This window comes from Ahaetulla prasina, chromosome 2, assembly GCF_028640845.1.
Source record: "Ahaetulla prasina isolate Xishuangbanna chromosome 2, ASM2864084v1, whole genome shotgun sequence".
Taxonomy (NCBI): domain Eukaryota; kingdom Metazoa; phylum Chordata; class Lepidosauria; order Squamata; family Colubridae; genus Ahaetulla; species Ahaetulla prasina.
This window is the reverse complement of record NC_080540.1, coordinates 149,066,494-149,354,851: the sequence shown is the minus strand read 5'-3', so window position 1 is coordinate 149,354,851 and position 288,358 is coordinate 149,066,494. Positions and strand designations below refer to the sequence as shown.

Here is a 288,358-nt window from a genome sequence, read left to right as displayed (position 1 = left end):
TGATTTCAAATGCAGTGCAATGCCAGTGTATTCACCTAGAGAGGAGACAGCAGTCGGCCATTTACACAGAGATATGGCTTTAGTCCTGTCTTCAAAAAAAGCTTTTCTTGACTCTGTTGTATTTCACTTATTTGAATCATGCAGCTATGAGATTGATAAAAACACTTGGAAGATTTTCAAAAACTACATTAAAATGCACACCCACTTTGAATTACTTTTTTTTTATAACGTAACTGCCATCATAACACCGGGCAATCTGTCACTCCAGAGTTACCATCTTCCCAAATGCCGTAACTTAAATATAGCTAAGAAAAGTCTGATTCTTGTAAATTACTATCTTAAAGTCAAGCTAAGCATCACTTCAAATATTAGAAGAGAAATATGTCACAAGTCAGCTAGCATGTCTTGCGCTCCTGAAAAGCATGATTAAATATTGTGTGGTTCTTTACAAAACACTCAGCACAACATATACCAGTGATTCATGTGTTTACTTCTCCTTTTGATACCGGGCAGCAAACCAGCTAGCGATTCATTTCCGGAAGAATTCTGAAGAATTCAGCATCAATCGCCTTTGAATTTTCTCCCAATGTTGTCTGAAGCTGGAATACAACAGTGCACCGCAGCTCCCACTCTTCAAGGATCCAGATCCCCAGAGGCTCATGTCTGTGCTGCTGCTTTGCTATCTAGTGACTTTTTCCCACTCTTTTCCACATCCCAGCTTGAGTTACATGCAGTTCCCAGCATTATTCTGCAGCTCGCCTTATCTTTCAAGATCGACATGACAAAATTAATTTGACAAACCACCGAAATCATATGGCGCTTTTGCCTTTCTCTTTCTCTTCCTTCTATTTCACAAGGAAGATGATTAAAGCTGTTAGGATTGATGCCTCTATTTTCCTGAACCCAAAAGCCTATCCTAAAATCTCAAGAACTGCACCCCTGGGACTGATCCTTTTGTCACCATTTAGGTGCACTTAGGAAAGAAAACCAATCGACAAATTCCAATGTAGTAGAAAAGAATATTTGTGGCTCAGGGTGGCACTTGGACCTCTCTGGGTTTGGTTGTTTGCTTGCAGGCATTTCATGGTCCAACTAGATAAAACGCTTATCTGTATGATCTGTAACAGAGTTAGTAATACTTGGAACACTGGGCCTCTGGTGGCTCAACAGACTAATGCAGTCTGTTATTAACAGCAGCTGCTTGCAATTACTGCAGGTTCAAGTCCCACCAGGCCCAGGGTTGACTCAGCCTTCCATCCTTTATAAGGTAGGTAAAATGAGGACCCAGATTGTTGGGGGCAATAAAAGTTGACTTTGTATATAATATACAAATGGATGAAGACTATTGCTTAACATAGTGTAAGCCGCCCTGAGTCTTCGGAGAAGGGCGGGATATAAATGCAAATTTAAAAAACCCCCACTACCTGACTCTGTGGTCTCTTCTCAAAATCCCCAAAGCTTTAACCAAAAACTGTCTACCATTGACCTCACCCCATTCCTAAGAGGTCTGTAAGGGGCATGCATAAGAGCACAAACGTGCCTACCGTTCCTGTCCTATTGTTTCCTTTCATTAGAATAGAATAGAATTTTATTGGCCAAGTGTGATTGGACACACAAGGAATTTGTGAATTCCTGAATGAGGAGTTCACAATTCATGAAAATATTTGCAGATCACTCGCATTCTGGACATAAACTGCTTCAACTCCTACCCTCAAAACGACGCTATGGAGCACTGCACACCAGAACAACTAGACACGAGAACAGTTTTTTCCTGAAGGCCATCACTCTGCTAAACAAATAATTCCATCAACACTGTCAGACTGTTTACTGAATCTGCACTACTATTAATCGTCTCATAGTTCCCATCACCAATCTCTTTCCACTTATGACTGTATGACTGTAACTTGTTGCTGGCAATCCTTATGATTTATATTGATATATTGACCATCAATTGTGTTGTAAATGTTGTACCTTGATGAAGGTATCTTTTCTTTTATGTACACTGAGAGCATATGCACCAAGACAAATTCCTTGTGTGTCCAATCACACTTGGCCAATAAAATTCTATTCTATTATATCCAATTAATACAGTTATTACATACTTATGCTCATATATATGCTTATATATTATATAGTTATTTTCATGCTTATGCTTACATATACTGTTGTGACAAAATAAATAAATAAAAATAAATAACTAAATAAATGATTGTGAGCACCAAGAACTCCACAAATAGACACAAATAAAGGATGGTCCCCCATTGGAAAAAGACTGTCCTTCCCATTCTACACCATAGTTTCCTGTTTACCACACTACCACTATCTGTCCTGCCAAAATGTCCAGCCTTGAGATAGGTCTATGAGATAGGTCGAAATGCCTCCTGGGTCATGGGCACAAATTAGCATCATCTGCCTAAGTGAATTCCATCACTACAAGATGGAAAGCAGTGAAGAGTCTGCTGACAATTTTCAGTTTCTTGCCAACAAGAAGCATCAACTATGAAAGATGCCCCCTCAAAAAAAGCATATTCTTAGGCAAAATGCATTCCAAAAATGCATATGAACCTAGCTATCGTAAAGCAAACATTACCCTTACACATAAACCTCTATAACTTGAAAGGTCTTAACAGTAAGAAATGAAGATTTCCCAGATATATTTTTTTTAATGCCCAAAAATTTTGGAACAGTGTGTGCAAAAATTTGTGGACACAGACATGAGCAGATTAAGATTAATCCTGCACACTTCTACCCTTTTAGTCTTCTCCATTTATATTTTCTTAACCCTTAGTTGTTTTCAAAGCTGAAGGAGTCGATGCAGATATATCACTCAGACATATTTTGTTCTATTTAGGAAGTTCTGAATTTAAGCTTGATTTCTATATACCATAAAAGGTTTGGAATGGGGATATTGAACCATTTTTGGCAGCTGGGGGGCAGACACATGATTTCCTTTCAGGGACTGTAAGCCAGTGGGGCAAAAAACTGCAGTGTAAGTGTACCCAACAACCTGCTTCCTCAGATACACAAACACAAAAATGCATATATACCCAGAACTGCAAAAGACATCCATATTCATTCTCGTCCAGAAGACATATGCCTATGTTCATTGAAAAGTGCCAGCCCTTTGAGGTAGTTCAGACAGGAAACCAAAACCATGAGCACTAGCTCTAAAGTTATTGCAAAGCAACAGTAATAGAATCTTGTAAGTCTGAGAGCATGTCTCCCTTCCCTTTGCCTTTACTTTCCCGCGAACTAGGAAGCGCCCATTCTGAGCTATTTTCTCCACCCGCAGACCTCTTTTGAACACAGATTTCTCTTATCAGACTGTCTGTCTGGTCTGCGGCTCTTCCTCCTGCCTCTCTAGGTTATTCTCAAATGTCTTACGCAGAGACACTTACACATCACACCCAGATACAGTACCCTATTTCTCCGAAAATAAGACCCAAGTGGAAAATAAGCCCTTTTGGAGCAAAAATTAATATAGGACCCAGTCTTATTTTTGGGGAAACATGGTAGTCCTCGACTTATGACCACAATTGAGCCCAAAATTCTGTTGTTAAGTAAGATGTTTGTTAAGTGAGTTTTGTCCTATTTTACGATTTTTCTTGCCTCGGTTGTTAAGTGAATCATTGCAGCTGATAAGTTAGTAACACGGTTGTTAATCGAATTTGGTTTGCCCATTGACTTTGCTTGTCCGAGGGTCAGAAATGCGATCGCATGACCTTGGGACACAGCAACGGTCATAAATATGAGCCAGATGCCAAGCATCTGAATTTTGAGCATGTGATTATGGGGATACCGCACAGGTTGTCACTATGAAAAACAGTCATAAGTCACTTTTTTCCATGCCATTGTAACTTTGAACAGTCACTAAATGAACTGTTGTAAGTCAAGGAATACCTGTACACACTCATTCATACCTAGCAATTCTTATACATATTCTTATACAGAGCAGGCTATCACCATCATCATTTTAGCCATTGTCTATCCACTGCAGGATGAAGGCCTCTCCCACATATTTCCCTGTTATCAACACACACATACACACACAGAGAGAAAGAGAGAGAGAGAGAGAGAGAGAGAGAGAGGATCATTCTTCTACTGAAACTATCATAAGGAGTCAATTAGCTGCTTTGTAATGAAGGACAACAAAGCTTCCTGATCAATGTAATCTCTAAGCTTGAAGACAGGGCAGAAGTAGCTTTTTGGACATGCCTAATTGAGATAATTGTTGGGAGTCTGCCAGCCAGGTTAGAGGGAAGAGTCAAGCCGTGCATTAGCCTTGAATCCTTGCCCAGATAGCAATAGCAATAACACTTATTTATTTATTTTATTTATTTATTTTGTCACAACAATATATGTAACTATCATACAGAAAGGTTATATAGTATATAAAGGTATAAGCATATATATATATATATATATATGAGAAGAAGAAAAGAAAAACAATAGGACAGGAACGGTAGGCACGTTTGTGCGCTTATGCATGCCCCTTATGGTCCTCTTAGGAATGGGGTGAAGTCAATAGTAGAAAGTTTTTGGTTAAAGCTTTTAGGATTATGGGAAGAGACCACAGAGTCAGGTAAAGTATTCCAAGCACTGATGATTCTGTTACAGAAGTCATATTTTCTGCAATCTAGATTAAAGCGGTTGACATTAAATTTAAGACTTACCGCTTCACAATGCTTGGAAAGATGGAAGGCTGAATTGTCAGAGTTTTTTCCAAAAATCAAATCCAGAAGCATACACAGATAAACTGATGCAGCAGGATTCATTAACTTCTTTATATTCACAATAATATATGAAGTAAGTTTATAGTACCAACAGCAGATTCACAGTTTCATTTCAGCTCAGATCAGCAGACAAGTTCACACACACTGGTTTCAGTTTCGTTTCTCTGCACAGACTCATAAGCTGCAGACTAAGACATGCCCTGGCTCCAGTCTGTCTCAGCTCCCAATTAGCTGACTTAGTTACCATGCCTTTATTCCAGTTCATGAATATTATGACATAAGTCAAACTTAAGTCTGGTGAGTTTTGAGCTGCCGAACTGCCGGCAGCCGGCAGTTAATAGAAGTAGTCTGCATTACTGCATTCTAACCACTGCGCCACCACGGCTCATTTGCTCAGCTGCAAAAGGCATAAGCCTGACCCTCCTCGTCATCCATGAAAACTTATCTGCTTGTTCCCGGGGAAATGCAAGCACTTTGAGGATATTCAATTGATAGTTGATAGGAGGAACAGGATGATGGGAAAGCAAATGTAAAGCGTAAGCAACTGGAGCTACTCATAAATAGCTAAAGCAAGCATCTTTATTATTCTCCAGCTATATTACAAGAATTTCCCCCAAACTGCTTGCCTTCTCCCGGGAACAAGCAGATAATGTTTCATGGATGTTGGGGAAGGTCAAGTATAGGTCTTTTGCATCTGCACAAGGACACAAGGCTAATGCATGGCTTGACACCTTCTTTCCAACCTGGCTGGGTGTTTCCCAACAGCCATGGTCTCAGTTAGGCATGTCCAAAAAGCTACTTTTGCCCTGTCTTCAGGCTGAGGTTAGAGGTTACATGGATCAGGAAGCTTTGTTGTTCTTCATTACAAAACAGTTAATTACACCAATAAAAACTAGATCTACTGCTACCGAGTGGCTAAATCATAATAATGACATAGTCCATTCAATTTGATTTATGAGCCTATGAAGTCCTAATGCAGGGAATCACTGCACAGAGGCCTAAAAACTCAAATAACTTTGCAGTCCTGTTTTTGAATGATATTCCAAGAGAGTTTCAAAATAAATCCCATGCGCACATATTCAAACAATCTCAGCTTCAGTTTAATTTGCATCAATTCTCAATTATAGAAGGTCTGGCCCAAATCCTATGAAATCCACTGGAACGTGTTTTTTCTTTATTCAATGGTTGCAGTAGATTGCGGACAGAGCCCTTACTCAACCAAGCCAGAAACAGGAAATGTAAAGGTCAAGCTGTTTGAATTTTATTTCAGCGAACTTTCAGAAATAAATATGGCCACTGACCAAAGCAGGCCACATTATACCAGCCTTCAAAAATGCGGACGTGTGAATGGTAGGCTACCCTATGGAAATGGAAAGATACACTGTGGATTGACATATTAATGCTCACAAGATGCAGCCATAACCACAACCACTTTTTACTCTGCCACCCCACATAGCTGGAGTTTGCATATGATTACCATAGCCCTGCGGGAAATGACATTGCCACTGGCTTTACCTGGGATGAATCGGAACAACTGTATGATGCAGATGCTACTTCACCTGAAATGTGCCGGATCATGGAAAGTTAATATATGAACACTGACCTTCCTAGCTTACCTTCAAATGTGTTGCTTCCTTCAAATGTAGAGAATTAGCTGATGTTACGTTCAATTATTTGATATGCTCAGTCACAGAATAGACTGACAGCTCTATCAATCTTAGGCTTCCTTCCTTTTTTTTTTCTCCTGACCACCACATATCCTCAATTAGTTTCACCTTTTTGCCATTGGCTTATAGGTTTGATACACATTTTCATTCACATTTCTCTTAAAATGTAGATTTTTGCAAGTATTTTGCAAGTTCCTTTTAGAAATCTTTTTTGTGCTTGTTTCAGGAATATTTTCCTTCCTTCCTTCCTTCCTTCCTCCCTCCCTCCCTCCCTCCCTCCCTCCCTCCCTCCCTCCCTCCCTCCCTCTTTCTTTCTTTCTTTCTTTCTTTCTTTCTTTCTTTCTTTCTTTCTTTCTTTCTTTCTTTCTTGACTGGAGGACTGCATTAGAAAGTTCATAGATTTGCCATTGCTAAGGAAGGGAAGATTGGATGACTGGGTCTTAAAATGGGAATTGAACTTATTTCTCCTGTATTATTACTGAACAACCAAAATAAGTTTGTAACACCAGCCCACTTGCCCACCACCTAGAAAACCACAGAGGGCTAAAAAGGGCAGTAATTAAGCTTGGAAAAATGACATCACAGGGCAGGACAGCTCCACATTCCTGCTGAGGAATGCAACTGGGTCTGGAAAGCTGCCAAGAGCTATTGACCCTCCCCTGGGTAAATACAAGCCAGTTGTCAAACTCACAACTAGAACACTTGAAACGCCTTGAAGTTCGGTGTTGCACTTTCTCCTATTTTCATTAATCGGGGAGTAAATTACACCAAGTACCATAAGTCACATTTACAAGAAAGCCTGTTAGTCCCTGATTAAAACCGTAAGGTTTCCAAACGGCTCATTTTGGCTGGATTGCCTCCTTAGCCTTTGGTGTTACTGTTACTGTAAATAAAAGTTGAAGAATTATCTGAAAGACTTGGAGGATTCATAACGGGGCCGTATCAACTGCTTTTCCTGTAATCCCGGTGGGTTTTAACATTCTCAGATCAAGATGTGTAAAAAATGAGGATAAAACTAGTATAAAACGTCATGCTCCTTCCAACCACCAAAAACAAATCATTTGTTTCCCTCTCCCAGAAGACTTGAAAGGCAAGTGCTTAAATGATAGATTCATCTGTCCGTTCTGGTCTTCCTCCAAGCAAGGCAGAGCTTCAGAGCCAGATGTATTTCCTTGGCTGCATCTGAAGTGCCCAAGTACAATTTACACAAGAGGTGAAGGAGAGATTAAATCTTCAGTAAAGTAGCACACTGTCTTCCAGCTTAAGCCTGTTCTCAATTTGCCAGGAGTCTCAAGAATTCACTCCAACAACATGGCTCAAAAATCAAGATTAACTCCCCCCACCCTTCTTCTTTATTTCATGACTCATCCTGGAGAGAAAATAAACTCTGATCTGCCATGCCATACTATCGCCCCTGTTTCTGACATCACCTTGAATAGAGGTGTATCTATTTGGTAAAATGAGCCCCTAAGAATGGAAAATAAGTAGAGATTGCAGAGATTTCTTTGGGCTGCCAAAGAATTCCTACTGGAGAAACTTTGCTCCAGGAAAAAGAAAGGGAGAAAGTGGGAGGGATGGAGGAGGAGGGAGGAGGAGGAGCTAGAAGGAGGAGGAGGAAGAGGAAGAGGAAAAGAGGGAGATTATTCCATCTACAAAATAATCTCTAACCAATTATTATTGGCAACCAGTATTCTCTTCCTTTGTTCCTCTATCTTTCTCCCCAATTTAGTTCTGCTCATTCCAAGGACCTTTCCAAATTGTTCACTCTGAAGGCAACAGAAGAATTGTGGAGTACTTTTCCCCCCTTCCTCTCTGTCTTCTTCCATTTTGAGGCAGAAAAATGACCTGACTGCCTACAAACTGCAAACATGCTATCCAAGCCTTCTGTAACCCAGCTATCTGGGGTATTACAAGAATACCTGAAATGTTGTTTATAATATCGGCAATAATTTAGGATTGCCCAAGCCAACCATCCCAACTTGGTGCCCAGTTGGCTAGGGTTCTTGATAGTTGAAACCCAACACATCTGGATGGTATCAAGTTGGGGAAGGCTTGGCTAATTCCTCTCTCATCTTGGACCGCTTCAAGTCTAGTTCAAAGTCAGGCAGCTGGCTCCAATCCAGGATGCTTTCTGAAGGCAACAGGGATGCTATGTATTCTGAGCTTACATGCTGCAAAACTACTTAGAGGATAGGAATGAAGCATTGTGCCATTAAGTATTCAGGCTGCAAAAAGCAGGAATATTTACCAATTCAGCATCTTACAGTGCTTCTTCATTATCAGAAGTTCCTATCTGTTGGTGCCTTTCCCTGGCTATATTCTGTTTTTGCTTTCAATCAATCAATCAATCAATCAATTTGTTTGTTTATTCATCACATCATTGGGTGTCTGCCCCCAAAACTGTCTCTAGGGCAATTTGCAGTATTATTCATGAAAACTGTGCAAAGATGCACTCTGAAGATTCAGTCTGAAGGTGATACTGGTAAATCGCTGAATCACACATCTTTACAAATTTGATCAGGTATGCAGACTGGAGTGTGATATTTCTAAAATCCATCTGATGATTTGTGGGCCTTTTGCACAAAACCCCTCTTGGTTTTTTTTGTTTTTTTTTTGCCAAACAGAATCAGTTTTAGACTCTTATTTGGAAATCTGAACTGATTAAAATGATTTGAATTAGTCCTAATATATTCTGCACGCTATTTTTAATGTTTTAACATTTACTTTTTAATTTTTTTGATTTACATGACTTAAATTGACTTACTTATTGTTTCAAATTTCAAAGACACCTCAAACTGGTATCCAACAGTAAAACTCTAGAATATAAAAACATAGTGATGTGAGGTTGCAGGCACTAAAGAAGTGGCACATTTAAAAATATTTCTTTAACAAATTAATTAAAATAGTTAAGGCAGCAATACTACTGTGGAAGGGAAGGCTGCCAGGTGGATAAAGCAAGTTAGGAAAGTTTCACTCTATCCAATGAGAGGAGAATCCAGAGGGAAAGTACCCATTGGTGCAGTGGTTAGAGTGCAGTACTGCAGGCTACTTCTGCTGCCTGCCGGCTGCCTGCAATTTGACAGTTCAAATCTCACCAGGCTCAAGGTTGACTCAGACTTCCATCCTTCTGAGGTGGGTAAAATGAGGACCCAGATTGTTGGGGGGAATAGGCTGACTCTGTAACTCACTTAAGGAGGGCTGTAAAAGCACTGTGAAGCTGTATATAAGTCTAAGTCAGCGGTTCTCAACCTGTGGGTTGTGACCCCGTTGGGGGTTGAATGACAATTTGCCAGGGGTCACCTAAGACCATCGGAAATATGGGAAGTATACTTGCGAGTCGAAGAATCGCGCTCCAATGGTTGACTCCACAAGCCAGTTGCAGGCTTTTCAAATCGCTAGCCAAATTTGGCTTCAGGCGCGATGAATTAAAAAAGAGAGAAATCTTTGCTCTGATGTCTCCCTCTCAAGCCAGCTGCAATCACTCCCAATCGCTAGCCTAATCTGGCTTCAGGCGCAATAAACTTAATAGGGGATGAGTCTCCGCTTTAATGCCACCGTCCTCAAGGCAATCGCAAGCAGTTCAGATCGCTAACCAATACGGCTTCAGGCGCGATAAATTCAAAACGAAAATAATTTTACGGTTGGGGTCGCCACATCGTGGGGAATTGTATTAAAGTGGTCGCAGCACTATAAAGTTGAGAACCACTGGTCTAAGTGCTATTGCTATTGCTACCTTAATAGATTAGGTCTCTAATCACAGAGACCTGCACTCCATTGCAACTCAATCATCATTGCTCTGGAGTCTGAACCATGCAGGAAGTAGATTCAGGCACCCTACCATAGAGTCCGCTGGATAGAGGAGACAATATTTCAATGGAGATTGGGCTTTGCAAAAACAGATACCTTATTTTTAACAAGTTGGTAGTAGAAATGCAGAGCTGTAGGAAGAAAGATCTAATTGGGGGAAATAGTAAAAAAAAATCATGCCCAAGGCCCTGGAAGGTGCAAATTCCCATCCTGATTTCAACAATTCTGCAACTATTGGGTGGTGATGTTGTCAGCCCTTTTTCTCAGCCAGAGCTTTGTTTTGAATTTCCTAATGTTTTTATGCGGAATCAACTCAAGAAGTAACTTCCAGGAAACCTAAAGGAGTGAGTCAGTCATTCTGATTGCTCCGGTCTGGAACTAAATTTTTATTACAGGGGATGCAGGATTATGATGCAAGTGCTCAAAATCCAAAGACCGTGTGAACAATTAAGGGACAGATAAGTAAATTAAATTATCTTAGTCAGGCAAATATGAACTCTATGCTATTTCAAAACAATTATGTGAAGACATGTAACCAAATTAAGAAGGATATGTTAAAATGGATGAAAATAAAATTGTCAATGTCAGAGAGGATCTTTGTGAATTAGAGAATCTCTAATATATAGAAAACCTTAGAGAATCTCTAAGAATATTTTTGTTTCAGACCACATCTATTTTGAGAAATCACATACCATTTAAACAATGGCAAACAGATATATCTAAATGTATATAGCAAAGGAAAAATCCACCAGTAAAATATAAAGCATTACAAGATGCAAAAGAGAGAGGAGGACTGAGTTACCAGATTTAAATTTATATTTTGTTGCTCGTTGTTTGGTCTGGATGAAAGAATGGATGTTGTTGAGAAACAAGAGATTTTTAAAATTAGAAGGTCACAACTACCTGAAGTTTGGATGGCATGGATATTTATGGTACAATGGAGTTTAAATTAATGTGAATTTCAAAAATCATTGTATTAGGCATGCCATATGGAGAATATGGGATAGATATAAATCCAAAACACCTTTATGGATTTCAGCTCAAGAAGCATATTACAGTAGAGAAACAGCAGACAAAGGCAAATGGTTGACATACCAGGAATTATTTGAAAACCATCAAGGGGGAATTTAAAATTAAATCAAGAGAACAATTAATAACAGAAGGATTCAGTTGTCAATGGTTTCCCCATTTACAGTTACCAGGAAGATTTGAAATGTACAAAAAAAGACTTATGGCATGGAGCAAAGTAAGGCAGAATTTGAAGTACAGATGTACTTTGATGTTGAACATATAATTGCTAAAATGTATAAACTTTTCTTGAAATTTGAAACATAGGAAAACAGGTTAAAGAATATGTAATAAAGTAGGCTAAGAATGTTGGTTATTCTATACAGATCGAATGTAAAAATATGTGGTCAAAAGGGTTGAAATTTGCATTGTGCTATGATCTCAAAGAAAATGTTTATGAAAGGTATTGTTGGTACATAATGCCAGAAAAATGATTCAGAATATATAAAGGCACTTCAGATGTATGATGGAAATGTGAACAACACGAAGGGACATTCTATTATGCTTGGTGGACATGTCTCTTATTCTTCCTAGCGTATTCATGACCCGCTATTCGTATCATTGAATGCCACTTTGCACGGTCAGCTGCATCTCTAGAGCACAGGCCCATGGCTTGCATATGTTTGTTGATGGTGTCTTGCCATCTCTGTTTTGGACGCCTGTGAGGTCACCGACCATTGATTTCTCGTTTGTAGGCAGTCTTGGCCACGTGCTGTTCTCTGAATATGTCCATACCAGCAGAGTCAACCTTCTCTTATCTTCTCTATAATTGATGCCATACCAAAATGTTGTCGAATGGTGTCATTTGTGATGTGGTCAAGAAGGGAGATGCCCGATATCCAATGGACAATTCACATTTCCATGGCATGGAGATAGCTTTCGGTCCCTGTTGTTGCTGCCCGACATTCAGTGCCATACAGTGCAACAGAGCTTGGTGGACATGTAATAAAGCTTAAAAAATTGGACTCAAATACATACATTAATACAGAGGATTTTAAAGATTAGTTGAAGGCAGAACTTTTTCTTTTAGGACCAGTAGATAAGTAGTTAGAAAAAATGATGGGATATTATTTTTAGTATATGATTATTGTGGCAAGATTATTACATGCACAGAAATGGAAAGATCCGAGACTACATGCTATGGGGGAATGGTTGGTGAAATTGAAAGAACTTGCTGAGATGGATAAACTAAGTTCTTTGATTAGAGAAAAGACACTAGATTTATTGGGGACTGAAAACCTCTTATGGATGTCTTGCATAAAAAATAAACTTCTGACTTCTGACTTTAATAATTAGGTAGGATATATTTTAGAATGGAAAATGTGGATTGATTATATTCAAAATAAGTATCAGATAAAAAAATATCGAATAGCATATGAGGAAATTTAGGAAATATTTTGTATTAGATATATCTTTGAAGGAGAGGGGAATTGAAAGTGTGATTATGTGTGGAGTGACTAGAGATTATAATTTAAGATTTATTTTGGATTATGATTGTTAGTTTTGATACCCTGCATTTTGTTCTGGGACGTCGGGGGGGGGAGGCGGGGGTAAGGGGGAGGGGAATTGGGGTGTGTGTGAGGGTAGAGGATGGAGTGATGGTTAATGTATAGGAATTATTGAAGATGTATAAATATAATTAATGTAGGGTCGGGTCTGCCCAACTACCTTTTTAGAATGGTGAGGAGGGAGAAAGGAGGAAAGAGTAGGAGGTAGGGAAGAGGGAGAAGAGGAAGGAAGAGGGGTAGAAGAGGGAGAAGGAAGGTGTAGAGTGGAGGGAGGAGAGGATGTAGATAAGAGAAGGGGAGGAAGATCTGGAAAGTAGAAGAAGGTAGAAGAGGGAAGAGAGTTAAAAGGAGTGGGTGGTGACTGGGCAGGCCCGACTAATTGTATATGACTGTACATTGGATGAGTTGTTGGATATGAATGTAAAAATAAAACTTTTTTATAATAATAATAATAATAATAATAATAATTAGGTAGGGTAGATTATAGAAAGAAGTTTATTATGATGTGACTTTAGAGAAAGAGATTAAAATATAATTGCAATTGTAACTGCTATGAAAAATATCAGAAATCACTTTACATGTCCCTTTTCTACTCATTTTTTTTCTTTTTTGCACTTTTTTCCTTGACTTCTATGTTTTATCTTCCTTACTTTATATTAGTTTGGCATTAGTTTTTATTATCTCTCTTAGAACAAAACAACTCCCCTGTCACTATCAAATTATTTTAGCCAGGCACATCATATTGATAACAAGGAAGGATGGCTGGAAAATCAGACTAGGGCTAGTTGAGATTTAATGCATTGCATATGCAGGAAAACTACTGATTATGTTGACATATTTACGCACAGTACAGTTATCTTATTTGCACATATGATCCTGGAGTGCAGATCACACGCACAATAGAATCACTATAATTAAGAGCTTTCCCAGAAGTTTTTGTGAGATGAGTAAAATCTAATGCATGAATCTTTCTTGCTTTTAGAACAGGCAGAGGCAACCTGAGGCCCTAAGGCCGCCACATGTAATATTTTGTGTCCACCACAGGACTCTTCAGCTGCAATAAGTGAGATATGCCTCTGAAGAATTGAGCAGAAAACAGAGGAAAAGAGTAATGTAAACCCTAAATTAGGATCAATGTGATTCTAAAAAGTTTTGGAAACACCACCCTCAGACATTTCTAGCCTCATCCATACATGACAAGTCCTTCCTATTTAACAGAATTACCCCATTGCTCCCCCAAAACAGAAATATTTAGATTATTTTAGTATTTTACTCTTAGGTTTTCTTTTCCAAATATGAGATTGCATAAAGTCAACACATAGGTAAACACAAAGTAAAACACAGTGTTTTACAGCCGGTTCTGTGGGCGTGGCTTGGTGGGGCGTGGCTTCGTGGGTGTGGCAGGGGATGGATACTGCAAAATCTCCATTTCCTCCTCACTCCAAGGGAAGGTTACTGCAAAATCCCCATTTCCTCCCAATCAGCAGGGACTCGGGAGGCAAAGAATAGATGGGATCGGGGCCAGTCAGAGGTGGTATTTACTGGTTCTCTGAACTACTCAAAATTTCTACTATCAGTTCTCCAGAACTGGTCAGAACCTGCTGAAACCCACCTCTGGGGTGACCCTTCTTCACATCTGTACACCCTGAGAAATAGCAATCATTCCAACACCATCAGTAGCATGAGGCACTAGTCAATAAAGTGAAAAGATTTATCCAACATACCTGTCTGTTACTTCCTCCCAATAAATGATTTTCTTACAAGAATTCTGTTAAATGTGAACGTTTCAGCAAGCCCCCCCCCACCCTTTTCTTTCTGATGTGTTTTGATTAGAGGTTCAGTATAATCCTTTGCTATCCAGTAAAGGATTGTTAAATAGCTGGACTGTGGCAAAAGAAAAAGAAGACTTTTCTAGCAAGAAAATTGATACGCATTTGGAAGCTGAGCTGCCCCAGAAGAAATTTTGCAAAATGTCTGCAGTTCTACCAATAAGAATATAGTGCTGGAATTAAATGCCCAGAATTAAAGAATTCCATAGAGACAGACCTTCCAGGGTCCAAGAGGCCTGAATAGGAAAATATGCTCTGTGTAGCAACAAATACAGTGTAAATTATATATAGAGACGTGTATCTTTATTATACAACTATGTGGCTTGCTGAAATATTTAACAATGATTATTAATGAACATTTTGTTTTACATTCTTTGATTCCTAACCGAATTTAAACATTCTCCCTCCAGAGAGCTTTCCTATTTAATAGACTGCCAAAGTCTATCTTCTGTTTCCCAAAAGTTATCTTCCCCTTAAAACAAAAGCTTCAGCTTCATTCTTACAGTGCTTCAAACTACAGTTCTGTGGGAAAAAAGGGGTCTATCCCTTTCCAATTTTGCAAATGTTTGGCCCTTAATAGCATCAGAAACACATTCAGGTTGTCCTCGACTTAGAACAGTTCATTTAGTGACTGTTCAAAGTTAGAACAGCACTGAAAAAAGTGACCTATGACCGTTTTTCACACTTACAACCACTCCAGCATTCCCATGGTCACATGATCCAAATTCAGACACTTGGCAACTGATTCATATTTATGATGGTTGCAACGTTCCAAGGTCATATTTTTGTGACTTTCTGACAAGCAAAATCAAGAAAGGAGCCTGATTCACTTAATTGTATTACTAACTTAACAACTGCAGTGATTCACTTAACAACTGTGGCAAGAAAGGTCGTAAAATGGAGCGAAACTCAGTTAGCAACCCTCTCACTTAGCAACAGAAATTTTGGGCTCAGCTGTGGTTGTAAGTTGAGGACCACCTGTGCTTTGGGAGGTAGTTGTTTGGAAAAACTAACCTCTCTCCGTTTCAATTGCTTCAGGAATGTCTCTCCAGTTAACGGGGGTGGGGGAGGTCCGACTATCAACTCTGAAACAAACATGGCTGAAGCCATCTTGTGCTGCCTCATAGTTGCCACAAAGCCAGAAAGGGGGTAGGGAGGGGGTCTCCAGTCAAAGCAAAATGTTTTCTCGTGGGAACCAAGGTCATTGAAACAGGTGGCCGTTGAAAGTGGAGAAGAGCCTGCCTTCCATCTTCATTGGACAATGTGACCAGTGACACTTGAGGGTGGGGGGGGGGAGTTTGACTCATTTAATTAGATGAAAACCACAGGAACTGTCAGAGTTGGTTTTCACCGGCTGTGCTGATATGATGTATCCAATAAACAGACCCTTTGAGAAATCTACCTGCCTCGGAGTTATGCTTTCAACGGGTGCGTTACTCAGAACGCTGATACTGATGACTACTTTTGCAGAGAGTTAATCCTGGTGTAGGATTAAATGGAGTGGGGCAGTAAAATGTCATCTATAGTTCAGTTTTCCCAAGGGTGCTTTTTCAAGAGGCATCGGGACTTTGTTTGTTTTTCCTTGAAGACGTTTCGCTTCTCATCCAAGACGCTTCTTCAGTTCTGAGTGTACTGAAGTCAGAACTGAAGAAGCTTCTTGGATGAAAAGCAAAATGTCTTCAAGGAAAAACAAAGTAAGTCCCGTTGCCTCTTGAAAAAGCACCTTTGGGACAACCATGCCCTGGTTGACTGAGAATCTCCATAGACTATGGTTCGGTTATTTCTGATAACAATATCAGGTAGTCCTCGTCTTATGACCAGTTGTTTAACAACCATTTGAAGTTACGACAACTCAGAAAAGGTTCTTTACAGCACTTCTGGCTGTTGGAAATCATGATACTGTGTGTGTGTCCACCTCACACACACACACACACACATACACACACACACACACCACTGGCAATCACATAATCAGGGTCAGGGTGCTCGGCAACCTGTTCACACTTGCAATTGGTTGCCAAGTACCTCGTGATCATATGATTCCAATTTGCAATCTTTGCTGATTGCTGCACAGAAAGTCAGTGCGAGCTGCAGCCTTCCCCTTCGTGCATGGGAGGGGTAGGGAATCCTTCATCAGACTTCAGAAACAAAGCTTGAATTTTCAGGATCCAATCTTCATTTTTCCAGTCCAACACAGAAATTTGGCAGGTAGCTCTTTCCCTCTGCCTGGCTAATGATCCATACGACTACTTAACAACCATAACTGTCAGAGCTGGGTTTGCAGTCATTGAGTGAAGTAGTCTCACTCACTGGGCCTCTGGTGGCTCAGACTGCTAAGACAGTCTGTTATTAACACAGCTGCATGCAATTACTGCAGATTCAAATCCCACCAGGCCCAAGGTTGACTCAGCCTTCCATCCTTTATAAGGTAGATAAAATGAGGACCCAGATTGTTGGGGGCAATAAAGTTGACTTTGTATATAATATACAAATGGATGAAGACTATTGCTTAACATTGTGTAAGCCGCTGAGTCTTCGGAGAAGGGCGGGATATAAATGCAAATAAAATAAATAAATAAAAATAAATAAAATAAAAATAGTCACACGAGTGTCTCACTTAAGGACCACTTCACTACAGTCTGATTCCATTGTGGTCATAAGTTGAGGACTACTTATAATTTTTTTATAGTTAAGTGTAGCAATTGTGCTCCAGGTACGGATAGTATAGTACGGAGTGATTTGTTGGTTGAGTTTGGGAATAATAAATTCATCTTGGTGGTAACATTTAAACTTAGGAACAAGTGATATAATCATATTACTAACTTTCCTGAAGCTCTTGGAACATCTTGGTGACATTTTTTTCTCTGTTTTCATTTTTTGTGTGTGTGTGTCACAGCATTATATACAACACATATATTGAAAGGAAACAATAGGATAGGAACGGTAGGCACTTTTGTGCACTTATGCACGCCCCTTATAGTCCTTTTAGGAATGGGGTGAGGTCAATGGTAGACAGTTTTTGGTTAAAGCTTTTGGGAGTTTGAGAAGAGACCACGGAGTCAGGTAGTGAATTCCAAGCATTAACAACTCTGTTACAAAAGTCATATTTTCTGCAATCAATTTGACCTATTTTAAAGTATAATTTAAATAGTTTTGATTGCTACATGCCTGATGTTGTGCTATATTTCATATTACAGCCACGTGGTAACCCCCAAAATAACTTTACACCCAGATTTTCTTTCCTCACCTTCTTCTTACGAGCTCAGTTGAGACATCTACTTGCTGACTGGAATGCAAAATCCCTCAGCATGTCCATGATTTGCCAAGTAGTAGCTATTTCTCAGTGCTTCCCATTGTAAGTCACAGACTTGAGCATTCAACTCCCCTGCAGAACACTTTCAAAAGTCGAATTAAATTTTAATGGTGAAAAATGTAATCACTACACTGTTTTATTATGTATGAGTAGTAAAAAATAATTACTTTCAATTTACATAATATCCAACTCTCTTCAAATGCTATTCATTAGCTTGGCACATGGTGAATTACAATTATTTATCCCACTTTCCTAAATGTTTGCTGTTTCCTAACAGTTTATCACCAGGTTTGCTTTCTCTAACAAGTAGAGATAATTGAGAATTGATTGTTCTGGCCAATAAATGCCTTAGTTTGTTTACTGTGTTAAATCTGCAGACCAAGTATTGCTCCGTTCATTTAATATAATATAACAACAGAGTTGGAAGGGACCTTGGAGGCCTTCTAGTCCAACCCCCTGCCTAGGCAGGAAACCCTATACCATCTCAGTCAGACGGTTATCCAACATTTTCTTAAAAATTTCCAGTGTTGGAGCATTCACAACTTCTGCAGGCAAGTTGTTCCACTTATTAATTGTTCTAACTGTCAGGAAATTTATCCTTAGTTCTAAGTTGCTTCTCTCCTTGATTAGTTTCCACCCATTGCTTCTTGTTCTACCCTCAGGTGCTTTGGAGAACAGCCCGACTCCCTCTTCTTTGTGGCAACCCCTGAGATATTGGAACACTGCTCTCATGTCTCCCCTAGTCCTTCTTTTTATTAAACTAGACATACCCAGATCCTGCAACCGTTCTTCATATGTTTTAGCCTCCAGTCCCCTAATCATCTTTGTTGCTCTTCTCTGCACTCTTTCTAGAGTCTCAGCATCTTTTTTACATCGTGGCAACCAAAACTGCAGTATTCCAAGTATGGCCTTACCAAAGCATTATAAAGTGGTACTAACACTTCACGTGTTCTTGATTCTATCCCTCTGTTTATGCAGCCCAGAACTGTGTTGGCTTTTTTAGCAGCTGCTGCACACTGCTGGCTCATATCTAAATGGTTATCCACTAGGACTCCAAGATCCCTCTCACAGGTACTACTATTTCCCAAGAATCAACCAAACTATTCTCCAAATCTGCTGGTATTATTTGGTTTAAAATTTTACTATTTCTTATTTTGTTTGCCATATTCTGTAGACATTCCATCGGGAAGGCCAATTTCTGTAGTTTTCCAGCCTGGTCCAACAAAGATGGAAGGAGTATGCTAACATTTTTAATAGGGTGGATTTTATTTAAATCAAGTTGATTTAAATCTCTAGTAAAAAGGCTTGATTTAAATCAATTCGGTTTAAATCATAATTTTTAAAGAGCAACTGTCATTTTGCCCCACAGCAGCTCCTCCTCTGACCCACTGTTGACTCCCTGACAATCGCAATATCCTCATGCTACATAACTAAGGTCCATTCCATGCTGAATAAACTACATTATTAATGTATCTTAAATAGAAAACTAAGCATTTGATTAAAATAAATTTGATAAAAATCAAAAAGTCCAATTTAAATTTTTTTAAAAATCTGATTTTTTTAAAAATCATCGATTTTTATCCACCCTGGTAGGGATGTCCACATTCAAGATACCTTAGAAAATATTCCTTATTTACTGGAAGTTCAGCCCTCTGGTTATTATCAGGTTGAAAAGCTACCGAAATTAGCCTTCCTGGTGCAATCTACAGAAATATGACAAAGGAGGAGGAGGAGGAGGAGGAGGAGGAGGAGGAGGAGGAGGAGGAGGAGGAGGAAGAGGAGGAGACATCTTTATCATTAAGAGTTTTAGTATATTCCTTCTATCTTTGCTTGAACTGGTTTGAATTATTACTATCTGTCCATGAGTATGAAAGGCTGTAGCAGTTTTACTGTTGCCTTCTGTGACGTTACATGAATGGATCCTTTTGCCAAAGTCACTAAAGTGTTTGCCTGCCTCCAGCCTCTTCCTATATTGCTGCTGACTAATCAAGGTCCTTCTTGCTTTATCTGGGCAACTGAAAGACCCCCATATTTTGAGTGACTGTGTTGGATGCATATGCTATTGGCAACAGCATTCACAAATCAAACTGCAGTACAGTGTGAACTTGCATTCTTTAAATACGTGCCACTGCACTTCCAAAAGTTGTGGCCTTTGAAAAAGGACATCACCATCCATGTACGGAATGGGACAATTGGCCACGGTCAACTCGCCACAGCTAATTCGCTGCAGCCAGCTCACCGTGGCCAACTTGCTATGGGACAATTCAACAATTCAATTTAATTATTTAAAATAATGTAAAAATTATTTCAATTTTTGCCATTCACATTTCATGTTTTCACTCCTGGCATCCTTTCCTTAATGACTCTATTCCACTATTTTTTTTCGACATTAGTGTAACTCTTGTTGTGTGGCCAAGTTGTCCCACAGCAAGTTGGCCACGGTGGGTTGGCCCTGGCGGGTTGAGCGCGGCAAATTGGCTGCGGTGAGTTGTCATAGACGACTCATGTAGAACCCCTATTCATAAATCTCCCGTTTGTAACATTTAAAAACATCTCAAAAGCAGAAATCTCTGATGGTATGTGAGCACTTGCCTGTGTTATTGTGTGGGGTTTGGGGATGGAGGGTTCAGTGGAAACTTTGCATGAGAATTAACTCTTTTTTTTAAAAGATCTCAACTTTTAATTTTTTTAGATTATGGAAAGCACTGTGCAAATTCAGGCAATGGTGAACTAAAATGCCCAAAAAGGTTACCAACATAACATATGGGAATAATCCATCTGAATAAATTCTTTCCAGAGGCGTTGTTGAGGTAACCCATACAGCTGTTTTGTAATCTATGAGCCAGCCTCACATGATGCTGATTCACAACCATTCAAGATCTTGTGCGTGTTGACGTTCAGGAAAGGAGGAGATAAAATTCAATGGACGGTTGGGCAAGATTGCTGAATTGTATGAGTGCTGTATTGTCTTTTAGGGGACAGAGCTAAAAGGTGAGGAACACCCAGTGTGGATGATAATGAAATACATTTTCTGGACAGACATCTGCAATCCATGCAATGACAGATGGATCATCTCAGGCAAATCAAATCTAATTCAAATGGACTTGTGGTTGTAGGATCTTTGTGGGTGGCATAGGAACTGTGCTGGAAGCAAGTCTGATCTTACCAACAGTGGTAGGACATCGGTTCCAGCAAACACCCTGCAGACAAGAGCTACAGAAATGTGGGAGTTTGGAGGAAACATGTTAGTATAAGTTACAGTGATCCACATTTGCCAGAATTTTTACTTTGAGATTTATTAAATTCTGTATGGTCTTGGGATTTAAAGGCCTTGGACAAGATCGCTTCTGGGTGCCATTCATCCTGGACATTCCTTTTCTTGCTAATGTTTCTCTCTTTTTTTGGAGCCCAAAGCCTGCCTATCTGCCATTTTCCTTTTCCTTTCTCAGTGACGGGAAAGAGATTCTGCATTTATAGCCCCAGTATATTTTTCGTCTTAAGCCTTTTCTTAGATTCAGTTTAGAAAATCTATCCACACATTTCCCCCTGTCCACAAATTCAGTGGTGAATTTTAAAAAGCTCTTATGCTAAGATCAACTTTCATCTCCATATTTGGAGAGCTTGCAATGCTGCCAGTTAATTCCCAGGTACAATTCAAGGCGTTGATTTAAAGCTCTTCATGGCTGACAACATGAAAACTTATGGGACTATCTATTCCCAGCTGATTCTGCCTACCCAGGAAGATCAAGTACTGTGGGCTCCCTTTATATCTTTCCACATTCAGACAATGACTTTTTTTTATGGATCACAAACATGATCCTTCTCAATTGCCTCCTTCCTTCAATGGGACAACATTTCCAGGAGCTATTTAGGAAAGGGATTAAAAGTGGTTATTCCAGTAGGGACAAAGCTGGGACATTTTGAAACTGTTCCCTCTGATGGTGGATTCCTCCCGCCCCTCCAAAACAGTGAATGTTCTGAGTTATATTTGTTGTTGTATTTCATGCTGATGTGGTTTTATTTTTGTGTTCAGAGTTATTTACAACTGGAACTCTATAAGGGGATGAGAGGGAAGGAGGGGAGGGGAAAGGAGGAAAGGGAAGAGAGGAGACTGGTAGGGAGGGGTGGGGAGGGAAGGAGATCTGTTGGTTTGAATGTTAAATGCATAAGGGACCAGCACCATCACTGTACATATGATGAAAATATTACACGGATAATCTGCAAAGCATATCTTTATCCAGATGTGCCTTTAGTGCTTTTCCCTTCACTTTCATAATGTCAGGGCTGCAACTAAAGTTTGAAAAGCATGGGGGGAACTCTTCCACAACTATGGCGACAAGAGAAGGAAGCATAAATCTCCATCAGGAGATAACTTTCTTCTCTTCTCAGAGGGCCAGGAAAACTCATCAGAAGACAATACAAATTACATTAGAAAGGTTTGGGTCAACACCAGAGGTGGGTTTCAGCAGGTTCTGACCAGTTCTGGAGAACTGGTAGTGGAAATTTTGAGTAGTTCGGAGAACCGGTAGTAAAAATTCTGATTGGCCCCACCCCCATCTATTCTCTGCCTCCCAAGTCCCAGCTGATCGGGAGGAAATGGGGATTTTTGCAGTAACCTTCCCCTGGAGTGGGGTGGGAATGGAGATTTTACAGCATCCTTCCCCTGCCATGCCCACCAAGCCATGTCCATCAAGCCATGCCACACCCACCAAGCCACACCCACAGAACCAGAAGTAAAAAAATTTGAAACCCACCACTGGTCAACACGTCCTCCTTTTTTGTGCTTATGAAGATTTTAAAAGTGGAAGATAGAGTAGCAATCCCCGAAAAGCAACCTCCAATTCCCATGAGAGGTTATAGTGGGAATAGTAATCCCACCTTTAACCCTCCTCCCCCACCCCATGTCCCTCTCAGCCTCCAAAACTATGCAGGGTTTTAGGATGAAGAGTTAAGCCTCCTGCCCTTTTTTCCATCCTTCACTGGGGTGGGGGGACTCAATCCTGGAAAATGACATTGTGAAAATGTGGCCATTTGCTATCCAGGTTGAGCAACATGATCTCAAGCTGTGTGTGGGGGGAATGAATGGGAGGCCGGTGCGGGGGGGGGCACAAGTAGCACACAAGCTGCAGGCTGCCACAACTTTGAGAGGCTTCATCTGAAGCCTTGAAACAAGCCCTCCCTCTAATTAGATGGAGCCCGTCTCCCTGGCCAGATATTCTTGAAAGCAAATTGTTTCCATGAGAGGAACATGCTGGTCCTCTTGAGAGCCACACAGCTAATGATGGATGGTGCTTTGAGAAAGCTGCTGAAAGTGAAGAGAAGCTTTACTGACAGGTCTTCCTAATGCATCAATATGTCAACTTAAAGCAGGTCTCTGGGGGTAAATCAACAGCTGTGATGTGTTGAATTGCCATGAGGAAGAGCCATAGTGGCTCCAAGCCTGTGAAACCAGACTTATTCCAGGATATGCTGTCTGTGCACCCAGGATAGCTTTCCTCAAGGCTAATGCCACATGGCCTGGGCTTTCAGCTGGGCATCCTGAAGAAAATTCACCAACATGGCTGCTATGCTTGTTTGCTTTTCCTCAAGACAGGGAAATGGAGACGATCTCAAGAGCTTCATCCCTTCAATTTTGTGGAGTTCCCACAAAAGCAATACAGTTGGTCCTCGAATTGCGACCCACAATTGAGCCCAAAATTTAAATGTCTCGCTAAGTGAGACATTTGTTAAGTGAGTTTTGTCCCATTTTACGACCTTTCTTGCCGCAGTTGTTGAGTGAATCGCTGCAGTTGTTCAGTTAGTAACGTTGTTGTTAAGTGAATCTGGCTTCCCGGTTGACTTTGCTTGTCAGAAGGTCACAAAAGGTGATCACGTGACCCCGGTAAACTGCCACCATCATAAATATGAGTCAGTTGCCAAGCATCTGAATTTTGATCATGTGACCATGGGGGAATGCAGCAACAGTCGTAAGTGTGAAAAATGGTCATTAGCTACTTTCACTTCGAATGGTTAAGTGACCATTCGAAGTGAATGTTGTCACTTCCAATGGTCACTAACTGAACTGTTGTAAGTCGAGGACTACTTGCAAAATAATTGTGGTGGGCTCCCTTGCACACTCATGTGCTTTGAGAGGGATTTCTGGCTACACCCATTCATAGCAGTGTGACTCTCTGCGGATCTAATTTCTTGGGTAGGAGGGGGAAGCAAACAGATTCAGGCTTTTCTGACAAGAACCTGAAATATCAGGGTGACATACTGATCCCTTATCTCATCATAGCTTAATACAGCCTTCAGAGGATGTTTTTGATAGACTAGCATCTTAATTTAGCAAGGAATTTCCAGCATGAGGCTGGCCTTCTCACACCAAAGCTATCAAGATTCACCTTGAATTGGTGAGCAGGGAGACCACGGGAGAAAGCTGGCTGGCCGTTCCCTCATTATGACTCCACGTGTCTCCACGTCGACAAGGGGAGGAAGAGAAATTCCAGGAAAGCAAGGACTGTCAACAGACAAGATGGCACCAGGCAGCTTCAAAATACACAGCTATTTTCTAAAGAGGTTCCAGAAATATCAGGACTTACGCAACGCGCGATTGGAATGAGAACCGAGGATTAACTAAGCCGTATGAATTCATGCAGGACGTAACAATGAGAAAGCAGGAAGGGAAGAGGAGAAAATCTAGGGGCTGCAATTGAAAGGTAAACAAACTCAGGAACTGGGTAGCTGATGGGCTGGCATAGAGGAAGACAAGTTGGCGCCAAAATTCAAGGAAGATGAAGGAGGATATGTAGGCAAAAGGTAAGAACGGCCTTGTGACATTGTGGATAGGACATCATGAGGGAACTGATTTTAGGGTGATTTTAATGAACTATAAAGAGAAATGGAATGGAATCAAATAGAGTTTCTTCCCTGATCCCTCTCCCCCCCCCCATTTTGGAATTTAGCCTGTCAGTCCAAAAGTGATCGTACACCTCTGCCTTACATGAATCCCTATCTCTAGGGTTAAGGTTTTGAAGGGAATAGCCTGCTAAGGAAAGAATAGAATAGAATAGAATAGAATAGAATAGAATAGAATAGAATAGAATAGAATAGAATAGAATAGAATAGAATAGAATAGAATAGAATTTTTTATTGGCCAAGTGTGATTGGACACACAAGGAATTTGTCTTGGCGCATATGCTCTCAGTGTACATAAAAGAAAAGATACCTTCATCAAGGTACAACATTGAAGAACGTTGCTTGAGCTCTTCTGATAAAGGTGGAACAAAACGCATGATAATAAAAAGGAGCTACTGACAAGAGAGTCCAACTATAAGTATTGTAAATTCATGATGCCTACCTCTTTGTGTGTAACGTTCCTCATAGTCACAAGTATTAGAATGGCCTTTCTAATCCATGCTACGTTGCTTTTATATCAGTAAGATCCATCAGGATGTTATTCTAATGGGTAGAGTAATATTAACATTTTGGTTAACTAAAGACATGTATTGCCACTCTAATTTACCCACTTTAAAAGTAGCATTGCTTGCTTAACATCTGTTGGGATAAATCATCAAAAACCCACAGTAAGGGATTATCTTCCCACGTTTGGCAAAACTGTCTGTATGCTTCTGACTCCCCAAAGCCTAGCGGAGTTCTTGGAAATTCAGAAGCTAAGAAGCTATTGAGGCTGCTTAGTAGACATTTTGGCATGATGCATCTCTTTGATTTCTGCTGTCTCATGTTCAATATTGCTGGGTCCGCCTTTTACGTGACCAGAATGCCTAACCTGCATTCTGATGAATTAAGCTTATTGACTTGTGTCTTTTCTGCCTCTTGCTTGTTGTTTAGAGAAAAGCATCTGATAGATAATAAATAATGAAGCGACTTTATTACCCGGCATGAGCTGGCTACAGCTTTCATCGGGCTACAATAGCTTGATATTCAGATGTTGGTTATTGTGTTCATTTCCTTATGGCAAAATATTCCAGAGATGTCTGTAAATCATGCCCTTCTGCATTTCTGAGAAGCTGGAAAGTTTTGCACTTGGCAAGTACTAGAAATCAGCATCTGCCTGAGTGTTATATCAGGGTGCTATGCAGGTAGTCCTTCACTTATGACCACAATTGAGCTCGAAATTTCTGTTGCTAAGAGAGTTGTTAAATGAGTTTTGCCCCATTTTACAGCTTTTCTTGCCACAATTGCTAAGTGAATCCTTGTAGTTGTGAAGTTGCTAGTACAATTGTTAAGTCAATCAGGCTTCCCCATTGAGTGGTTAGCAGAATGTTGCGACATGACCCCATGATACTGCAACCATCATAAATACATGCCAATTGCCAAGTGTCTCAATTCTGATCATGTGACCATGGGCATGTTGGAGGTCATAAGTGTGAAAAACGGCTATAAATCATCTTTATCAGTGCTGTTGCTCAAGGCTGACTCATCCTTCCATCCTTTCCAGGTCTGTAAAATGAGGACCCAGATTGTTGGGGGCCATAGGCTGACTCTGTAAATCGCTTAGAGAGGGCTGGAAAGCACTGTGAAGCGGTTTATCAGTCTAAGTGGTATTGCAACTTTGAACTGTCACTAAATGAATGGTTGTAAATTGAGAACTACCTGTATTGATCATGGGCTAGCAGAGTTTGCAAGATAAGTCCAGTCCAGCTACCAGTTTCAAATTCCTGCATCAAGAAAGGTCCCTTTTAACCTCATCCAAATGAAGATTGTTCTACCTGAGATTGTTCTACCAAATGTCTTGTTCTACCTGAGGGTAGAACAAGAAGCAATGGGTGGAAACTGGTCAAAGAAAGAAGCAACTTAGAACTAAGGAGAAATTTCCTGACAGTTAGAACAATTAATAAGTGGAACGACTTGCCTTCAGAAGTTGTGAATGCTCCAACACTGGAAATTTTTAAGAAAATGTTGGATAACCATCTGACTGAGATGGTATAGGGTTTCCTGCCTGGGCAGGGGGTTGGACTAGAAGGCCTCCAAGGTCCCTTCCAACTCTGATGTTATGTTATGTTAAGATTGTTTAATTTTCATTTGAGAGGACCAGCAAACATGAAACGTAACTTTTGGAAAGACCGCACACCATATAGAAGTATTCTTAACATTGCTGGAGAATAAAGATTTAAGTAATAAAAAAAATGATGCTTAAAATTTGATGTCGTTTGAGATTTCACCATAGCTGCTGACACACAGCATACTACCTCTAGCCTGGAAGTCAGGAACAGGTAAGGCTGTGCAGTACATCTTACATTTTAATTAAATGAATAGTCACCTACAATTTTCTACTCATGCATTTTTACAGACTCCTTGTTTACAACATTTCCCACCACCCTCCACATCCCAGAGATACCTGGAGGATTGCAGGGTTTTTTTTGCTGCAACATGTAGTAATTCTTCCCAAAGCATACATATTATAAATAATTTCCCTGGGGCGGTCAGTTACAACTAAGATTACCATCACAAATACCAAGATAGAGCATAGTCTTGTGAATTCCTATCTGTTTGTGATTCTAGTAAAATGCCATGGAGGGTGTGGTTTTCTCTCGGAGGTGATCTTTGAATTCTTGAATTCTGATCCTGATTTCCAGCAAGATTCTCAGGCATTTACCTCTCTAGTTCAGCTCTTAGATATCCGTTGATCTATTTTGACATTTGCTTCATGCATCAGAAGACGAATTGTAATCTACTTGCACCATAATACAACATATGTCTCCTTGGAAGTAAACCATATCAACTTTCTGATCTCCAGATATTTGGAATAAGGATGACATCATCTTTCAGCGATAAAAGTTCAAGCTGAATAGAACATCAATGATCCCCTTTCCTGACTCTGGTTTGCAATCCACAGAAGCAATGCCACAGTTTGTGGCAAATCACAAAGACGTACATAGCAGGGTGAGATTGTAGCATCAAAGTAGTAAGCACAACTAGGGCGACTGAAACTCCACCTCTTTTTTACGTATAAGTGACATGTGTGGTGCACATTAAAAGGGCTGGGGAGGAACCGGAAGCATCGCGATGAGACTGGCTGAAAAATAGCAGGCGCTGGAGAGCCTTGCGAAAATCCAGCCAGACAAACCGCTGTTGGGGGGTCTTCGGACTGGATCCATCTTGTAGAGACAGTGAAGAAGGAGAGGCACCTCAGACAACCAAGAGGAACAGGCAAGTTCCTCGGAGGTCGGAGGAAACTCTTCGATCTGGTGGCGGGGTGGTGGTGGGGGATGGCGGCTATTATGACCGTCATGAAGCTGGGGCAACCGGAATAAGATTTGTGCAGGTGTGGTGTTTTGAACGGAGTATTGGTACTGGGTGAGTGATTGGCCAACTCACAGGTAAAAAAGAAGTATTTTAAAATTTTCAAAAGAAGTCCCAGCGAGGAAATAGCAGCTAATTGGTGCTGAGGAATGTTAATGGAGGGAGAAGAACAAAATGGAAGCTAAAGCACTAAAGCCCAGAACGGAACTTGATATTTGGATTGGAAATTAGATTTGGAGATAGTAAAATTATTATAAGAAAAAGAACCCAAAAGCAAATAGTTTCTGAACAAGATTGGACATAATTTTAAAAGTTTTAAACTTTGAAGGAAGAATAAAGAAAAATTCAAATAGAAAAGCCTTGAAAGGAAATTTTTCAATTGGATTTGAAATTAGATTTTAAACTAGAATTTGTGATATATAAAATTAAGAAGAGAAAGAAGAAACTTAAAAAACATTTGATAAGCGGATTTAATACACAAATTGGATATTTTGCGACTTTGTTGATTTGAAACTTGTGGATTGGAGAGAGACATCTGCTGGCAGAATAAAAGCACTACAACGAACAATTTGAAATCTGGAAAAAATTACAGTGAGCTTGAGCTACAAGAGCCATGAGAAGTTTGAAGGAGGATTTGTTTTCTTTTAAGCTGTTTGATCTCGACAACCAAAGGAGGTGGAAAATAACAAAACTGTAAATTGGAGTTAAAAACAAACCAGAACGTCAAAATGTGGCAGGAACTAATTGAGATGGTCAAAATGATGCGTGTATCATTTAATCTTGATAGAAAATGAGAAATTGTGTTCGAACATATTCAATTGAATAAAGAGGCTAAGAATGAGAAGCAAGAAAAGAGCACTGAAGATAAATATATCGATGATGAAAAATTAAATGATTACTTTGGGAGTAACAATGAAAAAAAGAGAAGGGATAGGAGGAAACAACCTACAAAAAAGAAGCAAACTAAGGGAAGGAAAGGAAAGGGGAAAAGGTAACAGAAAAATATTTTTATTGAGCACACTGGGATTAACAGTGGCAAAAATAGAGAGGATAGGATGAAACAAAAGAGAAAAGAAAAAGGGAAAGGATTAGGCACAAAAAAGTTGAATGATTACACTGAGATCAACAGTGGGGAAATAAGAAAAATGAGAGAAGAAAAGGGGAATAGATCAGGTGGAAACTTTTCAGTCTTACTGATCCAAAGTTTTCTAACAGCTGAAAAGTACTTAAACAATTTTCAAAAGTGTTTAGAAACCGGTATAACTGGTATGTAAACCCAAGACGTTGACTGCAGTTTGACCAAAAAGACTGTTCCCTGATTTCCTAGTGTTCAAAACTTATAGAATCTGCTGCCTCAAGATCTCCTCAGGAGGAACTGCCCGGAGCCTTGTAGGCAATCCCCTGTCTTGTCTTTGTCGGCTTTCAAACAAACACACACAAATAAAAATGCATTGTATGAAACCATACACTTGATTTACGTATGTTTTTGCAGAGACGGTAAGATGAGTGAACTATTTTTCACTCATGAAACATCAGAAATGCTGCAGTTCAGTCTTTAGAAACGGGGGATGAAAATAGTTGAGCTCTAACATGGAAGAAGAAAGACACCAGAAAACCGTTGTCCGTTTGTTCCCTCCCTGGCTGTTCAAGGTTTAGTAATAATACCTAGAACATCAGAAATTTGGACCGGCAGCTCTGCAAGTCTAATAAGAGCTATTATCGATAGAGTTTAGTCTTTCATTAATATGAATGCAGCTTGATCGTTTCTCAGGCGCTGCAATGGGAAATTGATTAAAAGCAGCCTCTGGGCAGCTACCAGAGATTAAGAAAAATGTAACTAACTACCTGTTATGTCAAGTTTGATGTTTTTCAGATCAAAATTCACTGTGTCAGCTTGTTTCCTTTGTTGCTAGTTTAAAGAAAAAACCCCACACAGAGGCGTTTGCACACACACACACACTCACAGCTATAATGAGGACTTTACATTCACTGGGAATGTCGTGAGACTGACTCACTAGATTTATATTTTCCAAATTGTTGTTATTTTCTACTTAAAAAACAGTTTCAGATAAAAGACTGAGTGGTTTAGAGCACGGCAAGCTAGAATGTTTGATGATGCCATTCCCATGGTTTTATTCACCAATCCAGACTCTGGATGGTTCTGGAGAAACAGATGAAAGCACTAGGCAGGACAAAAATGTGGTCATAAACCGTCTATCAGCAAAAGGAAACCCTTTTTGCTCCCCCAGGCTTCTGTGGGAAAGACGGAGGGGCATGCTAAACTCTTCCATTTGTGGAGGGTTAAATTAAAGCAGGACCTGCATTATGAGTCAAGCCATTGGTCCCTGAACTCCATATTGGCCCTGTTACGAACAGTTACTGAGCCGTGGTGGTGCAGTGGTTAGAGTGCAGTACTGCAGGCTACTTCTGCTGCCTGCCGGATGCCTGCAATTTGGCAGTTCGAATCTCACCAGGCTCAAGGTTGACTCAGCCTTCCATCCTCCCGAGGTGGGTAAAATGAGGACCCAGATTGTTGGGGGCAATAGGCTGACTCTGTAAACCACTTAGAGAGGGCTGTAAAGCACTGCGGTGGAGGAAACATCAGGGTGAACATTCCTTTACTACCACTTTTCAGATTCCTCCGAGATCACTATGTAAAGTCAGGGAACTTGAGAAAGGAGAAAGGGAACTCTCTTTCTCTCTCCCTCCTTTGCCCACTCTCCTACCCCCATAGCAAGATAAGCAAGTGCTTCAGTGGTGGGTCTCTACCGGTTTGCCCCAGTTTGGGTGAACCGGTAGTGGAGCTGGCGAGAGGCTCTGCCCATCTGCCCGGACGTCATCATGGACGCTCAGCGCATGCACGGAAGGCTCTGCACATGTGCAGAAGCGCCACACACTAACCAAGCAAGTGCGCACACATGCATGCTCACAGTTTTAAACCAGTAGCGAAGGTAAGTGGAACCCACTACTGAAGTACTTCCCTTGAGTTCAAGGAAAAGGGTGCCCATAGTCCCTGTCAAAAGTACTCAATAAGTGATAGGACTTTCTTGCCTCCTAAAAGCTCACCTGACTTTGCCACAGCAATGCATAGGCTGCAGATGAGATGTATGAGAAATGTCCTCATAAAGATGCCAAAGCATGCTTCTAGCCAAAGCATGCTTCTAACATGGTAAGATGCAAAGAGGAAAATAATCACTTGATAGTAAACCTCACCGAATTTGGTTCCACTTAATTTTCAGCAAACATGGTTGGGATTATACCACACATCTCAATAAATCACTAATATGAAACGACATAAGTACCAGTAGCTTTCCAACCAGCGCATTGCCAAGGACCCGTTATATTTTCATGCGTTTTCCTAAAAATGCTGCTTTGTTTCTCCACTCATTTTTTCCTTCTCTTTTCTTTTTATCTGTGTGAGGCTCATGAGCATTCCAGGATATGCAAATCCATGCTTCAGCTACCCAGATTCTGGAAATAGTTGGAAAAATCTCATTTTTCAATGTCTTGGCTCCCTCTCCTATTTTTCTGGGAGGCACTCCAGGTACCTGAAAATTGCAGAACATAAAATTGGGGGAGAAGATGGATAGGGAAAAAAAAAACAATGTATAATTCAAGCTCCTTCAGGAGAAAACTTGGATTTGCTTGATCAAATCAACCAACTTCCAGTCCAGCTGGAACAGAGCCAATCAAACATGCTGAAACAAATATTTAGCATAACTATACCGCTAAAAGTATATGGAGAAGGCAGAGGGAAATCACTTGTTTGGAAGCAGCCCTCTGCCAAAATCCATGCATGAAAAAAAAATTCCTATTTCTGTTAGCCTTTGACTTTAAGGAAATAAACAATTCCTCATGTGCAGGCTGAAGACAGAGCGATGCATATATCTGTATGTTTGATTGAGACTCTCAGTTCAATAAACATCTCATAATTGTTTTCCCTCAAACTTTCAAATGAGTTACGGTAGTTACTTTGCAAAAATCCTGCAAATGACTTTAGGAGGCAAGATAAATTGGAGTGTTTTTCTTTTCCCTTTTTATATGTATTATATGAACAGTTTCCTATATGTTGGTCCAATGCTAAACAACTATTCAAAGGGGTTCATGTTTCCAAATTTATGAATTGAGGGTTAGTTGACATTCAGATGACCAAAAATTGGGAATAGTCAATACCTCAGAAAATAGTTCTTTGTACAGACCATTTGCTCTATCTGAATATAAACTGCTGCAAATGGCAGTGATACCCCCATACAATTCTGCACAAAACTCTTCTCTCTTTTTCCTCTCTGGCCTCCTAAATTCCTATGCTAGAACTATGCAAGTATCATGATTATCACTACTCACAATTAGTCCAAACCAAATCTGTGCTTCAGTTCTAACCATATTTGCAATTTGTAAGCCATTGTTGGAAGGGACGTGATGGCTCAGGGGCTAGGACTTTGAGCTTGTCGATCGAAAGGTGGGCAGCTCAGCGGTTTGAATCCCTAGTGCTGCCGTGTAACGGGGTGAGTTCCCGTTACTTGTCCCAGCTTCTGCCAACCTAGCAGTTTCAAAAGCACGTAAAAATGCAAGTAGAAAAAATAGGGACCACCTTTGGTGGGAAGGTAACAGCGTTCCGTGCACCTTTGGCATTGAGTCATGCCGGCCACATGACCATGGAGACGTCTTCGGACAGCGCTGGCTCTTCGGCTTTGAAACGGAGATGAGCACCGCCCTCTAGAGTTGGCAACGACTAGCACGTATGTGCGAGGGGAACCTTTACCTTTACCTTAAGCCATTGTTGCATGTAGCCAGCATTCCCGTTAGAAAAAGCACAACAAGAATTTGCTTGTTTACCTATGAACTTTATATCACGCTTTCTCTCAGGAGTGAAGGGCAGCTTCCATGCTACTCCAGCTTCAACAATCCTTTGAAAAACATTGGGCTAAGAAGAAGCAATCTGCCCCAGGCATCTTAGGATCTTCCTGGATCTCTCAACCTGGATCTCTGGCCTCCAGCAGCAGCCTCCAATCTTTTGGGCACCAGGGACCAGTTCTGTGGGAAGAGATTTTTCCATGGATCAGAGGGGGCATTGTTTTGTGTGCTGCCTGCATCCTGCAGATGTGGCTTTGTTTGTGAGGTCTGGTTTCTGGCATGCCGTGAACTGGTGCCAGTCCACAGACAGGGTGTTGGGGGGCCCTGCTCTGGACCTGCTCCTGGTCCAACGCCTTTGCCATTTACCACACTTTTCTGATCAGCCCAAATTGATCAACTAGCCGTGTAGAGGGAAATTAAAATTCCACACAAGAGGATTTGAGGCCTACAGAGTGCCACAAACAGAGGTGGGTTTCAGCAGGTTCTGACCAGTTCTGGAAAGCCGGTAGCAGAAATTTTGAGTAGTTTGAAGAACCGGTAGTAAAAATTCTGATTGGCCCCGCCCCCATCTATTCTCTGCCTCCTGGGTCCCAGCAGATTGGGAAGAAATGGGGATTTTGCAGTAACCTTCCCCTGGAGTGGGGAGGGAATGGAGATTTTACAGTATCCTTCCCTTGCCATGCCCACCAAGCCATACCCACAGAACTGGTAGTAAAAAAAATTGAAACCCACCAATGGCCACAAAGTTACAAAAGTAAGTAACTTAGACCCACTGAAAACCCAAATAATGCTGTGGGGGAGGAGAGGAAAGAGTTAGAATATATTTCGTTTTCTTTGCAATTTTCACAAGAAAATTTAGTCTACTCAAATAGGGCTGAGAATCTGTCACCTGCAGTCAGACTCATGCGTTCCAAAATTAGAAAGAGTCCCATTTTGATTCTGATTTATTCAATATAAATATAATAACCCTTTTCTCCAGAAAAGCAAAACTTTCAATAGGCTTGAATAATAGGTCAAAAGCACTTGCTGATAAATATCTCTGTCCACCTTTGGATAAAGTGCTCCCTACCAAGCAGTTCTGATTTTCAGTAGGAAGCCTTTCCTAAGCCCATTTTGTAGCAAGTCTAATTTTAACTGTTGATTCCTGTACGCAAAGACTTATTTCAGCATTTCAGAGATGGCAGAAAGTATACTTTTTCAAAGCCTATTCACATAAAATTAAGAGAAAGTATAAACAAAGTAAAGTGAGACAAAAGAGAGCTATCTAAAGTGGAGAGATAAACATCTGCTCTTCACCTTGGTGATTAATTTAAACTTCAGACTGGAAACAAGTCGACATGAATACAACACAGTGCAAGAGGGAGTCTCCATTTAACCAAAATCAAAACAGAAATTCAAGCTTACATTGGGGATAATTAACGATAGTTCTTATAGTTTCACTTTATCTGATCAGAAGTTGGAGAAAATGAAATGAATACAGCCTTGGTCCTGTGGCTCCTTTAAGGTAAACCAACTGAATATAATTTATAGTCTTTAAACTGCCGCATTAATTATTTTCACAGCAATGTATACAGCTACCAGTCTGAAAAAAAGAAACAAGCTAGGAACAAGAAGTTTTTCTAGCAGCCCGGTGATCAGACTGTTCATGGAGCTTATCTAGGTTAAGAAATGGCCAAGATGCATGTAGCTGTTGCCAGCTTTCACATGTATCTGTCAGTTTTGGAAGCCATACTAGGCCGGAGGCTTCCGCGCTGCCACTTTCCCATGTGTGGGGAAAGTAAGAGGAGGGATTTGGGAGAAGGGGCCATTAGACATAATAACATTCTTCCTGCCGGTCAAGGTTAGGCTGAGCCTACATCTGGAGAAGGAGTGGCCGGAATGATGTCTCGAGATTGGAGGGTTGGCAATTGAAGCATGTGATTGGCAGAGGGGTCAAGGGGGTGGGGATTTTGGAGTTTGTCTTACTGAGGAAAAACCCGGATCCCCAGATTCGGATTTTATCGAGTTGTGCCAGTTTACCTATGCTAGTAAAAGAACTTTGAAAAATGTTTGCTTCCGAGTCTTTTCTGCAGGGGGTGGGTGGGTTTCTGGAACACTGACAGTATCATTATCACTAGGATATAGTGACCAGATGTCCCGCTTTTGGCGAGACAGTCTCGCTTTTTAATAATTTGACCCGCGTCCCGTGGCAATTCCAAAAAGTCCCGATTTAGGCTTCTGGTGGCTCTGCTCTCTCCGAAGGACGCCCTAAGGGCGCCCGCGCTGGGATTCTGTAAAAGCCGGCAAAATCAACGGCTGAAAGTACCTTCCCCGGTAAGGAGAAGGGAAAGAGCAGAAGAGGGAAGGGTAGAGCTCTCTCTAGAGGCCCCGTTTGGGGAACTCGAAAGGGAAAGTTCCCTGGAATTCCTTCTGCAAAGCTCCAGCCCCAGTGTGTTTCTGCTTTAAGCAGACAGAGAAGAGAGCGACCACTTCTGCTTCAATTGATTGTTATGGATATTTATAAGCAGACGGAATAAAACACAGGAGATCAGTCATTTAAATTGCAAGTATTAAATCTGACTTCTATTTTTTCTTTTAAAAAAATAATTTTTTTTTCTCTCATCTACAATCAACACAATGAAATAAAATGGCGTTTACTTGTTGAGAAAGTGAAACTGAATGGAGATTTTATCTTATTGTACTGGACTGTGGATTGTTGGATTATTTTAGTTTGTTTAAGTATTTCATAAGGGGATTTTCAGCAAGAACTTTGCCATGAAGGTTTTTTCAGAAGAATGGATTCGTGACTTTATACAGGATTATACAGAAAGAATGTATTTAATTATTCAACAATACGAATTGGAAAAAATGGCGTTTTGGATGAGAGTTTGGAGAAATTAACCAAAGTAATCAGGACTTGGAATATGGAATGGATGTAAAGAAGCCTTTTTAAAAAGTTTGGATGAAAAGCCTGAAGTTGTGCTACAGGAGGCTGTCTCCGAAATGGAAAAATTCACAGGGTTAATGCTTTCCAAGAGTTCTCTTTTCGGATTGAGGAATATCGGCAGTAACTCGTGGATTCTTGGACATAAGGAACTATTAGGAAATATTGTGACTGACTTTTCAAAAGGAGTAATGAAGGAAACACAGAGACTAATGCATCAAAAATGGCAAGAGACAAAAGTATCATTTTTGAAAGAATTTTTTTTTGAAAAAATATTAACAGAAAAGATTTTAGCCTTTCTGAAAGACAATACGTAAGGAAGATTTGGAAGAGATGGGTTGATTATATGTTTTATAACCATCATAAAAGACTAGATATTTGGATTTATACTGGATTTTGACGAGGAAGGACTAAAGTTGAACAGATATTGTAATTTCCCTGTATTGAAATTCTATAATCTGTTGTATTGAATTTTAAATAAAATATTCTCGAAAGATCTTATGTAAGAAAGACTTGGGGAAAATTATATGGTTATAGAAGTTATAAGGAGATATTCTCTGAATTGGATTGGATTTTTATGCTTTAGCTGGTTTTAAATATTTTAGGATTAATTTGTTCTACTGATCTATATATTTTATTACTGTTTATTGTTAATTTTTGAAGGATTTTGGTTATGTAAGGAGGAAGTCAGAGCTAGAGAGGAGAATTGGTATAATAGTTTTGGGAAAAATTTTTTAGCATATGGTTGTTTTATTTTAACTATACCTTGTGTTTGTTCCGGGAAGCCAGGGGAGGGGAGGGGTTTGTGAAGGAGAGGGTTGGGGAAAGGGGAAAAATTTTTTTGTAAAACTTTTTGAATAAAAAAAAACAAAAAAAAAAAGTCCCGATTTTTTTTTGTTTCACTACCATTCTGAAAATGGGAGGCAGCAACGCAAGAGGAGGCGGAGAAGGGGGAGTGGCGGAGAAGGGGGCACGAGAGGGAGGAGAGACATCTAAATGTAAAGTACTAAATTCACCCGAGAGGAAGAGAAGAGCCAAGAGGAGAGCCGAGCCTGCCTGGAAGAGCCGAGAGGAGAGCCGAGCCTGCCTGGAAGAGTGGAGAAGCAGTAGCCGCTCCTCCTCCTTCAGGCAGGTGGCAAGATTCAGCGCGCATGTGCAGCCCCCCCTCTTCCCTCCTCCCCCATCTATGGTGTCCCGCTTTGCCATCGCTGAAATCTGGTCACTTTACACTAGGAGCAAAGGAGCAGGGTGGCTCGTGTGCTCAGAACACTGGGTAGGAGGTTAACAAACCTGCATTTGAGACCGGAGCACTGCCATAGGGAGGGGTTGAGCTCTTGTCTCTTGCTCCAGCTCCTGCTGGGAATATGAAAAGAGCCCCCAACTGAGTGTAATGTCACTTCAATCCAGAAGCTCTTTGGTGCTTCTGACACATGTAAAAAAATATATATCTCAACTAGTAGATATTCCACTTTCATGTTCACATGAATGCTGATTAGCACAGGACTCGGAAGGCCCTAAGCCATGGCCTAGGCCCCCTTGGATTAACTTAAGTTTTCTAATCATAATTTAATACTTTACATTTAGAAGGGGGGAAAAATAAAACTACAGACTAATCTAAAGGTTTAAGAAGCAGAGTGAATTCTAAAAACTTATGCTTTCACTGAAGATTCACCTATCAGTCTAGTTTCTCTAGTTTCTTATTTTTCTAATCAAAGTTCAGTTAATCTTTTTATATCAACATTTTTTTTAAAAAAAAAAGGTTTTTATTTGAAGTTATGTGTCTTGGTGAACATTTTTTCTAAGAAGTACATTCACTTACAGTTTCCTCCCAAATATGGCTTTGTAGTATGATTTCTTTTCCTACTATAATGCATCGTTTTGTACATTGGTTTCATTAACAGGCACAGTTTTGTGCCAACTTTTGTTTTTAAATTTGATGATTTTTTGTTGCCAACTTTGGAAAGGAACAAATAACTTAGGATCCTTGAGTTGTACTTTGGGAACTATCTTCAAAAGGCAGCGTGAAACACTTTCACATCAAAAGCAAACCACACATATTTCTTCCCCATCTTTGCCTCCTCCTTTGGGCAATAATTCTTCCCCATTCATCCAATCCATAATGTATAGTATACAGGTGCAAATTCCATCTTGCTTTTGGCCTCTCAGCCCTATGAAGGAACTTAGTATCTTGGATTCTTTCTTTGCCACCAGCTTTGGGAAAGCAAAATTATTCCAGCCCCTAGTGATGAATCAGAACCAAGCCATGAGACGTGAACTTGGCCCAGCAGACAATAACACATCCCACAGGACTTGTTTTAAGAGGTTTCAAAAATTTCTGGGTGTAATCTCCTTAGAGGCTGATCAGACAGCCTTCCATGTGCCCAGGAGTAAACTCTTTGTGTATAGCTCAGGTAGGACAGTCTGGTGAGATCATCTGGGCTTCCACCATCCCTTCCCAAGGGTGGTGTCTGCAACCCACAGGCGCCAAGCTGTGAAGTCATCATGGATCTTTTGAAGTTTCAAAAAGGGTGGAAACAGCCTGGCCTGTGCAAGATGGAAAGTGCTGACTCATACCCGTTTGTTCTCTCCGATCAAAGGCCAACAACCTGTGGCAATGAGATGAAGCTACCTGGCTTGCTTGAGCCAACCAAAAAAAATAATAAAAAAAAAATCCACTGAACAAAGATGTCAAGAGGGCCATGTGAAGAGAATGCCTGACAAAAGAGTATATTGGTCAGATACCGCAAAAGCTGTGCCTTGCCAAAAAAAAAAAGTGCAAACCAATTCAGGGACTCAAAGTTTGCAAAGTCATAATTGTTCCTAGCTGAGAATGACTAACAAATTCTGCTTTAGCAGAAATTGGAGGTGGTTTTCATGCCCTGGGTGGTAATTGGACGGGAGCAGACTTAATTAACTGCGATACTGCTTTATTGGATCTACAGGAAAGTCAATTCAAGAATTAGTCCATGTTTTATTTAGCTTTAGCAATCTACAATATGCTGCAATTTGGCGCCCAAAAACTTTTGAGATAATGTAAATGAAAACAAAGTAAATGTGTGCCTGAACCCCACCTGGGGTCCATATGTGAAACAATTATTAGTGGGATCAAAATACAAATGGACAGGTTTTTGAAAAAAAGAATATGACTGCCAAGGTTAGGATTAAAATATATTTCATGAATGACTTCTTCCTGGAAACGTTATCTATTCCTATCCCTAAATATTTTTATATATAAAATATATGAGGAAATACTCAGGCATCATAATCAAAGTTTTTTAATTCCCTGGGCTGAATTTCTCTCATTCTGCAACTCATTCTAGCTCTACCATTGTACATGTTTCTTTTCAGAAAGATTTATGGCCATCATGGGCAAAACTATCAAAATATATAGATGAATTGAGGGAGAAAACCATTATCCTCCTCCCTGGCTCCCATCCCATTTGCATGTAAAACCTGCGTATATTGGCACATAGGTTGCAATGAAGCCATCCACTTTCTGGTTTTTCTGGTGTACAATTTGCATAGTCAGGATCTGTGTTTATATCTGCACACTTAGGGCTCAGCTATCAACACTACATTTTTGCCTCTGTGCTGACATGAAACCTAACCAAATATGAGGTCCTTGTAGATCAGTTAGGCAGCTCGCGATGGTGTCAAAGAGTTCTTCCAAAAGTCTAAAAAATATTTCCTGGAGCAGAATAACAGAATAACAGGGTTGGAAGTCTTCTAGTCCAACCCACTCTCAAGCAGGAGACCCTATACCGTTTCAGACAAATGGTTGTCCAATCTCTTTTTAAAAACCTCCAGTGTCGGGGCAACCATAACTTCTGAAGGCAAATCATTCATCTATAGGTTTCCGTAGGGGATTGAGGGGTGTGAGAGATGATATGTGCATGATGATGTCATCACAAATGTTGTGACTTATATATTTGGGGTTTAGACCAAGGGTCTCCAACCTTGGCAACTTTAAGACTTGTGGATTTCAGCTCCCAGAATTCCTCAGCCAGCTTTGCTTTGCTGGCTGAGAAATTCTGGGAGCTGAAGTCCACAAGTCTTAAAGAATAGAATAGAATAGAATAGAATAGAATAGAATTTATTGGCCAAGTGTGATTGGACACACAAGGAATTTGTCTTGGTGCATATGCTCTCAGTGTACATAAAAGAAAAGATACGTTCATCAAGGTACAACATTTACAACACAATTGATGATCAATATATCAATATAAATCATAAGGATTGCCAGCAACAAGTTATAGTCATACAGTTATAAGTAGAAAGAGATTGGTGATGGGAACTATGAAACGATTAATAGTAGTGCAGATTCAGTAAATAGTCTGACAGTGTTGAGGGAATTATTTGTTTAGCAGAGTGATGGCCTTCGGGAAAAAACTGTTCTTGTGTCTAGTTGTTCTGGTGTGCAGTGCTCTATAGCGTCGTTTTGAGGGTAGGAGTTGAAACAGTTTATGTCCAGGATGCGAGGGATCTGCAAATATTTTCAAGTTGCCAAGGTTGGAGACCTCTGGTTTAGACCCAGGAATTCAAACACATAGTGGCATTTGGCTTCATCGTGGTTGGACAAGTGTCTCCCATTCAGCTGCTTAACTCCATGTTGATGTGAAAGATGAAAACTATAAAACTTACATCTACATAAAGATAATCTTAAAAAATCACCTCCTTTGCTTTTATCACTCAAGACAACATGTAGCCCAGTGGACACCCAACCATTTACTTTAGATCTTGAATTATAAATATACAGAGGAGGAATAGACATATTCTCACTGAAGAAAATGAAGTAGGGATCTTACCCTTAGCCAAGCACTAGCTTACTTCATCATAATGGAGAGAGAAACAATAAATGAAAAGATGTTCAGTTAATTCTTCTATGGCATTAACACCCTATTCGGTCTTGCCCTGTCTTGAACAGCTCCAGGCAAGGCAGTTAACAGAGATCCCATGAAGATCATCCCTAATTTCTCTCTTTGGTATGTAATGAGGAGTTATACCTTGGGGAAAGCATCATTAAAGAGTCTTTCAATGTTATTATTGCTACTATTAGGACTACAACAATTATTCCCACAGAACCACCAGACAGATTCCCCCCACCCTTTCAAAATATGGCTACCATTTCTTTTTCTTCCAAATACCGCTTCTCACATGTAGGATCAGGATGGCTAAAGGCGTAGGCTGCTTAATGATGCATTATTAATGTTTAGGCTCTTATTTATTGTAAAAACTCTTTGTTACAACAGTTACAATAATAGCTGGGAAACTCTGTACCAGCTTTTTTCCCTGAGATGACTTCTAGCTGTATTGGGACTATTAGACTCAGCATTCCCAGCCCTTCTGGGATGGTCTGCTCAGAATGGTTTAGGACATAATCAGTGCAAATAAGAAATGAATAGGGCTAATAAAAATTAAATTGTTGTTGTTGTTGTTGTTAGTTGTGAAGTCATATCTGACCCATCGCAACCCCATGGACAATGTTCCTCCAGGCCTTCCTGTCCTCTACCATCCTCTGGAGTCCATTTAAACTCATGCTTACTGCTTCAGTGATTCCATCCAGCCACCTCGTTCTCTGTCGTCCCCTTCTTCTTTTGCCTTCAATTGTTCCCAGTATTAGGCTCTTCTCCAGTGAGTCCTTCTTTCTCATTAGGTGGCCAAAGTATTTGAGTTTCAGGATCTGGCCTTCTAAAGAGCGGCCAGGGTTGATCTCCTCTAGGACAGATCGGTTTGATCACCTTGCAGTCAGAGGTGGGATTCATTTACCTCCCCTACCAATTTGCAAATGTGAGCTCGCACCTCCTCTGTGCATGCCCAAGGCATTCTGCACATGCTCTTTGCTTGCGTATTATGTTTGGGCTGGTGGGCAGAGCCTCCCACACTCGCCACTACTTGTCTGCCCGAACCGCACAGAATCGGCTGAATCCCACCTCTGCTTGCAGTCCAAGGGACTTGCAGGAGTCTTCTCCAGGACCAGTAGTTCAAAGACTTCAATTCTTTTGCGCTCAGTGTTAAGTTCAGGCAATGAAGAGGCAGGAGATGATACAAGTGACAACAGCTCTTTAGTTTATTGTGATCCCAGCAAAGACCAACAGGCAAAACCCCTCTTTAAATAGTGATTTGGCTGAGGCACCAGCCAATCAGCAACGTGCTTTTTTCCCGCCTAAATTTCCCTCCTGAAATTCAAATACGTTACACTCCTCCCCTCCCAGAACACATTTTACCATATTTACATAATTTTTGCATAACATTTGCATGTTATCTCTCCACGTAGTCATGCAGGTAGACAGGGCGTCTCCTAACTCTTTCTGACCTGCGCAATTCATTCCCTGGGAGTGAGTCGAGCTGGTCGGAGGGACTGTTTGTTCCTCCCAGCTCCTCCTCTGGGCCCTCCGGCCTTGGATTATTTGCAGAGTCGTCCCTGCTGTCCTCTGGAGGAACCGGTTGGCGTCGCTGGACTTCTTCAGCCTCAGCTAAGTTCTCCGACCGCCTCGGGGTTGAGCTAGCTGTTGGTTCAAATATTTGGTAGTCAGGGTCTGGCTGTTTGGTTTCTGGATCGTTTTGTATTCTTTTTCGTAATTGATCTATGTGGCGTCTCCACACTCGGCCATCCCCCATGTCCACTAAGTATGACTTTGGGCCCGTCACTCCTACAATTGTTCCCCTAAGCCACGCTGGGCCCTCACTATAGTTATGTGCCCATACCGGGTCACCTGTTGTCATTGTTCTGGTTTTTCCTTTCGTGCTTTGGTACCCATCAGGGGAGTATGTTGGGTTTAACCGATCTAGGGGGCACCGGAGTCTTCTACCCATTAATAACTCCGATGGGCTGCGGCCGGTGGTCACACAGGGCGTTCTATGTTGGACTGCCAGGAAGGTATCAATTTTGGATTGCCAATCTCCTGGGCTAATTCTAGATAGTGCTTCCTTGGCACTGCGTACGAAATGTTCTGCAAGTCCGTTCGTCGCCGGGTGGAAAGGCGCCTAAATTTCCCTCCTGAAATTCAAATACATTACACTCAGTCTTCCTTATAGTCCAACTTTCACAGCCATACATTGCAACTGGGAAAACCATAGCCTTGACACATACTGCTGGAGCCTAGCTTGTAGGATTTTGAGTATAACTTTGCTAGCATGCGAAATGAATGCAATGATGCGATAGTTTGAACATTCTTTGGCATTGCCCATCTTTGGAATTGGAATGTAAACTGACCTTTTCCAATTCTTTGGCCACTGCTGAGTTTTCCAAATTTGCTGGCAAATTGAGTGTAGCGCTTTTACTATATCATCTTTTAAGATTTTGAATAGCTTATCTGGAATACTGTCACCACCACCGCTCAGATTTCCTAAGGCTCATTTGACTTCACATTCTAGGATGTCTGGCTCAAGGTCAGTGACCACCCCATCATGGTAATCAGGGACGTTGAGCTCATTCTTGTATAGTTTTTCTGTGTAATTTTGCCACCTCTTAATCTCTGTTAGGTCCCTGCCATTTTGGTCCTTTATCATGCCCATCTCCAATTTTCTTGAAGAGATTTCTGGTCCTCCCTATTCTATTGTTTTCTTCTATTTCTTTGCTCTGTTCATTTAAGAAGACATTCTTACCTCTTCTAGCTATTCTCTGGAATTCTGCATTTTTGCAAAAATTAAATAAGACTTCCCAAATAAATGCTTTTTGTAGATGATACTAATATGAGAGGAAAGGCAGCTGTCAGGCTGTCTTAACCGTGTGTGTGTGTGTGTGTGTGTGTGTGTGAGAGAGAGAGAGAGAGAGAGAGAGAGAGAGAGAGAGAGAGAGAGAGAGAGATTAGGAAGCTTGACAATGGATTTAAAGGATCTTTTACAATTTTGACATTTTTGTGGATGGTTTCAGAGGTGGTGAGAGGAACCTTCAGAATTAAAAAATCATTAACCTCGCTGCAAAAAAATCACTCTCTAGCTCCCTCTAGTGTAGCAAGTCTAGTGTAGCAGTGCTCAAACCCAATATCTTTTTAAAACTTAAAAAACAAGAGTGTTTTCTTAAGAGGTTATGGTGTTCCCCACTAGCCAATACTAGAGGGCCTTACTAAAGTTAAAACATCTAAGGAGCATGCAATCTCTGTTACACCTGTTACACATACACTTCAGGTTATAAACAGAATTCACAAAATAATATCTGTAGTGGACTGTATAGGAAATACCTTGTAAAAGTTGCATTACATATTAGTATACTTTATTATTCTTTGAGGCATTTGTCTTGTTTTCTGCAATCATTTATTTTTCATTTATTTTTATTTTGTCAATAAAAATTATTAAAAAAAACATTTTAATAATTTTTATTGAAGAAATGCTTAACAAAGAAAGAACCATAAAAGAAAAAAGATAAAAATAGTAAAGAGGAGGGAGGGAAGGAAGGAAGGAAGGAAGGAAGGAAGGAAGGAAGGAAGGAAGGAAGGAAGGAAGGAAGGAAGGAAGGAAGGAAACGTTTTTAGGCACTAAAGTATAAAAAAAATTAGATAAAATGAATTTAAACTGTTCCCTATCCAAACAAAAACTAAAGTATGGTGGAGAAAATCTGGATGAAAGCAACCTTTAGATCAGGTGGCATATTTGCTATTCATAATAACGAATTAAATTAAAATGTATTAGCCACCCAGTTCCAGTGGACTCTGGTGAGTGTCTTCTTTGACCACTTGACAATCATTATGCAGAAGCCTCAAGCAAACCATAGCAAGGGGGCAGTCAGCTGAACAACTTGTGGATCTTTCACAACTTTCTTTTAATTAAAAACTCTGATCACATTTTTCTTTGCTTCAGATGGCAATTAAGAATTTGATACTCTAATTGGCTTCCTAGGGATGGAAATAGGAATACTGCTATTCTAATGCCCACTTCTTCTCCTGCTTTTACCATACGCCTGGCTAGATGGCTCAGTGGCTAAGACACTGAACTTGTTGATCAGAAAGGTCGGTGGTTCGAATCCCTAGTATAGGTCTCCTGAATGAGCAGGGGTTGAACTAGGTGACCTCCAAGGTCCCTTCCAACTCTGTTACTATTAACTAACTAAGCCTGTTTCCTCACTTCTGTTGAAGTTCTAACTAGAACTTGGGTCCTCTGATGCTCCTTCCAGTCGCCAACTTGTGCTACAGACAAAGTTTACTTCAGGTCCTCTGATGATTCCACTGTAGGTTCCCAAACTCATGTGCATGACATTCTTACTATATGACTGAGAGTGTGCGCACAAGTGTAAAGACACTCTCAAGTAGATGGTCTTTTTAGAGTCCTTTTGGCACTGTTACAGAAGTAATTTGTCATTGTGTTCTTTTTGGATGTTTCTCCATTACAAGTATCCTCAACTTACATTTGTTTAATTGCTGTTCAAAATTACAGTGGCGGTGAAAAAAAGTGAGTTATGACCATTTTTTACACCCATGACCATTGCAGCCTTTCCATGGACACATGAACAAAATTCAGTGGCTTGGCAACTGACTCATATTTATGACGGTTGCAGTGTCCCGGGGTCGTGCGATCACCTTCTGAGACCTTCTGACAAACAAAGTCAATGGGGAAACCAGATGAATTCATTTAACACCTGTGTTACTAACTTAACAACTGCAGTGAGTCCATTTAACAACTGTCTCATGTAGCAACAGAAATTTTGGGTTCATTTGTGGTGGTAAGTTGAGGACTACCTGTATTTGGTCAAACCAACAATCCTGGGATTCTTATCAATAGTCCAAAGAAGACCAGCTATGTTTAGCTGCTGAGATCAGCCCTAGCCAGGTAGGTGCTGACACCCTGATACATGATTTACATTCTTCTAGGAAATCAAGGCACAAGACAGCTCACTACCCCTCAAATTTTCTCAGGAGTCATGGACTCAACAGAAAGGAATGATTGCCCAAAATTGCACAGTGAGCTTCCAAGATGGACCGTGGATTTGGGCCTGGGTCTTCCTACCTTCCTAGATTCAACTTTTTAACAAGTACACCACAATACTTCATGTGTTCCTGGCTCATCTTCTGGGTTCAGCAGTATCTCGTATGTTGCCTACTTCAGGGGCACCAAATGTAACATTCGCTCCAAGTTTTTAAGAAGATGTTGGATCACTTCATTTGTCTGAAGTGGTGTAGGGTTTCCTGCCTGAGCAGGGGGTTGGACTAGAAGACCTCCAAGGTCCCTTCCAACTCTGTTTTCTATTCTATTCTATTCTATTCTATTCTATTCTATTCTATTCTATTCTATTCTATTCTATTCTATTCTATTCTATTCTATTCTATGAAAGTCTCTCCCTCTACTTATAGGAGGAAAAATACATAAAACTCACAGTTCTGCTGCATCAGATTTGATTTGCGCACAGATACCACTATCCCTGCCATACTGAAAAAATGATGTGTGTCCAGGGGATATCCTGATTCTTATCAATGACATTTATTTGGAAAGTTGCTGTGAGTTCATTATCTGAATGAAAGAAATGCAGTACAGACCGTTTTAAAATGTTGAGAATCCAGGTGCAAATATGAGGCCCCTTCAGCAAAGAGAGAGAGAGAGAAATCTTTGGCAGCTCCAATGATAAGGCACCAGGTTTCTGCTCATCTCCTTCCGGTGGGGGCGGATCTTGACAATAAAGGATAACCGATGTTGTGGTTTACATTATTAGAACCAGTCTCAGTGTTGCCAGAGCGATTATCCTGTGTCTGCAGAATCTTTTTAAGTAGGGAGGACAACGGGTGCCTATGGTTTCCGGACCACACATGGACTGAGTTCCACCCAAGGTATTCCATGTTTGAAATGAACAGATGGAAAGACATGCTTTATTCAGTTAAAATCTAAGAGCAGCAGTTAGTTCTAATTTCCCATTTTGTATACCACTGACTTCAAGGGACAAAAATATAAATAAATAAATAATGGGGAGCCACTGGAACAGGATTAAATGAACAGGGATAATGGATTCAAATAAATCCTGATAAGACTGGGTGTCTGTGGGTGTTTGAACTGGAGAATTTCCACCTTTAGTCCTGAGCCTCTGTGGCTCAGACTGGTAAGACACTGTTATTAACACAGCCGCCTGCAATTACTGCAGGTTCTAGTCCCACCAGGCCCAAGGTTGACTCAGCCTTCCATCCTTTATAAGGTAGGTAAAATGAGGACCCAGATTGTTGGGGGCAATAAGTTGACTTTGTATATAAATATACAAATAGGATGAAGACTATTGCTAACATAGTGTAAGCTGCCCTGAGTCTTCGGAGAAGGGCGGGATATAAATGCAAATTTAAAAAAAAAATGGTGATGCTTCCCCACTCGGGACTGGGCTAGTATTCTTGGACTTAGAGCCCCTGGGTTTTTTTGGGTTGTTTATTTGTGGATGGACTTGCTTGCTTCTAATATATTTACATCTCAACACTCTGCACATTCATCTAAGCAGATTGAAGGCCCTGAATTCAGAGAGATTTACATTCAGGTTAAGCAAGCACATGGGATGGATGTCAGATCCTCATTAGGGATTTCCACGGCCTTCCAGCAATCCTCCCACTTTCACTGGGCCAATAGAATAGAAATGCAATCAGGCTGGGTATTGCTTCAGTTATGGCAGATGCTGAAAGTCCCCAGTGAGGAAGGAGCACTTAATCACAACAATGCTAGAGGAAGTGGTAAGCCCTGAAAATGTGACAAGTTACCATTCTCATCATTCTTTACTGCAGGATTTTGACAGCTGGAAATCAGGGGAATTGAATTCCACCTTCATTGCAGGGCATGAGATTGTGAAACAGGGATTGGCCCTGGGGTTGTGCTTATCACTTCACCATTACCTAGTTAAGGGTTAGGAGTTTTACAAAGGCAGCCTAATTGAGAATATGTGATCTGAGAATATGTCGGGGCCACTGAACTTCATAGAACATAGAATAATAGGGTTGGAAGGGACCTTGGAGGTCTTCTAAGTCCAAGTCCCAATTAATTATTTAATTAATTAATAATTCCATTAACGGGAGCGGGAGGTTTACGCCTACATTGTCCAAAGTAGCTAGACATGCCCATTTAATTGTTGGCAGAACAAGAACCCAATTCAGCAGATTGTGGAAATCAAATCCTGAGATTTCCTTGTGCCGATCCATATTTTCTGCTTCTCCAGTTAAAGAATGGGCCACCTCCTCTTTCAGAAGAGTAATAAGTGACTATATAAACTTCAGCCCAGCCTTAGTCTTCTCGGAAGGTGATTTGGCTTTGCATCAAAAGTTGTGTTTCGCCCTCTTTCTGGTAGCACATATAGAATAGAATAGAATAGAATAGAATAGAATAGAATAGAATAGAATAGAATAGAATAGAATAGAATAACAGAGTTAGAAGGGACTTGGAGGTTTTCTAGTCCAATCCCCTGTTTAGGCAGGAAACCCTAGACCACTTCAGACAAATGATTATCTAATCTCTTCTTTAAAACTTCCAGTGTTTGAGCATTTACAACTTCTGGAGTCAAGTTGTTCCTCTGATTAATTGTTCTAACTGTCAGGAAATTTCTCCTTAGTTCTAAGTTGCTTCTCTCCTTGATTAGTTTCCACCCATTGCTTCTTGTTCTATGCTCAGGTGCTTCGGAGAATAGCTTGACTCCCACTTCTTTGTGGCAGCCCCTGAAATATTGGAACACTGCTATCATGTCTCCCCTAGTCCTTCTTTTCATAAGACTAGACATATCCAGTTCCAGCAACCGTTCTTCATATTTTAGCCTCCAGTCTCCTAATCATCTTTGTTGCCCTTCTCTGCACTCTTTCTAGAGTCTCAGCATCTTTTTTACATCGTGGCGACCAAAACTGGATGCAATATTCCAAGTGTGGCCTTACCAAGGCATTATAGAGTGGTATTAACACTTCACGTGTTCTTGATTCTATCCCTCTGTTTATGCAGCCCAGAACTGTGTTGGCTTTTTTGGCAGCTGCTGCACACTGCTGGCTCATATCTAAATGGTTGTCCACTAGGACTCCAAGATCCCTCTCACAGTCACCACTATTGAGCAAGGTACCACGTATACTGTACCTGTGCATTTTGGTTTTTTGGCCTAAATGTAGAACATTAGACACATGGAGGGCAGTCCAGCCCATCTGCTTTGTTTCAATGTACCTCGCAGAAATGCCTCTGTTAAAGTTGGCTGGTAGATGCTCTGGAAAGTTTCCACTGATCCTTTCTCTCGGGACTCAGTGGCCATTTTAAATTGGGGAGTGCTTGCCATGAAGAGATGGACCTTCTTTTCCCCCTGTGAGCAAGTTGGATTTGCAAAGTGATTTTCCTTTGGGGATTCCCTCCCTTTTTCCAACTAAATGAAAAGCACCTGAAGGCAGAACAAGACGCAGCTAATCAAGGAGAGAACTAATCTAGAAATAAGAAGAAATTTCCTGACAGATAGAATAATTAATCAGTGGTACAGGTGGCCTCTAGGAGTTCTGAGTGCTCCAATGCTGGAGGTTTTTAAGAAGAGATTGGGCATCCATTTATCTGAAATGGTATAGGGCCTCCTGTTGAGAAGGGGGTTGGACTAGAAGACCTCCAAGGTCCCTTCCAAATCTGTTATTCTGTTAAATGAACAAGAGCCCTGCCAAGTTTTCCTTTTCTTTTCCAGCTTAAGTATCTGGAAGATCTGTGGTGTGATTTGTTTTCTCCACTGATCCTCAGATCTGCCTACAGGAGGATGAAGGTTGGGAAGGTAAAAGAAGCAGCACCAGTTGTGGTCCAGATACAGCAGGTAGCTCCTGGTTATTCCTGTGGCAGAATCCAGAAAGGGATTTCTCAAGGAGCTTCATTTTCATTTGGTTTATACCCAGTAGACAAGTAGCTGAAGGGAGATGGAAAAGCCTTCGGTGCCAGAACTAATATGAGCTCATGAGATGAAACATTTCTCTTGTCACATGTCATGCTGGCTGGGGAATTCTAGGAATGGAATTCTTAAGTCTTAAAGATGACAAGGTTCGACAGCCCTGTAATTTTTTTTTAAAAATAATTTTTATTACCGTGTTTCCCCGAAAATAAGACCTGTCTTATATTTTTTTGAACCCTGAAATAAGCGCTTGGCCTTATTGCCATGCACTCAAAAGCCCGATTGGGCTTATTATCAGGGGATGTCTTCTTTTGGGGGAAACAGGGTATTTTTTTTCTTTAAAAACAAGAACAGAAACAAACACAAAACATAAATTCCCATTTTACAACAGTTTCATATCGGTGTTCTTCTAAAATTCACAGTTTTTGGTTTTCCCCTTCCCCGTCTTTACATATATTTATATTTGTGGTTCCCTTGTTCCTTATTTATGTATATATTTCTTTATCTGTTATACATATTATAGTATCTATATATTACTTTACATACATTGTCTGTTCAGTGGCATATTAGTAATTTTTCTTACTTGCTAGTCCTGACCTCTAGCCATTTATACCATTTATTCCATATTAAATAATATTCCGTTTCATCTTTTTCTTTTATCTCTTTCCTCAGTTTGTCCATCTCTATACAATCCAAGACTTTCCTTATCGCCTCTTCCTCTTTTGGTATAGGGTTGCTTTTCCAATTCTGTGCGTATGTTATCCTGGGAAAAGTCCTGTAACTTGTTGGGTGTGTGTGTGTGGGTGTGGAGAGGATAAGGTGTGAATGTAAGAATTATGCAGCATTTCATAAATCTTATTTGCCAACAAGTCCAGGGCAAGAAAGCCATTGACCTTGGGAAGAATTGCAGTTGCATTACAGTAATTAATCAGACTTGAAATCCTGGGTTTAGAAAATTTAGAACTACATGGCCTTCGACATGACCTGAGTTTAACTCAAGAATCATCTATTACAATGTCCTTCCTGTCGAAGACTACTTCAGCTTCAATTGCAACAATACACGAGCACACAACAGATTTAAACTTAATGTTAACCGCTCCAATCTTGATTGCAGAAAATATGACTTCAGTAACAGAGTTGTTAATGCCTGGAATAAACTACCTGACTCTGTGGTCTCTTCCCAAAATCCCAAAAACTTCAACTAAAAACTGTCTACTATTGACCTCACCCCATTTCTAAGAGGTCTCTAAGGGGCGTGCATAAGAGCACAAGCGTGCCTACCGTTCCTGTCCTATTATTCCTTTCGTTATATACAATTAATATAGTTATTACATACTCATGCTTATATATATGCTTATATATTGTATAGTTATTTCATGCTTATGCTTATACATACTATGTGACAAAATAAAATAAATAAAAATAAAATAAATAAATAAATGCCAGAGACAGAGAATCTCTTTCCTAATTCTAAATAGGGTTTCTTTCATTATCCCTTCCTTCCTGGAAGTGCAGAATGAAACTTGAGGAGAATAACTGGCCACATCCTTTCCAGTTGTTCACTGGGGAGGGCTCAATATTTTGTCCCCATTCTTCCTCTTCTCTTCTCATTGTTTTATTTCCTTTCCTTCCCTTCCTTCTACCCTCAGTCCTGAGAATATAGTGTATGCTTTCCAAATACTTCCCATACCCCCAGTAATGAGTGCATCTTTAAAGGTTTGCTTTGTAAATAGAACCCAAAAGCAATTTCATATCTTCCTTTCCCTATCTTTTTGCTTCTCTGCCATTTGCACCATTCTCTGTTCTTTGGCCTGCCTTGCAATGGACATTCCCTCATACTCTCCATATTCATATCAGGAAGCAGAAAACAAACATCCTCACCAGGATTTGTATAAATATCCTCCACACCATTAAAATAAATCAGGAACAACAACAATAATAAAAAAAACCAGGGTAGATGGGAGCAGTGTCTGAGAAAGGAAGAAAACCTGGAATGGATTTTATTTTAAGAAGATAAAATGAAGATGTCCCTCAGCCTCCTTCATCCTACTATTAAAAAAAAGGTGATTTTTTTTAAAATGCTGTGTTGTAACTTGCCAAGGATGTAAGAGAAATGTTTAGAAATAGCCCTCTAGGAAATGAGGGATAATAATTTTTGTGTTTTTAGATCTTTTTTCTTAATTCTGGGCACCATGACAGCATGCAAATAAAAAGAGCCTTCCTTGTTTCCAGCAACACTTTTTGTTGTAACAATAAAGAAAACCTTTAACTAACTGAATTGAATGTAAGTGGTGGACTCCTGTGGGTGATTCAATTCTAGGAGTACGCATTGGTTTCAGTCAGGTGACGGGGGAAATGGATGGCATAAACATTTAATAAATAAATTAAATAAATAAGTTGATGGATATTTCATTTACTCCATGAAAAAAATGAGATGGGGGCCTTCAGAAGGGACAACCAGTGATATGAAGTGATCACGAGATTGTCTTGAGAGAATTGTCCAGCGGTGGGATTCAAATTTTTTTACTACCAGTTCTGTGGGTGTGGCTTGGTGGGCATGGCATGGCTTGGTGGGTGTGGCTTGGTGGGCGTGGCAGGGGAAGGATACTGTAAAATCTCCATTCCCACCCCATTCCAGGGGAAGGTTACTGCAAAATCCCCATTTCCTCCCAATCAGCTGGGACCTGGGAGGCAGAGAATAGATGGGGGCGGGGCCAGTCAGAATTTTTACTACCGGTTCTTTGAACTACTCAAAATTTCTGCTACCGGTTCTCCAGAACTGGTCAGAACCTGCTGAAACCCACCTCTGGAACTGTCTCTTTGGAATTTGGACTCTGTGACTTTCTAGAATTTGGTAGGATTCTGAAACAATAGCGCTTACACTGTGCTACTGTTACTCCTACAAGAGCTGAAATGTTTGTAGATACTACCGACTTAATTTCTAGATATTACTCATAGAGAGAAGGCTAAAATCCTACCTAGCGATAAAAAAAAAAATTCCCTTAAAGCCTACCCCAGCACATATTTTGTAATTGGTAACTCAGAAAGGCACAATTAAACATACGTATTGTATCAAATTCCATTTTAAAACAAACAAAGAAAACTTTAAACTTATCACTTAACCAAATCGGCAGGGGAAAATGTTCAACTCTGAAACCCCAAATGCATTTCTTTAAGAGAGAGGTCTCCAACCTTGGCAACTTTAAGACTTGTGGACTTCCGCTCCCAGAATTCCTCAGCCAGCTTTGCTGGCTGAGGAACTCTGGGAGTTGAAGTCCACAAGTCTTAAAGTTGTCAAGGTTGGAGACCCTTGCTTTAAAATTGGGTATATTACAGAATTGACTAGGACTGGAAATTTTTTCCTGTTCTGCTGAAAAGTAAAAACCAGCAGCCATTGCGGATTTCCAAAGTTAATTAATAAGAACATAGAGACATAGAATCTTAGGGCTGGAAGGGACCTCAGAGGTTTTCTAGTCCAAACCCCTGCTTAAAGCAGGAGACCTTAGACCAGCCCAGGCAAATGGTTGCTCAGTCTATTTTTTGAAAATCTCCAATACTTTCACTTCTTCCTGAACATTTGCAACTGGAATTATACAAAGAGAGACCTGGACAAGTCAAAGATTGTAGCTGTCTGATATAAAACATTCACCAGCTAAAAGGCACTGAAAGGTTAGCAGGATCCGTACCTACTTTAGCAGATAGGCTGAAGTGTGCATTAAAGGCACCAAGGCCAGCTTGCTCAATGGACAGGAGTCAGAGATTTCTTCACATCTGTTGTGACCCAGGCCCAAGTAGGTACTAGTAGATGCAATCAGTTCAAAAACAAACAGACTTTATTAGAACAGCTGAGGATTAACTCATTCTCAGCGTAGTCCAAAGCAAATTCTTAATAACACAATTCTTCAGTCTTATCACCAACCTTGGTCTACTTAGGCAAACTGCCAAAGGCTTTTCTTGGCAAAAGTTCAAAAGCAGAAGACGCCGAAAAGAAATAAATGCAGCAAGACAAGGAGCAAGTCTATCAATGTTGTTTTTTGGCAAAGAGCCCAAATGCCATTGCTGGTCTTTTAAGCCTTATGGAAGGGGCCAATCATCTCTTGGCCCTACTCCCGAGTCGTCCTCTTTGCTTTAGCTGCTCTTGTCTTCTGGGAGCTCTTCTCATGCGTGCACTAGGAACAGGCTCCTCCTGTTCCTCTGCCTCACTACTGTCAGCCTCTGGAGGCTCCGGGGTCCACACATCACTCCCAGATGGCCCTGGCCCCACCTCAGCCTCCGATGCAGAGCCCTCATCTGGGCCTTCCCCAGCCTCCAGGACTGGCCCATGTTCTTCCTCAGCCTCATTACTGTCCGACTCCGCTGCCAGCTCCGCAGACTGCTGGCGGACCACAAGAAGATCTTTCTTCAGATCTCTCTCAAATCCAGCTTGAAGCAAACTACGGCCGAAAGTGTCAAATTGGCCCAAACGGAATTCTGTGTTTGGTACAGATGCTAATAAACTCATACAGGTAAATAACTCATATGTGGGTAAACTCAGCAAAGGACCGGTTGGCTTTTCCTATTGAGAATACGTGTGGTGACAAGCCTGCATTTGCCCTTCCCGAACAACGTGATGGGGATTCTTTGGGGAGGCAGTTGCGAAAAGTTTATTGCATTACGTCTTGCTGTACTACTGAACCCAGCAAGAACAATCGAAGCAGCCTTAAGCAAATGACCAGGGGGTGGAAAAAACGTGTACAAAGAATTACTCTTTTTCAAAGGGGGTGGGGGCAGGGAAAATATCTGTTTTCTGTAACATGTCTTGTACTCCCAGATGAGACTCAAGGATCTGGCTTTGAGATATTTACACAGTCGTGAGTTTTTACATTTTAACCTCAGGTCCCATTTGTTTCTTTTGGCTCATTCCAGGCAGCTGAACTGGAATAAATTTCATTCCCCAGAGTCCGGCAGTTAATTGGAACCTATAAGAGGTTCCAAAACCCAGTGGACATGTTACTCTCTGTGCAAAAGGCTGTGAAATCATTGACAGATCTCCAGGAGCGTCTGGTGGAAAAGGAGCATACTTGGCTGGACTGTTTACTTGCATCCATCTTCCGAAGAACATCCGTCTTCATTTTGCTTAAACATGACATGGCACCCTTCAAGACTCTTCGTCCAACACATAAAAACCAAGAATACCACTGAAGCCAATCAAGCAACCTAGGCCATAGGGACAGGGGAAAATGCGCTCAGTAATTTAGTGTTTACTGGCCATTTACTGGCAGAGAATTCTAGGCAACAACTAAGGAATGGAGCAGGGGTGAAATGCTCCCGGTTCGGACCAGATCGGCCAATCCGGTAGCAATGGTGGCGGCTGGTTCGGAGAACCGGTAGTAAAAATCCCTGCCCCCACCCCACCCCGCCCATGCCCACCCAATCGCCCGGTCGCCCGCTTGCCTACTTGCCACTTCTTTCTGGCTTGCTCGCTTTTCCCACCCAAATGGTAGAAATAGGTTGTAAAAAATGCCTTTAAAAGGTAAAAAAAGGGCTCTGATATCACAGCTTTTTTTTTTACTTTTAAAAGCATTTTTTTACAACCTATTTGGCCGAATAGGTTATAAAAAATGCTTTTAAAAGTAAAAAAAAAAAGATTGTGCACCACAGCTGATCACACACACACACCCCACGCGCTGTTCTACTTACCCCATGCCTGCTTTTGGCGTGCACCGCGCATATGCGCGCACCTCGCATTTGCTGTGCATTTGCAGTCAGCGAACCGGTAGTAAACCGGTTCAGATTTCACCACTGGAATGGAGAACGTATCAACCACTTTTCCGCTCCCAAGTTCTACAGACAATGGGAAAGTTAGGGACAAACATGCAGGTGTGAGCTCAGAAGCCCCTTCCCAAAAGTTGTTTCCCCCCCTCCATATTCAGTACAAGTAAGATACAGCCATTTGTTTAGTCACTATCTGAAGTTACAGTGGCATTGACAAAAGTGACTTATGACCATTTTTCACAACTACAACCGTTATAGCATCCCCGTGATCACATGATCCAAATTCAGGTGCTTGGCTCCTATTTATGACGGTTGCAGTGTCCCAGGGTCATGCCTTTTGCAACCTTCTGACCAAGAAAGTCAACGGGGAAGCCAGATTCACTTAACAACCGGGTTACTAACTTAATAACTGCAGCGATTCATTTAACAACTGTGGCAAGAAAGGTTATGCAACGGGACAAAACTTACTTAACCTTTGTCTCAGTTAGCAACAGAAATGTTGGGCTCAATTGGGTTCGTAAGTCAAGGACTACCTGCAATTGTAGCAAGATTTTTTTTTTCCCCTTTCAATTTCTCACAGAAGGGTTGTGCAACTGAAAGGCAAAGCTGCAGGCAACCAGATCCAGCTTCTTGCCAGGATGCCAAAGATGTTGAAAACATTTTATTATATCCGTTCATTTGGTTTAATTTAATTTAGCTTCATTTCATTTAGGTGAAGCTTAACTCCAAACTTAATAAAACCCACAAACTGCCTCACAGACCTGCTATTCAATTCCTGTGTTTAGCTTAGCTTTCAAGATGACGGGAAACTTGGTTGCTGCAATTGCTGTGTCCCCTCCCAAGAAGATGGCATGAAAAGGGCACCCTTTTATACCTTAGCATGCAGGAAGTGCTGGAACAGGTCTACTGTTATTTATTTATGTGCCTTTAAAATAAATTTTGTAGTAGGAACACGACAGTGGCAGAACAAGGTTCCTCAGAAGTCTGTAAGATCATCTGGCTGTTAAATAAAGAAACAAATTTAGTTGGATTTAATTGCTGTTTCTTTATAGTTTGATATAATTTGTTCTACACCAAAAATGAGTTAAACAGAGCTTTAATATAAGGTGACATTACCTAAGCATAATTACCCTGTTTCCCCCAAAATAAGACATCCCCTGATAATAAGCCCAGTTGGGCTTCTGAGCACATGGCAGTAAGGCCAAGCACTTATGTACACTGAGAGCATATGCACCAAGACAAATTCCTTGTGTGTCCAATCACACTTGGCCAATAAAAAAAAAATTCTATTCTATTCTATTATTTCAGGGTTCAAAAAAATATAAGACAGGGTCTTATTTTTGGGGAAACACAGTACATACATACATAAAAGGTTCCGCTCGCACATATGTGCTAGTCGTTCCTGACTCTAGGGGGCGGTGCTCATCTCCGTTTCAAAGCCGAAGAGCCAGCACTGTCCGAAGATATCTCCGTGGTCATGTGGCCAATATGACTAAATGCCAAAGGTGCACGGAACACTGTTACCTTCCCACCAAAGGTGGTCCCTATTTTTTCTACTTGCATTTTTACATGCTTTCAAACTGCTAGGCTGGCAGAAGCTGGGACAAGTAACATACATACACACACACACACACACAAAGCAATCTACAGATAGTCCTTGACTTACAACAGTTCGTTTAGTAACTATTCAAAGTTACTGAAAAAGTGTCTTATGACCATTTTTTACACTTACAACCTTTCTGAACACGTGATCACAATTCAGATGCTTGGCACCTGGTTCATACTTATGACCCTCGCTGTGTCCCGAAGTCACGTGATCACTTTTTGCGATTTTGATTTTGACAGACAAAATCAATGGGAAAGCCAGATTCACTGAACAACCGTGTGACTAACTTACCAACTGCAGTCATTCACTTAACAACTGTGGCAAGAAAGGTCGTTAAAATGGAGCAAAACTAAGCTAATGTCTCATTTAACAACATAAATTTCGGGCTCAATTGTGGTCGTAAGTTGAGGACTAGCCTGTGTAAGGAGGCTGTTGAGGAGAGGGTCTGTTTTTCTTTGCTCAAGGCACACTTTCACTCTAGGGCTGGCTCTATAATCAAAGGACAACGACCTATTCTAGTACTGTTTCATTCGGTGGCTGACTGGATGTGCTTTGGCATTCTGCCATTTACAGACCACCACAACTCGGACCAGAATTTCCATTCCTAAGCAAGACAGTTTTTGTTTTGTTTTGTTTACATTTATATCCCGCCCTTCTCCGAAGACTCAGGGCGGCTTATAGTGTGTAAGGCAATAGTCTCATTCTATTTGTATATTTACAAAGTCAACTTATTGCCCCCCCAACAATCTGGGTCCTCATTTTACCTACCTTTTATAAAGGATGGAAGACTGAGTCAACCTTGGACCTGGTGGGACTCGAACCTGCAGTAATTGCAGGCAGCTGTGTTTTAATAACAGGCTTCTTACAGCCTGAGCCACACCGCGGCCCAGTTCAGTGAGTCGTGCCTAATTTTACAATCGTTTTTGCCATGGTTGGGAAGTGAATCACTGCAGTTGTTACATTAATAACACGGTTGTTAAGTGAATCTGGCTTTCCCCATTGACTTTGCTTGGCAGAAGGTGGCAAAAGGTGCTCACATGACTCTGGGACACTGCAACTGTTACAAAGGTGAGTCAATTGTCAAGCTTCCAAATGTACACCGCATGACCATGGGGATGCTGCAACGATCATAAGTGTGTTAAAATATTCATTTTTTTCAGTGCCTTTGTAACTTCAAATGGTTACCAAGTGAACTGTTGTAAAACTGTTGTACCTGTAATCCAATTTATTGCTATGATAGCAGCAGACTGGAATACTGCATAGTATTTTTAAGTTACTCCTCTAGACATCTCTACTAGTAACCCTGAAGCGCTTGGTTTTCAGAATCAATATCCAGATGGAAACTATCTATAGATCCTTCTTTAATCTGGGGTTTAGCCCAATGGCTGTTTTGAAAAAAATACAGCTTTGCAATGTGACTTGAATAAGATACCTCTGAGCCGTGGCTAACTGGTTTGTAAACACGCTAATCTCAGTCCAGCTTTCAAAAGAATAGATGAAACAGCCAACTTCAGCTTGACTCTGTTTAAGGTTTTTTTTCCACAGTCGGTCTCATTTTTGTATTAAAAAGCTTACAGTTTTGCTAACTTACGTAACGATTGTATGGTCTTTTCTTAATATACACACTTATGGGCATATTTCCTCCTAATGTAAGCATTTCTGTTGTTTAGGAACTACACTGAGAAAGTCATACAAACTGAAAATTGAAAAACAGTAGTAATTTCATCTGCATAATAGATGGAGAAACATGATTATGATCACTTGAACATCTGTTTTTTTGATCTCTAGGTTCTATTCAAAGCCAGATAACGAAAAACATCTTTGGATTTCTAACTACACAACAGGGGTAAGTGAGGTGCATGTCCCTTTGCAAGCCCCCTCCCCCCCAATCCAGTTTGGGCTCCCTGGGACCTTCCATAATGGGTTTTGCTGCTCTGGAAGCTAATGGCCTTCATGACCAATAGAGAACTTGGCAGAAGAAAAAATTTGTACAATGAAAACTTATGGGGATGAGTCTATGGGACACTCTTTCCCAACCCCCATCTCCGGGGTCAGCAAACATCCCTAAACAGGGATGAACCAACTTAATTTCAGCATTGAAGAGACTGGACAAGCATTTGTCTGAAATGGTATAGGGTTTCCTGCTTGAGCAGGGGGCTGGACTAGAAGACCTCCAAGGTCCCTTCCAACTCTGTTATTCTCTTCACATCTTTCTATCCCATAGTCAATCCTGGTTCAAAAGCAGACACTGTGGAGACTCGTGGCCATCAACTTTCTGGAAGATGTCCCTTCAACAAAAATGAGTTGAAAAACAGTCACGGAACAGCACCATACACCCAAATATATTCAAGATTTTCAAATTCAGAAAGTCCTATAATTGCTACAGCTCACTTCCAGGTTAAATAATCTTGCATTTGATAATACATCAATGTCAATTTGGCAGATACATTTGATGCTAGAAGCAATAGTAATTCATAGGTCAGTATTGGGTAGGCAGATAGGTAGGTAGGTGGGTATGATATGGCATGGCACGGCACGGTATGGTATGGTAAATGAGTAGGATGGATGGATAGCTGGATGAAGGGAGGGAGGGAGGAATGAAAACCAAGCAGAATAAGTGGTGAATGATTGCATTAAACAGCTAAAACCACAAAACTTTAAAGTCAGTTTAAATGCTATCCTTGCATGAAACATCATGTCAATGGTTTCACATTAGTCTCTGGAGTGATTCCATTTCTCAGTATTTAATTAGCACACAAAGAGATACATACGAAATACCTTGAATTTACACTCCAGAATTATTCTTTTCTTTCTCCCTTTCCTATCATTTTTAGTTTGTCCAGTGCTGTATGTGAAAGATAATACAATCTTTATTCCAGATGTTGTGTTATAACTTACTTTGTTTCCATTTCTGAGATGTATATGCCTATCTTTCCCTCCTGTGTTCATAGCACCCCCTCCTCCAATTTTTCTCAACAACCATCTCGTAAGGTCAGTTGGGCTGTCTTGAATCTGAGATTAAGCACTTCACTCCTCCAACATTTCCAATGAAATTGGCAGTTACCTATCAATGTTCAGAAGGAAAGAAAAATACCACAAGGCCTGTAATGGATTCGACTAGAGGAGCAAAGAGTGACTGGGGCTGAGGGCTGAGAGAGTAAAACAGGACTTGCCTAAAATTTCTCCCTCTCTGAGATCAGTTTCACAACAAGGAATGATTTCTTCTGGATTAGTGGCCAAAGCCATGATTCAGTTCTACAGAGGAATTATTGAGTCTGTCATTTGCACCTCTATAACTGTCTGGTTCGGTTCTGCAACCCAACAAGAAAGACACAGACTTCAGAGGATAATTAGAACTGCAGAAAAAATAATTGCTACCAACCTGCCTTCCATTGAGGACCTGTATACTGCATGAATCAAGAAGAGGGCCGTGAAAATATTTACAGATCCCTCACATCCTGGACATAAACTGTTTCAGCTCCTACCCTCAAAACGACGCTATAGAGCACTGCACACCAGAACAATTAGACACAAGAACAGTTTTTTCCCGAAGGCCATTACTCTGCTAAACAATGAACTACCCGTGGGGCTACGCCTTCTCCCTGATCTTCGGACCTTTAAGCGCTAGCTCAAAATCTTCTTTTTTCACCAAGCAGGGCTGGCCTAATGATATAGTTTTAAATTGAATGTTTTAATGGGATTTTAAGGGAATAATTTTACTTTATTATTTTTACTCAGAAATTTTTAAATTTTTCAGCTTATCGAATTAGATTTTTAATTGTTTATTGTATTCTAAAGTTTTTTCGGTATTTATGTTTTATTTCTGCTGTACACCGCCCTGAGTCTTCGGAGAAGGGCGGTATAAAAATACGAATAATAAAATAAATAAATAAATAAATAAATAAATAAATAAATAAATAAATCTACACTACTATTAATCTTCTCATAGTTCCCATCACCAATCTCTTTCCACTTATGACTGTATGACTGTAACTTGTTGCTGGCAATCCTTATGATTTATATTGATATATTGACCATCATTTGTGTTGTAAATGTTGTACCTTGATGAACGTATCTTTTCTTTTATGTACACTGAGACAAATTCCTTGTGTGTCCAATCACACTTGGCCAATAAAAATTCTATTCTATTCTATTCTAAAAAATGCCCACAATGGCCCTAGAGCTGTGTTAGGAGCAACGTTATGACGGAGCTGTCTTATTATTATTATTGTTGTTGTTGTTGTTGTTGTTGTTGTTGTTGTTGTTATTTTTGCATTTATATCCCGCCCTTCTCCGAAGACTCAGGGCGGCTTACACTATGTTAGCAATAGTCTTCATCCTATTTGTATATTTATATACAAAGTCAACTTATTGCCCCCAACAATCTGGGTCCTCATTTTACCTACCTTATAAAGGATGGAAGGCTGAGTCAACCTTGGGCCTGGTGGGACTAGAACCTGCAGTAATTGCAGGCAGCTGTGTTAATAACAGACTGTCTTACCAGTCTGAGCCACAGAGGCCCATTGGTTCGTTACACAATCAGAATGGATTTTGGCATTTTTATTCGACGATTAAGTCCTTCCCTGGGAAAGGCAGAAATAAAGATGGTTTGGTGTAGTGGTCAAAACATGAGGCTAAAAATCAGGAGACTGCGAGTTCTAGTGCCACCTTAGGCCCAAAGCCAGCTGGGTGATCTTGGGCCAGTCACTTTCACTCAACCCTGGGAAAGAGGCAAGGCCAAACAACTGAAAAATCTTGCTAATGAAAGAAATAAAAACTGAGGAAAGTGTGGGGGGGCAGAGAGGGAGAGAAGGAGAATAGTAAAAGCATATCAGCCTTTGTCTTAAATTGACTCTCACTGAGGAAACTCAGTTTGTTTACTTTATTCATTTATTGAATTTATATAGCCGCCCATCTCATGCTTGTGACCCTTAAAGCTTTCCAGATTGTCAGCTACATAGAACTCTGCTTTCCACTTCGCTGTAACTTATTTTATAGAATCTGCTCCCATAATTCTGTAATTTCTAATATCCTGTTAAAATTTTAACAGAGTATAAATTACCACAGTATAGTTGGACGACATATTTATAGGTTCACAGTCATGCATGCATATGCACATGCATATTGCCAGGCCAATCCATATTCCAAACACTGTTCTATGAAAAAAACTCATTAAAGACTTGTTTTTGGGGGGGGGGTGTCATAAAGTGTCTCTATACATTTTTGTTATAATCTTTTTATAATATAATATCTATAATATTTTTGTTATTAAGAAGAAACAAAATTGCTGAGCTGGATGGAAAGACAGATCTCGCTTTGCTGGAAAGAGCCTGCTGAGTAGCCCTGCCTGCTGCAGGAAGATAAGAGAAGACTCCGCCCCTGTCTGCCCACAGATGCCCTCCCACCAAATCGAAGAACCGCCCCCTGACTTTACGACTCAGAAAGCTTTTAAAGACACGACATTTTAAGCATACATTTGGGGCAAGGATGAGAGGTATACCTGAGTGGAGATCAATCCGACTGTTTGGTCTTCTTTTCCTCCCTCCCTCCTTTTATCCATCCATCCATCCATCCATCCATCCATCCATCCATCCATTCATCACATCATGGTCTTCATGATGCAGTTATGAATATAATGAATGGAAGTGATTTAGTATCATCATCATTAATAATACTATATAATTTTCATAAACGATTAATTAGAATTTACTGCAGTGCATGCATTTTATGATTTTTAAAAAATAACTTAGTGTTGTTATGATTGAAGCAGCATAGTAGCATGTAAAATAAATAAATACATTTTCACAAATGTGCATGTGCACACACACACACACACACGTAATAGCGTGCCAGAAAGGTTGTTTGCCTTAGACCTGAAATATAAAAGAAGTCTTAATTTGTCTTTTTAAAAAAATATTACAATCATAGAACTATTGATTGGAGGGCATCTTGAAAATCTTCTAGTCTATTTCCTGCCCAATAGGTTTTACTCCATTGCTTAATTTTTATTAGCATTCTGAAGCATCCTTCTACACACATGCACACAATACACATTGTACAGCCCTTTACATATAAATTTTGGCTACTTCATACATTGTTTGGGATTTCCTAAGTGATATCATTAATAATTTGGGGGGAACCGTTACTCAAGGGGGTAAAAAATGTAACAACTTGTGCCTCCTTTTCTTTCTAGCTATGTTCCGTTATTTGTCTCTTCTTTATGCCTTCCAAAAGAGGAACAAAAAGAAAAATCACAGGAAATGTTGGAATGCCAAATTATTGCATTCTTTGCCATATTTTAAAATGCTGAAAAGAGGTCAGATGTACTGCTGAAGAAAGAATTGCATTTATTTACAGAATTAACAATGGAATTGGCCACCATATTTTTGCCACCCCTTTGGATCTCTCTCTCTCTCTCTCTTTTCAAAATTGCAATTCAGTGGAATGGAAAAGACAAAATTTAAGGTTTCAAACTCAGGCTGGGGATTGCTGCAAAGTTGCAGTTTGAAATCCAATTCTAGTAGGAAGCCAACATATATGTCCTTCAATTGTTGGTCAAAAAACTCCCAGAATCCTACTTGCCTCATTGTGGTCAAATTGAGGTAAGAGAAGAAAAAAGGATGGCCCTTCCATTGTACATCACTTGATGTTTTTTGATTATGCACTGTTGAGTTGGTGTCAAGTCTTTAGACACCTCATAGAATGGATTTTCTCCAAGATACTCTGTCCCTTGCTTGGTCTTTCAACCCATAGCTACTCTAACTGAGTCCATCCACTTTGCCATTGATCATTCCTCCAATGTTTCATGCATCAGAGATCATTCATCCTCTTTCCTTCTACCAAAGACTTTACACACTCTTTCAGAGAGCTAGTTCTTCACACAGTATGTTAAAAATATGATCAATTTGAGCCTTGAATGAGAACTCTGGGTTAATTTGTTGGTTTTCTTGGCTAATCATGGAATTCTCAGGAGTCTTTTCCAAAGTTGAAAAATGTCCATGCTTCTTTTATCCTACTTCTTCAAAGTCCAACTTTCACTTCCATAGAATGTCACAAGAAAAGTGTTGTCTCCACAACTGTGATCTTTTTAGCCTTAGAACAACTGGAATAATAGAGACCTGTGCATTTCCGAACCAGTAAGGAAGGTAAGTAGATTTCACCCCTGCACTATATACTGTATAGTTAGAGTGCACTTTCCTCTTTTCATTAATTGTCTATAATGGTGGAAGACTACATTTGGTATTTGTGTTTTACCTGTATTCACCGCCCAGAGTCATATGCAAATAAGATGGCAGCCAAATAAATTGAATAGATAAATAACTGTGGCAAATGAAGTAGACCTCTGAATCTGTAGCACAGTGATAGCTAACCTTTTTCTCGTCATGTGCCGAAAGCGCATGCGTGTGCTGGCACCCATAATGCAATGCCCCCCCATGTACATGCGTATGCCACCCATGTTCCCCCCTGCCCCTACGCATGCACGCATGACCCTTCCACCTCCTGTTTTTGGCCTAGCAGGCCTCCCTGCAGCCTCCTGGGCCCCAAAACGGGCCATGGAGGGGCGCACCACACACCCCCACACTCTGTTTTTGGCCTAGCAGGCCTCCCTGCAGCCTCCTGGGCCCCAAAATGGGCCATGGAGGGGCGCCCCACACACCCCCACACTCTGTTTTTGGCCTAGCAGGCCTCCCTGCAGCCTCCTGGGCCCCAAAATGGGCCATGGAGGGGCGCACCACACCCCCCATGCATGCATGCGTGATCCCCCTGTGCATGTGTGTGCATCTCCCACATGTGCCCTGCCCCCGCACATCCCAAAAATCAGCTGGCCGGCGGGAGGCACGCACATACATGTGCGGTGGAGCTGAGCTGGGTGACGGCTTGTGTGCCTGCAGAGAGGGCTCTATGTGCCAGCTGTGGCACGCATGCCATAGGTTCACCATCACAGCTGTATCATGACCTTGAGAGGTGGGGAATTACCATTCCTTTGGAGGGAAATCCTTGCCATAATTTCATGTTAGGTAAAATTGCCAGCCAAAGTGCATATGTCTCCCAAAATGTGTATATCGTCATTTGCACCTCCCCAATGGACCAAACAGAACGCCTCACTGAATTTAACAGGACTTATAACATGCATATAATTGCACTGCTTGTTGGTCAAAAGTAGTAGATATATCTTGTATGTTGAAGCCTCAACATTCATTTATACATTGTTTAAACACTTTAAAGGTTTGGGAATTGCCATTATTTTATGATATGAGAGCCAGCTTTTTCAAAGTCCTAAGACAGACACAAGGCCACAGGTGTAGAGGAACACTGAGTTAAGGAGGAGGATTATAGCCCTTCAGACGGGGGTGGGATTCTACCGGTTTGGGCCAGTTTGGGCGAACCGGTAGCTCCGACGATCAGATGGGCCTGCCTGCCCGCCTCTGCGCTTTAGTGACCTATATCTTCTCAGTTGATTCACGCGGCAGAGCAGATTGCCGCACCTCAGCTGTGTTACTCCCCAGCAGTAACGCAGAAGGCAAGTTTTTATAAAACTGTGCACACGTACAGAGCCTCCCTCGCCCATGCAAACCACACAATCACCAAACTGGTTGTTAAACCAGCAGGATCCCACCACTGCCGCTAGATATTGTTGAGTGTCATCCCCTACCATTTCCAGCTAGCATGAATAATGGTAAGACCTGGAGGCCAATGACATCTGGTCTACTGTACCTCAAATTGTCCATCTGCACCAAGAGATAGAGAACTTTTCTTACGAAATCCAAAGCCTGTCTTCCTCCCATCACATTTAGATCCATTCTATCCCTCTAAAATAACAAGAATCCTACTGGAGATGACACTTCAACGTTCAAGATCTATTTAATTGGGTATCTACTTGTATGGATTTTTCAGATGGTGGAACTCAAGGCAGCATTTGTGGAGGCCTTAGGTCATTTTGCATCCGACTACTCAGTTCAAACTGCTTAGCTTCCACAAGGGAATTGCATCATGACTCAAAGAGAGGAAAGAATGTGATCCATCTTGAAATGGTCCATCTCCAAATTGTATACAGGAAGAAGGAAGGAAACTGATTCCCGGGGAAAAGAAGTCAATTCCACCCTTGCTAGAAGATGAAGACAGAGCAAAGGCTAGTTTACTTTGTTGTTGTTCCCCAATGGGTAAGTAGGCTCTTTGCCAAATTCTTCTGAACGCCTTTACCACTATCCTATTAGGTCTCAATTGGAAACAATTTCACTAACAGGCAACCCGATGAGATAAGTATGGTGTTTCCGTGCTTTGCTCTTTCTTCTGCAGCCAACCCTGTCATGTTTGGCTCTTAAACATCTGCTTGTTTGAAAAACATTCATAAATAAACACCAGAAATGCCTAAATTGCCGGTTTTCCTTCCTGGAAGAAATTGAACATAATTAATCAAAATCCAGTGCTCCACTGACTCACTGCCTGTGAGTAATAGCAAATCCGTCTTGCTTTTGAACTTGTGATCACATCTCCGTACAGATCCTCTAATCAAGATGGCAAAACAGGCTTTTGGTTGGAAAAATGCAGCGAAGATCTGTTTCATTCTGTGTCCAGCTGACTACAACAAGTGGTCACATTGGGATTTCTTAGAAATGTTCCTTTAACCTGATGTTAACGAGAGAGAATGTTAAGTGCGGTAACTAGAGAATGGGCAGGACAATGGGCTTTAGGTTTATGAGGGAGACAAAGGGACTTTGGATTCAACTTACTCAACCCTAGGGGAGACATGATAGCGGTGTTCCAATATCTCAGGGGTTGCCACAAAGAAGAGGGAGTCAGGCTGTTCTCCAAAACACCTGAGAGTAGGACAAGAAGCAATCGGTGGAAACTGATCAAGGAAAAAAGCAACTTAGAACTAAGGAGAAATTTCCTGATAGTTAGACAATTAATCAGTGGAACAACTTGCCAGCAGAAGTTGTAAATACCCCAACACTGGAAATTTTTAAGAAGATGTTGGATAATCATCTGTCTGAAATGGTGTAGGGTTTCCTGCCTGGGCAGGCGGTTGGACTAGAAGGCCTCCAAGGTCCCTTCCAACTCTGTTGTTATTAATATTATTAACACCATTAGGGGTCCATGCGCATTGCTGGATCAAGTTAGAAACATAAAATATTGACAGTGGGGGGAAAAACAGGGCAATAAAGTTGCTTCTTCTTCTTCCCGCTTTCTTTCTTCTTCAGAAAAAAAAGCCAACAAAAATTATGTGTTAAACATTGAATGCCTGTTGGAAGAAGGTCTTAGCTGACATCTACACAGTACACATAATGAAGATGTCAGGTAGATCTCACTAGGAAGGGAATTCTTCGAATGGAAAACATCCTTAGAAATTCCACTTTTCTCTCCATTATCAAGTGTGTATAGTGGGAGAGCAGTTTGTTGCAAAGATGATGTCTCCAGGTATGGAACTCTCCCTCTGTCTTGCTCTGTCCACTTGGAGACCTCCCCTCCAAGCAGAACATTCCCCCAAGCCCCTTCCTTCCTTCCTTCCTTCCTTCCTTCCTTCCTTCCTTCCTTCCTTCCTTCTTTCTTTCTTTCCTTTTCTGGGAGCTTGAGGTTGCTTCTTAAGTGACCAGGGCTGAAATCCAGCAGGTTCTGACAGGTTCTAGAGAACCAGTAGCAGAAATTTTGACTAGTTCGGAGAACCGGTAGTGGAAATTTTGATTAGTTCGGAGAACCGGCAAATACTACCTCTGGCAGGCCCTAGAGTGGGGTGGGAATGGAGATTTTGCAGTATCCTTCCCCTGCCATGCCCACTAAGCCATGCCCACAGAACCGGTAGTAAAAAAAATTGGATTTCACCACTGAGTGAGACCAGTAAATACCGGTACTTACTAGCTATAACACAGGTATCAATAAGACACTGAGCTTGTCAATCAGAAAGGTCGGCAGTTCGGCGGTTCGAATCCCTAGTATCGGTCTCCTGTGTGAGCAGGGAGTTGGACTAGGTGACCTTCAAGGTCCCTTCCAACTCTGTTACAGTTACTGTAACTTTCTGACCGAAATCATTGACTATGATGGCTATCATAAAGCTTCCGGTCAAGTACTCTGTTTCAATATTTCAAAACTTGTGATCTCAGAGAAGTGTCCAGTAAAGGATGGAGCAAGTGCTTGGATTTTTTTAGAGAATATTTTTGGGGACTGTAGGAATGTAGGAACTTAACTATCTGTCTTAAAGGGGAGCCTTGCTTTTTTCCTCATGTAAGAGTAGCAAGCTGCCATGGCATGTGGTTGGTAGATAAGGAAAGCAATCTATCTATGGCAAGAAACAAATTTCAGAATGCCTACAAAGCAAAAGAGCAGCAGCAGAAAGTTGCAGATGCTTTATAGATTATCTCTGTTTTGGGATTTCAATAGTCACATGTGAATGTTCTAAAAGTTGTTAACTTAATTCTACGTAGCTTCTTTTCCAAAAACACCACGCTACTGACCAGAGCATATAAAACTTTTGCTAGGCCAATTCTTGATTACTGCTCGCCTGTCTGGAACCCATACCTTATATCTGATATCAATACAGTTGAGCGTGTCCAGAGGTATTTTACGAGAAGAGTTCTCCACTCCTCCGTAACCAATAAAATACCTTATTCCACCAGACTTGATATCCTGGGTCTAGAAAACTTGGAACTTCGTCGCCTTCGACAGGGCCTGGGTTTCGCTCATAAAATCATCCGTTGTAATGTCTTTCCTGCCAATGACTACTTCAGTTTCAACTACAATAACACAAGAGCTACCAACAGATTTAAACTTAATGTCAACCGCACCAGTTTAGATTGCAGAAAACACGATTTCTGTAACAAAATTGTCTGTGCTTCGAATGCATTACCTGACTTTGTGGTCTCTTCTCATAACCCCAAAAGCTTTATTCAAAATCTATCCACTGTTGACCTTACCACATTTCTAGGAGGACTCTAAGGGGCATGCATAAGAGCACAAATGTGCCTACCGTTCCTGTCCTGTTGTTTCTTCCCCTATATATATATATATGCTTATACTACCTTGTTTCTCCTCATATATATGTTTATATATTATATAATCTTTTGTGTTATGCTTGTTATGCTTATGTATATTGTTATGACAAAATTAAATAAATAAATAAATAAAAATAAAATGTTGACAATCCCCAATCAACATTTACAATCACATGTCTTAATGTCTGAAAATATGAAAATAACAACCAATAGTTCTTATTAGGTTCATTTCACTAATTCTGGGGCATTTGTCCTAACACAATAACAGAATAGACCAGGAAGCATGAGGCCTCTATCAGGAATTCAATCTGTCTTACAAACTGCATTAGTTCCCAATTTATTTCTTGGCAAAATTCAAAATGCTAATGATGACCTTTAAAGCTTGAAAAAGGTTTAGATCCAGAATGTTTTAAGGTCCTCGTCCTATATCGGTCAGTCTAATCACTAGATGATTAGGCTGTGTTTTGTGTCTTGGTTATGGTGAAGCCTGAATTGATAGAGACAAGAGAATGATCTGAATTTAGAGAGTGGGACTCCCTAACCTCCAAGCTACCTGGATCTCTCTTTGATAGCCATTCATCTGTACATATGTTCTACAGTGAATATAATTTTTATTTGATATTTTATTGTAGTTAATATATTCCTGTTACTACATAATGTCTCTTTGTATGAGGAGTCAATCCAAGGGTAAAAATGGATGGCTATAAAAATTGAATATAGAAATTAAATAAATAAAAGTAGTTATAACTATTATGCATCTCATCCATCAAAGCATAAGCATTCAAAGGAGGAATATCACCTTTTATAAGAAATAAATACTGCTGTCCCGTCATTGGAAATGAAAACCTAACCCAAAGATCTTCAACTTTTTGGGGGCTGGAGAATCATGCTTGGAATTTTGAGGAGATGCTTTGAGCATTCTTTTAAAACGGCTGATGAGAAATATTTGCCTGTTCTCCAAACTACTGCCATGGTGGAGGTTAAGCATTTACAAAGCACAAATTTATTCCATTTGCTACAGTTATTTCCTCAAGATCCTTCTCCATCTGCCCTTTGGGGTCCCTTTTGAATCCCTTGGGATTTCTTGGAAATAAAATGGGGCCAGGGGCTATCCTTTTGATCTGCAGCATGCTAGCTTCCCATCTTTTAATTAAGAAATTTTTCTAAAATGTAAAAAAACAGGTAGAGCACGAAGCCTGGAGGTGTCAAGGGAAACATCCACAGATAAATGGGTGGGATTGTGTTTCATTAGAGACTTTGATGTTAGGCATTTAAAAATTATTACAGTATCGGGGGGGGGGGAAACAGATTACGTGTTAACAAAATTGCTATTAAAATATGTATTGCTATCTTTGTTTGCTGTTAGGTCTTGTTTTCTCATTCTTCAGCTCAAAGGTTTTAAGAGCAGCTTCCTTTTAGCACCGAAGCAAAAACACATATATAAAAACTGCCATTCCTCTTATAAGGATGTATCAAGCCAGTCTGAAAGAAGATGGTTGCATTGCTAAGCTTATATTGGGGTACTCACATCAAAGTTTGTGATAGTTGAATGAGTGCCATGAATGGACTGCTGCCCACAGCTCGGTGAGTGTGCAAATAAGGCATGCAGCCTTTGACAGCAAGGCAGGTTACCTGTGCCAAGTGTATAAGAACTGTAAACTTCAGGTTGCTATAAAGTTCACATTGCTGAATCATGGATATGTTTAATAAGTAGTTGTGTCCTTTTTTAGTAAAGCAATGTGGTTTACATTTAAGATTAGGTTAGCAGTTAGCAGGACTTCTGTTGCAATTCTATTTTCGAGGGGATTATAACTTGGCTGTAAAAAGTTGACTGGAGAGATGAGGTTTAACAGAGACAAGGCCTTGGCTCAGCCGTCAATGTGGGAAGTGCTCTTGTGCAGCAATATTTTTTTTTAAAAAGAACCCGATCCATTTCAAATAGTTATATAGCAAAAGTATAGTATGAATTTGGCTATTTACAGAATAGATTTATATGGCATCTTACCAAAATCAACCAATTCATAAACCACATTTTTTATCAACCCTCAATTTTTAGCAATATCAAAAAAATTGGAATCATTGGTCATAGTCACAGAAGTGAAAGAACAAGGGATCTGACTAACAAGTGACTATGCATAACCTAATGCTCAAATTGTAGAAAAACAGCTATATTGCTCCCCAGAGATACCACAACTCTGAAATATGATATCTATTTCCTTTCCCCCCCCCCATTCATTCAGTTGCCATCCCTGCTCCTGGAGCAATGTTCAGATAAAGATCTATACCAGAGGTCTTCAAACTTGGCAGCTTTAAGATTTGTGGACTTCAACTCCCAGAATTCTGGCTGCCAAGTTTGAAGACCTCTGATCTCTACCTATAGGGCCCGCTATGCTGAGAGGTCCCTCAGAGAACATTTTAATATATCTAGAAGTTGGAGAAGGAAGTCCACAGGTTGATATTGTTTCAAGCCCATTTTCACCTGAGACGATTTCAAACTCTTACATTAACCCTTCCTCGGGAAAATGGAATAGAAGTGGACATGGGGTCCTCTCAGGTCTTCTCTTTAAGTTAGTTGAACCAGCAGAACAACATGCTAGCTATTTAAGTTTTAAACATTATGGGGGGGAAAGCTTCCAAGGTCCTTGCCACAGAGAAAGAGCTCTGCCAGCGCAACCATTTACCACTTCTTTGATGCCAAAAATCTGGAAGGGACAGAGTGCCCAGAATGGCTGAGACAGCAGAGAGAGAGTAATATTACAACAGCAACTAACTTATTTAGCTGTCCACCTCCACCCAAAAAAAAGATGCTAGAAAGTAATCTGACCATAGATCTCTGCTGGACTAAGTGTCTTGCAGAAGAAGAGGTTTGAGATGGACACGAGGACATCAGGATTGTGATGAGACCCAAGCTGGAGGACTTAGAGTGAAAAATGGAAGGATGCACAATAGATACAGGATGTACAGAGGGTCAAGATAAACTTGTGGGAGAAGACTAATCCTTGGAAAATAAGAAAACTTACTTCTACACCAGCCCCCAGAGAAGAGAGGATAGTTGTGCTAGTGCAAATGCAAGAGTGCATGTTGTTTTTGGGTGGTACACCAGCATCCTTATTAAAAACAAAATCACGTTGTTAAAGCCATTGACTTTAAATTTGTGAAATAACTGTTTTCCCCATAGCTTCAGATTTCGCTCTGTCTCATAAAAAGTACAACTCAATGGCAATTTTTTACAAAGGCTTTGGGGGAAATGCGCCCAACATTTTTGCAAACCTCATAAAGCTACCCCCGTACCCCATCTCACAATTTGTACAGTCCTGATTAGAAGAGCAAAGTAAGTGTTTCGGCCCCTAAGGGTTAAAATATGAGAGAAAGAATAGCTGTCTCGGCCAAGCCAACATGAGACGTCCATTCATCAGAACACCAGACTAGTAACAGCAAAAAGATGTAATTACCTCAAATCCCATTGGGCTGGACTGGCCGCTAGTAAAGTGGCAGCATTTGCAATAACAGAAGCAAATTTGGAGACAGCCGTGAAGGACAAACTGAGGAAGATTTACTGCCCCCTCCCCACCCCCACCCCTCAGAAAGAAGCTTTCCTGGAAACAAGCTAAGTGATCAGAGAGTAGTTTTGGCCCCCTCCATCAGGTTGTTCTGTTTAAAGAAGAGCTAAGTTCTCCAAGAATCTTAAAAATCCATGGATCCAGTTTTGCATTGACAATGGATGGGGCAGGATTTTTTCTAGGTCTATGCAACTTAAATAAAAGAAAAAGTTATTCGTTTGTTTGTTTGGTTGGTTGGTTGTATCTCGCCTTTAAGCAGTGAACATATCTAAGACACCTTCTTCCTCCTGTATTCCTCATAACAGCAACCTTGTGAAATGGGCTGGGTGAGAAATTGAGTGACCAGCCCAGTCAACCAGCTGGCTTCATGGCTATTAAATACTATTATTAATTACTGTAATTTAGTAGTATTAAATTACTGTAATTCAATAATATTAAAGATACCATCACAGGACACAAGTTATTATTATGGTTGATTGCACAGTTAGCCAAAGGTTTAGACTGGATTTGGCATTTTTATCCTGGTATTTAGTCCTTCCCAATGATCTGAAATAGGCAGATATTATTGTTTGTTAAAGGTATTGTTGCAAGATGTAACATTATCAGACTTTTTTGTCTTTCTTATCGACAGTTGTTAAGTCTCGAGTATTATGTGGCAGGTGCCTGTCTGTTTGAATTCTAAAGTCCCACAACAATTTAACTTCTTCATTTTCTATGACTTTCTCTATTTTATGGTCCCATCAGTTCTTAAGGTAAAGGTAAAGGTTCCCCTTGCACATACATGCTAGTCGTTGCCGACTCTAGGGGGCGGTGCTCATCTCCGTTTCAAAGCCGAAGAGCCAGCACTGTCCGAAGACGTCTCCGTGGTCATGTGGCCGGCATGACTCAACGCCAAAGGCGCACGGAACACTGTTACCTTCCCACCAAGGTGATCCCTATTTTTTCTACTTGCATTTTTACGTGCTTTCAAAACTGCTAGGTTGGCAGAAGCTGGGACAAGTAACGGGAACTCACCCCATTACACGCCAGCACTAGGGATTCGAACCGCTGAGCTGCCGACCTTTCGATCGACAAGCTCAATGTCCTAGCCCCTGAGCCACCGCGTCCCATCAGTTCTTGCTTGCAGGCAAATGATATTTCTTGCAGATCTTCCAGTGCACCATTGCTGCTACTTTGTCATGCCACTGCTTGTAGTCGGTCTGTGTGATCTTCTTGCAGCAGCTTACCAGGTGGTCCACTGTTTCCTCAGCTTCTTTGTATAGGTGGGGCTTACTGTCTGTTGCTGTCTTCTCAATTCTGGCTTTGCATACATTTGTTGTTGTCATCATCATCATTATCTAATCATAACAGCGTAAAGTCACAGCTGCCAGTTCTTTAGCTGGTGTTGGCCTTCATATGCACCAAGATCTTCCCAAGATCTGCGTAGTAAATGTGTGGATCTGAGTATTGTGGTCTTTTGAAATTGACAGATGGAAATTCTGTCAAGGCACAGATTTTCTAAGTGCTGCTCAAGATTTTTCGGTATGGTACTCAGTGTGCCACTAACCACATGGGGCCATCAGAGCTGGTTTATGCCATAATCTTTCAAGAGTCGTTTTCAAATCTTGAGACTTTGAGATCTTCTCCAATTCTTTGTCTTCTATTCTATATCCCTTACTATTGCCACATCAATTATTCACACTTTCTTCTTTTCAGTCACAGTTATATCTGGTGTAGTATGACCCAAGCCTGTATTTGGAAATCTGACACTATTGTAACCTGCTCTTTTTCAACTACTTTTTCAACTATATATCCCCATTACATAAGATATATATCCCCATGACAATTTTTACAGATGTTCCAGTGAATCTTTTTGGTGACTCAGTTGTGTGATTGTTCATAATCAGTTTGTGCAATCTTCTTGCATATACTTCTGAATCGAGTTTATGATCTACTGTTTCTTCTGCTTCTTTGTACAATCTGCACTTTGAATCATTTGCTGATTTTTTTTTCAATTCTGGCCTTGAGTACATTAGTTCAAATAGAACTAATGTACTCAACTTTGGCTCTTGAGAAGCCAAAATCAAGCCTTCAATTTCTTTTTTTATTGTTCACTCGTAAGCCATTTATCTTTATCCATTATCTCTTCAATCTTTTGTAGAAATTGACCAAGTAATGCTTTTCCTTGCCAGCATTCTATTCATGTTTTTATTATATTATTTCAATGTTCACTTCTTGTTCACTGTACATTTAATAAGTTCCAATTTTTAACTGACATCTGTGCTTGTTCATGGTTTCTTTTACAATAATCAGCCAATGCACGCTTCTCTTCTTCAACAGCTTGTCTTCTATTTTTGTGGGTCAGATATAATCTATCAATATCACCATGGGGATGTAATGCATGATGAACAGTCATCACTTTCTTAATTTTTGGTCCAAACTGTCCAGTTAATAATTCCAACAATGCATCATATCACAGATATGGCCCAGGTATTAATAGCTTTGATGGTGTTTACAATTCAATTTTGTCTTTAGCAATTTTCTCACACTCTTGGACATATTCTTTATTAATTACATTTTTAACTTGTCCATACTTGATACTAACCGACTGTAAAATGCCCAGATGCTTATAAGCTTCATTTTGATGGCTCCTAATGATTTTGGCCATTTGGCATTTCAATTCCATTATGCTTTTGATTTTACTCTGCTTTATTGCTATTATACTATATTTCTCAGGGCCAAATTCCATTCCAATATCTGTATAGGAGATGGCTTGATAATCTATATTAAAAATCTTACAGTGTTGTTGTTGATGATGATGATGATTGCCTTCAATCAATGTTGACCTTGTCAAGTCCCTGCAGTTTCTGTTTTTTTTGGAAGTGGTTTGCCTTGCCTATTTCCACAGGCTGAAGAGAGCGACTGGGCCAAGGTCACGCAGCTGACTTTGTGCCTAAGAAGGGACTAGAATTGACAGCCCCTAGGCTGGCATCTTAACCACTACACCAAACTGGCTCTCATTATTATTATTACATTGTTATAAATGTAAGCAATTTATGATATGAAAGATCCCCATCATGTTAACAGTACAACATATTACAAAATTCCAAGCTTTGAAACACATCCAGATAGCGTCTAAAATCCCATAATATGGGGAGGAAGATCCAGAGAAAAAACAACAAACAAGTGTGACTTGGCAGACCCTAAATAATGAAGGCCTATAGCAGGCCCACTTTAGGGGCATCTCCTTTTTCCAGCACTGAGGCTGGAATCAAATACAAGATGCGTAGAATGAGATCACCTTCTCCATTCCTTTGCAAATCCTTACGAAGGCGCAGCCCCTGATACCAGTCAGTTTCTTAACAAACTCCAGACATGCCCATTGTCAGGAAGGGAGACATCTCCCAAACCCTCTTCATTTATTCTTGCTTCCAAACAATAATCACTTAATCTCACTCATTTGGGTATGGAGTCTGAAGAAAGCCAGTTGGAAAGGATTTGGGGTTTCTATTATGCCAGCTAAAAATTGCTCTCTGTGCCTGTATGTGTGTGCTGGCCTACACATGTATTCCTCCTTTTAAAAGGTGTAGAATTAGCCTTTAATAGAGTTGGCAGACACTCTGGCTCTTGCTGCACAGGGGGACAAATATGTGTTGTTCGGATCCAAAGGAACATTTTCATCACGGAGCACAATGTTTGCAAGCACGAGCCCAGAGACAGCTTTCTCCATCTGTAAATATGTCAAGAACAAATTGGCAGAGGCGATCTTCTGTGCAACTGGAATGCGCAGGAAATAGCTGGAACTATACTTATCCATAAAATAAACAGCTTAATTCCCACCGCCACCCCCAAAATGGCTCTTCTCGTGTCCTGCTCACCCTGGTGTGGATGGGAAGCTGTCTTCCACTCAACTTTTAAAGCAGAGCTCAAGTGTGTCATTAAGAGGAGGCTGCTCCCTTCAACTAACCGCAGCCACCAGCAGAACCCTGGGTAACTGAAACCACTTCCCCAGCTGTTCCTCGACATATAATCAAACAGGCCATGTACAGTTCTGTTGAAATCCTGCCAGGGTTTCCCAATGAAATCGGGGTATTGTACCTGGCAGGAATCCTAAACCCTTAAAATATCAGCTGCCCTTGAGCCACTCAGCTTTGCAGAGGGGTAGAAAAAAACAAATACATCCTCCCTAAAGAACTGCCTCGATGCCGTGTCTTCCTATCGTTTTTAAATGTATGCAATTAAAATGGCCGAGAGGATATTTGCATTTTAAGTCTCAAAACTGCATTGACCCCGGTTAGAGGAATGCAGAGCGCTACGATGCAATTTTTTAATAGGCAACCTACTTTTCGATATTCTTGCCTTGTTTTATCCTTCCAACAAAACAGATCAGACATGTCAAGTTCCAATGAAAGTCAGTTCCCAGATTTATTCCTCACACTAAGCCATCACGCAGCTGGATTTTGCCATGGCGCAGCATGGGAACCCAGCCACTGTGGGTTGGAAACCGCAGGTTGTGGCACAGCACAGTTGTTATGGTTATTAATTGGCTGACTGGTTGGGTGATTAAGATAACAAACTATGGCTTAATTCAGAAGTGCCAACTTTTTTCAGCTCAAGAGCTACCCCAGGTTTTGTGTAGCATGTCAGAATGTCGCTGCTGAGGCTCATTCTTGAAGACACAGGTTGCAGATTACACACATGCTCGGCAAACCCAAATCAGAGCATGCTATGATTTCATCATAATTCTATTTTCTGAGAACATATGGAATGTAGAGAACCATTAACAGTTCATTTGAATAGAATGGAATGGAATAGAATAGAATAGAATTCTTTATTTGCCAAGTGTGATTGGACACACAAGGAATTTGTCTTTGGTGCATATGCTCTCAGTGTACATAAAAAGACAAGATACACTCGTCAAGAATCACAGGGCACAACACCCAGTGACAGTCATACGGTACAATAAGTAATCAAAGAATAATCAATCAAATCATTTGCATCATTGTAGTTTCCCATAATTCTTCGTGATTGGGGGAGGATAATTTCAAATTCTTTAATCTTAGTATTTCCATGCAGCTCTTCCATCCACAGACGTTCCAAGCAGTCTGTGAAGTTAAAAATGAAAGATTATAAACAGCATCTATCCAAATAATATCCATTTCACATGTATAGATTTTTTTAAAAATATATGCCGAACAGCCAATAAAGGCTAAATCAATCCCAGTTTCCTGTCAAAATAAAACAGTTTCCTAGCAGCATATTTTAGTAAAGACTTATGTGAAAATTCAGATTGTACTGTTAGGGGGTTGGGACTGCACTATTTAAAATTAATCTCTACATTAGCTAATCTGAAGGTATTATTTCTGCTTTCTGCCTTGCCAGAAATATATCACGAAGGCAAGAATCTGAGTTACCAGGGTCCTTTTCTTCAGATCAAACAAAGACACTTGAATCCAGTGTAAGGTTTTTGAGCTGTTTACATTGTAACTTCTAGAACAGGGGTGTCAAACTCCTGGCCCGCGGGCCGGATGGGGCACACGCTGGCCACACCCACGCCTGGTTTAGTGAAGGAGAACAAAGTCCCAATATGTCATGTGACACCACCGTGAAAATGTGAGTAACATCCGTGTTCTAGAAGGTATCACCAGTTAATGTGAAGAATTACAGCATATCTGCAAAGTTAAAACAATCAAGTAAAATGTAAGATCTTCGCCAAAAAAACAACAACCCTGATACATCTCCTTGCCAGAGTATACACTCTTATGTTTACATATCTAAATATTTTGATGGCTTTCATAAGTAGATTATCTGTCCCACAAACAGGGATTTCCACTGGGGCATATCTAACTACTCCACTGTTAGCGGTTACCGGTTATACGTCTAAGTCTGGCAAGAGGCATTTCTGCTGATCGCTCAGGAAATACAGTTGCATTTCCAACTTCATCACTTGCCTCCACTTGTTTCTGTACCTCTGACCTTCAGCTAACTATGTAGGCCTGTTTCATTGTGAGAAGATAACTCAGCTTGTACAGATAGTCCTCAATTTATACCAATTCATTTAGTGACTGTTCAAACAGTTAACAGCACTGAAAAAAGTGACTTTTGTCCATTTTTCACATGACCATTGCAGCATCCCCATGGTCATAAGATCAAAATTCAAATTTTTGGCAACTGACTCATATTTATGATGTTTGCAATGGCTCAGGATCATGTGATCACCTTTTGCAACCTTCTGACAAGCAACGGGAAACCCAATTCACTTAACAACCGTGTTACTAACTTAACAACTGCAGTGCTTCACTTAACAACTGTGTCAAGAAAGGTTGTAAAATGGAGCAAAACTCACTTAACTGTCTTGCTTAGCAATGGAAATTTCGGGCTCAATTATGGTTGTAAATCGAGGACCTGGTGTTCTGAACACTTCCTCTCAAATTTGGTTTGAGAAGGCCCAACCTTGAACATGCGGTACAATCGCAGCATCACTTTTTGTCATGCAAACTGTACTGAGATATGCCAACAATAAATGTATAACTTTTTGATTCAAATATTACTCTTAAAGTATCCCTGAATCTTCAAACAAACTGTTCAGCCAATCCATTTGTAGCTCCGTGAAATGGTGCTGATGCTACATGTCTTTTCAGGAATGCCAAAACTGTTCGTCTAAAATATATGGTCTACTGTCACTTGCTATTTGTTCTGGAACATCTGCTTTCTGCAGGGAGTCTCTTATTACATATCTGGCATGGGTGGTTTTTGTTGCTAAAGTTCTTGGAAACACCTTGAGTCACTTTTGACACTTTTGACACCTACTGACACTGAAAAATATTATGCCTATAATAGTGTGGCGACGTCTGTATTAATCCTTTGCCATATTAAGCAGATGGTTCTCACTGGTGACGTGGCATGGCTTTTAACAACTTTGGGACTGTCGTGTCCCACTCCTCCGCTGACGGCTGGGTCAGGGAAATCCGAATCAGGCTTGCCTCTGCAGCTCTGCCCAAAGTCCTAGCAAAGTCCTCAGAGCAGGCAGGAGACCAGTAAGTGACTTCAGCAAGATAAGTTCGACTTTTGCCTGACTCAGAGACTGCCAGAAAGTAGATCCTTTATATAGGCCATGGGGTGTGGCTCCATGACTCAGCACTCATTAAGGCCTGCCCCTCCCTTCCTTCTGTTGCCTCCGCCTCTCCAATCTTCTGATGCGAGGATTACTCCAATCAGCTGTTGGTAATAAACCCTCCTCAGGCTCACATGCTGTGGGGGAGGGGAGGTCTAGCTGCTCCGTTTGCCTGGGCATGGAGTCAGGGCTGGGGCAGGGAGATGCTCCTTCTTCTGCAGTTTGTGTGGGCATGGAGCCAGGACTTGGGCCGGGAGGCATACATTCCTCAGTGTTCGGGAGCAGGTAAGAAGGCCCCGGCTGCTCTGAGGGTGGGCAAGACACAACAGGGACATGCTGACAACCGGAAAACCAAAACAATGTTTGATCTGTAAGTCTATTTTCTGGCCACGAAATAGCATAATGAAATATTGTCTCCTCCTTTACTACCCCAAGATAGGAAGGGCTTAGCTCTTCCAACACTCAAGTTCTCAATCCAGATGGTGTGATGACCCTCTAACCCCACATCATACAGCTGCCATCAAGTCGGAGGTGAAATCCAACAAGTTCTGGAGAACCGGTAGTGGAAATTTTGAGTAGTTCGGAGAACCGGCAAATACCACCTCTGGCTGGCCCCAGAGTGGAGTGGGAATGGAGATTTTGCAGTATCCTTCCCCCAGGAGTGGGGAGGGAATTGGGATTGTGCAGTATCTTTCCCCTGCCATGCCCATCAAGCCACGCCACACCCACCAAGCCACGCCCACAGAACCAGTAGTAAAAAAATTTGGATTTCACCACTGCCTTCAAGTATACATTCATCAGAGCATATAAAACTCCAAGAACTGACACGTTTGCTATGTATTCCTGTCATTCTGGAGTAACAGACAATATTAAGTCTCTCCTTGTTTCTCTCTAAACCAGGGGTCTCCAACCTTGACAACTTTAAGACTTAAGAATTCTGGGAGTTGAAGTCCACAAGTCTTAAAGTTGTCAAGGTTGGAGACCCCTGCTCTAAACTATCTCAGCTGTGACAGGAAGAGTCTCAACCCTTGTGACAGAAAACATGTCAAAGGAAACCCCATTTAATGTTGATTTTTCAGGCTGTTTATTCTGCAGGGGCAAAACAAACAATCCATCGGCATTTGCATATTGAATGTCCTTTTGAATTCTGTCTTGTTTCTGCGTTCTCCAAGGGACAAAGCCCAGTGCTGGATTAAAGCAGCTGCTCTAAGCAGAATCTCTTTTAAGGCATCGAAGATTGATAATGATGGCTGACGATCTATGATGAGAACAAACTCCCTTCTAAACCAGGGTTGGTTGAAATGCTTAAATCCTCAAACAGACCTCAGAGCTTGCAAGTCTACACATGATTCTTCTTTAAAATTGGAAACTAAGAGGATGTGAAAGCTGTTAGGCATTCACTGCTCTCCTCCACAATACAGAACACAACAAATGGGTCAATGCCATATTGAAAGAATTACAAGCTACCTTCAGTAGTAAAAGTGGGTGGTGTTCAAAGTCACTGTTTTCTTTTGTAGAACATTAGCCCCCACCTCTCTCCTAGAAGAATGAAATAATTTGAGAAATTATTGAGAAAAAGGCAGAATATTATATTTCCCTGGATGAGAAATGGAGAAACATGCTCTTGGAGACAGAAAGCAGCCCCCATCTTTCTTGATGGCCCTCAGCAGATGTCAGCACTTAAGAGACAAAGAGCTTATTGAGATCTAGGTAGCTCTATTTGTAAGCAAATTCCCTGCAGCAAGGGCTGAACAAAGGTAGGATTAGCCCTCAGCCACAATAGGAATTGCCCAACAAGCCCCTTCATTGCACCAGCAGACCAAGCTCAGACAGACAAACTACAGAGCCAGCTATGACCCCTACAACAGCCAATAGAATACATGTTCTTGCACAGGAACAGGAAGCTCAAGATCAAAGCCCAAGAGAAGGTATAACTCCCCCCTCTCAACTCCATGTGTTCAGCTGCCCAGAACCACCCATGTGCTTCTGCTTCATCAATAAATGGACCCCCTTTCCAATCAGCCTCCAGCCTCCATTTTGTCTCCAGTCCCTTTCTCCCGGCTTGGAACTGAACCAGATGGATTTTCCTTCCAACTCTTTGCTTGTTCAAGTTCTCCTTTCCACTGCCATGACCTCCCCACTGGCAAAGGGTTTGAGAGATAGATTCCCGATGGCTAAATTTGGCAGGGAAATTGTTATAATAATTGACAAATCAAAAATCAAGGTGGCAGTTGAGGAGAGCATTCACAAATGTTTGAATTTCCTCTTCGTGTTACTCCAGGCTGGTGTTTCCTAACTTTGGCAACTTTAAGATAAGTAGACTTCAACTCCCAGAATTCCCCTGCCAGCACTGCTCCAGGCCTTATATGTGAATGACGTGACAACAATAAATAATACAGTAATAGCTTTTAAAAACACAATTGTCATGTCACACTCTAAGACAGGGGTCCCCAAACACCCAGGCTGTGGCCCACTACTGAGCCTTGAATCATTCGGAACTGTGCCGCGGAAGTGATGGACGAGTGGTGAGTGCACGTGCACCCCCACTTGTGCCACTAGCAGGCGAGCGCATGCACGTGCATTCCAATTGTGCAAGAGGCTTGCACACGTGCCTGCTGCTCATGCAAATGGAGCTGTGCATGTGCACTTGCCTGCCATTCTGTTGTGCCTTGCTCGCCCCCCCCCTGCCGCCGCAGCCGGGCCCCTCTCGTCTCCTGCCGGACGCTGATGGTGCAGAAGAATGTCCTGGCATGCCTCCAGCCCCCAGTCCTGGCACCACGCCCAGACAAACAGAGCAGCTGGGCCCCTCCCCCACAGCATGTGAGCCTGGGGAGTGTGAAGCCAGTCACGAACTGGAATTGCTGGCAGCTGGAGGCTGGAGGGACCCACGCTTCCGAAGAGTGGAGAGGCGACGTCATCAAAAGGAAGAGAGGGGCAGGCCTGGATAAGTGCTGAGTCATGGAGCCACACCCCATGGCCTATATAAAGGATCTGCTTTCTGGCATTCTCTGAGTCAGGCAAAGTCGAACTTGGATTGCTGAAGTCACATCCTGGTCTCCTGCCTGCCCTGAGAACTCTGACAGAACTTTGGCAAAGCTGCAGAGGCACGCTTGATACGGACTTCCCCGACCTGGCCGTCAGAGGAGGAGTGGGACACGACACATTCATGCAGAACTATCTCCTCTCCTCACCCCCTGCTAGTACACAAAACTGGAAAAATTGGGGAACTCGGCTCTAAGGTGTATACCGTTTTGCAGATACACCTCATCATTCTTTGCTGTCACAGTGATGTCATCTAAACAGCCTCAGGTACCCAAGCGAGGTCTTGTGGCACTTGGTCTCTGTCTCTCTGCAGGTTTTACGCCACAAACAAATCTGTAATAAAAGTATAATCCTTTGCAAGGATTGTATTTCTGTTGAGATGGCCCTCAAAATATTCCTCTGTACTTATAGATTCAAGCTTCTGCTAGATCTATTTTGCTGAAAGATCACCTGGCAAAAGTAGCATCAATTTCCTTAATTCTGGACAAGAGATATTGTCAGCCTGTAATAGTCAATTAGTGCCAGTGGTGGGTTGCCCCCGGTTCGGACCGGTTCTTGTGAACCGGTAATAAAATTGTCGGTAGGCTCCGCCCACCAACCCCGACATCATGAGGAAGCTTCTGTGCATGCGCAGAAGCAAGTGTGATCCCGCTGCGAACTGGTAGTAAAGGTAAGTAGAACCCACCCCCTGATTAGCGCTAACATGAAAATCATCCAGATGGCCGGGTGATTTTCGGGCAATCTTTACAACACCTGAAAAATAGGTTTTTGGGGGTTTTTTTCCTCCCGTTATGGCAAAATGAGATATAGCCAAAAGGTTTCAATCAAATTTTGATTAAATTCCCTCAGCTTCAATCCTACTAAGGTGGTTTTTGTGTATGTGCATGATATAGGACCTCGACATGATTTATGAAGCTTGGTTGTGATACTGTGTTCCTCTTTAAATAATGGTTGATTTGTTTGTCTTTAGCACATGCTTTGCTCATTCTCTAAGCAACAGGCCTTCTGGCAAGCGCCCCCTAGATTCCATTTTAGGCAGGTTTTCCCTTTACCTTTACATTCAACTGGTGTCTGTGAACCTCTGTCACAACGATAGCGGAGTTCGTATTGATGTATTCACCTCTGTATGCTACTGCAGGCTTATTCATATTTTCTTTTATTCCTAATTGCAGATCTATAACATCTTTAACTGCAGTTTCCGTCTAGATGGTGATTTTAAATGATCTCTTAAATATTAAATCTGCCTCTTTTAAACTCGGTTAATTAAAATACAGAACCTTAAAAATGTTAAGAGGAATGTCTCAGCCTCATTTTCAGTGAATTAATTATAGTGGTCTCTCTCTTTTTTTTAAAAAATAAATTAATTAATTAATCCCCTTGTCTACGAGCATATGGACAGGGTTACCTTCTCTTTGAGAGAAACGTTCAAAAATCTCATTCCCCCTTTCCAGAAATTTCTCAGATAGAGCCAGAATTTTAGGAGGGAACTATTGCTTTCCTGTCCCAAAATATTAGGTATAAATCAATGCCAGCAATATCTGCCATTTAATGTCACTAACATGCACTTTAGCCCATTTCACTGGAAGGGATATGCAAGGGCCTCTGTGGCTCAGACTGGTAAGACAGTCTGTTATTAACAGCAGCTGCTTGCAATTTTTTTTTATTTTGTCACAACAGTATACACAAACAACTGTCATAGATAAAACAATATGTATTGAAGAAAATATATAAGTAAAAATATGCATCAATAATATTAATTTGATATAATGAAGGGAACAATAGGACAGGAACGGTAGGCACTATTGTGCTCTTATGCACGCCCCTTATAGTCCTCTTAGGAATGGGGTGAGGTCAATAGTAGACAGTTTTTGGTTAAAGCTTTTGGGATTATGAGAAGAGACCACAGAGTCAGGTAATGTGTTCCAAGCACTGATAACTCTATTACAGAAGTCATATTTTCTGCAATCAAGTTTGAAGCGGTTGACATTCAGCTTGAATCTATTTTTTGCTCTTGTAATATTGCGATTGAAGCTGAAGTAGTCTTTTATAGGAAGGATATTGCAATAGATGATTTTGTGTGTTAAACACAGGTCATATCGGAGTCGACGGAGTTGTAAGTTTTCTAATCCCAGGATTTCAAGTCTGTTGGTATAAGGTATTTTGTTGTTTTCGGAGGAGTGAAGAACTCTTCTAGTGAAATATTTCTGGACTCGTTCTATTATATTAATGTCAGAGATGAGGCATGGGTTCCAGACGGATGAGCTGTATTCAAGAATAGGTCTGGCAAATGTTTTGTATGCTCTGGTTAGTAGAGTAGAGTTTTTAGAAAAGAAGCTGTGTAGAATTAGGTTTACAACTCTTAGGGCCTTTTTTGCTATGTAGTTGCAGTGGGCTTTGGCATTAAGGTCATTTGATATGAGAACTCCAAGATCTTTGACAGGGTGGGGGTCGTCAGTTAGGTAATGTCCATTAAGTTTGTACTTGATGTTAGGGTTCTTTTTTCCAATATGTAAGACTGAGCATTTTCTGGTTGAGATTTGGAGTTGCCAAGTTTTAGACCAATCGGAAATTAAGTTGAGATATTACTGCAGGTTCAAGTCCCACCAGGCCCAAGGTTGACTCAGCCTTCCATCCTTTATAAGGTAGGTAAAATGAGGACCCAGATTGTTGGGGGCAATAAGTTGACTTTGTATATAATATACAAATGGATGAAAACTATTGCTTGACATAGTGTAAGCCGCCCTGAGTCTTCGGAGAAGGGCGGGATATAAATGTGAATTTAAAAAAAGCTACAAAAGAAATACCTTCTCTGTAAAAAGGGAGTAAATAGTGCTCTTTGTTTGTAACCATTCAAATGGGATTCATGAATTTCAGCGAGGACATTCCCCATCAACGTGACGGAAAGAGATTTATTTGATCTCATTAAATTCATCTGTATTCAATCGGAGAAGTATGCTACTCAGGGTTGTGGTGGTGGCTATCTATCTGTTGCACTTTTCCTCCCCCTTTTCTAATATTGAAGCTACTAACAATAACTTTGACATTAGGCAGAAGCATCACTGCTGCAATTTAAATATTCTTAAACTGCACCAAATGAGATTTTGAAGATAAACATAACTAGAACCTCCTGGAAATAATGCTGATTGTAGCAAAAGTGCAGATTACTCCCATAAACAAGGTCTGTCACACCCTTGGCAGGAGGAAGTTGGATCCTGTTATCTGTAGCGAAGCTTAGACATTCATCTAAGCAGCCATAATAATATCCTTCTCATACGTTACTAGGAAATGTACCAGGAATGTAAACATGGACGTGTTTAGGAATATGGGAGATCTAAAAAAGAAACACAAACTAGAACTAAGGCAAACAGTATTTAGTTTCATTTTCATTTTATTGTTAAAATTCCATTCACTTTTGAGTCCTCCTTTCGCAGTGCTGGAAAGCTCTAAGATAATATTTGCAGCTCAGAGCTGAACTGTAGGGCCCTCGCTGGTATTGATGATGTTACCTAGTTTGGTAATGAAATGTCTACAACAGTGTTGGGGAACCTATGGCACGCGTGCCAGAAGCAGCGTGCGAAACCATCCTGCAAAGAATGCGCAGCCTCCATGGCTCCTATTCCGTGTTCCTGTGATCACACGCGCACCGATCAGCTGGCTGTCATGTGCGCGGGAGTGGCAGAACCAGGAAAAGTGGCATTCTGTCACACATACGCAGGCCGGCACCCGACCTTCCAGGCTGACGTTGCACGCATGCACGATGGCCAGCTGTTCATCGGGCATGCTTCCATGCCGGTATCCGGGTGTTCGGGTGCCGGCTCGCGCATGTGCAATGGACCGCCACTATTCCAGGTATCGGCACTCCTGCGTGCTCAAAGGGCAGTGGGACTGCACATACCTCGTGGGATGACTTCGTGTGCCACTTCCAGCATGCAGGCTGGCACGCGGGCACGTCAAAGGTTCACCATCACTGGTCTACAAGAAAACCACAAACCTCAGAGAGTACCAAGGACCCCACAGTAAATAAAGCACAATCATTAGGATGACGCCAAAATAGTAAACATTATCTGAAATGTTATAAAGAATTATATCAAGACCAGTGGTGGGTTTCACTTACCTTTGCTACCGGTTCACTCGCGCATGTGCAGAGCGTATTTGATGACGTCCAGGCAGGTGGGCAGAGCCTCCCTCTGCTGCTGCTACCAGTTCACCCAAACCAGGGTGAACCGGTAGCAATCCACCACTGATCAAGACACAACACTTGTTTATATTTACTGTTTATGTGCTTCAGTGTGTTGCTGCTTGCATTTTGCTTAAGAATATGTTTGCCTTCATATTTGTTTTATGATACTGAATCAAATTTAGACAGTATATAAGTTTATATGTGCTTGCCCAGATCAAGACCTGATGGCAGCTCCATGCTAGTCCATCTCCAAGTATTGCCTGCAAACATACAACGGTGGGATAAATATTTTACGGAGTACGTTCATTAGAATTTGTCTTAGAAATTTCCCTAACTTTAGACTGATGATTTTGATTTGTATAGTGCTTTTACTTCAAGAGTTGTTTCCCCCTCCCCTTAAGATATCATCAGGGAGGAGGCGAGACTGAAAAATGCCTTTGATTTTTCCTGCATTTTGTTTAGCTATTCAACTAAACAAACTTTGAATCAAGACTGAAAACTTTTGAAAGCCAAAAGTCATGGAAAATGTAGTGTAGCTTTATTTCCCTATGGATTTGTTGCAGAAAAGCCTGGATCTTAACCCAAGTGGGCCAAGTGAAAATTCTACAGTTAATAGGACGCATCACAGAGTTTCTGACTTGCACAACTAGGATTAGGTGACCCCTTCCCATCTTATATTCAGCATCTCTCAGAGGCTTGCTAAAGCACTCGACTCTCTCACTTCCACCTTCAGAAGACTATCCAAGGCCTCATTGCTAATGATGCAACTTCTTTCTTCTTGTTTCCGTATGGCTTGGACCACTGTAAGATTCAAATGTTGTTGCACAAGCTTCTCATGCCTTGTATTTGTCTTAGAATGGTACAAACTGAAGGAACCAGAGAGGTCAAAGTGTACAAGCAGCAGAGGTGTTAGAGAGGGCAGGCGGGAAAAAATCAATATGGCAGCAGACAGAGGAAAAGACAAAAGATAAAAGAAATTCCTCATTCTGATTATTTTGTGGGTAGGGAGCGTCATATACAGGAATTTGGTGTTGCTTCGTTTGAATTCAACATTCAAGGCAGAATGTTCCCCATAGGAATAGGGGAATTTTTAGATTGGAAGGGTTTCAAATCTGGTGCATGAAAGCACTCTATTATGACACCATCGCGCACACACTGTACTTTTCAGAACCACAATGCAGTTGCAATTGTGGGAGAGGGTGGGTGGCTCCCATCTTAGAGTTGCCAGTTCTTTTCCTCAATTGATTTTCTTCTTTTAATAGCACACAGTTAGAAAAATGTTTAGCTGGGGTGGGTGGGTGGATGGGAAGAAGGACTGTTCCCATTGCTGCAACAAGACAAGCCACATCCAGGTGAACACATGCCCATGTTCAGTTTTTATAAAGAAAATAAAAACTCCTGTGATTCAGAAAGTTGTCAGCTTTAACCTTGCAGTTTTCAAGAAAATTGATCCTCAAGGATTCCCGGTTGTTAACCCGGAAGTCCAGATTCTCAATCACACTTTAGTTCCAACTCAGTAATTACAGAATGGAACAGAACAGAATAACGGAGTTGGAGGGGACCTTGGAGGTCTTCTAGCCCAAGGTATAGTTCTAGTGTAAGGTGAAAAGAAGTTCATTCACCTTTGTAATTGATACTAGAATCTTGTCCCGTTGCCATTGAAAATATGGTTTCTTGTTTTATTTATTTATTTAGATTTCTATCATTTCTTGCAGAAGCTCAATCTCCAGCATTCTGTTCACCTGTTTCCAGAGGTGAAATCTAATTACCTTCTTTACCGGTTTGGAAGTGCACGCGCCGCCTGCGCGCATCCCATGCACGCGCAGACCTTCTGCGCATGAACAAAACTTTCTGCACATGCTAAGAAGGTAAAAAACACATTATTCCCTGGTTAAAACCAGGAAGTAATGACACTCGGGCAGGTGGCTACCAGATCACTGAACTATTGACCATGATCGTTACCAGATCGCCCGATCCGGTCCGATCTGGGAGCATTTCACCCCTGCCTGTTTCCCATCTATGATAACCTGGGTCTCTCTGATCTTAATTCAACATCTTAATGACACTATATACCAGTGGTAGTCAACCTGGTCCCTACCACCCACTAGTGGGCGTTCCAGCTTGGTGGGCGGTAGGGGTTTTGTCCGATACTGAAGCACTTTCCTTTTTTTTAATTTAATTGACTTTTAAAAAATTTTTCATAGCATTATTTAAAAACATTTTCATTAGGTTTTCATAAAATTCCCCGTGACAATTTAAATTTCTGAAAATATACTATTTGTAACAACCGCGCCTAAGTTTAGTTCATGTTACGTAAGTGAAGTTAAATGGCGCTATAGTGCGACCGTAAACAAAAGAGCCTCGTCCCAGAATAGCTCACGCATCTCCCCCCACACCACTGTGGAACCGGTGGGCGGTTAGAAAATTTTACTACTAACAGAGATACAAAAGTAGGCAGTAGGTATAAAAAGGTTGACTACCCCTGCTATATACTGTATTCTAATATTTTAATTATTTATATTATATTATTATTATTATTATTATATTTTATATTTATATAATTATATTATTATTATATTTTATATTTATATTATTATTAAATTATTTAAAAACTTTATCATTATTATTTATATCTCAACTTTATTGTTTTTACAAATAACTCAAGGTGGCAAACCTATCCAACACAGCTTCCTCCAATTTTCCTCACAACAACCCGTTGAGGAGACTTGGGCTGAGAGAAAAAGATTGGCCCAATGTCACCCAGCTGGCTCTCATGGCTAAGCCTAAGGCTGGATTTGAACTCATGGCTGCCTCTTTTCTAGTCTAGTGCCTTACACACTAGATTAAACTGGCTCTCTATTTTGATAACATCTGAGAATTCAGTTGAATAGAAGAGTGTGGTACGCGTTTAAAAAGTTGAAAGAAATACATTAATAGTGAACTTGACAATACACAGAAAATGAGAACAATGAGCAAGCTCCTTTTTTCTTAGTGCCTTCAGCAATTTTGAAATTTTGGTTGTTTTAATTGTTCCCCATTACATTCCTGCGTAAACAGCAAAGGGAAAATGAAGAAGAATCTTGACAGGGAAAATTAATTTTGAAACATTAAGCAGCAAGCGAGCTTGCCAATTTTTCTTTCCCTGGCAACCTCTGCTGAGGAACTCTCAGCTCTTCTTAAGGAGCTATTTTTAAATGTCAGGTCAAATTTTACAGTTGGGGCTGAGAAGACCGTTAATGGAGAACACAAGTGCAGGAAGCGGTTTAATGGACTGCTGAACATCTTCATGTTGGGGTGGCTTCTCAGCACCAAAGTTTCAGGTGGTTGTTTTAGGAAATCCAAGAGGTTGGACTAACAGGAAGAGATAATCTGAATACAAGTAGTCCTCCACTTATAACCGTTCGTTTACAGGTTACGATTAACTTACGATCACAATTGAACCCAAAAGAAATTTGGTAAATGAGTTTTGCCCATTTTATGACTTTTCTTGCCACATTTCTTGCCACATTTGTTAAGTGAATCACTGCAAATGTTAAATTAGTAATATGGTTGTTAAGTGAATCTGGTTTCCCCATTGACTTTGCTTGTCGGAAGGTCACAAAAAGGTGATCGCATGACCCCGGAACACTACAACGATCATAAATGTGAGTCAGTTGTTAAGCATCTGAATATAAATCATGTGACCATAGGGACGCTGCAACGGTCATAAGTGTGAAAAATGGCCGTAAGTCACTTTTTCCAGTGCTGTTGTAATTTTGAACGGTTGCTAAGCAAACTGTTGTAAGTCAAGGACTACCTATACTGACCATTCAAAGTTACAATGGCACTGCACAAAGACAGAGGTCTACAACCAAAACCAGCCTTGCTGCATTGCATGGTGCCATAAACTTTAAAAAATAATCAAGGGAACTAACATTTTTTTTTCCTGAAAATTCTGTCCACAAATCCTCTGGGACAAGAATAAATAGAAGTGGAGAACATTTCATTCTGATAAAACAATTGTGAAAAGTTTTATATCCAAATATATTGCATTCTTCAAACTGTTTCCATCTTCCCTTAAAATATTAACAGAATCCACAAAGATCAGGGAATCAGTGCCTCCAAGTTAATTAAATTAGCAAACTTCCTCAAATCCCAAAATAAGTTACCCAGACCTAATCCCCATATCACAAGATAAAGTCTGCAAACACAAATAGAGTTAATTAAATTAAGTCTCCCAGCAGAACTGTATGTTTCCAAGAATGCAGACACACACACGACTCTCAGCATATAGACACTTTCCACACGCCGGACAAGCTCCCCCTATAAAAGTTCGCCACTGTACTCCATTTCTTTGTCGCCTGCCCCTAAAAGCAAACTGTTTTGCTTCTAGAATAAATATTTCTTCTTTCCTCACAGCTGTCTGGATCTCATTTTAGTGCCCAGTTTTTAGTCTGAAGAATAATCTTTATTTATTTTTGTAACCCTGGTTCAAGTTGTAACCCCAAATTATTCTTTTGACTATATTATTATTATTATTATTATTATTGTTGTTGTTGCTGTTGTTATTATTGTTATTATTATTATTGTTATTAATTAGATTTTTATACCGCCCTTCTCCCGAAGGACTCAGGGCGGTGTACAGCCAGAATAAAAACCCAAAAACAATACAATATACAATTAAAACAAAATTAAAAAACGTATTATACAATTTGGCCGAAAAACATTAAAACATTTAAAATTCTAAAAACCCATTAAAATTCATATAAAATTTAGAAATATAAAATATAAATTTAAAATACAACAAAATTTAAGCCAGCTCCGCGCGGATAAATAAATACGTTTTCAATTCACGGCGAAAGGTCCGAAGGTCAGATATTTGGCGTAAACCAGGGGGAAGTTCATTCCAGAGGGTAGGAGCCCCCACAGAGAAGGATCTTCCCCTGGGGGCCGCCAGCCAACACTGTTTGGTGGACGGCACCCTGAGAAGTCCCTCTCTGTGTGAACGTACGGGTCGGTGGGAGGCATGAGGTAACAGTAGGCGGTCCCATAAGTACCCAGGCCCTAAGCCATGGAGCGCTTTGAAGGTAGTAACCAAAACCTTAAAGTGCACTCGAGAGACCACAGGCAGCCAGTGCAGTCTGCGCAGGAGTGGTGTTATGTGGGAGCTACGTGGCGCTCCCTCTATCACCCGCGCAGCTGCGTTCTGGACTAACTGACTCCCCTGGGACTTGAGACTAATCTGGCCAGCGGACTTAGCCCGGTTGAGTTCATCCAGCTAGCAACAGACCAGTGGTGGGTTTCAGCAGGTTCTGACCAGTTCTGAAGACCCGGTAGCAGAAATTTTGAGTAGTTCGGAGAACTGGTAGTAAAAATTCTGAGTGGCCCCGCCCCCATCTATTTTCTGCCTCTCGAGTCCCAGCTGATTGGGAGGAAATGGGGATTTTGCAGTAACCTTCCCCTGGAATGGGGTGGGAATGGAGATTTTACAGTATCTTTCCCCTGCCATGCCCACCAAACCACGCCCACCAAGCCACACCCACAGAACCGGTAGTAAAAGAATTTGAAACCCACCACTGCAACAGACCATTTTTGTCTATGGATGTTGCTCCTGGGCTCTTCTCGGTTGGCACTGGTAGTAAAGGAGCTTTGCGTTTGAACCAGACAGCTGCTTGAAAAGAAGACTCTTGCAAGTACCTCCAAATTTCTGGGTTTTGTGCCCAGGGAGGGAGTGAATTGTGTCTACGTAGGTGTGGGTTTTCCCCTTCTTTCCTTTCCACTACTGTTTTATTTTATGCTCTGTGCTTTTCCTAAGTACGCCAAACTCTTGTGACCGTCACCTGGCTGTCACCAAGAGCTTTGGGTAGCAAGGGGGATTGGCCGGGTCCAGGGAAGGCTTCTTGAGGAGGGGCCTCACCACCGCCTCTTTCAAGGCGGTCGGAAAGACTCCCTCCAACAAAGAAGCATTCGTAATCGCCTGGAGCCAGCCTCGTGTCACCTCCTGAGTGGCCAGTAGCAACCAGGAGGGGCATGGGTCCAGTAAACACGTGGTGGCATTCAACCTACCCAGCAACCTGTCCATGTCCTCGGGAGCCACAGGGTCAAACTCATCCCAAACAATGTCAACAAGACCGCCCTCAGACGCCCCATCTGGATCCCCGCAATTTTGGTCCAGACCGTCCCGAAGCTGAACGATTTTATTGTATAGATAACCGTTAAACTCCTCAGCACGTCCCTGCAATGGGTCATCCCGCTCCCCCTGGTGAAGGAGGGAACGGGTCACCCGAAACAGGGCAGCTGGGCGGTTATCTGCCGACGCAATGAGGGACGAGACGTAGCAACGTCTCGCTTCCCTCAGTGCCACAAGGTAGGTCCTATTATAGGACCTAACTTGTGTCCGATCAGCCTCCGAACGACTGGACCTCCACGAACTCTCTATGCCTTGGTAAGGCCACACTTGGAATACTGCAGTTTTGGTTGCCACAATGTAAAAAAGATGCTGAGACTCTAGAAAGAGTGCAGAGAAGAGCAACAAAGATGATTAGGGGACTGGGGGCTAAAACATATGAAGAACGGTTGCAGGAACCGTTTAATAAATGGTTTAGTTTAATAAAAAAAAGGACTAGGGGAGACATGATAGCTGTGTTCCAATATCTCAGGGGTTGCCACAAAGAAGAGGGAGTCGGGCTGTTCTCCAAAGCACTTGAGGGTAGAACAAGAAGCAATGGGTGGAAACTGATCAAGGAGAGAAGCAACTTAGAATTAAGGAGAAATTTTCTGTCAGTTAGAATAATTAATCCATGGAACAACTTGCCTTCAGAAGTTGTGAATGCTCCAAAACTGGAAGTTTTTAAGGAGCGTTTGGATAACCATTTGTCTGAAGTGGTCTAGGGTTTCCTGCCTAAGCAGGGAGTTGGACTAGATTCTAGTCACTAGAAGACCTCCAATGTCCCTTCTAACTCTGTTATTCTATTCTATTTTAAGATCGAGAATTCTGGTTCTTGTGCATTTCATAGATCTTTGAGAACCTGATATCAACCTTATATCAACATAAATCTCAATTTCCCACCATATTTCACAGCTGCCAGAAACAGCACAGCATTAGTAACTGGATCCACAGTGTGACTCTTGGGTTTTACTTACCATAATTGAACAAGATGCGAACGTTATAAATCTGTATATGTTTTCCGTGGCCTATACGGGTTGACAAACCACTGGCAACTGTCTCAAGATCTCCCCTGAGTGATTTCTATCCTTTGGACTGATAAAAAGAAATCAATAGAGAAATGGACTCACCTAGAACGAGCAGCCAGAATCTATAAGGAGATGTTACAGAGTCCCGAATTAAGTGCAGAGTGTCTTTCAGGAACTAACAGTGTCAGCAATTTGGAGCCTAAACAAGTTTCCTACTCAGCAGAGCACCTCCAGATGCGACAATTTCTGCATTTGAAATAGGTGAGGCATTTAATACCGAATTAGAGCCCTGAGGATTAAACTGCCAGCAAAGAAGAAAAGAACTTAGATCAGGTGCGCCTGTCCATTTTTTTCTTTTCTAATCACAACTCCATCCCATATATTGGGTTAATATATTGGTCTGCTAGATCTGTTCTTAAATCCAGGTCAGAGAAGAGTAAGTTTTCCTTCATCCATGATCTGATTGTTGATTACTGACTGGCCTTTGTGCAAAACGTGGCTGAGTGAGTTGGCTGGATCAATATTAGATGACTGCATTGTTTTGGGTAGTCAAGGCTGTATTGAGTCAAGGAAGGGGGAGGAAAGTGCCTATAGGAATTCCTTCCTCTTATCATGTCTTTCTGTCTTTTTTAGAGCCAATCTAGATGTCTATACAGAGGTAGAGGTCTATGTCCTCTACTTACAACAATTCATTTAGCGACCATTTGAAGTTGCAACGGCACTGGGGGAAAAAAAGTGAGATATGACTGTTTTTCACATTTACAACTGTTGCAGCATCCCCATGGTCACGTGATCAAAATTTGGACACTTGGCAACTGGCTCATATTTATGATGGTCTCCGTGCCCCGGGGTCACATGATCCCTTTTCGCGATCTTCTATACAAGCAAAGTCAATAGAGAAGCCAAATTCACTTAACGAACATGTTACTAATTTAACAACGGCAGCGATTCGCTTAGCCACTGAGGCACAAAAGATCCTAACATGGGACAAAATTCCCTTAAGAAATGTCTCAGTTAGCAACAGAAAGGTTGGGCTCAATTGCAGTCGTAAGTTGAGGACTATCTGTACTGGGCATTTAGAGAAGCTGGATATTCTCTGTGCGCTCTAAAGCCCGGTGGTCCATCTGCCTCAGTATATAGCAGGATTACTCTGCTCAGGATTTGGTTGAAGGAGATGCAGAAAGATGAGGCTGGGGAATTTCAATGTTCCGGTTCATACTGCCATAGTTGAAGCAGCTTGTGATTTCATGGGAGGCATGGAGAACCACAAGCTTGTTCTAACTTGTTATTAGACCACCCTCCGGTTGGACACACTATGGATGCGAGTTTTTGTTTGTTTGTTTTAATACCATGAGCTGGAGGATAATAGTTTGCAGCTGAGTCTGATGCAGCCTCTGAAACTCCTGAGGCATTGACTATATTAGAGAAAGCCTCTACTGAGACTTAAGTGTCACTCTATTATCAAACACACACACACACACACAAATTACATTTGGACAATATATATGAAATTTGGGATAGAGTATTGGTGTATCTTACATTGCCCTTTCAATGGCTTCAGGCTTCAATAAATGTTAGATAGGATTCTTATGGCTTAAAAACTTTTTAAAAACTATCAAAAGTATTTTTTGCTTTCATACTTTCTATGGTTGAGATATAATAATTTTGAAAGAAATGTATGGGCCTGTTCACTTGCAACTCCTTATAGGTTCAATTCAGTTCAGTTTACTGTGGTCATAGACCAGTACAAGCAGAGGGCTCTGTGAATGAACGAATGAATGAATGAATGAATGAACGAACGAATGAATATGTGTGTGGATGTTTGTCTGCACGTGTGTGTGTGTGTTCTGAAATAAATAAAATAAAGTTTAAGACAGATTTAAAATACATTTGTAAAACAATCAAGCTAACACTTCTAAGTGAGGTCCAGGCTGCAGCCTATATTAAATTATAATGCAAATTCGTATTGGTTAGATATTATTATGATAACAAACAAGATTTTTTAATAACTAATTAAAAGTTAAAGATATTAATAAAGATATTAATAAAGATATTAAAGACTAAATATATCCAAATGTTTCTGAAAATCTGTATCTTTCACTCTAAAAGACTGGATAGTGGAGAAAAGATGATTATGGGTATGTAGCGATGGAAGAATGCTGAGTCCCAGACACTAAAATTTGGTTTGATGAAAATCTGTTAACTTTCAACCTTTGAATTTGTTTCATTTATTAATCAAATTATACACTGCCCATCTCACTGTCTAAGTAACTCTCAGCAGTATACAAGTAAAAAAACTATAAAAAACTATGAAATCCTTACAAAAGTAGACAAAGTTAAAAAGATGGAGAGGATACCCTCAAACCACCAACCAGCCCCAGGGTTGTATACCACATTTGGAACCCCATGCCACTTGACAGAGCCAGATCCTGATACTCTTCCAGGAGGTCAGAAGAGTGAGGGGAGCCAACCTCACCTCAGGGGACAAGATGGTCCATAAGGCGGAAACAGCAACAGAGAATATTCTCCTCCTAGACCCGTGATGGCGAACCTATGGCATGCGTACCACAGATGGCATGCGTAACCATATCAGTGGGCATGTGAGCTCAGCTCTGGCGCGCATGCGTGCCAGCTGATTTTCGGGCCTCCTGGGCCCACCAGAAGTAGGGAAACAGGGTGTTTCCTGCCTCCAGAGGGCCTAGGTGGTGGTGGGGGAGGCCCGTTTTTCTCTCTCACCTGACTCCAGAGCCTCTCTATGAGTCTTGGGAGGGCAAAAACTGCCTTATTACCAAAGTGGATCGATGGAAAAGCAATGGTAGCAGCCAACCAGGAACAATCTTCCGTTCCAGGTAAAGACAGAACAGCCCACCAAAACTGCAAGTTGGAGCATCTTCCTTGAGGTAAAGCAAGAATCTGCAGCTATTTATAATCATCCAGCGCATGCTGCAACATTCAAAACTGCAGGTAAGATAGTGGGGCACCCTGTTCAATCCACCTGAGCATTCCTCATTGGTGAAAAGCAACTGAGGTGCCTGCAAGTCACAGCTACTCCCGGCTGCTGCCCCCCAAGAAGTCAGAACTAATATGGGCAACAGCCTCGAATGACGGGATACTGAGATTTCACTGTGTGAGATTCAGTAGGAGTCAGAGGGGCAAGAACCATTTGTGTGGACAACACTATGAGCCCATTGTGCTCACAACTGGCACTGTCCTTTCCTCCTCCTCAGCCCTATTGTCAAATTATATTAATTAGGTTTCTGATTTATAACTCTGCGTACAGAGAATTCACTCTTTCCCGAGTGAATGAAATCAATGAGAAGGCTGTGCTGGGAAAAAAAAATTTAAAAAAGGAGGGGAGAAGAGATTAATTTGCATGTTAGTGGTAAACATGGCTTGGAAAGATCTATCTTGGCTTCGAGAAAGAAAAAAAGGAACGTGTAATGGGAAGGAAGGAAGAAGAGAGAAACTTGGTGATATATGAGCTCAATGTTTCACAACCCAAAATGAGGCCTTCAGCCAGCTGATTCACGTGTGTTTCCCATGAATTTTCTCCTGTTTTGGGTAGGAAAAATTCCCCTCTGTACCTTCCTAGAAAACTCGTTCTTCCACTAAGCTGAATGGGACGATGCCCTGCCCAGCCATAAGACTAAATACAGCTTTAGAATAGAATAGAATAGAATAGAATAGAATAGAATAGAATAGAATAGAATAGAATAGAATAGAATAGAATTTTTTATTGGCCAAGTGTGATTGGATACACAAGGAATTTGTCTCGGTGCATACACTCTCAGTGTGCATAAAAGAAAAGATACCTTCATCAATGATTTATGGCAATACCTTATCAAATTTATGAAATGCTTTATGGCAAGCATGGACAGCCTGTGATCTGCAGAATACATACAGCTTACCGAATAATTTTGTAACTTCTAAAATGTTTGGCAGCAAAATAATAATCTCCAATGGTGTACTTTGGGAGATTTTTTTTTTTCTGAATTAGCCCTATTGGACATGTTGCGCCTGTGAAAGACTTCAGTCTTTATTGTGGGGTGTGTGTGTGTGTGTGTGTGTGCGCGCGCGCATATTTTTTAAAAAGCATCCAAGTCTCATGAAAAAAAACACTGGTTGAAAATGTCAGGCCCACTTCTGTGAGATGACTGTAGAAATTTCACATGCCTGTTGCCCAAAGACAACAGGAGTTCGAGTCCTGCCTTGGACCCAAAGCCAGATGAACTAGCTGAGCCAGTCGCTCTCTCTCAGCCCTGGGAGGCAGGCAAGGGCAAACCACTTCTGAAAAAAAATACCAAGAAAAAACTGCAGGGGCCACTCCAGAGTCCAGAGTAACTCAAAGACACAAACACACCCATTAACAAAGAGAATTGGTGAACAGGGTGACATTTCATCTTTTTCTTTTTTTTCACCAATCAACAAATCTCCCCCAAAGCTTACTATTTTGCCAACTTCTGGTTTAGGAGTTTAAGTGAGCAAAAAGAGTTAAAATTCCTTGCTGGAGCCAGAAGAATGCAAATGAGCAATGAAGGAGATGAGCACCCCCCCACGAACACACACAAAACATCCCATGTCCTGTTGGCTCCCCTTCAAATGTCCCCCCTCTGCCTTCACTTTTCCTTTAAGAGGGAAAGACCAAGCAGGAACTGGTGTCCTTCATCAAAGTCTGCCAAATACAAATTTGTCAAAATATGTCTTGCTCCTACCAACAACTGCCCATTCCTTATACCTTATCAGGGAACTGAGGGCGGGGTGGGGGGCTCATTTGGAAAGCTCCCCTATCTTTCCCCCAGGCTAATTTTTAACTTTCCAGGCATACTTTTTTTTAAAAAAATCAAATGACTACTCACAAATAAGTTTCCTAAGTAACTTGGCTGGCAGGGCTTTCATTCAGGTTAAATTAAAAGAGTGGCAAATCATTTGAGCAGAGCCTGGGAACTTCATTTTTTGCCAAGCATTCTTGGGGGCTGTTCTCTTTGGGTTTAGTCCAAACCCCCTATTTCAGAAAACAAAACGGGTTGGCTTTTCTCAGTCATCACTCTTTCCTCTCGGAAATTTTGCAGACAGACCTTGAATTAGGAATTCCAAAGCAGGTAGACGAAACAACAACAACAACAACAACAAAAGTTGGAAATCGGCTACTCATCAAGCCCCCATTTCTCTATGACCTTGGACAAAGTTTCCTTATGTGCTTTAAATATGGTTGAACCCTCATTTCTTCCCAATAGATTCTAGGGAGACATGCTAGCATCAAAATTCCAAATTGAAATAGTCCTGCAAAAGCAAGCGAGCCACTTAGCCATCAGAAAAGTTTTTCAAGCACACAAACAAGGACATCCATTAAGATTCCTCAGCATATAACCTGAACTGACAACAAATAGAGTGGAATATCCAAGATCCATATTTCCTTACTTCAGGAAGACAGTCAGAAACTGGGGTGCCACTATGGAAAAGGCCCTCTTCTTTGCAATACAAGGTTTGCCTTGCAGGGGAAGGAGAGTCTTGGCTAGGCCTCTAGGTATGGACCTATGTAAGTTAAACATCCCTGTGAGTGGAGATACCAGCACAGCAAAGATTGGTGGCCAAGTGGTAGATTCGGCTGATGAAATTCTTTCTGGAGAAGGAGAGATTGGGAGAAGACCCAGTTGTGCTCTGGATGAGCTGTTTCTTCCAAAGAGACCACAAGAATTTAGTTCCTTGAGATCAATCATAGGATAAGCAGCTTGAGAGTCAAGGGATTACCATCACATTCAAAACCAGTGTGCAGCCTTTATGGACATTTGACCTGCAAACAATAGGAGTAGATTTTATATTTTCTGTTCTGTCCTTTTTCTTTTCTATTTCCTTTTTCTTTCATCTCTTTTCCTTTTTTTTTTCTTTTTCACATCTCTTTTCTTATATTTTTTTTTCTTTGAATTTATTTCTTACTGTATAGAGAAAATGTTTTAATAATATGTTTTGCCGGGGTGGGTAGGTGGGAGTGTTGATACTCATCTGATTATTGTAATGCACAGCTCAAGAGGTACTTCTTGGATCCCAAATCATTTAAAACCTTACAGTCCCAACACTTTGCATTGGGCTGAGGTGTAAATGGGCAGCCCATTAAATTCTTTGAAAAATGTATCTAATCTAATTGAATACTGGGAACTTATGCACTTTACGAGGAACGAAGACAGCATGTTTACCTTCCACTTAGGAGACAGATTGAGCAGAGGGTTGTATAGTTCAGGCTCCTAATGTCTGACTAAAAAGAGAGAGAGAGAGAGAGAGAGAGAGAAATTAAAGTGGTATGGGCAATGTTAGAAGCACAGCCGTCTTCTCAAACCATTCTTGATTCTCTTAAAATTAAGTATCTGCCTTCACCTTCACAATGCTTTTAGGCAACTTCAGCTGGGTGTACACTCATCAACCTCATGATATCATGATCAGGGGATGCAACTCATTCCAAAAATTGTGCCCAGTTCCATCCTTTTTTTTTCTTTTTCACATCTCTTTTCTTATATTTTTTTTTCTTTGAATTTATTTCTTACTGTATAGAGAAAATGTTTTAATAATATGTTTTGCCGGGGTGGGTAGGTGGGAGTGTTGATACTCATCTGATTATTGTAATGCACAGCTCAAGAGGCACTTCTTGGATCCCAAATCATTTAAAACCTTACAGTCCCAACACTTTGCATTGGGCTGAGGTGTAAATGGGCAGCCCATTAAATTCTTTGAAAAATGTATCTAATCTAATTGAATACTGGGAACTTATGCACTTTATGAGGAACGAAGACAGCATGTTTACCTTCCACTTAGGAGACAGATTGAGCAGAGGGTTGTATAGTTCAGGCTCCTAATGTCTGACTAAAAAAAAAAAGAGAGAGAGAGAGAGAGAGAGAGAAATTAAAGTGGTATGGGCAATGTTAGAAGCACAGCCGTCTTCTCAAACCATTCTTGATTCTCTTAAAACTAAGTATCTGCCTTCACCTTCACAATGCTTTTAGGCAACTTCAGCTGGGTGTACACTCATCAACCTCATGATATCATGATCAGGGGATGCGACTCATTCCAAAAATTGTGCCCAGTTCCATCCTTTTTTTTCTTACACCCTAAAGCAGGGGTCTCCAACCTTGGCAACTTTAAGACTTGTGGACTTCAACTCCCAGAATTCCTCAGCCACCTTTGCTGCCCTAAAGGTATGTTTACCCAATCATCACATCATCAACTCTCTCAGCTTTGTAGAAAACCCAGAATGAAATGCACTCAGATTAAGTTGTGTGTGAGTGTGTGTGTGTCTGTTCAGGTTGCTGTTCTGACACTCAGTATGTTACCATGGTGCATTCACTTAAGTGGGTGAGGCACGTTGAGAAGTTTGCTGACCAAGCCAACATCTAAGTGAGTTGGTTTATTTCTGCATTTCCGTGGCTTGAGGAAGAAATAAACTGACAGTATAGCAATGTCCTTAATATTTTTGGACAGATGGTCCTGGAGAAAGCGAGATTCTCTTCTGCCTGGCTCTTTCACCTGTTCCCTGCATAAGAAACTGGAGAAGCCTCACATCACCTCAGTGTCACAAGATCAGGGTGAGAGGGCAATTTTGCTTTCCACCCTAGTTTGTTTTCTCCCAATTCATAAAAATAGCTCTTACAATTCTGCTGCCTTAGCTAGAATGGTGAACATTTCCATTATTACAGAGAAGAGAGGAAGTTGTATCCATGCTGACTACTATAAAGGAAGAGAAGATCCTGTGAGTCAGGGGTGTCAAACTCAAGGCCCGCGGGCCACATCCGACCCTTGGGATGCTTAGATTGGCCCGTGGGGCCAGCCTGGAAATAGCAAAGGACTGGCTCGTGGTGCCCCTGCTAGCGAAAACGGGGCCATGTGCGCCCCCCCCACCCGATTTTGGCCGTCAAAGTGTTGAAGGAGGCTGTCCAAGCCTAAAACAGGGTGCAGGCAGTGGTGGGATTCAGCCAGTTCGCACCACATCGGAAAAACCGATTGTTAACTTTCTGAGCAGTTTGATGAACTGGTTGTTGGAAGAAATCATTAGGGCAAAGAACCGGTTGTTAAATTATCCACGGAGGACAACTATAAGGCTGATCCTGCCCTTGAAGAAATCTAGTTTGACATCCCTGCTATAGGTTGACGCCTTGTAAATGATAGTTGATGGGAAAAAAGTCTTCTTCCAAGTCACTAACAGATATATCTGATCAAAATACAATTGAATCCTGATGAAACATGTGATTTTTGCTATAGAACTTTGAACATAGTGACGTGATTTCCAAATGTTACAGATTTAAGAAGAAATGAGGATGAAAACTTTGAGTCAACATCTCTTTCCTACATATTAAGTCTGGAGTGATTCGCTTATTCATTTTCCTCCCCAAAGTCCCTACTTCAGGAGAAAAAAGGAGAAGAGAAATTTGCTCTCAATAGAATGGGAGATTAGTAGGCAGCCAGGCAAGGGCAGTTTTCAGTCTTATGTATTGTTTGAGAGGCTTTTTTAATAAGTAAGCCCTATTTTTGGACAAGGAACTATGGGTTGAAGAATCAAAAAATGTATTTCATCTTCCCCTCTCTTGCACACAGTCATACATGAAGAGAAATGCCAATTTCTATCTAATTGAAGAAGTGCTGCAATCATTTTAAGAATGTTGAAATCTATTTTTCCCCCTTCTTCTTAATACTGTCTTCCTACTACTTCCAAAAGAATGCAAACATTCCAGCCACACTTCTTGAAAAGATACAGGGCACAAGTTATTCCTCCCACCCCCTGCCCATTCAAGCAGATCTATTGTAAAAAAAAAAAAAAAACCCAACATAAAAAAACAAGAAAGGCTGAAAAATTACGTGCGTTACCATTGCTATACAATTATTTGTTTATGTACCACAGTTTCAGGGTGGGTTTCACTTATCTTTACCACTGGTTCGCCCCACTCACTTTGTGCGCATATGTGCTGTTCGTGCATGCGCCCAGCCTTCCGCACAAGCGCTTTGCTTGCTCACACACCTTCCATGCATGTGCCCTGCCTCGAAAAGGGCCTAAATAGCATGACTTGGAGTCGGGGCGGGCGGGCAGGCCCACCTGCGATCACCGCTACCAGTTCGCCTGAACTGGTGTGAACCTCTACACACTTTCCATATCTGCTTCAAGCTGTCGAGATGAAGGATTTCAATGGAACGTCTAGTCAAGGAATGCACCTTCGGTACCTAACATGGACCACAGTTCAAAGTTCACTTCTCATCCAAGAAGCTTCTTTAGCTCTGACAGGAGAACGGAAGTATTATATACATCTTCAAAAGAAGAAACAAGAAAGCACCTTTGGGACAACCATGACCTGGATGACTGAGAATCTCTACAGACTTTTAGCTATACAATTTGGGATGAACACTCTCTGAATGGTGTGGGAGTAGGAATGAATTTCCAGAGGGGGAAAAAATTGCAGACTACAGGGACCAGAAGCATTACTCAGGTGATTCTGAGGACTCAGATAAACCTCCAGGTGACCTTAACGACCCTCTAAAAGGATGCAAATGACCAGCTGTCTGCAAGGAATATAAATCTTTCCATTCCCCACTATCCTGTCAGAGCTGAAGAAGCTCCTTGGATAAGAAGCAAAACGTCTTCAAAAGAAAAAACAAGAAAGTCCAGTTGCCTCCTGAAAAAGCACCTTTGGGATATTAAAGAGAAAGTGGTATTGTAATATATGCACAGCTTTCTTCTCTTTTAGGGCCTCAGTGATGATCTAGAATGCTATCTTCTGAAAAAGGATTTTTGCAAAAACTAGAGGTACCCATAATATAGTGCTTGTACCTAAATCTGTGACAGATTGGTTTAGGACAGGGGTCAGCAACCCATGGCTCTGGAGCTGCATGTGGGTCTTTCATCCCTCTGCTGTGACTCCCTATCGCCGGTCGGCTCCACAATTGATAGGGCTTTTGGTTAGGACAGGTAGAGGAAAAAGGACATCACACTAGGAGGAGACTCTATAGTATGGGAACAGGACTTCCGGTCGCCTCCAGAATTGAATGGAGGGGGGCTTCCGGTTAGGAACTTTGTGGCTCTGAGTGTTTAAGGTTGCCGACCCCTAGTTTAGGAATGTTATGTATGGTCAGCCTGCAAAGAGAGGAGCCCAAAACAAGTTGGAATTGGTTAATATTAGGTAAAAGGTCACCAAAGCCTTTCATCACTTCCTTTTCCTACTTCCACTTCACTTTTCAGCCAAAATCTAAGTAACAAGGAAAACTGAAAGTCTATTTTGAAATTCCCAGATTGGTAATTTGATGCATAAGTTTTTAAAGAAGGCTAAATGTTGTGTCTTTCGTAGGATACACATAAGACAAGGGAAAGAAATAATGAAAGATCATCCCAAGCTCACAACAAGTCAAGGAAATTATTCATTGTATGAGATTTTCCAACCACGTTCTTACATCTTTGATAGGAAAACTTTTTGATTTATCTAGATATGATTGATTTTTTTTTTATTAAAAAATGTTTTTACAGGTCATATGCTTCATATTCCTGCAATTGAGTCCTTCAGAAATTAAAATGCACAATAGGGAAAGGTAAAAAGGTAACAGACTGGGACCCTACAACGGCAAGCATTAAAAACAGCACAGATAATTGCCAACTCCCCACCTATGCCAAGCCACCCTATCCTTGTTGCCGCCAGTCTTGTCAGCTTTCCAGCAAACTTTGACAATAAGGTGGTGTATCTGAATTTACAGTAACTATTAACTGAGTTTGAGACTGCATCTGACCCACCCACAAACTTTTTTTTTTATTTGCATTTATATCCCGCCCTTCTCTGAAGACTCAGGGCGGCTTACACTGTGTTAGCAATAGTCTTCATCCTATTTGTATATTTATATACAAAGTCAACTTATTGCCCCAACAATCTGGGTCCTCATTTTACCTACCTTATAAAGGATGGAAGGCTGAGTCAACCTTGGGCCTGGTGGGACTAGAACCTGCAGTAATTGCAAGCAGCTGTGTTAATAACAGACTGCATTAGCAGTCTGAGCCACAGAGGCCCAAACTGATCCCTTGAGGGACAGAATCTCCTAAAACGGAGCTGTCCAACCTGGGCAACTTTAAGACCTGTGGACTTCGATTCCCAAATTCTTCAGGCAGCCATGCTGAAGGTACGGTAATTGAAATCCACAAGTTTGAAAGTTGCCAGGATTGGATACCCCAGATCTAAACCCCTTTTCCAGTAAACAAGGAGCTTACTGGAAGCGTTCGTGTTTGATTGCTCTCTTGATTATCAAGTGGCATGGAATTCTTCAGATTGCAAAAGGCTGCCAGCAACTGTAAAGTTCATATTATGCAACTAAATACTCCCAGGAGAGGCTGAAAATGAAAAGAGATTGCCAGTGTTCTCATCACTCAGTCTCCATCTGTTGTCCGGAAGAGCTGCAGTTAGGGAAGGTCCTTCTCCAACATTACATCACAGGCTGTATTAATAAACACTGAAAATGTAGTGCAGTCTGTTCCTTAGCACCTGCCTCCACGTGTCTACTTCCTGACACTTGAATGGCAGGTGGGTTATTCATTAACTGGACTTCAGAGTACTGTATTAGTCTCACTAATGAGGCTCTACTTTGGGGTAGAGACATAAAAAAAGGACGTCTTTAAAAACAACAACAACAAAGCAAAGCACCAGCTTGCTCATCCAGTGGGTAACAACCGATTTCCTAAGAAGATCGCATGACCAAGTGGGCTGTTGGTGAAGGGTCAAGTGAGAAGCAGATTTGGTAGCTTAAGATGTCCTTCTTATCTCAAGTCTTTAAAATATGTATGCCAGAACTATAATTAATCCCAGTGAAACCAAAGACATCAACCTGACAGGTTGATCCAATGTGGTGAAAAAGGGCAAAAAGATTTTTTAAAAAAGAAAAGAAAAAAGAAAAAAAAATGGTTCAGAGAATGTTTGATTTCTCTAATGAAGGAATTTAGCACCATTTCTAGTCTGTGTCACGAAAGGAATTAAGACAGGAGCAAGCCTGAAGGGTAAAGGGAGTTTGCAGAATTCTTTAGTTTTTTGAAAAGCAAAAAAGCTTTGGAAACGAAGCATCAATGAAATTTACAAGAAATGAGGGTGGGGGGAGATCAGTGCCTCATCTATAAGTGAGTCTTGTCTTTGCATGTTTATATCTTTGTGTATATATATATATATATTTGTATTTATATCTTTGTGTACATATGGAAACTTTGGTTTACATACTTTATGAATAGAGGATTGAATTGCAATAAGGGGGGGGGCATATGTAATATAGCGCCACCATTTAGCAGTCAAATATATTAAATTAACACATTCATTTGGCCCCATTTCCAATTTGCAATTGTTTCATATGCCACACGCTCTTTTTGGCAGTGAGGGTCTTGAATATTTGAATATTCTATTCAAAGTTTGGTGCACTCATAAGACTGTGAAAGTTGTACCTATCTGGTTTTTCAGGTTCTATCACTGTTCTGATTCATTATTGTACAAGAAAGCAATTTCTTAAGTTCCTGGTTCAAGGTTTTATTTACAACTCCGCGCCGCAAGAGAGTTTGTATTTTTAATTAAAAGCAAAATACCATATCTTGATTGGTTAAGTAACTTCTTCAAGCACAGTATGTTTTAAACTGGAATCTATGCAATCATAAGTAAGATGCATTGAATTGACCAGCATTTCCATTTACCTAAATATCCAGTGGGTTATAATATTGCTCCATAAGCTTACTTGTGCATTTTACAAGGGGGGGGGATTTTTAACCAGACTAAAGGTAAATGAAAAAGACTATTAATTTCAGAATAACATCACATGAGTCTACACTTCAGAGCAGTGAAATCCAAATTTTTTTACTACCGGTTCTGTGGGCATGGCTTGGTGGGCACGGCAGGGAAAGGATACTGCAAAATCTCCATTCCCACCCCATTCCTGGGGGAAGGCTATTGCAAAATCCCCATTCCCACACCATTCTGGGGCCAGCCAGGGGTGGCATTTGCCGGTTCTCCGAACTACTCAAAATTTCCTCTACCAGTTCCCCAGAACCTGTCAGAACCTGCCGGATTTCACTCCTGCTTCAGAGTCTATCCCCAATCAACTGATCATGTCACAGAGGATGGTGAATACTGAGGGGACTAAAGGGGTTGAAGCTTTTAAAATTGTGATGATTTTCTTCACCACTTTTTTGTGGTATTTTCTTTTAAGCACTGCAGCTGGAGAAGCCTCAATGATTAAGTGTCATTAAGTCAATGTCGATTTGGTAGACGGTTCTTCTTCCCCCATCCTGGCCTTTCAGTCTCCTAACAGGGCACCCCTGATTGCTGCCATTTAACGCATCCACCTTGCTTTTGGTCATCCTCTTCTTTGAGTTCTTTTCCCAACGTTATAGAAATTTCAAGGGCACTAGGTCATTGTATATAATGTGATCAGCCAATCTGATTTCAATTATCATTTGTTGATAAACATTTATCGAAGCGGTTCTGATCAGTAACCATAATAAAAACATTCATTCGTACATTGTATCGTTTCTATTATCATCACGTGATAATTTGCATTATATGATAAATTGAACCTAGACGTATAACAGAGTAGCCTCTGTTGCCTACTCTGCATTGATTTGTTCTATGAACTATTTGTTGTTCTTGGCTAACCATGCTATCTCAGGTATCCTCACCAAAACCAAAGCTGAAAAGCATTTCTTAAAAGTCAAGCTTTCATTTTGATTTTAAAGTCCAATTGTTTTTTTAAAAAATGCTCATGATCTTACAATCCACCCTCTCTCAATGCATATTCAGCATATGGGTTGAATGCATAAGGGAAGAGTATACAGCCTTGTCTCAGTCTTATATTGTCCAGGGATGGGTCCACCATGTTTGATCCAGTCTATGTCTTCCTTTCCTGAGTATATGATCATGAGGATAATGAGATGTTCTAGGATTGCCAGTTTCCTAGGCAAATTCCACAGCTTGACATGGGCGACCTAACTGAATAGAATTTTTTTTTTATTGGCCAAGTGTGATTGGACACACAAGGAATTTGTCTTGGTGCATATGCTCTCAGTGTACATAAAAGAAAAGATACCTTCATCAAGGTACAACATTTACAACACAATTGATGGTCAATATATCAATATAAATCATAAGGATTGCCAGCAACAAGTTATAGTCATACAGTCATAAGTGGAAAGAGATTGGTGATGGGAACTATGAAACGATTAATAGTAGTGCAGATTCAGTAAATAGTCTGACAGTGTTGATGGAATTATTTGTTTAGCAGAGTGATGGCCTTCGGGAAAAAACTGCTTTTGTGTCTAGTTGTTCTGGTGTGCAGTGCTCTATAGCGTCGTTTTGAGGGTAGGAGTTGAAACAGTTTATGTCCTGGATGTGAGGGATCTGTAAATATTTTCACGGCCCTCTTCTTGATTCGTGCAGTATACAGGTCCTCAATGGAAGGCAGGTTGGTAGCAATTATTTTTTCTGCAGTTCTAATTATCCTCTGAAGTCTGTGTCTGTCTTGTTGGGTTGCAGAACCGAACCAGACAGTTATAGAGGTGCAAATGACAGACTCAATAATTCCTCTGTAGAACTGGATCAGCAGCTCCTTGGTCAATTTGAGCTTTCTGAGTTGGTGCAGAAAGAACATTCTTTGTTGTCCTTTTTTAATGATGTTTTTGATGTTAGCTGTCCGTTTGAGATCTTGCGATATGATAGAACCTAGAAATTTGAAGGTTTCTACTGTTGATACTGTGTTGTCAAGTATTGTGAGAAGACTGTTTATCACCAACAAAGTACATATTGACTTCCTTTTCATATTAATTTTAATATCTATTAATTTTGCCTCTCAGGACAGTGATGATGCTTAGAAGTTCAACAATGCACAACCCTGTTTTCAAAATTTTGTAAAAAAACAAAAACAAAACAAACCCTCCTTAATGCTTACGTTTTCTGTAGCATTGCTCATTATTTTGCTTATTGATAGTAATGCCGAAAGACAATTCATTTTGATGTGCTGTTTGACAGATGTTTATTTTTTATTTCTGTTTTGCTTCTGCTTTTGTAGCCTAGATTTTATTTGCTAAGACATTTTCCTGCCTGCTCCCTCTGCTGCTGAACAGTGACTGAAATTGGTATTTGCGTATTTGGTGCCATTTCCCCCCATTTTACGTGATTGGATGATAAAGATTTACTATGCATTGCCTTAGTAACCGTATAGATGTTTTCCACTTCCATAAACAAACAACTTCCCTCCAAGAATTAGAGTTAATACCAGAAGATTTACAGCCGTTTTCAACGTGTACTTCTTTTAGGACAGATCTGAATTTAAGACTTGACTGCAATTGCAAATGAATGTACTAGTTGGTTTATACTGAATCAGCAGAATATAAACCAGGACGCCTTTCTGGGCTCTCTAGGCAGATGCAATTACAAATGTTTGGGATCAGAAAGTTCATCTATCCATCTGTGTTTTGACAGTCAGAATCCTTTTCTTTCTTCTCTTTTTTTCAAATTTAAGAGCTTCTACTTTTTTTTCTTTTTTTAAAAAAAACAACCCCTCTTCAACTTAACTGTTATCTTGTTCTTACTAAGATTATTGTTCTTTCTTCTTTCCAAGTCTGGAATCTGGAATTCATTTTCACTCATATGCATTCCCCCACTCCATCTTCAAACTCTTGCCAGGTCTAAAATCCCTGTTTTCTTAATTCTTTTTAAAATTTGGACCCTTCGCACATTGCTTTAGTCTCTCCAGCTTCTCCTCCTTTATATTATACTCTCCGTTATCTCTAGCAAGTCTTCATTAACTTCAATAACTGCCTTCTTTCTCTATGGCTGGATTCACATGTGATGTGAACTCATACCTGACTGGGGTTCCCGCAGCATGTTAAATATACCAGGGATTCCGTGCAAATTATGACTTAGAACAGTGTGTGTGCTTTTTGGTTTAAAATTGTGAAGCAGGGATGGGAACCTTAACTATAATTCCCAGCAGCCCTAGCAATATGGCCAATAGTGGATCCTGGGAATTGCTTTTTAAGAAGATCTGTTGTCACTTTTGATCTTAACCTTTTTTCTTTTTTGTTCCATCGTTATTAATCAGCTGATAACTCACAAAATTGCATTTATTCTCTCTTTTTCTTTCCTCTTGCCATTTCCTCTCTGTAAAGTACTTCAGCTTGACAACCCCATTCCATCCTTCTGTTGTCAACACTTGTCAAGAACCTGAGACATGTAAACAAGGCCTAAATAATTTTTTTGACCAGTGCCTCAGGACTGGAGCCATTACTGATCATAAGAAAGCCATTCTCTAAATCCATCACTTTTGGTTCCTGACTACCAACATTGTCATTTTTCTTCCTTGGCTGGCATTTTCAGTTGCTTTTCATATCACTGACCTTGGCTTTATTTTAAAAGTGACTATGGGATTCCTTTCCACATAGATTTCATCAAACCAATCTGTAGCTTCTGTTTCAAGCCAGCTGATTTAGCCTGTGCTTCTGCTTATTAGTCTTTTCTACAATCATTTTTGGATTCAAGGGTCCAAGGTAAAAGCCAAACTTTGCAATGCAACTGCCTAATATTCAGTATCAATATTGGCTCGTGTCACATGAGGTTCATGTTTGCCCTTCTCCACTTAACAGGAAAATCTATACCTTCTCTTTGATGGTCTTACACAAACAGGATCAATGTTCTTTATCCTCTGGAAATCATGACTTCATTACGGTAAGTAGATATAGGTTTCCAAAGCCTGCAGTATAAGATGCAAGGTAGTGTATTCCGTTGTAAAGTTTGAATTTGGGAATGCTTTGTAGAATAACCCAAGTTCAGTTTTGAGCAGCCTATCTACCTTGATAAATATGCAAAGTAGACAAGGGTGATAATCAGTCTACACACATTCACCAGCATAGTCAAGAGGAGACCAAGTGCAAGAAATATTATATAGATGCTCAATCTATGTAGTCCAACTCTGCATTTGGTTTCTCGATAATTTAAGAGTTCTATGGAATGTTAAGAGACGAGCTTTCAAAGATTGCTTTGGATAGTGATGTGGGCAGCATATAAATTTAAGAAATAAATAAATCAAATTCTGGGATCCAAAATGGGAGAAGGCATAACAATCGAGTCTGAGGAGCTAAGAGAAAAAGCCCAAAATATAGGTAGATAAATATTACCCTGTGGGAATATAAATATCGCCCCCTGCACAAAGCAGGAACAAAAACAAAAAATGTAGAGGTATAATCTCGGAGATACATTTTTTTAACATTAACATTTGTGCTCCTAAAATTCTAAAAACCATTCCGTTCTCATTATCCTCAAGTAAACCGATGCTGTTTGATACTGTTGGCTTTTTGCACTCTAGATCATTTTCTTCACAGCTGACAGCTTCAAACAGAAGATTGTCAGTTCCCTACCCTGGTATTTTCCTTGTTTACATTGTTAATTTGCAAATCACTTAACTCCTGGCAGACTGGAGTGGTGTTTGGTTACATTGTTAGGGTGATCAGCACTTTGGAGAGCTCCCATGACATCATAAAGAAGCCAGCTTTAAAAAATTGAAAATCTTAGTGCATGAAAAATGTTACAATGGTAATTTTAAATACATGGAAGTAAAATTGTTTTTCGGCCATGCTTGACTCCTGGTGATTTTAAGGAGACATTCATGTTGTTTTCTTCATTCTGTTATGGAAATGGTTTGCTTTGCTTCTCTGAGGTTTTAGTTACTTCCCAATCTAGATGGCTTTGGGATTCCAAGACTGCTCCCTTACAACTACAGGTAGTCCTTGACTTACAACAATTCATTTAGTGACCGTCCAAATGGTCTGAAAAATGTGACCATTTTTTCACAGTTATGACCTTTGCGGCATCCCCATGACCATGTGATCAAAATTCAGATGCTTGGCATCTGGCTCATATTTATGATGGTTGCAGCATCTTCTAGAGATGTCATTGTCACCACCTTTCGATCAACCTTCTGACAAGCAAAATCAATGGGGAAGCCAGAGTCACTTAAAAACCGGATTACTAATTTATCAACTGCCGTGATTCATTTAACAACTGTGGCAAGAAAAGTCGTAAAACAGGGCAAAATTCACTCAACAAATGTCTCACTTAACAGCAGAAATTTTGGGCTCTGTTGTGGTCGTAAGTCGAGGACTACCTGTATTAATCAGGCCTGACCCAGACTACAACCGGGTGCCACCGCCTGCTCAGCCTTAGTTTATAAATCTTAAGATGGCTACAATGTAATCACAAAACTCTTGATGAAAACAACTCCAGGTTGTCAAGTTATTTTTCTCTTTCACAGAACCGCTCTGCACATTGCATATTTTTGATAGTTTACGCATGAAAAAGTAACATGAAATCTTGGCGTGCATTATTACTCGTGAAAATTTCACACCGTGGGCACACCAAAATGAGAACATGTAGTCATTCCTGGTTTTCACTCTATACTCATATGCAGAAATACGAATTGCATATACTTTGAAATCAGGAAATGCAGATAGTCTTGGACTTACGACCACGACTGAGCCCAAAATGTATGTTGTTAAGTGAGACGTTTATTAAGGGAGTTTTGGCTCATTTTACTACCTTTCTTGTGGCAGTTGTTAAGTGAATCACTGCAGTTGATAAGTTAGTAACATGGTTGTTGAGTGAATCTGGCTTCCCCATTGATTTTGCTTGTCAAAAGGGTCGCAAAAGGTGACCACATAACCTTTAGGCACAGCAAGGGTCATAAGTATGAATCGATTGCCAAGCATCTGAATTTTGATCACATGATCATGGGGATGCTAAGTCCTAAGTGTGAAAAACGTATTAAGTCACTTTTTTTCAGTGCCATTGTAACTTTGAATGGTCACTAAATGAATTGTTGTAAGTTGAGGACTACCTGTAATAACATGCAGGCCTCAGTCTTGAACAGGTAATATTCATTTTCTTCTCTTCAGAGAGCTCGTAAGCGATGATTCTAAAGCTGGTGTTTTTGATTGGTTCTTAGGTTTTATTTACTTATGACTGTATGACTATAACTTGTTGCTGGCAATTCTTATGATTTATATTGATATATTGATCATCAATTGTGTTGTAAATGTTGTACCTTGATGAACGTATCTTTTCTTTTATGTACACTGAGAGCATATGCACCAAGACAAATTCCTTGTGTGTCCAATCACACTTGGCCAATAAAATTCTATTCTATTCTTTTATTTTATTTTATTGGAAATTGGCAGCTAATCCTAGAAGAAATTTATGGAAATCCAGGGAAAAAAATGGGAGTGTGGTACACAAACATCATCACCTTTAAAGTCTGATATGGCACAGAGCCAGGTTACCTATGGGATCGTCTTTCTCTAAGCATGTCCACTGGTCCTACCTGATGAGATGGGATGGGAATCTTTTTAGTCCCCTCCCCTACATATTGCCAAGTGATGGGATATAGGAAGTATTCTTTTTCCATGGCAGTTCCTGCCCTGTGGAACTCTCTGCCTCCTGAACTTTGGCAGACTCTGTCCTTCTACCCTTCTGTAAAGTTTTGAAACTTGTTTTTTTTTTTCCCAAGCACTGGGATTAGATTAAAAAAATAAGTCAGAAGTTTGACCTGGTGCCAAGTCTTTGTTGTTTTAATGAATAATCTATTCTGATTTTATATGCTGTTTTAACTTTTGATTGGGAACTACCCAGAGTAGCTGTATAAATGTTTTAAGTACATACCTTGCTCAATAGTAGTAACTGTGAGAGGGATCTTGGAGTCCTAGTGGATAACCATTTAGATATGAGCCAGCAGTGTGCAGCAGCTGCCAAAAAAGCCAACACAGTTCTGGGCTGCATAAACAGAGGGATAGAATCAAGGTCACATGAAGTGTTAATACCACTTTATAATGTCTTGGTAAGGCCACACTTGGAATATTGCATTCAGTTTTGGTCGCCACAATGTAAAAAAGATGTGGAGACTCTAGAAAGAGTGCAGAGAAGAGCAACAAAGATGATTAGGGGATTGGAAGCTAAAACATATGAAGAACAGTTGCAGGAACTGGGTATGTCTAGTTTAATGAAAAGAAGGACAAGGAGAGACATGATAGCAGTGTTCCAATATCTCATGGGTTGCCACAAAGAAGAGGGACTCAAACTATTCTCCAAAGCACCTGAGGGTAGAACAAGAAGCAATGGGTGGAAACTAATCAAGGAGAGAAGCAACTTAGAACTAAGGAGAAATTTCCTGACAGTTAGAACAATCAATAAGTGGAACGACTTGCCTGCAGAAGTTGTGAATGCTCAAACACTGGAAATTTTTAAGAAAATGTTGGATAACCATTTGTCTGAAATGGTGTAGGGTTTCCTGCCTGGGCAGGGGGTTGGACTAGAAGACCTCCAAGGTCCCTTCCAACTCTATTGTTGTTGTTGTTGTTGTTGTTGTTGTTATACACAGGTACAGTACAGTACATACAAAACCTTGGACCTGGTCCCCCTGCTTCTTGTGTGTGATGGGCAAACTGCATGTAGTTGGTAAACATATCATAGTACTGAAAATATACATCAGCCAGCTGGGTCTGTATATCTTTAAGGTCAGAGTACATTGGCTTGCTTTAAAATACTGTTCTAAAGCCTTCTGAATGATTATTTAGCCTCTTGAGATATGGAACTTGGAAAGCATATGGAAGCATATGAAAGGAAAGGAAAGGAAAGGAAAGGAAAGGAAAGGAAAGGAAAGGAAAGGAAAGGAAAGGAAAGGAAAGGAAAGGAAAGGAAAACTGGAGTAAGATTTGTTAAATTAATCCTATTGAATAGGTTGCAAGAAAACTACATTTCTATTTAAAATGGCAGGCAAATTACAGCTAAAATAAATATTATATAGAAATTGATGTACAGATTTTCAACCAATGCTCCTTTATTATTTGATTGTCTTAGTACCTGAAACATTGTTGCTTCGGGCCCAAATGTTTTGAAATTTCAGTGCTATCAACTGCAATGAAACAAAGAAAATGTTAAAAAGTTATGATATTTATATAGTTACTTACCAATCACATCTAAATTATATTAAAGTAACCACAATATTTTTTACAATCCCCAAGGCAGGTCACAACTTTTGAGTATCCCTAATGTTCGGAAATTGAAAGTTGGAAAGGTTGACATTCCCTAATAGTGCATGTACCTCTTAACTGTTGAGATGCTGGCACAGGATATTGGCTTGCCAGACAGCCTCTTAATTAGAGATCCTAGCCTGTCCAGAATGTCATGGTCACACTTGGAACAAAATTGGGTTTTTAATGTGCTACTGGGATGCTGGCCAAAATGTGCCCAAATTAACCATACTATCTTTAACTACTGGGAGGAAACACTAGTCCTTGACTTATGATCCCACAGTTGGGAGCCAGAATTTCTATTTTTTAAGCAAAGTGGGTGTTAAGTGAATCTCATCCAATTTTATGACCTTTTTGTCCACCGTTGATAAGTGAAACACTGCAGTTGTTAAGTGAGTCATGCAGTTATTAAGTGAACCTGGATTCTCCCATTGCTTGTTGGAAGCCAGCTTGGCAGGTTGGAATTTTTTTTTTTATTTGCATTTATATCCCGCCCTTCTCCGAAGACTCAGGGCGGCTTACACTATGTTAGCAATAGTCTTCATCCTATTTGTATATTTATATACAAAGTCAACTTATTGCCCCCAACAATCTGGGTCCTCATTTTACCTACCTTATAAAGGATGGAAGGCTGAGTCAACCTTGGGCCTGGTGGGACTAGAACCTGCAGTAATTGCAGGCAGCTGCTGTTAATAGACTGCATTAGCAGTCTGAGCCACTCAAGCCAGTCACATGACCCTGGGACGCTGCAAGTGGCATAAATACATGCTGGTTGCCAAGCACCCGAATTTTTATCCTGTGTAGGGATGCTGCAATGGTTCTTAAGCAGGAGGACCAGTTGTTAGTCACTCTTTTCAGCTTCTTTTGAACAATCGCTAAATGAATGGTTGTAAGTTGAGGACTACCAATATGTGGTACAGGTGTGAAGCCGGTAATCAAGTCTGTACCAGAGGTGGGTTTCAGCAGGTTCTGACCAGTTCTGGAGAACCATTAGTGAAAATTTTGAGTAGTTCGAAGAACCGGTAAATACCATCTCTGACTGGCCCTGCCCCCATCTATTCTCTGCCTCCTGAGTCCCAGCTGATTGGGAGGAAATGGGGATTTTGCAGTATCCTTCCCCTGGAGTGGGCAGGGAATGGAGATTTTGCAGTATCCTTCCCCTGCCACGCCCCCCAAGCCACGTCCACCAAGCCACGCCACACCCACAGAACCAGTAGTAAAAAAATTTGAAATCCACCTCTGGTCCGTACCTTCACTATTTTATACTAAAAGTGTTATTCTGAAAGATTTTATTGATCAAGGCCATAAGAAGCAACAGAAGTCAGCATTTTGGGGTCCTCTGGTGATGACCATGCCATATGGAAATTCCCATTCGGAATATGAAAAGACAAAGTGACAAAGAGCATGAATTATTGAATAAAAAGAAAGGGAAAAAAGAGATACGTTGTATATCTTTGAAACTAAGGGTGAAAGTAAGGACACATTAAGATCTGAAAGAAGGATTTGGTGGAGCGGAGCTCATGAATATATGCAAGGAAGTTAAAATGTAGGTTTAATTATGAATGAAAGGCCTAAACCATATGTCTGTAAGTAGCTGTTGTGGGTGTAACAATCCTCGGATTAGTGCTACTTGTAAGTTATACGGCAATGAATGGAGATGATGAAAGAACTGGAGATGAATTTAGGGGAAAATTATACAGCATCCCTAAATAAATGTAATCCATGGGGAAATTATTTTGCTACCTGTCATGAATAGATAGCAAATATACGGGGAAAAAATGTTTGCCTCTTTGGAGATCCAATAATAAATAAGAACAGTGACTGCTTGCTGAGTATCTGCTTCATCTATTTTATATAAATACACAGTTTAGTCATAAGTCTATTAATGAATAGCCAAAGAATTAAAATAACTCTGGTAACATGATTGATTTGACTATTTGTCAAGATAGACTTAGAGAACTAGAGTAAAATATACAATGTCTGCAAAAGTCTGCATTTCCTGCATCGGATGAGGAGAGCACATCTTTCTCCTTCTGTCCCGGCCACTTTTTACAGAGGCACAACTCAGAGCGTTTTAACAAACTGTATCACTGTTTGATTTGGCAGCTGCAGTGCCTCAGAAAGAAAGTCCCTACAGAAAGTGGTAAGGACAGTCAAGAAGATTATAGGAAGCTCGCTTCCTGTTATTGAGGCTACTGCTTATAAGCACTATGTGCTTAGAGCTCAAAGCATTGTTAGAGACCCCACACATCCATTTTACAGTCTGTTTCTGTTCTGCTCCTCTCTGGGAGGACATTTCGAAGTATTTCTAGTAGGACTACCAGATTCTGTAACAGCTTTGTTCCCTATGCGATCCATCTGGTAAGCTTGCAAGTTTTGTTTTTCTCACCATGTACATACATACAGTACATCCGAACTAGACTTTGTTGTTTCACTGTGTCATATATCTGGGTGTATGCATAATTTTGTATGTATGTATTTATTTAGTCAAGTTTATGTAGCGTATATTGGAGGTGGTGACCCTTTGAGAGCTGTATGCAACAAAATTTCATTTTAATGTATGCTGATTAGTGTGTGCCAACAAAATGGTGATGAGACATTCTGAATGTGGCACATATTGTGACTGGATTTGGGGGATATTGGCATGGGAGTAAAGGAAAGAAGTGAAAGAAGCTAGAGTGAAAACAGTGACGTCAGCAAGAGAAAATGATGAGCCCTGCTTTAAAAAGAAACTATGACAAATCTGTATATGTACATAGTTTAAATTTAAGCAAGAATGATTCCCATACATACAATACATCTCAATGCAATGCAATGCAATTAGGTGTAAACAATAATCTAAATTCTTGGAAGACACAATTGATTATAAAAGAAATTGGCAAATACATAGATGGTGAAGGGAAAGGTCTTAAAACAACCCATCAGTTTGTTGGGGAAGAAGAATAGAGGCTGTTACAGATGGTGCTATAAGCCACAATTCAGAGTTTGACTCTGACTTGGAGTCTGATAGCTTTGAATGTTATGTTTGTTGTGGCTATCACCAACCTTGAAACAAAACAGATGACTATTGGGTTTAATTCAGAGAAAGAATAGCTGGTAATCTATGTGTGTGTGCGCGTGCCATTGAAGATTCATCAGTTCAGAAGTAGTTGGACCTCCACAAAGTACTCAACGATGAGTGAACCATTTAAAAGGAAAAGCAACGTGAGACAAAATTACTAAGCAATACTGATATTTGCCAGAAGATAGATGAAAGAAAGAAAGATCAAAGGCTTACCTATCAGGAGATCCCAGTTGAATCTAGGCCAATTACCAGTTCCTTTGGGCTACACGGAAAATTGCTTGTAAATTCTATAAGCCCTTTTCCTAACTTTAGAGGGGGTAGGTTTAGTATTTAGCAGCACTGAAAGGTGCATATATGCTATGTGCTAAGTTTATATCAACACATGCTAAGATGTCTGAAATGGTTTAGGGCAGGGGTGTCACACTCACAGCGTCACCTTGTCATCACGTGACATATTGCAACTTTTTTTCCCTTCACTAAACCGGAAGTGGGTCTGGCCAGCATGTGATGCATCTGGCCCACGGGCCTCAAGTTTGACACAGTTGGTGTAAGATTTCCTGCCAGAGCAGGGGGTTGGATTCGAAGACCTCCAAGGTCCCTTTTAACTCTGTTATTCTCTTATTCTACTAGTGCTTAGAATGGCTTCAAACTAAAAATTAGGTCTAGAGGAAAAGTAAGAGTCTTTTACTTTTATAACAGATTCTAATGCTGAGAGGGAAGAGAACCGTTCACTATAAAATGCAAAACAATTACAGGGTCATAAATCATGTGCTGGCTGGAAGCTAGGGAACTGAAATTTCTTTTAAGTTAAATAAAACAACAGGAAAAACTGGAATGCCACCTGGCACATTCTTTCATTCAAATCCTTCTCGTACTATATACTCTGTGATAGTGCTATGAAAAGTGGAATCACCTATTAGCAGTGGTGGGATTCAGCCAGTTCGCACCACTTCGGGAGAACCGGTTGTTAACTTTCTGAGCAGTTTGGCAAATTGGTTGTTGGAAGAAATCATTAGGGCAGAGAACCGGTTGTTAAATTACTTGAATCCCACCACTGCCTGTTAGTAGTATGCACATAGTTCCCGTTAAAAAAGTGCAAAAAAGGAAGGTTGGTAGAATGATGAAGTGAAAAAGACTGTGGATGAGAAATGTACATATATGAGAATGATTGTTGCAAAATATGAGGATAAGATTAGAAAAAGATTTTGAGGAAAAGAAGCATGGAAAAGAATGTACTCAAGAGGAAGGAATGGTTAAGATTAAAAGAGGCCGAGAAAGCACATTGATTTTTATAAAGCTAAAAAGTTGTTCTTGTAGTGAGGGGAAAGGGCGCCTCCAGCAGAGAGACCATGATTAAAAAAAGTGATGAAATATTTGAGATGACTCTGAAGGGAAGGACTGTTGGAATATTTTAGAGATTTGTTGGGAATGTGAAACATTAGAGAGGAATCAATGCTATAACTGAAAAGAAAGTAAGAAATGAGTGAGGATCAAATCAAATACATGCACACAAAAAGTCTGATGAACATTGAATGGAAATTGGGAGACTGTGAGTTCTAGTCCCATGTTAGTCACAAAGCAAGCTAGGTGACCTTGGGCCAATACCATTCTCTCTCAGCCCTAGGAATAAACAAGGGTAAACCACTTCTGAAATCTTACAGGAAGGAAGGAAGGAAGGAAGGCAGGAAGGAAGGAAGGAGCCCTTATGTATCAGTGGGAACACTTAGGGATTTTTTTAAAAAAATTAAAAGAGCCTTAAAACGACTTCCTTCCTCCCTCCCTCCCCCAGTGCTGCAGGGAATTCAACTCTCAGTTCATTCCACTTCAGATTGCATTATTTATATCCACTTGAAGAGGCATTATTTACATGTGTTTATATTTATTGCAATAAACATGCAAGCCTTTCAGTTTGAAAATCAATAGAGTCATAGGATGTTTAACTGGGCTGAAAGCAGTACTCTGCCAAATGACTGCTTTCCTTCAAACACAGGGAGCTTCATGAAAGGGATGAAAGGAAATGGATCAAGCATTTGGCATAGCATTAATTTCAATCCAGTTATCTTTCTGACCCGAACAGTGCATGAATCCAAATAAATACAGGAATAAACATCAGATTCTTACCAATTATAAATAAGCTTCTTATGACTAAGAAAGCTGCTGCTGCTGCTAACATAAACTATTCACTCAACAGACATGAATACTAATGCTGCAGAATCCTACAGAGATTAAAAAATTGTTCTCTTTTTTTTTCCTCTCTTCAAATTCGCCCTTTACAAAATGCCCCAAAAGTGCCCATCAAAAATCACTGGATTCTTAAATAGTGCTTGGGCAGGGGGAATGCCAAGGATAGCAGGAGAAAGATACAATCAATTAACATTTTAAACATTTTAAAAGAATGAATCAAGCCAAAATATAAAGTGAAATTGGTGAATTTACGATCAGAGGTGGGTTTCAGCAGGTTCTGACCAGTTCTGGAAATTTTGAGTAGTTTGGAGAACCGGTAGTAAAAATTCTGACTGGCCCTGCCCCCATCTATTCTCTGCCTCCTAAATCCCAGCTGATCAGGAGGAAATGGGGATTTTGCAGTATCCTTCCCCTGGAGTGGGGTGGGAATGGAGATTTTACAATATCCTTCCCATGCCATGCCAGAACCGGTAGTAAAAAATTTGGAAACCCACCATTGCTTACGATCCATCAAATTGAACACTGTCGCCAAACATTGTTATTAGTTTACTTATTAAAAAATAGCAATACTTCCTTACTATTTTCATGTGAGCCAAAGTATGAAGTGCAGAAATATTCAGGAATATTTTTTTTTAAAGAAAGATGTTTGGTTTGCTATTTCAACCCCAAAAAAATTCTGATGAAGGGTAATAGAAGATTAGTTTTAGCATCACTTAGAAGGCATTAGATGGCAAGCACCAAATTGATTCCATTGTGTTTCATGATCAATCAATCAGAATAGAGCTGGACGGGACCTTGGAGGTCTTCTAGTCCAACCCCTGCTGAAATCGGAAACCCTACACCATTTTACACAAATAGCCATCCAATCTCTCTTTTACATCCTCCAGTGATGAAGCACCCAATAACTTCTGAAGGCCAGCTGTTTCACTGGTTAATTGTTCTCACTGTCAAATTAAGTTTCTCCTTAATTCCAGGTTGCATCTGTCCTTGATTAGTTTCCATCCATTGTTTCTTGTCTTGCCTTCTGGTTCTTTGATAGAGGGCCATGGCTGATGGTGAACAAATGACTCAAAGGCAAAAGCAATTCTGGTTTATTACTGCACTTTGAAGAGATTCATCTTAAGTAAAGTGTTTTTATAAATTTTACCAAATATTATAGATTGTTCAGCATTTCTTACACTTTTTAGGGGGGGAAAAAAGCCCTCACATGCTAATTGAAAATGTATATTATTATTTTTTGGCACATCCAGGCTATACTCCAAACTAAACTCTCTATTTGGGCTCTTGCAATGTGCTAGATGTTAGATCTATTTGACATTTGGGTTATTTTCCTTTTCCCATTTTTTGCGCAAAATATTTTTTCCCCCCTCATTGTTAGTGCTGGATGTTTGTTTTTCTGTTTTGTATTTTGTTCTTGTTGATATCAGAAAATAAATATGTTTTTTTAAAAATGTATCTTTCCTGCATGCCCAAGCTATACCCCAAACTAAACTCTCCATTTAGACCAGGGGTGTCAAACTTAATTTCATTGAGGGAGGCATCAGGGTTGTGTTTGACCTCAGGGAACTAAGGTGGGCGTGGCCAGGCTGGGCATGATGGCCAGCTCGACATCACTCATGTCGGGGGCACCTCTGGCGGCCTGAGTGCTCTGCCAGTGAAAATGGGCTCCTGAGCTCCGTCTTCAGCTGCGATGGCCTCCTGCAATCCTCTGCCAGCCAAAATAAGGCTTGGGAGGGCCGCATGTGGCCCTCCCAAGCTCTATTTTCACTGGCAGGGGCACTGCAGGCTGGTCCTTTGCTGTTTCCAGGGTGGCTCCGCGGGCTAGATCTAAGCACCCCATGGGCCAGATCCGGCCCACAGGCCTTGTTTGACACCCCTGATTTAGACTATTGCAATGCACTCTATGTGGGGCTACCCTTGAAAAATATCCGGGAGCTTCAGCTGGTGTAGAATATGTGGTGGGATTCAAAAAATTTTACTACCAGTTCTGTGGGCATGGCTTGGTGGGCATAGCATGGCTTGGTGGGTGTGGCTTGGTGGGCGTAGCATGGCTTGGTGGGCGTGGCTTGGTGGGCGTGGCAGGGGAAGGATACTGTAAAATCTCCATTCTCTCCCCACTCCAGGGGAAGGTTACTGCAAAATCCCCATTTCCTCCCGATCAGCTGGGACTCGGGAGGCAGAGAACAGATGCGGGCGGGGCCAGTCAGAGGTGGTATTTACCAGTTTTCCAAACTACTCAAAATTTCCACTGCCGGTTCTCCAGAACTGGTCAGGACCTGCTGAAACCCACCTCTGCCACACAGGTAATGTTGGAGCCCTATAGAACAGTGCATCTAACACCTTTGCTGTGCGAGCTGCACCAGGTGCTGGTTTGCTTTCAGGTCCAAGTCAAGGTGTTAGTTATGACACCCAGCTGAGCCGCGTGATATCAGAGGTTTGTTTTTTTTTACTCGGCAGAAGAAAAGTGAAAAAAAACCCCTCTGATGATTGGGTGGCTCAGGTGGGGCAGGGGGCAGGGATTTTTGCTACCAGTTCTCCGAACCACCTGCCACCATCGCTACCAGATCGGGTGATCTGGTCCAAACCGGGAACATTTCACCCGTTACACACACATATTTATTGTGGTGGGTTTCCCACCACTGTTTTCAAAGCAAAAAGGAATTAGCCTGACTAGGTGGCTCAGTGGCTAAGACACTGAGCCTGTCGATCAGAAAGGTCAGCAGTTCAGCGGTTCGAATCCCTAGTACGGGTGTCCTGTGTGAGCAGGAGGTTGAACTAGATGACCTCCAAGGTCCCTTCCAACTCTGTTACTGTTGAAGTGGTCTAAACTGGTGGTTCAGGTGCAATCTATTGAAGCGGGTCACATGGAGTTTCATAAACCAATTCAAAACCAATTTTTGACATTTTAAATTTGCAAAAAACATTTGGTAGGTCCAATAAACAATGAAAAAAAAATTGGCAAGAATGAGAGATGCTAGAAGAAGAAAAAGACACACCCCAAACATTGCAATGCAATGCACAATAAATCTTGTGACTCGAAGGGTGCCAAAGGTCAATGCATGCAAACATCAGGGAGATAGGGGATCTGTGCAAAAGCTGAAGAGGAACAGTGTTTTTAACTGTTGAATCATCGAAGATTAAAACCCTTAAAAAAAAAAAAGGAACAGTGGTTGAGGAATGCTTCCATGCAATCTCAACCGGAACTGCTTAGCTATATGATGAAGAAAATGCAGAAGTATTTGGATGACTCAGTTGAGTCATTCCAACTCCCCCAACACCCACTCAAACAATTTTGCACATTTTAGATTTGCTTAGTCACTGAAAGGACTGCCAAAGGATTTGCTAGGCTAGCCTTTCTCCAAATTGATACCTTTGGATTACAATTCCCAAAAATCTCTCTTAAATATGTCCACCGTCATGAAGCTGGATTCCCAAATCCTTTGGTCCAACTCTCCATTCCCATTTTCCCCCAGCCTGAGGTTATCCATCTGTGCTAGCCTGACTGCATTTTTGGTTGAAAACGACGGGAGCTGCAATCTAAGAGTCCAGAGAGCACGAAGTAGGAAAAAGCTCAGCATAGCTAGGATGTGGTGGAATCTCCAGCTAGACTGGAGGGAGGTGTGAAGAGAGGACTGTGCTTAGAGTCCTTGCAACGCAGAAAGCGGCAGAGGCCCGACGTCCCCAAATCCCTGAAGCCTTATCTGACTGTTCCTAAGAGAATGCAGTCTGGTGAGATCTTTGTAACATAGTCCTTGTCAAGCGCCAAGAAAATCAGGAGATTCAGACAGTTCAAATGAGTATAAAGATATATTGCAAGCTTAAGCTCTCTACAAAAATCTGAGCTACTAACGGTCAAGGGAAGTGAGCAGGAATTAAGGAGGCATTCAAGGTAGGCTGGACTTAGATCTCTTGTCGGCGTGCAATGATTCATGGCTTATAACGCATTTGACCCCTCCCTCGGGCTCAGCTTGGTCCTCTCCTATAGTCCTCAAATTACAACCATTCAAGATTACAACAGCACTGAAAAACGTGACCTATGACCGATCCTCACATTTACAATGAATGCAGCATCTTCACAGTCAAGTGATCAAAACTTGGGTACTTGGCAACTGGCGTGTATTTACAACAGTTGCAGCATCCCGGGCTCCTGCAGTTGCCATTTGTGACTTTCCCAGCCAGCTTTCAACAGGCAAAGTCCATGGGGGAAGCCAGGTTCCCATAACAACCACATGATTCACTTAACGATTGCAATGATTCGCTTAACAATGCGGCAAGAAAGGTCATAAAACCGGGCACCAATCACTTAATAATCACCTTGCTTATCACCAGAAATGTTGTAGCCGTAAATTGAGGACCACCTGTAAAGCTACCCATTGTCATCGTAAGTTGAGAGCCACCTATAAAGCTTCCACGATTCATGAGTGGTTCTGACTGCCTGTGTCCAAGAATACTACGGACATGAACTTTGGTTTACGGGTAACTTCTCTTTCTCAAAGTATTCTACAATTTGAGTCCCCCGCCCCTGGTCTGTGGACCCACACCAGTCTGTGGCGTGCCAGCAACCGGTCTGCGCAAACAAGAACAGCCCCATCTGCAGGGTGGAGGCAGCATGTGAAACCACGCCCCCTCTGGTCCGCAGAATACCTCTTTCCACGGAACCAGTCCCTGGTGCTCGAAAGGTTGGAGGCCGCTCCTCTAGAACTATAGTTCAGTAAGACAGGTTGAGGGACTAGAAGTGCCTCAATCCAAATGACAATTCACCCCGTTCTTTGAGGCAAGTCACAACATCGAATATTTTTTAAAAAAACACACCTCTCTTAATTCCCCAGTAAAAATAGCTATTTTTCTGAGAATTCTGGGAGCTACTTTTCACGCATCTGGAAGGCATCCAGTTTGGGGGAAGGCTGGGGATACAAATATAGGGCAAGGGAGTACACATTCGGGGTGGGGGTGGGGAGTCCAACATTAATTAGTGTTCAACAGCGGGTCTCTACAGACCTAGTTTAACAGTGCTGCTTGCTCTTTATTGCAACATGAAAAATTGCGCAGGAAAAGGACATTCAGATTCATAGGACACAAGATACAGGCTCTTTGGAGATTTTTTTTAAAATTTTTTTTTTACTTTGCTCCACTAGCAAAAAGCCACCTCTGACAACAGCCATGAATCATCGGAAATGGAATACCTGAGGTAAGTTTTTAATTAAGAAAGAAATGTAGCTTCCCAATGTCTAACGGGTAGGTCAGGATCTGACTAGAGCCAGGCTATTGTCCTGACCACCATCGAGGTTCTGTGCAGCTGTCTGTTCCGAGCTTCTTTTTATCCGCCCCCCCCCCCTGAATTCACAATCTACGCTCACGCTCTCTGTCCTCCTGCAAGACATGTTATGCTACAGTAGAATAAATGTCATTTTTAAAAAATAGTGTCTAGACAGTTGTCTGTGCATGATCAGACAATGTGACCGAACAAAGAATTCAATGGGGAAAAGGTTGTGAGCCACTGCAAACTGCAAAAACAAACTTCTCCAGCATACTGTGGCTGATCTGTACGGTGAATGCTTTTGAGGAGCAGCCCTCTCCCTTCACACCATCACCCACACCCCTGCCAAAAATGAACTCTCCACGGGAGGAGACTTTTATAACTTCTTCAGGTGTTGCCAGTACCAGCTGTCCTGAAATGAGTTTAGTTATAGCTTCAAGAGAACGTATCCGTGTGAAAACATAGACTATGAGTCAGTTTGGTCCAGTGGTTAAAGCACCAAGTTATAAACTGGGAGACTGGGAGTTATAGTTCCACCTTAGGTATGAAAATGGCCTAATTCACCTCACAGGATCGTTGTTGTGGAGAAAACAAGAGAAGGAAGGTGTGTTCACCACCTTGAGTTACTTATAAAATAATAAAGGGTGGAAAGAAGAAAGAAAAAGAAAGAAGGAAAGAAGGAAAGAAAGAAGGAAGGAAGGAAGGAAGGAAGGAAGGAAGGAAGGAAGGAAGGAAGGAAGGAAGAAAGAAAGAAAGAAAGAAAGAAAGAAAGAAAGAAAGAAAGAAAGAAAGAAAGAAATTTTTCAACACAAGGAAAAAAGCAGCTAATTGCTGGCCATCAACACACCAATAACACCAGTAGGAAGGCACTCCATAAATACCATGCATTGAATAACCCAAAGCATATAATAGAGTAGACAGAAGTTCCCTGAAGATGGGCTCCAGTACAAGTCTCAATGTTTGGACGATTAAACCTCTGGTCCAGGTGACCGACCCAGACTGGATCTTGAAAAAATATGTATCGTAAAATACCATGCAGATACTTCCAGGAATATCTCAGAGAAGCCAGCACGAGAGAGTTAGTCATGCTAATGGTGATACCTTTTTATACCTGGTTCCAAAATTGTATCTTTTTTCTCCAAATTCATCACCTTATTTCATTTTTTTAAATACAGCTTTATAAATTGCAACAAGCAAACCCCCAAACAGGCATTTACATAAATGTAGAAGCGGAGAGAATTCTCAATACAATATTTTTCAGATCATCATTTATTAAGATCATCTCTCTCTATATATATATATATTCTTTCATCCTCCTTTGTGCTGCTGCTGTTTGCATGACAATTAGTAAAGGGAGATTGTGGAAAGTCCTATTTTTCGCAGGAGCGATGGCTGTGTTCACTTAACTTAACCGCTGCTTAGAGAATTCGTTGAAAGAGAACTTTGGGTTTGCAAAATTCACTGAATCACAGCCTAGCCAACAGAGGCTGGATCTGCAAAACAAGACAGCCTGAAATGCGTCTGGCTCCTTTGTGGTTCGGTATGTTATGCGAACACAGCTTATAACTGGGAGAGTAAAGAAGGGAGTTAATGTGACTAATAAGCTCTGTGATTAATAAACGGAAAGAATAGGAAATAGCTCTGGGGCAGAGCTCCATAGCATTTCATACAAAGAATCCCAGGCTAGATCAGAAATTGTCTCTCTGAAAGCTTGGAATTTGGAAAACCATTCCCAGACAATTATATTCTTAGGCTAGAATGGACCTTCAGATTTACCCATTGACTCACTATAGCCAGTCTGGTCTAGTGGTTAAGGCGCTGACCTGGGATCCAAGAGTTCACGAGTTCTGGTTCCTCCTTAGGTAGGGTAGCTAGAGGACTTTGGCCCAGTCACTCTTTCTCAGCCCAACTCACCACAAAGGGCTGTTGTTGTGGGAAATTAAGAGGAGGAAAGAGTAAGGTAGTTCCCCACAACAGTTCATTTAGTGACCATCCGAAGTTACAACGGCCCTCAAAAAAGTGACTTACGGCCATTTTTTACATTTAGGACTCTTGCGTCACATGATCAAACTCTGAACACTTGGCCACGGACTCATATTTATGACAGCTGCAGTGTCCCCGGCAGGGATCATGTGATCCACTTTTGCGACCTTCTGACAAGCAGTCGACGGGGAAGCCAGATTCACTTAACAGCTGTGTTACTAATTTAACAACTGCAGGGATTCCCTGAACAACTGTGACAAGAAAAGTCGTAAAATAGGGCCAACTCACTTAACAAACGATTCACTTAGCAACATAAATTTTGGGCTCAATGGTGGTCCTAACTGGAGGACTACCTGTATTAGGGACATTCGAGATAAAAATCAAACAAACAAATGAAAGTAAAGGCTTGTTAAAAAGGAATAGAACGGGAGAGAGGGAAAGGGAAGCAGAACGTCTGTTGTTAACACTGGGAATTAACCAGAGAGACAGTCTGCTAACTGATTCAGCTGTTCCAATATATCGAGGGAAACATACTGGAGGGGGGAGAACAGCTGGTGTGACATATCTTTAATACCTAAGTAGATATTAGAGAAACATTGCTAATCATTATTCAGAAGACTCCAAAGGACATTTAAGCTCTTTGGGTTTTTTTTTTTACAGATCACACAGGAACTTGTCTACCATTCTTTGATGTCACTGCCTCTTGCATTTCAAACTCCTAATGACAGCGCCAAAACCCGCACAGTCTACCGCAGCGGTCCCCAACCTTTTTGGTGGTGGCGGAAGGGGAGAGCGGATGGTTGCGTGCGTGCAACCTAATCCCGTGCATGCACAAATAAAGCCTGGCGCACTCACCCGCTGCTTGCGGGGCCCAGGGTTTGGGGACCCCTGGTCTATGGTATTCACCTATGTCACCACTACCTTCCTTTTGCTGACTTCCTGTTTGGATTACGAGGATGACTTTCAGCAGAGCGAATTTCAGGCTTGTCCCAACTTGGAAATTTAGGAAAGAAAGACCCTAGTCTCCACTATTGGAAGTGAAAGGTTCTTTTACTAAAGAACTCAAGCGATTACAGTAAAGGTGAAGCTGGATCTGAGTATTCCCATGCAAAGCCTACAATTTACCCCTTTCCCTGGCCCTCCCCACTTTGACCAGCCCATCAGTGTCCAGTAGCATTCATTTTTGATGTTTTGGGAATGGCTTTGAGGTTTGCCGCCTCTTTGATGTAGTTTCGCCTTCTGTTCTCAGGCTGCGTCCTTGGTCGGCCGGTTTATTCTGGATTGACACCTCTGGTTCCTGTCCTGTCCATCTGTCATCCTTCCCTTCCTTTACTACCATTCCTTACTTCCTCAGTTGCCTCCCGCCCTCCCTTGCATTTTATGGCAGAATGCCCTCCAAGAGAAGTATGCTGAAGATGGCAGGCCTGACAATGAGCACTACCCTGTCCCTGATTGGTGGATTAGCCAGTGCCGATTGGTCATATCCACAGGAACCACCCACCAAAATCATCATGTTAAGATGCACTTCTGCTTGCCAAAGTTGTGTCCACATCATGACTTTTCTAAACTTCGGTTCATTCTTCAGTGACCGAACTCCAGCTTCATGACATGAAAATAATTTCGTGCATTAAGGAAGAGGGATAGAAATGGGCAAGGCAACACAATAGTTTTCTCCCAGTGAAATATATGTTACCCACTGTGGGAACTTCTATCCATAAAACAATGAGATCATGCTTGTGGGAACTGAGAGGGAGAGGAATCCAAAACCAGAAGAAAATTAATCATACCGTTAAATGGGGGGTGGGGGTACAACCACCTCCACTGATGCAAATGAAGATAATTGGAATAAAACTTTCAAAGATTTATAGTGTTATTTTGCCTTTAGTTAGAATGCAAACCCATACAAGAGCAGTAAATAAGCTAAAATGTAGTATAATTTAACCCAGGAAAGATGCATCAAGAAAATGTAGTGTAATTGAACCCAGGAAAAAGCCATCAAGAAAACACTGTATAATTTACTCCATGAAAAATCAAGCTTTTATGTTCAATGACAAATATGTAGCTTTTGCAGCTTCACAGTAAACCATTCCAAATATTCTTCTGGTTATCCGGGTTCTTCATTCTTTAATTGCTCTGCCATAAGCCTCTCTAATTCTAAACAATCATATAATCAGAAACTTAAAAATCACATCTTAAAAGCTAGAGATAAATTAAAATATAACAACTACTGGAAGAATTAAAAAATGTTCTTGATGTCCTTGGAATTAAATCATGAAATACTTATTATTCAGCTCTCCAGTTTTCTTCAACTGAATGAACCAGAAGAAGATTTGGGATCTGAGGCTTAGGACCTCTTCTCGTGGATAGGCAAGAGCTGAAGGAGAGAAAACAGGGAGAAGAAATAAAATGACCACTAAATTGTTACTTCTGGAAGTATCCATTACAATAATATTATATCATAGCAATGAATTCGTTAGAAACAAGTGACTATTGATAAGTACAAAATATATAAGGTAGTAAATTATATTAATTATCCTAACTTTTTTCTTTTCTTTCTTGATTTGTATTTTGGGTTTGTTTGGGGACATCTCTTTTCTATTTTTTTTAAATAAATCAAATATAGTTAGTTGCAAATGCATAGCATCTTTTTTAAAAAAATATTTCATGGTGCTGTTTTGTTTTAATAATAATTATCTTGATGCAGTTGAAACATTTCCAAGAATTGCTACAATAGTTTGGGAGAAGACAGAAAATAAGGAAAACATAATTTCAAAATTAAAAGCAAACTTCTCCTGTCTTCTCTCTCCTTTTTCTCTGCCAAATAAAGAATGTGTTTCTCCCTCAAAAAGAAGACATTGATTTTTTTTTAAAAAAAATATTTAGATCTTGTGTCCAACATTTCCTTCATAGATATATTTCCTGCTTTGTTCGGCTTCTGTGGATTCCATTTTCCATATATTTTAAAATCTCTTTTTTCCCAGGAATCATATTTTAGGGTTGTGCATTTCATGTTGCACTGACTACTTAAATCAGCCCTATTAAAACTAGTACAGCTAAGGAAACTTAATCGGTTTCTTTCGCAGACAAGAGACAAAATTAGAGGTAGTCCTCGCATTATAACGGCATTTGGGACCGGAACTTCCATTGCTAAATGGTGTGGTCATAAAGCACAATGTCACATGACCTCGTTGCTTAGTCATGGCAGTCCTGGTTGCTTTCATAAACTCAGAGACTGCACTGGTAATTAATACAGGACCTAATGTGACCGGAGTCCTAGGCAAGCAGGCCAGCGGATGAAAGTTGCAGGCGGGAAGTTGAGTGCTGGGAGGGGGGGCTACTGAGCATGGTTAGGCCGAGGGATGCTGCAGGTGGGTCCTATTGGCAGCAAGATGGCCAATGGGGGTTGCAGGCAGGCACTACTGATTGCAGGCAGGTCAGGAGTAACTTGCAACTTTCCCTGCCAGCTTCCCCATTTACTTTGCTTGCAGGAAACCCTCAGCAAAGGTTGCAAAAGGCGATCATGTGTCCACAGCTCACTGCGGTATTGTAATCATGAGCTGGGCACCCAAACACTTGAAGCACAACGACATGACTGCAAGGATGATGCAACAGCTGCAACTCTGCAGATCGGTCATAAGTCTTCCTCATTTAGCACTGTTGCAACTTTGCATGGTTGCTGAACTCATGTTTGTAACCTGAGGACTATCTGTGAAGCCACACCATGGAATTATGGTAGAAGACTTATTTTCTTATTTTCCAAAGCACCAGAAAGCAAGACAAGAAACAATGGATGGAGACTAAGGAAGGAGAGAAGCAAGCTGGAATTAAGGAGAAACTTCCTAACAGTGAAGACAATTAACCAGTGGAACAGCTGGCCTTCAGAAGTTGAGAAGCCTCATCGCTGGAGGCTTTTAAAAAGAGACTGGACAGCCCTTTGTCTGAAATGGTATAAGATCTGCTTATGAAAGGGGTTGACTAGAAGATCTCCAAGGTCCCTTCCAGTTCTATTCTGATTGATTGAAGATGTTGCCAGGGCATGTTCATGTTCTGAGAAAGAGAGACTGAGGAAAGGCCCTGAGGATTTATAAACTGTATATATACCTAGATTAAATCAAAAGCCAAAGAATTGGAAAAAGCAATGCTTTGCTCTCTTATAACTCGCTTGAAACAACCTGCTCAATCTTTCATCAAAAAATAAATAAATAAATAAATAGAACACTTAAATTACAGAAAGTCCTCTAATTACGACCAGAATTGGGACCAGAATTTCCATGCTAAGGAAGGCAGATAAGTGAGTCGTGTCTGATTTTTACCACCCTTTTTTGTCACAGTTCTTAGACGAATTACTGCAGTTGTTAAAGCAATCAGGTGGTCATTAAAAGAATCCAGCTTCCCTCGTTGACTTTGCTTGTTGGAAGCTCGCTGAGAAAGTCGCAAAAGGTAATCCCATGACCCTTGGACATTGCAACCATCGTAAGTACATGCCGGTTGCCAATTTTGATCGCGTGACAGTGTGGATGTTGCACAGTGCGAGGATCAGTCTTAAAGTCACCTTTTTTTCATTGTTCTTGTAATTTTGAATGGTTGCTAAATTAACAGTTGTAAATCGAGGATTACTGTATTACATCATCATAATCTACAAACTTTCCACCTGGGCAATTTCTGTTAACGTCTCTGAAGCTTTGGCATTATCTATGCCATAAACAGAAGAAAGGCCACAGAAGGAATTATCGAATTGTGAGGATATTTTTTTCTGAATCAGGATAGACAGAAGCAAAGCCAGTTTGCACACAGTACCCCTCTTTCTGTTCTCCTTTCAGTTCCATTTTTCCCAGAAAGACCCAGTAGAATATAATATGGCACTCAAGCAACTGGAATCAAGATTTAGTGAGAAACTGATTGAATTTCAACAGCCCAGTTTTGCCCCATTTATCAAGACTGGAGGACAGGAATGGGAGATCTCTAGCTCCATTCCTGGCCTTAACACGCCTTCAAAAAGCTTAAAAATGGACCCAATGGCTACATCACTAGAGAGCCTCCTGCAATCCTTCAGAAGATCAGGAGGCTGCCTTGTGGCTATCAACCCTTCAAACTTTAGCTTAAGGAAAATATTTACAGTCTCGATACATGGGAAATTGTGAACACCACTACCTTCTTTGGTATCAGAAATGTAAGTGGGAAGGGGTTTAAATAGTTTTGACAAATTTATTCCTTGGGTGGAATAACTGTGTCACAATAATTTCCCAAGCCAATCATTTTTCATTAAGCATATTTAAGTTTGAACATAATTCTCAGCTACATACTTTATAATGAAAGATTTCTAATTAAGAACACATAGCAATGGCTTTTGGGAGCCAGGCGGTTGAGTTCTGCTTTCTGACAAGCTCCTTTGAATCTGTTCTCACAGTTCTTTTTGCAAAGAGTTGAGATTGACCATTCTCCACTTGGAAGATGTTTCTCAAAAGAGGGGAGGGAATCCACATATTCTCAAAAGTACTTTAAATAACAAAAGTTTGGGATGCAAACCCAAAGTGGATCCATAGGCAAGTTCAAAAGATGTTTGCATATACTTGTATGCCCACATACATACCGTTAAGGGGTGTGTAGCAGGCCTTGAAATGCTTTGCTTATGCAAGTAAAAATCACAACAATAATTATTGCCTCTGTACGTGTTTTCATAAGCTGCTTGCTGGGTTTTCCTTTTTGTCTGGTGAAAAACTGAAAGGAGGACATATTTTCTTGAGGCAAGACCGAACGTTACTTAATAAATGTGATATCTGAGCCTTGTATTTTAACCCTACACACAGCCCTCTCTCTCTCTTCCCTTCTTTTGAATGCTTATGTTTCAGAGCCCTATTTCTATTTCTCTCGAGCATACATCTGTGTTTGTTGTTGTTGTTGTTGTTATTATTATTATTATTAGTAGTAGTAGTAGTAGTAGTAGTAGTAGTATACTGCACGAATCAAGAAGAGGGCCGTGAAAATATTTACAGATCCCTCACATCCTGGACATAAACTGTTTCAACTCCTACCCTCAAAACGACGCTATAGAGCACTACACACCAGAACAACTAGACACAAAAACAGTTTTTTCCCGAGGGCCATCACTCTGCTAAACAAATAATTCCATCAACACTGTCAAACTATTTACTGAATCTACACTACTATTAATCTTCTCATAGTTCCCATCACCAATCTCTTTCCATTTATGACTGTATGACTATAACTTGTTGCTGGCAATCCTTATGATTTATATTGATATATTGACCATCAATTGTGTTGTAAATGTTGTACTTGATGAAGGTATCTTTTCTTTTATGTACACTGAGAGCATATGCACCAAGACAAATTCCTTGTGTGTCCAATCACACTTGGCCAATAAAATTCTATTCTATCTATCTATCTATTATTATTATTATTATTATTATTATTATTATTATTATTATTATTATTATTATTATTATTATTATTATTATTTTGGCCTGCAAAGCTGACAATGCGCAACCCTATTTGTGTCTTCCAGAAAGAGAGCACAGTTTGTTCTGTCAGCTAGCTATAGGTACCAGCATGTAATGCGTACTGGGTGAAAGGAAAATAAATGGAGCTATTATATACCACATGTAGCCTTCCAATCTCATAACTCTGCATTTGTCTTTACAGCTGACCTAAATGTGGAGCTCCAGAGCAACATATTCTGCCGCAGCTCTTAATCAGTTGGCTTTTTGCCACTTTGATAAATAGTATTTTTCAAGGTATTGAATCTGACTTCATTGGGACTTAATCCTGCTCTGGTTCTTTTCATGGAAGCAGCCCTGGTCCTCAGGAGAGCCAAAAACAAAAAGATAAAAAAATATCCCAGAACAATCAAAAGAGAAATGCCATTCAAACTAATGGCACACCTGGTTAGAATGCAGTATTGCGGGCAAATTCTGCCCACAGTCTGGAATTCAATTCTGACTGGCTTAAGGTTGACTCAGCCCTCCATCCTTCCCAGATCAGTAAAATGAGGACCCAGATTGTTGGGGGCAATATGCAGATAATGTTTTTACTGTACATTGTAAACCACCCAGAGTATGCTGTAAAGCACTAGAAAAAACCCACATGGTTGCACAAAGATATCGCTGATCAACTGAAAGACAAAAAGAACAAGTACAAAAAGTGGAAAGAGGGACACTTAACTAAGGCAGAGTGTCAGCAGATAGCTCGAATCTCCAAAGATGAAGTCAGGAAAGCAAAGGCTCAGGATGAACGAAGATTTGCAACAAAAGTCAAAGATAATTTTAAAAAAGTTTCTTTCAGCATATAAATAACAAAAAAAAATAGTCAAGGAAACAGTAGGTCCACTCAACAGAGAAGATGGCAAGAAATTAACAGGTAGCAGAGAGAAAGCAGAATTGCTTAATTCATTCTTTGCATCAGTTTTCATGCAACTATAGCCCAACCTACCAAACACCTAACTGTAAAAGACAGACTAGAAATAAAAATTAAAATGAGCAAGAAAATGGTTAGAGAACACCTGTCTGATCTTGATGACTATAAGTCACCAGGGCCTGATGGATTACATCCCAGAATTCTGAAGGAACTAGCAGATGTTATTTCAAAACAAATGTAAAATATCTTTCAACAATCCTGGAACAATGAGAAATTATCTGAGGATTGGAAAAGAGCTGATGAGTTTCCCATCTTCAGAAAAAGTGGGTGGGTGGGGGAGAACAGACCCAGGAAACTACAGACCAATCAGCCTAACATCAATACCTGGGAAGATACTGGAAAAGATGATCAAAAAGCAGATCTACAAACATCTAGAAACAAATAAAGTTATAACTAAAAGCCAGCATGGGTTTGTTAAAAACAGATCATGCCGAACCAATCTTATTTCATTTTTTGACAAAATGACTAAATTAGTAGACCAGCGAAATGCTATGTACATAGTATATTTAGACTTCAGCAAGGCATTTGACAAAATAGACCACAGCCTACTTCTTGGTAGACTAGAAAAATGTGGGATAGACAGCATCATCACCAGATGAATTTGTAACTGGCTGACAAATCGTACTCAAAAGAGTAGTCCTTAACAGTATTACATCTACATGGAGAGAAGTAAGCAGTGGACTACCACAAGGTTCTGTCTTAGGCCCAGTACTTCTCAATATCTTCATAAATGACTTACAGTAGATGAGAGAATAGAAGGAGACCTCATCAAACTTGCAAATGACACTAAGCTGGCAGGAACAGCCAGAAGACAAATTCAGGATCCAAAAAGATCTTGACAGACTTGAACAATGGGCCCTATCCAACAACATGATATTTAATGTGGAGAAAAGCAAAGTTTTACACCTGAGCAAGAAAAACCAAAGGTACAAATACAGATTATGTGAAACCTGGCTCAAAAACAGAGGGACCCTGGAATCCTTGTGGACGATCATTTAAACATGAATCAGCAATATGCAACAGCAGTCAAAAAAGCTAATACAATCCTTGGTTGTATAAACAGAGGCATAGAATCAAAATCATGTAAAGTACTAGTACCGCTTTATAAAGCCTTAGTAAGACCACACCTGGAATACTGCATCCAGTTTTCATCACCACATTAAAAAGAGATGTTGAGACTTCGGAAAAAGTGCGAAGAAGAGCAACTAAGATGATTAAAGGCCAGGAGACTAAAACATATGAGGAACGGTTGCAGAATTTGGGTCTGGGTAGTCTAGAGAAAAGAAGAACTAGGGGGGACATGATAACAGTATTCCAATATTTGAGAGGCTGCCATAAAGAGGAGGGGTTCAAATTAATTTCCAAAGCACCAGCGGGCAGGACAAGAAACAATGGATGGAAACTAATCAAAGAGAGAAGCAACCCGGAATTAAGGAGAAACTTCCTAACAGTGAGGACAATTAACTAGTGGAACAGCTTGCCTTCAGAAGTTGGAGGGGCTTCATCACTAGGGTTTTAAAGAAAAGACTGGACAGACACCTGTCTTAAATGGTATAAGGTCTCTTACTTGAGCAGGGAGTTGAACTAGAAGACTTCCCTTCCAGCTCTATTTTGATTGATATAAGTCTAAATGCTATTGCTATTGCTATACACCTAGTCTTCCACTTATGAGCGGTTACTTAGTGACCGTTTGAAGATACAATGGACCACCTCAGAAGATACTTACAAGCCAGTTCTGAAGTTCCAATGGGCATCCCCTGGTCATGTGATTACCTTTTGGGCACTCAGCAACCAGCATGCATTTATGGCCGTTTGCAGCACCCCAGTCACATGACTGCAGTTTATGATGTTTTTGATGAAAATTGGTATTTGCTTCCCATTTTGGCAAAAATGTTCTATAGCGAACAATGAGTTTGCTTAACAACCACAGCCTTTGCTTAACACCTGCTTTTAAAAAAAGGTGCAAAATCAAGTCAGTCATGAAATGACCTGCTTTACCACCGTCAAACTTACAACCATAATGGGCAGGCTAAAATTAATCTTGTAAACTGAGAACTACCTGTATATTCCTTTCTCCTCAGGTAAAGCTATCATATTTGGGCTACAGAAATACAGATAACTAGACTGCAACAAGAAGTAGGATATTGGTCTGGAAAAAAGTGGGCATCAATTACCTCAGCGGCTTATCCTTTTCTCATTTACTATATTCACCTTGACTGGTGGCAGCCATTTTCTACAGGCAATTTCAAAGATGGAGAAAAAAAAAATCCAGCCTGGGGCGAATCCATACCGAATTTGATAACTATCATTTCAGAGAGAATGTGAGACACGTAGAGAAATAAGTCAATAAAGTCAATATAACTCAAGAACTAGTCAATTGCTGTCTGATTTCTACTTATTAGCACATCCTTCTCTTTCTCTGTTAAAGGCAGTGGTTTATTTTGCTTGTTCTCGGGAATTAGCAGCGGATCTGATGGTTTGACCGCAATGTGCACCCATTTAGGGCCCTGTGTGAAAGGCTGGCAGCGCGAAGGAAGGTGGCAAACCTGACAAGGAGGTAAAAATGGGAGTGAAGGTAAAATTGATGGCTGAAAAACAAACCCCAAGAGAAGTAAATCTCAATTTGTCTATGCAGGGCTGTTTCGAAAAACATCTGTCAAAATGTCTTCCCCACATCTGGCAAAGGCTAGTTGGATGTTCTCCTGTTTGTTTTTACAAAAAATTCCTTCTTTGAAAGACTTGGGAATTCACGTTCCGTGTGAAGAATATTTCATATTCTTAAAGCATTTCACACACAACACTCAGCAAACCTTATGAAAACCTTGAAAAGAAAACCAGCACTTTCATCAGGGTACAGAGGGGAGAATATATTTCAAACACTAGGTTCAGCTCTAATGTTACATGTGTTTTCATTCAGTACAGTCTCACATATCAGTTTTGTTGAGTGTGAGCAAGATAACTGTATTTAACACTAAAATGTGTTCTTGTTTCCTAGAAAATTCTGGAAATTCTTCTGTACTAAAGAACATTAGGAATTATTTCGGATGACCCACAGTCTTTTCACCACACCATAATGTTCAGAATTATTTAGACAATAACTCTTTACAACAAATAAACCTGTGCAAAATTTAAATGCTTCATACTGCTACAACATTAGCTAAATTGGTGGGAAAGGACAGCAGCCTTTACCAGATGTAATGGGGATATACAGCTGTTTTGTACTGCATTTTTACTTGGCCTAGCAGGTCCTAAAGTAGAATAAAATATGAGATCTAATCCTTTAGCCTGTGGCTCATTTTCTGACTTCTGATTATTCAAAGCCACAGACTTCAAAGTGTGACCATATTTGCATAGCCTATGTTTTGCTTTCTTTCTTTTTTTCCTTTTCTCATTGAGCTGGGATTTTCTTCCAGACATGAATTTGCAGCAGTGTCAAAGCCCCTGAATCCCACACTCAATAAAACACAACAGTGATAAAGTTTACAGAGGGCCAGTTTAGCCATTTGATAAACTCTTGGACAGCTCTTTCCATTCCCCACCTCACTTTTATCTCTACACAAAGGGAGAAAAATAAAGTAATTGCTTTTTACAAGTGGAAAAAAAAAATCCAGCCTGGGGCGAATCCATACCGAATTTGATACCTATCATTTCAGAGAGAATGTGAGACACGTAGAGAAATAAGTCAATAAAGTCAATATAACTCAAGAACTAGTCAATTGCTGTCTGATTTCTACTTATTAGCACATCCTTCTCTTTCTCTGTTAAAGGCAGTGGTTTATTTTGCTTGTTCTCGGGAATTAGCGGCGGATCTGATGGTTTGACCGCAATGTGCACCCATTTAGGGCCCTGTGTGAAAGGCTGGCAGTGCGAAGGAAGGTTGCAAACCTGACAAGGAGGTAAAAATTGGAGTGAAGGTAAAATTGATGGCTGAAAAACAAACCCCAAGAGAAGTAAATCTCAATTTGTCTATGTAGGGCTGTTTCGAAAAACATCTGTCAAAATGTCTTCCCCACATCTGGCAAAGGCTAGTTGGATGTTCTCCTGTTTGTTTTTACAAAAAATTCCTTCTTTGAAAGACTTGGGAATTCACGTTCCATGTGAAGAATATTTCATATTCTTAAAGCATTTCACACACAACACTCAGCAAACCTTATGAAAACCTTGAAAAGAAAACCAGCACTTTCATCAGGGTACAGAGGGGAGAATATATTTCAAACACTAGGTTCAGCTCTAATGTTACATGTGTTTTCATTCAGTACAGTCTCACATATCAGTTTTGTTGAGTGTGAGCAAGATAACTGTATTTAACACTAAAATGTGTTCTTGTTTCCTAGAAAATTCTGGAAATTCTTCTGTACTAAAGAACATTAGGAATTATTTCGGATGACCCACAGTCTTTTCACCACACCATAATGTTCAGAATTATTTAGACAATAACTCTTTACAACAAATAAACCTGTGCAAAATTTAAATGCTTCATACTGCTACAACATTAGCTAAATTGGTGGGAAAGGACAGCAGCCTTTACCAGATGTAATGGGGATATACAGCTGTTTTGTACTGCATTTTTACTTGGCCTAGCAGGTCCTAAAGTAGAATAAAATATGAGATCTAATCCTTTAGCCTGTGGCTCATTTTCTGACTTCTGATTATTCAAAGCCACAGACTTCAAAGTGTGACCATATTTGCATAGCCTATGTTTTGCTTTCTTTCTTTTTTTCCTTTTCTCATTGAGCTGGGATTTTCTTCCAGACATGAATTTGCAGCAGTGTCAAAGCCCCTGAATCCCACACTCAATAAAACACAACAGTGATAAAGTTTACAGAGGGCCAGTTTAGCCATTTGATAAACTCTTGGACAGCTCTTTCCATTCCCCACCTCACTTTTATCTCTACACAAAGGGAGAAAAATAAAGTAATTGCTTTTTACAAGTGAAAAAAAAACAAAACCCAATCAGCTGTGAGCTGTCTGCCCTGAGGACATAAGAATGTGTTGATGGCAGTGTTTAGTCAATAGCAATACTACCACAAAATACTAGGATATCATGAGTAGCAGGAAAGTCACCTATGAAAATGTCCAGGTTGGTAGACTCCAGTCCATGTGCAGTCTTGAAAATGTTCGCTTGGGCAAAAATTTTTATTTATTTATTTATTTATTATATTTGTATACCGCCCTTCTCCCGAAGGACTCAGGGCGGTTCACAGCCAATAAAAAACACAATACATAGAATACAAATTAAAAACTATATAAAAAACTGATTCAATAACGGCCTAAAAATTTAGATACAATTTAAAACCCATTTAAAACCCAATTAAAACCCATAAATTTAAAAACTAACCCAGTCCTGCAGATGAATAAATGCGTTTTAAGCTCATGACGAAAGGTTGGAGGTCCGGAAGTTGACGGAGTCGGGGAGTTCGTTCCAGAGGCGGAGCCCCACAGAGAAGGCCCTTCCTGGGCGCCGCCAGACAACATTGCCTCGCTGACGGCACCCTGAGGAGTCCCTCTCTGTGAGAGCGCACGGGTCGGTGGGAGGTATTCGGTAGCAGTAGGCGGTCCCGTAAATAGCCCGGCCCTATGCCATGGAGCGCTTTGAAGACGTTCACCAGAACCTTGAAGCGCCACAGGTAGCCAGTGCAGTCTGCGCAGGATAGGTGTCACGCGGGAGCCACGAGGGGCTCCCTCTATCACCCGCGCAGCTGCTTTCTGGACTAACTGAAGCCTCCGGATGCCCCTCAAGGGGAGCCCCATGTAGAGAGCATTGCAGTAATCCAGACGAGACGAAAAAATGACTACAAATTATTGCAGAAAACTACAACATTGCCCCCCCCCAAAAAAAGCGACTAAAGAATGAATGTTCACCAGCAACCGGCAACTATTCTTGAAAGCATGCCTCATTCTCGTGCAAATTTTTATTATTTTTTTATTATTATTTAATCATATTTATATACCGCCCTATCTCCCGAAGGACTCAGGGCGGTTTACAGGCACTTAAAAAACACATAAACACATAAATACAATATAAAAACAATTAAAAAACTTATTCTATAAGCCCGTTAATTAAAATATAAAAATAAAACCCAATTAAAACCCATAAATTTAAAATCTAGCTCAGTCCTGCACAATTAAATAGGTATGTTTTAAGCCCGCGGCGGAAGGTCCGAAGGTCCGGAAGTTGACGGAGTCGGGGAGTTCGTTCAGAGGCGGAGCCCCACAGAGAAGGCCCTTCCCCTGGGCGCCGCCAGACGACATTGCCTCGCTGACGGCACTCTGAGGAGTCCCTCTCTGTGAGAGCGCACGGGTCGGTGAGAGGTATTCGGTAGCAGTAGGCGGTCCCGTAAATAGCCCGGCCCTATGCCATGGAGCGCTTTAAAGGTGGTCACCAAAACCTTGAAGCGCACCCGGAAGGCCACAGGTAGCCAGTGCAGTCTGCGCAGGATGGGTGTTATGCGGGAGCCACGAGGGCTCGATCTATCACCCGCAGCCGCATTCTGGACTAACTGTAGCCTCCGGATGCCCTTCAAGGGAGCCCCATGTAGAGAGCATTGCAGTAATCCAGGCGAGACGTCACGAGGCGTGGGTGACCGTGCATAGGGCATCCCGGTCCAGAAAGGCGCAACTGGCGACCAGGCGAACCTGGTAGAACGCTCTCCTGGAGACGGCCGTCAAATGATCTTCTAGAGACAGCCGCTCATCCAGGAGGATGCCTAAGTTGCGAACCCTCTCCATCGGGCCACTGACTCGCCACCGATGGTCAGCCGCTGATTTAGCTGACTGTACCGGGATGCCGCATCCACAGCCACTCTGTCTTGGCGGGATTGAGCTTGAGCCTGTTTCTCCCCATCCAGACCCGACGGCCTCCAGACACCGGGACAGCACTTCGATAGCTTCGCTGGGGTGGTCCGTAGAAAAGTACAGCTGGGTGTCATCCGCATACAGCTGGTACTTCACACCGAAACCACTGATGATCTCACCCAGCGGCTTCATGTAGATGTTAAACAGTAGGCGAGAGGATCGACCCCGCGGCACCCCACAAGTGAGGCGCCCGGGCCGACCTCTGCCCCTGTCAACACCGACTGCGACCGGTCGGAGAGATAGGAGGAGAACCACCGATAAACGGTGCCTCCCACTCCCAATCCCTCCAACCGGCGCAGCAGGATACCATGGTCGATGGTATCGAAAGCCGCTGAGAGGTCTAATAGGACCAGGGCAGAGGAACAACCCCTATCCCTGGCCCTCCAGAGATCATCCACCAACGCGACCAAAGCCGTCTCCGTGCTGTAACCGGGCCGGAAACCGGACTGGAACGGGTCTAGATAGACAGTTTCATCCAGGTGTAAGGGAAACTGATATGATGTGCACTTGTGAAGCCTCCAGACCCTCCAGAAGTTGTAGACCTGTAGACCCTCCAAAAATGAGTTTGTTTTACTTGTACAGATAATCCTTGACTTACAAAAGTCATTGAAAAAAATGATTTATGACCATTTTTCAAATTACGACCATTGGTACATCATGTATACAACCAATTTTGTTATATACATGATGTACAATGACAATAAAGGCGATTGAATTGCAGCATCCCCATGTCACGTGATCAAAATTCGGATGCTTGGCAGCTGACTCATACTTATGACGGTTGCAGTGTCCTAGAGTCATGTGATCAACTTTTATGACCTTCTGACAAGCAAAGTGAATGGAGAAGCCAGAGTCACTTAACAACTGTGTTACTAACTTAACAACTGATTCACTTAACAACTATGGCAAGAAAGGTTGTAAAATGGGGCCTCTGGTGGCTCAGACTGCTAAGACAGTCTGTTATTAACACAGCTGCTTGCAATTACTGCAGGTTCAAGCCCCACCAGGCCCAAGGTTGACTCAGCCTTCCATCCTTTATAAGGTAGGTAAAATGAGGACCCAGATTGTTGGGGGCAATAAGTTGACTTTGTATATAATATACAAATGGATGAAGACTATTGCTTAACATAGTGTAAGCCGCCCTGAGTCTTCGGAGAAGGGCGGGATATAAATGCAAATAATTAAAAAAAATTCACTTAACAAATGTTTCAGCAACAGAAATTGTGGGCTCAATAGAGATCGTAAGTCAAGGACTATCTGTATTTCATTTTTGTAATTATTTGACGATCCTTTATATAATAAATAGCAATGCACACGATTGCATTGTATTTTTTTAAATAAATGAATATGTAAACAATTGTTTCTCTTTTGTTTGGCTGGTGGCCTGACATATAAGTAGAGTCAAATTAGGAATATTCCAAATTTTTGGTAGGCTGAGCTTAACCGGTTCACCATCACTAGTCTATATCAACTAAAATATTTCTAAGCAGGTTATATGGAAAGCAGTGCAGAGCTCTCCACTCCCCTCATCATTTGATTCAAATAGAATCTATAGTTACACTTGATAATCCAACACCTCTTATTCCCCATTGAATAACAAGAGAAATTCACGATTAGCTCTCCACCCACTTTATTTAACCAGCTCTGGAAAAATGCAAATGATCACGAGGGGGAGGCAAAGATTCTGAGTTTTCTGTAGTGCTCTGCTGTGCCATCTTCTGGTCAACTGGAGTTTTGAAACACAGATCAAAACATAGTAACCCCATTTTTAACAGAATACAATGAATGTGTATAGAGATTCTCAGTCATCCAGGTCATGGTTGTCCCAAAGGTGCCTTTTCCAAAAGGCAAGTGGACTTTCTAGGAGTTGTTTTCTTTTTTTACTTTGGAAACATTTCACTTCTCATCCAAGAAGCTTCTTCAGAGAAGTGAAACATTTTCAAAGAAAAAAAACCAAAAAGTCCAATTGCCTTTTGGAAAAAGCACCTTTGGGAGAATACAATGAAATTACAAATTCCCAAGGATGTAAGGGCCCAAATAAATATGACAAAGTAACTACCTGAAAAACAGTAGCAACCCTGGAATGCATGATCTGACTAGAGTAGAGCAATGATAAATCCTAAATCTGATATAGTTCAGATATTTAAAAAACAACTTTCAACCACAGACAAGAGTTAAGGAGGGAAAGACAGAATAATAAACGAATCTTAACTTGTAGACCAAAGCCCCAGAGTCACATAAGCAGGGGTGAAATCTAAAAAATTTCCCTACTGGTTCTGTGGGCATGGCTTAATTGGTGGGTGTGACTTGGTGGTCAGATACTGGGTGAGCGTGGCCAAAAACAATAAATAATAAAAATAATAAATAAGGTATACAAAACAATAAGAGGTACCAAAAACCAACTTTCACACTTTACACACAATACAACACAACTGACTCACACACAATGTAAAAGCAGCTGCATTTCACCCAAAATGGCCCCTGCAACAAGCAGGAACCTCACACTTTCACACTTTACATACACACACCACAAATGACACACACACACACACAATGCCACATACAGCTTTGTGAGATTTTGTGTATTTGTGAGGTTAGAGTGAAACACTACAGAAACACACCAAATATCAGAAAGCTGCACAAATATTTTATATTTTATATTATTTTATTTTATTTTATTATTTTATTTTATTATTTTATTTTATTTTATTTTATTTTATTTATTATTTTATTTTATTTTATTATTTTATTTTATTTTGGACTTCGACTCCCAGAGTTCCTCAGCCAGCAAAGCAGGAAGTCAAAGCAAGCTTTTTTTTTTCTTCAGTAACTGAAGAAAGCATGGTGTTGCCAGCCTGAAAGAGCAGTAATTATAGGTAAGTGAGGAGGGGGAATTGGCTGGGCATGGGTGGGGGCTCTTGTAAGTGGGGGCTGTTAAAAAGTGAGTTTAAAAGCCTGTTAGGATCAGGAAACTCCTCTGGGATCGCTAGAGGAGGCTTTAAAAACCTCGGGTTTTTTCTTTTTTTTTTCCCTTCAGCTGAAGAGGGTTTTAAAAAAAAATTTTTTTTTAAAGGGTTTTGATGATCTCTGCTCAGCCCCATGATCATCAGAGGTTGTTTTTTTCCCCCTACTTTTAAAGGCATATTTCAGCTGAAGAAAAACTTTTAAAAGTAAAAAAAAAACAACCCTCTGCTGATGGTGCAGCTCAGCAGAGGCAGGGGGGTGGGGCCAGGGATTTTTGCTACCGGTCCTCCGAACCAGCAGCTGCCATCGCTACCTAATCGGGCGAGCCGGTGCAAACCAGGAGCATTTCAACCCTGCACATGAGGTCCTTGATCAAATTGAGATAATGACAAACCCTTTCTCTGAAAATTGAAATTGAACATTGAACATTTTGACGTCCCTAGTGGCGGGTTTCAAAAAATTTTACCACTGGTTCTGGGGATGTGGCTTGGTGGGCGTGGCAGGGGAAGGATAAACAATTGCAGAAAAAACAATTGCTACCAACCTGCCTTCCACTGAGGACCTGTATATTGCACGAATCAAAAAGAGGGCTATGAAGATATTTACAGATCCTTCACATCCTGGACATAAACTGTTTCAACTCCTACCCTCAAAATGACGCTATAGAGCACTGCACACCAGAACAACTAGACACAAGAACAGTTTTTTCCCCAACAACTAGACACAAGAACAGTTTTTTCCCCAACGCCATCACCCTGCTAAACAAATAATTCCATCAACACTGTCAAACTATTTACTAAATCTGCACTACTATTGATCTTCTCATCATTCCAATCACCCATCTCCTTCCACTTATGACTGTAACTTTATTGCTTATATCCTTACAATTTATACTGATATTGATTGTTTCCTGATTGCTTATTTGTACCCTATGACTATCATCAAGTGTTGTAATTGTTGTACCTTGATGAAGGTATCTTTTCTTTTATGTACACTGAGAACATATGCACCAAGACAAATTCCTTGTGTGTCCAATCACACTTGGCCAATAAAAATTCTATTCTATTCTATTCTATTCTATTCTATTCTATTCTACTCTACTCTACTCTACTCTACTCTATTCTATTCTGTAAAATCTCCATTCCCACCCCACTCCAGGGGAAGGTTATTGCAAAATCCCCATTTCCTCCTGATCAGCTGTGACTCGAGAGGCAGAGAATAGATGGGGGCAGGGCCAGTCAGAATTTTTGCTACCGGTTCTCCGAACTACTCAGAATTTCCACTACTGGTTCTCCAGAACTGGTCAGAACCTGCTGAAACCCACCTCTGATATGGTCCCATCTATTCAGTATCACTGATCTGCCCAATATGGGTCTTAAACCACCAGCTCTGAATGTTGGGCAACTCCCAAATACCAAAGGGTTTTCGGGGTTCTAGAATCAGGAGCAAGCTTTGAACAAATGGATTGGATTGGAAAATGAAAGTTTTTAGCCAAAGGGCAAAATAGTTGGAATAAGGAGACATGTCTAAAACAAGATCTAGTTGCAAGGATTATACATTGTAAGCCGCCCTGAGTCTTCGGAGAAGGGCAGGGTATAAATGTAAACAAAAACAAAAAAAAGGAGAAGTCAAGAAGATAACACCAACCACGAACACCTTCTTCCACAAACTTCCTTGAATAAAGGTAGTCCTCAACCATTTGACATTACAATGGCACTGAAAAAAGTAACTTATGACCCTTTTTCACGCTTACAACTCTTGCAGCATCCCCATAGTCATTGATCAAAATTTGGATGCTTGGCAACAGCTTCACATTTATGACAATTGCCATGTCCCAGGGTCATGTACATTGGTGGGTTTCAAATTTTTTACTACCAGTTCTGTGGGTGTGGCTTGGTGGGCATGACATGGCTTGGGGGGGCATGACATGGTGGACGTGGCAGGAGAAGGATACTGTAAAATCTCCATTCCCACCCCACTCCAGGGGAAGGATACTGCAAAATCCCCATTTCCTCCCGATCAGCTGAGACTCAGGAGGCAGACAATAGATGGGGGCGGGGCCAGTCAGAACTTTTACTACCGCTTCTCCAAACTACCCAAAATTTCCGCTACCGGTTCTCCAGAACTGGTCAGAACCTGCTGAAACCCACCTCTGGTCATGTAGCAAACTTCTGACAAACAAAGTCAATGGGGAATCCAGATTCAATTAACAACTTGTGTTACTGCCTTAACTGCAGCAATTCACTTAACAAGAAAGGTCGTTAAATGGGCAAAACTCACTTAACAAATGTCTCCCTTAGCAATGGAAATTTTGGACTCAGTTGTGGTCGTAATTTGAGGACTGTCTGTAATTCCTGCTCAGACAAGATAGATAACACAAGCAGAAGATTGTAGGATTAACATTCCTTCCATAAAGCATTATGACTGAAAAGTAACATCTGCCTGGAAGGCAAAAGGGCCAGTCATTTAACTTCTCTTCATCCTCTTCTCTTTCCACCTGTTTGTCTCCTTCCAGTCCTCCAACGATTAAAATTTACATGAAATCCCAGAAAGACTCATTTATAGCCACTCTAATAGGCGTGAGCGAGTGGGATGGGTGGGATCTAAATATGACAAATAAATAAATGCCATTTTATCTCAAGAGCACCACAGCGTCTCTCTGAAGCAATGCGTTCTGTCTCTGGAGTTTGGAAAATTGGCTGAAAGCGATGGCACATCCCTGCTTTGAGGAAAAATACAATAGTCAACAACATGGAGAACGGGGGATTCCATGAGTCTAAAGACAAACCTCATTACCAAATATCCTCAGGGCTAGCACTTTTCAGTATTGCTCTGTAACTCCAGCACTCTAATTATCTGCAGCCCAACAAATACAAAGCTTGTTTATGGCCAGGATGACTAGCAGCCAAAAAGACCCCAAAGAGGACAATAACAGTCAGATCTTAATCTACAAATTGGTTTTGAATTTCTATGCTATGTTGTACTGCTGGCCTGGCATGAGGTGTAGATTTTGCGATGACCTTAATTCTGGGTTTTAATTTTGAAGACAAATGTGGGGGGGAAAGGAGACATGCCGGTGGCTGTCAGAGTAAAAGAATTCAACAGGGCTTTCTGTTGTCAAAAGGAACTATAATGAATATACTCAGAGTTTTATTTGTCTTTATTGATATAGAGATGAGAGAGCATTTTAACATTGGGGGATTCCTAGTAGTGTCACAAAGTTCTAACAATCCTAGCTATATTTGCACTGTAGCTGTTGTTGGTGTCAAATTATTCCAGTAATTAGAGGTGTACTGTTTCTGAATTCTAAGGCTAATAAACCAATCATTCACCCTTCAGTAGTCATATTTTGCTATATTTCTATGGAGATTCTCAGTCATCCAGGTCACGGTTGTCCAAATGTGCTTTTCTCAAAAGCCAATTGAAAAAGCAAGGTAACTGAACTTTTGGAAAAGTCCAGTTGCCTTTTGAAAAAGCACCTTTGGGTTTTCCGATACACTGAATCACAGGGATACTATATTACACTTTATACTACACTATTTATACTATAATATTTTGGACAAACAGCATGTCATGGAACAAAGAAACAGATAACATTCTATTAATATAGTTGACAAAATATTACGGAAAGTAACACCTCACTTGTTTTGCTTCTAGAACAATCTACTTTTAATGTATAAGAACATTTAAATGTTATAACAATGGAAAGAGTTACTATATACTGCTCAAAAGAATAAAGGCAACACTTAAACAACACAATGTAACTCCAAGTCAATCACACTTCTGTGAAATCAAACTGTCCACTTAGGTAGCAACACTGATTGACAATCAATTCCACATGCTGTTGCGCACATGGAATAGACAACAGGCAGAAAGCATAGGCAGTTAGCAAGACATCCCCAATAAAGGAGTGGTTCTGCAGGTGGTGACCACAGACCACTTCTCAGTTCCTATGCTTTCTGGCTGATGGTTTGGTCACTTTTGAATGCTGACGGTGCTGTCACTCTAGTGGTAGCATGAGACGGAGTCTACAACCCACACAAGTGGCTCAGGTAGGGCAGCTCATCCAGGATTACTTTCATATTTCCCATCTGGCCCAGAATCCCTCTTAGAGGGAGATGAGCAGTTCAGAAATTTGAAATATGAAAGAGTGCAGAGAAGAGCAACAAAGATGATTAGGGGACTGGAGGCTAAAACATATGAAGAACGGTTGCAGGAACTGGGTATGTCTAGTTTAATGAAAAGAAGGACTAGGGGAGACATGATCGCTGTGTTCCAATATCTCAGGGGTTGCCACAAAGAAGAGGGAGTCAGGCTGTTCTCCAAAGCACCTGAAAGCAGGACAAGAAGCAATGGGTGGAAACTATTCAAGAAGAGATGCAACTTAAAACTAAGGAGAAATTTCCTGACAGTTAGAACAATTAATCAGTGGAACAACTTGCCTGCAGAAGTTGTAAATGCTCCAACACTGGAAATTTTTAAGAAAATGTTCGATAACCATCTGTCTGAGATGGTGTAGGGTTTCCTGCCTGGGCAGGAGGTTAGACTAGAAGGCCTCCAAGGTCCCTTCCAACTCTTTTGTTGTTGTTGTTATTTCCTTTATTAAAGTATCTGTAAGTAAAGTCATACAGATAAAGGCATTAATTTCATTCAGCCTGCATAATGTTCTGCCCTCTTTTTCAATTAGCTGCCACAAACCTCAAGAGGTCTCTCTATCCCCCCACCAACCCCCAGGCTTGCAAGATTTAATAGAAAAGTGGAGTTTACTGAAAACAAAAAAACAAAAAAAAGAGGGTGAAACTGATGAACTGTGTATTTGCACGGCAACAGCAATTTCTTCCCTGCTCCCTGAATGTCACTTAATTCCAGTTCAACATGCAAAGCAATTTTCAAAAGCCATTGGAATCATAGAACACAGTGGCTTTTCCTACAAAGCCTGAAAACCAGCAGAAACCCCTAATCTCCCTCCCACCCTCAATATAATGCCTATAAAGCTTCTTCTTTTTTTTAGGATTACTGGTATGTAAAGTACTTTAAAATGTAACAATCTTGGGGGTTAGGAACTTTTATTTTAAATTTTCCAGTTCAGCATTAATAAAGTTTCCATTGAAACGTCCCCTCACACACACACACACACACACACACAAGTGAGGCAATACTAACATTATGGCTGAGATTGGCGTTTCATTCTGTTGGAAGAAATGTCCATCTGGGTTCAGTTCCAAGTGGGGAGAAAGACACTGGAAACATGGAGACTTCTTGGAAAGATGGTTTAATGGTGGACAGGACCACATGGTTTGAGGTCCTGGGCAAAAAGAGCACATGGATGAGAGAGGGAGAGAGATTTATACCCTCTCTTGGGCCCTGCCTTGGAGCTTCCTGTTCCTGTGTAAGAAATGTACTCTGATTGGTTGTCAGACTCCCATGGGCCCATGCAGGGGTAATTTTGTAGGTTGTCCCAGGCCTGGTTGAATCTTGCTGGGTGATGATGTAATGAAGGGGCTTTGGGCAATTCTTATTATGGTTTAATGGCTTTGTCCTGGTTTGGATCTTGAGTGAGGGCTAATCCTATCATGTCCTGAGGGCCATGTCTTTTGTTTTGTAGATAAACTGGCCCAGCATTTGTCTTGTAGATAGGTTGGCACCAAAATATCTGCTGGGGGGCAGGGAGCTGAGGCTCTGAGTTTGTCTTTAGAAACATGTTTCTCCTTTAGGGAAAATATAATATTCTGCGTTTTTAATATTTCCTAGAATATTTCATTCTTCTAGGAGAGGGGTGGGTGCTAACTTCCTACAATCCTGTTTAATTTAATACTTCTAAATCTCCCACTTATTATCGCCCATAAGATCACTTTCTCCAAACGTTATATTTACTACTGATTTGCTACAGGTAGTTCTCAACTTATAACCATTTGTTTAGTGATCATTCAATATTACAACGCCACTGAAAAAAGTGATCTACGACCAGTCCTTGCTCTCCTAAATATCGCAGCATTCCCATTGTCGCATGATCAAAATTTAGGCATTTGGCAACCGACATACATTAACAAGCATTTCAGCGTTCTGGGTTATGTGATCGCTATTTGCAAACTTTTCAGCCTGCATCTGACATGCAAAGCCAATGGGAGAAGTTGAGTTCTCAGAACGACTGTATGATTCACTTAACAACCACAGTGTTTTGCTTAACCACCATGGCAAAACAGGGTCACAAAAAATGGTGTGACTTGCTTAAAAATGGCCTTGCTTAGCAATGGAAAAATCTAGTCCCAGTTGTGGCTGTAAGTCAAGGGCTGCCTGTACAGTTCATTTAACAGTTCAAAGTTACAACAGGACTTAAAAAAGTGACTTATGACCATTTTTCACACTTATGACCCTTTACATTTGGATGCTTGACAACTGACTCACATTTATGACGGTTGCAGTGTCCTGTGATCCCCTTTTATGACCTTCGGACAAGCAAAGTCAATGGAGAAACCAGTTTCACCTAATATCCGTGTTACTAATTTAAGAACCGCAATGATTCATTTAACAAATATGACGAGAAAAGTTGTAAAATGGGGCAAATTTCTCACTTAACCACATCAATTTTGGGCTCAATTGTGGTCATAAATTGAGGGCTATCTGAACTCTAGAAACGGCTGACAGACATGAGAAAGAAGCATGGCTGGATACAAGTGGCAGAGCTCTTTCAATTTCATTTTAAAACTATCTACTGCACCTATCACGTTTCTCACTTCTAAACGTGGCATTTTTTTTTCCTTTTCCAGATAGCGCTATTCTGGAACAGCACCATTTCAGTGATGGCCAGCCTCTCTTTAAACACAAAATGGGAAATCATAGCCAGAACTCCTTTCCCCCTCAGCCCTTCCCATGTTTTATTTTATTTATTTATTTATTTATCAAATTTTTATACCGCCCTTCTCCCGAAGGACTCAGGGCGGTATACAGCCTACAGCCTATGTTAAGGATATAGGAGTCAGAAAGAAGATTCTATAGGTCAGGGGTCTCCAACCTTGGTCCCTTTAAGACTTGTGGACTTCAACTCCCAGAGTCCACAAAGCAAAGTTGAGGCAAAGCAAAGCAAAGCTGGGAGTTGAAGTCCACAAGTCTTAAAGGGACCAAGGTTGGAGACCCCTGACCTATAGAATCTTCTTTCTGACTCCTATATCCTTAACATAGGCTGTAGGCTATAGGTTGAAGGAAGGTATTTGGCCACCCATGTCTATTGTACATGAGATTTTTCTCCATATTGAACCTGTAAAGACAGCCCCAATCTCTTGCCTCCTTCCTGAGACACGACAGGCCTTGGTCACTGGGACACTGCATTTTATACCAGCATACTTTTCTGCCGACTCAGGGGTTAGAGGAATGCACATTAACGTGTCTGGGAGGGGAAAAAAACCTCAGACTGATACTGCAGAAAATGTGCTTATAAGGAAAGAAAGCTCTCAGAGAGAGAATGTAGGAGGAGATGTCAACTCTGTCAAAATCTGGGCGTTCTCCCTTCACAAAGATCAAATAACTTTGGGCTAGGGTAAGAGAACATTCATGTGGTATTTCGTGTGACATCAGCAATACCTGAATCTTAGCTAGGTTTGCTTAAAGTAAGCCCACAGGTAAAACGATAGACAATCAATATCAGGTTCACTTAATGTCTACCACATAGACACGTTTCCCTTCCTTCTCAACAAAGCATACCCACTTGGCGGTAGTAACCAGGAGATTAAAGACTATGCTCTCTACCTAGTTTCTCTTCAGATTGTATACATCTATGAAGAAGAAGAAAAAATCAGTATTTTAGCTGGTTTTTACCTTAATGTGGTAGGCAAATCAATTTCACTTTTCCCCTCAGAAATCAATATTAGGCAGTGGATGCAATGCCCTAAAAGGAAGATGATTTAATTAAAACAACTGGATCCTAGAAACCTGGAGAGCATAAATGTTCTAATTTTTCAATATCTTAACAAATACATTGGAAAAATCAGAATGCTGATGCAGTCTAGAGGAAGACATTATTTCTGGGTTCCCAAAGGAACGAGCCAACCCCATTTTAAAAAAAGGAAAGCTTCCAGGTTATTTTCCTTATGAAAGTCTAATGCCCTTCTCTACCGCTCTTGCTGAACATAATACATCCGGTGTGGTGAATAATTAATGGTGCCATCCATCAGAAGTCGCTTGCAAGAGAGACTCCTGTTCTGCGTCTGTATCATGTCTGGTATAGCCACTGCCCATTTGGTCCTATCAGTCAAACTGCCTCCACTCCCCGCCAGCCCAAGGGCATACTAGGAAGTGAGGCAGGCAAAATCATCAATCGAAGGCAGAAAACGGAAAGAGAGGCTCTTCCTTCCTCTCTTTCTCCTCGTTGCACTGAGACCAATTACTACGGAGCAAGGCAGAAGGTTTCCTCCTTTCACCATGACCGCAGGGCACAGGGCTTAATCTGGTTCAGAGAGCAGTTCTAGAGTTCTCATGAAGTGGTTGGCCACTCCAGTGCGGCTGATCCTAGACGAGATCCGTAGGAAATGGGGAAAGAGCAAGATGTGTTGCGGTCAACTTATTAATGTCTCAAATTTTAAAAATGCATTTATAGACTTATTTTCTGATAATGCAAGGTAGCAACTGAAAAATCAGTTTTGATATTCTAGCAGGTTGTCGTGATCCGCCAGCAGCCGGCGGAGCTGGCAACAGAGTCGGACAGCGATGAGGCTGAGGTGAGGCCAGGGCCATCGGAGAGTGAGGTACGGACTCCAGAGCCTCCAAAGACTGATAGTAGTGAGGCAGAGGAACAGGAGGAGCCTGTTCCTAATGCACGCATGAGAAGAGCTGCCAGAAGGCAAGAGCAGCTCAAGCAGAGAGGACGACTCAGGAGTAGGGCCAAGAGATGATTGGCCCCTCCCATAAGGCTTAAAACAGACTAGCAACAGCATTTAGGTTTTGCCAGAAAACAACATTGGTAGCTTCGTCTTCTTGCATTTATTTTTGTATCTGTGACTTCTGAACGTTTGCCAAGTTTGCCTAATTGGACCAAGGTTTGCAATAGGACTGAGGAATTTGTGTTGGAAGGAATTTGCCTTAATTTAGTTGAACTACGCTGGGAATGATGTAATTCTCAGCTGTTCGAATAAAGTTTGTTTTTTCACTGACAGAGTTTCCTACTTGGGCCTGGGTCACAACACAGGTATCTGGAGTTAACATCCTGATAGGCACAAGTCATGACTGGCTGAGGAATTGTGGGAGTTAAGTTAATAACCGGATTTTTAAGTGAATCTGCCTTCCCTGTTGGCTTTGCTTGTCAGAAGTTCGCAAAAGGTGATCATATGACCTGAAAACACTGCAACCATCATAAATATGAACCAGTTGCCAAGCATCTGAATTTTGATCACGTGATCATGGGGATGCTGCAATGGTTTTAGGTGTGAAAAACAATCATAAGTCACTTTTTTTCAGTGCCGCTGTAACTTTGAATGGTCACTAAACAAACAGTTGTAAGTTGAGGACTACTTGTAGTTTTTTCCCCTCCCCTTAAGCCCATAACACATTCAAGTCCTTTAGGCACCCTAGGGTTCCATGGTACCCAGTGTAAAAAACCCTGATGCAGCCGTACTGTGTTTTCTGAAAAGCAAACCAAAGAATAATTCTGAAACTCTGTCAAATTAGCTTCACAAATTAGCTTTCTTAAAAACAAAATGCCTACAAGGTCTTCTCACTAAAGATATTGCTGCAGAATATACAAGAATGTATATTCCAGACAAGACTAGAATGTCTAAGTCCAAGGATCTGTAATGGTCTTTGTGGATTTTTAGACACTGCACCGAGATATTAAGACTTAGTCAGACCCAATTAGTACTCAAATGTATCCAGGGCTCGAGGCTAGATTGGGAATTTGAAAAAAACATCCCAGGAAAATGTAATGATAGTCTTTTGACCTTAGTAAGCATTACATTACAGTGCAAATGATAAATGTGTTCTTGAGTGTTGCTAAGACAACTACATTGATGTGTCTGTAAAGTCATCAGGAATCAAACTCAACTGGAAAGAACCTTTTCTTTTATTGCGGAAATATTGGTCAAGGTTAACATGAAAAAAAAAAAAAAACCCAACCATCTTTGCAATTCTCTTTTGAGAAATTGCAGGATTGCAGTACAAGGACTGCACATATACTGTGTAGGAGGAATGGTGAGAACTAATGTTTGCTTTATGGTATACTACAGTTAGTCAGTTCAATGTTCGTTCTTTCCTAAATAAGATTGTCCCACAAAATCTACAATAGAATTGTCATGGCAGTAAGGTTGACAATAAAGGAGTCAGTTTGGTACTGTGATTAAAGGCAACAAACTAGAAACTAGGAGACCCGGAATTCTTTTCCTACCTGAGGTACAAAGCCACTTAATTGATCTTAGGCCGGTCATTCTCTCTCAACCCCATGAAGCAAACAATGGCAAACCACTTCCGAAATCTTGCCAAGAAAACTGCAGGGAGTCACCATTTGCTCAAAGATACATGCACACACACACACACACACACACACACACACACACACAAAGCTGACTAATTTTCTCTCTTCTTCAAGTTTCGTACCCTCAGGATATGTTGAACTCAAAGAATTCCTGGAAAAATGGGCAGTGGCAACTCCATTCTAGGAGTTGTTAATATTGTTATAATTGTTATTATTATTATTATAGATTCATATCCTGCCTCTTTTTCTAAGAGCTCAAGTCAGCTTACACGGAGATCTTCTTCAACCACCTTCCGCTCACCTGCTTCATCCCAATTTAAATCCTACATCAGTCTAACTCAGTCTTTCTCAACCTTGCCAGCTTGAAGATGTGAGGATTTCAACTCCCCGGATTCTCCAACCACCATAGCTGGCTGAGGAATTCTGGGAGTTGAAGTCCACACATCTTCAAATTGCCAAGGTTGAGAAAGACTGGTCCAACTGATGTAGGATTTAAATTGGGGTGAAGTGAGAGGTGGGTACAGGGAAGGTTGTTGAAGAACATCTCCATGTAGGCTGACTTTATTCCTTTTAATGCTATTTATTAGTCAGAAAAGCATTTACCAAACTTCTGTTTTTTTTTAAAATCACCACAGGTTAATACAGCTGTTCTTCCACCTACAGTATTAAATAATTACATGAAATAGGTAGGATGGAAAGAGTGACTGGTCCAAAGCTGCCAAGTCCATCGTCACAGTTGAGGTTGCCCTTGAACCTGGATTCCCTGTGCTTGTTGAACACTTTATGCACTATATAACACACTCCTGAATGTTATCATCCAACTTGACTTTCCTTCTCAGGCTACATTATGTGAAGAGCAAGCTAGCTTTAATAGGTAAATCTGAGGGTTTATATAAAATCATAATTTTATATATCAGCCAGCATGTTTACCGAATACACTAAAGGCAGGAAACCTTGTTTTAACTTCATTTGCCTAATTTCCATTGCTGTTATCAAACAGGACTATTGCCACAAAAAAATTGGAAGTGGCCTGAACCAGAGGTCCCCACACACACACACACACACACACACACACACACACACACACACACACACACACACACACACACACACACACACACACACACACACACACACACACACACACACACACACACACACACACACAAACACACACACACACACACACACACACACACACACACACACACACACACACACACACACACACACACACACACACACACACACACACACACACACACACACACACACACACACACACACACACACACACACACACACACACACACACACACACACACACACACACACACACACACACACACACACACACACACACACACACACACACACACACACACACACACACACACACACACACACACACACACACACACACACACACACACACACACACACACACACACACACACACACACACACACACACACACACACACACACACACACACACACACACACACACACACACACACACACACACACACACACACACACACACACACACACACACACACACACACACACACACACACACACACACACACACACACACACACACACACACACACACACACACACACACACACACACACACACACACACACACACACACACACACACACACACACACACACACACACACACACACACACACACACACACACACACACACACACACACACACACACACACACACACACACACACACACACACACACACACACACACACACACACACACACACACACACACACACACACACACACACACACACACACACACACACACACACACACACACACACACACACACACACACACACACACACACACACACACACACACACACACACATACACACACACACACACACACACACACACACACACACACACACACACACACACACACACACACACACACACACAAAGCTGACTAATTTTCTCTCTTCTTCAAGTTTCGTACCCTCAGGATATGTTGAACTCAAAGAATTCCTGGAAAAATGGGCAGTGGCAACTCCATTCTAGGAGTTGTTAATATTGTTATAATTATTATTATTATTATTATTATTATAGATTCATATCCTGCCTCTTTTTCTAAGAGCTCAAGTCAGCTTACACGGAGATCTTCTTCAACCATCTTCCGCTCACCTGCTTCATCCCAATTTAAATCCTACATCAGTCTAACTCAGTCTTTCTCAACCTTGGCCACTTTTAAGCCTGGAGGACTTCAACTCCCAGAATTTGCTGCTTTGCTGGCTGGGGGATTCTGGGAGATGAAGTCCTCCAGGCTTAAAGTGGCCAAGGTTGGGGACCCCTGGCCTAAACCATTAAAAGAATTTTGTCTGTTCGTTTGCAAATGTATCATACTGCAAATTCTGCACAAATTCTGATGGTTAAATACACTGGTCCAACTGCCGTTTAGAAATAAAACAGGCCTGGATGACTAGAGATTCATTTTTCAATCTCTACAAGACCATTTGTGAGATGAGCACAGACCTTTTTTTCCCCCTTTCTGCTTAACACGGAGGATAATAAACGATGTGTCTTGTTTTATAAAGACAACGTGATCTCATTGGCATGGAATTAACTGGATTTGGTTGATTCTGTGTAGCATTATGACAATCACTAAAAAAGTGGGGGATTGCTCTTTGGCACCTTGCCATTAATAATGCTAAAACCAAGATTATGTTCTCTAGGCATGAACCTTCATATTACTAGCGGATGCTAGATGGCTGCTCAATTGTACAGGCAGGTTCATCTATCAGGGCATTTAATTCTCTGCCAATGGAAACTATTAGTCACAGGAGAAATATATTAGACTCATGCTTGTCCTCGCTCAGGCAGTGATCTCTTTTCCAAGAAATCAAGTTAAAGGAGACTCTCAAATTTTTGAAGCCAGTTTCCATACTGTGCCTAAATTGGGAGCGTTTGCAATATTTCGGGCAATTGAGAAAGTTCAGAACACATTTCATAAATCACTTCTTGTTCCATAGCATTTCTTCTATTGCTGTACTGTAACGAGACCGAGAACGGAGAAATGGTCATGTTAAATTGTTGGTGGAAATGTTCAAACATCTCTAAATTATGTTAAAAGAAACTGGCTTCTTTGATTCTTGGAATGGCTGTAGCTTTTATTTACTGCTAGGAAATCCACGTATTAATGTGAGTCTTGGAACAAGATACATGTGACACGTCATTTCATGGCAGATATTCTTTATTGCAGTTCAATATAATGCAACAATTACTGCAACACCTGTTCATTGCTGTATCTTCAAAGCATCAATCAAATAATGACCAATCAGGACTGCATCTTTCAACTGTGAGCCAAGGTAAGATATATGAGATTCCGCTGGCATGTAAGAGCTCAGGTTATTTATGGGGCCACCTTTCCCTGAGGTTAGACAGAGTGGGCAGGTTAAAGATCCTTTCTGTTATGTATCTTTAAATATTTAGGCGGGAAACAAGCACGTTGCTGATTGGTTGAAGCCGCCGGTTAAACAGTATATAAAGGGTTGTTTTTCCCCAGCCAGGTTGCTGGGTTCACCATATATTAAAGAGCTGTTGTCACTACCCTGGTCTCCAGCCTCGTTACTTCCCGAACTTAACACTGGCGACGAAGGTGGGATCTCGAGGCTAAGGAGCACCAGAACCGAGCTGAAGCACGAAAGAACCGAACCCAGCAAACACAGGGCAGAAAAGCGGAGATGGCCAGTTACACTCCGCCCGCACCGTTTGACCCGGCTAAAGAGAAATGGGGAACGTATATGACCCGTTTCGAAAGCTTTCTAGAAGCCAACGAACTGCAAGGAGTTCCAGACAACCGCAAAAGGGCATACTTCTTGAGCCACTGCGGTCCCGAGGTCATCGACATCGCGGAAGCCCTGGCAGAGCCAACGCCGATACAATCGGTATCGTGGCAAACTCTGCAAAATCTATTGAAGAACCATTTCGCGCCAACACCGTCCAAATACGTGCGGCGTTTTGAATTTGGAGAGCGCCGACAGCTGGAGGGCGAATCCATCGGTGACTACATGGCCGCCCTGCGGAAAGCCTCCAAAGACTGTGGGTACCGAGACCTGGACGAGGTGCTGCTGGAGCAACTCATCAGGGGGGTCCGTGACATGCGTTTGCGGAGGCGGCTGCTATCGAAAAGCAATTTGACGCTGGCAAACGCCCTGGACGAAGCCAGAGCGCATGAAATGTCCACCCAAGCGGCGGAGACCCTGCAAAAGCCTCTCGCACCAAAGGCGAGCACAAAGTCAACCCCGGTGCACCAAGAAGAGATCCAGACCGAATCCGACGGTGAGGATGAGGAAGGGGTCTGCCGAACCGAGAAACGCGGCAAAGAGGACCGGGACGAATGCGGAAGTTGCGGAGGTCAACACCAGCGCCAACGCTGCAAGTTTAAGGACGCAACATGTCGGCGGTGCGAGAAGAAAGGGCACCTAGCTCAAGTCTGTCGAGCTCCCCAACCTTCCCGCCGAAAATTCAAATCGGCCAATCAGAGCGCGGGATCGGCAAGGCGACCCGCGATTGGCTCAAACAAAAAAGGCGCGGATTCGAACCAAACGACTGTGGTCATAGGCCGCGCCTCAACCCGAGTGGAGAAGAAGATCTTCACCAAACACAAAATAGAAGGAGTACGGTGCCGACACGAAGTGGACACCGGGTCAGCGACCCCCATCATGTCCGGGGATCCTTTGGCGAAGTCACTGCCATCAGCCGCGAAGCACCACCTGCAAACACAACGGCTACGAGTCCACGACTACCAGGGGAATCGCATCCCTGTTCGAGGGACCACCTCCGTCCGAGTCGAGTACGGACCACACAAGAAGACCCTGCCCATCACGATCGTCGAAGGGACCCTGGCTAGTTTGTTGGGACTAGACTGGTTTCTGCACTGGGCATGGGAGTGACTGGCATCTACAGAAGTGACTGTAACCTGAAAGACATACTCATGAACGAGTTCGAAGATGTCTTCAAGGACTGCCTGGGCAAGTACAAGGGGACCCCTATTTCCTTCAACTTAGACCCCCAGGTAGCTCCCATTAGGTTAAAGGCAAGGAGAGTCCCTTAAACCAAAAATTGACAAGGAGCTAGATAAGCTCATAAATCAGGGGATTTTGGTGCCAGTCGATCACGCAAAGTGGGAGACGCCAATCGTCACCCCAGTAAAACCAGATGGGTCAATTAGAATCTGCGCTGACTACAAGGCGACGCTAAACAAAGCCTTACAGAAAAGCGCTTACCCAGTTCCCGTGGTGCAACACTTGCTGCACTCTTTGGGGCAAGGGCAAGTCTTTGCAAAGTTAGACTTGGCTCAAGCCTACCAACAACTGCCCGTAGACGCCAACACAGCCGAAGCCCAAACGATTGTAACTCACAGGGGGGCCTTCAAGTGTACCCGATTACAATTTGGGGTGAGTGTGGCACCAGGGCTGTTCCAAAATCTGATGGAACGACTTCTGCAAGGGCTCCCAGGGGTAGTTCCCTACTTCGATGATGTATTGATATCAGCCGAAAACGAGAGGAATTGGGGAGCGTTGAGAAAGTTCTGGGCATTTTCCGTCAGCCGGACTAAAGGTTAAAGTGAACAAATGCCAGATAGGGGTAGAATCTGTCGAATTCTTGGGCCACCGAATAGACAAGAAAGGAATTCACCCCACTGAGAGCAAGGTCAAGGCAATCAGAAAGGCTCCAGCGCCCAAAACAAAACAGAGCTACAGGCATTCCTGGGCTAGTGAATTTTACGCGGTCTTTTAAAAACAAAGCGACTGCTGCTGAACCGCTGCATAAGCTTCTAGGAAAAATACTGTTTGGTCTTGGGGAAAGTCGGAAAGTAGGGCTTTCAAGCAGTAAAAACCTGCTCGAGCGACAGCCTGCTCATCCAGTATCATAGCTCATTGCCACTAGTGCTGGTTTGCGATGCCTCCTTACGGGTGGGGCTGTACTCAGCCACAGACTGCCAAACGGCACAGAAGCCCCTATAGCCTTCTACTCCAGAACGATGTCCTCCCAGAGAGGAACTATAGCCAGTTAGATAAAGAAGCGCTAGCAATTGTGTCAGGGTGAAAAATTTCACGAATATGTTTTTGGGCGAGACTTTGAAATTGTGACTGACCACAGACCGCTGTTAGGAATACTGGCTGGCGATCACCAACGCCTGTGGCACTTTCGCCACGATTGACTCGATGGACTATTTTCTTAGCCGCTTATTCTACAAGCTGCAGCATCGACCAGGAAAAGAAGTGGGGCATGCGGACGCTTAAGCAGATGCCCACTACCAGGGGCGATCAAGACCCCACCCGGGACGCCCATCCTGCTTATTGACTCTTGACTCTGGCCCAGTCACATCTAAGGAAGTGGCTCGGCATCATACCGACATTATGTTAAGGACTGTACTCGGTTGGGTACAAGAGGGTGGCCGCTGCGCCGGGCGAACGGTTTAAGGAATTTGTAAAAACGTGATGAGCTCTCGGCTCAAGGGGTGCCTGTTATGGGGTGATCGTGGTAATCCCGGATAAATTAAGGGGAAAGGTATTGGACCTCCTCCACGAGGGTCACCCAGGGATCGTAAGGATGAAGGGGCTAGCAAGAAGCTATGTGTGGTGGCCACTCATGGACTCAGAGATTGCTGAGAGGGTAGGGAAATGCCAGGCTTGCCAAGAGTCCAGACCTCTACCCCAACGGCCCCAGTCAGGAATGGGACAAACCCCAAGGGTCCTGGTCAAGAATCCACATTGATTTTGCTGGCCCGTTCCACGGCCAAACCTTCCTAGTGGTTGTCGACGCATTCTCTAAATGGTTGGAGATCATACTCATGAAATCCACTACGGCCGAGGCAGTAATCGCAGCCCCGCGCCACCTATTCGCAACCCACGGGTTGCCTGACACCTGGTGTCCGACAACGGCCCGCAATTCACGGCAGCCCAGTTTGAGGAATACTTGGCAGAGGAGGGCATCCGACATGCCCTCTCTGCGCCTTTCCACCCCGCGCCGAATGGTTTTGCAGAGCGCTCCGTCCGGAGCGCTAAGGAGGCATTGTCCAGGCTCAAGCCAGGTGACTGGCAAACAAAGATAGATTTCTTTCTGGCCGCTCAGCACAGAACCCCAAGCACTGCTACAGGCAGAAGCCCAGCCGAATTATTGATGGGACGGAAACTCCGTGCCCACTTGACCGCTTGAATCCCCATTACACACCAGAGGGTTACAAGGGGGAACTAGAAAAAACGAGAGAAATGGGCATAGGCGACCAAGTGTGGGCCCGCAACTATGGGGACGGCCCAAGTTGGCTCGCAGGGCAAATCATAAAGGCAACCGGTCCAAAGTCATACTTGGTCGAGTTACACGACAACCGAGTATGGAGGCGCCACATAGATCAGATAAGGAAACGACTAACTGAACAACCCGAGCTAAATGAGACAGATCATGACCACTCATTATTTGAACCCACAGCTGACCATAACCCGGGGGAGGCGCAAGACTTAGCTGAGTTCCCGGAGGTCCAGCGACGCCATCAGGTTCCCGATGGAAACAGCAGGGAAAACTCTAAAAGTAATCCAGGGCCGGAGGGCCAAGAAAAAGAGTCTGCAAGTAATCCAGGGCCCGATGGCCTAGAGGAAGAGCTGGGAGGAGAAAACAGCCCCTCCGACCAGCTCAAAACACCACCCAGGACTGAACCGCGCAGGTCTGAAAGAATTAGGAGACGCCCAGGTTATTTGCGTGACTACGTCGAAAAATAACATGTAAATAATATGTAAATAAGTGGTAAAGTGTTTTCTGGGAGGGGAGGAGTGTTATGTATCTTTAAATATTTAGGCGGGAAACAAGCACGTTGCTGATTGGTTGAAGCCGCCGGTTAAACAGTATATAAAGGGTTGTTTTTCCCCAGCCAGGTTGCTGGGTTCACCATATATTAAAGAGCTGTTGTCACTACCCTGGTCTCCAGCCTCGTTACTTCCCGAACTTAACACTTTCCCTTGAATGAGCTGCCTTGTAAGATAGCCTTCCCCTTGAAATCCAAAGGATGTCCACACTTTTAACTTTCTAGAAGGCCATGAAGACCTGGCTCTTCCCTTGAGCACTGGATTAAGGCAAATCGCTTGGTCCAAAATTCAGCAAATGCTGAACTTGGCATTTGCTGGTAACTGTGATGGTGTCGTCCCACTGAACAAAAGAAAACAATTCTCTATTTCTCCTCCATCTAGCTCACCCTGAACTGTGGCACTTGGTGACTGCACCAAGGCTAGGCCCAGGCCTGGACTTTAGCCCTAACACCGCCACCACCCACAAAGGCTGTCTGGCGCCATTCCTCAAGTCATGTGAGCCTTGGGGAACAGCACAATTGTCCCAACGTTCACCAGGATTTGCTGCATGCCACTTACCTTCAGATGGCGTTCTCGTTCTCTTGACAGGCCTCTTGTAGCCTATCCAAGGCTGCTCCGGTCGCACGTGTTGTTCATTCTTGAAACAGCTTCAGAGAATGCTCTTCCATGGCCTCTGTTGCCTCTGAAAACTGTGTGAAAGCACACGCCGTTCTTGCGTGGTTTTTGGAGGCTCAGGAGGTTGTGTGAGAACATGGCCCTCTTGCATAATTTGTGGAAGGTCCAGGGACTGCAGAAGAGCATACCCCATTTTCCCATGGCCTTTGCAGCCTCTGAATGCCATGTGAGAATGGGGTGTGGTTTCAAGAATAGTTGTTGTCGGGTGTTGGTGAATACTGGTGTGTCACCCAAAACATTGTAAGGTATGCGAGGGCCACACATGTACTTTCACCTTTAAAACACGTGTCATAGGTTCAGCATCAGTAGTTAGGGTGAGATTGGAGCCCAATACATGTATGATGCAACTGTATGGAAGAAGTGTTGTTTTGGGGGTACAATGGGAGGTTGTGTAGTTTTGTTGCTAAGCAGATATTCTGTTTTTATAGTTTTTGCTACACATTGTCCAGGGTTATTATATATAAAATGGGTAGCCGTATGTTAGTCCTTTTAAATAAATAAATAAAATAGGACTTCACTAAGAGTTATTTTGTATTTAGAGATTAGGCTCAGCTTTTGTTTCTATTGCAAATCTCTTCTTGAGGCCCTGTTGCTTGATAATCTTAATAAACTCCATTATTGGCCCCCAGCATATGCCTTGGCAGGAGACTGCTGCCTTAAAGTTCAAATGGGGACCTATATTAATTAATTAAAATTTGGGAAGCTCTGCCCTCTAAGAGGCATTGCTGACCTATTAAAGGCAAAAATAAATGGTCCGAGAGAGAGAGAGAGAGAGAGAGAGAGAGAGAGAGAGAGAGAGAGAGAAAATGAATCCGGGATTATTCTTCACCTTGCCGCGGTATCTAAAAATAAGAAACAAGCTGAAAACTGCTTGCAAATATCCACTGAATGAAGCCATCTGTCCATATTCCTCAGTGGCCTGGCCAGCAGACAGGAAAATGATTATCTGGGGTGGGGAAAAGAGATGGAGGGGTTATAAAATTCAGTTCTGTTTTCCTCCAGACGTAGCTGGGGAAAGCAATTGATCATTATTCATGTCTGTATATAAGGCAGCAAAAAAAAAAAAAGTAGATGAGGCAACCACATTTTCCCTAAATAACTGCTTGAACAAATAGTGCTTTGCCTTCCTTTCACACCTTCTAAGAGTTCATTTGAGCTGAGTTACTGAGCTCTTTGAGCCCCCAACACCCATTCCTGCAAAGGACTTTGTTTTAATACTGTCTCGCTCGTAGTGGTTGTGGTTTCTCTTCAGTGCTGCAGCTTTGGTGGGAGCAAAATATTGATTTAATAGAGAGGAATGGACCCAACTCACACTACCATGTCAAACTTGAGTGAAGCCTCTCTATGCGTTTTCAAGAGTTGTCTGGATTTTTAGTTTTTAAAAAAATCCATAATCCATACATCAAAAGGAGCTTTGCAAACCTGAAAGCCTGCAAATATTCGTAACCTTCCTCAGATCAATAAAGTTATTGCTCCAGTATAGATTGTGTATGTTTCTATTACCTTTTAACAAAAGCATTCCAGGGCCCTTTGTAATAGTCAGGGCTTACATCCGCCTAAAATGAAGAAGTCTTCACCTTCCATTCCACACACAGACGCTGACTGGACAAACAACGGAATCTTCCTTCACTGCTGACTGTCAACCCTGAAGCTGACTTAACCGAAGCCATCTTGGAGCTTCAGTGTTGCCATGCTGGAGCTGAGGGATAGGGAGGGGGGATTAGAGATCGCTAGGGTTTTGTAGCCAAAATAAAATATTTCCCCTTGGGAACCAAGGACTTTCTCATACTTGGCCAGAGGAAGGAGGAGTGATGTTACCAGGCAACCAGACAGCGCCTTGATTGGACCATGTGACTGATTGTTTGGGGTTGAGGGAAAACTTTTACTTTTAATTAGGTGAAAACCATGGAAACCTTTAGAGTTGGTTTTCACCAGATCTGTGATATATCCAATTAAGCTATTCTTTGAGGAATCCATCTGCCTTGGAGTTTTGCTTGCTATGGGTCTATTACTTGGAACCCTGACACTGACCTTCTATTATAGAGAAGGTATAGAGTAGTGATAGCTAACCTTTTTCTCATCATGTGCTCCCCCTACGCATGTGTGTGCAACCCCCCGCACCGCATTTTTGGCCTAGCAGGCCTCCCTGCAGCCTCCTGGGCCCAAAGTCGGGCCTTGGGGAGCGCACTGCACCCCCCCTGCGCTCCCCCCACCCTGTGCATTCACGTGCAACCCCGCCCCCCATTCATGTGTGCACGACCCCCCTGCGCATGTGCAAGCATCTCCCGCATGCGCTCTCCCCCCCCCGCACATCTCAAAAATCAGCTGGCTGGCGGGAGGTGTGTGGGCGCATGCGCGGTGGAGCTGAGTTGGGCCACAGCTCGTGTGCCCGCAGGGAGGGCTCTGCGTGCCAGCTGCAATATAGAGTATCTTCTATTATGCCTGAGGTCAGCAACTTAGCTTCTGACATGCAATATGGACAACTGGCGAACAAAGCTCTGTTATGCTGCCTTTGCCTCTGTTCCGTCTCTCTCCTTCTTAGCATTCTCCAGATGGTACGAGGGTCCTGAGAGAAATTACAGGTACTCCTCAATTTATGACCACAATTGAGCCCAAAATGTGTGTTGCTAAGTGAGACAACTGTTAAATGAATTTTGTCCCGTTTTACAACCTTTCTGTTGTGTCTTGCCCGCTCTCACCGCAGCCGGGGCCTTCTTATCTGCTTCCGAACGCTGAGGAATGTCCTAGTATGCCTCCCGGCCCCAGCCCTGGCTCCATGCCCAGACAGGCTGAGGAGGAGGAAGCACCTCCCGGCCCCAGCCCTGGCTCCATGCCCAGACAGGCTGAGGAGGAGGAAGCACCTCCCGGCCCCAGCCCTTGCTCCATGCCCAGGCAAACGGAGCAACTAGACCCCTCCCCCTCCCCCACAGCATGTGAGCCTGAGGGAGGTCAATTACCACCAGCTGCCGACTGGAGTGACCCTCGCTTCAGAAGAATTGATAGGCGGCGGCGTCAGAAGGAAGGGAGGGGCAGGCCTGGATAAGTGCTGAGTCATGGAGCCACACCCCATGGCCTATATAAAGGATCTGCTTTCTGGCATTCTCTGAGTCAGGCAAAGTCGAACATATCTTGCTGAAGTCACTTTCTGGTCTCCTGCCTGCCTTGAGGACTTTGCTAGGACTTTGGCAGAGCTGCAGAGGCACGCCTGATTCGGATTTCCCTGACCCGGCCGTCAGCGGAGGAGTGGGACACGACACTTTCTTGCCCCACTTGTTAAGTGAATCGGTGCCTCCGTTAACTTCATAACACAGTTGTTAAATGAATCTGGCTCCTCATTGACTTTGCTTGACAGCAGGTTGCGAAAGATGATCACATGACCCAGGGACACTGCAACTGTCATAAATATGAGACAGTTGTCAAAAGTCTGAATTTTGATCGTGTGACCATGGGGATGCTGCAAGAGACCTAAGTGTGAAAAATGGTCATAAGTTACTTTTTTCAGTGCCATTGTAACTTCGAATGGTCACTAAATGAACTGTTGTAAATTGAGGACTACCTGTACATATATGCTATACAGGACCTTTTCTTTTGTGATATCCCTTCTTTGGAATCCTGAATATTGAGAGATGGCTCTTCTGTCTTCATTGAAGTATCAATCTTGTTAGTATTATCTGCTTGCTTTCTACACCCCCCCATCACTTTTTTCTTCTTCTTTTGGCATTCAAATAGTGAAAGTGTCAGCACTGGAGCCCCCCTTTTTCTCTGGATCTTCAGGGCTGCCACATTTAGTGCTGTGGGAAACTGGGAGGGGGGATTGCATGGAGTTGGCAGAACTATTTAGCCATAACAACATTCTTTTCTCTGGGAGTCAAGGACATTCTGCCTGCACCTGGAGTGGCATGACTGGGAGGCATCTCCAGTTGGGACGGTGCACTGATTGGACCATGTGATGGACATGTGGGGGCAGGGGAAGGACTTTCTTTTGAGTGGGGAAAACCTGGAAGCTTTCAGATTCGGGTTTTCTCAGATGTGCCAATATGACCTCTCTAATAAAATAGAACTTTGAGGAACTTCTAGCCTCGGAGTCTTCTTTCGTTGGAACCCTGACAGAAAGAACTCCATGCCAAAGTGAATCCTAGAATTCTCTATTCTTTTGCCACCCATTTGATTCTGATCTGGAGAGGATTGTTAGCCTGTTCTGGTTCGTTTTTATGAAAAGGGCTTCAGCTGGAGTGCCCGGACACAGAGTAATAGGAAGCTCCGACTGATCAGCTCCTTGGTCATCTTTGCTTCTTTTGCTGAGCAAAGGGAAATGATTGGGTGAGATCAAGAAGACACCATGACTCATGATGACAGCCTAAGGCCCTTGTGAAACATTGCAGTGGGCAGGAAGTTCACTGGGACCTAGAAAATTAAAACAATTTTCATCCAGTCGTAATTGCCAGAAGTGAACATGTTATCTTTTATGGACGCAAGCATTACATATGTTACTGAGCGCACATTTTTATAGGTCTTACTGGTTACTGCTTTACTACTTATTGGTTTCACTGGATGTGGATCGTTGCTGGTGTTTCAGTGCTGCCGTCCTTTATTCTTTTGGTCTTTTTAAGGTTAAGGCATTCTGAGAAGAAAAAAAACGCCAATAAGCAGCTGTTTTCCCTACATAATGCTTGCGGGATGTTAATGGGGCATTAATAGCTTGAAATGAATTATTTGCTTAAGTATGGTATTGTAAATTATTTCATGTGCTGTTGAAGATCAGAGGTGTACTCAAGACTTTCTAAAAAGCTTTTGACCAAGTTGTTGAGAAGCTCTTCTAGGTTCCTATTTTTGAAAAAAGTTCAGAGTTGGAAAGTGGATCTCCATTCCAGACCTGATGAAAATATGTTTCAAGTGGAAAAGTACACATAAGGTAAAGGTAAAGGTTACCCTCGCACATACGGGCTAGTCGTTCTCGACTCTAGGGGTTGGTGCTCATCTCCTTTTCAAAGGCGAAGAGCCAGCATTGTCCAAAGACAGCATGAAGAAATGCCAAAGGCACACAGAACGTTGTTACCTTCCCACCAAAGGTGGTCCCTATTTTTCTACTTGCATTTTTTATCTGCTTTCAAACTGCTAGGTTGGCAGAAGCTGGGACAAGTAACGGGAGCTCACCCCGTTACGTAGCACTAGGGATTCGAACTGCTGAACTGCCAACCTTTTGATTGACAAGCTCAGCGTCTTAGCCACTGACCCACCACATCCCTAAAGTACACATAGCCTTTTGAAAATAAATGGCTAGAGCCTTTGTCTTTCAAGTCTTAGCAGGTAGTACGGTAGCACCTTGCCAGGGCTAAGAAGCTAAGCAGAGTTTGAGTTGGCTAGTACCTGGATGGGAGGCTATCATAAAAACTATGAACTGTAGGTTAAACTGGGAAGTTGAAAAATATATGAGAGAATGATGATGATGATGTTACTGACATGCTGAGAAAATAAGTAAAGCAGATTTTTTCCTGTATACTCCAGCTGGAGGAAAAGCAGTATTGGAGTTAAGCAGGGTTCTTTGGAATTTTGGGTTTTTTTTTAATCCATCCTATTTTTCCCTGGATTGAATTAGCTTGCATTATAGCCCTCTATCTTGTAATAATACCATAAAAATGTCAAAATAGAAATATCACAAGAATCCCAAGGAGCAGCTGATGTACCAAATTCTGCAGCACTCATTCTTGGAGTTTCCCTAAAGCTGAAGCGATGTTATGTTTCAGACTTTATGTTCTGGAAATAAATGCTGGTAGAGGGCAGCATTTAGTATTTTTGCTAAATTTATTGAGGTTAGTCTGTCTCTGGTCATAAATGCATTGCTAGCTATCCATAGTATAAGAGATTCAGCAAGTAAAAAGGAAGAGAGGATTGCCAAAGTAATGGATGTCCAATGCTTGAATGCTCAACGTTGTTGTTCACTTAACATTTTGCCCCTCTAAAGCAGAACTGGGGGTGGATTAGTTTAAGGTTTTTTGAGTGGGGGGGGGGGTTTGAGGCATGTACTCCCATCTCCTTTAATAAAATCAGAAACTGATCTTTTGATACCAATCCCTACTGATAAAACTCCTGCCATGCAATAGTATCTAATGATTGGAGACTAAAACCCTCAAAAAGAGACAATCACGGATAAATTGAGCCAATTCCAGAAGTTCAAGGAAAGCCTAGGACTGCAGAAAAGGGCCCCAAACCCTTTTCTTGATATCCTCCCCAATGACTTTACAGTGTGCTAAAAGTCTTAAAATAATTCCAAAAATGTGTGTTTGTGTGTCAGGATGGGAGGGAGAGACTGGGAGGCAGGAAGTGAGAGAGTGGGGGGAGAGGGAGGGAGAGAGAGAAATATCACTTGCCCACTTGGTATCAGGCTTGCCTATTGCAGTTTGATGCTCTTGAAATGTAATCAAGTTCCTGACTGGTTCCTATGGAAAGAAAAAAAAGCCTCCACCAAAACACTGAGGGATGGGGGGGGAGAGAAGAGAGGCAGAAAAAGAGGGATGGGCTTGGTGATATAATAGAAAATATATAAGCTCAATGGACTGTCCAAGTAAAGATCTCTGTAAGAATATCTGTCGAATGGTTGAATAAACAGATTGAAACAGTCCAGCTTTATCTCCAACACAACTATCAGGATTACCCCAGCTGCTGAGCTACTAAAGTTTCCACATTTTGGCTGAAATTGAACAGACTTGAAAATCAGAAGTGAGTCATCTGCAACGCTGAACTGCCTTTTGCCCTTCTGTTAAGAAACTGGCTGATTGATGATGATGAGGGTGGTAGTGGCGGCGGCCATGTTGATGTGGCAAGAGACATAAGTGAGATACTGGGATCACTGTTGTCCAGCAAGGTGATTTTAAAGGAAAGTTGCGTGAGGGCCAGGAAGGGATTAAATAACGTTCTGCCTTCTCCTATTGTAGGCCGCGACGACAAGACTGAAACATGGTCTTCCTGAAAAAGGGACAACAGTTAGAAATATCGAGCAACACTTGGGAGAAGAACCAATGAAAAAAAAAAAAGCCTGTCAAATTGTTCACTCTTTCATTTTTCAGAAAAGCGTATTATTCAATTATGGATAGCATAATAAATGAATATGCATCATCTGAACTAGGCAAAGAGTGAAGCAATGCCAGCCCATCTGAAAAGAAAATGTGAACTGATCGTATTAACTGAGGAAGTGCATGTACCGACATAGAAATAGGGCTGCGTATCTGTACTAATAATAATAACACCATCTTTTCCTCAACCCTACCTTCCAGCCAAACGATAGGGGGGAAGTATATCCTGCTGAGTTGTCATGTTTTAAAAATACTTTAATACTTCAGCCTTCATATTCACTCAGGTGAATTCAGTGCCTAAATCCACAATGCCAATCAATGTTGGTATTACACATGGATGGTCCATTGCTCTAATGTTCCATCTGGGCTGAAGATTTTTCTGCATTTCATCACTCTGTCTCTCCATCTCATCGGGGTCAATCTTCTGAGTTTATCCAATCACCAGAACGCCCTCTCTCTTTTTCCCCCCCAGCTCTTTTGTTGCCAGCCACAAGTACAACGTGCCAAGCCTACTTGTGTTTCCATTTTACTGCTTCTATGATGATGTCTCTAAAGTTGGTCTTGTGTCAAATTTATAACATTTTGGATTCAATCTCTGCACAGGTTAAACAACTCTCAAATCTCCATTGCATGTTGTGTAATTTAAAAGTTTCTTGACTTCTGATTTTTGTAGGTTTTATGCTTCGTAATGAAACAATGGATATAAATATATAGAATTCTATGTAAAGAAATAAATAGTATCAAAAATAAATATACAAACCCCTAGACAAAGAGAGGATAAAAATGGCCACTTCAATAATGGAAGTCATCTAATCAAACCTCCAGTTCCCTAGGAGCTCCAGGCCTGATATTATAACCAGATCTTCAGGGATTTCCGAAATGACAAAAGGGGTGGAGTAGCAGTTACTTTTTGTGGGTTTTGCTATAGAAGCAGTTGAGATCAGTGGTCAGTTCAATTTTCTGCATGGATGGGCTCATATTATGGAATACAAGTCACATATTCTAAATTAGACCTACATTGATTTTATGACTGGGTATTTATTCAGCATTTTCCAGAAAACCCTCATCAATAAATATATATTTAAAATATCTATTTTAAGAAGATATAAACAGATCATACGGTCTCAAACTTGCCAGTTAACACTCACAAAATAATCTTTTACCTCTGTGAAAGAGGGCCTGTTCCACAATCAAGATAATTTTGAAATAAAATCAGTTAAATTGCACATTTTTTTAGAAACTGATTCACCAGGACATTCTAGGAAGATTAGAAATTGTAAGAAAAGAGCACCGAGACATGGCAAGCATAAGATAACATTTTAAAGGTAAAAAGAAAGGGAGATAGGACGAAAGAAAAAATGGTGTGGACATTTGGTATTTTTATAAGGTCAGTGAGAACCACTCTACTCTTTCTTATTTCCTTGTTTAAATGTTTAGAGAAATTCTTACCAGTTATTTTTATTCTTCTTTTCATTTTACTTCCACCATACAAGATTGGTCACCTGGCAAAAGGGAAAGGAGTGACAGACTTTGCAACCTTAGCCCCAAATATATTTTAGTGTAGGCAGATTCTAATTTCAAAACAAATTCTTGGGAATCAGCCTCCAATCTTTCCCTAGTACCAAGTAATGATGCTAACCATCCATCCTTGAGTTGGGCAAAAAGAATGACATGAAATTTGGTGTCCCGAGCCCATCATTATCATGGCTCCATTGACTTTTGAAGTTCTTGACCACGTTTGAAGTTCACATTCTTCTCCTCTCTTCTCCAGTGTAACAATGAGACTTTTGTCTCCAACTTTATTATTCCTTCCTCTTGTTTTATGCAAATCAGGCAAACTTTGAAATTCTATATGGATTGGGACTGGCTATTAAGGAAATCAACTTTTCCTGATGAATTTTACTCACCTGGATTGGTATTTTGTGTTTTATTTTGCATAACACTTGTAGACTACCTACATTTCATTTGGATTGAATATAGAATTGTAATTATTATTGTTATAATGATATATACTACATTTTTTTGCTTGTTATAATTTTTCACTTTTTTGTTAAAGCACTTTTTATGCATTTCTTTTTGACAATGTATGCATCTCCATCACTATTATCTTTGTGTTTTGCTCTTTTCCTTTTTGTTGTCATTAATTAAAAAACAATAAAAATGAATTTTAAAAATGATATTTTAATCTTGTATTCCACAATTATTTAGGATTGTCAGTATGATATAATAGCAATAGCACTTTGACTTATATACCGCTTCGCAGTGCTTTCCAGCCCTCCCTAAGCAGTTTACAGAGTCAGCCTATTGCCCTCAACAATCTGGGTCCTCATTTTACCAACCTCAGAAGGGTGGAAGGCTGAGTCAACCTTGAGCCTGGTACAATTCAAACCACCAGATTGCAGGCAGCCGGCAGGCAGCAGAAGAAGCAGAAGCAGGCAGCAGAATGCAGCAGTACTGCATTCTAACCACTGCACCACCACGGCTCTTGAAAAAGATATAACAGTAGATATTGTTAGACAATAGATACAGTCAGTGGTGGGTTTCAAAAAAATTTACTACCAGTTCTGGGGGTGTGGCTGGGTGGGCGTGGCATAGCTTGGTGGGCATGGCTTGGTGGGCATGGCAGGGGAAGGATAATGTAAAATCTCCACTACCTCCCAATCATACCTGACCTTCGGACATTCCGTCGCGAACTGAAGACGCATCTTTTTATTTGCGCGGGGCTGTCTTAAATTGAATTTTATCTTTTATCAATTTTTAAACGGGGTTTTTAGTATGGAAATTTTTTAATTTTAGGCTAATTTAAATAAGTTTTTTAAATGGTATTTTAATCTGTATATTGTATTGTTTTATCTTGCCTGTACACCGCCCTGAGTCCTTCGGGAGAAGGGCGGTATAAAAATCAAATAAATAAATAAATAAATCAGCTGGGGCTTGGGAGGCAGAGAATAGATGGGGGCAGGGCCAGTCAGAATTTTTATTACCGGTTCTCTGAACTACTCAAAATTTCTGCTACTGGTTCTCCAGAACTGGTCAGAACCTGCTGAAACCGACCCCTGGATACAGGATAGCTAACTCCTGATTGTTACAGAGTTATAATCTCTAAAAATTGTGCTCTCAATTAAGCTCTGCTAATTCCATTTTGAAGAGAGACACCAAAGTGCTTGGACAACATCTTTTGCCAATTCCAAGATCCATAGCTGATATTTGTAATACCGCAAACGTTTATAAAAATTGCAGATTGTTTGTGCAATGTTAAACTTTCCTTGTTAAGACTTAGTCAGTGTTCTCAGACTTTTATTTTCTCATCATTTCCTGAATCCCAGACCAGACATTTTTGAATTATTGATCCCTCTCGCATCCCTGACTACAGCTGTCGCTTAGTTGTGTTCCAAATGCTTTCTGGCTAAAAAGGGTGTCCCATGCACTACATATGATCCAGTTTTTTGCACCACTCCCAACATCACATATTGCAAAGAACACTGAGAGGGCGCTGTTCTTGCGCCAACTTTAACACTGCTTTGTTTATTCATTCTTAAACCTCATGATCTCTGTTTGTGCTTTTGGCCTGAAATTTGCTGATGCCTCTAAAAGTAACTTAAAAGAAAAGAGAAAGAAGAGATCAGTATGTTTGCCAAACTTTGTGTGCTCCATCGCAAGTCAGATACCATCAGATCATCCCAGGGATCTTAGGATGTTTAAAAGTTAATGGTTCCAAAATTATGTCAAAAGAGGAAAAGCTAAACTTTTTATTCTTTTGAGTATATTATATTTTATTTTAATTTTTGCGTTCTTGTTAACATATAAGCCATCTGGGAAAGCCAAGGGGAAATCATCAAAACCATAAAATCGTGAAAGTTAGAATATTTTGGACATGTGATGCGACACATGGAAAAATATGGCATACTTCACTCAATCCTCCAAGGAAAGACTGAAGGCAAACGAGGTCCAGGCAGAAGAAGACCATCATGGCTGCAAAATCTAAGGGCCTGGTTTGGACAAAACTCAACAGCACTTTTTCGTGTTGTTAAAATAGGTTCGCCAAGATGATCGCTAATGTCTGATGACGGATATGACACAAGAAGAAGAAGAAGTTAACATATAGTGCTTATATTCTCCTTAAAAGCAGTATTATGTATAAATTATTGCTCTTCTGCCGTATAAGAAAGCCAAGCTAGGTTAACAACAAAATCCTACACACACACCATATAATCCTAAACACACAAATGGTTCATTTGGATCTATGGCTCCAAATGATCATTTGGATTTTCTCATCACAGAGATTCAGGGTGGATACCAAAGGCCATGATCCATTTGGGAATTCTGTACAAGCCCCATTAAAAATGGAAAGGGTAAGAGACAGAAGTTTCTTGTAATGGTAGACTTTGCACAAAGGCATCTTGTCAGGATCCTTCCCAGCACAAGGGCTATACTAACCAGAAAGAAGCAGAGTGTCGTGTCCCACTCCTCCGCTGACGGCCGGGTCAGGGAAATCCGAATCAGGCTTGCCTCTGCAGCTCTGCCCAAAGTCCTAGCAAAGTCCTCAGAGCAGGCAGGAGACCAGAAAGTGACTTCAGCAAGATAAGTTCGACTTTGCCTGACTCAGAGACTGCCAGAAAGCAGATCCTTTATATAGGCCATGGGGTGTGGCTCCATGACTCAGCACTCATTAAGGCCTGCCCCTCCCTTCCTTCTGTTGCCTCCGCCTATCCAGTCTTCTGATGCGAGGGTCACTCCAATCAGCAGCTGTTGGAAATAAACTTTCCTCAGGCTCACATGCTGTGGAGGAGGGGGAGGGGGCTAGCCGGTCCTGTCGCGTGGGCATGGAGCCAGGGCTGGGGCCGGGGGGTGCTCCCTCCTCTGCAGCCTGCTTGGGCATGGAGCCAGGGCTGGGGCCGGGAGATGCCCCCTCCTCAGCCTGTCTGGGCATGGAGCCAGGGCTGGGGCCGGGAGGACATTCTTCAGCGTTCGGAAGCAGATAAGCAGACCCCGGCTGCGGTGAGAGCGGGCAAGACACAACACAGAGTCTCTGTGTGTTTTTTAAGACGCTGAGGCTGAATGAGGTTTAAGAAATTAAGCTAATTCATTATTGGATCAGCTCCTGCCCCAGAGGAAATGTTGCAAAGAAATTTTTGTAGCATTTTCTCTAGAGCTGCAGAGCCGGCGGGTTTTCATTAGCAAAAATTCCCATCCCATTCGCCTACCATCTCTCAGGATTCTCCAACCCCCTTCCTTGTTCTTTGCCACTCATCCCCACCTTTCCCAGTTGCAGTGTTGAGGGCTTTTAGCCTTTTCCCCTTACCGTGAAAAACCACTACCATGAAGGCCGAAGGAGAGGGAAGGAGGGGCACTGGCTGGCTGCCACTTTTTGCCCCATGCATCAGTGGGAAGGATCATGTAATCAGTGGGAAGGATCATGTAAACGGGGTCAAGGTCAGTGGAAAATGAAAGTCTCTCATGATATAATTCTCTATATCCGTTTTTTTTCAGAAAGCAAGGGGAGGGCCCAAGAACTATTGCCAGTCCCAAGGCTAAGCCACAGCAATTCCTACCCAAGTGCTGTAATTAAGTCAGGGCTACCTCTACTTTGAATCTGGTTTTAAGCCCGGCTGGATATCTTGACCACTGCAAGTTTTTTTTCTTTTTGTTGCTTATTCTTTGCTTATATTGTTTTTACTATTTTTAGTGTATGTAACTCTGATCTGGGTGAAGGCTGAGTAATACATTTTTTTGAAATCACTGTACAAGTATAGCTGTTTTGTGGATAATCTCATGTTCCCTAGAACAGCTTCTTAGGTGCCAAGCAAGTCTCATGAGCAATCCAAAGGATGCTCTGGTGGAGGATACCAAAGGTCAAGGACAGGTTAAGGAGAACCAAGAGGGATAAACTGCTTGTCTACAAGAGAAAACAATGCTAGTTTGGTCCAGACCTCAGTCTGGTCTGGTTGAACCTGACTGATTAAATAAAACCTCACCTGCAAGAAGCAAGAAACTTGGCAGGGAATTAGGCAGGTGGAAGAGTTTAAGCACCCCTGAAATTATAAGTGTAAGTGGATGGCCAAGCTCCTGAATTTTGATCACATGACCATGGGACACTGGCAACAGCTGTAACTTCAGGCACGGGTCATAAATCCCTTCATCTGGTGCCATCGTTACTTTGAACTGTTGCTGAACGAATGGTTGCAAGTTGAGAACTACCTATAATCCATTTCCTCAAGGACACTCTGCAGTGGAGACATGCCACTCGCTTCCAAGTGATAGGTATCACCACAAGCCCTGGACGTTGTGCCAGACCCTGCCACCAAGACACAGCAATTGAATATGTGAAAGGGAACTCAAACATAAGGTCCAGCAGTTCAGGAATAGATTCTGCTAGGCAGCATCCGATCTGCATTCTTACATGGAAGTAAAAGCCACCAAAATAAATTAATGAGACTTACTACTGAGAAAGCATGTGCGTCTTTGTTATGTTATCTGCTATTTTCTTTTACACAATCAAAGAGAAAAAAAAGGCTTGGTGCAATTATTTTAATCAATAGTTGTTCATTTGTTTTACTAATTCCTTTGGTTTGCCTCGGTCTTGCCCTTTCGTGGAATGTGGCCTCTATTTAGATGCACACTCAGATACAAATATGTCAGAGAGGCATGTATCTGTTGAAGGAAAAAATTATGATCTAAGTTTGATTTTAATGGGAATTACAACTCTATAAGAAAAACCTAGGGAATACACCAGATTTTTTTTTCAATGTTTGTAATCTTAAATTCCAGGTCATGTTTCTTTTGGATAAATCTGGTATGATAACTCAGCATCATCATCTATTCGAAATATGTATTACAACTTCATAAGCTGTGTAGAGTCGTAACACTGAAAGCATGACCTACAAAAAAAATGCTAGGATTTTAAATCATGAATAAATGCCTAATTTTTAACTGTAAATAACTATTACATCAAGAAGTGGAACACTCCATTCACAGAGGAAGAACTGAAGTATGGGAATAGCTTCTGCACAACTCAGACCCTGAGAGCTAAACCATGCACAGACCTAAACCACAGATTCTGAATAATATATGTAACATTTTATAATAATATTCTAGTGAATTAAACTACCGGAGTCCAGGGAGAATAAAAAAAAAAACATTAGACCAAGAAGCAAAGGAGAGACTTTGCCTTTACAATGTATGTTTAAATATTAAACATCCCCAATTACATAAGTGCAAATACTCCCTTCTCCTCTCCATAAATTACCATCATAACTGTACACAGGTCAAACACAACCCCGGGAATAGCAAAAAAAGTGTATTACTGTAGATGGTATAATTGTACCATTTTTCCTCTTCTAAAAAGCAGGGGACTTGACTGTATGCACTGATTCTGTTGCCAGTGCGAGCAGCAAGCTGGGTATAGGATACCTAATAAAATATTATCATTGCTTGCCAACAAAAAATGTAATTGTCCCTAAATCATATATTCTTTGTTATCCTTGACATAAGGAACACAAATGGGTACTTGCTTTCCAAGGCAAGGTCTGTGCAGAGTTCATTCAAGACAGATGTCTTCTACAGCTATGGGTTTAACAACCATAACTGGCAGCTTCCAAGAGAGACTGTGATTACCCATAGTTACAAACCCATGGGAGTAATGATTGGAGATGGGTGAGTGGGTGGGGTGGGGCTTTAAAAGAAGACAGGGAGAGGAGTTCGGTTTGGAAGAGGGGAGGAGAGGGCGAAGTCCATTTTTTTGCATTCCATTTTTCATTGGGAAATAGATATGGGGCATAACAGATTGTATAATAACCAGCTACTGAGTGAGGGGTGCAAGAATTCTAGAAATGGAAATGAAGACATGGAAGAAGCAGGTAAAGGAGGAGAAGGAAAATCAGTTCTCACACACAGAATCAAGGAGAATATAACACCCTAACACAGAATTTCATACGAGTACACATGGAAGTAATCATCTGCAGAGGGGGGGGGGGAAAGAATAAAGTAGATTTTTTATTTATATATATAAACACTCTCTGAATGCAGTTGTTCTTCATTTTTAGAAAGATCTTTTAGATAATCTTTCTTTAAAAAAATGAAAATAAACAAAATGCATTCATAGAGTTATGCTTTCTAATTTTCTGTGAGGATTATAGCAAATTTAATAGGGGCTATTCCCAGCGCTGCGTTGAATGGCAATCTGTCTATGCTACATTGGCATGAAGTCTGCTGTCCCTATAGACAATTTCTACCTTGCCTCTATTATTACCACTATTTCCAGTCACTGCAGTCAGCTAGCTTCCTTCCAAAACAACAGCTAGCCAGGTCCAAAATATTCTATTGATTCTGTGCCTCTTTCTGAATAGCTTTGAAATAAAAGATGTGTGTTTTTTTTTCAGAACCCAATTTTGCTTTGGAAGATTTGGGAAGTGATTTGGTGTTGGAGAAGATTACCTTCGATCCATTGCTATGGATACCTCACTCTCTGATTGCCCTCTAACTTGCTGGCACAACATCCGCTACAGACACCAGCAGGGAGACAGGATCTATTCAATCAGCTTGCCCTTGGACCCAGTGGGATTCCAAAAAGAGCTTGGGATTTTCCTTTGGGATCTTGTGGGGAGAGGGAAACAGTTCAACCTAGGTTTTAAACACAGGATCCAATCAGTCACCAGGGCTAAGCTTTTGGATTCATGCTGGAACCCAGCCTCCAAAATGTCATTTTGAAGAGAGAGAAGTTCCCTGAGGATGGGTTCCAGCACCAGTCTGAAAGCTTGGAAGACTAAACCTGTGGCCCTGGTGACCGACTCAGATTGGTTCCTGCAACATTATCCTGATAGATGTATTTTTATCTTCATTTGTTTTAATCACAGCCTGAAATGGGTAGGGATCTTGGAGAGAGGAAACAGTTCAACCTAGGTTTTAAACACAGGATCCAATCAGTCACCAGGGCTAAGCTTTTGGATTCATGCTGGAACCCAGCCTCCAAAATGTCATTTTGAAGAGAGAGAAGTTCCCTGAGGATGGGTTCCAGCACCAGTCTGAAAGCTTGGAAGACTAAACCTGTGGCCCTGGTGACCGACTCAGATTGGTTCCTGCAACATTATCCTGATAGATGTATTTTTATCTTCATTTGTTTTAATCACAGCCTGAAATGGGTAGGGATCTTGGACTACATTCCCTTATATTGTTTCTTCCTGCCTGTTGATTCAGATACAGATTAACAGAGTTGGAAGGGACCTTGTAGGTCATCTAGTCCAACCCCCCACCCAAGCAGACCCTACACCATTTCTGACAGATGGCAGTCCAGTCTCTTCTTGAAAGCTTCCAGTGATAAAGCTTCCACAACTTCTGAAGGCAAGCTGTTCCCATAGTTCAGTGATAGCTAACCTTTTTGCCGTCACATGCTAAAAGCGGAGAGAGTGCGGGGTGTGTGTCACATGTGTGTGCCCACACCCATAATTCAATGCCCCCCCATGCCCCAACTCCCCTGCGCATGTGCACACAACCGCCCCGCATTCCCCCACTTTTGGTACATGATGGCATGGTGAGCCCAGTAGGCCAGTTTTTCATTCTCCCCAGGCTCCAGAGGCTTTCTAGGAGCCTGGGGAGGGTGAAAAAAGCTTTCCCCACCCACCCAGAGGCCCTCCAGAGGCTGAATATGACCCGTTTCCCAATTTACGGTGGGACCGGAAGGCCCGTTTTTCACTCTCCACAGGCTTCAGAGGCTTTCTAGGAGTTTGGGGAGGACGAAAACAGCCTCCCCTATCCACCTGAAGGCCAGAAACAGCCCATTTGCTGACTTCCGGTGGGACCGGAAAGCCCTAAAATCAGCTGGCCGACGCGCGCATGCGTGCTGGAGCTGAGCTAGGGCAACGCTCGCATGCCCACAGATATGGCTCCACATGCCATCTGTGGCATGCGTGCCATAGGTTTGCCATCACGGCCCTAGTTGATTGCTTTCACTGTCCGAAAATTTCTCCTTATTTCCAATTGATCCCAGGGAATACCTTGGTTTGTTGAGTAGCTCCGGAAAACTGTATATTTTAATTTTTTTTGCATTTGCGATTGCGATTGTTTTAAAGTTTATTTTAATATTATTCTCTGACCAGAGTCACTTATTGAGATGGGCAGCTATACAGAGTAATTAAATAAATAAATGCCAGAAGGGATGCCTGGAGTACAGTTTGGAGGAAAAAGAAGAGCTGATCATATCAAGCTGTAGCAAGAGGTCATATTCTGGATCACTTCTTGGCAATAATAAAGGCAATGAAAGTCAGTATTTCTCCATTCTTATCATGCCTGCCAATGGACATCTGATGACTCTGTTTAAGATGACCCAGCCTACAGGGCCACTGTGAAGAATATTGTCAGATCTGGAAGCCCTCTTTTGTATTGGGCCTTCAGGCCTGCCAAATATTCTGATAATTATCGGAAACAGATGGACTGTGACTAGGCAAATGCATTTGAGGTTCTTATGGGGTTATCTAGGATGAGTCTTAGTCTATGGCTCCTGATGGACAGGATCTTTCTGAATGCGAGTTCATTCAGGAATTGTGTTCTCTACAGAGTGTGCACCAAAGCCCTCCCAAATTTCTCGCCAAAGTTCCTTTATCAGATTTATGTAAGAAGGGAAGCTTTTGAACTGAACTTAGCTTATTTTTTTAAAAAAGATAAGCAGAGTCAGATCTTATTCTTTTTTGGATGGCAGTCCACCAGAAAATCCCAGAGTTGCAGGCCAGCATATGTGCTTCTCTCCTCTCTTCTCTTGTAAGAAAGCAAATTGTTTCCTTGTTTTTGCCAAAAATGTCTATGAAGCCATCAGAAAGGGATTCTACCTTTATATTATTAGAAAATTAAGACTCAGATATATTTTATGATCTGCTATAAGTCATAGGAAGTCCCCATTTAATGACTGCTTTGCACAGTGACTTTTCACAGTTATGATGGTGATGAAAAAGTAACTTCGCAACCAATCCTCACACTTACAATCTTTTCAGGTCTGTAAAACAAAGGAAAGCTGAAGTAAGATTGTAAGCACTGTTGCTGTTTTATTTAGCAAATGCTTCACCTAACGGCGAAGGTGAATTGTTGATCGTTAATTCACTTTTTTCAATGCTGTTGTAACTTTGAACAGTCACTAAACAAATGGTTGTAAATCAAGGATTACCTGTAAGATAAGTACAAGATTAGTACAAGGAGAAATCTGAATACAAGGGAACAGCTCAAGAACTAACAGAAGAAATATAAGTACAGAATCTCACTTCTAAATATCTACTGCAATCATGCCAATAAACCTTCTCCATCCTGTTGCCCTCCAATGTATAATATTCTGCCAATACGGCTACTGGTCATATTATCTAGCAGAGCGAAAAATTATATTGGACAGGTGGATGCTATATACGAGGGGTTCCCAACTCCCAGGCTGCGGCCCATTTCTGGGCCATGGCCTATTTGCAACTGGGACATGTAGGTAGCAGGTCAGCGTGCATGCACACATGTGCTCAGCCCAACTTGTGCAAGTTGAGCTGAGCTCATGTTCCGGCCCACCACGTGCATAAGTTGAGCTGCACGCAAGCGTATAAGCGCACCAACCGGTTACTCATGCAGCCCAGTTCCTCTCTCCCACACCCAATGGGCCGCCAAGCTGCAAAGGTTGGGGACTGCTGTTATATACAATTATGTAAAAAAAATTAAATGTGTAGTGCTACAGAGACAATACTATATTTACAACTTGATTATTTAAATTGCATTTGCCATTTTGCCTGGCTTTTAATAACTATGGCTAAAAGAGAGGCCACTGAACATCTTTCCATTGTTTTGTGGGTGGCATGAATGAAGAGCAGTAAATAATATTCCTTCCAGGTAAGATGAATTCTCTGTGACTGGGTGGTTCATCTGCCTAAATAAATGGCACGCAACCGGCTATAAATGGGATTGCACTTCCAAACCAAGCAGATTTGCAACTTGGAGAATGCTCATCAATCGAATTGGGTCACTGGTGGGGCAAGTAATCTCAGCAGCAGTTGAGTTTTTATCAGATCCAGCAGCTATGAACCTATTTGGATTGAAAAAACTGGTCATCAACAACCTGGCCACAGGTACAAATACAATAAAGATATGAAAAAGATGCTAAAATACATGGTTTTTATAAAGAACCAACAGAATTGGACCAGATTCTAACAGGAACTGACAATAAATTAATTTTAAAAATGTATACTTACCTACTGAGTATTAGAGTGGAAGAAGAGCAAGTAAAGGAAACAATGATAGTGTGGCCTAAAAACTTTGGTTATTCTATAGAATTGGATAAATGGCAAAAGTTGTGGAATTGAAATTATACCGTATATACTCGAATATAAGCCGATCCGAGTATAAGCCGAGGTCCCCAATTTTACCCCAAAAACTGGGGTAAACTGGGGACTCGAGTATAAGCCGAGGGTGGGAAATGAGGCACCTACGGTTGAAACCTCCTCCTCAGCTGAGAAGGCTGGCGGCCCCCGCCCGCCCTCTCACTGCACCGGCAGGGCTTCCACCGTCCGGTAAAATGTGAAAAAGAAAAAAAAAAAAAAAAAAAAAAAAAAAAAAAAAAAAAAAAAAAAAAAAAAAAAGGAGAAAAAAAAAAAAACCTCGAGTATAAGCCGAGGCTTAAAAAAAAAAAAAAAAAAAAAAAAAAAAAACCTCGAGTATAAGCCGAGGGGACGTTTTTCAGCACAAAAAACGTGCTGAAAAACTCGGCTTATACTCGAGTATATACGGTAATTGCATATAAAAAAATTTGTATTGCATACAAAGTAAACTTATATAAAATGTTTTACAGATGGCACTTCCCACCAGGAGGATTAACCAAGATATATCAGCTAAATGTTAGAAGTGTAATCAGATTCCGGGTCATACTACTACATGTGGTGGACGTGCCCAAAAGCAAAAGCGTACTTGACAAAAATACATACTTAGATAGAAAAAATGATAAAGGAACATATAGATTTAAAACCAGAAATATTTCTGTTGGGTGTCATACAGAAAAATATAATAAAGGGACTATGTATCTAATACTACATGTGTTAACAGGGGCCAGGATTGTATTTGTACAACACTGGAAAGGTGTGGAGAATAGAATAGAAGATTAAAAAAAATACTAGAATGTGCAGAAAAGGATAAACTAATGCTTGAAATTAAAGAGAAGGAAGATACGGAATATTTTGAAACATGGGATTCATTTTATTAAAGGTTAACTAACAGAAACAGAAGTTAGAACATTTAAAATGATAAGAAAAGGATTAATTTTACTATGAGAGTTTATTATGAAATGTTTATTATTAAGCATATAAGCGCACCAACCGGCTACTCATTTGTTTATTATTAATATTATTTAGTATTAATAATTAAGTATTAATATAGTTGAGAAAATACTGTTATTATATGACCACTATTAATGAACATTATTACTATTATGATGATGACCATTGCTCAAATTAACTATAACCAGACAACATAGTTTATAGACATTGAAAATGTTGCTTTTTCTTTATATAATAAAAATTTTAAAAAATACTCAAAAAAACCCAACAACAACCTGGATTGTTATAATGCACTAACCCAAAAATTCCAACTATATTACAGAAAGCACCTTTTAGAAGGCCCTGCCAGGCCCTGTTTGTCGCCAGGCTGTGGGGTTACCATTTTTTATTATTTTATTTCCTTTATTTTGTATGTCTATTTCTTATACGCCGCCTTGGGTCGCTGGGAGCGAGTAATAAATAAATAAATCTGCAGTTATTTGGATACTCCCCCAGCTGTTTGCAAAAAACAATGCCAATATTGTAATTTCAAATATTTTATTCTTTCACTTTGGTTGCAAGTCCCAGGGAAAGTTCGCAATGTACATTTTGGGAACGCTAAGTAATTTCTTCCATTTCCAAGCACCAGATATATTGTAAGTACACAGAGCCAGTTTTTCAGTTGGGGTTAACTGGCATAGCTACCAGTCACATGTCTGAATCATAAATTCAACATAAATGCTTTCTCCTCACTGCTATCTGGAACTGATAGCTGGGAACTTCTTTTTATTGGTCATTTGTCAGTTCAAGATTATATATCACAAGACTGTGCTGTATTAATGGGCCAGAAACCTGACATCTAAATCACGGGCCTTCTTTCATAGAAGCCATATGGAGGGAAGCCTTAATCTTTGCTCATGGTAAAAAGCTATGATGCTGCACACAATCATTTCCTTGGAAGGGGCGGGGGTGAGGGGGGAGAAAGAAAGCTTAAAATGCAGGAAGGCCCCATGGTGTAAAAAGCAAGTAAAACATGCCTTGAAAATATATATATATATATATAGCAGATAATTGATTTCCGAAAATGTAACACTTTTCTGCTTCAGACTAACCTCTGCCTCATCGTCATAATCAGGAATGAGAAATCTGTGGTCCTCCACATCTGCAATCAAAGATGTGGGCTGTCACCTATAAAGGCCGACACGTCTTGGGACCACCTCGTCCTACTGGTTTGCCCCAGGGGTGAAATCTAAAAATTTTCCCTACCGGTTCTGTGGGCGTGGCTTAATTGGTGGGCATGGCTTGGTGGTCAGATGACTGGGTGGGCGTGGCCAATAACAATAAATAATAAAAATAATAAATCTGCAGTTATTTGGATACTCCCCCAGCTGTTTGCAAAAAACAATGCCAATATTGTAATTTCAAATATTTTATTCTTTCACTTTGGTTGCAAGTCCCAGGGAAAGTTCGCAATGTACATTTTGGGAACGCTAAGTAATTTCTTCCATTTCCAAGCACCAGATATATTGTAAGTACACAGAGCCAGTTTTTCAGTTGGGGTTAACTGGCATAGCTACCAGTCACATGTCTGAATCATAAATTCAACATAAATGCTTTCTCCTCACTGCTATCTGGAACTGATAGCTGGGAACTTCTTTTTATTGGTCATTTGTCAGTTCAAGATTATATATCACAAGACTGTGCTGTATTAATGGGCCAGAAACCTGACATCTAAATCACGGGCCTTCTTTCATAGAAGCCATATGGAGGGAAGCCTTAATCTTTGCTCATGGTAAAAAGCTATGATGCTGCACACAATCATTTCCTTGGAAGGGGCGGGGGTGAGGGGGGAGAAAGAAAGCTTAAAATGCAGGAAGGCCCCATGGTGTAAAAAGCAAGTAAAACATGCCTTGAAAATATATATATATATAGCAGATAATTGATTTCCGAAAATGTAACACTTTTCTGCTTCAGACTAACCTCTGCCTCATCGTCATAATCAGGAATGAGAAATCTGTGGTCCTCCACATCTGCAATCAAAGATGTGGGCTGTCACCTATAAAGGCCGACACGTCTTGGGACCACCTCGTCCTACTGGTTTGCCCCAGGGGTGAAATCTAAAAATTTTCCCTACCGGTTCTGTGGGCGTGGCTTAATTGGTGGGCGTGGCTTGGTGGTCAGATGACTGGGTGGGCGTGGCCAATAACAATAAATAATAAAAATAATAAATAAGGTATACAAAACAATAAGAGGTACCAAAAACCAACTTTCACACTTTACACACACACAATATTTATTTATTTATTTATTTATTTATTTATTTATTTATTTATTTATTTATTATTTAGATTTTTATACCGCCCTTCTCCCGAAGGACTCAGGGCGGTGTACAGCCAGATTAAAACAGTACAATATACAAATTAAAACAACAGTTAAAATAACATATTCTATAAATGGCCGAAAATTAAAACCGTCAAATTTGACCCATATATAAAATACCCCAGTTAAAATTATTAAAATTCAAAAGATTTAAAAAATTTAAAAAATTAAGCCAGTCCCGCTTGGATAAACAAGTGCGTTTTCAGTTCACGGCGAAAGGTCCGAAGGTCAGGTAATTGACGCAAACCAGGGGGAAGTTCATTCCAGAGGGTAGGTGCTCCAACAGAGAAGGCCCTTCCCCTGGGGGCCGCCAGCCGACATTGCTTGGCGGACGGCACCCTGAGAAGACCCTCTCTGTGTGAGCGTACGGGTCGGTGGGAGGCATAGGGTAACAGCAGGTGGTCCCGTAAGTACCCAGGCCCTAAGCCAATACAACACAACTGACTCACACACAATGTAAAAGCAGCTGCACTTCACCCAAAATGGCCCCTGCAACAAGCAGGAACCTCACACTTTCACACTTTACACACACACCCCACAACTCACACACACACACACACTCACATACACACACAATGCCACATACAGCTTTGTGAGATTTTGTGTGTTTGTGTAGATAGAGAGAAACACTACAGAAACACACCAAATCTCAGAAAGCTGCACAAATATTTTATTATTTTATTTTATTTTATTTTATTTTATTTTATTTTATTTTATTTTATTTTATTATTTTATTTTATTTTATTTTATTTTATTTTATTTTATTTTATTTTATTTTATTTTATTGTGGACTTCAAATCCCAGAGTTCCTCAGCCAGCAAAGCAGGAAGTCAAAGCAAGCTTTTTTTTTTTTTCTTCAGTAGCTGAAGAAAGCATGGTGTTGCCAGCCTGAAAGAGCAGTAATTATAGGTAAGTGAGGAGGGGGCATTGGGTGGGCATGGGTGGGGGCTCTTGTAAGTGAGGGCTGTTAAAAAGTGAGTTTAAAAGCCTGTGAGGATCAGGAAACTCCTCTGGGATGGCCAGAGGAGGCTTTTAAAACCTTGGGTTTTTTCTGTTTTTTTCCCCCTTCGGCTGAAGAGGGTTTTTTTAAAAAAACTTTTGAAAGGTTTTGATGATTTCTGCTGAGCCCCGCGATCATCAGAGGGTTTTTTTTTTTTACTTTTAAAGGCATGTTTCGACTGAAGAAAAACTTTTAAAAGTAAAAAAAAAAAAAAACAACCTCTGCTGATGGTGTGGCTCAGCAGAGGCGGGGGGGCGGGGCCAGGGATTTTTGTACCAGTCCTCCGAACCAGCAGCTGCCATCGCTACCTAATCGGGCGAGTCGGTGTGAACCGGGAGCATTTCACCCTTGGTTTGCCCATCTAATACCATTTGGAAGAGTGGGCTGTCTTTGAACTTTCTAAAAGCATGTCATCTGCACAGCCCCCTTTCTTGTGAACAATATTTTCCTCCCCAAGATTAAATTACCTCCCTCCCTGTTAACATTCCAGAAAGCTCTCAAGATCTAGCGATCCACAAAGAAGAGGGAATGGCGGTGGCCATTTTGTAGCAAGTGTCTGAGGTTTGGTTATTCCGTTAGCATGCTCACTATAATTATAATTATTTTTGTATGCTTACTTTTGTCATATTGTTGTATTGCAATGCAGTCAAGTATTTATGGATTACAGTAGCATTTAATTTCATAAATAAGCAAAGCAAAGCAAAGCAAAGCAAAGCAAAGCAAAGCAAAGCAAAGTTAGTTAGTTAGTTAGTCAGACTGCAACTCTCCCCATCTCTCACCGTTGGTTATACCATCTCTGGAGGAGCACTGTCCCTCATGTTAGCATTTCATTGACTAGTTCTTTGAAATGTTTGTTATTTCAGAGAGAAACAACATTCCCCTGAAGTTTAGATGGTCATGACCCCATCCTTTCTGTCCTTCCATGAGATCCTAAAAACCTCTTATCATGGTCATTGGTCCAGAACAAGGGAAAACTCTGAGTAGAATGAAAGAGCTTGAAAGAAGATTCTATTCCAGACATTTATTGTATTTCATTTTCCAGTTCGTTGTTTTGATGCTTCTACAAACTACAGTACCCCTTGTCCAGAGTCACTTTCTGCAAATTGGGTACTATAAATCTAACAAATAACAATTTAAAAATAAATAACACATTCCACCTTTTTAACAGATTGAGCTTTAGAGTCACACTGATAGTACATATAAATTTTCCAATTCATCAGAGATGAGGAAAAATGGTGATGGCTTTATAGACCTCTTAGTTATGGATTTCTTTTTTTTCTCAATTCCTTCACCTAGAGATATCAAAACAAAACAGCTTTATTTTTACATTAGAAAAGGGTTACCATTGTTCCCCCATTATTACAGAGAATGATTTATGTATGAAAGTCACTTTGAAAGACACAAGAAATCTTCCACATAAACAAGGGTTATAAAATAACCAGAGGACAGTTTTGTGTTATTATCCCAGTAATGGATTTTTTGCTTGTGATACTTTTACATTTACATTCTTTCAAGCCTATCTTTTAGGGTAATGTCACACATACACATGTATTCTACACAATTAAAACAGAGCAATAAATCTTCTTTCCTGGGATTGTGATCAGTGAATTATCATATATAGTGATGCCCGACACTGTGCAATTTTGCCTGCCATGGGGATTTATCACATAGAGGGGGAAACCTTTATTGTTTAATAAATGTGGCCTGAATACTAGAAGGGTGGGAAGAGAACGAGCACTTTTTTAAATGGCAAATATAGCACATTTTCTAATGAACCTATTTTTTAAAAAATCAAGGATTTGAAAAGCAACTTCCTAATAATTGTAGATAAAGACGGGGGGAGGGGGGAACGAGAAAGGGACGGAGAGGAAGAGGGAAGGAAGGAAGGAAGGAGGGGAGAGGAGAAGAGAGGAGAGGAGAGGAGAGGAAAGGAAAGGAAAGGAAAGGAAAGGAAAGGAAAGGAAGGAAAGACTTCTTGGAGATAATGATGCAGCGAGTTACCCTTTCTGTCCCTCAGCCCAATTCCCATTTGGCATGACTCTCCACCTGGGTTAAGCTCCTGCCCTGCATCAGCAGGCTTGGCTCCGTTCACAGGGAAACTTGGCAGGAGGAAAGAAAACTGTATATCTTCAGACTAGGCCCACAAGGTTATTTTTGAATAAAGGCTCCTTTCTTGGGCCAAACATTTTAACACTACATCTATTTTGGTTTAAAAAAAGGGGGCTAGTTGGCATCACTACCACAACCACCGCATCCTTGAAAGTGAGAAGAATAAGGAGCAGGAGAAAAGGGCAGGGGGAGATGCTATCTCACAGCCATAATGAAAAACAAGGTACACATCTCCGGTTACAAAGCCATTCTTTATGAAATCCAGGGACAACTCATGCAAGAAAGTTACTCACATCATCATCATCTGGTTGGATGACTTTTTAGACAGCGGAATCCCTGGTAGATGAGTCTTCTCCTGGTCTTGATGTGTGGGATGTGTGTGTGTGTGTGTGTGAGAGAGAGAGAGAGAGAGAGGAAGAGGGAGAGGGAGGGAGGGAGGGAGAGAGAGAGAGAGAGAGAGAGAGAGAGAGAATGTCCTACACCTGTTATTAGCCTTGGAAACAAAGCTCCCATGTGTATCAATTGACACATTTCTTTCCCTGCGAATAGGAGATATAAGCCAGAATCCAATTCAGACTGGGACCATAAAGGCACAACAGGATTTCTTTCTTTTTATAGGTCATTTGTTTGTTTAAAGCTTTGCCTTATTTATAGGTCAAGTCAAAAGGTTTGCAAGGGTAGCTTGCATGAGGAGAGAAGGGGGAAAAGGCAAGTTCAAACAGCAATGCTTAAGTCTAAATTGTAGCAGTTATACAAAAAGGCAGAAAGGAGGCTAATCTTTAAACTGGCCTATAAAAATGACCCTGCCTCTCTTTTCATCTTCTTCTGCCACAACCTCTCAGCTACTTTGTCAGTATTCACCCTGGATTGGATTCCCATGCCTGCTATTAATTTATCAATAGTCATTTGCATAATTGTTAATTGAGAGAAAGGCACCTTATCTAGTTTGACCTTCAAACTGAGCTAAATGCCCGGTACCCTAATGTACACAATATAAAATAAAGTTGATTTAGAACTGACCTCAGTTCTTGATGACTGCATGGGATGTAGCAAAGTAGTTTGCCATTGTTTTTCTTCTAGGATTATTTCGAATTTCTTCTCCAGTTAACAGCCTTGATATTCCCAGATGGCCTTCAATTCGAGTACTAAAATTGTGATAGGACATGAACTTGTTTCCTCTTATCATTGTTCTTTGAAAACAATAGCCCAGTAAAGTGGCAGGGAGATAGGAATCTATATCATCATACCATTCTCCTTTAGTAAGGCAGCAACTTTGGGTTGTAGTTAAGGTACTGGCCTAGAAAGCGGGAGACTGTGAGTTCTAGTCTTACTTTATCTTATGTAGTCTTACCTAGTCATAAAAGCCATCTGCGTGACTTTGGGCCAGTCACTCTTTTTCAGCCCAACTCACTTCACAGGGTGGTGGTTGTTGTGAGGAAAATAGGAGGAGGAAGGAGTAATAACTATGTTCCCCATCTTGAGTTGCTTAAAAAAGTTATAAAAGAGGGATACAAATTTTATAAAATCATCCTTTTCAATCACTCTGTATTCCCTTAATTCAGGATAAAGTCAGGGCGACTGGATAGAACTGAGCGTTTGCTGGCCAGATGCCCTTCCGGATGCCATACGGAGTTTGCAGCAGATATTTCTTTGCACCCAAGGAGAGAAATATCTGCCGCTACTAGGATTAAACTCTTAACCTTCTGAGTGGGAGGCAAACATCTTCACCAGTAGGCCATCATGCCACTCAAATAATAAACCATGCATTCTAATGATATTAAACCTCACTGTCCCAAGACTTTCTGAGAGGTCACCTTCAGCTGCTGTAAATAACATTCCTCATTTTGGAATCTCTACAAAAGTGAATCCAGCAGCAGAGTTTACCCAACCATCTCCTATGCAAGTGTGACTTCTAAAGTTATAGAAAATATATCTTAAGACCTAAAATGGACACCTAACATTAAAAACGTCATCAAAAAAGCACAACAAAGTATATCTGGTTCGATTCTGCAACCCAGCAAGAAAGACATAGTGAAAATATTTACAGACCCCTCGCATCCTGGACATAAACTGTTTCAACTCCTACCCTCAAAACGACGCTATAGAGCACTGCACACCAGAACAACTAGACACAAAAACAGTTTTTCCCCGAACGCCATCACCTTGCTAAACAAATAATTCCCTCAACACTGTCAAACTATTCACTAAGTCTGCATTACTATTACTATTAATCTTCTCATCGTTCCTATCACCCATCTCCCCCCACTTATGACTGTATGACTGTAACTTGTTGCCATATCCTTATGATTTATATTGATTGTTTCCTAGTATGATTTGATTGCTTATTTGTACCCTATGACTATCATTAAGTGTTGTACCTTATGATTCTTGACAAATGTATCTTTTCTTTTTATGTACACTGAGAGCGCATGCGCCAAAGAAAAATTCCTTGGCTAACACTTGGCTAATAAAGAATTCTATAAAAGAAAAACCTAACAGATTTATAGAGCGTTTATTGGAGGCAGAGGAATCAGGATAAAGATACTTTTTCAACACATGCGCATCTGGGGACAAGAGAATCCATTTTGGTGTAGTAGTTAAGGCACCAGGTTAGAAACTGGGAGTTCTGCTACTCCAGCCTTAGGCAAGAAAGTCGGCTGGGTCTATTTGGGCCAGTCCCTTTCTCTCAGCCCCAGGAACCCGGCAAGCGCAAACCACTTACAAAAATCCTTGCCAAAAAACCTGCAGGGCATATAGACTAAGCAGCCACTAGGAGTTAAAACTGACTTGAAGCCCCTCCCCAAAAAAACCTCTGGCAACAAACTAAAGCTGGGGTATTCAAGCCATGGGAACACAGCAGAAACGAATGATGTTGCCAGCCACAGGTGGAGAAGGTCTATTCATGTGAGCACTTCATATACTGGAAATAAAAGAGTGACTCTGAGCCAGTCTCTATTTCTCAGCCAAATTTATCTAACAGGGTTGTTTTTACAGGAATAAAGCCCAAGTAAGGGGTGTGGGGGACATAACAATAAATTTACTAACAGCAAATAATATTAATAACAGCTGAAGGAGATCAAGTTGCACAATTTTCTGAAGAAGGAAACGCTGCACAGGGCCTAGGTTTTCTTCATTTCATAACGTACAGTTTAAAAAGCAATTATTGTTGCTGTTTAATTGAAGATACTGGAACAAAATGATGATGCTGGCTCACACGAAAAGGTCCATGCCAGCTTATTTAGCACAAATTTAGCACAATATGCCGGAAGGGACAAAATGAGAAACATTTTTTTTGATAGGTCACACGTTTTTGTTCTCAATAGCGATTTTTGCCCCCCCACCCCATAACATATAAGTCCCAAAAGATACCCCCCCTTAATATATTCCGTAAGCTTGTAATTGGGAAGGCTATTTACTAAATGTCTGAGTTATTATGGATCATTTGCAACGTCAAGCCTTTTCTCCTGAGATCCACTTATCTTAAAACCTCCCTTGTTGATTTTGCCAAAAGGAAAAAAGACTCTGCAATTTGCCGTCATCATTCAGAGGATACTTATTTAAGGAAGAATTGAAGACCCCAGAGCTACACTAGGCCCACAAAGCCCCCTTCCTCTTCTATAGGTCGCCACTGAAATATTTATCGGAATAGAAGAGGGAAATCAATAGATACACAAAGAATGATCATATTGCATTTAATTAATTTTATGTTAATGTGTTATCTTTAATGTTAATTAAATCAGGATTAACTTTTCTTTTGGCCCCACTTAATTTTTAATCTTGGGCCTTTCTAGTTTTCTGGCACGCCAGTCAAAGATTTAATAAGGTCTGGGGAAAAAATGTGCATTTTTATTTAAGGGCAATATTTTCCAATATTTTTTTCTTTATACTTTTATGCCAAACACTTACTTTATGGAGGTTCAGTTTCCTCTGTTTTCAACATTATCAACTAGGAAGCAAGTCATTATGAGCAGCACTTCCATCTGCATGCATAAATGGCTCAGCTACAATCTTCTTTGGTACTTGTAAGTCAACATGATGGACCAAGGCCAATTACGGAACTTTGTGATGTTTTTTTTTTAAATTACAAGAGGAGCAACACAATTCATGGATCTGGCAGCACTGATTATGTTTCAACTTTCTCTGCAATCTGAAGGGAAACATTTGAAGCCAGACACATCCTGAGGCATTTAAAAATGTAATATCCAGTTGAGAATCAAGTGAGATTCCATAGTCTTGCTAACTTTTAGCCTTTCAAGGTACAGAATTCAAAATAGAATAGAATAGAATAGAATAGAATAGAATAGAATAGAATAGAATAGAATAGAATTTTTTATTGGCCAAGTGTGATTGGACACACAAGGAATTTGTCTTGGTGCATATGCTCTCAGTGTACATAAAAAAAGATACTTTCATCAAGGTTCAACACTTAATGTCAGTCATAGGGTACAAATTTAACACTTAATGATACATTTCATTGTTTTTCACTTGAATTCATTGAATTGTTGATGATATAAATAAACAGAATTGTTTAATTAATTGGCTTACACTAAGCCCATGGGAAAAAAATGAAAGATAGCTATTACAAACTACCTACATCTTCATAAAGGCCTAAAAGCTGCCTGCTTCTCTTATTACTTCTCTATGTTAGATTCTTTGGCTAACTTTGGAAATATAAATCTGGAATCAAAATTATATAGATACATGCAATAACTGAAACAAAAAGCAAGATAACAGAATAACAGAGTTGGAAGGGACCTTGGAGGTCTTCTAGTCCAATCATCTGCTCAAGCAGGAAACCCTACACCATTTCAGACAAATGGTGGTCCAGTCCCTTCTTAAAAACTCTGAGTGTTGGAGGACCCACAACTTCTGGAAGTTAGTTACATATTTTAGCCGACAATCACTATTTTCCTAAGAATGTCCAAATTAACTCCATGGCGTGTAGGGAGTATATTGCTAAAATTGGACTATTAATAAACATTCTGGTGATTTTACATTTTATAGAAATATTTGGAGGGGTGTGTGAGGAAAGGCTTCAGAGCCTTCTAAACCAGTGTTTCTCAGACTTGACAACTTAAAATATGCAGACGTTAACACCCAGACTACAACCATGACTCAGGATCCAAAAACTTATTTGTTAGCTCGAAGTATGTAAGTCTGTGCTTTTTTTCTAAAAGCCCATGAACTGTTGGCTAGGTTGTTGAACTTTGTAACTCTTTATTTCTTTATTTTGCTGTTAAGTTATTAATAATAACAGCTTAATTCTCCTAAGGTCATTGCAACAGCGTAGTGGCATCCATTTTTTTCATGTTCATCCCCACAGTCATGTCAGCTTGTCTTGTAATGATGGCCTCAGCTGAAATGGAAGGAATCTCCTTCAGTCAGTGCAGACCCCACAATGCACTGACAATGGTGTGCAGAGATGCGACACATACCCCTCAACAACGTGTATGCAATGGCGTCACTGGCTAAAGGATTGCTCATTGTTTTTCTTTAATAATATATTAATATAATAATAATGAGATTTCTCTCACTATTAGCACACTAGATTTGGTTGGCAAAAAATATGTATGACCATTGGATGATGACAGAGAGGGTCGGGGGGGGGGGAAGCCCCCCCTCAGCCATGGAAAGTCAATGGGTGGCTTTGGGCAATTCAGCAAAACCTACACTGTTGCTGCTGTGGACAAAAACAGGAGGAAACTCTATGTATGCCTTCTTGAATTCCAAAACAGCAAATAGGAAGTGAGTCCAATAAATAAACTTTAATGCATTGCTTGCCTCCAGGAGGGATGAATGCAGTGGTGAAATCCAAATTCTTTTGCTACCAGTTCTGTGGGCGTGGCTTGGTGGGCATGGTGTGACTTGGTGGGCGTGGCTTGATGGGCGTGGCAGGGGAAGGTTACTGCAAAATCCCCATTTCCTTCCCACTCCTGAGGGAAGCATATTGCAAAATCTCCATTCCCACCCGTCTCTGGGGCCAGCCAGAGGTGGTATTTGCCAGTTCTCCAAACTGCTCAAAATTTCCATTACCGGTTCTCCAGGACCTGTCAGAACCTGCTGGATTTCACCCCTGGATGAATGTGAAAAAAGAATTTTGCAATCGAAATTCAATAGCCCTATTCTTGTGTTAATAAAAAAAGGCCATCATTACTTTTATGTCCATTTCTTTTGGTGACTTTGGCTACTAGGTAGCTGAATGCTGGCAGTTCTCTAGGAGCAACTAGTTTTATTCCAGTAGAAGAATCAGTTGAAGCATAATGGAAATGGCTGTCTCCAATAACTAACTTTACAGGGAGAAGACAAAATATAAATAGGTCATAACTGTTGTCAAGAAGATAAGAAGTTGCTACTCTATCGTCTTTCTTTTCTCAATAGGTACCATGCAAGGTATATCCTACAAGGGCCACAGGACTTTCTGGCAATCTGTTTCTTGGGGGTCGGAGGGCAGGAAGGATATAAATGAACTTCCCAAAGTCAATTTTGAAAGCAATAAACCTTATCTCCTCTTTTATATTACTGCCATAATTTTTGGGGATAAAGGAATAAACTTTTTAATAAACTTATTTTATCTCATTTGAATGCCTCTTGCTCCTCCACTAGACAAAACAAATAACAGGATCACTGTTATTCTGGATGACCAGCCTTTTCCCAGCTCCCAAATGTTCCCAAAAACCAACTAAATAGATGTGGGCTGTTTGGTCTACCTGCAAACCAATTGGATTATCAAGATTCTCTGAGCAAAATTGTTATCTCTATGCTTCAGTTTTTAGAGCCTGGTTAGACAATCAAGTGTTTGATCTTTGCTGAGACCAATCAGTGAATCAGTGCTCAATCGCTATCGTTTCAAGCTGGCCAACAACAGTGCATTCTTCTGCCCCCTAATCTCCCACCAGGTCAGTACCCAAGGAAGCACCCCTTCTCCCTCCCCACACAGATAAAGCTAGTTTTATATCCCCTTCTTCTAAACGTACCTGTGACCAACTCTGCACTGCCCGCATATTTGTGATTATTTCTCCACTACTTTGCAAAAACCCCAAAGGCAGTTATAGTATATGACAGAGAGGTTCAAGTCTTTTTTTTTTTTAAATAGAAACAAATGCATCGAAAGTCTTCAAAAGTCCCCAGTCATCACTGCAGCAAACCTCCACTGTCTTCCAAACCTCTGTAAGGTCATTGCATTTGGGCTTTTCTGCTGAGGCACGGGGTAGCAAGAATCTCTCCATCCTGCCGGGCAACAGCGACTGTCACATGAAGACCCCACCTTGCTCTCTGCTTTCTACCCGTCCATCTTTTTGTTATCGTATTGATGTATTCTCCTGTTCATTTCCATTGTTTATTTTATTGTTCTATTACTTTAACTTCGTTCTGATTACACTCGTTTCATTTCTTCCGTTTTTTTTTAACTGTTGTAAGCTGCCTAGAGAAGCTCCATGGCAGTACAGGCAGCAAATAAATTTAACGAATAGATAAATAAATAATAAAGTACAAGACAAGTGATCCATGGCCATTTCTTGAAGAAGCAATTGCTGGGCTGAATTGCGTTTCCCCTCCGAAAAAAAATAAAACCACACGGGCACGTGGATAAGTTACTACTGCATCTTTCCCCCATAATGATATCACAGGATTGAACATGGAGAATAAGCTGCCTGTTTATAGAAATATAAAAATACTGTCAATGATCTGTCATTGCATCAAAATTGCGTTGCATTGCATCTAGGGCTGGGAACTGTACTGGAGCTGAAGATTGGATCCTGTTCCAGCACCCCGTACATTTTGTGACATTATTTGCTTCCTAGGAAGAGCCAGATGAAACACTCTGCAAGCCAGGGTTTACCTTTCTCTATTTATTCTGCAAATGAACCGATGTCAGAAAAAGGCCCCTTTCTGATCCCAAACAACCAAGCCAGCCAGACACTAATCGATATCAACGTTTTGGCAAAAAAGAGACAAGGAAGGGAGCATGACTCAGCATGTCACCCCCAGAAGACTGGAATTGCTTCGTCGATCTGCTTTTCGAAAGCAGAGTAATAGAGTTAAAGTTAAATGGACATAAGCCTACCAGTCAGGATGCTGTCGTGTGTCAGAAAGTTATTAGTTTGAGCAATATATCAAATCTGGAGAGGGAAAAAACCCCTCTTTTATTGTCACTGATGTCCTGGGCTGCCCACTTTTACATTTATAGATTCTTTCATTTTTGCCTACTATAAGGAAACATGATAGCGTAATTTTTTTGCTGCCAGGTTCAGCAGAACCTTGTTAGATGAGAAACAAGACTACTGCATTTCTCATGTGGGGATATGTGGGAACTTGGAACCTGCATAAAGCAGGGTTGTTGTTATTTTTTTTTAAAAAAAGACTTAATAAGCATATTTTAAGAGTTTATATAGATTTTTGTGCATCTCAGGATTCAAAGTGGCCATTAACAGACACACACACCCAAAAAATCAACAAATGTAATCAAGATGGGTTCTCGGACCCTCCCTACTTCAAGGGCCAAATGCAGCTCTAAAAATTTCAGGTTGTCCTGCTCAAGTAGACTTGCCTTTCATTGAACATAAAGCCAATTGATGTTTCCAGAGCAGTTTTGATGTATTAGCTCAGTGATCTCACCAGCATTTCATCCACAGGCAAATTTAAAGCAGTAGGAAGTTTAGAACAACCTGAGCAGCAAATTAAGGAAGAGATCTACTTCTCAGTTTCAGATTATTCAACAATTAGGAAATAAATCAATCCGTTGTCCTATTTTTTGATGTTCAGGAATTTGATTGATCTTCTTTTGAAAGTGTGATTCAGAGGTTTTAGAAATTAATAAAGGAATTCTTGTCTACTCTGTTTTCAGGAGCTGCTACAGACGGTTTTGAAAAGCGGTTTCCAAGTTCTACCGCATACTTTTCAGTTACCGCTCTTCACAAACTTTCATTTTTACATTTTGAAACGATGCGTGTGGAGATCTTATTCCACAGCCCTTTGGGATTATCAAAGCTTGTGTTTCATAATGCTCTGAGAAGCCCGACTTAAGCTGATGCACCTGAAATGTATCAACACGGGAAGATTTTCATTGCTTTTAATGGACTGGCACTCATCCACAAATACAAGGCTGGATTCATGTCTAACTCCTTTCTCAATCAGCGCTACATGAATCTCTTCCCAGTTGCAATCTTTCTCAAGTTAACCTTAGTTAATACAATTGAATTAAATTGGTTCCATGACCTCTGGGGTTACATGCTGTGTGTCAACATGAGGCTGAGTCAAGTTTCTCTTTTTTTTAAGAGCAGGCTTGGCAGCAAACCCTTTTTCAAGATCAGAGACATATTTAATATGTAAAATATGCTTGTTGGGTAAGAAACTTCTCTCATTATTCTTTTCCCTTTTATCCTTTCAGATGGAGCAGCCGAAAGCCTTTCATTAACATGCTTCTCCACCACATAAAAGTGAGCCATTGTGTCAAAGACTACAGCTGGTGAAAGTAGCAGATGAGGTAATAGCAGGCAGGCGGCAGATGCCTGCACACTCATCAAAGGGAATGTCAGATGTGCTCCAAGGAAGGTAGCAGAATTAAGCTGGTGCCTATTTTCTTCTGCTTTCAGCTCCCTTCTGTGTTTTGGGAGGAATTCCCTTGATTCAAGATGATGTTTTAAAAATAGTGAAAAAGGCTGGGACACTTCTGTCAGGGGGCCTGACAGAAATAATCCTTTTTAATCGAATGTGTTGCAGCCCCACTGACCCAGTCCCCAGTAACAGCTTATGAAAAACAAGCCTTTACAAGACAGTGCATTAAAGTGTAGCAGTATCCAGCGGTCTTCTGTTTCTTTACCTCTGTTGAAGGAGGAAGCACTGTGGCAGGACTGGCTCAGTTGGACAGCAGATGAGAAATTTGGCTGCTGGTGTCTGGGCCTTGTTTAGGACAGTCAAAGATGGAAGCTTCCCAGTCCAGCACTGTGACACATAACTGCAAACACAGTGAGCCTTGAGAGAACCACTGGAACAATGCTGCCAGAAAAGGAAGTCAGTTCCGCAGGGTGCAAGTCTTCTGCTCAAGGAGGAATGCCTCTCTGGATTTGCATCTTTGGATTGCAAGCCTCAGAGGTCTTTGAGCTTGCATCTACAACATGAGAGCCTTCTGGTTGATTCCACAAGATAAGGGGATTCCAAGCTTGATTGTAATTTGATGACCAGGATAAACCTATCACGTAACCACCACCCAATTAGCTCTTGAACTGAGCACCATTAAGCAAACACACAAATACCCATCAACCCATACACATTCAGCACATGGTTTCTGGTGAGGGCTGTTAGGACCACAGGAGCACAGCTAGCGCACCCCCTGCACTCTCAGCTTTTGGGTATAAGACAGTCATGGAAACCTCTCATGTATACGAAGTGACACAGAGTTCTTTCCCAAGCATGACATTCACTGAATGAATTTGGGCTAATCTCTATCTTTTAACACAGCCAACCTCTAAAGATCGGGGTCCTAAGAGTAAATAAAAGGGAGTTCCCCATATCTGCTATCTAGAAAGCCTAGTGCAGAAGTAGAATATAAATGTTCTGGTATTCCATAGTGTCAAATATCACTGCATTTTATCCTTGGGTATGAAAGTGTCATGATTATAGGCAAAGAAGTAAAATTTCAGTTGGTCAGAGATCTGTCTGTCTGTATCCATCCATCCATCATCCATCCATCCATCCATCCATCCATCCATCATCTATCTATCTATCTATCTATCTATCTATCTATCTATCTATCTATCTATCTAATCTATCATAATATCCCACAAGGAAAAGGGATTCTGTACAGCATTCGGGCTAATCTTATCCAAAATCACTAAAGATTTCAAGTGCAAATAGCAAAGTCTCATGAAGAGTTTAATCATTATTTTTTAAAAAAATTAAACTAATTTTCATATAACTTTAGAATCCCATAAGTATCTTCTGAAGGAGGTTTCCTAAAAAATTGAATAAGGAGGGCCACAGTGATTACTTCTGGTTCTGTAAAGAACTTCAAAAGCTTTTTATGATCTACTCAAAGGAAAAGGTTGGGAACCACTACTCTCAGAGGGAGAAAGCACCCAAAATGTGAGTAGCATGGTACATGCTCCTTCTCTTTTTAGAGCCACAGTGAGTGGTGTCTTCCTCTGCAACATCTGAAGCTATGTGCTCTACAAACTTGTTGGAAATTTTGCAGTTAACCCCATTTCAGGCTCTGGTAAGCAAAGAGATCATTATGAACTGAGATTCCCAACTCCATAAAGGCTGGATTCCAGAACATCCTCATACAACCCATTTGCTTCTAGCTGTAGGTGGCATCCCTTACAACATTTTCTTGGAAGTAGATGAAACATTTTGTTTTTTTGTTTTTCCCCCACTGTGAAGAGTGTACAATTCCAAAGTTTGTTAATTAGAGAGGTTCTTTCTGCCGATTCATACTTCCAAGGAAGAGCATATTCTGATCTTGATCTAATACACAAAATGCCCCTTCTCTGTCTTGGTGGCAGAATCTTGGCAACTGTTGATTGAGCTTAAGAGTTGAATAAAAATTATTCTGGAGGAATGTAACCTCATATCCTCGGGCTTATTTCAGATTAGAATGAAGCATTGTTTTTGTTGGTGACTATTCTCCCCTGAACGAACAATACTGAATAGCTAGCTACGTCCTATAGTGGTCCAATGTTTCAAAAGTGTATGTTTTATAAATGAATCAATACTAGGTTGAACATATGATTTAAAACTCGGTCAGTCTCTACTGGCGTAACTTTTTTCCAGACCAGATCCCTTTTCCATCCAAGAATACCAACTACAACTTTATAGACAGGTGCAAAGGGTTGGAACAGGAGATTGATGAATAGGAGGACAGAAATCCAAACTCATTTCTAATTTTACTAGCGGGAGTGAGGTGCCTGTAGATGGAATGATGATAAAGTTGTAGTACAACTGATAAACGGATTGCCGAACCATCTTTTTTTATATATTCTCACAGATTTCTAAAGGACAGCCAAGTTAATGAAAGTGGATTTCCATCTGCTAAAATGTGTACTTAACAATGATTTTTAAATATGCTATGTCAAGCAACTCAAGGATTGGCAAGGAAATTATACTGCTGTTTCTTCCAATAAAGTCAGCACTGCTGATTGAATTGATTGTCTCCATTTATTGAAAGCATTTCTAAGGTTGCCTTTCAAGGAAAAACAAAAGCTCCTCGGTGAAGTGTTATCTGTTTCTTCCCATCTAATTGTTTAACACTTGTACTTTACATTTAAATATCAACAATTATGATTAGTATTTTCAAATAATGCTAAAGCTGCACAAGTGTTCAGTATTGGCCTGTCTATTTTCCCCAAAACATTTCAAAATTTTAAAAAATGATGAATGTGGATGATTGTGCAGAAATAAATAAGACTAAATAAAACTTCAACATGATTTGGTGAACAGGTTAATTTTACTAGGAATGTGTGTGTGTGTATATGTATATGTATGGGTATATGTGTAGATAGGTAGGTAGGTAGGTAGGTAGGTAGGTAGGTAGGTAGGTAGGTAGATAGATAGATAGATAGATGTATAATCAGTCCATTTCAGGATGAAGACCTGTTCATGGAAAGTTGTGGATCATGACTAATTCTACTGGTCCAATGCACATTTTTTGATGTTTTTTTGCGTACCTAGTTTACAATTTAGAAAAAGTGATAACCCCCAAAGTCATCCAGCTGGGTAGCTTCTGGAGCCTGCTTGTCCTTTACTGCCAAAGATCAACAGCAAGCAATATTCCTGCCAATTTCAGGCTTGCCTGTTCAGCTGTTTGAATGCCAACTGCATTATGTTCTAATATTAACGCAGGAAGGTGAGAAGGGGATTTTAGTATGCATCAGTTAGACAGTTAATGTATATATCACCCCCCCACCCCACAGAATTCTTAACATAATTAAGTTCTGTAGTTGCTGAATTTCCAGGGGTTAACCTAAGCCTTGGATTGCAATGGGATTATTCACATTTTCATGTCACATGAATTAAACCAGTTTCTAATTTTTTAAAAAAATGATATTATCTTACTTGTCTGCTTTTTTTAACCTGGCTCCAAGCTCTTCCTCATTTAATCCCACCCCCTTTTTCCTTTCCTCCTCCCACTACATTTTCAAGTACACCAGACTGAGTGTGCAACTCTCAGCCCAAAACGCTTTCTCCCTTTTCATAAAACTCATTTTTTAAAAAAATCAAATAAAAAATAACAGAGGTAAAAAGGTGCTGTGCGTTATGGTATTGAGACTCCAACCACACATGATGCAAAATGCATCATTTGTTTCTAACATTTGAATATTCACCATGCCCATTGTCATAGCATCAGCTGAACTGCCTTAAACTGGCAAGGGGAATTTTATCTCATGATAAAGTGCAAGACTTCATAGTTACATGGCTACCCCTTGCGTGGCAAGATAAGCACACGGGTTCTTAGTTCTGTAATTTAGGCTTTAGGCTGAAAGATCCAAAGCCCCTTCTGTTTAATCTTCCTACACCTAGGCTGAAGGGGAAAGTCTTGGATAGAAGGGCTACATGCCAAGCAGACTGAAAGGTGCCAGAAGATTCTGCCTTAGTGATGGCAAGGTCTGTAATTATTTTTTACTTGGGGAACCCTTGGAAGAAGGAGTCTGCCATGGAATTTTTAAATTATCTCCCCGCCAGTTTATAACAGTATCACAGATAATCCACATTTCAGGTGCCGAACATGGAAGAGGCCCCGTGTAAATATAATTTAAAATTATCTGGTGGGTTGGTATGGAAAAGCCAGTCAATGACACTAAGTGAGAAGCCCTGAAATGGGGGAATTGTGGGGGCGGGGAAGGGCTGAACCAGTTTTTATTCTGTCTCACTGCTTCTCCTAATTCCATTTAGCTCTGTTGCTGTGGGATTTCATAGAGCAGCTAGGATAACTCGGGCACCCAGAGAGAGGGTCAAGAAGGATAAAGCATAACTGAATTCCAGAATGTAACATTTATGAATATATTGAGCATACCTCTTTTAGACTGAGATTTGATTGCTTTTTTTGGGGGGGAGGGGGGGGAATTCATACAAGCAAGATGTAGAGACAATATCACATTTTCTTTTTTGAAAAATAACTTTGCAATTATCGTCATGAAGAACCTTATATATTTTTTTCCTGCCTTCTAGTACAATGCTGCTATATTAATCACTTTATAACCACAAAAAGAAAATAAATTATAAGAGAACAATAAATCTCAACATCCACTTAACCCTTCTACTATTGTCCATGTAATCCAGCTTTCTCAGTTAAACTGCCCAAAAGATGCTGAACTTCCTATAATCCTGCCAATATTTAACAGAGATGGCTGGTGACTGCAGAGATTCAGTCCAACTCTTTTTGATGGCATCATTGAAAAAGGTAAGTTTCATTCCCTTTTGTGCAGATCACAGTTCCTCCAAGGTCATCTCCCTTCCTCTCTACAAGATCCTGCATTTGGACAGTAAAGGAATGTTGCAATGGTCTTCAAAACCTGTTGACTTTTCTTCACAGAAGAAACATTCGGCATTTGTATGGAGCAAAGAATATCTTTGGGATTGGCTAATCAATTCTAGTGATTCATTCTCTTGAACTGACCCTAAATAGTGTTTCCAGTTGCTACCGACTTAATATGCTTTAATATTCCCCCTTAAGCAGAACTGCTCTTATCTTTTTGGTTCATTGGGAAACTCAAATAACAGAACCCAGAAAAAGCATTTTTAAAAGTTATGATCTGTAATGTGCCAATGTGTAAGATATGGATACAGCAAATTCCTAGGCTAGAGCACTGGTTTTACACAGTTGTCTTGGAAGCAGCTGTAGCATTTTTCCTTCCTTTGGCACAGGGGTAATGTGAGATGTACCAGGCCGTATAAGAGAAGCCCAATCTGTGACTTCTTTCCATATCATTGTTGTCCTATTTTATGAACAAATGACATTGGGTGAGGAACACAACGGTTCTCTGGATTTCTTCCATGGGCCAAGGTTCTTCCATAGATTTCCACAGCATAGAGGAAAAAAAGTATGATTTTCAGACCTCCAGTTCAATGTAAAGATGGTAAGGTAAGTTTCCTTAATTAGTATCTACTGGTAATGCTGAGGAGGCAAAAGTAGAAATGTTGGAACTGAATATATTTGCAGGGTATTCTAAGATGGATGCCCGACTGAGGGCTGCATGAAAGACAAACAATTTTCTATTTTTTCACCTTATCAATCTACATTATGTATACATAACGGAAGGAAGTTTTTAAATTTAAGCAGGCCAAAGTTTACAGGTAAGTAGAAACTTTTAGAAATCATAAGAGAAAAGAGATGCAAAAGGAATTAAAACAGTGCTGAAATGTAGAGCCTAGGGTAGCCAGAGAAACCTTTCAAATGTTGTTTAAGGCAATGGTTCAAAAAGAGGAATAGAAGCTAGTTGAAGAAGGAGGGCACGAGTAAATTCATGTACTCATTCAGTGTAAATATACTGCATGGGTGTAATAATTATGTAACCAAAACCTATATACAAATGAAATAATACTAGAATGATGCAAGCAATTTTTAGCATTTTTGAAAGAAAAGAAACCCTGTACAATTGAACTGGTATTTGTCTCCACCTGCTGGTTTGGAGGAATACTATCATCGTTCATGTTATGCTGGTTTTTGTTTAGTTTTTTTACAATTAATTTCAGACTATTTTTATCACACAAACTGATTCAGCAATTTTTCCTTCTCTTGATGGAACTCGAATTCTCAAGGAAAGCAAGGGATTGCTGGGAGTATTTGAGGTATACTCTGAAATTTAACCAGATCAGAGCCTGCTATAGGTAGTCCTCGACTTATGAATGTTATTGGGCCCAGATTTACCACTGTAAATCATTGCAGTCGAAAGTCCAGAGATTATATGACTGGATTCAAAATTAAAATAGTTTCTTTACAATGGTTGTTAAGAGAATCCATTCTCCCCAATGGGCATTTTTGCTGGAAACCAGAAACAAATATCAGAAGCCATAAAAAATAATAGTAAATTATGGTCACATGATCATAGGATGCTGCAAAAGGCCATAAAGATAAGCTGTTACCAATTACTCAAAATGTGATCATAAACATGGGTGTGTGTGCAGCCATTGTAATTATGAAAATGGGTTATAAGTAGTGTTGGGGAGGTCTATCATAACTTCAACCACTTGTTAAAAGTGACTGATCATAAGTTGAGAACTACCTGTATACATTTCAGGTTAACAACAGTTTTAGACCTGAAAGTATAATTAAATTATGCTCCAACCCAATCACAGCCAAATTGTATTACTGAAATTTATGTGCACATTCGTGGCTATTATGTAAATTGAGGTTGAGGGGAAGGCCAGAGCAATCTTAAAACTGTGGTGGGTCTAGACTAAGATCGTGACAGAAAGGTCTTTTGTCTAAACCCACAATTTATATTTTCCATGTAAGTTCAACCGAAGATTTACCAAAAATGCAAATAGCAGCTCCAGATAGAAGGTACAGTGGTACCTCAGTACCCATCAGTAATTCGTTCCGGAAGACATAATGAATACTAAAACTGATGCATACTGAGAAATGACACACACACCCATGAGCCACGATGGCGCAGTGGTTAGAGTGCAGTACTGCAGGCTACTTCTGTTGATTTCCTGCAGTTTGGCAGTTCAGATCTCACTAGGCTCAAGGTTGACTCAGCCTTCCATCCTTCCGAGGTGGGTAAAATGAGGACCCAAATTGTTGGGGGCAATATGCTGACTCCATAAACCACTTAAAGAAGGGTGTAAAGTACTGTAAAGTGGTATATAAGTGCTATTGCTAAGTGCTATTGCTATAGGCTGGAAGAAATAGAGAGTCACAAGGCAGCTGAAGTCAGCAAGGTCTTCCTTGCATATTGACTACCAGGAAAAAGACAAGTGTCAAGACAAGATTTCTGCTTCAAAATGCGTCAAATGCAGAATTTGATGAGTTTTGAAGCACTCAAGTGCTGAGGTATGACTATACTATCAGGAATATGGATACATGAATGGCTTAACATCCCTGTCTTGCTCTCAGTTGCATATGTTTTCCAGTAGCTCAGATTTAAAATCCCAAACCATTTTTTAAAATGCACATCAAGTTATTCATGACCTCGTTCTCTCTCTTCTCAGCCCTTTTGTCCAAGAAACAATTGGTACAAAATGCTGTTAGGTAAAAAAGCAAGTCACCTGTTGACTTAGGTACTTACCTGCTGAGGACAACACAGCCACACAGAATGGGTGCCTGATCCTTTTCCAACCCCTGTGCTGAATCCGATAAGGCTTTTTCAGTTCCTGAGTGTTGAAACTCCACTTAAGCACCCAGGCAATATTAGCTTTATTTGTACAACTTGCCAAACGTAAGCTTTGTGGTCTCATAAAATTGATAATTAAAGTATTAACATGCCGTAAAACTTTTCATTAGAATAAGTCTAAACTGCTCCACATTGCAGATCCCAAGGCAGCAACTGCCATTGCAAAATGACAAGTGGGGTGCGGGGAGAATCCAATAAAGCCCACAATTTTAAAAAAATAAAACCGTGGAAGCTGTAAAAATTGCACTCAGTAAGAAGCAAAACTCATGTAAATAGTCCTGCCTTAACCTGGTGCCAAAATAAATTCAGTGCTGCTGCCAGCTAATCTTTCAAAGTGAGGGAATTCCATAACTCAGTGCCAAAGCTGAGAAGACCCCACTGTTGCATCCCCGTGTAATGCACAATGAAATATATTCCCTAAAATAGGCACATCATGGTAAAATGAAGAAAGCTCTCTACTCACCCCTCCAAATCCGGCCCTTCTTATATGTGTGTGTCGTCATCATCCCCCCACAGTTCCCTAAAAAATATTAAGTGTGTCTCTTGGCTACCCAGAGCAGAAAGGAAATAAGCCAAAATCGGCTGAGTTTGCCCAGCTTGTAAATCATGATTTACAAACCAGTGTCCAAGATCACATACTACCCCAAACCAATCACATTATGAATCCCGTCACTGGAGTGGGGGGGGGAGGGAAAAAGATAGCTAGATAGAAACACATACACACACATACGCACAAACACAATACGTTGCCCAAAATGTTGGCCTTCCTTCTTTATTCCTTTTTTTTTCAGAAATGCAAAGTTACATTCCGAAGATAAATAATAAAAGACAAGCGAGTGGCAAGCCGTGGCGATGTTCCAGCGAAAGCAATCTTACTTTCTTCGAGGTGTTACTTTTTTTCTAGGTGGGGCAGATGAAGGAGTTAACGTTTGCCTGTGCATAACGTTAAAAATGTGTGAATCAAGCACATATGGTTCTCATCCACAGTCAATTCTGTGCACTTCAGCACTTATTTATCTCTTTGCTAAGTCACAGGCAGCTGCGGATAATATTTTAGGGCAATTATTATGGCCAGAGCCATGCCATATGAAAGAACAAAATCTGTATCTTAGCCTAAGAGAAAAAGTGTTTTTTGCCCACAGATATTGTGATCCAAGGGGTAGGATGGGGGAAAGCAGGATGCATTTTTAAAAACTTTTGCAGCCCTTACTTAAAAGAGTTCTGGCTTCAATTCTTTGAAAACATTTTCTGAATTTTAAGCTCAGCTACTGAGGAATTGTGCAATGCTTGTCTATTTTCTCATGTTTCTGAAGTCTTTAAAAAAAAAGTCAGCACAGAAAGCCTAAGAAGAACTAGAAATAATGAAAACACTGGTGAAAATACAGCAGAATAAGCATGAAGTATTGTCATGATGCTAGATTTTGTCGAAGGAAGCTGCACCTGGATTAGAGAGGGATGGAACTGATAGTAATGGTGTGTGCGTACAAATATGCTGCTGCGTAATACCTCAGCGTTAGGTATCAGCAGAGTGAAAGTGTTTACATATATAGATGAATCATCAGATACAAAAGAATGTATTGGGAGATGAGAAACGATACGCTTAGTTTCCCTTGTGCAGTTGCATATATAAATCCAACATGATTAAGACGTGTAAGTCCTGATTCACACATTACCTTTTTGCAGATCTGCCAAGAGGTAATGGATGCCATCATCTGCTGTATCTTCCAAAATGGATTCAAATGTGTATGGTTTTTTTGTGTGTGTGTAATAAAATAAGAGACAGGCTACAAATAAACACAGAACACACGAATGTAAAGGCTGGTGAATTAATAACCTTGAGACGTACTGAACCTCACTGACTTAGAGCATTCTTAGAAAATCAACCGCATACAAATAGAGCCAATGGAGAAATGACCAAAGGTCTGTGTCATACAGATGTGAGAGAACAAAAGGAAGATTTCTGGAGGCGAGGTAGCATTCAGTGTAAAACCATAGAGTTTAGGAGAGATCCTCTTAGCATTTCCCAGCCCTTGGGCAAGCAAAGCCCATTTTAACTTCACATTCATTGTCCACCATTTAGTTCAAGCTAAGAACTCAAGGTTCGCATTCCCAAACCCTTCCAAGTCCAATTTAATATCTACACCAGGGGTCTCCAACCTTGGTCCCTTTAAAACTTGTGGACTTCAACTCCCAGAGTTCCTCAGCCAGTTTTGCTGGCTGAGGGACTCTGGGAGTTGAAGTCCGCAAGTCTTAAAGGGACCAAGGTTGGAGACCCCTGGTCTACACAATATTGTCCCAAAGTTCTTCAGACACCAGAGAAAGACAGGTTTACATGCTGGAAACAATCAGCATTTGGCCTTTTTGATCGATAGCTGAGCATGGACCCAATGCAGTTAAACGGTGTACTGGGTTGTTGTCTAGAAACGGATTACCTTGCCTTGTTTTACATTTATTTCCTTGCATGGTAAAAAATAAAAAGGGATATATTTACACTGGTGTTATGGTATTTTCATTTCATGTCACAAAAGTAGAATTCGGACTCTTTTTCAACCCACCACACGCTAAGGTGAAACGACAGCATGGAAACGAAGCAAGCAAAGTATCTCATCCCAATCACTCAAAGCAGCAAAATGTTTCCGCCTGCCTAACAACATTGATTGCTACAAACTGATTTTCCCCCCATTTACAAAAGATCTTGTCAAACTTGAACAACGGGCCCTATCCAACAAAATGAATTTTAATGTGGAGAAAAGTGAAGTTTTACATTTAGGCAGGAAAAATCAAAGGTATAAGTACAGATTAGGGGAGACCTGTCTCATAAACAGTAACTGTGAGAGGGACTTTGGAATCCTAGCGGATGATCATTTGAATATGAGTCAGCAGTGTGCGGCGGCAGCCAAAAAAGCTAATACAATACTGGGTTGTATAAACTGAGGCATAGAATCAAGATTATGTGAAGTATTACTGCTGCTTTATAAAACCCTAGTAAGACCACACTTGGAATACTGCAACCAATTTTGGTCACCATACTACAAAAAAGATGTTGAGACCTTGGAAAAAGTTCAGAGAAGAGCAATTAAGATGATCAAAGGCCTGGAGATTAAAACATATGAATAATAATAATAATAATAATAATAATAATAATAATAATAATAATAATAATAATAATAATAATAATAATAATAATAATAATTTAATTTGTATACCGCCCTTCTCCTGAAGGACTCAGGGCAGTGCACAGCCAGAATAAAAATACAAAGAGAAACAATACATATAATATTAAGAACACCCCTTAAAAAACTTATTCAATTGGCCAAAAATTTAAAATACAATAACACCCTATAAAAATTTACAAAAATTTAAAACCCATAAAAATAAATTAAATTTTTTAAATCAAGCCAGTCCAGCTAGACGGAATAAAAAGGTTTTAAATTCGCGGCGAAAGGTCCGAAGGTCGGATAGTTGACGAAGTCCAGGGGGAAGTTCGTTCCACAGGGTAGGAGCCCCCACAGAGAAGGCCCTCCCCCTGGGGGCTGCCAGTCGACATTGTTTGGCTGACGGCACCCTAAGGAGTCCCTCTCTGTGAGAACGCACCAGTCGCTGGGAGATAGAAGATGGGAGATAGAAGATGGCAGTAGATGGTCCCGTAAATATCCTGGTCCTAAGCCATGGAGCGCTTTAAAGGTAGTCACCAAAACCTTGAAGCGCACCCGGAAGACAACAGGCAGCCAGTGCAGTCTGCGCAGGATGGGTGTTACATGAATGACTGCAGGATTTGGGTTTGGCTAGTCTAAAGCAGGGGTCTCCAACCGTGGTAACTTTAAGACTTGTGGATTTCAACTCCCAGAATTCCTCACCCAGCTTTGTTGGGAGTTGAAGTCCACAAGTCTTAAAGTTGCCATGGTTGGAGACCCCTGGTCTAAAGAAAAGAAGAATTAGGGATGACATGGTAGCAGTATTCCAGTATCTGAGGGCCTGCCACAAAGAATAGGGGATCAAATTATCCTACAAAGCACCAGAGGCAGGACAAGAAACAATAGTTGGAAACTAACCAAAGAAAGAAGAAACCTGGAATTTTTATTTATTTATTTATTTATTTGTCACAACAGTATATATAAGCATAAGCAAGAAATAACTATACGATATGTAAGCATATATATAAGCGTAAGCATGAAATAACTATATGAATTGGATACAATCAAAGGGACAACATTTGGACAGGAACGGTAGGCACGCTGGTGCTCTTACGCCTCTTACAGACCTCTTAGGAATGGGGTGAGGTCAATAGTAGATAGTCCTTCGTTGAAGCTTTGGGGATTTTGGGAGAGACCACACAGTCAGGTAGTGCATTCCAGGCATTAACAACTCTGTTGCTGAATTAAGGAAAAACTTCCTAATAGTGAGGACAATTAACTAGTGGAGCAGCTTGCTTTCAGAAATTGTGGGCACTCCATCACTGGAAGTTCTTAAGAAGAGACCTGACAGCCACTTATCTGAAATTGTATAGGTTCTCCTGCTTGAAGCAAGGGGCTGGACTAGAAGACCTCCAATTCTATTAAGACATTCTATTCTATTCTATTCTATTCTATTCTATTCTATTCTATTCTATTCTATTCTATTCTATTCTATTCTATAAGCAGACACTGATCCTGCATCTTGCTGCCAACACATAAACAGCAATAGCCCTGTGGGATGATAAGGGGCCATTTCAATCTGTGGTTGGATCTGCACTCCCTCACCCCCCACCCCAATTTAGGAAAAGCCCTAAGACTAGCAGTATGGATCCTATAAGGAGCACACAACCCTAAGAAAAAGGCAATATTTCAGATTCAGAGATCTAAAAAAAATGATTCAAATTGCTTCAGGGTACAAACACAGCACCTGTTTGCAACTCCTGAAACCTTGTCCCATGATCATGTAGCAAGTCCATGGACAGCCACCCAATCCCAGGAACAGATTTAAGGAGTTGTAGATAGCGACTCCATCCGTACTCCTGCATACATTACAGCAGCTTTTTACTTTAGATCTAAAGACTTTTTAAAAACTTAACTGTTTATATATGTGACAGCTAAGCAGGCAAACAAGAGGCAATCTGAAATATTTAAAAAGCCAAACAGCTCACAGTGGTAAAAAGATTTGAACTAAGCCTAGCATCATTTCTTTGACAAGCCATGGTTGAAAAAAACTATACCATGGTTTGGTATAGTAACTGAAGTCAGAGAGAGTTTACCACTTGGTTACCTGACACTGCAATACTTATTGTAGTTTGATATTATTGCTTAGTGAGACTCTGCTTCTGAATAAGTTTGTTTTCATATGTGTAGTCTTAATCTCTGGAGTTAGCATAGCAACAATGGTAACAAATATCAAATTATAATCACAAGAGAGGCAAAATGGTGAATTTGAATAACTAGGAATTCTGCTAGTTGTCAACCACAGAAGTGAGGTTCAATATTAGTTTTTTTTCTACAGGGAGTTTTTTGTGCCTGCTGAAGCCTGTAACATCTGAAACTCTCCAGCACGAAGCTGCTCTGCAAATATAATTTTCCTATCAACTTTGACAAAGAAAAATTGCTAAATGGTTCCGACTTCTGCCATCAGCGCTCTTCACAATGTTTTAACAGGAAAAGTGTTTTGATATGTTTGCTTTATGTAAGAGATACAAATTGGCAGGAACCTATGGCAGCAAGAGCTGCCAACAACAGTTGGTATAGTTAATTCCCAAGTCATAAAGTTAAAAAAATAATGGAAAGATCTAGTTGTCCTGACCCCAAGAGGAGGAGGAGGAGGAGGAGGAGGAGGAAAACTAATTTGTTCATGACCCTTTCTAATCATACTTCCTGATTCATCAAAAGAATTGCATGGCACTGCAAGAGTTTTAAAACAGATTTTAAACAAAATAAAGGAGGGCTCAATCCCATACATGCTTACTTGGAATAGGTCCTACTGGATTAAAGTTAAATTACTACTGAAGAAATCTGCATTGGATTACTGTGTTAAATTATGACTCGGTTCAAACATCCCACTAAGTCACAATGTTGCTTATTTGACTGTGGTTTCGTATATTCTGCAAATTCAGCCAATTGGGACTTATTCAATAAAACCATTGTTAAAAGCTATGTCTGAAAGCAATGTGCAAAATACAAAAACAGTCATAACTCAGAAACCTAGAAACAGGAATAGATCCAGAGTCACTCCATGTTTTCTCTTAAGAAGAATATTTACTAGAAATATCTATCATCCTCAACTTTTTTCTTCTATTTATGCCTCCTACTGTAATCTGGAGAATAGTGGAATCATATTTTTTTCCTCCATTACAATCCTGAAAACAACCCCTTCTTAGAGGTTTCTATATCTGTATGAGGAAATAAATTCTCTACCAACACCTAATCAATTTCTCCTAATCAAACATCAGCAACAGAAGAAGGAATTTTCTTCTGAACTATATTGTAAGAGGAAACACTGTCTCCAGTATTAACACTTTGAAAAGGCCTGTACATGCTATATAAAATTGCTTCTAGTCCCTGAATTGGCTTATTAAGACTCCCAAGCTCCTCCCGGTAGCTGCCCTTAGATTTAGCTGCTATATTCACAATAAAATTGATTGAGAAATAAGCCAATCATATTCTCATCTAACATGATGTGCAAGCCCAGCCTATAATAACAGCATAATAGCAATAGCAATAGCACTTAGACTTATATACCACTTCACAGCCCTCTCTAAGCAGTTTACAGAGTCAGGATATTGCCTGCAACAATCTGGGTCCTCACTTTATTGTATTCAGAAGGATGGAAGGCTTGAGCCGGTGAGATTTAAATGGCTGAACTGCTGGCAATAGAAAGTTAGCAGAATTATCCTGCAATACTGCTTTCTAGCCACTGCACCACCATGGCTCCTACAGTATATGGGAAATATTTTGGGAGACAGGAGGAAGAGCTGCAGTCTATACAACCTGCATGTAAAAGATGTCTCAGCTCCACAGAAGGGAGAATAGCATGAGAAACATTTCAAAAGGGACCCTCCCTAGTTTTCCAGAAAGTAAAAGGAAAGGAGGAGAAAAATAGTTTCAGTCTTGCAAGATTCTATTAATGTGACCTTTGCAATAAAGATATAGCTAGTAGGCTATGCTTCTTATCTGTACTATCTCGCAAGTCTAAACTTTATGGCTCCATGTATCATATGAATCCAGGCACTGGAGTAACTGAGTAAATGGTATCTTTGTTTTGCAATGCTGATCGTTTTAGGTAGTCCTCAACTTATGACCGTTTGTTCAGCGACCATCTGAAGTGACAATAGTGCTGAAAAAAATGGAGCAATGGCCTGTGTCTGAAATTATGACCCCTGCGGTCACATGATTAAAATTCTGGGGCAACCGCAAGGGCACTTCAGCTCCCTCCACCTACTTATATCCCCCATCTATGCCCTTTTGGCCAGCTCTGAGGCTGCTTAAATAAATAAATTACAGCCAAGGAGAAGAAGAAAGAACTTCAACTGTATCACTCATCCATAGCTAAAGAAGCTCCTAATCCAGGGGTCGGCAACCTTAAACCTTCAAAGAGCCACAAAGGTCCTAACTGGAAGCTTCCCATTCAATTCTGGAGCTGACTGGAAGTCCAGTTCCCCCACCATAGTCTCCTCCTAGTGCGGCGTCCTTTTTCCTCTACCTGTCCTAACCAAAAGCCCTAGCAATTGTGGAGACGACCGGAAAACCCGCCCCTTGCCATAGAGTCTCCTCCTGGCATGCCATGGTTCCCCCCACCCGCCAACCGGAAGCGCCTCTCAAAATTGTGGCGCCGACCGGTGACAGGGAGCCACAGCAGAGGACTGAAAGAGCCACATGCGGCTCCAGAGCTGCGGGTTGCTGACCCCTGTCCTAGTCCAAAAGAAAAAAAGACTTGCCAGGATTTTTTTTTTTTCCTCCTGCTGTCTGTTTTTGATATGGTTTGTAATTTTCCTTCTGAAATGTTAGAGAAGATTAGTCGGGGCAGAAGCAACAAGAAATAAAGAAGAACAGTTACCAGCCAGCAACAGCTTGGTACAGAACAGCTGTAGATCAGCAATGGAACATATGCTCTGCATGCAGAAATCCGAAGTTCGATCTGGGACAAATGCAAAATATAGCTCATGCTATATTCCTTCCAGGGCTGGGACTTTGGGCAATCTGGAATGAGAAGGGTGGTATGCTCAGTAGGCATACTTTCAAGGCATGACCTCGTCGTTTGTGTTCCCCGCTCCACAGTTATAATGTCCACTTTTATAACATTAATTCATGCCCATAATCCAAGGGGTTTGGATATCTTAGGGAGAAAAAATATATATCTTGATTTGTAGCTATGCACCTGCTTGCAAAGCTATGCTAATGCTTGTTCAGATGGGTATTTCTAGATCTTCTTCCTGAAGCTTATCCAGCGCTATTTTAAAGCTTCATGAACCGTTCCTCCCATCCTTCTCAAATATCGATAGTGAGCTAATAATATTAACAGAGAAACTCTCTTTATTCTCGTTTGGTTTCGGCTCCCATTCCTGCAGGCTTGGCACTCCTGTCTTCAGCTCTGCTATCTAGGAATGTGTCCACCATCACTTCTTGGGATTCAGACACAGGTACATACCGCCTCTTACCAACACTTTGCCAATACGCTTAACGTCAGGTCATTAAAAAGAGACAACCCGAATCATAAAACATGTTGATCCTTCAGTTGCTAAATTCCAGCCAGTATGGACATCAGTAATGAATGCTGTGAACTATAGTTTGGCAGTTTTTGGAGAGCCCTAGGTTCCCCCATCCCCCTCGTGAAGCTTTACATGGATGTAACATAACAAAAATATTTAGCCAGATTCCCCAAGCTGATGCATTTCAGATAAGTCGGCCTTCAAGACAAATGATGCTGTGGCTTTCCAAAAGTGCTCTTCAGTAGGAACATGACAAATAAAAGGCAGCATCCACTGAGTTTAAGCACAACCAAAGCAAAATGTTATAGCTACAGGAGACGTAGATGTTGGAAATGTCAAACGTTTTATGATCCATAACACTGCTTAAGTCCAATCCAATATTTTTTTGGCAATTATAAATAATGAAATCTTAAAAAGTGAATAATTATTATGGGCTTGTGGACTTTCAACCCTTTGTTCCTTCCCCAATCATTTCCTCCCTGCTGGAGTCAAAGCAATTATATCTTTGATTGCCCTGATGAATTTTTTTTTTTATTCCCTCTTAGCAATATGACACTCAAAGGAGATGCGAATTCCCCAGTCTTAGGGACATATGCAATCTCCATCTATCTATCTCTGTGACAGAAGCCATACATACCAAGATGTTATAATACCCCTGGTTTCAAAACAGAAACTGTGATTATAACTCAGGTATGTAAGTACACTGGTATAACTAAGGAGAAAAATAGTTTCAGGATGACAGGTTGCAGAGTGCAACATGTGAATTAAGAGTGAAACAGATGCCAGTACACTTGGCGAAAATACTAGTATGGGTCTACTTTGGTCTTCACTTCCATATTCATATTCTACAGAGGATTACATGCAGATTTCACTCAGAGAAAATAGTGATGGTTGACCATGAATAAGGGCAATACTAAATGTCCTTATTTCCATCCTCCCACCTCCACTGTGGTGTCCACCAGGTATGTGTTCAGTTATAAGTCTCACATAGCAAAGTCAAGATTTACAGAGGAATTATAGTCTAACACACCTAAACGTCCTCCTTCTTACATCACTGATAAAAACTAAAATCAATTGTCATGGAAGATTTCGTCTAAAATAGAAGTGGACAAATTTTAATTAAACAAAATGAGTTCCAACCAGCGAAGGTGGCATTCAGACTAGCTCTGAAGACCAACTATGATGGAAGCTGCCCAGTGGTGAAATGCTACCGGTTCACACCGGTTCAGGTGAACCGGTGGTGATAAAAACTACCAGTTCAGGCTAACCAGTAGTTAAAAAAAAGGTACCGGTTCATCTAAACTGGTATTTCTGATGATCAGCGGTGTCGCGTGATTTAAAATCCTGCTTTCTAGTGAATCTAAATCGTGTGGCACAGCTGTTTCTCCCCACCTTGCTGTTCTACTTACCTTCCCAAGCCTCCTTTTTCCACACAAAGTGTGAGTTTGGTGCATACCGCGCATGGGCACGCATGCAGTGTACATTTGGTGTGCACTGTGCATGCGTGCACAGCGTGCATTTGGTGCACACTGCGCGTGCGCAGGCAGCAAAGAGGTGGCAAACCAAGGAAGATTTCACCACTGAAGCTGTTGCTTTTCTCCTTCAAATCCTTACTGGGCTTCATTTTGAGGGACAGATTGCTGGAAGGCCCAGGATTCCCCAAAAGAACGATTTGGGTAAGATGCTTTTGGACACGTTTAGATATAGTTCTGATCACAAGCAATCGCTCTGGAGCAAGACGAAGATTAGCTTCATATAGCGAATCTAATATATTAAAACTATTGGAGGAAGGGATGCTAAGTAGCTTTTTTTCTATATTCATTCTGGATTAGCATTCACTCTGCTTAGCTGGGAGAAAATATAGGTTGGCTCACTACCGATGACAACAGTTATAGATGCAACCATTTTTTGCTGCTTCATCCCTGCCCCGTACAACTAGGAAAGTAGGGGAGGGGTTTGCTTGTCATTTTCCTTTAACTCAATTTGCCTGTTCTACAGGATCATTGCACCAAGATAATAATACTAGCTGTTCTTGTAGAGATATATTCAGTGTTCTTGAGAATTGTGCAAGCTATTGCTAAACATCGCCCCCTACTGGCAAATGTGGGTCTTAGTGAGGAACTATATTCTTCTAAAAGGGCTTTCCTTCTGAAGATCAAAAAAATGTATGTTATTCTTCACTGAAATAACACTTCCTCCAATAGCCTCAAAAATACTGATACTGGTCATATTCCGTTTTAGATAGCAAACCTATAGAGCAGGGGTCTCCAACCTTGTCAACTTTAAGCCTGGCGGACTTCAACTCCCAGAAATCCCCAGCCAGCAGAGCAAAGTTGAAGTCCTCCAGGTTTAAAGTTGCCAAGGTTGGGAAACCCCTGCTATAGAGTCTGTACACTTTTATGTGTTCGTGTGTATTTGTGTGTTTGTCTGTGTAAAACAGAGAGAGAGAGAGAAACAGAAAAACGTAAGAATATAAGCACCTAGAGTTTCAAAAATAAAAACCAGCAGAATCAGAGAAGCTTGATGTTCTGCCAGTTCTCATATCAATGGACCCAATCTGTACCCAGAAAGAAGTTAATCATTTTGCACTTCCCCCATTTTTGTGCTATAGTGCTCAGCTCTATGCCCAATATATAAATGCACAGTAAACTCGGCAAACGAGGATATGTATTTAGAATATGCAATACGTATAGAAATTTGCATTTAATGAGAAAATACACTGAAAATAGACTGTAAAAAGTACTGCTGTGATAATTTTCAGTAGATATTTTGACAAATTGTGAATTAATGCAGAAACAGAACAGATTTGGGAATTAACAACTGTGAAACCGATTTAAAAAAACCTACGATAGCTATTCAACTATACCTTGAATTTTAAGTGGGTTTTAACAATTAACAGTTTTTATCTGTTGTATGTAAATGTTATTAATGCATGTGTTATTTGGACATTTAATAAGACCGTTAATAAGAATCAGGGAAAGGGACCCATTACTCAATCCAATATTCTCTCATTCAGGGTAAGTTTTAATAGGCACTGCACTCAAATCTATAACTCCCTGAAGGCTTTATTTCTGAACAAAAGAACTTTTCTCAAGGCTCCTTAGAATCTCTTTGTGATGATACTGAACGCACTTTACTTTTGAAAAGAAATGCTGCTGGTGCTGTGTGGATCTGTTGTGTATCTGTCCTCCGCAATCTCCAAGGATACACAACTTGCTTCATGAACTGAGGAAGCCTCCCCCACCCCCCACCCCAAACCTGTCTGAAGTTCTTTCTCTACGTCTTCACTTTCAATCTAATGGAAAGACAGGAAGACTAGGAAGACCGTAGGAGTCTTGACTGAATAATTAAAAACAGGATATTCATCCAAACAACATGCTACACGAACATCCAACAAGTTTTTGATTATCTCACTAGTAAAGCCAGCGCCCCACATTTCATACAGTACATGATCATTTTTTTCCCAATCAGAACCAGCCCTGATTCAATTTGAAATGGACATGTAATATTCAAACAGGATAAGGTTCATTTCCATTGGAGTTTATACTTCCACATGCAAAACAATCCAGTGAGATTTGAACCAGTTAAAGATTCAACTAGGGGGGAAAAAAGATGTATCTGAAGTTACAAAAGAAAACATCTGCAGATGCTTTATTTTTAGACAGAATGAAAAGAAAGAAGCAGGGAGGGTAGATCTTTTAGAGAACATTGAACTGTTTTTTTTTTAGTCAGATACTACAAAATTTTCATTATAATAATGTGTCACTTCTCTTAATACAAATACAGGAGGACCTCAGAGAAATTTCAAAACTATTCAGCAAAGAGACCAAGTTATTTTTAGCAAGACAGTGCAGAAAGTATACAATATAAAAATAGAGCTCTTAAAAACTAGAGTTATGCTAGCTAGCTAGCTATATTTAAATGTTGTTATAATTATGAGGTATAGTTATTCCTATTACTATCTTCTATCATCTGGAATTTTTAGATTAGGAGGTATAAATATTATTTATATAAATAGATAAACACTTATTTTCCCATTTAAAGGCTTAGTAAGAATGAATGCCTATTCACTTCCTATGTGTGGGGCTTAATTTAATTCCATGTAGTTTAGTTCAGCTTAATTTAATTTAATTTGTTCAATTTAGATACCAGCCGATTCCAGGCTGACTCTAAGTGGCTCGCAATAAAGCCAAACAAGGTAGAATATACCATATAAAATGAATAGAGTAATAATAAAGAACAAGATGAAGAGTCTGGCCAAAAATACCCACACATGCAAACAATCCCATCACCAATATCTTTCCACTTACGACTGTATGACTGTAACTTTGTTGTTGGCAATCCTTATGATTTATATTGATATATTGACCATCAATTGAACGTATCTTTTCTTTTATGTACACTGAGAGCATATGCACCAAGACAAATTCCTTGTGTGTCCAATCACACTTGGCCAATAAAAAATTCTATTCTATTCTATTCTATACCAAACAAGACCCCCAACCTACCGTAACCTACAGCTTGGGAAAACAGCCAAGTCTTTTAGGCTTTCCAGAATGTCAACAGGGCGGGAGTCACATGGATATCAGGGGGAACGTCATCCCAGAAGGCAGGCACTGCCACAGAGGAGGGCACACTTCCTGAGGCTCAATAGGTGACACTGTTTCATTGAAGAGATTTGGAACCTGCCAACCCTGCTGGCTTATACTGGCTGGGCAGACATCATAGGAAATAACCAGTCCCTCGGATAACCTGGCTCTGTGCCATGTAAGGCTTTTATACAAGATGACTAGTACCTTGAATTGCCCTTTGAAGCATACTGGCAGCTAGTGCAGCTTGCAAAACAGGAAGGTCACAGGGGGGAGGGATACCAAGACCCATCCGTAACTTCCCAGGCTGCTGCATTCTGGGCTATTTGAAACTTGAAGGAGTCTTCAAAGGCAGCCACGTGTAGAGCATCTTATTAAGTTAAGGCTTAATGACAATACTCCATGGGCTTTCCCTCGTGTGCATTCTACCAGTCTTCAAGCTGGCCAACGTAAATTATCTTGTGTTTCATTCTGCCCTCAGTAACGAGGGCAGCAATCCTGCCAAATTTAATGTGGGCCGAGTTCTGGAAAGGGATTAGGGGATTCCAGCAGTGCTTAGTGCTTGAAATGGCAGCTTAAGGCACCTTTCAAGTTTTGGAGTGACAGGCTGCAGGCATGGGGAGAGATGGAAGATGAACCAGGAGGAATTATCCTGGAGCAACAGGGATGCTTCCTGTCACTCATGCAGCACTTCTCTGTGAGCGTGACCTCTTGGTCAGGCTATTTCTAAACACCCGTTAAATGCTCTTCTAGAGGTCTCAGTGGTCTGCTACTCACATTAATGTCGGAGAGTCTATCATTCCCCTTAACACCCAACCCAGTCTTCTGATATTATAACATTGCACAATTCCAGGGAAAAAAACCCCCCAAAGTTGGGAATTTTGCAAAGTGCTTTGCTGTCATCTAATTGAATCTATTGTGTAAAAGTACATATCTGCTACCATTTATGAATGCCTCAGTGCAGTGATTTGACTGAAACTTGATTGAACAAAAGCACCTCTTCAAAGGTTCACTTCTATTCTATTCTATTCTATTCTATTCTATTCTATTCTATTCTATTCTATGCCATGCCATGCCATGCCATGCCATGCCATGCCATGCCATCCATCTGAATGACTTAAGAAACATGGACTTAAGAAACAGGGCTTTGGTGCTGCTTTGCCCAAACGTCATAGGTTCCCACTTAATCTATTCCCAGAGCTTGCACACATCTTACCCATCCTCCCTCTCTAGACTCTCTCCTTCATATGAGATGAACCCACTCCAACTATCACTTCCACGGTTTTTCTGTTCCACCTGCACAGTAGCCAACCTCTGTTGAAGTGGGCTCTGCAGCGGAGCCTCCTTTAAACAGAAAGGAGAGCCTGCTGCAAACAATTCAATTTCTCCCTCTCAGCACTCAGAGTTTACTGCGATTTCCTGATACATTTCTATGTCAACTGGACACCAAATAAGAAACAAATCATTTCTGGAAGGGAGGAAAAGATGGGAGGGACAAGGAAAATAACAAAGATCAGGCTAAATTTACTACTGGGCTTTTCTCCAGAAAGATCACTGGGATTATTGAAGAGGTGGGAACTGTTGTTCATTAAAATAAAACCTCAAGCAGCAAGTTGCCAAATGCTAGTGTTAGCTGCAAGCAATGGCACGGTTTAGCTCGCACCAGCGTCAAGTTGCACAAGGAGCTGCTTAATCAAAGCCGCAATGGTCTTACTTTAAGCAACTTTAAGCTGTAAACTGACTTTATTTGATTCACAAATGCTACGTACAGTGTTTTTGTGTGGATGGCCTGGGGTAGAATTCCTTTTACTGACTAAAAAGCAACTTGTGTTATGAGGCCCTACATCAGAAATCCTCAATGTGGTGCACATGAGCAGCCATGTGCCTGAAGATATCTATTTTGCCACTTTGTAATTCAAATCTCATTTGGCATGAGACTAGCCAGACCACTGTAGGAGAATGTGATTTTGGGAATGGATCAACTCTACCTCCACAGAACCTACAACATGCTCTCACCTTCTGAATGAACCCATTGATCAAATAACCTTTTATCTACCTATACTAATGAAAGAAGCCCTCTGAAGGATGATGCGCTCGTTTAGAAAGAGGAACTATCTGAGTATTTAACCCTCTCTCTGTCAGCCTTCTTAAGCCCATGCAGATTTTTTTAATTGCATATTTATGCCGACAGAAATCTTCAATGGGAAAATAACTGGATGATAAAGAGCTACAGTAATTTTGACCAATTTAGCCAACTTTCCTGCTGCCTAGGAATTCTGAAAGTTGCAATTTCCAACCTTAGGAAAGCTAGACTAAACAGACATATAAACCTGACCTTTTCAAAAACTGTAATTTATTTTTCACAGACAGGTCCCTATGACGTACATTCACATTTACTGTATAAATCCCTTGGTTTGCTAAGAACAAACTGAGTCACCATAATAATGCTTTATTCTGGATATCGGTACTTAGCACAAACTTTGCCTTATGGGCCTAAATATCCCTTTCCAAATCTATGACAAAGATATCTGTTTGTCTCTATGAATCTGCACAATAAAGAATGGGAGGATGGCGCTAGAATGCAGATATATTATTGGATGATTTACAGCCATTATATCAGGAGAAGGCTCTAATGTTGGTAAAGGTGGAGGGAAAGAGAAGAGGCTTAGGACCGGGCTATCTATGGGACCGCCTACTGCCGGCTTCTATCTCCCATCGTCCGGTACGCTCCCACAGAGAGGGACTCCTCAGGGTGCCGTCAGCCAAACAGTGTCGACTGGCGGCCCCCAGGGGGAGGGCCTTCTCTGTGGGGGCTCCGACCCCGTGGGACGGACTTCCCTCGGACTTGACAATTACCTGACCTTAGGACCTTTCATGAACTTAAAACTTATTTATTTCATATGGCTGGACTAGCCTGATTTTTATTTTTATTGGATGGGTTTTTAAAATTGTGTTATTTTATAGGGGAGTATGTTTTTTAACATTTTGGGCATTTAAATTAGTTTTTTAAGGGTTGTTTTAAATTATTGTGTGTATTTATATTTTATCTGCCTGTTCACCGCCCTGAGTCCTTCGGGAGAAGGGCGGTATACAAATTAAAATATTATTATTATTATTATTATTAGGATGACCAAGAGCAACGTGCATGAGCTCATTTGCAGTGGTGATAAGTACACCTTTGAAAGACCAGAAAGATCAGAGCAGGGGCAAATTGTCATGGAGAAAATCTATGCGATCACTAAGACTCAGCCAGGACTTGATGGCACATAATCAATCAATTAATAATCAGTCAATCAATCTCATTAAGAGCTGGAGGCTATTTAGATGCTGAAAGTTGGAACCCGAAGGACGGTCAGTAACACTTTCTCAACCTGGCTTCCGGTATCTGTACCTGTCCTAGCCAATCCTGAGGCTTTATACTGTCTACAAATCACAGAGGCTGATTTTTGGGGCCAGCGTTCCATCCTGCATCTGAAAAGAGGGTTGGGACTTGAACACGTGCAAAACACAGCTAGTTTCCCAGCTAACTTCAGGCTGCCAACTACACATTTTCCGTTCTGGCTCCCCAGAGTATTTTGCAAACAGTATTTTTTCTTAAGACGTACAGAGTGCTGGAACTTATCATCCTCCTCAATCTAGTGACCTCTGAGACTCTGGGATTTAGCCTGGAAACTCCAGGCACAGCAGATGGTTCAGAGAGCTGCTGTGCTCAGCATTTTCTTCCCGTCTCTGAAATTATTGACATGCCCTATTTTACAGCTAGAGATGCAGATAGCCACCGAGACATTTGCAAGTTAAGCAGACTCATGATGTAACTAACAGCAGACAACAACAAAACTACTACTTCTGCTTCTTTGGAGGGGGAGGAAATTAAATTGAAACAGATGCCTAGCGTAATTATCTCTGGTCATTAAGGGCATTTTCAGATTGATGACTGCTAACCTTAACTGGTCAAAAGACATGGTGCAGCAATTCAGGTTTCTTTATTCTGTAATAAATGGAAAATTAAGAATAGAAAAAATAGAAGGGTTTCAAGTAGTGGGTGTTGGCCTCCAGGCCCCTCATAAAATTCAGTGAATCAGGCAGGGCAATAGTGCAATAAACACCTTACTTAGAAGCACTCTAAGCATTTAATCTTATTAACAAAAAGCACAAATAGCACATTGACTGAAAGGTTGTGAGTTTAAAAACCAGGAGAGTAAAAGCCAAGGGTGAGGAATGATTGCATACTCTCCACATTACTGGGGAAAGGTGAGAAAATATGTGCCGGCGGAATAGTTTAAAAAAACAAAACACTATTGCACATCAATGATTATGTAGAAAGCTATTCGGTCTGGCTTCAGTCCCAGTTTCCCATAAAGACTATCCCTTTGATGACCTTCTGTGGGATGGGGGACAAAGGAACTGAATCTCACTGATCTTCCTGGGCTTCCCAGTTAGTTTTACATCCTTCAGGTCCAGGATTTTAGGGACAGGAATGAAAGCATCCTTTTCCCACAAATTCTTATCTGCATAAGAGATTCTAGAAAAGGATGCCTTAGGGATCTCAGTTCTGTGGGTGCTGACTCATGTTTATCTCTTCAACATGGAGCCCTGGCATACAATGAATTTTTCGTGTATTTTCATGACTCAAGACATTACCAGATGATCTCTGGCAAACTTTCAAATTATCTGCTTCCTCCTCCTCCTTGCAAAAGGAAGGCTTTTCCCCTCCCTTCACCCCACTTCAGGAGTAGATGGCAACATTTCATTGCCTCCTGTTTCCAAAGATGTGATGCTCCCACCAGAGAAAATGCCATTTATTTTCCTGGCCTCTCGGCAGTGAACCACCATGCTTGACTCGGTCCTGGAAAAACTGCTTTTCTGGCATGAAACTCTTCCTGGGTTGGTTACAATTTGTAATGTAGCCCACCAGCAGAGCTGAAGTGGCATTACATAAAGAAGGCTTTACGGGCTTCTCCATGGATTTTCTTGATTGCTTTAAAAAAAACCATTTTCATCTCAGGAGGTGCTTTTTGCCAATTACCAGCCTAATATACTCATGCACACAAAGCGATAAATTCACGAGTAACATAGGTGAAGGAGAGAGGAAGCTGGACACTGTGAAGGAAGGGGGAAAAGGTTGTTGTGTATTTTTGAAGATGTAAAACTTGGAATGAGAGCAGGGGATATTATATTCTACACCTGGCAAGCTAGACAGCATGAATGCTGACATCCTTACATTCTACATTCAACTACTGGGTAGCTTCAGTAAAAAGGTTGATGGTTGAAGGGAAGGGACCTTTGCAGGATCAAGTGTTGCAACCATTCAAGGATTTTCATTGTATGGTTTTAATGTTATCTTGATCGTTCAATGTGTATATTTTTACATGTTTTTGTTTTAACTTAAGAGCAAGAAGCTAGTTTACTGTATGTTTCTACCTACGTTGAGGAAAGTCTGAAGCCATTCCCTTCTTTTTTCTTCTTTTTTCACTTCTTGCTTTTTTTGATCTCATCTCCTTCCCAATTTTTCCCTTTTGTTATTTTGTATTTTATATATTTTTTGAAATGTAATAAAGTTTTTTTAAAAAAAGACTTGCAATTATTCAGGCAACCCCTTTTTTGTTCTCTAGATGATCAGCCCCTTCTTGAGAGAAATGGACAGTCTAGAAACAAGCAAGCAAGCAAGTGTAAAGGGAGGGGGGGAGTAAAATAGCAAAAATCCTACACAATTCCGAATATTTCCTTCCTAGAGATTTAATGTGACTTATAGCATTGCCCTGCCATTGCTGTGGCAACAAATCACTAATGAAGACAGGCTTTATATCATCACAGCACAGCTAGGTGACACTACACGATAAATCATTACCGAAGAAATGATCTCTTATAATAATGGTGAATAAATAAGGGCAAAGAAATTAAAACAACCCAGTGTGATCCTCCAGATGTTGGACTGGAGTAGACACTTCCTTTATTGAGGAATGGGTAAGTTGCCTCACGAGGCTAGCTCTCTCTCTCTTATCCTCTACTCATGCACCTTAGAGGGGCCTCTAGACTTAGTTGTGCACCAAAGCTCCGGTTTTCATCTTGCTAAACTTGTTTCACAATCTTGATATTAGACCGTTTCAGTGGTCTACGCAGGGCTGTCTTTCAAGATGGTTTGTGAACAAAAATTAATTCAAAACTACCGTATTTTTCAGAGTATAAGTTTAGTATAACCTTAGTTTTTGGGGAGGAAAATAGGAAAAAAAAAATTCTGCCTACCAGGTGTTCATCTGGCTAGTCCTTAGCCTGGTCAGCTTCAGCACATTAGTTCGCTCGCTGGTTTTGAGGTTAGGGCTGGTTGGAGCTAAAAAACAGCTTCTAAAGCACAGCTGATCTTCAGAGGGAGCTCCAGTGACTAAAGCAAACCAAGTGCAGAAGGGGTAAGAGAAGGCAGCAGCTGTTCCAGGTAGCCATTTTGGGCACCACAGGCAGGGTTACATTTGGAGTATAAGACGCACCCAAATTTTCAGCCACTTTTAGGAGGGAAAAAAGTGTGTCTTATACTCCAAAAAATATGATTGGTCTTGCATTGAAATGATGCAACATGAACTGTTTTTTGGTATGTTCATCATATAAAATTTAGGAAATTATTTTCTGTAATTCCTTTTGGCCTGCTGAATATGTAGTAAAGATCTATGCTTGGAAACTGAATATTACTATATAACACTTATTCCCCAACCTGATGTCATTCAGAAGCTTGGATTATGATTCCCATTATTCATAGCTAGCAGGATAGGCATGTTGGCTGCAGACAATTACTGTCCAAAAATTGGGAAATACTTTTCTACTGAATGGAATATGCTGTTAATTAGAAAACATTCATGCAAAATATTTTATTTTTATCCATGCCCTAGCTTCCAACCCATTTCCAATTGCAATTTAAAAGTGCCAGCTCTACTCTTTATATTTTTAAAAAGGTAGGCCCAAGTTTTCCTTCCCAAAAATGAAAATAAAAAATATTACTCTGTCATTTGAAAAAATATAGTTGCTTGTTTCAGAGCCAAGGATTCCTGTCACTCTAAATCTTGCTGCCCATATATAGCATGCTTTTGCTATGCATCTCAAGTGGGACTCTGTTGTGCCATTGTTCCTTCAGCTGTACCACACAATGCTGAAAGAACAACATTGTCGCATTCCCCTGGCTGAAATTCAGATATCACCAACTGCAGGAAAAGCCACTACCAACTGCCACACCAAATATGTCAGAGCTATTTGCATTGTCTGGGCACTCTATTCAATATCCTTTTTTATATTCCCCCTTCCTCAACCTATTGATGTAATGAACACTAGATGGCCAGAAAGGGTTTACATATTTTCACTTCAACCTAATAATATGAGAAGCCATGTGAATCTGTGGAGTGTTCTTGTATATCCACAAAATTTTTCAAATGTTTTTAGTTGACTCATTGACCACAAGATGGCACCAAAACATTGGTGTTTGCATCACTTTACTGCCATCTAGTGATCACTTGTGCAGCTGCTGGGTAAAGTGCTGAAGAGTTTACAGTAATCAAAGTTTTTTTCGTATTTTTCATACCGATGCCTAGTATTTTAAGTATTACTTTTTATTATTGTAGCTGTATTTTTAAATAAAATTACTATTTAATAAAATCAAACCATCTCCTCCACATAATCTGCTGAAGTCATCTTTGGACGGTCTTGGTAGAAGGCTGAAGATGAGACAGAAGCAACGTTGTGAGGACATATCCTTTGGCAACTCCAAAGGCTGAGAAGCAACTCCACACCAGGACAAAGAGGCTGAATGCCAGGATAAAAAAAAAATACTGTGTATATGTGTGTATATATTGTTATTTGTGTGTATATATACATACAGTGCTTAAATTATATATTTTATATACATAGACATATCAATTATGATACACATACATACACCAACAGATATACATACACACTTGACTTTTATACAGAAGTTTATGAAAATAAGCTTGAAAGAACTGATTGACTCAGTCACCCACTGAGTTGACAAAGTCCAATATTTCAACCATTATATTGTAGAGTTTTGCTTTTCTCTATATAATTATGTTAATTGTGGGGATTTCTGCATTATGTGTTTATCATCTTGTTTTTTAAAAGTTGGTTTTTGTTTTAAGTTGAAAGGGGGTCTCATAAGTATTTTAAATAAATTCCCCACAAATGTGTAATTTAGTATTAAGCATTGATTTTATTACTACCACCAACTTTAAAATTCATGGAGGATAAGGCAATCATTTTCATTACTCCTAATGCCTTACACTACTTCCAATATCAGAAACTTACCTGTCACAAAGAGAAACAGCAAATTGTGCAGGTTTTTGTATAGTATAGCAAGTACAATTAGAATATAATAAAATAAAAAAAGGGAAACTGAGGTACAAGGTTCAGTCTGCTTCCTAATTTCCAACTAGTTAATTTTGAGCTATTAGAAAAATATAACCTGCACCTGGGCCCATGGGATTGTGCAAACAAGGAAATTCAATGTTTTGAAGCTAATGCAAACAGACCCTAAAAATTTTACTTTTAATCCTTGGAGGTGGACAAGACATACATCCTTCAAAAGTATATATTTTATATATTTAGCTGAACAAGGACTCATTTCATCTCAACATTTTAGCAGAAGCTTTTGTTGTTTGAGTAGAGTGCATCACTTTTGAACAGCCACATTTTGGAAAAATAAGGCACAAACTTACTGTGGCCTGGATGACTGCTGCCCTCTATAGGTTTTACTGCATAGACTGCAACAATGAAAATCTAAAATAATACAAAAAGCGGAAGTCTGCCTATGCATGCACATATACCATAGATGTTTTGAAAGACTGAATAACAAATAACAAAAATTTTATGGATGGATGCAGATTGCTAAATACATAGTAGAGGGAAGCATTCAATAGCCTAAATTGGTATCTAAATGTGTATACAGGTAGTCCTTGACTTACAACCACAACTGGGACCAGAATTTTCACTGCTAAGCAAAGCAGTTAAGTAAGTTGTGCCCAACTTTATGACCTGTTAGACAGAGAGGAATCTTACACAATAGATATCCCCCATCCAAAACAGCACAGTTGCATAAAACGTGGGGTGGGCAAATATGTCCATCTGGGAAAAAATAAAGGAAAAATTAATACCCTAATAATAAGCCCAATCGGGCTTTTGAGCCCATGGGAATAAGGCTGAGTGCTTATTTCAGGGTTCAAAAAATATAAGACAGGGTCTTATTTTGGGGGAAACACGGTACTAGTATAACATACTAGTTACTATTTTTTTCTATAAATTTTTAAAATAATATCTTATATTAGTATTAGGACATTGGTAGAGCCATTACAGTAAAAATAACCAAAAACCTTATAAATATATACAGTAATCCTTGTAGAATTCTAAGTAAAATACACAAATTTACTTCACACTTCAACCAGAATCTCTTAACTCAAACATCAACTAGCAGGGTGAGGTCGGAGCTTTGACAGGTATATTAACCTCATTACAGAGGTGTCAGTCCTCTGTCAATAATGCTATTGAAAAAGAACAATTGGGGGGTGGGGACTAGAAGCCCTGAATGTGGTCCCTGTCAGTCATAGCCATAAGACAGAGCCTAGTCATCAGCAAAAGAGGCACAGCAGAATTAGGTGGCCAATTAGAGCTGGACAGACCTCTGATTGTATTATTCTCATTCCCATGTCCACTGTAGATGGGTTTTATGGCAAGACTTGGGCCAGGGAAACAAAACACACCTTTTTAACAATGGATGATTTCAAGCTGCTTCAGGTTACCAGGCGGACATGTTAGCAAGGTATCTTTGGATAGCAATCTGTAGGACATGAGGACAAGCCCATAGTCTACACTCTTAGTAGAGAAAAGTAGATGGAATCTGTTTAAGTATGTCATGGCTAGGAGGGAGTAGGTGCATTATTTACCCCATCCCACAAAATCAAGTAAACAATACTTGGGTTTATCTGAATATTTTGGTTTGGTAATTTCTTATGCCAAAACATACAATTTTTGAAGTATAAAATTATAACTAACCACAATCATAAAGAGCAATTCAAGACTCTCTTCATAGCATTCCAAAAAAAATCTAACCTCTTACTGGTCACGTCTGGGGCTTTTTATAAAACAAAATATTTCTCTGCCTTTGCAAGCAACAAGAAAAATTCTTCAGAGCAGCTGAAAGGCTTGTCTACATTCCCTCAACCTTGAGGTCATGAGGCATGGCAAGAATGCTGCAGGGGCAGTTGATCTTGTGGCTCATCAACCCCACCCATCTCACTATATACTTTGGCACACCCTCTTCCAAAAAAGAGAACTTCCTAATCTTGAGAAGCACCAACCTGGGTGGTTGACATACAGCTGTGATGTGGGCACGCGCGCCGGCACCAGCTGCTCTTTTGGTTTCCTGTGCACATATTCGCACTGGCCAGCGGGTTTCTGGTGCTCTGGCACATGCAAAGACCAGCTGGCCAGCGTGCATGCATGTGCCAGAAACCCAAAGACCAGCTGGCTGGTGCGCATGCACCTGGTCTTTGGGTTTCCAGCACTCCAGCGCACGCACTTGCACGCACATACACACACATTCCGGTTTGGGCACTCAGTGCCGAAAAGGTTCGCCATCACTGACAGAGGCAGGAGAGAGATCCCTTGTCTTCCCCCACCTCCCAACTGGGCCCTTGTGGACTTGTAGAGTAGAACCAAATAATCTAGTCCCTAGATGCTGTTCTAGAGTCTAAAAGATTAAGTTTATAGCGTTTCTGGAATTTTATCATACATGTATCTTGCATATTCAGAGTATCTATCTATCTATCCATCCATCCATCCATCCATCCTAAATGCAATGAAATTTTCTACAGTGAGGACAGTCTAAACAATTAATAGTTCTAAACTGTCCTCACTTTATTAGGATAGTGTAGAAAATTTCATTGGATTTAGGATGGATGCCAATCTTTATTTATGTATCCATATAGCCACTATCAATTAGATTTCTATTAAGTTTGCATACATAAATCATATATGAATTGATACAGTAAAATTATAGGTGAAAATGGATTATACAGTGAAAATGTATTCTCTGTGCCCCTATTATACCTAAAAGACTGATATTGCAATATTGGGAAGATAAATGTATAGTCCCATTCACTCAATGGATTGAAGACCTGATTACATTTGCTACCTATGAGGACTGCCTACAGATATAGACTTCGTATGGACAAATAAAAGGAAAATGAGACTCATTTACTCAAAGTACAGAATGTTTTAAAAAAGCATGATAGTCATATAAATGTATTAGAATATATATTGTTCTAATAACATATTAAAATCTTCTTTCTCTTTTATCTTATTTCACTTATTTTTAAGGAGGATAATGTATTTTTAATTTCTTTTTCCTTTTTGTTATTATTTTAAAAGCAATATTTTTAAAAAATAAATCAGCTAATATGGACATAATTATCCAGACCCTAGCCAAACAGTATATTCTATCAGCATTTCTGCATGTTTATTATGTTAAATAAAACACATACATATGCTGTACAAAATGAAATAGCCTGTATTCCTGAAGAATAATCTTGTTACTATCCATCCCACCAGCATCCCAATGAACTCCAACATACCAAAACGTAGAACTATTGATTCAGAAACTCCTGTTGAGTGTCAAGAGATGGACATTAGTGTACATGTCAGTGTACATTAGTGTACTGTCATTTCAGTGAAGGCTTGCAAGACAAACCCAAAATTAAAACAAATAACAAAAAATAGTTAACAGCACTTTAACAGCAATAGCCACTTCACAAATTAAATCTAAATCATTTCAAGTTTGTTTAAACCAAAAAGTGATACAAAATTGCATCCATCCAGTTCCCTAATATTTCAGTACACTAGATTCTTAAAAGGCATCCAGTCATTTCCATTTTGTGCAGCTGAATGGAGAAATCTGATTTAGAACTTAGTGTTTTTGTCCCATTGCTGGGAATGTTTCAGTCAACAGCATCTTCAAATTGGCCGTCCTCTGTCACAGCTTTTAAGTGAATCAAAGTCAACGGTGCTACGTGGTGTAAGCTTGGGTCATACAGAGGTTCTTCTTGAACTGAATAGGATGCCTGTCCATTGCCATCCCAGAAACTTCCACAGTAGATAATATCGTCTAAATCTAAAGAGGCAATATGGGAACAATGTAAAAATGCACTATGTATATATATATATATATTGTTGTACAATGCTGAAGTTAATATATATGTAGATTGCAAAATTACCCAAGCTAAAGTTCTATTAATTTCTGAAGAAATGCTTTATTATAAATATTACTATGCTCATTTATATTCAACCTTTCCTCCAAGGAGCTTAAGGTAATGATGCTGGGAACATGCTATTTTCTCGTTATTAAAAGAAAGAGTAAACAAATGTGTTCTACAACCAATATGATTAGAAAGCTCAGTTAACACACAGAAGTAAATATTACAGCAACTATAAACAAAACTTATTATTCTAGGATTCAATTATCCACTTCATCCAGTTAAACCAGGAATAGAAGTCATAAAATCTTCATGTTACAGAAAAATGTAACTAAATTAACTTATACAAAAAAATTGTTTTCAATTTCAATGTAAACACTACACATGCTTTTAATTTATGGGCCATATTTTATGAAGGACTACTAATCGACACACTGTGAAATCTTGCAATACTCAGTAACTCATTTCCTTTCCTTCTCCAATTCATACTTGCTGCTAAAAAAATTCAGCAAGTTCTCGTGAGAAAAAAAGGATTTATGTTTGCTAGCATAAGACTCAGAAAAATAATGCTAGAGACAAGAAAAATGTGCATTCCTTAAATGATAATATGCAACTCTTCTCCCTATCACACCAGTAGTTTAACGTTTTAAAGAAATGAAGAAAAACGGCAATTAAAAGAAGAAAAATCTTTGCCATTTAGAAAAAATATGTATTTCATCCTTGTTACATTACTTTTAGGCAAATCCTCCTGATAATTACATTAAATTCTGATAAAATTTCAGACTTCTACAGAATTATTGAAAACACAGGCTTGTTCTTTAAAACACTAAGAAATAAGACAAATCAAGATCAAAGGAATACAAAAATAATAATAAAAGTATCTGAGACAGTTTGTTCTTTTGCTAATTGAGCCAAAGGATAAAATGGCACTACACGTAAATCCTTGTTTAAAAACCCCTTGTTCATTGACCATTCAAAATAAATGATGGTGATAAACAAGTGGCACTAACAACAGGTCCTCAAAGCTAAAGCCATCTCACCACTTCCAGGGTCATGTGATCACAATCTAAGTGTTTGACAACTGGTTTGAAATAATATGTGCATTATGCCTATCGGTATGTATTGTTTAGAATGGCTCCCTCTCTGATCACACAATCAAGGGCTTCTCCCAAGAGCATTGGAAAGCTGAAAGATGGCAGCAAGTGGCAGTCACGTATGTCAATAAGCAAAGCAAAATGGTTGAAAATACAATTTACTTGCAGATGAACTCTCCAGCCCACTTTTCCTATTTAATATAGGATTTTTGTTCATTGCTGAACAGTCCAGTAGAACAGCATCCCAAGAATCCCAGAGGACCTTTCTTTTTTTAATGGCAGTTGCATTTTTTGTTTTTGAGTCAACCAGAAAAATAGGTAGCCCTATAAACTGAATAAATGCATAAAGTATCACATGTCTGCAGAAAATAAATATGTGATGTCACCACAGGCACATTTAAAATAATACACAGAACTATTATTGTTGTTATGTTTTTTATATTGTTGGATTTTTGTATTGCGAATTTTTGAATTATATGCTAGCTGCCAGGAATCACTATTGCAAGACAGGTAGCCCTATAAATATATTAAATTAATTAATTAATCTATAATACCATAGTTTTACATGTCTATAATAGTTCATTCATCTATTCTGTCTATTATTTAATGGTTTATTTAATTAGTTGACATAACCATTAAATAATAGACAGAATAGATGAATGAACTATTATAGTTATCTTCAAAAGAGAGGCAGAAACATTATTCTATATTTCTTATACAGCACTGTATTCCTTACCTGGGGGAAGCAACCTGGGTAGAACACAGAATAAGTTATTGAAAGTGTTATATTGTCAGGCCTGGAAACCATACTAGAGTTTAGGGTTCCAGACGCTGCCACATTTTCCCCTGAGGGGAAGAAGGGGGGCTGAGGGGTATGGTAACATTCTTCAAGCGGTCAAGGTCGGATGGTGTTCACATCTGCAGGAAGAGTGGCGAGTAGATATTCGAATGAACTGGGAGAACGTGGGACCATGTGACCATCAAAGGGGTCAGGGGAGTGGGACTCTTGGGGTTTGTATAACTGGGAAAAGAATCCGGAAGTTCAGTTTTGGAATTTCACTCATCGTGTGCCAGTTTCCTCATGCTAGTAAAGAACTCTGAAAAACAATGGCTTCTGAGTTTTTTTATGCAGAAGAGGTTTTTCTGGAACCTTGACATTATTCCAAAACTCATAACTTTCTTTTGCTAACGGTACCCCCGCCTCCGCTCAGAGGGGGCCCGTTAGGGGGGTGCTGGGCCCCAGCCTCCGCAACCTCCACAGTGGTGCAAAGAGCCAGCGAAGATGGAAGGGCAGCAAGCTGAAAGCGTGGAAGTAGCACAGAAGCTTGAATCTGACGATTTAGTTGAAATCACCTACTTCCCATCGGAAGATATGACTCAAAAACCCGAAGTGGTAGAGCCTGCTTGTCAGCTTGGAGCACGGCCCAAAGACTCCGATTCATGGGTAAGCTGTCGTTCGGGAGAAAACATTTCCCCGGGGCGGAATGGAGAGCCCCCTCCCTCTTCTCAACCTCACTGGAGGTCAATTACAATATTTAGTCCACTGGAAGGGATATCCATTATCTGAATCTACTTGGGTCAAAAGTTGGAAAGTAAATGCGGACAATTTGATTAAACAATTTCACGACACTTTCCCTGACAAACCTAAAAAACCTCTTGGAGAGGGGAGGGGGGGGTAGAAGGGAAGTGTGGACCACTGACACTCTTCTTTATTAACTCTTTGTTTTCTTTCCTAGGATATAGCTTCTTTTCCAAGGGGGGACGCCTGTCAGGCCTGGAAACCATACTAGAGTTTAGGGTTCCAGACGCTGCCACATTTTTCCCCTGAGGGGAAGAAGGGGGGCTGAGGGGTATGGTAACATTCTTCAAGCGGTCAAGGTCGGATGGTGTTCACATCTGCAGGAAGAGTGGCGAGTAGATATTCGAATGAACTGGGAGAACGTGGGACCATGTGACCATCAAAGGGGTCAGGGGGGTGGGACTCTTGGGGTTTGTATAACTGGGAAAAGAATCCGGAAGTTCAGTTTTGGAATTTCACTCATCGTGTGCCAGTTTCCTCATGCTAGTAAAGAACTCTGAAAAACAATGGCTTCTGAGTTTTTTTATGCAGAAGAGGTTTTTCTGGAACCTTGACATATCTTTTGAACATATCTTTTCAAACTAATATTGGATCACCTATTTCCCTTAATTTAACAGTAACAGAGTTGGAAGGGACATTGGAGGTCATCTAGTCCAACCCCCTGCTCATGCAGGAGACCTGTACTAGGGATTCGAACTGCTGATCTTTCTGATCGACAAGCTCAGTGTCTTAGCCACTGAGCCACCTAAATAACTTAAAATAGAATGCCTATCACACATTCCTATTTGAAAAAGTGGGACCTTTTGTTTCTATCATGACAAGACAGTTATGAGTAAGAATTAGTATCCACTAGGATACAGCCCAATGATAACTGTATTACAGAAATATTGGGATCCTAAATTTAGCAGATTGTTGGATATCAATTATAACACTTGATGTTATCTTTTTATAAAGCTAGATCAGAAACATAAACACTAAGCGCATTTCTTTAGAAAGAGGGTTGTGTCCTATTACTGTATAACAAGCTAATTTGTTAAATGCAAAAATACAGTAAATTCCTAGCAATCATTTTTCTCCTTTTAAAGGGAGGCAATTCATTACATGTGCAGCAGATGCTCTATACATTTACCTTATAATTTTAAAGTATCGTATATATATCTGTCTGTTAATTTGTACCAGTGGTGAAATCCAATTTTTTTTTTTACTACCGGTTCTGTGGATGTGGTTTGGTGGGCGTGGTGTGGCTTGGTGGGCATGGCAGGGGAAGGATACTGCAAAATCCCCATTCCCACCCCACTCTGGGGCCAGCCAGAGGTGGTATTTGCCAGTCCTCTGAACTACTAAAAGTTTCTGCTACCGGTTCTCCAGAACCTGTTAGAACCTGCTGGATTTCACCCCTGGTTTGTACATTCATAAAATGAGAGTGTACATGTACTAATGCTTTATAGAGTTTCTTGGCAATAACCTAGTATATATTTCACTATCAAATGCTATTCTTCCACTTCAAAGAATAAGTTAGTATATTATTATCCTAACATTATTGTAGGTATTGTATTTACATTACTTGATTAACAGAAAGAAGGATGGTTTGTATCTTGACTAAATGATTTTTTAATTCAAAACAATTATAAAACTAAAGTTACAGCTCTGGTTAGAAAGAACTTGTGTCTTCAAATAGGGTTTTGCAAAGAACTCTGTCACTGAAACTACACAACTATCCTAAACTTACAGGCCAACTGTGTATATTTAAGAGAAAATTACTGAAGGACTACTATGGAACCATTATCAATAATTAAAATTGCAATGAAATTAAATTATCAGGGGGACAAGTATTTGTAAAATATGCAAAGAAAGAAACTCAGGAAGCAGTATAAATATTGGAAAAAAATCTTCACAATTTATGAAAAATCTCAAAGGTAATGAATAAAAAAAAGGAGATGTAGCTGCTATACCAGTTAATACCAGTTATTTACTAGCAAATAACTAGGCCTTTCTACTTAGGAGTTTCTATTATTTAATCCCAGGCCAGAGTATAATTTTAAGAATTAATATATTTATATTCTGATAATACAGCTTCTGTTAAATTAACCATAGTGGAAGTGCTTAGTTGCAATTCTCTCCTATTTTCTCTCTTAACAAGCTATAGGTAATCTACTGAACTTCAGAATTGTCCCCACTATAACATGACGTTTAGGATCAGAAAGAAGGTAACCTATGTATCTTGCAGGGAGCCACACTTACATACAATTAGATTTCTTCAATATATAACTCTATGCACATTTAACCTGAATATATGTATCTGACTCTAGGGAGCAGTGCTCATCTCTGCCTCACATCCAAAGAGCCAGCTTGAATAATGCTATAAGCCTTATTTGTATCAGAGATCAGTAACATTCTAGTATCTATTTAAAATTTAGATACAGCCTAGAATCACACTCCTGAAACATGACAGATACAACTCTGTTCTCCATTTTCTTATATGAAGTACCAAGAAATTCATGTATCAGTGCTTTAATTCGTCCAATGAAGAGTCTGACAAATACATGATGTATTTTTCCCAGTCATTAAGTTTCCTAACATGTTTGAAAAAAATCATAAATAAGCATTCCCTTACCATAAGAGTTTTTATTGTTTTCAGAGTCTTCCATCTCCTTATCCCAGTCCTCTTCTTCATACTGGATAACTGTTTTCATTTCAGGAAAAACAGTTTGGGTAGCTACATCGTAATCTTCATAATCTGATTTCCATTCTTCATTTTCTGATTGGAAGTCTTCAAAATCATCAGAGTCCTCAAGATTACTTATTTTTGCCTCCACTTTTTCTATTAGCCCTACAAACAAAGTAGCCAGTATTTAAAATATAAGAAAAATAAACAATCATAAGGATGATCTTATATATTGCGGGGGAGGGGTGGGGTGGGCACAGATAAAGTACAATCGGCGTTAGGCTGGCTCCATGAAATTTATTTAATATGACAGTTGCATTTATAGCTGGGTTTTGACAAGACAGCAACTACCTCCATTTATTACCCCTTGCCCATTTCACCAACCAAAATCAGGAGAAAGGATGGCAGTTACGGAGCCTGAATTAGCCACATGAACTGCAAAGCATGCACAACGAATACATTTTGCATTACCCTCAGATTTGCTGGATCAGTTTCAGGAACACCTGCTAACAATTTCAAACCCAGCAAAGGCCCAAGCCATGTATAAACATCTTAGACATCTTATCTTTCAGCCACTATTAATTAGTGCTAATGCAACATGCTGGAGAACATTTGCCTGCACCGCTCAGAAACCCAGGTATGATATACTGTATATGATAATGCAGGTTTAGTAACAGTTTTTAAAATCTACAGAGTGAGCAATTGCTCATGTTAATCAATTAACTGCTCAGAAAAAGCTTTAGAAAAAATTAACTGAAAGGAAAAAAAAAACCCAAGCCTTTGTCCAACAAATGTGTTGGGTTTTTTTTTCAGGCTGTGGAAAAGAATATTTCCCTATTTTGGAAGCTAATTGTTTGCTTGATATATAAGGGAACCAATATTTGAAAGCTAGGATTTCAGATGCTAGATGGAAAGATTGTAGTAAGTTATTTAGCCTTTTCTCTTCTAGATACCACATATTTTCTTCACTCCACCTCTACTACTGTTTTTCCATTCACATTCTTAAACAAATTGACCAATTGTAAAGCAGGAGAGCCCCCAGCAGTGATCTAATATCACCTAAGTTGCTAAAGGGAAATGCTGCTTTATAGGTCCCTGTCTTGGTGTCCCTTTTTAAACACATCAATAAAACACTTCAAACATTTGATGACTGGAGTTCTGTAAACATTCTCCTTCTCTAAAAATGGCAGAAATGGAAATCCTTGACAATTAGCCTACAAAATGAGTTTAAAACACAATATGCTCATTTCCTCATTATAAATTTTGGGATTGAATATATCAAGATAAATTTCTAGCAGAACGTAAGGAAGGTAGTGAGTCAGTGTGCCAATTTACAATTTCTAACAGAAAAATATAAATGTGAGCAAAGTCACCCTTTATACAAAGTCTTTATTTAAAACAATTCTTCAGTTTTATTTCAAGGAACAGACTCTGATGAAAAATGCCCCTCCCCCTTCATTGACCAGTGACCACTCTCTCTAATAACGATACAGTATGAACACACAATCACCCAGTCAGATAAGAATAGAGCTGGCTATCTTACTACAGACGTTCCAATCCATTAAGGCACAAGAGTTGCATTCCAGCACCCTGTGGTTCCATATTTATGTGGACCTCAGTGGTAGTTGCTCCAAACATCCTAAATTCCATCTAAATTCAGTGACAGATATTTGATAATGACGCTATATGCCAATGAACCAACTATCTTTTGCTTCCTAGGTGGCCCTTAAGAGAAGCTTGGGGCTTTAACAAAATAATAACCACAGGATATAAAATAAATAAATATTGTAAAAAGGGAGGTCTTATAAGCAACTATTTCCAAAACCAAGATTTAATCTTCCTGGGAAAGCAAGTCCCTTCAGATATCTATGCAAATAGGAAATAATAAAACTGAACATGTTCCAGATTTTAAATACCTTGGCATAATTTTTTAAGCTTCCAGAAGTTGAAGGGAACAAATTAGATCCATTGCTGCCAAAGCTAACAACAGTGCCAAGGCAATTCTGGGCTTTTTCGATTCTAAAGAGAGTAGTTCAATAATTGCTACCATCAAGCTTTTAAAAGCTAAAACTATATTTCATAACTTGTCTAATTCACAGGTATGTGCCTACAATGATCAAATGCTTTTTAGTACCACTGAATCCACAATAGTGATGATATCCAGATTTACTGATTAATAAGGACAGAATATTATGAGGAGAACCATGTTATATAATTTTGAATGGGAAAAATGATTTTAAATATATTTATATCTGAGTGAAGAAAATCAGACGTGGCTTCCTTAAACTATATTCTTGTTTCTTTTTCTATTTGTCCTAATATTGAAGCGGAGACACTTTGAATATTTTTCGTGTTCTATTTTATTTGCTATGTTCTAGTCTATTTCAGTTTATCTTATTTAAGGTTTCTTTTTAATACTAATTTTTTAAGTCTCTTGTGACTAATTCACTGCTTCTATTTTATGTGTGGTTATTTCTTCTGTGCTTCATTTTGCCAGTAAAAGGCTTAAATTAAGAACAAAATTTAGAAAATCCAAAAGTACGCCCAAATAGTTTGGTAAAATAAACCATGTTGCTGGATTTTGGCTCATTGAATTAAACCATAATAATGCCAGATTGCATTTCACATGGGAGCCTAGACAGGCTTAAGAAGACTGCCAGCAACAGTCAGTCACATTATATTTATGTAGACCATCTCTCACCAACTTGTTCATAATAGTTACTAATAGCAATAGCATTTAAACTTATATACAGCTTCATAGTGCTTTACAGCCCTAACTGCTTTATAGAATCAACACATTGTCCCCAACAATCTAGGTCATTTTCCCCATGCATTGCACTGCAGAACAGCTGATCAAGGACTGTAATTTGTAAATGTTAGTTTAGTTATAATTAAATTATAATTATAAATTATAATATAATTATAATTTAATTATAATTAGTTAATTATAATTTGCAATTATTAGTTGTAAATGTTGTACCTTTGATGAAGGTATTTTTCTTTCTTTTAGGTACACTGAGAGCATATGCACCAAAACAAATTCCTTGTGTGTCCAATCACACTTGGCCAATAAAATTCTATTCTATTCTATTCTAATTTAGTCCAACATGCAAATCCACTCATGCAGTGTATGTATTCTACTGAGCTTCTGTTTCCTCTTCTAGAAATGCAGTTACTTTTCTCTAAGTACCTTTCCCAGGTCTCCAAATGAATGCCTTTGCCTTCTTTACTTCAACTTCCTCCTGTTCAGTAATGGAGGATCCATTAACTTCAATCTGCAAGGCAGAAATGCTTATTTTTAAAAAAATTATTCCTATCTCCTATTGTTTTCATATAAATGCTCCCGAAATTGCTGGATAACAAATATAGCTCTTGAAAGTTGGATTAAATCTCTTTGTGAGAAAGGTTGGCCTCAAGTTCCTGTTATTAAAATATGGAATTGTAAATATATTTTAATGTTAACTTCATAATGAGAATATTAAACTTTAACTTGTTAGTTAACAATGACTTCTTCTTCTTGACTATCTTCTTGAAAAATAAAGCTTGTGAAGCTTGTAAGACCAATCTTTTTGTTTGTCATAAAGGGGCAGTTGCCATAAGAATACTGTAATATTCTGTTTCCTCAGTTCAGAATTGCAAATAATCTAATCATGAATTCTGAAACAGAAATTTTGCTTTTAATGTACAATGTATGCTCCCCAAACCTGAATAACTTAATATTGGTTAAAAGGGGGGGGGGTTGGGTAATAACCCACAAAACCACTACATCAGGAGTGTCAAACTCAATTCACTGAGGGCCACATCAGAATTGTCTTTGACCTGGGGGTGAGTGGCCAGAGTGGGCATGGCCAGCTTGATATCAGTCATGTTGGGGCTGCCTGTGGTGGCTTGAGCGCTCTGCCAGCGAAAACGGGTTCCTAAGCTCCGTTTTTTTACTGCGCTGGCCTCCTGCAGTCCTCTGCTAGCTCTGTTTTTGTTGGCAGAGGCACCGTGGGCCAGTCCTTCGATGTTTCCAGGGCAGCCCATGGGCCAAATCTAAGAATCCTGTGGGCCAGATCCATCCTCCAGCCCTTGAGTTTGACACCCCTGCACTACACAATCACAACAGATATATTTAAATACTTTCTGATAAGTAATTTTGGATAATGAAGGAAATGGTTGGGAAGCACTGATCTAAAGTAAGAAAAAAAGAAAAACAAATACTTCTCTACCCAGATAGTTTGAACCAGGGGTGAAATTACCTTCCTTACCGTTCCAGAAGTGTGTGTGCATTTTATATGCATGCGCAAACCTTTGTGCATGCGCAGAAGGTAAAAAACACATTACTTCCTGGTTAAAATCCAGAAAGTAATGACACCCAGGCAGGTGGGCAGAGCTTTGCTCCACCATCGCTACCCTATCGCCGAACTACCGGCCACGATCGCTACTGGATTGCACAATCCAGTCCGATCTGGCAGCATTTTACCCCTGGTTTGAACTTGACCAAGTGATAATGCTGTCTAATTTTTAGGAATAAACACTGAGAAATCCCTGATTAAAATGTAAATATTTTTTCAAAGAATAAAAATATCTACAGAAAATAGATGATTTCTCCAGATCAGGCATAGGCAACTATTTGTACTGCCTGGCATGTTTTAGAATTTTAAAAGGGTATAATGTCCATTTACAAAATGGCAGCCATCGATGGATTTGCCTCTTCACAAAATGGTTGTCACATACATGTAGCTAGTCACAAAACATATATCTATCAGAAGAAAACAGAGATTTCTCTGTTATACTATAGCCAAAGAATGCTCTCTATGAATTCAAAGTAGCTTTCTCTTTTTTTTTCTAGTCAGAAGAACACTGAGCTATACCATGCTGGCTTTCTAAAAGTGCTCATGGTGCTGATACATGGTCCACAAGCATTCATGTAAACAAATCTGATCTGGAAATTAAGACTTTGCCATGTGGGTATCTCCCATGTATTTATTTAAAATTAAAATAAAATTAAGAAAAGAGAGCATGGCTAAAGGAGGCACCATTTCCTACTATTCCCCAAAATATGAATGCCCATATAAAGGAACTGTGTCTGTTTAATTCAATACAGCGTCTACCTGTTGGCTATAGGTCTCCAAAATCCAATCTCCTAAAACATTAATGCGTTAAGAATCATAAGACCAAATTTTTATCTCTGAAGGTACTATCATATTGGAGTGTTCATATATACAATCTAAAACATTAAACAGAAGGCATAGATTTAAAAAATATTTTGTTAAATATAAGACAGCTAACCTGTAGAACATGAAATTGCTGCCAGGGATAAAAATTGTACTCAGGAATAAAAACATTTTAATTATATAGCATGTTCAAGTAATTTCTGAAGGATGGCAGTTTGATTTTCACTGGGTTGCTTTCACTAGCATCTAGAATTCAAAAATTGACAGTATCTGATTTCTTTAAAAAACTACTGACAATTTTCAAAGGAATTATTTGCTTGTAAACCTACTTGAGCTTCCACACTATAAGATTTCAGTTGACTGCATTTTCGTATTTCATTTTATGGGCATGGGGTGAGGGGAATGATGACATGACACAATGTCATGACTTAAGCAATCCTATCAGGGTTTGTAATGCAACTACATTATATGTCTGTCATGAAGACATTATTATAGTTTGTTACAAACACCATATATTCCAACCTAGTGCCCTTTGTACGTTTTTTGAGTTTTCAGCAAATCTTAAAACTGCTTGCCTAAGCAGATTAGAGAAGTTCTTAAAGAAACAATACCAGCAGGAAGCTTACAGCCTAGGAAAAAGTTGATTATACCAACTCAAACTACTGTAAAAATGCATGTTCCTTTTTTCTTAGGCCTTGCTGTCCTTATTTGTTACCATTTAATTGTGCTACAACAATTGAAGTCACAGTTAGCAAAATAGTCTGTAAATCGAGATTTAAAACCCAGAATCTCTTAAACCTGTAACATCAAATTATTCTATGAAATGTTACTCCTTTTATTTCCCCTGACATCTTTTTTTTCAACAAATCACCATCATGTTATTCCCGGGAACCATAGTTTTACCCTACCCTGTTACAGGTAGTCCTTGATCAGACAGTTCATTTAGTGACTGTTCGAAGTTACAACGGCACTGAAAAAAGTGACTTACGACTTTTTCACACTTACAACATTGCAGTAGCCTCATGGTCATATAATGAAAATTCAGATGCTTGGCAAAACATTCATATTTATGATGTTTGCAGTATCCCAGGATCATGTAATCCCCTTTTGTGATCTTCTGACAAGCAAAATCAATGGGAAAGCCAAATTCACTTAACTGTGTAACTAAACAATTGCAGTGATTCACTTAACAACTATGGCAATAAAGGTCATAAGATGGGACAAATAAATCCAATTCTATTACTAGGGTCCATGACAGATTAAATCATTAAAAATTAAATGATTTAAAAATTAAATGATTTAAATTAAAATGATTTTTTTAAAAAATCTGGGCTGTAAGTATTCTGACAACTCTGCTTTTCCAAGAATTTTAAATCTTACACACACTGCCTACCATTATTGTTCTTCAGTCAATCTGTGTTTGATGCTTCATCCAAACAGGGAGTCTTTGCACTGCAAAAAAACGTGATGCACCAAATAAATGCTGAAACTGTTCAAACAGATATCAAACTGGAAGTTAGATGCAATGCTAAATAGGTCACTAGGAAGCCTATCAGTAAGTGTGTTTTATACGTCAGAATTTTAAATTAACATTAGTGAGGCAGGGATCTTTTTAGCTAATTGGAATGCATAAGATAATTTCCACTGATATGGCAACCACTGAAGCACAAATGGTTAAACATCCCTTCTTGGTGCTTGCTAATAATTAAAACTAATAGATTGGATTCTTAACTATATAGCCAGTTTCATGTGTTACTATAGTCATATGATCAAACAAAGAATCAGAATGGATTTAAATATATCTGAAGAAACAGTAAAGGAGTAAAGTATGAAGAAAAACCATCCTTAAACTCCAAACTAATTTGATACAGAGTTCAGCTGATCTTCATAGCCATATGATGCCATACAGGGTATGGCAGTGTTTCTTCAGCCACTGCTTGGAAGATGGGATGATCTGATCCCTTAATGTATATTTTTCAAGCTGATTAGTTCCTGGTGCCAGACTTATAAGAGTTGTAGTCCAACATAGGTGGAGACTTATTGTACCAGAATGAGGAAAGCTTCCCTACAACCTTTTTTTTACCTCAAGAAAGATACATGGCTGCCTAATATCTTATTCAATTAAGTTCACTCAGTACTTCCACTGAATTTAAAAACAAGCACCTCCTAATGAAATTAGCGTGCTTCGAATTTAATTAATTTCACCCGTCACGGATAGCGTTAAACAGTCGCCTGACACCCACCTATCCAGTAACGCTCTATTTTAATTTCAAACATTGTGCTTCGTTACCTAGCAAAAAAGCGGGAATATATAACGCCTATTCCAGAGTTTTGACAACGACCTGCCTGCTTTTTTGTTTTTTAACCTCGTCAGTACAGAAGCATCAACTAGAAAGCACGTGTTTGAAATGCCACCTCGGGCCACCCGTGGGTAATAATATCTGCATTATCTACACAGCTTCCCAGTCAAATGGCACGTTATAAGCGGCCCCGCCGTTCTCCATTGAAGAATAAGCATTTCATTGAACCGGTTTCTAAAACGTGTTTTCCTACTCTTGGGGAAGCAAAGCCCTTCCCTCCCCATGGGCTGCTAAATGTTCCCTCAAGGCTTGCAACTCCGCTGATCGGCTGCCACCGGCAAATCCTTCGCCCCGCTTGCCCGGCCCTCACGCCCCATGAAACGTGTCTTCTCCCCCTCTCCCACCCCGCGTCACGCGGGCTCCCGCCTCACCCTGCAATCTAGGCTACGTCCCTGAGGAGCGGCCGTCTCCATGGCCGGCCGACGGGGCTGTCCTGACTCCCGGCCCCGTCAGTCGACCCAAGCAGACCTTCCTCCTCCTCCTCCTCCCTTCCCACGAGAAAACTCGGCAAAGAGCTTGGGCTGGCTGACGTGGCCAGCCCAAACTCTTTGCACCCTATCCGTCGGCCGGATCTATTTGAGTTGGCGCGCCCGGGCGCGCCTATTTGCAATTTATTTATTTATTTTAATCCCGCCTTTTTTCTTTCTTTTTATACGCAACTCAAGACGGCCCAATAAAAGCCCAAGGAGCTGCTGATCCAATTCTACAGAGGAATTATTGAGTCTGTCATTTGCACCTCTATAACTGTCTGGTTCGGTTCTGCAACCCAACAAGAAAAACACAGACTTCAGAGGATAATTAGAACTGCAGAAAAAATAATTGCTACCAACTTGCCTTCCATTGAGGACCTGTATACTGCACGAATCAAGAAGAGGGCCGTGAAAATATTTGCAGATCCCTCGCATCCTGGACATAAACTGTTTCAACTCCTACCCTCAAAACGACGCTATAGAGCACTGCACACCAGAACAACTAGACACAAGAACAGTTTTTTCCCAAAGGCCATCACTCTGCTAAACAAATAATCCCCTCAACACTGTCAGACTATTTACTGAATCTGCACTACTATTAATCGTTTCATAGTTCCCATCACCAATCTCTTTCCACTTATGACTGTATGACTATAACTTGTTGCTGGCAATCCTTATGATTTATATTGATATATTGATCATCAATTGTGTTGTAAATGTTGTACCTTGATGAACGTATCTTTTCTTTTATGTACACTGAGAGCATATGCACCAAGACAAATTCCTTGTGTGTCCAATCACACTTGGCCAATAAAATTCTATTCTATTCTATTCTATTCTAAAAGGAACTCCTCGACTTTGCGACCACAATTGAGCCCAGAATTCCTGTGGCTGAGTGAGAAATTGGCTTAACTGAGCTTCGTCCCGGTTTTTTTTAACAACTTTTCCTTGCCACGTTGGTTAAGGGGATCGCTGCCAGTTGTTAAATTGGTAACACGGTTTTTAAGTGAATCTGGCTTCCCATATTGACTTTGCTTGTCAAGGTCGCAAAAGGTGGTCACATGACTCTGGGACTGCAACCATTGTAAATATGAACCAATTGTCCGAATGTGACGTGTGTGACCATAGGGATACTGCAACGTCGTACATGTGAAAAATTGTCATAGGTCATTTTTTTTTCCAGTGCTGTTGTAACTTTGAACAGTCAGTAAACAAACTGTTGTAAGTCGAGGACTACCTGTAGTCCTTCCTACTCCTATTTCCTCCACAACTTTGTCAGCTGAGTTGGGCTGAGACAGACAGTGCCAATTCTGGGCAGTGAAGTCTCTGTATCTTAAAGTTGCTAAAGTTGAACAATCATGGTCTGTGGACACATTCAAAAACTTAATGGTTGAGAGGATTTCAGGAGGAATGGCATTTGTTAATTGAAACCCCCTCTTCCTAAACAATGAATACAGGCAAAGGAATCCTATCATCCCCTGAATCTGGATGGCTGGTCATGCCAATATTGAAAGCCCGCCTTTTAAAATTGCCAATATTGGAAAGCTATGGGAATGTGTGTGTGAAAGCTAAGCCAGATTTATGCTGTTGGAGAAAAGCACCATCTTTCCATTATTTATGGAAGAATACCTTGGCTAAAGAGAAAATATTAGTTTTGATGAAAACTCCAATTCCTTGGCGTTACCTATAAGGTAAAGATCCATCAACGGGTCTTTGATTTCAAGGTGAAACATGTCCAATAAAACCTGGTGCCAGCTGTGCTTCCTCAAATATGACAACAACAAAAATGCCCTTTTATGTACTCTCAGGTGCTAGGCTAGGTCAATTGGATCTCTGCTGGGTGCCTGATATTTGATTCATGTGTGGACCAGATTCATTTTCTGCTTACTATTTATGTGAATGGTTATTTTTATATTTCTTGTAAGCTACCCAAAGTCAGTCTGGAGTTCAGTGGCATGAAGTTGAATAAATTATTTAATACTCAGAAATGCTCATTTTTCAAACGTGAACCCCGACATTGAAAACAAGTTTCTGATGTTAACATTCTGAAGTCTTTCCCCAATGTAAAAATCTACGTTTTTAGAGTTTCCTGGCCCAAATCCTCATTCTGTTAGGCATTTACCTCACAGACATCTCCGTTTAACAATCTTGATTACTTATTTCAAATCTTTTCACAAATAATTGATCAGGGGTAGAAATCGAAAGTGGGAAAATAATTCAATGAGCTACACATCAAAAGATTCAGAAATTTTAGGCAAGAATTGCCTTTATTAGAATAGACTAGAATAGAATTTTTATTGGCCAAGTGTGATTGGACACACAAGGAATTTGTCTTGGTGCGTATGCTCTCAGTGTACATAAAAGAAAAGATATGTTCATCAAGGTATAACATTTACAACACAAATGATGGTCAATATATCAATATAAATCATAAGAATTGCCAGCAACAAAGTTACAGTCATACAGTCATAAGTGGAAAGAGATTGGTGATGGTAACGATGAGATTAATAGTAGTGCAGATTTAGTAAATAGTTTGACAGTGTTGAGGAAATTATTTGTTTAGCAGAGTGATGGCCTTTGGGAAAAAACTGTTCTTGTGTCTAGTTGTTCTGTTGTGCAGTGCTCTATAGCGTCGTTTTGAGGGTAGGAGTTGAAACAATTTATGTCCTGGATGTGAGGGATCTGTAAATATTTTCACGGCCCTCTTCTTGATACGTGCAGTATACAGGTCCTCAATGGAAGGCAGGTTGGTAGCAATTATTTTTTCTGCAGTTCTAATTATCCTCTGAAGTCTGTGTCTTTCTTGTTGGGTTGCAGAACCAAACCAGACAGTTATAGAAGTGCAAATGACAGACTCAATAATTCCTCTGTAGAACTGGATCAGTAGCTCCTTGGGCAGTTTGAGCTTTCGGAGTTGGTGCAGAAAGAACAGTCTTTGTTGTCCTTTTTTGATGATGTTTTTGATGTTAGCTGTCCATTTTAGATCTTGCGATATGATAGAACTTAGAAATTTAAAGGTTTCTACTGTTGCTACTGTGTTGTCTAGTATTGTGAGAGGTGGAAGTATGGAAGGCTTTCTCCTAAAGTCTACCACCATTTCTACGGTTTATTACTTAGTAATAAAGCAAATTCCAATATATAGGTATCTTTGACTAGATTGTTATATGACCTCAGTTAATTACAGTTTATAAATCAGGTCACAAAATATCAGAGTATAAGCCCAACTGCTTCTAAGGGCCATTTGACTTCTCAGATCAAGGTTATATACTACTATAAGTCTATCCCAAAAGAAACTACCTGCAGCTCTTTCAAATGCACAAAAGGGCTTATAATTTGAATTTATCCATCATGCTAAAGTAAAAGGTGATTTTTGATGTTATTTCACAAATTAGTTATTTTGGGGGGTTTTACACTTCAAGCTTAGCCAAAGTATGAACTCAGCCACTAAATTACAAACTGGATTAAGCCATGATGGATTTAGTTCTTGCTTTGTGATATGTCAATCCACTAAATTACAAACTGGATTAAGCCACGATGGATTTAGTTCTTGCTTTGTGATATGTCAATCCAGTTAAATAAAACTGTAGGTTTGATAATCTATAACGGGGTTTCAAACTTGCGGGCCATGGGCTGGATGCGTCACATGCTGTCTCCACCCCCACCTGGTTTAGCGATACATCACATGACGCCACCGTGACGCCACGAGTTTGACACCCCTGATCTATATACTACTCAAGCTCTTGTCATCACCTATAACTGGATGAAACAGAATATCATAAGGCAACCATTTTTGAACCAAAGTACGTCAAATGAGCTAATTTACAGAATGTGTCCAAAATCTGAGACTCATGACTCCTAAGAGAATGAAATTTAGAGAAGCTATGACTGCTTCAGTGCTACTGACTGGTGCTGCACTGCCACTGTGATCACTTGATATCCATTTTCCGTTAATAGTTTCCCAGCCAGTCTTGCAATCCCTCGCTCCCTTCCCCACCCAGAGCAGCCAACTTTACCTGCCTGCTGGGAAGGTAAGGAAAGAATGCCCCCCCTACCTGATTCCCACCACGAAATTTGGTGAGGAAGTCACACCGGCTCCCATTGCTTTTTTGCCTACTCTTGTGTCATTCTGTTTCTGTTTGGTTAAGGAAATATCTCTGAAACAAGGATGCAATGGGGCATATGTTTTCTAGTACTGATCATTCACTACTTGCCTGATGACAACAACTTGTAAAGATTGTTCATTGTTGGTTTTTTTTAAAGCATTTAAATCATTTTGATTCTGCTGTAAAGGAAAAAGAAAACATTGGAACCAGCTTGCTTTTTATGTTATCAGTTGGAAGAAGAAATCTCTCAAATTTCACATTACTAATGTCAGCCAGAAGGAATATCTGAGTATTCACATTATACTGTATGAAATGGATGGATGACTTTAACTGGTTACCACCTCTCCATATTTCTTTCAGGTTACTATCTACTAAATTCACTCCAGATCTTAGTCACAACAATTGGACTGCGTTCAGATGATGATCTCTTTTAGTTCTAGGTAGATTCTGAATATTTAAATGAACTTCTGAGAGATATCCAGGAGACCCACCTTTTTAATCATCCTTTACAGCAGGGGTGTCAAACACGCATGTGATGGCGGTGTCACATGACGTATCAGGACTTTTTTCCCCTTTGCTAAACGGGGGGGGGGGGGGGAGCACATGACGCATCCAGCCCATGGGCCACAAGTTTCACACCCCTGCTTTATAGCATCTCCTTACTAAATATTTTCTACAGATAGCTACTCTTGCTTAGGCAATTTTTTCCCATTCTCTCTTGCAGAATCCTTCAAACGTTTCTTTGCATGCCTTTAAAACCTCCCTTCAGTCTTGAAATAAATAGTTAAGTTTGGCAAGCATGGAAGACCATTCCAGAACCTTTATATTTATTTTCTATAAGGCTCTGCTGTTTGTTTTGGAAAAGTTTCAGATTGTTGTATGGCCGAAATGTCCAACCTAGAAGAAGAGATGATGTCCACACTTTTACACTTGAGATATTCAGATTTTTATTTTGAAACTGTACATAATGAATATGCATTCATTTTTTTAAAACAAAGAAATGTACCTAACTTGATACAATTAGCCTAACCTCAATAAGGCTTTTTTGTTGTTGTTCTATCTCCCTCCCTCCCAAATGCACCAAAATACTTTTGTCTACAACAACTTTTGTCTACAACAACATTTCAGTCTGCATCTGGACCAAGCATGCATGTTTTGCTTTCTACACAAACCACCTAAAACTAGCTGTTCCTGTAACAATCTATATGTGATCGTTTACATTTGTTTGGCAGACGACTAATTTCTGTTCACTAGCCAGAATGAAATCCAGTTCTATCACAATAATATAAAATATAAACAGGTCCTATCACAAAACAGTAGCAAAATAAACTCAAAATTAAGTTTGTTCTTCCACTTTCCTTGAAAGTATATTTATATGTATATTAATTAAAATCTAAACCTTAAATTTCTGTTAACTCCAGTAATGTGGAGAGAATATGGATGTTAGGCAATTATTTAGTAGCAAGTAATTGATCCAGGGAACATTTATTATACACATGATTCAATTAAAAGCCAAGAGTTTCCATAGTTGTTAGATTAACAGGATAATTTGCCATTAGAATAAAAAATAATTTCTCACAGGTGCCCAGCTTGCAGCAATGTATACTTCGAAATAAATGTTTCCACTTGTTCTCCCTGCAATACATGCATAGCTCTCCAGTGAATACTGCCACAATTCTCTGGTTTGCCTTGAGAATGATTCAGCTCTTCTTTGATATAATCCAGCCAAAGATCTTCAATAAAAAAAAAATCATAGTTACGACTGCAATAATGGAAATGCTACAAAAGAGGCAATTTTCCAGTGCAAAAAACACATTGCCTATGTATTTGATTGGAATGTTGCAACTACACTGTATTCTGTAGAATGATCCTGGATGGAACAGAGACAATGACTGGTGACTTATGGTAGATCAGAAGCTGATGTGGACTTTCTGCATATGAATTACAATAAGAGACTGTTAATAGAGGTTTTGGAAATTTGGCTGCTGGTCTTATCTGTTAACTATGTTTCCATATAAGTAGATAGATGTCAGGCCAAGTGGGTTGTAAATTGTAGACATTTATAAATGGTGTGTCTGCTTCACAAAGGGGGAGGAGTATATATTTCTCTGAAATATTTATCAGTATTTAATGGGAGGACAATTTATGTATACGTATTGTTTTTTCATGCACATTAGTGTAGTCTTGTTTTGCTTTTCTTTTCTTTTTTCTTTTTTTTCTTTTTGGAATTTGTATTTTAATGTTTTGAATAGAATAAAATATAAAAAAATGATGGAATGTTTCAACTACACAGTATTCTGTAGAATTCCAAGACAGACAGAAAGGAAAATCAGCAACTGCCACAATAAGCTTTGCTTGATACATTTGGAGCAGTAGTGGGTTTCAAAACTTGTTGCTACCAGTTTGCACACTGTCGCCTCTACCAGTTCGCCTGATCCGGGGCAAACCGGTAGTAACCCACCACTGATTGTGAGACTTGGTATCTTTTAGCAGAAAGAATCAGGTGATTGCCACAGTTATAACAGAAGGACAACTGAGAGTAGTCTTAGAAACCAGCAAGTAAAAATTCTTACCAGGTTCTGTAGCACCAAATTCTCTTAAGGCACGTTCATAATATTCTCGGATGTTAAATATTTTACTGGATTCCTTTAAAAAATGGTGGGTGGTTAGCATGCTGAACTTAACACACAATGATAAAATGACTGGAATAAAACACATTTGTCATGCAATCTCAATCTGAAACTTTAGGCAGCCTTGATACATAAATCTTTTGGGGGCATTCCTTCCCACTTTCCTGGAGCAGGTTGCATGCAAACAATCCAGGCACGAGAACAGACTCCTGGCAAGTGAGAGAGGAACAGTCCTGACTTTGGCAAGATTTCTGCCTATAGGAGAGGAACAATAACAACAACAACTGTTTAGAAATAATGCTGCATGTTTTTCTTGGTTTTGGAACCTGATAGGCCTATAGCTGCAGCATCAGGATCAAAAGAACTTTCCCTCTCCTTTTTTTCCCACCCACCCCCAACTATTGCAGTCAGGGTAGGAGTTTCAGCTTCTCTCATTTGAGGAGAGTATTATATTAAGCTCCAGGACACTCCCTCCCTCAAAAGCATACTTTACAAAATAAAAAATGCCAATTCCATTAGAAACCTTATACTGGTAAATGCCTCTACAAATATTGCACACTATTTATTCATTTATTTGTTCTATCAAACAATTGGTAAATATTTCCACAAATATCACTGTTATTCATTCATTTGATTTGTTTAGCTACCCATCTCAGGTGAGACTGGGTGGTAAACAAATTTAAAATAAAAATGCAACCATATAAAAATTAAAACCCATGGTACCTGAGAATATATTTCATAATGACTAACACAACCAAGAAATGGATCCTTGCGCTCGTTTATAATACTTTTTTACTTACTTGTTCTTTTTCAATCTGAATCATTTTTTTGAAAAACTGGAGTGAAAATGGGCGGCATTCCTGCAGCCTAAGAGAGAAGTAATGGGGAAAGGCACCTGATTTTAATAACAAATGGGGCTGAAGGAGCATAGAAAAAAGTGATTGAATAATGCTTTCAAAAGGAACTGTCCTAACCTGGTGAAGACTTGCTTTGCTTTCTTATAGCCACCGGTCCGATGAGCCCATTCAAGGTACTTTTCTTTCAAGGTTATGGAGTCAGCAGGAAGTGTGGCAAGGAAAGATCTCTGCCAGTTAAATGTAAATGATTGTGAAGTCCATTAAATGACACAAAGCTTTTAAGCATCCACAGTGGACTTTGAAACTAAAGTCCAGAAGATCGGTTACTTTGTTCCTTATGATAATTACCCACACCAAATTGACTCAGCTAGAGGATATACATAGGCTGGCAATCATATAGTTTAGTAAACCTACTCTGGAGAGTCTACAACCAATCCTTGCTTAACAACCACTCATTCAGAGACCTTTTGAAGTTATAATGGTGAAAAATGAGGGGAACTTAGGGTAGGTCCTCGTAGCTGCAGCTGTTTCAGATCCTTGGAGTCATATTATTGACATCCTGGTACTTTGACAATCAGATTGCAATTACAGTGTTGCAGCATCCCATGGTCATGTGATTGCTATTTGCAACTTTCACTACCAGTTTCCAACAAACAAAATCAATGGGGAAGCCAGCAGGTCACAAGTGGCAATCATGAGACATCACACTTAAACAATGGTTTGGGATTCATTTAACAACAGTATCTGGAAATGAGGGAACTGCATCACTAAGTGGCATGGTTACATGACATGCATTACCACTGCGTTACTTAGAAATAGAAATTCTGGTCCTAATTACCCTTGTTAACTGAAGACAACCAATATTTCTGAAACAATTCATTTATAATTAAAGACTGCGCTTCAATAGGTTTATGTTACTCCATTTCAGGACACCATTTATGATCTTATAGCAATAGCACTTAGACTTATATACCACTTCACAGTGCTTTGCAACCCTCTCTAAGCGGGTTTACAGAATCAGCATATTGTCCCCCAAAAACTGGGTGCTCATTTTACCCACCTCGGAAGGATGGACGACTGAGTCAACCTTCAGCCTGGTGAGATTTGAACTGCCAAATTGCAGACAACCGGCAATCAGCAGAAGTAGCCTCCAGTACTGCATTCTAACCACTGTGTCACCACAGCTCTAATGTTGGTATTGTTAAGTGAAATTTATTTATTATCTTTTTGTTACTTTTGATATATACCATATTTTTCAGACTATAAGACGCTCCGGACTATAAGAGGCACATTAGCTTTAAAGGAGGAAAACAAGAAAAAAAAAATCTGCCTCTGCCTCCGTGGCCTGATTGCCACCGCCACATACAGGTGGCAGCGATAGGCAGCAATCCCTGCCACCTAGAATAGCTGATCAGCACCACATCAACCCTCCACCCCCAAGCCACAATATTCGCTCTAAGACACACAAGCATTTTCATCCACTTTGGGCAGGGGAGGGGAGTGCCTCTTATCGTCTGAAAAATACGGTAACTCAAGGCGTATAATTATTCCTAATACTCCTTCATTCTCCTAGTTTCTCTACAACTACAACAAAAATCATGTGAGATGTGAGAGGGACTGACTGGCCCAAAGTCACTCAGCCACTTCTCCTGCCTAAAGTGAGACTAGAACTCACAGTCTCCTGATTTCTAGCCTGATGCCTTAAATACTACACCAAACTGGTGTATTTCATACTCTTCCTAAATTTCTACTTCTTTGTTAATGAAGCCTGTGTTTCTATTTCTGAACTACATACAGATAGATAGTCCTTGACTTACAACCGCAATTGAGCCCAAAATATCTGTTGTTAAGCAAGGCAATTGTTAAGTGACAATTGTTAATTGGTCCGTTTTACAACCTTTGTTGCCACAGTTGTTAAGTGAATCACTGCTAAATTAGTAATGAAGTTAAGTGAATCTGGCTTTCCCATTGACTTTGCTTGTCAGAAGGTTGCAAAAAGTGATCATATGACCCCACGACACTGCAAACATCATAAATACATATCAGTTGCCCAGCGTCTGAAATTTGATCACCATGAGCATGCTGCAAGGGTTGTAAGGTTGAAAAACAATCATGTCTTTTTTTTTTTCAGTGCTTGTTGTGACGTCTAATGGTCACTAAACAAATGTTTGTAAGTTAAGGCCTACCTGTATATATTTTCAGCAAAACATTTTCAGAATTACAACAGCCTTATTAACTACAGATACGATTTTATATGATAGCTTTATATCCTGCAATATATTTATTTTTAATGCACAGGACATCATTAGTTCTAAAATTAATTTTTGAAATAATGGTGGAATTATTCTTACTCTCTTTCCCAAATTAATCTCACAGCATGATTCATTTTTAATGGAAAATATGATACCTGATAGAGGGCTTCAGTCTCTGCTTTGCTACTTGCCCTTTCACTCCATTCTAGCCATAAAGTCCATAGTGGCAAGGTGTCCTACAAGAAGGAATATAAAAAAACAGGAGAAGAAAATATTGGATACGAGTTGTATAAAATACCTGTAATAATATGAGACTGGAGAATGGCTGGCAAATTTTATGGCAGGCAAATTAAAAGGCACCAAAATTCCTGAAGTACAGGTAGTCCTTAAATTATGACTACAGTTGAGCCCAAAATTTATGTTGCTAAGTGAAACATTTGTTAAGCGAGTTTTGACCCATTTTACGACTTTCCTTGTTGTTATCATTGCCGTTGATAAGTTAGTAATACAGTTGTTAGGTGAATCTGGCTTCCCCATTGACTTTGCTTGTCAGAAGGTTACCAAAAACATGGCTCTGGGACACTGCAACCGTCATAAATATGAGACAGTTGCCAAGCATCTGAATTTTCATCATGTAACCATGGAGGTGTTGCAGTGGTTGCAAGCATGGAAAACAGTCATAAGTCACATTTTTCAGTGCCACTGTAACTTTGAAAGATCACAAAATGAACTGTTGTATACAGAAACTATACTGATGAAATTAAGGAGCCTCTCCTATTGAAAGGGCCGTGAATAGCTCAGGCTGTTAGAAGCCTGTTATTAGAACACAGCAGCCTGCAATTACTGCAGGTTCAAGCCTGGCCCGAGGTGGACTCAGCCTTCCATCCTTTATAAGGTAGGTAAAATGAGGACCCAGATTGTTGGGGGGGCAATAAGTTGACTTTGTAAATATACAAATAGAATGAGACTATTGCCTTATACATTGTAAGCCGCCCTGAGTCTTCGGAGAAGGGCGGGATATAAATGTAATAAAAAAAAAAGGGATGGAAACTAAGTAAGTGAAGTCCTCCATTACACAGGCTATGCAAAAAGCTTTCAAAGGAACAATAGGGGAACTTAGAAAATAAGCTATGTTATTAGCTTATTTTCATGGTTTGTCTTTTTTTTTTTTTTTTGCATTTATATCCCGCCCTTCTCCGAAGACTCAGAGTGGCTTACACTATGTTAAGCAATAGTCTTCATCCATTTGTATATTATATACAAAGTCAACTTATTGCCCCCAACAATCTGGGTCCTCATTTTACCTACCTTATAAAGGATGGAAGGCTGAGTCAACCTTGGGCCTGGTGGGATTTGAACCTGCAGTAATTGCAAGCAGCTGTGTTAATAACAGACTGTCTTAGCAGTCTGAGCCACCAGAGGCCCTTGTCTCTGGGAACTTTAAAAGATAAGGGGGTGTGGAGAATGCAATTGTAATAGTGCTGGAAGGGGTTACCACAATAGAATGCCATGGCCTTGATGACAAGTGGTCATCATCCTATGGACAAGTGTAAGCAGGTACCCATACAGGCCCACTAGGGACAGTGGGACAGCCCACTGTTAAGTACAAGAAGCAAATCAAAAAAGGTATTTCATTGCCTCTGCCAGAAGCACTGCCAACTCAACTTACCCTAGAAGGTGGTAAGATGTGACTTTTTGACAATGCCACTGTCAAAAGTTAATTTTATGAATGGAGAGAGCATTTCAGATCACTAAGCAGATTCTGCAGTCGCGCTAGTTACTTCATTTTAGACAATACAGACAGTCCTTGTTTACTGACCACAATTGGGAGTGGCAACTCCATTGCCAAGCACAGGAAATCGTATGACCACAATGGCTTATGACCTTACTTCCCATTTGGTCTTTATGAAAATCGCACAGGTCATTAAGTGAGATATCACATGATCACCACTTGCAATTTCACTTCCACGTTCTCCATTAATTTTTCTGGTTGGAAGCCAGTTGCAAAGTGCCTGAATGGCAATCACGTGACAGCAGGATACTAAAGATGTATGGATTAGTTGACAATCTCTTTTTTTCCCCCAACTACCATATCTTTGAACAATCACTAAATGAGGCAGTCGATAAGCAAGGACTATCTGCATACATTTTTACTTCATAGACAGTAGTATTTTAGAACAAGGGTCATCAACCTTTTAGACCTCAGGGACCACTAAGTTCATAATTTTAAATCCCGCGGACCATTAATAAGATCTGCCTAATGACTGACTGGGTGGACATGGCTAGGTGGTCACGTGACTGGTGGGCATGGCCAACTCCTCACCTCCCCGCCGGGCTCCTTAGGACTCCAACAGAAAGCAGTTGTTGGAGCTAAGCAGCCACCATTAGAAAAAGCTGGCAAAACAGCTCAGTTCAAATTGGATCTGGCCGATAAGGAGGCTCAGTAGAAGCACCTCACTGAGGACTACAAGCAAAGGCTTTCCAAGTAGAGGGAAGACCTGCAGGAGTGCAAGGCCAGGTACCGGCGCCTGGGGGCTCAGTTCCAGGCCATGATGCAGTCCCACTGGAACAAAGTCCTCTGGCTCTTTGCCACCAGCGGCACTTCCTTCCAGCCTTCGTCCAAAGCCCCGCACCAGGAGGCCGAAGCAGACCCAAAGTCGGAATTTCTGCACCCCCCTCCAACCCACACAAAAAGACCTTGAAGGGGGAGACTCTCTGCAGTAACACAAACGTTCATTGTATGTATCTGTCCCAGGGGGCGTAGTTTGAGGACTCCTGATTTAGTGCAATATTAAAAATGCAAATAATTTTTCTGCGAACCACCAAAATTTTCTCACGGACCATTGCACAGTTTATTACTAGACATTATTTTAGTAACTTGTGCTGCACTTTTATTAATAAGATTCGTTAGGATGGTATTCTACCTCACCCATTTGATTTGACTTTTGCATTGTATATTTGGTAAACTTTGCTGGTCAATGACTCAATAAACGTTACTGTTACGACTAGTTTCCGATGACTTTCATTTGCGAGAGAGAACTCCCAGGCTCCAAGTATTCCTTCATACAACTCAAGGGCAGAAGAGAGCTCCTACCTTTGCTTTAACTACTTTGAAAGCCTCCTGGGCACAAGCAGCCACTTCACTGCTCTCCAGTTTCAGCAGCAACTGCAGCCTCATTTCCCACATATCCACCAATTGGCTGAAACGGTTTGTGGCTGCCGCAGCCACCTCTCTAGCCTTGTCTTCATGACCGAGTTCCAGCAGGAGCTGAATCTGAAAAGACGCCACACCAAAATAAGCACCGAATGGTTGCTTCCAGGAATGGATTTCTAAGCTCCAAATCCACCCTTTCCGGTTTATGTGAGTAGGAGCTTTTCAAGGGCAAGGACCACATCCTTCCTTACCCACTGTTTATAGAGAGAAGCTGGCAGCAATTGTGATTCATGAGCTCGGCTGAAAACACTCTGTACCCTTTCCAGTCTCTGAAACAAGATGGAAGGAATAAAAACACTTTTACTGCAGTACAAATGAGTCTTCATAAAATATCACAGAGCTTTTGAAGTCATGATGCTGAGTACTCGTGGCTAAAGTTTCTGGAACCGTGTGTAGTCAAAATGATATTATTTATGGCACCAAAGGAAAAAGTGGCAGGTTTGGGAGAATTTCAAGAACTGGACAAATACCAACAAAAAGTTTTTTAAATTAAGGGGGGAAAAATCATCCACCCACAGACCGATCAAATCAGTGTCCTTAGGGAACAATGAATCTTGAACTGACTTGATGGGAAGAGAAGGGGAAAACAGAAAGGATGAAAATTTGGAGATCCTGAAAATTGGCTTATCTGGCTGCTGCTCAAACACTACATAGCATACCACATGGTAAGATTTTGCTGCAGGAGCCATGTAGCCCACAATCTTTCAGTTGCCAAGAAGCGCCTGTGTCTTCACAGTGCAAATTCTCTTCCTCACTACCGCAGTCATTGCCTCCTGTCCATACTCCCTTGAACTTAAGAAGTGGAGGTGCAGTACTGGGCATGAATCTGTGGCTAGATTAATAGGCATCTACAGTATTTATTATTACATGTGGCCCTCAGGACTAAAGAGACTGTTCAACCTTTCTGCAAAGCAGCCAACAACTGAATACTTAGATGTTACATCTATGATTGCATCACAAGCTGAACTAAAAACAGGAGAATCCAAGTCTGCTTTAATATTCTTGCATCATTTTTTAAAGTTCCCTGCACTTGCAAAATGTTATAATAAATAATTTTAAATATTATTTCTTTCATCTGTATCCTGCCTTTATTTTTACAAATAAGGTGGTCAACATCCTTCCTCGTCTTATTTTCCCCGTAACCACAAGCCCCTGAGGCTGATTGGGCTGAGAGTGAGTGACTAGCCCAAAGTCACTCAGCTGGCTTTCATGGGTAAGGCAGGTCTTGAACTCAGTTTTCCACATTTTAACCTGCTGCCTTAACCACTAGACAAAACTGTCCCTCATTAGCTTAGCTTAGCTTTATTATAATAAATATTACTGTATATCAAAGATTCTTCACAAAAGCTTCCTTTAAAAAAACACCAACTAGCCATTCGTTATTAAATGCATATATCAAAAATTTTACTTGCCTTTGATTTTGGAGCAAAATAGCCATTTTGCAATCGAACCTTAGAAATTAGGAGCCAACCAGATCTCAAGATGAGACTAGGTGTTTCTTTGTTTAAGTGAAGAACTATATTATTGAGTAATCAGAATATGGAAGGTAGGTCAGAATATGCTTGCCCATCCTGCGTAGGCATATGGTATAGACATGGGATGGCAATTCTGACCATGCCTCACTAAAATCATAAGAACAGATAAGCACAGGCAAACTATACAAATCGAGGCCACACACATTCCAGATCATTGTTTACTTCACTGAAGTCTGTCTCTCTTAATCAAGCCTTAATATTCTATTTAATAAATCAATTCTCTAAAAGCTTTTTCAGGCTGGGAACTGAGGAACCTCCCAGTGAAGTTCCACCAAGGAAAAAGCAGCATCGGTAACAGAAGAAATCTGTATTAATCCAAAGGCAAAGCATTTACCTTTTGCCTTAATTCTTTACTGTTGGTCTTCCGATTCCATCTTTCCAAGGTAAAAGTGACATAACACTTCCACATTTCCTCTGTGGAATTCAAAATAGTTGTTATTTCTTCTGAAAACCAAAGTCAAATTTAATTGCATCTATGAAGCAGAGTCTAACTTCTAAATAATCTGTTTCAAGTCAACATCAGTTCTGCTAATTCACAAGTCTCTTTTCCTACTTCAGCAGATATGGCATTACCACATTAAGCCTCAAGAGAGCGCTGTGGTGCTCTGCATCTTCCTCATAGCATACAAAACTCACTTAGGTTCCTTGTAGAAATCACATACAGTTGACTTATAGAGACAATACCAAAGTATGACAAGGAAACTGTTAAGAGCACAAACTGCCATATAGCAATAGCACTTAAATTTATATATCGCTTCATAGTGCTCTACAGCCCTCTCTATGCAGTTTACAGAGTCCACCTATTGCCCCCAACAATCTGAGTCCTCATTTTACAGACCTCGGAAGGATGGAAGGCTGAGTCAACTTTGAGCCTGGTGAGATTTGATCTGCCAAACTGCTGGCAGCCAGTGATCAGCAGAAGTAGTCTGCAATACTGCACTCTAACCACTGTGCCACCATATCCTCCTCATGCTCCTTTTCATTTCACTGCAAGAGTACATTGGTACCAGAAGATTTGAATGTGTGGACTTTAGGAAGAAAAAAGGTGGGGGCCTTTGCTAGATAGGCTCTATTAGTACAAAACTGAAATAAAGCAATTTGCAGGCTTAATGACAGGAAGAGCCAGCCTGCAAAAAGTAGCCCATCGGAGGAAAAGAAGTGTGGAAATTGTTTAGGAAGGGATGCTCCCTAATTTTCTGAAAAATAAAAATAAAGGGAGGGGCGAGGGTTTTCAGAGTTGCAGGATTCTGTTACCTAAGCCTTACAATAAAGCTGGTGTTTGTACTCATAGTTTGTGCTTCTTCTCTGGATTACCTCAAAAGACTCACAGAAGGAGATCCAGATAAACACTTTGAGGACACACAAAGACATGGGCGGAAAATGCTTATCCACAGTCCTTCTTAGATAAGTGCTAATGTTTAATAATTCTAAACCTTAAACATGCAGGGTCTTCTGGAATAGGCTAACACATGACAGAATAATGGCTGCTGAACGCTAAGAGGGTGCAAACCGCACCCAGAACTTACTTTTCAAGAATTCCTTTCTGAAGATCTTGTGTAAAATCAAAACGTTTTGCAATTGACAAAAGCGATAGTGCAAACTAACAGGTATTAATATCTGCTGAAATTCCAGCTAAGTTCCCATGTAGACAGTGGAGGGGGGATGAAATCATTCTGCACTACAGGTAGTCCTCGACTTACGACCACAATTGAGCCTAAAATGTCTAATGCTAACTGAGACGGTTCTTATATGAGTTTTGCCCCACTACATGGTATGTCCTTCCTTGCCATAGTTGTTAAGTGAATCGCTGCAGTTGTTAAATTAGTAGAACAGTTGCTAAGCAAATCTGGCTTCCCCCACTGACTTTGCTTGTCAGAAGGCTACAAAAGGGAATCCAATGACTCTAGGAGACTGCCACGGTCATAAATATGAGTCAGTTGCCAAGTGTCTGAATGTAAATCAGGTGACCATGGGATGCAGCAAGTGTGAAAAATGGTCATAAGTCACTTTTTAGTGCTGCTGTACCTTTGAATGGTCACTAAATGAACCGTCGTAAGTTGAGGACTACCTGTATTTGCTGTTCTCAAGTCCATAGCTTCAGAATGAAGACACAAACTTAGTTATAAGAATTGTGGGGAGGTGGGGGGGGGGGCGGAGAAAGAGGAGAAACAAGCAAGTTTTAATATCCAAGAGGGGTAAAAAAAGTCTAACCAGTGGGAAGGTGTGTGATTGCCTCCTCAAATACAATGCAACATCGTTCTTCTTTGCGGGCAACCTCTAAAGCCTTGGACTGTTTCGACTTAGGTTGTTCTGAAGGAGGCAGGGATTCCATCTCTAGTTCCCGCCGTGCCATGAAATCCCACACAAGGGGATCGTTGTCATACGTTGCCTGCAAGCTAAAAGAAAAGTTGCATTATGCTATTAGCTATGAGTGACTCCCTTCCTATTGCAAGCGCTTTTGTTCCATAAAAGGTAAGCAACCATAAGCAGGAACATTTTGCTTATGCTAACAGAACTCACATGGTGTGCACAGAAGCAGGAATATGCCTTCAGCTAGAAGTACTTTAGATATTCCGAAGACTGGCAAACGACCACACGCTCTACACAAGCCAAGCCGAGTGATCTGGGAAGGATGTGTTCCTGCTTCTGTGTTCTACGTTAGAATTACATCCCTTCAGACGGTAGGAGTCCCACTGATATGCTCATTGTGTTAAAATATGCACATACTTCCTAGAACAGGGGTGGTGGACAACTATGGCCCCTTTATGACCCATGGACTATCAACTCTGAGAATTGATGGCTGGCTCAGGAATTCTGGGAGTTGAAATCCACAGGTCATAAAGGGGCCATAGCTGCCCACCCTTCCTAGAAAATGGGAAACTTGGCACAGCAAGAAATGGGTTAGATAACACATTTTTTTTCCCATGCTAGAAGCCTAAAAGGAATTTGTATACACCACTGCTAAAAAATGGTTATCTCCTAACCAAAGCCTCTGCAGACACAACATAGTTATGAAGATCAAGGGCATTTTTTTAGTGCAAGGGAGATACATACCATAAACCCAAACAGATTTATGCTTATCAGTTGTTTATACACAGTTGTACTCACAGCTAAGATGATGGACCCAGAATGAAAAGACTCAGGAGACCCATCTGACCACAGAACTCATTTGATAATTTTATCTACTTTCTGTCTCAGCACAATAAATCTCACCATTGTACCGTTGTAAGAATAAACAAAGTGAGCTACAGCACGTTGAGCTACCAGGTGAAAGGCAGGATGCCATAAAAAATAAATACAAATAGATAAAAAACGGGAGAGGGGGGAGAGACATGCTCTTTTCCGAACTGCAGCTCCTAACTTATGTTGTTCCTTACTATTGTTTTCATTTTAAGTCACATAATTCACGCAGGCACATAAGGCAAATCCAGACAATTAAATGGGCAAATAAATATTTTCACACAGTTGATCATGGCCTGAAGATTCTGCTGTTTGTGGATATAAATGGCAGATGCCATCCATCTTGGATAGCAAGATGGGCAGTATATAAAGGTAAAGGTTCCCCTCGCACATATGTGCTAGTCGTTACCGACTCTAGGGGGCGGTGCACATCTCCGTTTCAAAGCCGAAGAACCAGCGCTGTCCGAAGACGTCTCCGTGGTCATGTGGCCGGCATGACTCAACGCCAAAGGCGCACGGTATATATGTATGTACAAAAATAAATAAAACAAATTACACTGGCTGTTAGATATCTGTTTAAAAGCAAGGCTATGCTAATAAATGCTGAGACTTGAAGAAATTTTCCATTTTTTATGGTATGCTAAAGGATAGGAAAGCAGCTTAGATTTAAAAAGCTGCATTAGAAAACATTCACAATAATCAATATCAACATATGGTATATTCCCTAGAATATCAGTGTTAAAAACAACTGAGCTCCATGACTGGAAACAGAATATTTCAAAGCACAGTCACTTTTAATCTATTTTCCCCAGAAGGGAGAAAGGCTGATGCTGCAGTTCTCACCTGGCTGAGCTTTCCAGGGAAAAAGGAAATTTGAAAAATGGCCACAGACTAAGAAATGAAAATCTGCCCAAACATAAGCCACTGCCAAGTATTCAAAAATTTTACTTTTTAAATACATATTAAAATCTTATAAATTAAAGACAGAGCCAAGATAATACCAACACTTGCATTTCTGCACTGGAGCATCTTAGCTGAAGAGAAACAGGATTTGTTTTTGCTAGAGCTGAACCAAACATGAGACCAGGTTATGCAATTAATCTAATTCTGGAATATGGTGAAATAATTCTAAACCTTAAACATGCAGGGTCTTCTGGAATGGACTAACACATGATAGAATAATGGCTGCTGAATGCTAAGAGGGTGCAAATCGCACCCAGAACTTACTTTTCAAGAATTTCTTTCTGAAGATCTTGTGTAAAATCAAAACGTTTTGCAATTGACAAAAGCGATAGTGCAAACTCTGCACCTATAATGAAGAAGGATACATTAATCAGGGTACGCTAAGCATCATAATCAGAATTGCAGCTCCCCTAATTGTACCCCTACCTCCTTTGGCATTCCCAGGCTCCTTGCCCCATCGAACATAAATGGGGTGCTGGCATTTTGCAAAATAAACTCCCGGTGCCGTACTGTCAAGAAAATATTCAGGCCCTGTGATTTTTATCTAGGGTGTGTTTGCTGTGTACATTTTGCCCAGGTACATTGGTATTTTTCTCTTACTTATATGCAAATCAAGTGTCAGTAACTAGATTTTCTTTGAAATGAATACTTTGTTGCAAGTTATTATCCTCAGACTCTGTCTGTTCCTCCTATTCATTTTCTTAGCCAATTACTTGTCTCCAAGTCTCATCAGCATTAGCCACTTTCTTAATCAACCACATGCTAAAAATTCCAGATGCGTTTATTGGCCCAAAGAACATCAACATTTTAAAAAATTGAAGCATGTCTACCCTAAACCCACAAATGGAAGTAAGAGCATTTTTGCCCTAAACTAATGTTGCATACAGAAAAGGTATCTTCGCAATGCTTGAAGAAAATACAGGCAGTCCTCGAGTTATGACCACAATTGAGCCCAAAATGTCTGTTGCTATGTGAGACAGATGTTAAATGGGCTTTGCCCCATTTTATGGCTTTTCTTGCTTCAGTAGTTCAGTGAATCACTGCAGTTGTTAAGTTAACAATCCAGTTGTTAAACGAATCTGGCTTCCCCATTGCCTTCACTTGTCAGAAAATCGTAAAAGGTGTTCACATGACCCTGGGACATTGCCATTGTCATAAATATGAGTCCGTTGCCAAGCATCTGAATTTTAATCATATGAGACCGTGGGGATGCTGCAACAGACATAAGTGTGAAAAATCATTACAAGTCACTTTTTTCAGTAATTGCTCACTTATAAATTTCTACATTTTTAGGACTTGTAGATAGCTGACTAGCTAATTTGTCTAACCAACCATTCTGAGTGACCAGCTGGGTGATCTTGGGCCAGTCACTCCCTCTCAGCCTTAGGGAGAAGGTAATGGCAAACCCACTTCTGAAATCTTACTAAGGAAACTGCAGGGACCAATCCAGGAAGTTGCCAGGAGTCAAAAATGACTTGAAGCGACCAAATATTTAAAAAATTGAGATGAGCTATACTCATTTTCAAAAGTAAAAGAACAACAAAATGATGCACAAGTGGATATGATTACAAGTTAAAGAGTTAATAGGTTACCTTTGATCTTTTCAACAGCATTTTTGTAGACAATTCTAGCCAGTTCACCGTTAAGGATGTCCTCAGAAAAACTGAACTCACCCTATAAATCAAGAGAAAACGGCTCTTTTATGATTAACGTTTTATTTCTTGGATTTTTCCAGAGAAACCTTTGCAACATCTGGCCAAGGCTTCAGCAGCGACACTCTGGAGGGCTGTAATGTTTACATAAAACAGGGAGGCCAGATATCTCCCAATGTCAGGATAACATTGCATGTGCATGTTATTTCTATGCTTCCTATTCAAAGACTTTTTGCGCTTTACCATCAAAAAAACCCATAAAACCATACAAATAAAAGCAGTGATAATACCAAAAACAAAACAAAACCCAACCATTGTCTGTAAACATGAACACAATTGTCCTACAGATAACCCACAAATGTAAGGCAACTTCAGGTTTCAAAAACCCTCATATATCTTCTGGAATGAGGCCAGAATGGCTGCTGGGTGAAGACTATCCCAAAGGATTGGGTGTCAGGGAGTGGGGGAGGGAAGTACAACTGCAAAGCAGTATTCCAGGCCCCCACTAACCTCAACTTCTTGGGTCATGGGAATCCCAACGTTCCCATCTAGGATGAGCATATACACAGACCAGTTCTACTGGAGAAAGCAATCCTGAATGAACCTCAAGAACAAGCCATTTAGGTTCTGCAAGTCGCTACCTCAGAATTAGAGGGTTCTATCTGACATTTTTGTTGGAAATGAGTTAAGAGTGTGACAAAGGTTCTATCTACCATGACTTAATTTTTTAACAACTTATTTCATAAAATTTCTAAATAGATTTGCCACAAATAGCAAAATTACAAGGTTCTATCTACACTATCGCACGAAAACTCAGAACTACAGGCTTCTATTTGCAGCAGCCAAGCACAATAATTGGCTGTGACAGAACTCCATGTGACAGAGCAAGGATGGAGCCTGCAGCGCCTAGCGTTGTTATGTCTGCGCCCCCCGAGCTGGGCCCCCTGCCAGAAAGTGACTTGGAAAATGAGGGGGAAGGGCCATCAGGACTTACTTCTGGAGCACAAGCTTCCCTGGCTCAGCTCCAGGAGCCAGAGGCAGGCCAGGTGGAGGAGATAATGAGGCCTCCGTCCCCTGACTCTTCCCCCCCAGGCCACGCCTCCAGACCCGGCTGATGGCAATCAGGCCTGGCTGGACCCCAGGTTTCGTAGGCAGGAGAGGCGGGAACAATAGAAGCATGGGTGGGGCAGGCCTAGGAAGTGCTGAGTCATGGAGCCACACCCCACAGGATATAAAAGCAGCAAGGGCTGCTATACCACTTCGTGGCAAGCAAATCAACTGCTTAGAGGGAGAATTAGAGCTGAAGTCCTGTTTGTTCCTGGTTTCCTGGCTGACTCATCGGCATCAAATGAGATAACAGAGACACTTGGCAGACGCTCGCTAGTTTGCTGCCAGAGCTGATAGTTGCCGGCTAATTAAGTCATCGCTCGTGTCTCCCGGATTGCGGAGGGGGACAGAACAAGCGTTGCCTCCGTTTCTGGACACGTGAATACCAAAATAATGTCTCTTTTCCATGATATGGAAGCAAATTCAGACTTATATGAACCGAGTGGATCTGAGTATGTTCTAGAAACTGAAGATGACCAATTGGATATTGAACTTTTAATTGAAAATGAATGAGTATTCTGTGTTTTAAGTCTATACCAGGGGTCTGCAAACTTGGCTCTTTTAAGACTTGTGGACTTTAATTCCCAGAGTTCCTTAGCCAGGTTATGCAATTAATCTAATCCTGACTTCTGGAATACGGTGAAATAATTCTAAACCTTAAACAAGCAGGGTCTTCTGGAATAGACTAACACAGGGGGTCTGCAAACTTGGCTCTTTTAAGACTTGCGGACTTCAATTCCCAGAGTTCCTCAACCAGCTTTGCTGGCTGAGGAACTCTGGGAGTTGAAGCCCATAAGTCTTAAAAGAGCCAAGTTTGCAGACCCCTGGTCTATACCATTCACTAACGCTATTGCAATGCAGGCCCAGAACCCTGCATTTTGATCCTAGTAATAATTGAGTTACACTTGAATATACATGTTTCAGGGCACTGAATTCTGAATTCAGTGAATCAGGGCAATTCATGTTTGCAAGAATTTTTATCTAGGAACACTGGCAATCAATCAAAAGCCAGTGTACAACTACCATAGCCAGAACGATTTAGTAACAGATACCTCATCTACAGACAAGAGGGGGAAACACCCTCATAAGCAATTCTTTGCTACAGCCAGACAAACAGTAATTGACCATATTAATTCACTTCCGAGGGTGGAGTCGCATTATTGTCGTGCTAGAACTAAAAAAAGTACCTCGAATCTTCATTGCATGTAAGAATCATGTATGAGTTGCATGAAGAAAAAAGGAGCAAAATGAGAACTGAACCAGCCAAACCCTTTTACTATCAAACTGTATTCAACAACGAATTTAAGCTGGCATTCCACATACCCGAAAAAGATCGCTGTGATTTTTGCAAGGAACATAAAATTGCCACTCCACGTGTTCAAAGCAGTTTCAGTACAGTAATGTGCCACATACTAAAGTTTCACAACTAAAATTCACCCAGACCCATTCAACAGTAAGGTTCAAGACAACCTTCGTTGTGGAAAATTGGCACACGGTCACCATCCGTGCCTTTGAAAAGACAACGAGAAGAGATAGACAAGGATATTTAGTTACTAATTATAAACAATAGATAAAGCAAGAACACAAATACATATAATTTAATGTTTGTAACCATTGCACAGATTATTGTTATAAGAAAAACACCACAAATGGTTGTTAAGTGATATAACCTTTTCCTTTTTTTTCTATGTTTTTAATGTAAAAAAAGTTTAATAAAGTATATTTAAAAAAAGAAAAGACGATAAGGAGCGGGAAATCTGCTTTGCCAACACCACCTGCTGCATTGCCTGTGCCTAAGACAGAGTTACAGGTACACACAAATAAGATGACATATAAAATATGCTCAAATGGATGCCTAAAGTTGATAATGACTTTGGGAATCCATTTGAAGAAACCGTTATGCAAAAATGGGGTTAAATAGTAATTCTCAGTATTAAGGCATGCATTTACATTCTTACATTTAATGCTGAACCTTCAAATAATAATTTACAAGCATTTTATGGTCACAAAAACAAATCTGAGTTAATATCAAGTTGAATTCAGTGCTTTTTTCAAAAAAATTTTTTATTAAACTTTGTAATTCTCATTTTTATGGTGTAACTTAGTGTGACAAGGTTCTATCTAATATTCGGAGCTTCCAGTATGACACCAAGATGAGTCACCATCGATCTCATTTTTTTTTCTTGCATGCACTATTTGTTGGTAGGCTCACATTCCGAACTCTTTCCTTCTACGTACAATGGGGTAACTAGTGCAATTTTTCAAATGTTTAAGGATCATTTCCCCAAAAATGGTTGCGACACACGTAGAACCCTGTAATTGTGAGGTAGCAAAGTGTTGAACCCAATATTTTAGATGATGCCTATAACCCCAGTGACAATGCCTGCAGTGGAATTTGAGAAGAACTGCTCTTATCTATCAGCAGGCCAGTCATTGCATTCTGTACCAGTTGTGGCTTCTGAGTAGTTATTTTCATACTGAATGTTCTCTGCTGTGGAAAAGATAACAGTCCCTTCTGGAAAGGAGCTCTGCACAGAACAGAGAACTGCCTGCTCTCTCTCTCTTTATCTAGCAGTTGGAGAAGGCCATCATAGAAAACAATTTCTTTCCTTTGTCTTTTTTTAAATAAAGGTGATTTGGCAGAATTAAACCATACGTCATAATCCACAAAAGGAATAATCTTTAGTAGAAAGCCTTATGGCATTCTGATCTGTCTATCATACTCTGTCAAACTTGATCTATCATTCTTAATAAGAAGCAAATGCTGGTACAGAATCATGAACTCTTAATATTCAAGTATCTCCTAATCAATTCCATCTTTCAGTGAGATTCAGATCAAGGCATCATATTCTTCTTTCCCTGATATTAATTAGCATTGCCATATATACCTAAAAAATTATGCCTGGAATTATGGGGGGGATTACAATGTTTCCATTTGGAATCACAGAAGAAAGGCTTTAAAAGCAAAGACCTGTCACAAAACTCTAGTAACTTGCTAAGGATCAGACCCACACATCTTTTACAAACAATGTAAAACATTTTTTCCTCATTGGTTTTTGGTGTTTAGGCATTGGGAAGGCCGTATTGTTTACCTGCTACAAAATCTTGAAATTGGATGGGTTCTAATTCAATGAAAGAAGGATCTCAAATAGATTTAGGACTAGACTTTAGGAGAAACCCACCCATACTACCACCTCTTAAAATACTAGACAACACAGTATCAACAGTAGAGACCTTCAAATTTCTAGGTTCTACTGTATCTCAAGACCTAAAATGGACATCTAACGTCAAAAATGTCATCAAAAAAGCACAACAAAGAATGTTCTTTCTGCACCAACTCAGAAAGTTCAAACTGCCCAAGGAGCTGCTGATCCAGTTCTACAAAGGAATTCTTGAGTCTATCATCTGCATCTCTATAATTGTCTGGTTCGGTTCTGCAACCCAACAAGACAGACACAGACTTCAGAAGATAATTAGAACTGCAGAAAAAACAATTACTACCAACCTGCCTTCCATTGAGGACCTGTATACTGCACGAGTCAAAAAGAGAGCTGTGAAAATATTTACAGACCCCTCTCATCCTGGACATAAACTGTTTCAACTCCTACCCTCAAAACGACGCTATAGAGCACTGCACACCAGAACAACTAGACACAAGAACAGTTTTTTCCTCAACAACTAGACACAAGAACAGTTTTTTCCCCAACGCCATCACTCTGCTAAACAAATAATTCCTTCAACACTGATAACTAGTTACTAAGTCTGCATTACTATTAATCTTCTCATCGTTCCTATCACCCATCTCCTCCCACTTATGACTGTATGACTGTAACTTGTTGCTGTATCCTTACAATTTATATTGTTCTCACCATAAACCAGGCATGTCCAAAGTCCAACCAGGGAGCCAATTGTGGCCCATGTTGAAATTTCGAGGGGCCCGCAGCCTCTTCTCCCCACTGGTTCAGCCTGTAACTCATTGCCGCCGGCCAGCGTTTTTCTCTTCACCGCACAGCAGTTCCCGCAGCTGTCCCCTGCTGCCTTCTGCTCCACAGGCACCCTGCTCTGCAGAGCACCTCAGCCATATTTTTCACCAGAAGATGGCAATAGACCTGAGTCAGCACTCTCGCTGTGTGACCCTTGTGAGCTTGTGTGCCCATTTCTAAAATGGCGATTGCAACTAAAAAAAGGAAAGTTGACAGCGAGAGCCGCCATTTCCAGGACAAGTGGAAATTGGAGTATTTTTTTCACTGAAATACAAAAAAACTGTATCTGCCTAATTTGCCAGGAGACTGTGGCTGTTTTCAAGGAATTCAATATCAAGAGGCACTACCAGACGAAACATGCTAACTACAACAAGCTAACTGGAAAGGAACGCGGCGAAAAATGGAAGGAACTGGAAGCTGCTTTAAGGGCACAGCAGCGCTTTTTCACAAGAGCCCGTGAGTCAAATGGAAATGCCACAACGGCGAGCTACGAGGTGGCAACGCTGATTGCCAAGCACTGCAAACCTTTTACGGAGGGTGAATTTATTAAAGACTGCGTGATGAAAATGGTGGAGAAAATTTGTCCTGAGAAGAAGCGAGTTTGCCAATGTTTGCCTGGCTTGTAACACTGTGGTACGGAGAATTGAAGATGTTTCATCTTTTTATTTTTTTATTTTTATTTGCATTTATATCCCGCCCTTCTCCGAAGACTCAGGGCGGCTTACACTATGTTAAGCAATAGTCTTCATCCATTTGTATATTATATACAAAATCAACTTATTGCCCCCAACAATCTGGGTCCTCATTTTACCTACCTTATAAAGGATGGAAGGCTGAGTCAACCTTGGGCCTGGTGGGACTTGAACCTGCAGTAATTGCAAGTAGCTGTGTTAATAACAGACTGTCTTAGCAGTCTGAGCCACCAGAGGCCCTGATATCTGATATTAAGAGACAGTTAGAGGCAAAAGGAGTGGAGGCTGACTTTTTTCTGTTAGTCTGCGACGAAAGCACAGATGCATGACACCGCTCAGTTGACTTTTTTAAGAGGAGTGGACAATAACATGAACGTGAGCGAAGAGCTACTTGACGTCCAGAGCCTTAAGAACCAAACAAGAGGAACAGATTTATTTGTTTCAGTTTGTTCTGCCGTAGATGACATGAAACTACTGTGGAATAAAGTCACTGGGATTATTACAGATGGCGCACCTGCCACGGCTGGCGCGCAAAGTAGATTATCAACCCTTGTCTGTAACAGTCAGTGAAGAAGGAGGCAAAGCTATAAAACTCCACTGTATTATTCACCAACAAGTTCTCTGTGTCACACATCTGAAATATGTTCATGTTATGAAACCAGAGATGAAGGCTATTAATTATATTCGCTCCAAAGCCCTGTGCCACCTCCAGTTTCTACTCGACATCCAGGCTGAAAACGGAGATGTTGTGTATCACAATGGGGTAAGATGGCTCAGTCGGGGGTCTGCACTGCAGCGCTTCTACTCTCTTAAGGAAGGAAATCGGACAATTCTTGCCAAAAAAAGGACAACCAATGCCAGAGCTATCTGATCCTGTTTGGCTGGCTGATTTTGGATTTTTAGTTGACATAAGACAACATCTGAACGTGCTGAACACCAGCCTTCAGGGGCAAAATGCAGTGGTAAGCCAACTGTATTCACATAGTTAATTGTAGCCTATGACTATCATTATGTGCTGTATCATTAAGTGTTAAATTTATACCCTATGACCATCATTAAGTCTTGTAAGTGTTGTACCTTGATGAAGGCATCTTTTCTTTTAAGTACACTGAGAGCATATGCACCAAGACAAATTCCTTGTGTGTCCAATCATACTTGGCCAATAAAAAAATTCTATTCTATTCTACTCTATTCTATTCTATTCTATATCAAAGCCTTTGGGACCAAGCTGCTACTTTTCCAAAGGCACCTGTCACAAACACAGTCCAATACCATACATTTCACATCATTGCAAGAAATAATGACCAGTTTTCCACAGAATATGAGTGCGCAAATAAGGAGGTATGAAGCAGACATCTCGTCTCTGGCTGAGGAGTTTCAACAGCGCTTTCAGGATTTTGCAGCTATTGAAAAGGAGATCACGCTTTTTTCCTCTCCTTTTGCTGTGGACCCTGATGACCACCATCCAGACCATCTGCAGCTGGAGCTCATTGAACTGCAATGTGATGCCAAGTGTCACAGTTGGAACCAACAGCTCCCTCTTGTCAACTTTTACGGCTAGCTGGATAAAGACAGGTTCCAAGAGATTCGAACATTTGCTAAGAAAATGCTGAGCTTGTTTGGTTCGACATACTTGTGCGAGAAGACATTCTCGGTTATGAATATTAACAAGAACTGCGTGAGGACGAGACTAAATGACTTTCACCTGGGTGAGATCTTGCGCATTAAAGCCACTGTTTTTGAGCCAGACCTGGCCTATATAATGTAGTTGAGATCTCAGTATCACCCTTCACTTTAGTGCAGTTATTTGTTTAGTCTTTCATAAAATAGTTCATTTGCATTTAATGTTAATGGTTCAAAGAATGTCAGGCTGAATGGCCGGCCCCCATACATTTTCACCTCACCAAAGTGGCCCTCCTTGCAAAAGGTCTGCTATAAACTGACACTTCAAATGCTTCCACTTGACAATTTAAATTAAATAAGTACCATGGAGAAAGAGAAATATTTTCAATAACAAACATAATGATTTCTTACTAAATCTATGTTTGCTTGCTCAAATTCTTTCTTCTCTTTCCTTTGCTTTTCTGCATGCATCAGCTCCATTCTAAAATACTAGAAACAGAAAAGGAAAAGGAAGGGGAAAGGGGAAAGAGGAAAGAGGAAAGGAAAGGAAAACAGGGAAGGGGAAGAGAATTAATAATGTATCAAGGCATTCAACAATTACAAAAAACACAATCATAGCTTCCTGTTTAAAAAGCAGTCCTTGTTAATACTGTATTTAAAGCACAGTTAACTCAAATAGTTTCTGCTACAGGATATTTTTATCCCATAACTAACCAAGTCACATCATTTAAGAATGATTGCTAGGACTCAAAATTATATATGCACCCCAACAACACTTTTGTCTTGATTAATTATGTCACTTTTGTGGACTGGCTCTCTTTCTCCAACTACTGTCATTTAACCAGAAAAAAGCTTCAGAAAAAAATAAGATAATTGAAAGATAGGAATACACCATTGGAATTTACTGCTGCCAATAGCCTGCCATATATAGATAGTGTACATGGCGTTCGACTGTTAAGAGCATGAAGACAACCTGGCAGCATAACTCCAAATGTAATTGTGACTTCTTTTGACTGGTGGGATTTTTTTAAAAAACTAACATTTCTTCTGCATTTCCATTACGCAAAGAAAAATTTGGTTTTCTCATTTTTGCTAAACCACATTACTACAACTTGGGTTTTTACTGCCATTGACTCTACTTGTCAGAAGCCGTTTGTGAAATACACAAATAGCGCTCACATGACCAAGGGACATTATGATGGTTGTAAATGCCCACCACTTGTGAAATGCCCGAACCTTGATCACGGGGACGCTGCAACGGTCATGAATGTGAGGTCATTAAGTTGCTTTCTCAGTAACTTTGAACAGTTGCTAAATAAGGCAGTTCAGCAAGGTCTACCTGTACACCCAAGAATACCTTATAATTTATAATTCAAAGATAAAATTTCCCAGCAAAGATGAACAACCCTGATGATATTTTACTCTTCGTGACCAGGAACAAATCATCTGTACGCTACTGCAGAGAGAGAAGGGAGGGAGAATCACCTGCCTACCTCTTGATAAAGTTTAGGAGATTCAGGATGGAAACGCAATGCACGAAGGAACAACTGCCGAGCACTTTCTGATGACAGGCGGTCTTCCATCTCCCATTTTGCAGCCATGATCCACAGAGCTGATTAAAGAGACAGAAAAGGTTATTTAAGACAGCGAATACAGAATGGGGCATCAGACTAGAGGTCAACCCAAAAAGAAATGCTTAATCTTTGCTGTTTACAACAGCCAAGCAAGCATGGCCAAGGAAGAGGGAAGTTGTAGCTCAGCAATGTGGGAAAGTCAGAGGTTCTTATGCTAGATAACGTTACTATGATTCCTAGACAAAATGATGCATTGTATACCCAATTTCATACTTCAGCATGGGTCATGTCTTTTATTTCTGTAACACTTGAAATACATTCATGTCAAACCACTTTCGCAAAAGCCAGAATTATCAAAAATTCCCATTATGTGTGTCTCTGTGTGTGTATGTGTAAAAAATTTTAAATCACATTTAAAACAATACAGGTAGTCCTTGACTTATGGCTGGTCACTTAGAAACCATTAAAAGTTACAACGGACCACTCCAAAAGACACTTACAATCCAATTCCAAACTTTGCAGCATCCCACGATTACATGGCTATAATATACCTCAGATTTGCCAAAAATTAGCATTTACTTCCAGTTTGCAGCAAGCAAAGCCCCATGGTGAGCAATACATTTTGCTTAATGACCACAGTGTTCACTTAACAAAACCACCACACATTATACATTATAACATTGGATCTAGTTCCATAATCTGCTTTATGACCATCACAACCATAATAGGTAGGCTTCATTATGGTCACAAGTTGAGGCCAACCTGTAATTAAAAACATATCAGAAGAACCTCTCACACCCCAGATATCCTCAACTTCATCAATCACATTCTGTTTTTTTGTCCTAGGACTAGCAATTTGTGCCTCTTGCAGGAAGAATTATGGACATGGAGATAACCCATGTACCTGGTTTGTTGGGATGAAGGGCTAACATGGAAGAAAACACCTTGCTCAGCTGTATTTTCTTGTTCTGTAAGGAAACAGAAAACATGATCGTAGTTACACATTTCAATATGAAACCAAACCATTTTCACTGCAGAGGATCTGAATTTTCTTGATCTAACAAGAGTAGAGACAGATGCAAGTCTTCAAAGTATTGAAGCAGGAATTGAACTCATTGTATCGACATTTCCCATAATTAAAATTGGGAATGGTTGAGAACAATTAAATAGCACTAAATTTAGAAAGGAGAAGTAAAGGAAACAATATCCCTAATCATCCAGAAATGTACATATCTCTTATTTCTTGGCAAATTGTATGGGTTAATAGATTTAGCTTAATTAACAAACAAACCAATTTTGACTCTACAATTTTCCTATAGCAAAGACTCTCCAGCAATACTTTGGATGTAATTTCCAGAAGAGAAAAAGGAATACTTTACTAACAGCGTAAGTCCCACAGAGTATCAAAATTAAGTATCTTGTCCTGAATGTCTATTTGGCCCACAACTGATTGTTTTGCTTCCTGCCCTTAACTAATTCCTTTGGAGACCCAAAGCATTTCATACTGCAAATGCTACATTCAAGCTGCATATTCCAATAAATGGGACAGTGCATATAAAAATTAAAAATTAAAATTAAAAGGAGGAAGCTCAGTTCAAATAATAAAGCACAAATCGATTACAAGAAAATTATATTCACTCACCCATTCCTTGCAAAATGCAATATGAGACAGCCACAGCTGAAGGTCATCCTGTTGCAGTGAGACAAAGAGAAAAGGAATCAGCTGAGAACTCCTTCATTCCAATGCTCTCTAGATCAGGGGTCTCCAACCTTGGTCCCTTTAAGACTTGTGGACTTCAACTCTCAGCTTTGCTGGCTGAGGAACTCTGGGAGTTGAAGTCCACAAGTCTTAAAGGGACCAAGGTTGGAGACCCCTGCTCTAGATCATCCAGAATTGGGAGGAAAAGAAAGAGGGAGGAAAAGGAACAAATAAAGCAGGCATTTAGAAATTGGAGATGCCTTTACAGATACAAGTATAGCTTACATACATTCATTCAGTGGCTATTCAAAATTACAGTGGTGCTGAAAAAATGAACGCAGGATCAATATTCAAAGCTCCAGCCCTTGCTATCACACAATCATGATCCGGGCATTATAGCGCCCTGCGTGTGATTATAACATCACAGGGAACTGTATGATCACCATTTGCAACCTTCCCTGACAACTTCTGATAAGCAAAGTCATTGGGGAAGCCAACAGGAAAGGTCACAAATCGCTCTGGTAAGTCACTCCTGCCTGTGTGGCCTGCAGTGGGTCTCCCAAACACTTCCTCAGCCTCCCTTGACTCACAGGCAGCCTATGCTGGGCTTTTCCAGTCCTTCTTCAATATCCCTTGACTCAGTGGTGAAATCCTAATTTTTTTACTACCGGTTCTGTGGGTGTGGCTTGGTGGGCATGATGGGGGAAGGATACTGCAAAAGCCCCATTCCCTCCCCACTCCTGGGGGAAGGATATTGCAAAATGTCCATTCCTACCCCACTCTTGGGCCAGCCAGAGGTAGTATTTGCCAGTTCTCCAAACTATTCAAAATGTTCGCTACCGGTTCTCCAGAACCTGCTGGATTTCACCCCTGCCTTGACTCATGTGTGGCCTGTGCTAGACCTCCCAAACTCGCTCCAACTTCCCTCAATTCTTACCTGGGACTCCCACCACCTTTTTTCTTTGCATCCTAGGAGAGAGAAAAAAGCCCCTACCTAGGATTGAACTCTTAACTTTCCAAATGGGAGGCGACAGTCTTCACCATTAGGCCACTAAGCAGCTCATGGAAAATGTCTAACGATGTTCCATACTTCACCCAGGTCTTGCTGGAAGGCAATCAATGCCATGTAACACTCCACAAAACAACTAGATGAGATTAAACTGCAGTTCCCATCGCTCCTGTCATTCTGGGGAGGGAGGGTATTTACAGGTAGTCTTTGGGTTATGATGGCAATTGGGCCCGGGAATGACGACACTTAGTGATGTAATCCAGGAAGTCCCAGTTGCCATCATAACCCCAAAACATACAGGTGTTAAGTGGAAAGCAGTGGGAGTCTCATGTAAGGAGCATGGGAATGCCCCCCCCCCCAGGTGAGGAGGTCCTGTGTTGGTCTCATGTAAATTGGGGAAGGGTGTGCTATAGTGCTGCACAAACACAAGGAGGCCAAGGAAAGAAAAGTGAGATCTGCACTAGTGCAGGGAGGCCAAGGGAAAGAGGGCATAGCAGAATGCACAGGAAAGCAAAGGGGGAATTACCAGAGCGACTTGCAAATTTCCTCTGTCCACTTTCCCCCTGATTTTGCTTGTGGGAAGCTGGCAGGGAAGGTTGCAAATGGTGATCATGTGACTATAGGACACTGCAACTATCATAAGCACAATTTGATTGAAAACACCTGAAATCAGGATCATGTGACTGCAGGGATGCTGCAATTGCCAGAACTCTGAGGATTAGTCGCAAGTACCATTTGTTCATTCACAATTTTAAACAGTCATTGAATGAGTGACTTGTAAGCAAGGACTGCCTATATACCTGTATCATATATCTGTGTCATATATTTTATAATGAAAAACAGGAAATTCAGTACTAAAAACTAGATACGGCCACTCCTCATTTAGCAGCTACCTTGTTTAGCAATTGTTCACAACCACAATGGTAATAACAAAAAATAATCTGACCAATGAGCTTACTTACTTTCCAACTAAATTTCATGTGCCTGCCAATAACACACGCTGGTGAGCTGTACAAGAAAACTTTATCTCAATGAGACTTCGTGAACCAGCCTTTGCATCCTCTCTTTTTCTCCGCTACATATTTGCTTAACAACAATTTTGCTTCCGAGATAAGAAATCAATTTCGATCACTAAACATAGAGAGAGTGCACATGCTAATTTTTGATGTAGGTACCTGATTCACACATAAAGATGATTCTATTTGTTTATTTTTAATCGGATTCAAGAATTAGAAAAAAGCAATTTCTGAAATAGCAATAGGTTTACCTTCCATTTTGTTGTAGCACGCTTGAAAACGCCATGGATTCTTTGCACAATGGAATATTCAATCTCTTCTTTCTTAAATGAATATCCAATGCGCTAAAGGAAAAGAACAGATCTGTCACTGGTACAGATTTAAAAATCTCCATACGCTTTTTCAAACGATCAGTCCCCGGGTAACTTACCAGTCTTCGTGTCTTAATCAGTTCCAAGAGGTTGATTTCATACTGCGAGAAAAAAGATCAACAATAATTCAAGGATTACTGTGCTGAATAGATTGTCACTGTCAAGCTTTACATTTTTAGCATTTCTAGAACATGTAACAGCTACAAGTGAAGCACGTTGCCAGTAACACCAGCGATTAATCAAGAATTACTCTAATCCCCCAATCCAATAAATTAATAGGCGTCATTTTTGAATGCTCAGTCTTAGGCAGCCAAGTACTATCCACACTAATGAAGGTATTTGCAAGATAGAGAAGCCCAAGATTTACTGTCCTGATCTTTCCTGGCAAGTATCAATACCACTTGGGAAACCCCATAGTTTGCAGAAGGCAAAGAAGTAAATGGAATGAGGGCATCAACCAGCAGTCTCAAAAGATACTATGTGAACAACAGCCTGATCAAAAGTACAGGTACAGTTCATTTAGTGACCGTTCAAAGTTACAACAGCACTGAAACAAGTGACCTATGACCATTTTTCACACTTATGACCCGTTGCAACATTCCCCGTGGTCACATGAGTTACACTGGGGTGTTTGTCAACTGGTTCATATTTATGACGGTCGCAGTGTCCTGGGGTCACGTTAACACTTTTTACAATCTTCTGACAAGCAGAGACAGTGGGGAAGCCCGATTCACATAACAACCCTGCTAGAGTACTAAGTTAACAACCGCAGTGATTCACTTTACAAATGTGGCAAGAAAAGTCATAAAATGGGGCAAAGCTCACTGAACAAGTTTCACACTTAACAACATAAATTTTGGGCTCAACTGTGGTTGTAAATTGAGGACCACCTGTAATTCACACTGTAAGATGTAGTTGTTACCCCCATTTATAATCATTCGGAATTCTAAAATAAAGAAATGTTATCAATTCAGCTTTTATTGAAATGTATTGTTCAGGTTACTCACCTGCCTAGATCCCCATGCTTTGTTTGTTTTATTAAATTTATATACTGTCCATGTCCCCAAGAGATTCTCTACTTAACTGCTTCCCAAAAGGGGAGGGAGGGGAGAAGATAACAAGGGCTGCCCATCATTCCCTTCCAGGGAAGCTCTGCTCAGCTTTCCTCAGTCTACTTCCATCACACTTGCAGCGTGGCTCATTTGTATGAATGAGTGTACATTTTCTATATTCCTCTCCTAATAAGCATATTTAATGTAGTATCATTTTCTCCAATTAATAATCTATTAGGCCTGCCACATCTCAAATAATCTATTTTTTTATAAGGAAGGCTCATAGCTGAGTGACAAGTAAGCCCTTCATAAGCTCTCTGTGAAATACCTCTGACTGAAAGCCTAGGGAATAGTAACGCTAAGCAATATTCAGCAAAGCGGGCCAATGGCTTGCCTGGGTGCAGGTTTCTTACATTTTTAACACACCTTCAGATCTTGCTGGATTCCAAACAGTCCTAACAAACATGGAATCGGAACCAAATTCAACAACAATCTGATGGGTCACACATTACCCACTCTAATATAGCTGCTGTCTTCTACCTCCTATCTTCAGGTGTGTACAGATAGTCCTCACGATCACAACTGAGCCAAAAATTAATGCTGCTAAGTGACACATTTGTTAAGTGATTTTACAATCTTTCTTGCCACAATTGTTAAGTGACACACTGCAGTTGCTAAGTTAGTAACACGGTTGTTAAGTGAATCTGGGTTCCCCATTGACTTTGCTTGTCAGTAGGCTGCAAAAGGTGATCACATGACCTGGGGACACAGCAACGGCCTTAAGCATGAACCAGTTGCCAAGCATCTGAATTTTGATCACATGACCATGGGGACGCTGCAACAGTCATAAGTGTGAAAAGTGGTCATAAGTGATGATGAGCCCTGATGATGCAGTAGTTAGAATGCAGTACTGCAGGCTACTTTTGCTGACTACTGCAATTTAGCAGTTTGAATCTCACGAACTCAACGTTGACTCAGCCTTCCATCCTTTCGAGGTCAGTAAAATGAGGACCCAGATTGTTGGGGGCAATGTGCTGACACTGTAAACTACTTAGAGGGGGCTATAAAGCACTGTGAAGCAGTATATAAGTCTAAGTGCTATCGCTAAGTCACTTTTTTCAGTGCTATTGTATCTTCAAATGGTCACTAAGTGAACTGCTATAAGTCAAGAACCACCTATATACACTCCTCATCAATTATTCACAAAACTTGCTTAGAGTGACAGGAGGCAACATTCCCTCAAATTTCTGACAAACCAAGCGTTTGTGCACAAACTGATGAACAAACTGCAAATATAGGCAATAGAAACATGTTGAAATGTTTACATACTTCTTAGTTAAAATACAGAAGCTAGGAAATGGAAGAAGATGTCATATACACACTTGAAAGTTGTGCCTTCAAGTCATTTTGGACTTCTGAATCCATACAACCTACTCCCTGCACTTTTCTTGGCAGCATTTTTCGAAAGTGACCTGCCAGTTCCTTCTTTTTAGCGTGAGAGGTGACTGGCCCAAGGTCACCCGGTGGCTTTGTGGCTAAGGAAGGACTAGACCTCCTAGGTTCTAACCTGATGCTTTAACCACTGCACCCAAGTAGATCCATAAGCTTATTGATGCTATAAACTTACTAGTCACTGATACTTGCAGTCAATATTTTGTAAGCATTTTAAATTCTTTTTTTTTTTTGCAATTTGAAATTATGATGGAAGCAAAAATAAAAAGAAAGAAAAGTGTTATGTAAAAAAGCATTGAGTTATGTAAAAAAGCATTGAGATATACTTTCTTTCCTTTTCTAGATGCGTTCTGAATTTAATTCAACTTATTAAACCTGTTTTGGAGGAAGGAGGGAAATTAAACCTTGGCAAGGGACTGCTCCTTTCTGAGCTGGAAGCTCTGAGGGCCAGGGCCGGTCAGCTACCACTTCAAAGGTAAGGAAGGATTGCTGCCTGCCTTCTGTCCCAAGCTCTCCCAGGCATAAACTAGCTGCTTTGGTTTAAGTCAGCAGTGATGCTTGCTTGGTGCTACTGCAGCACAGACTGAATCCCTGCTCAGTCTTTGGTAGTACCAAACAACCCTCACAGACGTCTTTAACCGAGGCAATAAGTTGATACAGGACTCGTTGCAAGTTCAGAGTTTTACATGCCTAATTATTATCATTCTTCAAATGTAATGTTGTGTGCCCTCTACTCTTACTATGTATATGTGTTTCCTTAGTGTGCATGCACACGCATGCACACCTTGGAAGGAACAAAGCTAGTGGCGATGTATATTATGATAATAAAGTTCAAAACATTTTGGGGGAAAGGGGACAGTTTTGGAAAATTATTTTATTGCTCTAAACCTGCACTGAAGATATAGAACTTTGTTGCAGCAAAGATCAGCAAAGTTATGAATACCACAAAATTGATATTGGAGTCATTTCCCTTAACATCCTAAAGGCAGGACATAATAGAGTTCTGAAATAGGTCAGAACCTACAGATATTGCAGATTATATATAAAAAAAACATCTAAATCTAGAGCTGACAACATAGGATATAGGGCAGTGATGGCTAACCATTTTTTTCCTCAGGTGGCACACCCGCATGTGCCCACACCCATAATGCAATGCCACTCCCACATGCCCTGCCCCCCTGCATATGTGTGCAACCCTCACATGCACATGCAACCCCCCCACATGCGTGCACAACCCCTCTCCCCCCGCACATGCGCACGTGACCCACCCCTTTTGGCCTCACATCCCAAAACAGCACTGTGGGGGGGGAAGCCTTTGCCTCCCGAAATGGCAGGGGGGGAGCCTCCAAAACAGCTGGGTGTGTGTGAAAGCCTCCAAAACAGCTGGGAGGAAGGGAAAAAGCCTTTGCCTCCCAAAACGGCTGGTGGGGGGGAAGCCTCACCTCCCAAAACAGTGCTGGGAGGGGAATCTCTGGAGATCTGGGAAGGCACAGGCAGCAGAAAGTGAGGACAAAGGTAGGTCCCTCCACGTGTCTCCCACTTGCAGAGCACAACCGAAAATTAGCTGGCCAGCGGGAAGCGTACATGCATGCACAGTAGAGCTGAGCTGGGTGATGGCTCACGTGCTCGCAGAGGGCTCCATGTGTCACCTGTGGCACACGTTCTATAGGTTCGCCATCACGGATATAGGGTCTCCTGCTTGAGCAGGTGGTTGGACTAGAAGAGCTCCAAGGTCCCTTCCATCTCCGTTATTCGATATAAGTAGTCCTCAACTTACAACCATTTGTTTAATGACTATTCAAAGTTACAATGGCAGTGCAAAAAGTGCAATTTTTACACTTACAACTATTGCAGCATTCCCATGTTCACGTGATCAAAATTCGGGTGCCTGGCAACTGGCATGTATTTATAACAGTTGCACAGGTCATGTGATCAACATTAATCTTCCCAGCCAGCTTCCGACAAGCAAAATCTATGGGGAAAGCCAGATTCACTTAATGACCACATGATTCTCTTAACAACTGCAGTGATTTGCTTAACAGTTGTGACAAAAAAGTTGTAAAATGAGGCACAACTTACTTAATAACTGCCTTGCTTAAGAAAAGAAATGTTGCGCTCAATTGTGGTCATAAATTGAGGACTACTTGTATGCATTCTCCCTACTGATATCCAAATTTCTAAAAGTTAAAAAAAAAGTCATGCAAAATAGCCTGAATTTACAGTAGTTCCTAATTTTCCTAAAATCTCATGAAATGCAATTGATTTCAATTATGTTTTCTATTTTCAAAAATTTAAATACTTTGGGAGGTTCCTGTGACATTATCTGAACTAATGGACAGACTGTTCACCTTTCCCCTAAGTAACATTTTATCGCATCCCATTGCAGGTTCCCTTTAAAAAAGAAACAATTTGAAGTAGTTAGTGGCAGAATAAACAATGTATCATAGATGTATTCGTATCAACAGATAAAAATACACAGAAAAAGATCTGTGTGAGAAAACTACCTGTATATAACTAATGAAGTCTTTCTTGTGAAGTGCTCTCCGTTGTATCTTATATTCAAGAGCAGAGACCTTCTTAATGACAGCCCTGGAAAAATGAAGACAGAATTCTTTCGTAAATTCTGATTCCTATTAATAGTAGTTTTAACTGTTCTGTTGTGTTCCATTTTTGGCAACTTTATAGGCAAATGCTCTCCATGCTACCCTGTCAAGCACAGCTTCTTTCAATTGTTGGAGCTGATGGATTTTTTTTTTTATGTAGCCAATTACCCTGGACAAGTTGTGACATAGGTGGAAGATGGAAGGGTACCTACATATAAATACAGGTAGTCCTTGACTTACAACAGTTCATTTTGTGACCGTTCAAAGTTACAATAGCACTGAAAAAAAATGACATGACTGTTCACACTTACAACCATTGCACCACCCCCATAGTCATGTGAATTCAAGTGCTTGGCAACTGGTTCACATTTATGACCGTTTCAGTGTCCCAGGGGGCCTGTGATATATCTTTTGCGACCTTCTGACAAGCTAAGCCCCTGGGGAAGCCAGATCCACTTAACAGCTGTGTTACTTTCAGATCCACTTAACAGCTGTGTTACTAACTGAACAACTGCCGTGACTCCCTTAACAACTGTGGCAAGCAAGGTCATAAAAGTCACTTAAATGTCTCACTTAGCAACAGACATTTGAGGCTCAATTGTGGCCATAAGTCGAGGACCACCTGTATAATCGCGAGCTCAAGACACATTTATTCATCTGTGCAGGACTGGCTTAGATTTTAAATTTATAGGGGTTTTAAATTGGTTTTAATATTTATATTTCTATTTTAATAATTGGGCATTAGAATAAGCTTTTTAATGATTATTTTAATTTGTATATAAATGTTTTTATATGCCTGTGAACCGCCCTGAGTCCTTCGGGAGATAGGGCGGTATACAAATATGAATAATAAATAAATAAATAAATAAATAATATATAGGACTTTTAGGATGTCCAGCAAGAAGCCTTTAAGAAGCCTCCCTTAAAGTGATCTTATGCATTTGTACTGGGACTAAAAAAAATGCCAATCCACCTGGAAGAGGGGTCTCCAACCTTGGTCCCTTTAAGACTTGTGGACTTCAACTCCCAGAGTCCCTCAGCCAGCAAAGCTGGCTGAGGAACTCTGGGAGTTGAAGTCCACAAGTCTTAAAGGGACCAAGGTTGGAGACCCCTGACCTGGAAAACACAAGATTGGAGAAGGGGGTATAAAGCCACCCTTGTGGTGGTTTATTCTTAATCAGGAAGATAATGCTGCAAGTAGAAGCGTCTGGGGTCTCCTTCCACCTTCCTTCCCCCTTTCCCACTGCCCCCAAATCATGCTTTCTCCTTCCCACCGTTCCCTAGTTATTGTGAACGCCCCGCTTCCAGACCTCCGCTTTTTACCTGACTTCCTTACGAGTGAACAGCCCGACTCTCTCCAACTGCTCTAGCTCCGGAATTCGGTCCTCGATGCGTTCTTCGATCCGCTCAGCCATAACCAGCAAAAAGAGAGAAGCGTAGCGCTAAGCTGAACCGAAACCCACGTGGAGCGCTCGCCCGCCGCTTCCGGTAGCGACCAGCCAGCTACCTCCAAGGACCGGGCCGCTCCTTTCCTTTCCCGTCTAAAGCGGCGCGGGATTCCCGGTGCTTCCACCTAGCGGCTCCTGGAATAATTGCAGCCTCTCTGGTTTCGGACCGGGAGGGGGAAAAAATAACAGGGATACGCCGTCTGTGCTGCATGTCTGGCTATAAGTTATTAGGAAAAAGAGAAATACTTGTTTCAATGAATGGCAGTAAAATTCGAAATGGGAACAACCCAGCTCTACCTTCCAGGGTAATTATCTATTTGGGATGGAGGAGATTTTCGCGGTCCCACCAGAGCTTGAAATTTGGGACTTTCTCTGTACTATTAACAGAATTGAGCTTTGTATTTCTGAGTGTCAAAACCCTGTTTGGTTTATGCACTGCTGCAGTTGTAGGCTAGGAGCGAACGTTGCATCCACTGTAGTCAATTTATCTCATGATAGAGAGCATCCCTAAACTGTGTTTGTCACCCTCCTGCTTCAGGGGCAAAATCATAAGGAATGTTCAGCAGACAATGCTCTTGATTATTGCAAAATTCCGATTTCAGGATTCCCAGAAGGAACCCATGCCAGGTAAAGCAGAATAAAATCCATGTTGGTTGTCTGAACCTGCTTGAGGAAGATAAGCAAGAGGCTTTCTGATCATATAAAACACAGATTTGAGAGAGTACTTGGACAAACCAATAGCCACAGAATTTAGTACAGGTAGCCAGCGACTTACATCACAGTTGAGTCCAAAATTTCCATTGCTAAGCCAGTCAATTGTCAAGTGAATTTTGCCCCATTTTATGACCTTTCTTGCCATAGTTGTTAAGTGGATCACTGCAATTGTTTAGTAACACAGCTGTTAACTGAGTCCGGCTTCCCAAATGACTTCACTTGTCAGAAGTTCACAAAAGGTGGTCACATGATCCTGGGACACTGCAACCACCATTCATACACGCCAGTCGCCAAGCACCTGAATTTTGATCATGCGACCACAGGGATGCTGCAACAGTCATAAGTGTGGAAAAACAGTCATAGGTCACTTTTTTCAGTGCTGTTGTAACTTCAAACAACCACTAAATGAATGGTTTAGTGGGTCAAGGACTATCTATATATTTCCCCTGCTACAGTTGTTTCACTGATTCAAATGGCCATATTATTTTCATAATAATAAGTTATCCATAAGTAATCTGATTAACAAATATCCCAATTCAATAAACATTTTTTCCATTATTTATTTACTCATAAATTTTTGTAATGCCAGATATGTATATGTTTTCTGTGTAATATTATGCAACATGCTTCACTAAATCTGTTTAATGGTTTATATTCATATGTTTTCTATATTACAATACACTGCAATGCTGGTCAACTGGCCATTAAAACCGTGTGTGAAAACTTGCCAGAATTTTAACAACTCCACAAATGGGGCATAGTGGCTGAAACTATTCTATATAATCCATAATTATTAGAAAGAAAGCAATACAGGCAGAACAATATAATCTTAAAAGTGTTCCTTTCTGGAAGTTCATAAATGCAAATTGCTGAAACAGAGACAAATGAGCAACAACCAAGATGTTGAAAATGCTGGGACAAATATATGGATGATGTTATATAATTTATCTAAGTATATCTGCAAACTGGGAAGAATATTCTGCTTCTAATTATCTTAACACAATTAACATTATGGACTGTCAAAAGTATTCAGACCTGAGTAACAAATGCAGTGTATGTAGCAGGCAAGAAAGAACTTGATTTGTAAGAACCCTGCTCAGTAGATTTGGAATGCAAACTAAAATGCAACTTGACATGTCTTTTGTTCCTGCCTCCTTCAGAAAATCTCCTGTAAATGTTTCCCATGTGCCTTAAGTTCACCATTTGAACATACAGCAAAAAATTAATAGGGTAAAGGATCCTTTTTTTTAAAGTAGTAAAGACTAAGGTCTTAGACAAAGGAATAATGAGTAGATGGCAGTAGCTGTTATTCATTCATTATTGTTAATACAATGTTTTAACCACATACTAATTTTAGAATAGTTTTTTTTTTATCTTGGGCAAATGTATCAAGACCTATATGATATTTACAGTACAGATTCTTGTAAAGTACATCTGTCTACTGCTCTAAGCTTCTACCAAAATATGGGTCCACAGTCAAATAAATATGAATTATCTATATTAATCTTCATCGGAATGATCACTTTAACCCATTTGAATGTAATATAAACTATTTCAAGACATCACGTTTTATATTAAGCGAAATAAAAATTGAACTATTTTTTCAATACAAGAATTAGTGGCCCAATATTCTTAAATAGTCACATAAACAGAGTACTATTATTGCCCAGTAACTTCTTTATAAAATCTCGTGCTTCAAGAAGCATCAGGTAATCTCTAGTCAAAACATGCTTCTCTACCAA

The 288,358-nt window shown here is 40.6% G+C and overlaps 2 protein-coding genes and 1 long non-coding RNA gene across 6 annotated transcripts; 1 reads left to right on the top strand and 2 right to left on the bottom strand.

Moving 5' to 3' along the window:
- Positions 1 to 24,602: 24,602 nt before the first annotated feature.
- LOC131193055 (uncharacterized) lies at positions 24,603 to 60,679 on the top strand. Its single transcript, XR_009153832.1, has 3 exons — positions 24,603 to 24,723; positions 58,876 to 58,933; positions 60,039 to 60,679. It is a non-coding gene; the product is annotated as an uncharacterized LOC131193055 (long non-coding RNA).
- Positions 60,680 to 77,488: 16,809 nt separating this feature from the next.
- Positions 77,489 to 245,924, bottom strand: COPRS (coordinator of PRMT5 and differentiation stimulator). 4 transcript variants are annotated; one of them, XM_058172809.1, is made up of 6 exons: positions 245,789 to 245,909; positions 241,089 to 241,173; positions 237,848 to 238,063; positions 115,005 to 115,056; positions 113,808 to 113,918; positions 77,489 to 77,718 (listed from the first exon to the last, which is right to left on the bottom strand). In XM_058172809.1, the coding sequence occupies exons 1-5, from the start codon at positions 245,828 to 245,830 to the stop codon at positions 113,813 to 113,815; spliced, it is 501 nt and encodes a 166-aa protein (XP_058028792.1). In that variant the 5' UTR covers positions 245,831 to 245,909; the 3' UTR covers positions 77,489 to 77,718; positions 113,808 to 113,812. The 4 variants fall into 4 exon arrangements, with proteins under 4 accessions (XP_058028792.1, XP_058028794.1, XP_058028793.1 ...); XM_058172810.1 differs by lacking the exons at positions 77,489 to 77,718; positions 113,808 to 113,918; positions 115,005 to 115,056 and adding exons at positions 228,189 to 232,478; positions 244,451 to 244,509 and having other exon boundaries at positions 245,789 to 245,924; XM_058172811.1 differs by lacking the exons at positions 77,489 to 77,718; positions 113,808 to 113,918; positions 115,005 to 115,056 and adding an exon at positions 168,203 to 168,538.
- Positions 245,925 to 250,578: 4,654 nt separating this feature from the next.
- Positions 250,579 to 285,977, bottom strand: UTP6 (UTP6 small subunit processome component). Its single transcript, XM_058171342.1, has 19 exons — positions 285,778 to 285,977; positions 284,356 to 284,440; positions 279,407 to 279,448; positions 279,228 to 279,320; positions 276,895 to 276,942; positions 276,157 to 276,220; positions 275,172 to 275,290; positions 274,090 to 274,167; positions 266,214 to 266,295; positions 264,886 to 264,967; positions 262,690 to 262,874; positions 260,813 to 260,892; positions 259,135 to 259,212; positions 258,824 to 259,003; positions 255,885 to 255,965; positions 253,595 to 253,704; positions 253,421 to 253,487; positions 252,564 to 252,636; positions 250,579 to 251,723 (listed from the first exon to the last, which is right to left on the bottom strand). Exons 1-19 carry the CDS (start codon positions 285,867 to 285,869, stop codon positions 251,566 to 251,568), a joined length of 1,797 nt encoding a protein of 598 aa, XP_058027325.1. The 5' UTR covers positions 285,870 to 285,977; the 3' UTR covers positions 250,579 to 251,565.
- Positions 285,978 to 288,358: the final 2,381 nt, after the last annotated feature.

What these genes read in the sequence shown, in the direction of transcription:
- COPRS (XM_058172808.1), bottom strand. Translation starts at nt 245,830, where the DNA reads ATGGAGACGGCCGCTCCTCAGGGACGTAGCCTAGATTGCAGG. An exon ending in CATTTGGAGACCTGGGAAAG is followed by an intron (nt 238,064 to 241,088) that starts GTACTTAGAGAA and finishes CTTTGTTTGTAG; the next exon opens with GGCTAATAGAAAAAGTGGAG. An exon ending in AAACAATAAAAACTCTTATG is followed by an intron (nt 232,479 to 237,847) that starts GTAAGGGAATGC and finishes TTGCCTCTTTAG; the next exon opens with ATTTAGACGATATTATCTAC.
- UTP6 (XM_058171342.1), bottom strand. Translation starts at nt 285,869, where the DNA reads ATGGCTGAGCGGATCGAAGAACGCATCGAGGACCGAATTCCGGAGCTA. An exon ending in CTCCTAAACTTTATCAAGAG is followed by an intron (nt 274,168 to 275,171) that starts GTAGGCAGGTGA and finishes TTCTGTTTCTAG; the next exon opens with TATTTTAGAATGGAGCTGAT. An exon ending in GTAAAGAATTAAGGCAAAAG is followed by an intron (nt 259,213 to 260,812) that starts GTAAATGCTTTG and finishes ATCTTGTTTCAG; the next exon opens with AGACTGGAAAGGGTACAGAG.